This window comes from Ranitomeya variabilis, chromosome 3 (assembly GCF_051348905.1).
Source record: "Ranitomeya variabilis isolate aRanVar5 chromosome 3, aRanVar5.hap1, whole genome shotgun sequence".
NCBI classification, from domain to species: domain Eukaryota; kingdom Metazoa; phylum Chordata; class Amphibia; order Anura; family Dendrobatidae; genus Ranitomeya; species Ranitomeya variabilis.
In genome coordinates, this window is record NC_135234.1 from 730,406,665 (window position 1) to 730,620,516 (window position 213,852).

General features: G+C 45.8%; 1 protein-coding gene across 2 annotated transcripts; it reads left to right on the forward strand.

Annotated features, from left to right (window-relative positions):
• Nucleotides 1-2,743: 2,743 nt before the first annotated feature.
• On the forward strand, nt 2,744-174,731 carry ATM (ATM serine/threonine kinase). 2 transcript variants are annotated; one of them, XM_077298431.1, is made up of 63 exons: nt 2,744-2,901; nt 6,299-6,419; nt 11,238-11,350; nt 17,747-17,892; nt 20,473-20,637; nt 23,746-23,911; nt 32,281-32,519; nt 34,078-34,247; nt 34,682-34,854; nt 36,727-37,098; nt 39,961-40,158; nt 41,724-41,819; nt 43,054-43,279; nt 43,554-43,679; nt 45,799-45,924; nt 46,066-46,155; nt 46,620-46,788; nt 46,882-47,078; nt 48,093-48,175; nt 48,592-48,747; nt 48,833-48,908; nt 49,278-49,408; nt 52,013-52,112; nt 52,457-52,633; nt 54,675-54,844; nt 54,988-55,231; nt 59,613-59,731; nt 70,891-71,017; nt 71,602-71,801; nt 71,984-72,161; nt 73,637-73,801; nt 75,256-75,388; nt 75,469-75,564; nt 82,524-82,695; nt 84,437-84,578; nt 85,219-85,398; nt 87,392-87,569; nt 88,664-88,754; nt 89,541-89,699; nt 90,408-90,516; nt 105,148-105,236; nt 105,980-106,082; nt 107,584-107,732; nt 107,829-107,933; nt 109,367-109,486; nt 109,693-109,921; nt 111,710-111,877; nt 113,124-113,243; nt 116,062-116,279; nt 122,721-122,928; nt 124,262-124,375; nt 125,173-125,331; nt 132,134-132,272; nt 132,369-132,451; nt 138,884-139,024; nt 141,807-141,923; nt 142,494-142,643; nt 143,762-143,927; nt 144,049-144,135; nt 158,503-158,617; nt 159,744-159,807; nt 160,279-160,403; nt 170,700-174,731. In XM_077298431.1, exons 2-63 carry the CDS (start codon nt 6,348-6,350, stop codon nt 170,881-170,883), a joined length of 9,183 nt encoding a protein of 3,060 aa, XP_077154546.1. In that variant the 5' UTR covers nt 2,744-2,901; nt 6,299-6,347; the 3' UTR covers nt 170,884-174,731. The 2 variants fall into 2 exon arrangements, with proteins under 2 accessions (XP_077154546.1, XP_077154547.1); XM_077298432.1 differs by having other exon boundaries at nt 88,667-88,754.
• Nucleotides 174,732-213,852: the final 39,121 nt, after the last annotated feature.

Genomic DNA, 213,852 nt, shown 5'->3' on the forward strand with positions numbered 1-213,852 from the left:
AAACTCTCCAATACAAGTCTGTGGAGGAATCGGACAATGCTCAGGCTCCATCTTTGCGCTGTCCGATTTTCACAGTCTGTTTGATATGAGAGGCCTGAGAAATCTCCACCAGTTTTATTCACAAGAAAGACTGATTAAGACTGTTTCACACTAGCGTCGGCACGGGGCAGTCGCTATGAGTCGGCCCGACGTGCTGACGCGCGTTGTGAAAATAATGCCCAACGGGGGCAGCGGAAGCAGTCTTACGATGCTTCCGCTGCCCCATTGCAAGGTCCGGGGAGGAGGGGGCGGAGTTTCGGCCACGCATGCGCGGTCGAAAATGGCGGTCTCAACGCACAAAAAAGTTCCATGTAACTTTTTTTGTGGCGGCGGTCCGCCAAAACACGACGCAACCGTCGCACGTGTGGCGATACGTCACAATGCGTCAGTAATGTAAGTCTATGGGGAAAAAACGCATCCTGCAGACAACTTTGCAGGATGCGTTTTTTCTCCAAAACGACGCATTGCGACGTACAGCCAAAAACGCTAGTGTGAAAGTAGCTTTAGTCTGAAGGTAAAAACCAATCACAGTTGGACCATTTTTTTATTTTTTGTACACGTGAAAAATCACCGACATCTGAACTTGACCTAAGGCTATGTGCCCATGTTGTGGAATTCTGTGCGGATTTTTCCGCTCAGTTTTTGAAAAATCCGCAGGTAAAATGCAGTGCGTTTTACCAGCAGATTACCCGCGGATTTGCAGCATTTTTTGGGCGGATTTCACCTGCGTTTTTACACCTGCGGATTCCTATTAAGGAGCAGGTGTAAAGCGCAGTGGAATCCACACAAAGAATTGACACGCTGCTGAAAATAAACAACGCTACGTTTCCGCGCGGTATTTTCCGCAGCATGTGCACTGCCGATTTGGTTTTTCATAGGTTTACATGGTACTTTAAACCGGATGGAAAACTGCTGCGAATCCGCAGGTAAATCCGCAACGTGTGCACATACCCTAAGGTTGGGTTCAGACCAGTGTACTGTATGAAAAATTAAAAAAAACCTGTTTTCATCCATATTGTCATCCATGTATCTGTTTTTGACATCCATGCAGTGTCCGTTTTTTTAATAATATGATGTAGAAGACCAAATACAGGTTCCTATGTTAATAATAATCTATCAGCAGGAATCAGGTGCTATACGGGTGATCCATACGGGATACCATTTTTTGGCGCACCCGTAGACTTCAATGGGTGAGTCTCAACCGACATACAGAAGAGAATGGCGCACGCTGCAATTCTCTTCGTACAGACCAAGTGTCCGTGTTAAAAAGCATAATGTGAACAGCCCTATAGGCAGTCCGTGTGATCTCCGATTATAATACATACCGCCAGGGGAGACGCTATAGGAGGTGCAGGGGTTACAATCGCACAGGACCCTGCAGCCAAGAGGGGCCAAAACGTCCCTTGTCAATATCAAAAGATTATTAATATTAAAGACCAGTAATAGTTATGGATGCCTTTGGAGATTTTGCATATGGGCCCACGATCTTAAAATTACGCCATTGCATAAAGCACACATACGTGTAATATACTCGTCTCTATGAGCCCTAAGGTTAAAGCGGTATTCCCAGCTCCAAGGTCCTATCCCAATATATGTATTAGGCCATGTTTTTATACGGTCAGTATTTGGTCAGTATTTTACCTCAGTATTTGTAGCCAAAACCAGGAGTGGAGCAATCAGAGGAAAAGTATAATAGAAACACGTCACCACTTCTGTATTTATCATCCACTCCTGGTTTTGGCTTACAAATACTGAGGTAAAAAACAGACCAAATACTGACCATGTGACTGTGGCCTTAGGTATAATAATAATAATATTAGCAAATCCCTACAGTTAGTACTAATGTAGCCTAGTTCTTCTGATTCGCTATGTCACTTACCCCATGTGCAGGGCATTGCAGTAGCTTAGGTATCCATGGTTATGATTACTGTCACTATAGGAGTGGTCGTATCCATGGATACCTAAGTTACTGCGATGCCTGCACATGGGGTAAGTGACAGAGTGAAGCAGAAGAACTGCACTACATTTGTAATTGGAGGGATTTGCTAATATTATTATTACTACATATTGGAATAAGATCTTGGAGATGGGAATACCACAATAAGTTTCTCATTCTGCATATATTCGCTGTCTAACAACCTCAGCTCGGTTCCATCAATGTGGATAGGATTTATAGAAATCTCACACCCACTGTGCTTTTTTATTTACGCAGAGTAAATGTTTCTGACATCCGCAACTTGTCCATTCCCCTTGCTGTAAATATGTGTTTTTTTGCGATATATTTAGGATCCAATTAGCCAGTGGATCCATCAAATAAACGAATCCGTCGCATCAGCTTTTCACAAACATGCGATGGATCCGTCGAGCCAATGGATTGTGACTGACGGCAGAAAACTGATGTGTGAACGGGGCCTAACTAGAACTTTAGTGCTGCGCTTTGCACATATGGAGGAAATGTCTTGTAATTTTTTTGTACAGTTTTGTACAGTTTTCATCGGTGGTCGGTGTGGTTGTGGGTGTACAGGACTCATCTCGGGACATATTGAGGCACATTTATCAGAAGGGTCTACAAGGAAACAGGTTTGTTGCCCGTAACAACCAATCATAGCACAACTTTCATTTTACCAGAGCTGTTTGTAGTATGTAAGCTGCGATCTGATTGGTTGCTTTGAGCAACAAGGACAGTTTTTGTTTCCTTGGGGACATTTTCGATCGGTCTGGATGAGGCTGTATATGGTTATCATTGTAGGTATGGATGTGTACTCGAGCTGTGCGCCACCTGCTGGTCAGAGGGAAAAGTGAAAGTGGCGGAAGGCTTTGAGTGTGACACCGCAGCGTGGAGAAGACGGCAGCAGTGGAGAGGTAATGCTGGGGCTGCCGGCCGGGGTGCGGGTGTCTGTCCCACGGGGGGACCAAGCCCCGAGCACTGTGAGCAGACCCCCTGTGCCCGTCCTGCACAGTGACACACAGCAGTGCCAGTGTCCGCAGGGACGGAGGTTCCCATTACAAGTGGCTGTTTACTCCTCAGCGATGTTACATTGTAGACACGCGTGTTTACTTCTTTACTGATTGTTTAGAAGAACTGTCATGGGGATTTCCCATGAAAAGCCTGAATGGCAGGCTGCAATGTGTGATTATTGGGGGTCCTGCTGATCTAGGGGCTGTGCCCCTCTGCTTACACACTGATGGCTCGTCTGCTCATGTTTGTCATAGGGAATACAAGAGTTGTCTTTGTGTATTGACTTTTTTTTTTTTTGCAAAAAACTTTCCATCATTGCGCTGGATCCAATTTTCATCTTGCGTCCGTTTTTACCATCAGTGTGGCATCCATGTGTCCTAAGAAAAAAGGAATCCACACTTATTCCCCCTCACTAAATGGGTTATCCAGGACTTGAACATTAATGGCCTATCCAAAGGATAGATCACCACTGATCAGTGGGGGTGCGACATACTGCGCCCCATGGCTGATCAGTATCAGTAGCAGCTAGAACTGCACAGCACTGCCCCGGTGAGTATATAGCGGGCGGCTGCTCCACATCCGCCACCTATTCACATCGATGTGCAGTTCCCAGTCGCAGCCATTATTCTGCCGAGGGCGCTGTGCTGCTCTGCAGCTGAGCAGTTCTGACCTCCAACCACAAGACGGATTTCATCACCAGGTACCACCGTAATCAGTATAACAGCGCCGACCTGACCCTGTCTAGTTACTGAGCACAATCCTGCTGACAGTTTCCCTTTAAGCTGCATTATAAGAAGCGTCAGCAGGATGCGTGGGCTGCCCTCGCTGCAGTACTTGACTGTAATGTCTCCGTTTCTATTGCTGGAGTGGGAATTTTGTTGGGAACCTTCCAAGGGGGAGAAGATCTGACTTTTGCTGCTGTCTCCTTGTTTGCACCGTGACTCATATTTATATAGAGATTTTGTCATAGACTTGAGCCTGGAGGCCTTGGCTTTAGGAGAATGCATTTTCCTGTCCTGCTGCCACACAATGTGACAATTATCATAAAGCTTATAGACTGCACTGAACCTTATAATCATGATTTGTGCTCCCTGAGATGTTGTCCTGCAATATTTCATTTACAAGTTGCTCATTTATTAATTTGGTCTGGCCTAGAATGAATGTGTTTTCTATGGTGAGATGGAAGGAAGCTGCTGACTGCCATATCTGCCATAAAGACAAAAGGCTCAGGCAGTCAAATTTAACATGCCTGATCCTCCTTTTCCCCCCAACATCATCTGGATAAGGATCGAGTTAGGAGATCCCCCTTATACATAAGAAGATTGGATGCTCGCTAATAGTGGGATCGGCAGACTTTAAAGGATTGTTCACGAAATAGCAAGATGTCCCCTATCCAAAAGATAGCGGATCACTTGTTAATCCCCCAACCCCCAATGATCCTGAAAATGGAGTGCCAGAACCCTGAGAATGGGACTTGCAGAGACCCATCCTCAGTGGAGCAGAGGTGCCCATGTTTGACCACAGCTCCATTCATTGTGGATTGTGTATAGGACTGTTGGAGAAATCCGAGTACAGGACTAAAGGCTTGTGCACATAACACTCATCCCCATGATATTACTATGGGGACGTGCACATCATCGATTTTTCCTTTTCCTCAGACCAAGGAAAACAATTGCACCATGTACGAGTTGCATCTGGTTATTGGATCGCATTCGGTCAACAGAGAAAGTGGGGATTTTTTTTTCTATTCTCCGACGAGAAAATCAGATCTCTCACTGATCAGAGTGTGATTAGCATCATCAGACTGATTTTCTCAGGTATATAAACATGGTCGTGTATCTTGGCATAAGGCTACGGACAGACAATCAGTATTTGGTCAGTATGATACATCAGTATTTATAAGCCAAAACCAGGTGAGGAACAATCGGAGGAAAAGTATAATGGAAACACGTCACCACTTCTGTATTTATCACCCACTCCTTGTCTTGGCTTACAAATACTGATGTGAAATACTGACCAAATGCTGCTAGTGTGCACGTAGCGTAAGACTTGGCCTCTGCATTGCCCTTTTTTCTGGATTGTCGGCGGTTCCAGCGTTTGGACACCCAACAATCAGTGCATTATCCCTTATCTTATGGACAAAGAATTTCTAGCTATTTTGGGAATAAGGCCGGGGTCACCTTAGCATATAGTATCCGTCGCGAGAGCATCGGATATTGTAATGATAGGCTGCTCAAACTCTGCTGCGAGCGGGAGCCGAGTGTCAGTGATCAGACTGTCTCGCGTGACAGGAAATATAGGAAAACTGACTGAACAGCAATCTAGTCTGAACTGGTGCATAACCAAAAAAAAGACTTACATAGCAAATAGATAATGGCTGCACTCAATTTTACAGTGCTAAAGCAAGGAAATGTGCGATACATGAAATGTGAATAGCATAATGGCTTGTGAAATCTATGAAAAAACACATGAGATGCTTAGCACAAGATTTGGCCAAAAAATGTGAGCCCATCCACCAAACGTCAAGGTAATCTCAAATCGGATGGGTCCCTGACCTGACTGCCTATATGTGTGTGTGTGTATATATATATATATATATATATATATATATATATATAGCATGGGGCCCAGGATAAAGGAGATATGTCATATATACCAGGATATATCCCGTTCTGCAGCTGTTCTTTAATGCATAGAAACAAAAATACACAATTATACTCACCTTACTTCTGCTACCTGGCGTCCTCTTCTGAAGTCGACAGCTGACTTTAGTGTGCAAGTGACGGGAGCGCATTACATCACTGCCATGTGCACCCAGTTGCTTGCACGCCGGCGTTGGCTGCTGGCCTCTGATTGGCTGGCAGCATGCATTGCCGCTCACTGACGTGAAGGGTTGGTGTGCCGCAGTACACTTCAACTGGATGTGCGTTCAAGGAAGCACATCAAGGTGAACTTTCTGCTGGCATTGGCAATCACCTCACCCGCTCTGACCAACACCCACACGGGCCCGGTTGTGACCTCTGCGACTGCGATTGTTACACCCCTGTTGAAAAGGTTAAAAGAAGTGACCGGTCTGTACTGGCTCACTGGTTTATTCAATACAACTTAAAAAAAAGAAAGTGCCCTGTAAAGTGTCTAGCTCCTGAAAAAGTCACCAGGTTTGAGATTTCTAAAAGACTCCATGTGTACATACCCTTAGTTATTTGTGAATCTGCTGGAAAAGCAATGTGTTGAGTAGGATGCTTTGATTTTTTTTTTTTTTGTAGTGGATGAACACTAACACTGTTTTCTCTTTCTTAGTCGGTGTTTCTCCTCCTGGCTGCGCCAAAGGAGTTGAATTCCCAGCACCATGAGTCTTGCTTTACATGAGCTGCTGCTCTGCTGCCGTCAGCTGGAAACTGACAAGGCCACGGAAAGACGGGTATGGCGTCCTGATATGGTGTCCTTAATGCGTCCTTATATGGTGTCTTTATTGTGTCCGTAGTGCGTCCTTATATGGTGTCTGTGTCCTTAATGCGTCCTTATATGGTGTTCTTATTGTGTCCTTATATGGTGTCTTTATTGTGTCCGTAGTGCGTCCTTATATGGTGTCTTTGTGTCCTTAATGCGTCCTTATATGGTGTCTTTATTGTGTCCGTAGTGCGTCCTTATATGGTGTTTTTGTGTCCTTTATGCGTCCTTATATGGTGTCCTTATTGTGTCATTATGGCATCCTTATGTTTCGCTATTGCAATGTTTCCCAACCAATCTTCAGTGTAGCCCTATACTGGTGGTGCTGTTACATACCTGTCATGGCGCCCCCTGCTGTGATTTCCCTCTCTAAACAACTACCTAGTGTGTCCAGTGTCAGTGAGAAAAAGCTACTTCTGCTGCTCAGATTCTTATTGACCATTGTTTTTGTGTTCTGGATGACTTTTTATTATTAAACTTTGTTTTTATTGAAATTATAAACAGAAAAAGGAGGATATTAGAAACAAAAAACAATCACTGAGCGGTGGGGAATAACAAAGTTATCAACTTGTGACTCAGATCCTGAAAGCAATGTAGGACAAAAACATCATGTGAATACAAAGAAACCAGGATGAGAAAACAAACAACCATAATTACCCAAACTGGTTGGAATAAAACATGCAAAAGAGAATACAGAGGAGACGGAGGAAAAGAGAGGAGTAAAGGTACCGTTACACTAAACGACTTACCAACGATCACGACCAGCGATACGACCTGGCCGTGATCGTTGGTAAGTCGTTGTGTGGTCGCTGGGCAGCTGTCACACAGACAGCTCTCTCCAGTGACCAACGATCAGGGGAACGACTTCGGCATCGTTGAAACTGTCTTCAACGATGCCGAAGTCCCCCTGCAGCACCCGGGTAACCAGGGTAAACATCGGGTTACTAAGTGCAGGGCCGCGCTTAGTAAGAGCTTCCCTGCACTGACTGTGTCAGCACCGGCAGTAAGAGCGGTGACGTCACCGCTGTGCTCTGCTTTACGGCCGGCGCTGACACAGTCAGTACAGGGAAGCTCTCGGCAGCAGCGCGTGCATTAGCAGCGCTCCTGCCGAAAGCAGTTTTAACCCTGTGGACGCCGAGGGACGTGACAGACATCAGAATGTGAGTATGTACTGTTTTTTTTTAACTTTTACAATGGTAACCAGGGTAAATATCAGGTTACTAAGCGCGGCCCTGCGCTTAGTAACCCGATATGTACCCTGGTTATAAGTGAACACATCGCTGGATCGGCGTCACACACGCCGATCCAGCGGGTGATCAGCGACCAAAAAATGGTCCTGATCATTCCCCAACGACCAACGATCTCCCAGCAGGGGCCTGATCGTTGGTCGCTGTCACACATAACGAGATCGTTAGTGGGATCGTTGATACGTCACCAAAAGCGTGACGTTGCAACGATATCGTTATGTGTGACTCAGCCTTAAGAAAAAGGGGAAAGCAGAAAGAGATGACACAATTGTTAACCTGTTAAATGCTGCTGTCAATCTCTGATCGCAGGTCGCCTATGGGTTTGTCATGGCAACCAGGGGTCTGCTGATGACCCCCGTGCCTGCCTTTACGGAGCTTATTTTAAATCCTACCCGTGACCAGCCTTCAGAGGAGACCGTGATTTCTCCTATATGCAGCAGCGCTGTGACATCTTTGTGTATAGCACAAGTGATCAAATGATCGCATGTTCAAGTCCCTAAGGGGGATAACAAGAACAGTGAAAAGTATAACATGTTTTAAAAAATCTTAAAAAACCCCATAAAGTTCCCGTTCCCCCATTGGAAATAAAGATATATAAAAAAAATAAATAAATACACACGTACACACATACGGTATCGACTCATATACAAAAGTCTGACCTCTCAAAATATAAAAATAATTAACCCACTCGGTAAACATCGTAAACGAAGAAAATTCAAGAATGCCAAACTTTGTTTTGTTTTTTTTTTGGTCGCCACAATTCCACAAAAAATGTAGCAAGTGATCAAAAAAATCACATCTTTCCTACAATGGTACTAATAAAAACATTGTCTCACCCCGCAAAAATAAGCCATCATATGCTCAATCAGCCCAAAAATGAAAATGTTACAGGTCTCAGAATATGGTGACGCAAACCAGAATTTTGTTTTTTTGTGTGTGCAAACTTCAGATTTTTTTATTCAACTCTACAATAATAAAAAAAAATGGACATGTTTTGATATCTCCATAATCGTATTGATGAGGAGAATCATATTGCGTGGTCATTTTTACTACAAAATATACACTGTAAAAACAATTCTCAAAAAACAATGTCAGAATTGTATTTTTTTTCACAATTTCTCCCTACTTGGAATTTTTTTCCCCATTTTCCAGTACACTATGTAGTAAAATGAATGATGATAAATTAAAAACTACAACTCGTCCCACAAAAAAACAAACCCTCATATGTCTATGTGGATAGAAAAATAAAGAGAAAAATTATGGCTCTGGGAAGAAGGGAAGGGAAAAAAAACACAAATTGGCCGTGGTGTGAAGGGGTTAAAGGGATATCACAGTGATGTAGAAGGACGAGTGCCGGTGCCAGTTCTGTGATGAGGTCTGTTATTTTTTCACATCACTTGCGGCACCTTTTCCCAGAAAGGACCAGTAAATGTGTAACAGACCACCCTCTTCGTCCCCACAATTCCAACACATGGGACTGGCTTCCTAAAAGATAGAGTGTAGGTGAGTTGGGATCCTATACCAGCGATAGAGCAATTTATAAGTGGCCTCAAGAAAGCGGGAGCAGATAGAAGACTTTTGAGTCAATGCAAAAATATGCATACACTGCTCCTTCGATAGGGAGAGGCCCAGGTCACCCTCCAATTGTGTTTGAAAGTTGGTGTTAGGTTGGTCTGGAGGATCGGTATGTAAGGAGTAAGAGAAGGATAAAGTATGTCTTAATGGACCCATGTCTGAACATATTGTTATTGTAGTCAGAGGGTTGAGGAGGGAATGATTGGAAAAAGTAAGAAAACTGACCAACTCTCCAGGTTCCCAGGGGAGAGGGAGCAGAGACGCCGAGAAGGTGTTCCTTTTGAAGGCCATACTTGACCGGCGTCAAAATGAGACACTCTGAAACAGCCCCTAGTTTAGCCAGGTATGGAAGACTTTGTCTTCTAACCCTAGTAGAAAAAGTGGATTTCCTAGAGTGGGGAGCAAAGAGGAACATAGCGGTAAAATAAGAGCCCGGACCAAGGGCGACAGGCAACGGCAGCTCCAATTGTGAAATGGGTTTTAAGTAGTGATGAGCGAGTGTACTCGTTGCTCGGGTTTTCCCGAGCACGCTCGGGTGACCTCCGAGTATTTATGACTGCTCGGAGATTTAGTTTTCATCGCGGCAGCTGAATGATTTACAGCTACTAGCCAGGCTGAGTACATGTGGGGGTTGCCTGGTTGCTAGGGAATCCCCACATGTAATCAAGCAGGCTAGTAGCTCTAAATCATTCAGCTGAAGCGATGAAAACTAAATCTCCGAGCAGTCATAAATACTCGGAGGTCACCCAAGCAACGAGTGCACTCACTCATCGCTAGTTTTAAGCGATGTTATCAAGGACAAGTCCAGCCAAGGAATAGCCGTCAAGGGGATATTTGTAAAGCTTTGCTCAGTCCCGAACGAGGATTTCCTCTTCCCTTTCCTACACCCGTCCAGAACTGTAGAGCGGTGAGTGGCAATATAATAAGATCTGAAATCAGGCAAAGCTATACGTCTGAGGACTTAGATCGATAAAGGATAATTCTACTGATGCGGGGAGGTTTACCAGACCAAATAAACCTGGTATGAACCGAGCCAAAGAAGAAGGACTCTCAATCAGAAGAGTTTGAAAAACATACAATATCCTGATGAAGAGGCCTGAGTAGTCTCGAAAGCTTGCAATTTGTTACCATCTTTTCAGTTAGCCATTAAAAGGTATCAACCACTGAGGACTCTCAATTCTAAATTTTTCTATCTACTGGCTAACATGGTACCAAGATATGTATCTTTCCTGTATCATTGTGAAGACTGCGCTTTTACCAAACCATGTAAAGGCATTCCTTGTCCATCTTGAGCAGTTCTTCTGTACCGATTTGAAGAAGTTTATTAATTAATAGAACGTAAGAAATTTAAATGTGGGGCCGGAATATGGCCACAGGAGAAGTCTTAAAAGGTTCCTCCAGCCCTGTAAGTAAAGAGAAAGGTTATCCCAACCCTGGATGAGGTTTCCCCCATATGGATCGAGTGGATTTTATTGCTCTGAGGTCGGAGCTACTCACTTGTGATGGCTCTTCTTAGCTTTTGAAAACGCCACCAACGTTTTGTTTTTATACTGTTTTGTGGATACATGCAACATTTCAGTCCTTTTTTATTGCAGATGTGGATGTAGTGATTGAAAAAGAAAAGAGAAGGCAATTCTGATCTTTGGATTTTTTTAAATTTATTTGTGTATATATATATTTTTTATTTTAGTTGCATTCTCATTGCTTGTTCTGTTTTTTTTTTTTTTTTAATTCCATCATCTAGGAGAAATTACAAGATCACAGTAGTTCAAAGATGATGGCGAAAGGGGCTTTCATGGGTACATGTCAGTATTCCGCAATTGAGTTGCGTCAGGAGAGCTTTCCATAACGGTCATCTGATGAATGTGCTCTACCCAATTCCCACTGTTAAAAATAAATTAGAAAATCTTCAGTAATATGTTGCTCTCTTATGACATTGTCTTTGCATCATTTTTCTGTGTTTTTAGAAAGAAATTGATAAGTTTAAGCGGCTTCTTCAAGACCAGGAGACAGTCCAGCAGTTAGATCGCAACTCTGATGCACGCCATGGTAAACAGCTGAACTGGGATACAGTGTTCAGGTTTGTGACAGCGATGTTTTCCAGAACAGTAATTAGAGTATACTGTGTGCAGAATTATTAGGTACCGTACATACTCGAGTATAAGCCGACCCGAGTATAAGCCGACCCCCTTAATTTTGCCACAAAAAACTGGGAAAACTTAATGACTCGAGTATAAGCCTAGGGTGGAAAATGCAGCAGCTACTGGTAATTTTCAAAAATAAAAATAGATACCAATAAAAGTAAAATTAATTGAGACATCAGTAGTTTAAGTGTTTTTGAATATCCATATTGAATCAGGAGCCCCATATAATGCTCCATACAGTTTATGATGGACTCCATAAGATGCTCCATATAATGCTCCATACAGATATTTGCCCCCATATCATGCTGCACATGGCCCCATATAATGCTGCACATGGCCCCATACAGATGCCCCATACAGATATTTGCCCCCATACCATGCTGCACATGGCCACATAAGATGCTCCATACAGATATTTGCCCCATATAATGCTGCACATGGCCACATAAGATGCCCCATACAGATATTTGCCCCATATAATGCTGCACATGGCGCCATACAGATGCCCCATACAGATATTTGCCCCATATCATGCTGCACATGGCCCCATACAGATGCCCCATACAGATATTTGCCCCCATATCATGCTGTACATGGCCACATAAGATGCCCCGTACAGATATTTGCCCCCATATCATGCTACACATGGCCACATAAGATGCCCCATACAGATATTTGCCCCCATATCATGCTGCACATGGCCCCATACAGATATTTGCCCCCATATCATGCTGCACATGGCCCCATAAGATGCTCCATACAGATATTTGCCCCATATGCTGTTGCTGCGATTAAAAAAAAAAAAAAAAAAATTACATACTCACCTCTCCGGCCCCCGGAACTTGCTATAATCACCTGCTCCCCGTTCCACCGCTGACCGCCGCTGTGTCTTCCCATGCTCTGAACCGACGTTCAGGAAGAGGGCGGCGCGCACTAATCGCGTCACTGCGCCCTCTGACCTGAGCGTCACTGCGGAAGACACAGCGGCGCCGACGGTGGAACGAGGAGCAGGTGAATATCGCGCACTGCCCCGTCATACTCACCTGCTCCTGGCGCCGTCGCTACACGTCTGTTCCCCGGCGCCGCATTTTCTTCCTGTAGTGAGCGGTCACCGTTACCACTTATTACAGTAATGAATATGCTGCTCCACCCCTATGGGAGGTGAAGCCGCATATTCCTTACTGTAGTGAGCGGTACCATGTGACCGCTCACTACAGGAAGAAACTGCAGCGCCGGGAAGCAGGGACCGCGCCAGGAGCAGGTGAGTATTATTAGACATATTAGACAGCTCCCCCTCCCCTGCCGACCCCTGGGTATGACTCGAGTATAAGCCGAGAGGGGGACTTTCAGCCCAAAAAAGTGGGCTGAAAATCTCAGCCTATGCTCGAGTATATACGGTAATTTGTATTTTTGATTCATTTTATTACTGAACAATTACGGTTTGTTAATCCAAAAGGTTAATAAACCTGAATATTTAAGAAAGTAAAAGTGAGGTTTTATCTTTTCTAGGAGAATATATGTGTGAAGAATTACCATATTTTTTCGGACTATAAGACGCACCAGACCATAAGGCCCCTCTTTTAGTATGCATGGCCTCCTCATCCCTATCCTGTTATGCATAGCACTCATCCTGGTATGCATGGTCCCCTCATCCCTATCTTGATATCCATGGCATCCTCATGCCTATCTTGATATGCATGGCCCCCTCATCCCTAGCCTGGTAGGCATGTCCCCCTTGTCTCTAGCCTGATAGGAATGGCTCCCTCATCCCTATTCTGGTATGCAGGGCCCTCATCTCCGTCCTGGTATGCATGGCCTTATCCTTATCCTGGTATGATTTGCCCCCATCCCCATCCTTGTATACATGGCCGCCATCAGAAAAACATTAAGAAAAAACATAAACCATTATACTTGCCTTCCACCGCTCCCTCTCAGCGTCTTGTTCCGATGCCAGTAGCAGCTTTATGCTTGTAAGCAGCGCGTGGCAGTGATGTCATGCGATGCTTACAAGTCAAGGACAGCTATTGGAATACTCACTACTATATTGCTCTTTAATAGTGGACACTCTGTTGGCCACAACCGTTGGCTTCCTGCAGCTGCCAGGTTTTCGAGTGTCCCCGCAACAAAAAGGAATGAATATTAACTGCTTTCCACTCCCATGGGCGTGGAATGCAGTGAATAGTAATTTCTCTTTAGCAGCGGACACAGCCGCCTGCTCCTGCCTCTTGTCACCCGCTGCTGCGCCGATGCTGCTCCCCCTCTTCCAGTTCCACAGCCAGAGTAGGTACATTTGGACTATAAGGTTCACCCCCCAGTTTCCTCCACATTTTTGGAGGACAAAAGTGCATTTTATAGTACGAAAAATACGCTATTATGCAGCTAAATGAAAAACTTAAATTTACCATCTTGATTGTTTATTTTCTTCTTTTAAAGTGTGATTTATAACCAAATAACTCAAAATGTACAATATACATTTCTGACAAAAAAAAAATCGGTGACCAATATAGTAATTTAGCCGCCCTTCTTTTCAATAACAGTTAAACTCCATCCATGGAGTCTGTCCGTGTCTTAATCTGTTGACAATTCACTTTTTTTGGCAGCACCAACCACAGCCCCAGACACTGATCAGAGAGGTGTTTAGTTTCCTTAAGTGTAAATCCCTCAGGGTTTAGGTCGGGTGAGGAAGGGGCTGGTGTCATTTTTATTTAATCTTTTAGGCCTTTACTGGCAACCGGGCAGTGGAGACTTCGATGCTGCGATGGAACATTGTCCTGTAGAAAAATCATGGGTTTTCTTACATACATTTTCCTGTACTACTGCTTGAAGACAGTGTCTTCTTAAAAACTGGCAGTAGGTTTGGAACTTGATTTTGAGTCTGTCTTAAACTTAAAAAGGTCCAATTAGCTCATCTTTAATATTACCAGCACATAGCAGTACCCAGATCCACCTTGTTGGTGTCTTGAGTGGAAGTGAAGGTCTGTGTTCCTGTTACTGATCCGGGCACAGACCCATCCATCTGGTCTTTCAGAAATCACTCTCATCTCATCAGTCTATATAACTTCTGAGGAATCTGTCTTCAAATGTTTCTTGACCCAGTCTTGACGTTTCTCTTTCTATGTCTTGTGCAGTGGTGGTCGGGTTTCAACCTCCTCACCTCGGCCTTCTCTCTGAACACTGAACACCTTGTACTTCTGTGTCTTGCTCAGAGGTGGTCAGGCTCAGCCTCCTTATCTCTGCCATTTCTTTGAGCCGTAAACACCTTATACATCTTTGTCTTATTCAATGGTGGTCAGATTTCAGCCTCCTCACCTCGACCATGTCTGAGCAGTGAACACCTTGTACTTCTGTGTCTTGCTCAGAGGTGGTCAGGCTCAGCCTCCTTATCTCTGCCATTTCTTTGAGCAGTGAACACCTTATACATCTGTGTCTTATTCAATGGTGGTCAGATTTCAGCCTCCTCACCTCGCCCATGTCTGAGCAGTGAACACCTTGTACTTCTGTGTCTTGCTCATTGGTGGTCGGGCTCAGTCTCCTTATCTCGGCCATGTCTGGGCTTCCAGGGAGGTTGCCGTTCTGGAATATGACAGTACTGGACGTGAGGATAATGGCTTCTTGGTCACTTCACGTTTATTTCTTCTCAAATCTTTGGTGGTTAATGTGTGACTTTTTATCTCAACTCGTTTTTGTGACCCTGTTAACTATTTGCAACAAAACTTTTGTTCTGTGATTGCCCCAATATCTTAGCAATTTCAGGAACTGCATCCCTTTGAAAGACTTAAAGGGAACCTGTCACCCCCCCTCAGGCGTTTGTAACTAAAAGAGCCCCCTTGTGCAGCACAAATGCTGCATTCTGACAAGGTGGCTCTTTTAGTTATGATGCCTGCACACGCTGAAATAATCACTTATAAAATGTGCCCCCTCATACCCTGAAATCGCCAGGGAGGCAGGTCTTTCCATTCTAATCAGACACAGCACAGCCATTACTCCGGGCCTGTGCGCGCCGGGCGCCGCCTCCTCTTGCTTCATTATCGTCCCCGGTGCCTGCGCTGTAAGTACAAATTGCAGCGCACACCCGAAAATAAAAAAACTTAATGCGCAGGCGCCTGAGACGATAATGCAGCAAGAGGAGGCGGCGCCCGGCGTGCACAGGCCCGGAGTGATGACGATAATGAAGCAAGAGGAGGCGGCGCCCGGCGCGCACAGGCCCGGAGTGATGGCTGTGCTGTGTCTGATTAGGAAGGAAAGACCCGCCTCCCTAGCGATTTCAGGGTATGAGGGGGCACATTTTATAAGTGATTATTTCAGCGTGTGCAGGCATCATAACTAAAAGAGCCACCTTGTCAGAATGCAGCATTAGTGCTGCACAAGGTGGCTCTTTTAGTTACAAACGCCTGAGGGGGGTGACAGGCTCCCTTTAACAATTTTTGACTATTCAGAATCAGGTAAATCTTTTTTTGTCCCATTTTGCCTGAGTAATAAAAGGGGGCCTAATAATTCTGCACACCCTTAATAAAGGGTGTTCTATCCTTAGGCCTCACCCCCATCATTACACAAATACACATCACTTGATCTGCTTCATCCAATAAGCTTTCAAAGTTATACAGCGTGACTCAAGTTGACATTTTCCTTATAACATGGCAGCCTATTCTTTTTTGGAGATTCCATGTGCACACGCTCACCTAATCAGCGTACTTCCTTTTCAGTGAGGGTCTTCGGATTCAGATTTGTATTGCTTGGCAGCACATATCGCATATAAAAGGGAACCTGTCATGTTCCGAAAAGCTAGTAATGGAGTTGATCTGCAAATAAATAGAGTTGCAGTGCTGCGTGGCTGCCTTACTTGGGGGGAGAAATTGAACGTTATTCCTCCTGGGAGTTGCCGGCTTTCAGTCATAGAGGCTGGCCGGCACGCCTACACACACCACTCAGTTTACAGTGAGCAGCAACTGTAAGCACGCCCCAGCACATTGATTAACAGCTTGCTTTGTACAGATGCAGAGCGTGGAGTCAAAGTGCTGGGTCGTGGTTCTTGGTCACAGCTCACTATGTATTGAGTGGTGACTGTAACCGCATCGGCACGCATCTATGACTGAAAGCCGGTGACTCCCTTGAGGAATAAAGATATTTTTTTCCCCTTACACACTCTTTCACTGTGGCAGCCAGATGTCTGCAGATTTACTCTATACCTGGCTTGTTAATTGCGTTTTGGAACATGACTTGTTCCCTTTATATAAAAAGTTAAAGTGTAGGTATAAATTAAACAATGTCCAGTTGGTATGTGTGAGCGACTTCTTAGGTGAAATCCCCAAAACCCAGTTACAATTTGTCAGGAAACCCAGTAGCAAGTGTTAAATTTTCCTGCATAACCTCTACAGTGGAATTGTCATGGCGCCCATCCACCTAAAACATTGACACATTTTAGGTCCCCCAAAAAGAGAATAAACCCCTTTTTCTCATTTTTCATAGACTAGGGTTTTTTCTACTGTACACCCTCTTTAGTTGTTCTTACAAATGACAAGAAAATGTCCCTTACATACATCAACTTATCAAATTGGATACATGGATGTATGTACAGGGTGGGCCATTTATATGGATACACCTAAATAAAATGGGAATAGTTGGTGATATCAACTTCTTGTTAGTATATGGGAGGGGGGAAACTTTTCAAGATGCGTGGTGACCATGTGGGCCATTTTGGATCCAACTTTATTTTTTTCAATGGGAAGTGGGTCATGTGACATCAAACTTATTGTTTCAGATGCTGCACATCTCGTATCTTCACATGCTTCACATCTTCTATGCTGTGAAGATACGAGATGTGCAGCATATGAAACAACGGATACTGGACGCATGTGCTAGGTGTTGCTATCAGTGTGTCAAGAGTGGGAGAAGAGGGTTGCATTGACAATCCAACACAACGGGCAGCACTTTGAACACATTTTATAAGTGGTCATAAACTTGTAAATAACTCATGATAGAATAAAGTTACGTTAAAACCAAGCACACCATTGTTTTTCTTGTGAAATTTGATGCATCACATGACCCTCTTCCCATTGAACAAAATAAAGTTGGATCCAAAATGTCCGACTTCAAAATGGCCGCCATGGTCACCATCCATCTTGAAAAGTTTTCCCCCTCCCATATACTAATGTGCCACAAACAGGAAGTTGATATCACCAACCATTCCCATTTTATTTAGGTGTAGCCATAGAAATGACCCACCCTGTACTTTTCTCCAAATCAAATCAATCGGAGCCATATACTACATAAATCTACTTAATGATAATTGGTAAATATTAACATGAACATTACATACAATGTGTATTTCACAGGTTTCTGCAGAAATATATATTTAAAGAGACGGAAAGCCTTAAATCTGCAAAAACAAATGTCTCCATATCCACCCAATCGGCTCGACAGAAGAAAATGCAAGAGATCAGCAGCCTGATTAAGTATTTTATTCGGTGTGCAAATAAAAGTGAGTGATCCATAGCTTGTTTCTATTTTCTTGCTTTGCTTTTGTTGTTTCTCTGTCATACATTGTAGCTGCAGAGGTAATTTTTCACTAAAGGGGAATATGTGGAATTTCTAAACTGATGACTTATCCTTTAAGGAGTAAAATTGGAAACTGATAGTCAAAACTAGTTACCTCTTATTAAAAATCCTCTCCATTCGCAAAAATGGAGGTATTTTTAATTCTATTGCTCGTTGCCTAGGGTGTCCGCCATTTCTGCAGTATATAAGTGGTGGCTGGCTTCCTAGGTAAAGAGTGCAGCGCTTACAAGCTGTCTGATATATAGCCCGTAAGTGCTGTTCTAGAGCCAGCTGGATCCGGCCATCTTCAGTTCACTTGCTGTCCTCCGATGCTTCAAGGTTAAAGGGCCACTGTCACCCCCTCCAGCCGTTATAAACTAAAAGAGCCACCTTGTGCAGCAGTAATGCTGCAGTCTAACAAGGTGGCTCTTTTAGTTTTTGATTCCGTTATTCCCTCAATAAAACGTTTTAAAATTTGCCCTAACTACCTGTCCTTAGACCTGGAGGCAGGTCGGAAGCCTCCTCTGTGAATCTCCCAACGGCCGTCACTCTTCTCTTCTGGGGATGTGGTCGCCGCCCCCTTCGCGCTGTTTCTTCTTAAATCCGGTCCGGCCTGCCTGGGACAGGCGCAGTCTTCATTGTCCCTGCATCTGACCTATGACGGACAATGAAGACTGCGCCTGTCCCAGGCAGGCACGCACAGCGCAGGCGCAGGATTTAAGAAGAAACAGCACGAAGGGGGCGGCGACCACATCCCCAGAAGAGAAGAGTGACGGTAGTTGGGCGCTTCACAGAGGAGGCTTCGGACCGCCTCCAGGTCTGCAGACAGGTAGTTAGGGCAAATTTTAAAACGCTTTATTGAGGGAATAACGAAATCAAAAACTAAAAGAGCCACCTTGTTAGACTGCAGCATTACTGCTGCACAAGGTGGCTCTTTTGGTTTATAACGGCTGGAGGGGGTGACAGTGGCCCTTTAAGTTGTCGCACTGGAGAACGCACCGTTTAGACCAGCAGGGCAACCAATTTGGTGGGCTGAACCATCAACCATAAGGAGCATGCTGCCTCCCGGCAATATAGTGCTGCACTACAAAAACACTATTTTGAGACAAGATAAGATGTTAATATACCACCCCAATTATAAAAAAAAAAGAAAGTTGGGATGCTAAAAAGAGAGCATGCAATGATTTGGAAATCTCTATTTTATTCCCAGCAGAACATAGATCACAGATCAGAAGGTGAACGTTGGCCATTTTTCCATTTCTTCTGTAAAAATTAACTCATTCACAAGTTGATAGCAGGAACAAATCGCAAAAAAGTTGTGTCTGGGCTAAGTCCACCATTGTGCAGCGTCTCCTCTTGTTTTTACAGCTGTCGGTAAACATCTGTGAAGTGAGGACACAATCACTGGAGTTTTGGGAAAGGAATGTCCCATTCTTGTGTGATATCGGATTCTCGCTGCTCTACAGTTCGGGATCTTTGCCGGGTTTTTGCTTTCATAACGTGCCAAATGATTTCTATTGATGAAAGGTCCGGACTGCAGGCGGCCGTTCATCAATCAAACTCATCTTTCACGGAGCTGTGCTGCTGTGATGGATGCAGTATGTGGTTTACCATGGTCCTGCTGAAATATACAAGGTCTTCCCTTGTGCTCATGGAATTCTTCAGAATCTCTGACTCTTTGGATGATATAATGTACTGTACATGGTGGAATATTCAAAGTGTTCGCAGTTTTATGTTGAAAAACATTTTTCTGAGATTATCCTACAATTTTTAGACACAGTTGTTTACAGGTTGTTGAACCTCTGACCATATTTTCTTCTGAGAGACTCTGCCTCTAACATGCTCTTTTTTAAAACAGTCATGAGACTTAGTTAAAAATTGACTCTTCAGTTGTTTTTAATTAGTACTACTTACTGTTTTCAGTGTTTTCCTTAACCCTGTTCCAACTTTTTTTGTGTTGCTGCTATTTTCTAAATTAATTTTTACAAAATAAATGGAAAAATGTCTAATGTTCAACTTCTGATCTTTGTTCTTTTGTGATGAAAATTTATATAGGATATAATAAGATATTTCCAAATTCTTGCATTCTCGTTTTCTTTACATTTTACGCGGATACCCAACTTTTTCTGGAAAAGGGTTCATAAGGTGAATAGGGGTCCGACTCTCTTACCCCTTACCCATCAGCTGTTTGATGTAGCGTCTCTGCCTCATTTTACAGACTAATATAAATGAATGCAAGTAAGCTGTAATACCAGGCACAGCCAAGCCTCATCATAAAAGGGTTGTGGTTCTCTCTGGAGCTCCAGGGACACTAATCCGCTGATTTGTGGGGATGTTGAAAGTCTGACCCCTACTGATGTAGTATTGAAGAACCACCCTATGATACAAGTCTGAATGAATCTGTATTTGCAGAGGTGTAACATTGCCATGTGCATGGGGATTAATACCTGTAATGAAAGAGAGGTAGCTATTCTACATGATACCTCAATTTACTCTAACACCTTACTCTGTCTCATATCTGCAGGATCCCCAAGGTTAAAATGCTCTGAGCTTTTACTTCATATGACCGACACTGTGAAAGACCCCACAAAATGCGCTGCATATGGAGCGGATTACAGCAGTATCCTGCTGAAAGATATTCTGACGGTGCGGAAATACTGGTGTGAGATTACACCCCAGCAGTGGGCAGGTATGCTGTTATTAACGGAATAAGTGAATATAGATAGTTAACAAAATTAAAGTAGCACTCGGATTACTTTTTTTCTTTTTCCTAAACCTGTGGATGTACTGCGTGTGTTAATATACTCACTTATCACCTCCATCTTTAGTATCCATAGGTCTTCTGCTCCTCTTCTCAGTGACGTCACCGGTCTGCAGACTCACACTGCTCTCTGCCTGACCCAGAAGTGACTTTTATAATGTAAGCCTATGGAGCGTCAGAACGAGGATTCGTAGTCTTACATGGTAAAAGAGACTTTCGGTTCACGCATAGAGTGACCTGGATTGTCTGAATTACCATCATGTGAATGAGAAGAGAAGCAGAGCGGCGCTGGATATTGGAGAAGACAGTGGAATGTGAGTATATTAACACAATGATAGTGGAGTACATATACACAGGTATAGGAACCAAAAAAAAAATAATGGGAGTTCTTCTTTAAAGATGATGTCCACTACTTAAGAATTGATGACCTATCCTTACAATAGGTCATCAATGTCTCATCCGTTGGGGTCCAATTTCCTGCATCCCCGAATATCAGCTGTTATCAGTGGTGGCGAAGGCCAGAAATACTCGCTTGCGGAGCTGGCAGTCTTCTGGTAGTGGCCGAGGCAGGGTAATACAAATCCTCCTATTCAAATCAATTTGAGGCAGATGTGCAGTACCCTGTGGCAGTCACTAACAGAAGATGAGCTGCTCCACAAGTGATCATTTTTGGCCAGTGGCCACCGACACCGTTAACAGATGATAGGCGGAGGTGCTGGGTGTTGGACCCTGAGCAATCAGATATTGATGACCTATCATAAGGATAGGTCATCAGTAGGGTTGAGCGACCTTTAGTTTTTTAGGGTCGAGTCAGGTTTTGTGAAACCCGACTGTCTTAAAAGCCGAGTCGAGTGAAATCGGCCGACCACCGTGAAAAGTCGGGTTTCGGCCGAAACACGAAACCCAATGAGGGAATTTAATTTTTTTTTTTTTTCTCTCTCTCTCTCTCTCTCTCTCTCTCTCTCTCTCTTTCTTTCTTTCTTTCTCTCTCTCTCTCTCTCTCTCACAGAAAATTTCATATTGCACATTCCAAATCCCTACTGCGTACAAGCGATAACATGACGATAGGCGTTCACTCCCCTAAGACCTATGTCATCACTCTGCCCACGCTCATTCATTGGCTGAAAAAATGGCGCTAAACGCGTCATACGAAACGCGACTTTGGCGCCAAGATCGCGTACCGCATGGCCGACCCCACACAGGGATCGGGTCGGGTTTCATGAGACGCCGACTTTGCCAAAAGTCGGCGACTTATGAAAATGCACGACCCGTTTCGCTCAACCCTAGTCATCAGTGCTAAAATAGTTGCTTCGAATTTTTACAAAATGTCTTTTGGATTTTTTTTTCCTCCCCAAGAAATGTAAAATGTGTAGCGATAGTATTGCTGAAATCAAAGAATAGACTTCCTCCCATTACTTCCATTTCTTTGTAGTTCACTAAACTGAGCTGTTTTTCTTATGGTAGGTTTAACGGGGTTTTCCAAGTTTGGAAAAAAATGGCTAAAAGTGGGAAACTCCATAAGAGAATAATGAAAATGCCTGAAGTTTACCTCCCGCTGTGGAGTGAAGCCTCTCTGTTTTACCTATTATACTGCAGCGATAACATGTCCTCCTTCCCCTGTCAATCACTGGCCTCAGTAGTCCTGTGGCATCACTGCTGAGATAAGTGAGTGGTCACATGGGTAGATCGGCATGTTGTCATTTCTGCTTTAGAATAAACAAAGGTGGAAATTTTAGATTTCTGTTGGAAAAAGCTTTGAAAAGTTGCTTTGTTTTTGTGCAAATGTAATTTTTACCCCAGCTCTGAGACAGTGAGCGGAGCAGGGACAAGGGAAGGCCGTGGTGTCTCCCGCTCGTCAAATTCATGATGAGCGGCGGCATTTGCTGCTCCACAAATCTTAATCAATCTGCGTTGTGCGTGCCAAAAAATGGTTGCAATAAAAATGACGTCTCATCACGCAAAGAACAAGCCTTCGTAAACTTGATTGATGGAAAAATAAAAATGTTTGTCCTGGCGAGAATATTTAGCGACAGAAACCAGAAATGTTTTTCTTTTTTTGCAAGCTGCTTCTGTTTTTATTTCCACTTGATTTCCTGTTATTTTTCACTTCAGAACGGGCTCAATTAAACCAAAACCCCCCAAAACATGGTGTAATTGCATTTTTTTTTCATTTCCAATTTCTGGTACTTGATATATGAAAATTCAACTATTTTTTTTCAACTCGTTCTTTGAAAAACAAATCCTATAGCTATGTCAACGGACAATGAAAAAAAAGAGGAAGAGGAGAAGATTAAAAACAAAAGTGCAGAAAAATTAAAAATCTTTTGGCCTTCTGATAAGTCTGCGGTCACTCTATGGGTCACTCTGTGACTATAGACTTCTACTTCCGAATCCCTACAGTGCGTGGCCTAAACACTGTCAGGATTCTCCGGTATTGCCGTTGAGAGCAGGCGGTCTCTTGACCACAAGTATTTGATTTGCATGCATGCGGTCACGTGCCATGACATCCACGCCCTCTCTCAATTCTCATGTATTGAGATAAGATCCCAGCATCGGCCATACAGGTGGGTCCTGCACCGCACGCTGTAAGGATCCAGAAGTCTGCAGTCACATAGAACCAGGTCGTCTTTGGTGCACAACAGAACCTATAACTGCTTGGATCTTGGAAAATCAATCTGACTGTGCAGATGGTTATTTTTTGGCAAAATGGCTATTTCACTCGACTCTCCAATAATCATGCACACGTCACTCTGCCAATCACGCAGGTTTACATGGATGAGCCGAACATCCCTCACACCAGCTTATATCCTGCAATGCATAAGGAAAGATTAGACATGCTTAAAGTCATCATGCACAATCATTTTTTTTCCTGAGATGTTGCTATGGAGTGAGAATTGGAAGGCCCCCATATACATAAGCTTGTTAGCCAATTTCACCAACTAGCTGGCCATCTTAAAGATTTGGTTATTGAACTCGTGAAATACTTGTTGTAGTGCAGTGATTTATTTCTCATGCACTTTTACTTTTACATTGCAGAGTTATTGAGTATATACTTCAACCTGTACTTGAAACCAAACTGTGCAATAAACCGTCTACTGGCGGCTCGTATAATCCAGACGCTTACCAGGGGCTGCTGCCTCCAGACCGAGGTGACGCACTCCAAGTTCTTCAGCTTCTTTTCTGCCGTGATGCATCGGCTCAGGTGACTGCCTTTTTTCTAATATCTATCTTTGCAGAGTTCTAGTTCATGATCATCCTGCTTTTCTTGCTAGTTTTCCGGCAACTTTAGGGGTCAGAGAGGTTTAACCACCGCTGAATTTTGGACCCTTATACACGTTTGTAGGCTGTTGGCCAAACAATGCTTCAGCCGATTGTTCAACCAACAGCCATCTCGGCTAGCTCTCTTTATGAGAAAACATGTCCACACACCTATGCCAGCGGCTTATCTCAGAGAGAGCAAAGTAATCGACAATCCAACATCAGACATGGCTGATCAACATCTTCCCCAACAATCAGTTGGCCGGTGTCTCCATACACATTAGCGTATTGGACGAACCCATCAATATCTGAGGGTGTAGTCAATATTAATCTTTGAAGACCTTCATTAAAGTTTGTTGGAGGAGATCGCCTACAAACTTTCACATCATTCATTACTTCCACAGACCTTACAAAGGACCAGGGAACATTCATTGCTTGTGGAGGAAAGGCGATTCCGGCAGCTAAACAGGAAAGGGTTCTTTACAGTTAGAGCAGTCAGACTGTGGTATGTCCGACCAAAAGCGGTAGTAAAGGCAGACACTATAACAACGTTTATAGAAGGGATAGAAGCTTTTCTCGCAACAAATGGCCTTGTGGGTTATAATTAGCGACAGAGAATTTAAGTGTGGGCGGGTCTTTGTCTTTCTAGAGGAAGTGTGGGTGGGTCTTTGTCACTACAGTAAATATAGGCTGGTCTTCGTAGCTCTACAGGAAGTGTGGGCGCGTCTTCATCACTCTACAGGAAGTATGGGCGGGTCTTTGTCACTATACAGGAAGTGTGGGCGGGTCTTCATCACTCTACAGGAAGTATGGGCGGGTCTTTGTCACTATACAGGAAGTGTGGGCGGGTCTTTGTCACTATACAGGAAGTTGAGACAGGTATTTGTCACTCTGCAAGAAGTGTGGGTGGGTCTATGAAGCTGTACAGGTAGTGGGGGTGGATTTTTGTCCCCACAGGAAACGGGAGCTGGTCTTTGTTCCTGCTCTGCTTCATGTCAATACATGTATATAGGCATAACCGCGAGGTGGGCATTCAGTTCAGAATTGGCAGACTATTTGGACAAATAGCAGTGCGGTGCATGTCGGAAAGAGAATGAAAAGAAGTTCCAGCACCTATAGTCTTGTTAGAATGTCTATTAACTTAAATAATGCTGATTATCATCACTGTCTGAAACCGATGCAGAGCATGATGCATTGGGACAGTTCCTGGACACATTAGACTGGTATGTGCGCCACCATTTAGGTTGATACAAGTCATTCTTTATGCCATTACAATGTCTATGTTGGAGCATTTCATAGTATTTATTCTGTAACTAACTGTAAAAAACCCTTTCAATATGCTTGCCTGAATTTTGTTTCCTCCACACAATTAATCTTCCTCGGTTAGCTGAGTAGAGATTTTCTTTGGATGACATAGCAACATGAATGTCATAAGGAACAATAAACAATATAGATGCACAGCCAAAATAAATATAAAAGGGTGCTACCAATGTAAAAAAGCGAAAATATTAAATCAAGAAACAGGAAAATGGGGGCGTGGCTATGTAGCCGGAGAAGGAAGACGCACTAAAGGAAAGCTCCATAGATCCTAAACTAATCCTGCCACTTATACAGCACTTCAGCGGACGTTACCGACAGGGGCTGGAGCCCCTCATCCTGAGGAACCTTGTGAGCACTCCGGACGGCTGCTGCGGTGACCTGAGGCGGCAGGAGCTGCAGAGACTGAGACGCCAGGAGGATCCACGTGCAGTGGCGGCCATCTTCGGCGCGCGCGCTCCAGGACACAGGACGCGGCGCCACCATCTCCTGCAGAAGCCGGACTCTCCTCTCGCTGGGGCCGACGAGGACAGGATCGCGACGTGGTACCCCCCCTTGGACGGCGATTCTGGAGTTCTGGGACGCCGGTAAATGCAGTGGCCTGAAAGGGCGGCAAGATCACTGAGCTGCGGCCGCCATCTTTAAGAGCGGCGCCAGCGGTCGGGACGCGGCGCCGGCTGCATCTGGATCCGAGGGGATTCCCTGGAGTAGCGGCGGTCACCTGCACAGAGCGGAGGAGCTGTGGAACACCGGAGGAGATATAGAGCAGAGAAAGCAGGTGCCGGGTCCGGAGTGGTGGGCGGTGCCTAGGGAGACTGCAGCCATTATCGCGGCGCTCTCTCCAGCAGCGAGGAGAGAGCGGTACAGCACATTAGCGGTGCAGATCAGGGAGTAAGCTTCCAGCCTGAAATAATAGAGAGGAGGTGCGGTGTGAGCTCAGAAAGATTGGGCCCTGCACCCCCCCTGGTTAAATAACTTCCTGTCAGCGCCATAACTTTGGAGGGATTACCCCCCCCTCCCTGCTGTTCTGCCTGTGGGGGCTGTTGGCTGCTTTGGGGCACGGTGCCTGAATAAACTCTTGGCTGCTCCATCTGCACAAATCTGGCAATTCTCTACCTAACTGTCTGCCTCCTTGGGATATCTCCCTTGGTGTGGTCTGCTATTGGAGAATAAACTGGGTGAATACTTGGACATCCACACTACGATCTTCATTATTATTACTTGTTAAACTGGAGGAATCTTGGAGTACAATCTAATATTATATAGGAACAGGGATGAGAGCCTGACTCATCTATAACTATAAAGTTGGAGCACAGCTTGTTTATAATTATTTCTGAAATTAATCTGCGGATTCCTCAAGTGTATACCCGATATGCAGCAATCTAGAGGAGCGGCGGCTGCTGAAAAACTTAAAAAATTTGCTAAAGATGACCCCCACGATAATGTACGCAACCTTAGAAATAACCCTACATCCTCTCAACGTAAGGGTCGCCCCTCTGATGGTACTGGTGAAGGGGAAGAGGTGGAACTGACTCTCAAACAGGCATCGGAGCAGTTAATGCAGGCCATATCCCTCACCAGAGCCTCTCTTACAGAGAAAATAGAAGATGTGCATACTGAGGTGGGCCGCCTGCGACATGATATGCAAACTATGAGGGGGCGTATATCAGAGGTCGAAACGAGGGTATCTAATATAGAAGACACCATTACTCCTATGGAGGCCAAATTAACCAAAGCCACTGGATCTGTAAATGCTTGGAAGCAAAAAGCAGATGATTTGGAAAATAGACTACGCCGTAATAATGTTCGAATTATAGGTCTCCCGGAGCGGTCAGAGGGTCAGCAGCCTGAGCAATTCTTGGAGGACTGGCTTAGGTCCACATTGGGAGATGGATTCTCCTCAACATTTTCGGTGGAAAGAGCCCATAGAATACCAGCAAGGCCTCTCCCCCCTGGAGCTCCGCCGCGTCCTCTCCTGGCGCGTCTTCTTAATTGCAGAGACAGGGATACTATTCTTCGTCTGGCGCGACAGAAGGGCCTCATCAAATTCGATAATGCCACCATATCGATTTTTCCAGATTTTTCTGCGGATCTTCAAAAACAGCGTGCACGATTTGTGGATGTCAAGAAGCAGCTTAGAGACAAAAACATCGTCTATTCTATGCTCTACCCGGCTCGGCTCCGTATCGTCCATAAAAGTTCCTCATTATTCTTCACAGACCCAGCGGAGGCGTTTGAATGGCTGCGGTCTAATGGAGGACCAACTACGGAAGACCCCTGATTTGGGTTCCTTGTATATTGGCAATAAAATTGAGCTTTCCGTATAGGTGCGGGAAAATCAACAATACCGGACACTGAATTCAGTGAGGGTATCCCCTTTTCAACCTAACTGTGGGAGGATGGAAATACTCTCCCCAAATGTTCAAGTTTTCTTGCTTAGTTTGGTTTTATGTTTTAGTTTTGGTTGTTTATTAGGTAAAGCTGCCACTGACACTAACTCTATGCCCAGTATGATGATATTGTTGGAATACACCCGAATAATAATGATATGTATTAACTTTTCCCTTAAGAGTAAATATGGGAGCTGAACTTATATGCATGGCCTGGAATATCCGAGGCATAAAGACCCCTAGAAAGAAAATTAAAGTATTCTCACAGATAAAAAGATACCACCCCCACATTGTAGCACTAGTAGAAACACATTTAACAAGGGACACAGTTCGATGTATGCAAAAACCGTGGGTACAATGGTCCCTACATGCCTTTCACACTAGTTATTCAAGAGGAGTCTCTTTACTAATACACAAAGAGGTCAGATGGGAGGCGAAGGAGGCGAGGCGTGATCCAGAGGGTCGTTTTGTTTTTGTACATGCATTCATCGACTCACGAGAATACGTGTTGTTATGTATCTACAACCCCCCCCTGCCAATATTTCAATTCTCCGTATGGCCCTGGGCTTCTCCTTAAAGTACCCGGAAGCCAATGTTATCTGTATGGGAGACTTCAATTTGACTATGAATCAATCCATAGATAGGCTGAGATTAGATGACGCAGCGTCGGGAGACACTATACCTCAACCTCCCTCTCAACTAGCATTATTTATGGATGGTAGTGGTTGGCTGGATTTGTGGAGAATGAGTCATCCGGAGATCAAAGGGTATACTTGTCACTCATCCACTAGACAGTCATTATCTCGGATAGATTACATATTCGGGTCGAGTGGATTGGCATTATGGGTGGATAGTATTGAACATGGTAACCGGGGGATCTCGGATCACTCCCCAATTATTCTTAAACTTAAATTTGGACGTTCCGATACTAACAGTAGGTCCTGGAAATTGAACCCCTTCTGGTTAAAATTAATAGACTCTAGTGACAGGACAGTTGCTCAGTTAAATACTTTCATTCTGGTACATTCGGAGCTCCAGGACCTCGGTTTATTTTGGGACACCCTGAAGGCATATCTAAGGGGATGTCTTTCCTCCACTATCTCCTATATAAAGAGGGCAACGGCGAGGGAGGATGAGGAGATAGAACAAAAATTAAAAGATTCAGAGGCTGCTTACATAACCAATCAGTCCAGCAGTAACAGAATTGAATGGCTCACCTCCCAAAGACTTTATACCCAACACATAGATGTTAAATCAAAACGTAAACTGTTTTTCACTCGTCAATCATATTTTGAGTTAGGGAATCAGGCCAGTACACTTCTAGCCTTTTTGGTACGTCAACATAATGCCTCCAATACAATTTTGCAGATCCGGGTGTCGGATGGATCTCTAGTATCCTCTTCTGATGCAATACTTCAGGGCTTCTATGACTATTACACCTTGTTATATAAATCTAGTAGTGACTCTGATGTTGATGAGTGCCTAGATTATTTATCAGATATAACATTCCCCTCACTAAATCCATCGCAACAAGCTCTTATGGAGGCCGAATTTACTCTGGAAGAGGTGGAACAGGCTATGACTGACATGGCAACTGGAAAGGCCCCAGGACCTGATGGGTTTCCCATAGAGTTTTATAAGAAATACCGGGACAAGCTAGCCCCCATGCTGCTCAAGGTACTCAGAGGAATATGGGAGGGGGAATCTATTCCTGAAACGTTTTATGACGCTAATGTTATAGTACTTAAGAAGGAGGGGAAGGATCCTTTAGATTGTGGGTCATATAGGCCAATTTCTTTGGTAAATGTAGATTACAAAATCTTTACTAAGATTTTAGCCACTAGACTGAACAAGATCATATTAGATCTCATACACCCGGATCAAACTGGCTTCATGCCTGGGAAAAATACTTCTATAAATATCAGGAGGGTACAGTCGGTCATACAATATAGTTCTCTGGAACCGGATAACAAGTGGGCATTGGCTTCGCTAGACGCAGCCAAGGCTTTTGACTCCCTTGAATGGCCCTTTTTGATTGCATGTTTGCGGAAATATGGGTTTGGGAACAAATTTTTGAGAGGGATAGATACATTGTATGCGAGGCCCAGGGCACGTATGGTGGTGAACGGCTTAATGTCTACATCGTTTTCTTTACATAGAGGAACTCGACAGGGGTGCCCTCTTTCTCCGGTTCTATTTGCCTTGGCGATAGAGGCTCTGGCGATACGAATGAGGTCATCTGTAGATATTAAAGGGATACATATTGCTGATAGGGTAGATGTCATCGGCTTGTATGCGGATGACATGGTGGTATTTATGGATCAAACGGAAGACACGTTGCCAAAAGTAATAACGATGATTGACAGATTCAGTAAATTTTCTGGCCTTTATATAAACTGGGAAAAATCTGCTCTGATGCCTCTTTCCCATACCCCAATACCCTGCCTTGAAACCCTCTCACTGCTACCCATTGTTTCCCAGTTTAAATATCTAGGAATATATATGTCCCAGAGTAGTCACCTAGATTTACATCTTAATACGTTCCCGTTACTGGATGTGGTTAAATCCAAATTCGCCACCTGGGACAAATTACCATTATCTGTAGCTGGACGCATTAACCTTATAAAGATGATATTGCTCCCCAAATTGAGTTATTGTTTTCAGCACAGTGCAGTTATAATACCTAAATCTTTCTTCGCAACCCTAAATTCCCTTACTACATCCTTCATATGGGGAAAGGCTAGACCTAAGCTTAAATTATCCACTCTACAGAGACCTAAACAAGGGGGTGGGATGGCCCTGCCAGACTTCCATTTGTATTACCTAGCAGGCCAGGCCAAAATGTTGAATATGTGGATGCCAGGGAAAATTCTTCCTAACTCTGAACACCACATTCTGTACTCAGCCAAAGTTGATTGCCCACTGGGATTTTTGGAAATGGAGAGAACTGCGGTTCCTCATTTACTTCCCATGCTCCGACTAGCACGATCAATATGGAGACAAATTAAAAAATTAATAGGGTTTGCTGATATAGCGAATGAAATGCCATTATGGAACAATAGTTATTTCCCGATATTGCTGGGTCATCCGTCCACTGAATTCTGGATATCGTACAATGTTCTTACAGTGAGTAATTTATACCAGCAGGGGATCTTTACCTCCTTTGAGCAGTTACAAAACACTTTTAATATACCAAAATCTCAATTTTTCCGTTACCTACAACTAAGGTCAGCCTTCCAGTCACATGTGCGGAGTGCAGATACAGGTCGGGCTATCTCAGATTTACCGTTAATAGGTATTCTTAATTCGCAGGGTCCCCAGGGACTTATTTCCTCTCTATATACCTATCTCTTATCCATGAGTGAGGGATCCACCATAGATTCAATTAAAGGGAAATGGGGACGACTTCTCCCAGACACACTGGGAGAGGAATGGGATGAGGTTTTGGAATCCCCAACTAAAGTCTCCCCATCAGGTAATAATAGGATGACACAATTATACATCATATATCAATCCTATCTGACCCCGATTCGTCTCTTCAAAATGGGTCGTTTAAATTCATCAGACTGCCTGAGATGCCATTCTAGCGAGGCAGATTTCATTCACATGATATGGCAGTGTCCTATTGTCTCCCAATTCTGGAATGAGGTAACGACACTGTTGACATCACTGATTTCTATCCCTGTCCCACTTGAACCTCTGGTATGTTTATTTGGAGTATGGGAGGCTGAGACTTGGGACCGTCATATGGGAATTTTTCTCAGGGAGACTTTGTTTTTAGCACGGAAGGTGTTGGCTCTACGGTGGATGGGGGGTTCCAGCCCAACTCTTAGAGCGTGGATCGATTTGGTGAATTCCATTATTCCATATGAACGGGCATTATATCAGAATAGAGGTAATCCAGCCAAATTTGAGAAGATATGGGGAAGATGGAATTCTTCTTCCCTTACTGTTTAGATCAACATAACTTAACGATTATACAAGGAAAGGGTGTCAGATTGCATGGAATACTATTTACTTATTGGGCGGAATCTATCTGGAATTCTCTTTTGAATGGCAGCATGTTGATTCAGAGGTTTTATTAGGCGATAAGGTTGTTAAAGTTTAAACAAGATTGAACAAATGATTGTCATGCATTGCTTGTAACCTTGGCAATATCTCAAATATGGTTATGTGTAATAATATTATGTGCCTTCTGGATGTCAATGAATATAAGCAAGTGTATGTATGATTAACGCTGTAATCAATAAACGAATTTAAAAAAAAAAAAAAAAAAAGAAACAGGAAAATGCAATACAGAAACGGGTGATTACCTATAAATACAAGAATAATTATCTGGACACAATGTTACTTTTTCATGTAAACTTTGCGATATTAATTATACCAGTGCCTGCGATCTCATATATGTACGTTGATTTATTGTATGGTTTTAATTGTTTTTTACTTTGGAGTAACATTGTGTCCAATAAAAGTATTCTTGTATTTATAGGTGTGCACCTGTTTTTGTATTGCTTTTTCGGTTTCTTGATTTAATAGCATGTCATTAGGCGACACAATATAAAGTTATCATAATGATGCTTCATATGTACATAATATTTCTTCTCAGGGAGGAGAGAAATCTGTCTGGCTTGGACCAGATCTTTGCCGCTCTGAATATATTCCTCACCAAAGTGTCTTTAAATTACCGCATGAGAGTGTGTAAATTGGGGGAAGATATTTTCCCCATAGTGCTACGTGTATGGACCCAGCATAGACCCAAGGACGCCTTAAAAGAAGAAATTGTAGAGTTTTTTCGATTAATGCTACATGTTCACCATCCAAGTGGAGCCAAGACTGTAGAAGAAGGTGAGTTACATCACACTATTGCTGTTAAAAATAAATGTTGATTTTGTCTGTCTTACAGCCCTGTCGTTCAAAAGTACAACTTGTCCCTCAAAAATGCCGGAGGGGATTGCTGTAGTGGTAGAAGCAGGATCACAGTGGCAGCGTCCCTTCCTCAGGTGAAAGCTCGCGGTGGCAGGAGGTGGCGGTGGTGGTGGCAAGCAGTGCAGAGTGCATTGCTTTCCTGGTGGTCATTTTACTGAAGCTGTGGGCTGCGGTGCACATGCTGATTGGGATCTTGGCCCAACCGAGATCTAATTCTGCGCAAGCTCTGCCTCCGGCTGCCATTTGCCTGACACCCACTGCTTCAGAAAAATGGACACCTGTGCAGATTAAGTTCTCGGCTGAAAACCACCACCGGGAGAGCAATCCACTTCGCTCTGCCTCACTGCCGACAGCGGGCACCACTGTGCAACACCTCCTCCCATCCAGGGCCCACAACATAACCCCACTTCTATCACCGCCCGCTTCCTGAGGAAGGGACCATGCCTCCTGTACCCCCATCTTATAAAACATTTTTTTTCCTATTTTCCCACAATATATTACCAGTCACTCTCCTGTGTCCTCAACACTCCACCACTGTGAACTTCCGCTCACCCAATTAATTACAATTACATGCCCCCTCCCCCCATAATAATTTCTTCTTTCCCATCCCACACCCTTAATTTCATATTTTCCTGTCTTCCTCCCCCATTGTATTCATGTAACTGACACATATATGCTGGTGCAATGATGTCATTGTGGCGGCTGAGCTGATGGCACTGGCTGCTGATGTCATCTCACTGGCGCCAGCACGTCACAGAACAACTGGTTGGAGCTCCGCTGCTATTCCGTATTGCCAGCAGCGGAGCTTTTGTAGAAGAATCAGACCTTTGCTCTAACCTGTACTTGGACTCCGACCAAATGTGTATGTTGACAGACATTGCTCAATAATCTGGTTCAGGCCCGTCAGCCAGTACCTGAACATCAAGAAAACAGATCCTTCACCCCCTATAGAGACGGTGTCCTTCAAAAAGGTCAGAGGTGCTGCCAGAGGCTTCTCGAATTACAAGGAGTGTGATGATCTACTAGTCAAAGAGTGGAAGAACCTGGGAAGAGGCTTCTACAGACAGAGGTGTATGGAGATTTCCAAGAAGACCTCCTCACCATCTGTGCTGCCTCCCCTTCAGTGGACCCCCTGGTGTCCCGGTTATCCACAATCACAACTTTACTACTTTTTTATGTTGCTTCTCTTAAAAACCCTATGGATAGACACGTCAAACCCCAGGCTAAATCTGCCGACTTTAGTGAGAGGAGTTGCTGCCATCAATTTCTAAATGAGTTAACCTTTTCAAATGAAATGGAAAAATGTCCAATGTTCAACTTCTGTCCTATGTTCTGTTGAATAAAATATGACGATATAAACATTTCAAACTCATTGTTCCTCGTTTTGTTTACGTTTTACACAGTGTCCCAATATTGTAGATGAAAATTGTTCCCAAAGTTGTCCCTATCCCTTACCGGATCATTCTTCTCTTTACAGGTGCTTATGCATTTGACGGTGATAAGTGGCAGAGAAATTTGTACAACTTGTACGAGGCTCTGATGAGCGAGATCAGTCAGATTGGCAGCAGAGGGAAATATTCTTCTGGATCTCGAAACATTGCAGTCAAGGAGAACTTGGTGGAATTAATGGCAGACATTTGCCATCAGGTATTTATTTAATACCTTTCAGGTAGCAATAATTCTGCTCTGCTGTAAAATTTACCTCTTTAACAACCTATGACATATATACTCTACGTTTCAGGTCAGTTCAGGTGTATACAGCTGACACCTGCCTTTTAACAGCAGTGACTGGAGTTAGATCTGATCGCTGCTGTTTTACTTTTTAAATGTCACTGTCACTGTGGTGGGGGCGTGGTTACATAGAGCAGTTGACTAGGAGGCACGAGATATTTAGTCCTGTAGTGATAATCTCCTGCTGATAAAACACTGATTTTATTGAAACTGTAAAACACAGCCCAGTAAGAGACAAGTCACTGGATCCAGATTTTTAGCCCCTACATCATGCTGCTGTCTAGCAAAAACCTGCTGTCAGATTCCCATTAATACTTATTGAATCTCGATATTCATAATTTTCTCCTTAGCTCTTTACAGAAGACACCCGCATCTTGGAAATCACACAGGCTTCTTTTGCGGTGACTCAGAGACACTCTCTTGGAAATGGGGTACCGAGCAAGCGCAGAAGGATAGAACTGGGTTGGGAAGTAGTACGTGATAAGCTTCAAAGCTCAAAGAATGATTTTGATGTTGTTCCATGGTAAATATGATCGTAGTTCACTATTTCTCCAGTTGTTTGTAGATTCCTGTAGCCTTAAATGGAACCTTTAATGTTGTATATGCAGTCCGATCTGTAGACAGTATGGTTTAGAGAAGGCCCGTTGCCTTTAATGTGCGAGTCCAGTGGGCGGGCCTATTTGAGTCCAGTGGGCCGTCCTACTCGGTGATTGACCATTATCTCTGCATTCATAGCCATACAGGGGAGACTGTCAATCACTCAGTAGGTCCGCCCACCAGACTCGTATGATACAAACCCAAGGATTTGTCAAGGAATAAAATGCATTGTTTACTGAGACTTTAACCATAAAAATGTCCAACAATCTGATCAGCTCCTCCTGCTCTATAACATCCTGCCTCCCGATCAGAGACCAATGTCAACATGACAGGTTTCCTTTAATCAGTGCTCCTGTAGGTCTAAAGAGATTTAATTTGTGATCTGACATTTTCCTAGTGATCTTGTCCATTGCTGACATGCCATGACATACCATGGCCATGAGATTTTATAACTTCTCATTCTAAGTCCATAGACATTGTGATGGCGTCGTTATCCCCTTTTGTATAACAGCTTCTTCTCTTCTGGGAAGGCTTTTTAGAACATTTTGAAGGAGTCTGGAAATTTTGCCCTTTCCTCCAGAAGAGCATTTGTGAGGTCAGACACTGATGTTGGAGGAAAGGCCGAGCTCACAATCCCTATTCTAGACGACTCCTAAGGTATAGGATGGGGTTGAGGTCTGGGTTCTGTGCAGTCCCGTCATGTTCGACACCCAAATGCACATGTTACAAGCAACAAATGTCTTGTGCTGAAGCATTAAGATTCCCCTTTGCTGGAGATAAAATACCTTGAACCTGGCTTGGACTGCCACAGGGGAACAGGTGAATCTCCCGATGGGCCCACCACCACCCCGCACTGTACACTTGGCTCACATTTCATCATTCATTTAACAAACGACCAAGTGTATTATTATATAGAAGAAGATGTGAACTAGTGAATGAGGGTAATGTAATATTTGCATGTAGCTGGACAGTGGGCTCCCAGAGTTAATGTTACTGGTGGGCCCTTAACACTCCCCATTCTAACACTGCCTAGAACAACCCATGAAAAACAACCCTATAGTGCATCCACTCTCCACCAAGCAGTACACTGGGCACAATGCAGTCAAGCAGGTAATATCCTCCTGGAGTCACCTAACCCAGACTCGGCCATCAGACACCAGATAGAAAAACGCGATTGCTCCCTGTCCATGAGTCCATCGGTGGCGGCTTTACTCCACTCGGTCATTGACATCGTGCTTGGTGATAGAAGGCTACACGAAGCTCCCGGCGGGAGCACAGTGTTTGTGCTGCTGAGAATAGCAGAAGAAGTCTGGACTCTGCAGTTATGGGGTCAGCAGAGCTTTGGTGACTTTTCTTCCCTTTGCTCCTCAGCACTCGGTGATCCCGCTCTGTAACATTGCTGGGTCTCCACTTCGGGGCTGAGTTGCTGAGATTACTTCTGCTTCTCAATTATATCACTCACAGTTGATGATGAATATTTAGGAGGAAAAAAATGTCAAGACCTGACTTGTTACACCAGTGGCTCCTATACAGGACCGCGCTGGTATCAGTCACCTCTGCACCACCAATAAAGGCAGACGGCATGGCGGAGGCAGGATGTTATACACCAGGGGCGAAGGAGCTAGATGTTATATACCGGGGGCAATGGAACGAAATTGAAAAATTAAAGATAAAGAGGTGTGCCCCAATACTTTATGTGCATGTAGCATATTTATGATGTTCAGCTTACTATGATCGCAAGACTTTAGCTTTGATTGGGATTCTGGTTATTTCTGTTTTTGCCTTTTTTTAAATCAAGGTTACAAATCGCATCATGTCTGATAGCGCAGCATCCTATGAGCCTGCCAAGCAGCGAGGTGACGCCATTGCTCGCCGTCCTTCACCAGCTCCTGGCTGAGCAGAGGCGAGGAGAGAAAGCTGCCTTTGTGCTGAGATGTTTGAAGGAGGTTGCCATTTGCCAAAAGCAGAAGACGGATGTGACTGTCGCCGCGAAATCAGATCTACAGAAGCTTTGGACAAAAATCTGGGCACTTGCTTTACGTAGTTTAAGTTCTCCGCAGACTGAGGCTGACAGCTTTGCACTATTAGGTGTCCTCTTACAAGGAGGCCTCGTAGCGGCAGACAGAGATTTTTGGAAGATTTTCTCCGGGTCTGCTGGCAAACCATCCAGGTAATTTTATGTAATTACCGTATATACTCGAGTATAAGCCGAGATTTTCAGCCCAAATTTTTGGGCTGAAAGTGCCCCCTCGGCTTATACTCGAGTCACGGTCTGTGGCAGGGTCGGCGGGTGAGGGGGAGAGGGCGCTGAGGCATACTTACCTAGTCCCGGCGATCCTGTCGCTCCCCCTGCCCGTCCCACGGTCTCCGGGTGCAGCAGCCTCTTCCCCTGAGCGGTCACGTGGGACCGCTCATTAGAGAAATGAATAGGCTGCTCCACCTCCCATAGGGGCGGAGCCGCCTATTCATTTCTCTAATGAAGCGGTGCCGGTGACCGCTGACAGAGGAAGAGGCTGCGGCACCGAACACAGGCAGGGGGAAGGAGCGGGACGCCGGGAGCAGGTAAGTATGTCATATTCACCTGTCCGCGTTCCACACGCCGGGCGCTGTCTCCATCTTCCCGGCGTCTCTCTCTCCTCACTGACTGCAGGCAGAGGGCGCGATGACGCATATAGTGTGCGCGCCGCACTCTGCCTGATCAGTCAGTGCAGGGAGACGCCGGGAAGATGGCGCCGAGAAGCTGCAAGCAAGACAGGTGAGTATGTGTTTTATTATTTTTATTGCAGCAGCAGCAGCACAGCTATGGGGCAATAATGGACGGTGCAGAGCACTGTATGGCACAGCTATGGGGCAGTAATGGTGCAGAGCACTATATGGCACAGCTATGGGGCAGTAATGGTGCAGAGCACTGTATGGCACAGCTATGGGGCAGTAATGGTGCAGAGCACTATATGGCACAGCTATGGGGCAGTAATGGTGCAGAGCACTATATGGTACAGCTATGGGGCAGTAATGGTGCAGAGCACTGTATGGCACAGCTATGGGGCAGTAATGGTGCAGAGCACTATATGGCACAGCTATGGGGCAGTAATGGTGCAGAGCACTGTATGGCACAGCTATGGGGCAATAATGGTGCAGAGCACTATATGGCACAGCTATGGGGCAGTAATGGTGCAGAGCACTATATGGCACAGCTATGGGGCAGTAATGGTGCAGAGCACTGTATGGCACAGCTATGGGGCAGTAATGGTGCAGAGCACTGTATGGCACAGCTATGGGGCAATAATGGTGCAGAGCACTATATGGCACAGCTATGGGGCAGTAATGGTGCAGAGCACTGTATGGCACAGCTATGGGGCAATAATGGTGCAGAGCACTATATGGCACAGCTATGGGGCAGTAATGGTGCAGAGCACTATATGGCACAGCTATGGGGCAGTAATGGTGCAGAGCACTGTATGGCACAGCTATGGGGCAATAATGGTGCAGAGCACTATATGGCACAGCTATGGGGCAGTAATGGTGCAGAGCACTGTATGGCACAGCTATGGGGCAATAATGGTGCAGAGCACTATATGGCACAGCTATGGGGCAGTAATGGTGCAGAGCACTGTATGGCACAGCTATGGGGCAATAATGGTGCAGAGCACTATATGGCACAGCTATGGGGCAATAATGGTGCAGAGCACTATATGGCACAGCTATGGGGCAATAATGGTGCAGAGCACTATATGGCACAGCTATGGGGCAATAATGGTGCAGAGCACTATATGGCACAGCTATGGGGCAATAATGGTGCAGAGCACTATATGGCACAGCTATGGGGCCATAATGAACAGTATGGAGCATCTATTTTATTTTTGAAATTCACCGGTAGCTGTTGCATTTTCCACCCTAGGCTTATACTCGAGTCAATAAGTTTTCCCAGTTTTTTGTGGCAAAATTAGGGGGGTCGGCTTATACTCGGGTCGGCTTATACTCGAGTATATACGGTAGTTATTTTTGTGTACTAATATTTTATTATTACATCTTTTGTAAATTAACCTTATAACAAAGAAATCAGCGATTAATCTTAATGGTTCTTGGAGAATATTTAGGCAGGCTTCGAAGCCAACGCTAAAATTTTGAATCCAGCAGTAACTTTCTGCAGAGCAAGGTCCGTGCAACCCAGGTGAGGAGCAGGTGATGTACGGATCAAAAAATCTTCCCTGCCGCAGAGTTTGCCCGCTACCATCCCGACTATTTAATTCTCGCCGTCCCTAGTAGTCACAACAGGCCCCTTTTATATCCCCAATAATCACAGCAGGTCCCCCTCTTCCACACTATTTTCTGCAGTCTGCGCTCGAGGTAGGAATGTGTTAGACAAGCCTTATACATTACAGGTCTTAAAAAAAGAAAAAAAAAAGACCCTCCTCCCCCCAATAGTCACAGCAGAGTTTTTTTCTTTCTCCCATGTTGTTCTTTTGATGCCAGTATTTAGCAGAGTTTGTTGTTCTCCCTCCGTTCCCCTCAATAGTCATAACAGAGTTTGTTCTTTTTGTCTCCCAATAGTCACAGCAATGTTGTTCCCGTTTCACTCAGTAGTCACAGCACAATTTATTATATTCCCCCCCCCAGTAGTCACAGCAGAAATATATATTTTTTCCTCCCTTTTCCCTTACTCACAGCAATTTTTTTTTTTACCCAGTTGTTGTAACAACATTTTTTTTTTTTTTTTTTTAATCTCCTGTTGTCCCTTAGTACTCACTGTATAGTTTTGTCCTTTATTCCTTCAATTGTCAAAGCAGTGCCCCCCATTTATCAGATGCATGTAGGGTAACGTTCTAGATGTTTTGTCCAGCCCTATGGCTATGTATCCGTTTTTAATTTTACCACCCTCCATGATTTTTTTATCTGCCCACGGTCTTGTAGCCATTGACCAATATTGAGTGTTGCTGATATACGTAAGCTTTGTTTTCTTTTATTGGATAAAATATATTGATTACTAGAGATTAAACCCCATAACCTTTAATTGTGTTCATTTCTTTTTTAGCTCCGCTGTGCAGTGCTTGTGTTTGGCCCTCCATTCCTGCATTGTCCCGGATCATCTTACTTCAGACCTAAAGCTGCCATTACATGAGGGCACCGGCGGCAAGAGACTGCTGAAGGAAGAGATCATTAAGTGGCTATTGTTTGGTCATCTAGACAATGAAATGGATGACACCAGCGAGCACTGCCCAATAATAAACCAGTGAGTGGGAATAAAGCTGCAGTGTGTTTCAGCATGTATTGTCCTTCCGTGGCCAATTTCCTTCATTTTCTTCCTAATTGAAAACTTAAAGGTCACAGGGTTTTTGTTGAGACCCCTTCCCATTTAAGTAGTAGTACAATGCAGTATGTCCTCCGTTGGGAGCCCCTCCGATGCACCGATATAAGTAGTTTTCATAAAAACATTTATCTTCTGCAGTACGAGAGGAGCGCTAAGCTCTTTTACTGCAGCTGGTTGACAGCTTTCTTCCTCCAAGGTTATGTCCCACCTGGTAGTCCAAAAAATGTGGTGCACTCTGTAACAAAGAGCGAAAGGTGCAGGCTGAACGAATAGTCAATGTTTACAGAGAAACAGCCGCACACATGAAACTTGAAGGTTTATGAAAAATTAATGCTTTTATTTGTGCGTACAGTCATCACCAGGTGCTCAATAGCGAATAAAGAATTTGACGGACAATTAAGTTAGGGTTAACGTTTCGACCAAGGATGGTCTTTGTCAAAACCTCACTTTTACTAAGGAATAGGGTATGCCAAGAAGAAAATCAGTCCGGAATGGGCGGAATCTGTAGAGGTCCAGGAGCGCTATGTCCGTCACATTTCTGATGCATTAATTTTTTTCATTAATTTTTCATAAACCTTCAAGTTTCATGTGTGCGGCTGTAGCTCTGTAAACATGTCCCACCTGGTGGCATGGATCCTCAAAGAACTTGGTCCGGTTTAGCAGTTGCTATCAAGCACGGACAGATGATTTTAGTGCAGCGGGATGATCCAGATAAAACAATGGAATCCTTTATGGTAGAAAGGCAACAGAAGGAGCCAATGGAATCTGATGTGGCAGGATTTAGATTACAGCAACAGGTGTAAGAGAGTGGTGATCCACAGAGGAGCTGAGGAGGATCCCATAAAACAGAGGAAAGTTACCCAGTGAATTAGCAGAGCTGAGTTTGTCACACACACCAAAGCAGAACTGGTATGTAGAAGAGCTGACTTTGTCACAGAGTCCCGTGCAGAGCTGAACAACTATATAGCAGCATTAACCAGCAAAGTATCAGAAGTAGCAGTGCTGGGTTAAAGGCACAGGTGGCCAGGCTTACACATCAATATAGCAGAGCTGAGTTTTTCAGAATCTCAAACAGTGCAGTAAGAGATCCCATGGTAGTGACTTGGACGCTAACTACCTAAATACTCAGGCAGCATCCTGCAGCCTGAGCTGACCTGCAAGGCTTAGGAGCGTGATTTCTAAGGTTGCTTGGCATCCCAACTTGCTGAGTAACATAGAGATGGCGTAAGGAGGCACACACCGCACCTAATATTGGATCCAGTATAGGGAAGTAACAATTCTGCATATGAACAGTTCACGCTGCAGTTTGGCTTTCGGGGGATAAACTATGATTCTAAGAAAACCAGTAAGTCATAGATCGGTGTGATAGTCACTACTTTTTGCTGCTCTCAAATAACCAGTTGCACAACATCTCTGCAAGTCTCTTTGTTGGGGACGTTCATGCAGGGCCACATGATGGCTCACTTTGTGCTTTTTGACTTCCGCAGATACTTTTCCCAACCATCCTTTCAGAAATCCCTTGTTAGCCTCACGATGAAGAATTCCAGCGCTGCTATGGACTATTTTGGAAGCTTTTTAGATTGGTGAGTAGAAATGCATATATTAGGATTATTTAATTTATCATGTGTCTACGTTTTTTTATGTTCTCATCAATGCAAAAAATGTCATTTTGGTTACAGCTTAGTGGCTGGGATTTTCTGTATGTGTTACAGCAGAGAAAAATTAAATTAATGTTGAGGTTTTGTATTGTAGCCGTTATAAACTTTTTTGGGACTCTCCACATACTTCCATTTCATATAGTTACACAGCTTTTGTTTTCTGTACAAAACCAACAGAAATTGTGACATGCTCCATTGTCATATTTCTGTGGTGTTCTTCTTGCCATATGATGAATGTTGGCTATATGACAACACACAGACACTGCTGCCGTACAGTCTCCTGGAGATCACTCCACTCAAAACCTGAAATGTACCACTCCGCCCGTTCCTTTCCCACCTTTACAGTTATCCGAGAAGTTGACATATATCACACTAGAAACTTGATCAGTAATCACTGGAGTTTTTGGGGATTTCGATATTGGAATTAATGGCATTTAAGGCTTTGTTACACTATTTCAGATTTATTTTATTGTTAATTTGCTTACTAAAATTCAAAGGTTATCAACATTCTAAATAGGCCTCATTAAAAATGTACCATTTTGCAGAGTGTCAGTAAGTCCTTTGTATAGTTGAGTGTTTGTTTTTGCAAAACTGATACAAATCCATCCTGTTTCAGGTTCTGACGGCTCTTTCTGCTCCTCCTTCCATCAGTTAGTGTTTTTGAGATAGCAGAAAGGAGTAGTTTTTGTACAGATTTGCAGTGGAAAGGGAGAAAAGTTTCTAAAGTCTCAGAGAGCTGAGAAAACAAGCTATACATAAGGAGGAAAGCAAATGGAAAGAAAATAATTGTGGGCTAGAAGCTGTTCTGAAACTTGAAAGCGAGTGAAAGCTGCAGCACCCTGAACGCTGCAAAGAGCTCACATCCAACCTATATTACTGAGAGAGACAATCCCACAAGAGAAGATGCTGGGGCCGGAAGATGAATATTACAGACTGACACTTAGTGTAATTTTATTAACTAAATGTAACCTCACATAAAAAAAAATCTATATCACAGGAGTCCTTTTCAGGTTCTGAGTGCAGTTTCTTTTTAACATATGTTTCCCACCGCATACATTTTTTTAATGTCACAGTTATATGACAGTTTTTACAGCTATCTGAGGTTTATTGTTCTCTACTAACTTTATTTTTCTTTTGGTTGTATCATTTTTATCTCCAGTTCAGAGCAGGGAAGAGGAAGTGACTCCAGTGGTTTCTCTGGTGCTGAAGAACTCCATCTTGAGTCCTCTTTTAATGAAATCACTGTGCCTCCCAATGTGCCGGATTTGGCGCCCTGTAAAGAAGCGAGTTCCCCGTGTCTCACTGTGCAGCAGAGTATCAGAAAGAAGCTGGAGCTGGATCTGCTCACGGTCTCTGAGCAGCTGCTCAACAACTATTCCTCGGAGGTACGAGGGGACTGTTGGGCGGTACTGCTGCCAATCATCAGTGCTCCGACATACTGCACTGCCGAGTTCTCCCTAAATACAGTCTATATGTTGGGTACTACCTAGTTCCTTCCTTAGGTCATTCACAATGTGTCATTTTGACTCACTTTAATACATAGGAACTGTACATAGGGGCCTGGACCAAATTTTTCTCTGGATCAAGCTTTAATATTTGTATGTGAATATTACTTTTATTACATTCCGATTGTATTAATATCTCTCTTCTTTCATGTAGACGACACCTCCTGAATCTTTAGTGCGATGCGCAAGTCTCCTAACAGGAGTGTTGGCTTGTTACTGCCATGCCGAGGTCATCAGTGAAGATGAAGCTTGCCAGACCAGCTTATTCCAGAAAGCCAAGGTACGAGGCGCTGTGGGCGTATTACTTCCTCAAGCAGCCAGCCAAGAAGCCTCCAGATGTGGAAATAATAGATTGGAAGCAGCGCTACAAAGGAAATCAGTGAGAAAAGTGGACTGTATTCACACCGATACATGCGACGTTTCTTCTCGACATTTGGAGCCTTCCTCACTTTTCTCCACTGATTTCCATTGGAACGTTGCTTCCAGTTCTGTCTGTCTCTCTCAATCTCTGTCTGTCTCTCTTAATCTCTGTCTCTCTTAATCTCTGTCTGTCTCTCTTAATCTCTGTCTGTCTCTCTTAATCTCTGTCTGTCTCTCAATCTCTGTCTGTCTCTCAATCTGTCTGTCTCTCAATCTCTGTCTTTCAATCTGTCTCTCTCAATCTCTGTCTCTCTCAATCTCTCTTTCAATCTCTGTGTCTCTCAATCTCTGTGTCTCTCAATCTCTGTCTCTCTCAATCTCTGTCTCTCTCAATCTCTGTCTCTCTCAATCTCTGTCTCTCTCAATCTCTGTCTCTCTCAATCTCTGTCTCTCTCAATCTCTGTCTCTCAATCTCTGTCTCTCTCAATCTCTGTCTCTCTCAATCTCTATCTCTCTCAATCTCTTGTCTGTCTCTCAATCTCTTGTCTGTCTCTCAATCTCTTGTCTGTCTCTCAATCTCTTGTCTGTCTCTCAATCTCTTGTCTGTCTCTCAATCTCTTGTCTGTCTCTCAATCTCTTGTCTGTCTCTCAATCTCTTGTCTGTCTCTCGATCTCTGTCTGTCGTTCTCTGTCTGTCGTTCTCTGTCTCTCAATCTCTCTGTCTCTCAATCTCTCTGTCTCTGAATCTCGGTCTGTCTCTCTGAATCTCGGTCTGTCTCTCTGAATCTCGGTCTGTCTCTCTGAATCTCGGTCTGTCTCTCTGAATCTCGGTCTGTCTCTCTGAATCTCGGTCTGTCTCAATCAATGTCTGCCTCAATGTCTCTGCCTCAATGTCTCTGCCTGTCTCAATGTCTCTGTCATAATGACTCTGCCTCAATGTCTCTGTCTCAATCTCTGTCTGTCTCTCTTAATCTCTGCCTGTCTCTCTTAATCTCTGCCTGTCTCTCTTAATCTCTGCCTGTCTCTTAATCTCTGCCTGTCTCTTAATCTCTGCCTGTCTCTTAATCTCTGCCTGTCTCTTAATCTCTGCCTGTCTCTCAGGCTCTGTCTCAAGCCATGTCCAAATTTCCAAAATCAGAATTTCCCTCCAAAATTCCATTAATACATCACTGTGTTTCCTATCATGTATTAACTCTAAAAACGTTGTCCAAAAATAAAATGTTGCCTCACACTTTTTCTTTTTGGATGTCTTGTTGTATGTATGTATGTATGTATGTATGTATGTATGAACATAAGGATGAATGACCTCAGGGAGATCAAAACATCCAACACCGCGGAGACACCATCACGTGTTTCTCAACGCAGTGATCCAGAACACTGCCCCATCCCTTATGGGAAATATGTTTTCGGTATACCCCGAAACATTTGTCTGTGGATGGATACCATGTTTTGGCATAGGTGGTTTTCCTTTATTGGATGCTGCCCTTCCCGTGGTTGTTCCTTCCCGGTGAAAGACCTGGCTATTCATTGCTTGCGTTGAGAATCACGTGATGGTGTCTCCGCGGCTTTTCTACATGTATGTATGTATGTGCACTCACTAGCTAGAACAAGGTTCTGTTTATTAAAGGGCTTTTCCTGTTTCCGTAAACTAGTGTCCCCAGGTGCAGTTTAGTGTAAACAACAAACGAGTGCTGCGTGCTTCGCCTCCGTCGCTGCTCCGGTCTCTATTGTTTGTCTGCAGCACATGATGACGCTATGGCAATCACTGATTTTAACGGCTCTGCCAATGTGAACGGCATGAGCCGCTGAGCTCAGTGATCGACTGCAGCGCGTCAGTCAATGTTTTTCTGATGAGGTCCTGCCATCCAGAGCATGGCCTGCCCTGGATCCAGGTGGGTGCCGGTACATGAGTATCAGTTATTGGTTTATTATTTTTCCCTCTGGGATCTTTCTTTATGCCTAGACAATCCTTGTAAAGGCCAGAACACATGTAGTTGAAAGGATTTAAAGTCCCTACTCTCTTCTGTGTTTTTTTTCAGATGTTAATGCAATGCGTTGGTGAGAGCACTTCCATCGTAAAGGGGAAATTAGGTGAAGAGCCAAAAATTGTTTTCCTGGGATCACTGATATCCCAATGTCTGAGCTGTGTCTGCAGCTGCACAAAGGTAATGCACAAAGGGGCGGTCTGTGTATTTATTACAGGCCCCAATCCTGAATTTCACTTAAAAGTTAACCCCAATATATGTCAGGAGGTTACTGGTCTCGCCTTTCACTCCCTGTAGCTTACACGTGTGTTTTATTTCTAGACGGGTCCTGCTCGATTCTCTGCGGACTTGTTTCTTCGCCTTCTAACAACAAGGATGTTAACCGATTTGTGTGAAATATGTCGACACCTGGTAAGATCACCAAGTAATAGGAAGGTCGGAAAATGTATCTCCATCATAACGAACAGAGGCTATAAAGTTCAGCCTATACTATATGTCTCATTGATATCTTTTAGGCTTGATAAAAAACACTAGGGGTCCGCAGCAAATTTTGGTGATGTTATTCTTAAGGCTGTGCAGGCGGTCATTGACGACACCCAATTATGAGCGGAGACTTTTATATTTTTAAAGGCAATGCTTCCTTGGAAAATTTTTTTGCCAAGGAGTTAACACCAGTCAAACTAGAGGCAGATCTGTAGGCAGCAATGTTCCAGGGTTTTCCTCCTCATCAGTACAGAGCAGGATGCTGGTAGGCTGATTATAGTGTCTAAACACAACTCAATGGGAGAGGGGGTAAATGCTCGCATTGAAGAGAACCAAATATGTATGGAGACTTATTTTCTAGGTGGTAAATTCTCAGTATATTGTATTCCTAGGTGACTAGCAATGGCACCACAGCTGAGGCCGTGGACGCAGATCCCATAGGTATAGACAGAGAAGCCAGGATGGATATAGAAGAGCAAGGAGATGCAGACTTCTTTGGTGACCACTCGTCTAATGAAGCCACAGAAAATATAGAAAGCGGAGAGCTACAGAATATCACTGGTAGGTTTAGAAGATGATGGCTTTCATATCATTCGTCTTTTTGTAGATCAGGTTTGGATGGTAATAGCTCCATTTCTTGTTTTTCCTCTATAGGTGCAGTGAGTCCATTATCAGAGGAACATCTGACCAAACCTGAGATGGTGCTGTCCCAGACTCTGCAATTCCTGTGTTTCTGTGCATCTACTGCCATTAGCCATAATGTCAATTTCAGACCTTCTGACATAAGGAGGAGACTCTTGAATCTCATTGATACCTCACTAGACAGCAGCAAACCATTGCATCTTCGTGTGGTAAGATGACAGCGCTAACTGGAAGGGACTATTAGGCTACCTTCCCGTATAGTGCAAATGTAGGAGGTTTTCTGTTCGGATTTTTCTCATAAAAATATCTGCTGTACTTCAGACTATCAACATCGTGCATGAAATTTTAAGAAATCTCAATCACCTGTAATGAAAAATATATCTGCAGCATAAATTGTCCATCTCTGCTGAGGTTTAATCCTCAGCATGTTCATTTTTCAACATTTCTGCACATAAAGAGCCTTGAAAACATATTCATACCCTGTGAACTTTTCCACATTTTTTCACATTACAGCCATCAAATTAAATATTGTTTATTGGGATTTTATGTGATACACAACCACAAAGTAGCAAGTATTTAAGTGTAAAGGAAATGATATATGGTTTTCTAATTATTTAAGAAATATAAATCTGAACATTGTGACGTGTATTAATCCCCCTGTGACTATATCGGTGGTCATAACCATGGATACCTAAGCTCCTGCAATGCCTGCACATGAGGAAAGAGACATAGTGAATCCGAAGAACTATACTACATTTCTAATTGGAGATATTTACTAATAATATTACAATTACTACACCTTGGGATAGGATCTTGGAGATGGGAATACCCCTGTAATGGAGACCTGACTGTCCGGTGCTGACTCCGAACGTTTTCTCCCCACCCTACATGGCATGCCATAGGGCACACATGGCAGAGACCTGTCAGTAAATGGGAGCGGAGTGGGGAGGAAATGGCCGGGGGTAGCACCGGACTTGTCAGGTCTTTTCCTGTAGTCCCGAGCGGCTTTTCAAGCCATGTTTTCTCAGCAATGACTCAGCATTTCGGAGTAAAAGATAAATCAGTCGGGCTGAGATTCCTCCTGCCTGTAGCGTGAGCAGCATGATTCTAATGACTGGTTCCCTTCCTAAATAGGAAGTTGGTGTAGAATTTTATAGGTTAGCAAAAAATATATATAATTGTTTCCTCTACATTTTTTATTTATATTTTGTTTGCCTTTGCAGTTACTACAGCTTCTGAATGACCTGCCAGTGAAGGACGTCACTTTGCCCATAGATGACATTAATATTTTGCTAAAAAGTGTTCCGTAAGTTTTTTTTTTTTTTTTTTTTCTCACCTTTCCTTTTGTGGCTTAACATCCATTGTCCATATGCTGACTCTTAAGCCTCACACATTTGGCAAAGCTTCAAACATGTGCATCTGCCAGCAAAACTGACCTGCAGGACTCTGACAATCCTGTTACCTTTGTTGTGCCCTAAAAGCATTGAGTTGAGGGCAGAATGGCTCCATAATACGGCATGTGTCGGAACAAGGTGTGATTATCTTCACATGGGCTGCTAGGAAAAATCATCAGCGCTCCTCCTTATGATATCTGTACATAATGCACCCATTAATTATTATACCAAATATATAATAAATATGTATATATATTTATTTATTGGCTTCATAATACAGTTACCTTCCTGCCTCGCTTTACATCCATTGTCTTTATGCTCCTTGCAGAGATGTCTGCTCGGCCTACAGACGAGACCAGGAGGTGTGTACCGCCATTCTCAGAAATCTCCTTCCTCTAGTAAGGTGCTTGGGACAGGATGAAGAAGACACAGAGGAGACGTCTGATGCGGAGGGCCAGCTGCTGAACGTCATCTACGCCTTCTGGTATGTGTCCTACATTATCGTTTTGTAAATGGACTTGTCATGGCAGGATATTTCCTTACATTCTGTTTCCATGTATTCTTCATAGGCATTTAACAAAAGATGGAAAATATACAGCAGCGGTTCGCGTGGCACTTGTGAACTGCATGAAAACTTTAATTGAGGTATGACTTCTAGAGAAAAAAAATATATACATGCTATACTGTAGATGTGCACAGTCCCATTTACTGGGAGGACTGTGTACATCACCCAACAGGATGTCAGTGCTATTGGGGTACGGCGTAGGCTGGAGCGGTGCGGTATCTTTTGTTGCTGCTATCTGTGAGCTTTTGGTTCATGTTCCCTTAGACTGGGGCTACACGGCGACTTTGGCTGCGATACAGGTCATTGCTTTATTAGTAAGAGTTGGCATGACACTGCTCTGTAAAACTGCTGTATGGGGTGCAGGTTGGCTTTTACGGCACCTGCAGATGCTCCAGTTCCTTCACTGCCATTTGCTTTAATAGATTCTTATTTTGTTATTTGTATCACAGGTTGACCCTCATAGCAAGTGGACAATTTTCACTGTGGGAGAGACCGATCTTACTGTGAGAGATGCATTCTCAGAATTCCTTGCTGATCCCCATCAGCAAGTCCGTATGCTCGCTGCTCAGGCTGCCAACAGGTATGATTATGCAGTTGTAGACTCACTTATTTTCAGAAATCTAACGCTTAAAGGGGTTTCCAGTATTAGAATCGTGGTTCCCAAATAATTGGATATTTGTAAAAATAAAATACATGTAGTACTCATGCTCCTGGGGTCCATCACATGCTCCTGTTTTTGTGTTTTAGCTCTAGTGATGGCGTCACATCCTTAGGTCACATCACCAGTGTTGAAAATTCCTGAGCTCGGTGGCTTGTCACTGACCTCCGTGAGTGGCTACAGCGGTGATGTGAGCTGTGGATTTGATATCACCGCTGCACCACTGGGGCCGGCAATGGCCTCGGAGAGAGTGAGTTCTATCTGTATTTGTCTTTTTGTACTAGTATCTCATTGCTTGTTGAGCACTTTTTTCTCCTACGCCTCATTGGGGGACACAGGACCATGGGTGTTATGCTGCTGCCACTAGGAGGACACTAAGTTAACACAGAAAGATTAACTCCTCCTCTGCAGTATACACCCTCTCACTGGCCAATGTTCAACCAGTTCTTGCTTAGTGTCTGTAGGAGGCACTTGGGTCTGTTTCAGACCCCAACGTTTTTATTTTCTTTTTCTTTAAATTTTTATTTTTTAATTAACGGAGTGAAGGGGGCGACGGATTCCTTTCAAGGATCCGCTCTGCCCCGAACCATCAACAGGCGAGCACGCGGAGTATACCTTCCCTTACTTCTCCTGCGACGACTGGGGCACGCCTAATCTATGCTGTTTCCCGTGTGGTGCCTCCCTATAAATGCCCTTGGATCCATGGGATCTTAATTTGGTTCTTGGAGCTTTTCAGTAGGCCCCTTTCGAACCACTGCAGGACGACTCTCTGAACCTCCTTTCCTGGAAAGTTTTTTTTCTAGTGGCTATTACGTCAATCAGGCGCGTCTCGGAGTTGGCGGCTCTTTCCTGCTGACCCCCGTTTCTGATTTTTCACCCAGATAAGGCAGTCTTGTGGACTTTTCCTTCTCTTCTACCCAAAGTCATTTCCTCCTTCCACCTCAATGAGGAGATTATTCTGCCTTCATTCTGTCCAGCACCAGTCCATCGCATTGAGAAAGCCCTGCACACTCTTGATGTGGTTAGGGCCCTTCAACGATATATCTCACGGACGGCTCCCTTCCGCAAGTCAGATGTCCATTCGTACTTCCAGAGGGACAAAGAAAGGGCTTGCCCGCTTCCAAGGCTACTCAAGCCAAATGGATTTGATCGGCTATTCAGGAATCCTATCATGTCAAGGGTGTTCCTATCCCAGCAGGGATTAAGGCCCATTCTACTCGGTCGGTGGGCGCCTCTTGGGCCATTCGGCACCAGGCGTCAGCACAACAGGTCTGCAAAGCTGCGACTTGGTCCAGCTTGCATACTTCTACAAAACACTACCACATTCATTCTCCATCCTCTGCAGATGCTGCCCTTGGCAGGCGCATTCTGCAGTCGGCAGTACCTTAGCTGTAAGCCTATAGTACATGGGGTATTAGCAGCTATGTTGCTCCCCACCCAAGGACTGCTTTAGGACGTCTTATGATCCTGTGTCCCCCATTGAGGCGTAGGAGAAATAGAGATTTTTGTGTACTCACCGTAAAATCCTTTTCTCCGAGCCAATCATTGGGGGACACCCGCCCTGTTAGCCTATTGGCTTGTTGTTACTTCTTTGGTTTTGACATAGTTTTATTGTCTCTTGGTTAATACGCCTAACTGCTTTACTACCGAACTGGTTGAATACTGGCCAGTGAGAGGGTGTATACTGCAGAGGAGGAGTTAATCTTTCTGTGTTAACTTAGTGTCCTCCTAGTAGCAGCATCATAACACACATGGTCCTGTGTCCCCCATAGATTGGCTCGGAGAAAAGGATTTTACGGTGAGTACACAAAAATCCCTATTTCTAAAAGTGGAAAAAAGGTGAACCCCTTTAACTCAACTCCAACTTTAGATTTCACCATTGAGAGCACTTATCTACCACTTTATTGTTATATACTTAGTGGCTTCCCAGAATATGTTTCTGTGTTAATGAACAAAGAGAAATTTTTGGAGTTAAGGATCCGATTCATCAAGACCGACGTTGTTCATGCCAGTCTTGATGAGGAGGCGTACTGGAGTCAGACACTCCTGATTCTTTAAGGTGTGCACGCCTTTTAATCATTTTGACACATCTGAAAAATGTCATGCACCTCCGTGTGCCCATCGCCATAAAATTCACTGAGTAAGATTTGTGAAATAAGGATCGCCGTCTCGTCATGAATTTGACAAGTGGAGGTTGCTACTCCCACCTTCTTTGTTAGAGGTAGGCAAAAATGGACTGAGACTGACAAAAGTCTCTAAAAGTTTAGCGCAGCTTTTGCAACTTTTCAATCCTTTTTATACCAGATTTCTGGCGTAACAGCTTTGATGAATTGGGGCCTAAGTGTTATATCTTCTTTTGAGTGGTTTCCATCTGGTTTTGCAGTGATCCCATTTCACAGGTATACATTATAGGTAATAATATCGTGCACCACCAGGGATTGGTGAAGTATCTACAAGGCCCTTATACTGCTAGGATAAAACGGAGCCGTCCTAACCATTAACCTCTATTATTCTGATTACTGACAGACTCTTCCAGGATGTGAAGTTGCAGGCTCTGCCCCTGAAGTTACAGCAAAGGGCTTTTGAAAGTGTCTACATGAAGGTCCAGGAGGGAATGAGTTACTTGGTAATACCATCCTACATTTTGCATCATCTTTCTGTCTATACATTTTCCTCTTGCCTGTAATTTACTACTTTTTCTGCAATAGTTACAACTTAATTTTTAAAGGAGTTGATTTTTATCTGCATTATGGAAATAAGTCACCAGCAAAATTTTAGTAATGTTTCCACATGATTGCCACCATTAAATGACAATCCTCATGTGGATCCACACCAGAAATCTAAGCGTCAGCCTTAAATTTCTGTAATGGAAATAGGGGTCAATTGTAACTAACACATGATATGTAATTGTTAAATTGTGAATACAGCCATACTCATAATTTTTATCATCCCATTCATCCTCTTGTTCAGTCTCGCAATTGTCAGGACCCAGAAGATCTACCTGATGAGAAGTATAACCGAAATTCTACACTTCTTATGTTGGTGTCTGTGATCCTGTCCTCCAGCCCCGTGTGTGAGAAGCAGGCGTTATTTGCCATATGTCAGTCTGTGAGACAAAATAACCTGGATCCTCAACAGATCAAGAAGGCAAGTCATTTCATGGCATATGCGAGTTTTATTAAACTGATGACCAGTCCTTACTTTGTCCGGTTTACTTGGCAGTGGTGCCTAAAGATGGATCCCTACTGTTCTAATAACTATGGCAGTGGCACATCTCACAGCTCCAAGATCTCCAGCAGGGCCTCAACCATCATGTGTCTTTGAAAATGTTAGTCTTCTCATGTAGCCACAGGGACTTTATGGGCTCCTGACAGATGGCCTATGCTAAAGATGGTTCATTAGTTTTAAACAATTGGCTGTATGTTAGTAGTGTTGGGCTTTGATTAAAGGGTAACTGTATGTTCAAGTAACTTTTCAGTATAATTTTTCTTCTGTATATTAGGAATAACATGATCCCTGGCCATTAGATGACTTCTACCCTGCAATCCTAATATTTCACCAGTTTTCTCTTAACTTGCAGTTGACTCTGAGCTGTTGGGAGGAGACTCCCTGCTATGACGTCTAACATACACAGCACAGAGTCCATAGACCATGAGGCGCTTAGTTGCCGCACTAGTCTTGCAATGTTAATCTCTTAGTGATAAATCCTTCACGGTTAGTAAACAACAGCACACACTTGGACAAGTGACACATCCCTGAATTCTGGGTTTCAACTTCTATCTCCTGCTGTCTCAGATTACATAGCAAAAGCCTGCTGACATATTCCCTTTAATTAGAACACAGACAGAAGCAGCAGCGAGGAAATTATTCAGCACTACTGAGTTGTGTGTATGTGAATCCTGTTCTGGGAGGATGTGGGTGTGGTAATAGACTTGTTAGAAAGTTCAGCTCAATTATCTTTTTTGTTTTTAACTATGCCAGTCTTCTCACTCTGCTCTTTATTACTCTTAGGCTGTGTGAACACGTTCTGGATTTTTCAAGTTTTTTCGCTATAAAAAGCGATAAAACCGCGAAAAAAACGCTCACATTAAGCATCCTATTAAAAGAATGCAATCCGCATTTTGTATGCACATGCTGCGTTTTTTTTTTCTGAGCGGAAACGCATTCCGGGAAAAAAACGCAGCATGTTCATTAATTTGCGGAATCGCGGGGATTCCGCACACATAGGAATGCATTGATTCGCTTACTTCCTGCATGGGGCTATGTCCACCATGCGGGAAGTAAGCGGATCATGTGCGGATGGTACCCAGGGTGGAGGAGAGGAGACTCTCCTCCACGGACTGGGCACCATATAATTGTTAAAAGAATTGAAATAAAAAATAGTGATATACTCACCTTCTGATGGCCCCCGGAGTCTTCTCGCCTCTCAGCGGTGCACGCGGCGGCTTCCGTTCCCCGGGATGCTGTGTGCGAAGGACCTGGGATGAAGTCGTGGTCACGTGACCGTGACGTCATCCCAGGTCCTTCGCACACAGCATCCCTGGGAACGGAAGCCGCCGCGTTCACCACTGAGGAGATCGGGGGCTGTCGGAAGGTGAGAATAACCATTTTTTAAATTTTTTTTTAAATTATTTTTAACAGATCTTTTTACTATTGATGCTGCATAGGCAGCATCAATAGCAAAAAGTTGGTCACACTTGTCAAACACTATGTTTGACAAGTGTGACCAACCTGTAAATCAGTTTTTCAAGCGATGCTACAGATCGCTTGGAAAACGCTAGCATTCTGCAGGCTAATTACGCTTGCAAAACGCTAGTGTTTAGCGGGAATATGCATGCCAATTCCGCATGCGATATACCCGCGGCAGGAGTTGCGGAATTGCCGCAGAAATTTCCGCAGCAATTCTGCAACGTGTGAACATAGCCTTACCCCTCTCTTCTTTATAAATTGTAGTAAGAGGTGTAACCTGACACTCTGTTTTGTCTTCAGCAAGGCAGAGTTAAATTATTAATCTGTGCAAAGTTTGCTGAAAGTACAATTTCTATTAAACTGTGCTGACCCAGAGAAAATATCTAGAGCAATAGACATAGAGGGACTGAGTATAAAAATGTGGTAAATTCATTAAAGTTGTGTGAAAGTTATTGGTGTAACTTTTATGGTTACTTGTCTTTTCTCCATTTTGATACAGGTTTTAGAAAGGGTTTCTACCACCCTGGGGTACAGAAATATGAAAGACTTCGTGACCTCACACTTAGATTACTTGGTGTTTGAATGGCTTAGAATGAAGATTCCGGAATACAACCTGTCTACTTTTCCTTACACCTTGTTAGATTACTCAAATCTCAGAGATTTCTACAAGTTAGTAAATATCTATTATTATTATCATTATTCATTATATATATTAAAGCGCTGCGGAATATGTTGGCGCTATATAAATAAAAATTATTATTATTATTATTATATGCGTATGTGTGTATTGCCCTTTCTGCTCTTCACTACAGGTCCTGCTACAAAGTGCTTATTCCATCCCTAGTCATAAGGAGCGAGTTTGATGAGATCAAGTCAATGGCTCAGTGTATTGAGGAGGACTGGAAGGTCCTACTTGCTGACTGTTTCCCTAGAATTTTAGTGAATATTTTGCCATATTTTGCATTGGAATCTAAAAGTGACTCTGAGAAGACTAATAGGGCAGTTGCATTAAAAGTCTACGATTTGCTACGAGACGACAGCTGCTTAGGAATAAAGGTAATTCTTTGCTTGCTTTACAGGGTATAGATGCCTTTCTAAGGATTTTTTTCCTTTCACCCATGACCTCACACCCGAGAGAGGGTTCCGCCCACCAAGGACAGGAAACCTACTAAAATAAAAGGGCGGCACCTCTCCTCCGCATCAGTTGGTTTCCTGTCCTTGATGAGAACCTTTTGCTGAAATCCGTGGTCTTTTCCCAGCTCTGTCCCTGTGTCCAGAAGAGCAGGCTACATGACTGTGAAGCCAGCCTTAAGGCGCCTGGAAGCGCCGTTCACAGATTCAATGAGGGCTCTTATCCACGTGCCGGTGGCAGAGACTGAGATGCACAGCATGTCTCAGACCGCCGCGCCACACTTCCCGTGTCCACTCTCCATTCGGTGTCAGCGTGATGCAGCAGCCGGGAAGCTTGCCTAGTGTCAGCGCGCTCCACGGACACTTGCTCAGCTAGGACTAAGAGGAGAAACAGGGAATTTGCGCTATGTAAGACCCCGCTAGCAATGGACTGGAAGAAAAATATCTGTTCAGACTTCCGCATCAATCAGTGAAGAGACCCCAGACTTTGCAGCAAGCCTTCGACCTGTTACTAGGGCTGAGGTGGAAGACTCCCTAAAAACCCTATTAAAAAAAGTGAATAAAAGACCTAGGGAAGTAACTACCGATTCTGACTGTTCTCCATTATCAGAGGAGCAATATAACAGTGAGTCTTCATCCTCATCCTCCTAGGATAGTGACATAGGGGGGCAGACCATGTTCCTGGTGGATGATACAGATAGGCTGGTTAGGTCAACAATTGGTTTAAAGGAGGAGAAGACTGCGAAGTCCCTGAAAGATGTGGTTTGGATGGTTGGAGCAGAAAAAGAAGTGCACCTTTCTGGTTAATAGTAAAATCCAGGCACTCATTAACAAGCAGTGGAGAAAACCGGTGCGATGCCCTCATCTGCAAAAAGCAGATATCCTTTTGAGGAAAAGGGCTCAGAATTATGGGATAAGATCCCTATGATTGATGGGACCATATCAAAATCCTCAAAGAAGTCATCCCTACCCTTTGAAGATTCTGGGGTACTTAAGGTACCGTCACATTAAGTGACGCCACAGCGATATAGACAACGATGCCGATCGCTGCAGCGTCGCTGTTTCGTCGTTGTGTGGTCGCTGGAGAGCTGTCACACAGACAGCTCTCCAGCGACCAACGATGCCGAAGTCCCCAGGTAACCAGGGTAAACATCGGGTTACTAAGCGCAGGGCCGCGCTTAGTAACCCGATGTTTACCCTGGTTACCAGTGTAAATGTAAAAAAAAAACAAACACTACATACTTACATTCCGGTGTCTGTAGCGTCCCCCGGCGTCCGCTTCCCTGCACTGTGTAAGCGCCGGCCCTAAAGCAGAGCGGTGACGTCACCGCTGTGCTCTGCTTTACGGCCGGCCGGCAGCTGAAACAGTGCAGGGAAGCGGACGCCGGGGGACGCTACAGACACCGGAATGTAAGTATGTAGTGTTTTTTTTTTTTACATTTACACTGGTAACCAGGGTAAACATCGGGTTACTAAGCGCAGCCCTGCGCTTAGTAACCCGATGTTTACCCTGGTTACCAGTGAAGACATCGCTGAATCCGTGTCACAGACACCGATTCAGCGATGTCAGCGGGTGATCCAGCGACGAAATAAGGTGCTGGCCTTCTAGCTCCGACCAACGATATCACAGCAGGATCCTGATCGCTGCTGCGTGTCAAACACAACGATATCGCTATCCAGGACGCTGCAACGTCACGGATCGCTATCGTTATCGTTGTTAAGTTGTTCAGTGTGAAGGTACCTTTAGAGATCCTTTAGAAAAAAAAGCAGATGGCTATCTGAAGCACACATGGGAAGAGCAGCAGGGGGTCTGAAGGTGGTGATTGTCAGAACTGGTACCGCCTGTTTCCTCATGATTTGGCTGCAACAAATGAATCTACAGCTCAGAAATAAAACTCCCAAGGGATAAGATTTTGGCCAACCTGCCCTTCTTACACAGAGCCGCAGCATTCCTAGCAGACACATCCACAGACTTGGTGAAACTAGCAGCTAGGTTCTGCTGGATTATTGAATGCAGAGAGATGGGCTTTGTGGCTCAAGGGCTGTCTGGGGGATTAGAAGTCAAGAAATAAACTGGGCTCAATACCATATGATGGCCAATTTTTGTTCTGGAAAAAGTTGGACAACATCTTAAAAAAGGTTGGTCACAAGAAGAAGGGCTTTCCCTGATTCACCAGTGATTCAAGGGAGACTTCCTTTTGGAGGAAAAAATATTAATTGGGGACTCTGGGGGAGAGGAGAAAGTGGGAGTTTAAAAGTAGGAAAGAGGACGGATTCCTGTTCGGAGGTCCCTTTTCAGCTTCCAAAAAATCCTCACAATGATGCCAGGCTAGTAGTTGAGGGAAGGCTTTCCCTATTCACCCAGGCCTGGGAGAACATCTCCAGCACCTGGGTTCTGTATTTAGTAAGGGAAGGTCTGAAAATAGAGTTTTACCATCTGCCTTGTCAAATCTTTTTAATGACACCCACCAGAACGTCAGTGGAAGAACAGCTAGCTCAAGAGACAGAGATCTTGGGCCTGATAGAGATGCAGGTTCTGTGCGAGATCCCAGACGAACAAAATGAAGGGGATTTTATTCCCCCTCTTTTTGATAAATAGAAATAGATGGTTCAATCAGGACCACCATCAATCTGAAGAATCCCAATCAGTGGATAAAAAATCGCACCTTCAAGATGGAATTTGTAAGTACAACCATAAAACTGCTGCATCACAATTCTGTCATGGTGGTCATCAGTTTAAAGGATGCTTATTACCACATCCCGATTCATCTAGACCATCAGAGACACCTAAGAGTAGTCTTGCATGTACAGGGGGAGGTTAAACATTATCAATTCAGGGAGCTTCCATTCGAGCTGTTGGTGGCTCTGAGGGGCTTCACCAAGCTAATAGCCGACTTCCTCATAGTAGGGAGATAAGAATACCAGTGCGCAACACTGTTGAAAGACATGAGAGTCATCTTAGAAGATCTAGGCTGGTGGATGGTGAACTCTCAGAAATCAAGACTAAAACCAGTATCAGTACAGACTTTCCTGAACCTTGTTCTAAATTTCGAGCTTCAGGCTTGTCTCTTGCCCGAGAACAAACTGAACAAGGTAGTAAACCTTGCGTCAGCAGCTAGAGATCTTCCAAAAATGATCCTAAGGAAGGCATTGTCTCTGTTAGGAGCCCTGACATCTTGCATCCCAGCGGTCAGATGGGCCCAGCTTCAGTGGGAAATTCTGTCTGCACAAAGATAGCTAAAAAGGCATTTAGAAGGGAAGATGGAATTTTCTTTGGAAGTCAGAAACTTCCTGTCCTGGTGGACAGACAGGGCAAACATAACATCAAGGGTCCAATGGGTGAGGCCAGTAAACAACATACTCACAACCGATGCGAGAAACTCGGGTTGGGGGGCTCATCTGAGGGATCATTCAATTCAGGGGTCTTGGTCACGCTTAGAGAAGGGTCAGTTGTCGAACCTGAAAGAATTCTGGAATGTAGAAAGAGGGCTTCCTCTATTTCCTCCTTAGTTGCCATGTCTGAGTCCTGTCGGACAACCGGGTTTTGGTATATCAACCACCAGGGGGAACAAGTTCCCACTCCCTAATGGAAGGAGAAAATAGGCTCTTCCAGCTGGGAGAGCAAAATATTTTGTCCCTAACAGCGCTGCACATAAAAAGGGCAGAGAACACTAAGGCAGACTTCCTAAGCCGCAACAAGCTGCAAGAGGAATGGATCCTAAACTCCCAGGTGTTTCAGCGAATAAATCACTCGCGGGGATGGCTGGAAATAAACTTGTTTGCCGACAAACAGAAAAGTAAAGTAAAAAAGTTCTGTTCACTAAACCCAAGAGAAAACCCATATGCGGTAGATGCCCTTCAGGTCCCCTGGGACTTCAGGGTTGCGTATGTCTTCCCTCCAATAGAGATGATTCCAGTAGTCGCAAGAAAGCTGAGGGAGGATCAGGCAAGAGTGATTCTGATTGCCCCTTTCTGGCCAAAAAGACCACGGTTTTCCTCATTGAGGGCATAGTCCGTGTCAGATCCATGGATCCTGCCAGAGATTCCAGACCTTCTCACTCCTGGTCCAATATTCCACACTCAGGTGAAGGTCTTCCGTCTAGCAGCATGGAATTTGAAAGGGCAATACTGAGTCGGAGAGGTTTTTGCATGGGGTTGGCCCTGCTCCTCTCACTTCTGCATGGGGCAATGAGTGGGTAAGGGGACATTATGTCTATGGTATTGTTTGCCTGTCCCATTCTGTATGTTAGATAGAAACCAAATGCAAAATTGTCTGATAATGAAATCTGCTCAAAATTGTTTGCAGCAAATAGACGATGTATTTCAGCGGAAATTACCAGAAGTTGTGGTGGAGTTACTGATGACTTTACACGAGTTACCAAGTGATGGAGAAACAAGCAAGAGAGACTTCCTGCAGTACACAAGGTAGATGAAATCTAATTATTGTCACTTCATCATTTTTTATGGCATCGCAACGTTTCTGATAATTTTGGGTTGTGCGCAGGAGCAAGAGCTTTGGTTTTATGACTTTAATTTTATGGTGAAAATGACATTAACTTCGTTCTATGGTCTGCACCGTAATGGCGAACTAAAGTTAGATAGTTTGTTTCACTCCTTAAAAGAAATAAATGTCCCAAAGTTTTTTACAATTAAATAATTTGTCGCCATTTATATAGTTTTTTCATGTTGTAGATTTAATAGCTTTAACACCTTTTCCTAGCCCACGTGTGTGATGTGCGCGCTTGTCTTTCACTTTTGACAATCTAACAAGAAAGTCGGTATCTTTTCTCCTTCTCACCGTGGGTGTATGCTGCTGACACTAAGTGAATACATAAAAATTAACTCTTCCTCCTCTGCAGTATACACCTACCACTGGCTCCAGCTCAAACCAGTTCATGCTTAGTATCCTTAGGAGGCACATGGGTCTGCTATTCAGACCACAATTTCATATTTTATTTTACTTGTTATTAGTGTTGAGCATTCCGATACCGCAAGTATCGGGTATCGGCCGATACTTAGCGGTATCGGAATTCCGATACCGAGATCCGATACTTTCGTGGTATCGGGAATCGGAATCGGAAGTTTCCAGTGTATGGTTCTCAGGGTCTAAAGGAGAGGAAACTCTCCTTCAGGCCCTGGGATCCATATAAATGTGTAAAATAAAGAATTAAAATAAAAAATAGGGATATACTCACCTGTCCGGAGGCCCCTGGACTTTACCGCCGTAACCGGGAGCCTTCTTTGCTTAAAATGCGCGCGTTTAATGGTTTCCGTGACGTCACGGCTTCTGATTGGTCGCGTGCCGCCCATGTGACCGCGACGCGACCAATCACAACAAGCCGTGACGTAATTTTCAGGTCCTGATGCCTAATTCTAGGCATTCAGGATTTGAAAATTACGTCACGGCTTGTGATTGGTCGCGTCGCGGTCACATGGGCGGCACGCGACCAATCAGAAGCCGTGACGTAATTTTAAAATGCGCGCGTTTACTGCCTCCCGTGACGTCATGGCTTGTGATTGGTCGCGTCGCCCATGTGACCGCGACGCGACCAATCACAAGCCGTGACGTAATTTTCAAATCCTGAATGCCTAGAATTAGGCATTCAGGACCTGAAAATTACGTCACGGCTTGTTGTGATTGGTCGCGTCGCGGTCACATGGGCGGCACGCGACCAATCAGAAGCCGTGACGTCACGGAAGCCATTAAACGCGCGCATTTTAAGCAAAGAAGGCTCCCGGTTACGGCGGTAAGGTGCAGGCTGCGTCGGAGAGGTGAGTATAGCAATATTTTTTATTTTAATTCTTTATTTTACACATTAATATGGTTCCCAGGGCCTGAAGGAGAGTTTCCTCTCCTTCAGACCCTGGGAACCATCAGGGATACCGTCCGATACTTGAGTCCCATTGACTTGTATTGGTATCGGGTATCGGATTAGATCCGATACTTTGCCGGTATTGGCCGATACTTTCCGATACCGATACTTTCAAGTATCGGACGGTATCGCTCAACACTACTTGTTATTCTATTTTTCACCTTTTAATATTTTTTCCTTTTTATGGATCACAGGGGAGATGGATCCCTTCAGGGTTCCGATCTCCCCCAAACAACAACAGGCGGGAACGTGGAGTGTTGCCTCCATGTACCTCCTCCTGCACCGTTGTAAGGTATGCCTGAGCGCTATTTTAGGGGTGACGGGTCCCTTCAGGTCACAGCTCTCCCACACCAACAACAGACGGGAACATGGAGTGTCGCCTCCACGTACCCCCTTCTTCAGCCAGTCTCTTTATGGCCGGACCAACAGCCCTGACCCATCCTTAAGGAGTTAACCTCTAGGATGTACAGAGGCATCTATGACGTCTGTGCGGCCCCCACTGCATCACCACTGATTGAACAGTGGTGATGGAAGGAGGCCGACGGTCCCTCTCCACATCCCTATCAAAGGGATGGTGGATGGATGGTTCCTGCACCGTCCTCGCTGCAGCCTCTGACCTGCAGGCAGAGCAGTCGAGCTCTGCACTTCTTCTTCAGATGTACTCCAGACAGGATGGGTAAGCGCCTGGGTCGCGCTCAGCAAGGAAGGGGCTCCTGCAGCACACGCGCAGGTTTTCCCATTTTTCCCCTAGGTGCGTCCTGGCAGGCGCTGGAAATTTAGTCCCCGGCTTCGGTGTCTGATAGGTTGATACCCAGAAGCTCCGCTCGCTCACTTTCGTCACGCTGGCGGCTCTGCCCACCCTTTTGACTCTTCTTGCTCAGAGCGAGACTGACTTTCGTGCTCCTGGTGGCCATCTTTTCCTTACCGGCTGCCTCTCAGCACGTTGCCATGGGGACAGAGTATCACAGAATCAACATCCCAGCGGCTATCGCCGGCCAGATCGATTACACCGGGAGGACCTCACAGGGCCACAGGACCTGGGTAAGAGCTGTGCTGCGACACCCATTGGTCTCTTTTTCTGCAGTATTTCACCAGCGATTAGCCACTAAACTCTATTGGGGCATTAAATCAGGATAGACTGGGGTACATCAAGTCATCCTCCAAGACATCTAAGAGAGCCACCAAAACACAGTGTTTTTTACCTCATGTACTACCTGCCAGATGTCGTTGCCACGGGGATAGAGTACACCACTCTTCAAGGCCTGTGATCCCGAATGCTCTCAGGAGCCCCCCTCCGCTACCTAACTTAGTGTACCTAGTCCCCCTGAGTGGGTTTCGTCACTGTCGCGGTCCATGGCTTCACTAGCCAAAGCGATTAAGTCCCTCCAAGACCCCTCATTGGGTTGGGGCATTCGTCTGCCTGTCTTACAGAGTTCCTCCACCACACGGGAACCGTCAGCCTGCAGGGGCCGTTGTCAGTGAAAAGATACACAGGCATCTAGAAAACGGACCCATAGCACTTCTCCCGGGCCCTCTCGTGCCTCGGCATCCGTGAGCTCCATTACTCTGTCGCCTCATTGGGGGACACAGGACCATGGGTGTTATGCTGCTGTCCACTAGGAGGCGACACTATGCATAATCTGAAAAAGATTATCCGTGGCTCCTCCTCTGCAGTATACACCCCTGGACGGTGTCAGCCTTCTCCAGTTTTTGCTTAGTGTCGCATAGGAGGCACACCTAAAACTTTTTTTTTTTACTCCGTTTTTTCCTACGGGATTACAGATGAAGAAAAGTGGGTCTCCTGCGAGACTCCCGGCATGGCTCCTTCCTCGGCCCCCTATTACGGGGTGCCCGGTTGAAGTCAAGATGGCTATTCCCCATGTCGCTCCTTCCCCAGTCCCTCGGGTGCTGGTTCGAAGTCGAGACCTCTCCTCCTTCCCCAATTCCTTTTGGTTTCTGGGTTGAGGTCGAGGTGAGGATAAAGCCCCCTGATGGTGACAGCAGCACCCTCCCTAATCCCCCTCTGGGGGCATTAGGTTGAGACACCTCAGGTAGGGCCTGTACAGGCAGCATTCTGCAGCTCCCAGCAATGGGCCAGCACACTGCGGTTGCATCCAGGGACCCCAGCCCAGCTGCGGGCTCCTGTCGGGGCCGGGGGGGGGGGTGCAGGCAGACATGGCACAATAGAGACACAGGGCTCTCTGCGCCCCTGTCTCTGCGGCAGCACCAGCTCTATAGTGCCTCAGGGGGACCCCTCACAGGGCCCCCCTTCCACTTATAGCCCCACCGCTATCTTGCCTTTGAATTCGGGGGGGTGTCCGGTTCATTTCTGACCCCCTCCCGGACTTCCACGCCGGCCTAGAGCCTTTCTGGGCATCAGGCATCTAATTTAGTCCGCGGCTTCGGCCTAGCTGAAGCCGCCGCCTCCTCTCCGCCCCCCGGTCCGCCCCGCGGATGACAAATATGACACTCTACAGTGTCATAGAGGGGGCAGATCGAGACAGAAAGGGCGCGTTTTTTACACAGCTCTGCCGCCCTTTTTCAGCTTTCCGCTTCCTTCTCCCCCTTCCTCTTCTTCTCGGCGGCCATTTCTTCTGCAGTACAAGGATTAACCCTGCATCTCCCGGTCAGCAGGACCAGGCCAGCCAGTCTCCGGGGGGCACAGGACTGTGGATCTTCGGCGCTGGACCTAGGGGCAAACTGGTGGGGTAAGATCACAGCTGTGTTTTTAACTCAGCTGTGAATCTTTATTCCCTATAAGGCTCCCCTGTAGGGTCCTCTGCAAAGCCAGCCTTTCTGCACTATGCCGGGCTCAAGGTCCAAGAGAACCAGGCAGGACTGCTATTATGCATTCTGCACAGCCTGCAGGACCGCTCTCCCCAGTGGCAGCACGCACCCGGACTGCATCCAGACTACTGTGTCAGAGCCCCAAGAAGCCCCTACCAATGCTTCGGTGCCTAATGCCACGCCGGAATGGGTCACTCAGATGTTGCAATCTATGACGCAGTCTATAGATAACCTAACCTCCACATTGCTTCAGGCTCTGCAGAGTCATGCCTCGGCTATGACTGCTACCCAGCAAAGGGAGAGCTTGACTCAGGGACAGGATGACCCTGGCACATCCACATCTAGGTCAGGACGCAAGCGGACCCATAGGTCAAGTCCATCTGTGTAATCCCATAGCGCACGGTGATCCCCTTCTAGGGAGGGACACCGTAGTTCCAGGGCATCTAGACCTTCCCCTTCCAGAGGCAGACAATGCAGATCTCCGCAATCCCCGACCAGAGAAGGTCTCCGCCCCAGCTCACCCAGCAGGGGACGCCTCAGTGATACACAGGATTCGGAAGGCATCTGTGACTCCGACTCAGACAAGGAAACGGAGGGGTCCCTGATCCCAATCCCCCCTAGCAATACAGCGCTAGTTGAGGACATAATCTCTACCATCCATCAGGTGCTGGACATTTCTGATCCGCCACCAGAGGCCCCAGAACACAAGATTTCCTTTGAAGGAGCTCTGAAACCGCCTAAGGTTTTCTCTAACCACCCAGAGTTTAAGGCGATCCTTAAAAAGCAGCTCTCACAGCCTGAGAAAAAATTCGCTAATCGCAAATATCTGGAGGCAAGGTACCCCTTCCCACAGAAGAACACCAAGGAATGGACAGATCCACCCAAAGTGGACCCCCCATTCTCTAGGCTAGCATCACAGACCCTCCTTTCACTGCCAGATAGCTCAACCCTCAGGGACGCAGTAGACCGGCAGGTAGAACGCATGGCTCGTTCAATTTTTGAGGCTGCAGGGGCCTCCCTGGCTCCCGCGTTCACTTCAGTTTGGGCTGCCAAGGCCATCCTGGCTTGGGCCCAAAATTTACAAGCTGGCCTCCAAGCATCCGCTCCTGAGCTGTCAGACCAAGCGGTTCAAATAGCAGTTGTAGTAGATTACATGCTTCATGCAGCTCTGGATTCAGCAAGGGGGGTAGTGGGGCTAGCATCAAACGCCATCACAATTCGGCGTATCCTCTGGCTGCGGGAATGGAAAGCGGACGCAGCCTCAAAGAAGTCCCTCACGCACCTCCCCTACCTCAGTGGGCGACTTTTCGGTGAACAGTTGGAGACGATGATATCCAACGCCACCGGGGGTAAGAGTACCTCTCTTCCACAGCTGAAACCTAAACGCACTTACAAGAAGCATAACCAAACTCGATTCCGATCCTTTCGGAACTCCTTGGGCTGGTCTGTCTCGCGACCAGCACAAAATCATAACCGTTTCTCATGCAGGGACAGCTCACGTTCGATGCAAAGGTCGGACAAGACCTGGCAGTCAAAAGCAGGCCAGTATAAGCCCAGTCTCCTCATCATGACTCACGGACTCCGGATGACACCACACCCGTAGATGGCCGACTTTTGCTCTTTCATCAAGTCTGGCTGCCTATTCCAGAAGACAGGTGGGTCAGGGAACTAGTGTCTTCCGGATACAAGATAGAGTTCACCTCCCACCCACTTGACCGATTCTTCCTCTCTGTCCCCCCAAAACCACCAGCCAAGGCTCGTGCCTTCCACCAAGCGGTCTCCTCGCTTTTTCAAGCAGGAGTCATAGTACCGGTCCCCACGGTGAGCGCTTCCGAGGGTTCTACTCCAATCTATTCGTAGTTCCCAAGAAAGGAGGCAGCATACGGCCCATACTGGACCTAAAACAGCTCAACAAATATGTACGGGTCCGTCACTTCCGCATGGAGTCCCTTCGGTCCATCATTGCGTCCATGGAGAAGGGAGAATATCTCGCCTCTATAGACATATAAGATGCATACCTGCATATACCTATTGCTCCCTCCCATCAGAGATTTCTCAGGTTCGCAATCGACCAGGACCCACTACCAGTTCGTGGCTCTCCCGTTCGGACTCGCCACGGCTCCCAGAGTGTTCACCAAGGTCATGGCAGTCACCATGGACGTCCTGCACTCCAGAGGCATAGTAGTCGTTCCATACCTGGACGATCTACTCATCAAGGCTCCCACCTTCAAGGACTGCGAGCTCAGCGTCTCAATCACAACCGATACTCTCAGTCGCATGGGCTGGTTAGTCAACCTGCAAAAGTCATCACCAACCCCGAGTTAGTCTCTGACCTTCCTGGGAATGCTATTCAACACCTCCAGGGGTCTAGTGCTCCTTCCCAAGGACAAGGCACTGGCTCTCCGCCTAGGAGTTCGCATCCTCCTCCGCAAACCCCCTCGATCTCTCCGGTTTGCCATGAGAGTCCTCGGCAGGATGGGGGCAGCAGTAGAAGCGGTCCCATTTGCCCAGTTTCACCTCAGGCCTCTCCAACTAGACATCCTCAAGTCCTGGGACAAGAACCCTTTCTCTCTGACAGGGTGTTCCGGCTAATGTTGTCAACCAGGAGGTCCCTGCACTAGTGGCTCAAGCCAACCTCGCTAGCAAAGGGGAAATCCTTTCTCACAGGTCAATGGAAGGTTCTGACCACCGATGCAAGCCTGACGGGTTGGGGTGCGGTGCACACCCACCACAGGGCACAGGTCAAGTGGTCCCCAGTGGAAGCGACCATGCCCATCAACATCCTGGAAATTCGTGCCATCCTCCTGGTATTGAGGGCCTTCCATCACTTACTGGCAGCCTCTCACATCAGAATACAGTCGGACAATGCCACGGCTGTGGCATATGTGAATCACTAAGGGGGGACCCGCAGTACCCAGGCGATGCGAGAAGTGTCACACATCCTCCACTGGGCGGAGGACACAGGGTCGGTTCTCTCGGCGGTCAACATTCCGGGTGTGGCAACTGGGAAGCGGACTTCCTCAGTCGACAAGGAATAGACTCGGAAGACTGGTCTCTCCATCCCAAAATTTTTCTCCAGATCTGCCATCGCTGGGGGACCCCGGATGTGGACCTAATGGCATCCCACTTCAATGCCAAGGTCTCCAACTTCATGGCCAGAACACACGATCCACGGTCGCTCGGAGCAGATGCTCTGGTTCAGGACTGGACCCAGTTCCAGCTTCTGTACATTTTTCCACCTCTCCCCCTGATATCCAGAGTGGTGAGGAAGATCAAACAAGAGGGAGTTCCAACCATCCTAATCGCACCGGACTGGCCCAGACGTACATGGTACGCCGACATCGTACAACTTACAGCAGATGCCCCCTGGCGCCTCCCCGACCGCCCGGATCTTCTCTCGCAAGGCCCGTTCTACCACCAGAACCCAGGGGCCCTCAATTTGACGGCGTGGTCCTTGAAACCTCCGCCGGACGTCATTAGGACCATGATCAGGGCACGGAAACCAGCCTCTGCAAAGATTTATTACCGTACCTGGAAAGCTTTCTTTACCTGGTGTGAATCTCATGGCCAGACCCCATTCCCTTATTCCCTCCCCAAAGTACTTGGTTTTCTCCAATCGGGTCTGGAGGCCAGGCTGTCCCTGGGCTCGCTTAAGAGCCAGGTGTCAGCCCTCTCAGTGTTTTTTTTTCAAAGGCGCATTGCTACCAAGCCGCAAGTAAGGACATTTCTTCAGGGGTTTCCCGATTGGTTCCCCCTCTCCAGACGACCACTAGAAACGTGGTCCTGACGGCATTGCAGGAACCACCCTTTAAACCCCTTAAGGAGGTCCCGCTCCCCCTTCTATCCCAGAAGGTGGTTTTCCTGGTGGCAATCACCTCGCTACGCAGGGTGTCTGAACTGACAGCACTCTCCTGCAGACGGCCCTTTCTGGTTTTTCACCAGGACAAGGTAGTCCTCCGTACGGTCCCTTCCTTCCGAAGGTTGTGTCCAACTTCCACCTCAATGAGGAAATTTCTCTGCCTTCCCTTTGTCCGGTCCCGGTTCATAGAGTGGAGAAGGCTCTGCATACGCTTGACCTTGTCAGGGCATTGCGTATATATGTGTCTAGGACTGCGCCCTTCCGGAAGTCTGATTCTCTTTTCCTTCTTCCGGAAGGCGGCCGCAAGGGTCTGCCAGCTTCCAAAGCTACCCTTGCCAGGTGGATCAATTCCACCATACAAGAGGCCTACCGCCTTAAAAATTTTCCTCTTCCAGCCGGTATTACGGCACACTCTACACGGGCGGTAGGGGCCTCCTGGGCCATTCGGCACCAGGCTTCGGCACAACAAGTGTGTAAGGCGGCCACTTGGACTAGCCTACACGTTTTCTTAATACTACAGAGTTCATACCCAGTTCTCAGTGGACGCAAGCCTGGGTAGACGGGTACTGCATTCGGCGGTGCCCCAAGTTTAGGGGCCTGTCTGCACAATATTCGTCCATTGCTTCCCACCCAGGGACTGCTTTGGGACGTCCCATGGTCCTGTGTCCCCCAATGAGGCGACAGAGTAAAGGAGATTTTTGTGTACTCACCGTAAAATCTCTTTCTCTTAGCCTCTAATTGGGGGACACAGCTCCCACCCTGCTGCCCTTTCCGGGCCGTTGTTACTGTTGAGTTCTCATATTGTTTTCTTGAGCTCGTACATAGTTGCCTTCTTATAGGCATGGTTATGAGTGTACAGCAAAAAATAGGAAAGAATGCGGCGACACTCACCGGACCTGTGATTCAGACTTGTCCTTTTATTGAAGAAACTGTGAACATATCTTCACGGCACGGGGGAGACAACAAACGAGTGAGGTGAGCGGGGAGAGGACGACGGCCGTTTCACGCCAACTCCGGCGCTCCCACGGGTCCACCCGGAGGTCTTCCAACATATTTGTCATCGCTGGTGGACTCCGGATGGGATCCGAATGCTGTCGCTGTCGAATGATGCACTGGTTCTTCCGTGGCATCTGTTTCTTCTTCCGTACGTGTTTCCCCCACTTCCGTTACTCCCGATGGTCATCCGGAAGATCAAGGAAGAGGGGGTCCCTGTGATCCTGGTCGCTCCAGACTAGCCACGCCGAGCGTGGTGCACGGAGTTGGTACAACTTGTCGTCAACGTCCCCTGGTGACTACTGTATCATCTGGACTTACTCTCCCAGGATCCAATTTGCCACCAGAACTCAGGGGCGCTGTGTTTAACAGCATTGCTGTTGAATCCTGGTCCTAACCCAAGCTGGGTTCTCCAAAGAGGTAGTGTCCACCATGATCACCGCTCGAAAGCCTATGTTAGTGCGCATCTATCACCGCACCTGGAAAACTTTTTCCGCATGGTGTGGAGACCGCGGTCGTCCTCCTCTTGTCTTCTCCATTCCCATCATATTGGAGTTTCTCCAGTCTAGTCTGGACTCTGGTCTGGCGCTAAGTTCTCTCAAAGGCCAGGTTTCCGCCTTATCTGTTTTTTGTTCCAGCGCAGAATCGCTTTCAAGCCACAAGTGAGGACTTTCATTCAGGGGGTCTCACACGTGGTGCTTCCCTATAGAATGCCCTTGGATCCCTGGGACCTTAACTTGGTCCTGGGTGTTCTACAGGAGTCTGCTTTCGAACCACTGCGTGACATTTTGCTAACCCACCTTTCATTGAAGGTTGCTTTCCTTGTCGCGGTGACGTCAATCAGGCGGGTTTCAGAGCTGGCAGCTCTGTCCTGTCGAGCTCCTTTTCTAATTTTCCACCAGGACAAGGTAGTTCTCAGGCCATCCCCGTCCTTCTCACCCAAGGTAGTCTCCTCTTTTCACCTTAATGAGGACATTGTCTTGCCCTAGTTTTTGCCCGGCACTGGTATACCGGGTGGAGAGGGCTGTTCGCACTCTGGATTTAATGAGGGCTCTCAGGAGGTACGTCTCATGGACAGCGTACTTTTGTAAGTCAGACACTTTATTTATTCTACCTGAGGGTCACAGGAAGGGACTCACCGCTTCAAAATCCACAATAGCCAGGTGGATATGCTCGGCTATTCAAGAGTCTTACCGTCTCAGGGGCAAGCCTATCCAAGTGGAGATTAAGGTGCACTCCACTCGGTCGATGGGTGCTTCTTGGAATATTTGGCTCCAGGCGACGGCGAAACAGGTTTGCAATGCTGCGACTTGGTCCAGTCAGCACACATTCTCTAAGCACTACAATGTTCATGCTCAGGCTTCTGCAGATGCGGGCCTGGGCAGGCGAATCTTGCAGGCAGCGGTAGTGCATCTATAGACATGGGGTTCGATCTGTTGTCGGTTCCCCACCCAGGGACTACTTTGGGACGTCCCATGGTCCTGTGTCCCCCAATGAGGCAAAGAAGAAACATGGATTTTTGTGTACTCACCGTAAAATCCTTTTTTCCGAGCCACTCATTGGGGGACACAGCACCCACCCTATTGGCCTGACAGCTGTGTTTGTTCTTCAGTTTGACATGTACCCAGCATTTGATGGTTTTGATCTCCTACTGCTTTGTCACTGAACTGGTTGGAGCTGGACGAGTTAATTTTTATGTATTCACTTAGGGTCGGCCCTAGTGGCAGCAGCATACAGCCATGGTCCTGTGTCCCCCAATGAGTGGCTGGGAGAAAAGGATTTTACAATGAGTACACAAAAATCCATGTTTTTTTATTTTATTTTTTTATCTGTCTTTATCTGAGCCTGTAAAAGATAAAAAATAAACAGTGCAAATTTTCTAATAAAATCCAATTGCAAAGAATGTTTTTTAGCCATAAAATGTATGTATTAATAAAAAGTAAATGACCCCACAGACGGGCAACCAACCCCTTTAAATTGTTACAGGTGTTGAGCCTTTTTTTTAATATAAAAGTTGCTCACCCTTTAATTACTTGTGTACACCATTTCACAATGTTTTCTTTTCTTTCTAGGGAATTGGATCCAGCGCCCAACCCCCCATACTTTCCTTCCTCCGTGATTAAAGCAACATTGAATTATATCAGCAGTTGCCACAAAAGCAAACAAAAAAGTCTTATATCCATTCTCTCTAAAACACCAGTGAGTATCTAACCTAAAGCTAGATATTAAAGCTCAATGACTTTATTTAGTGTAATAAAAACCCTATAACAGTTGATAAAAAATTAAAAAGAAATCCCCCCACATTCACATAAAATAAGTGACCACACACCTGCCTGCATTGGTAACATGTGGAAACAGTCACTATGCCTCTTCTACTATTTTCTTCATAACTGATACAAGGCGAGTCCCATGTTAATCTAATCATATGTGGTTTCCTTCTATAGTAATCCTGTCTGTGATGATATTGAAATGACTGCTGAAAAGTCATCTCCACAGATCAAAATTATAACAAAATGGATTTGCCATTTTCGATGACAAATTTATAAATAAAAATGTACAATTTTTTGTCCGCTTCATTGGGGGATGCAGGAGACCATAAGGTGTACACTGCTGCTGCCCGGAGGCTGACGCTAAGAGTTAAAACTGATAAAAATTGAAAAAAATTTGTAAATTGAAAAATATTCTATAGCTGAAAAAATATTGATGACACATCCCTTTTAATTGATTTTTACAGATATTAATAGTGTGTTTTTAAATCTATAGCATTATGTCTTGTTTTGCAGGATGCTTACCAAAAGATTTTGCTGTCCATATGCAAACAGGCTGCGGAAAGCAACAATATCCACAAAAAGCACCGTATTCTCATCATTTATCATCTGTTTGTTGATCTGGTGTTGGAGGAAATTAAAGATGGTTTGGGAGGAGCATGGGCCTTTGTCCTCAGAGATGTCATTTATACATTGATCCACCATATTAATAACAGGTACATTTTTTTGTTTTTACATTTTTTTTCATAGGAAAAAAAAAAACTAGAGACACGTCAGAAGAAGGAACAGGTTCCCACGTGGATCTTAAATGGATTTCTTGCTATTGTGAATAATGATCATGTTTCTTAGAAGGGAATTAAAATATTGAGTTGTGTGTAATTGTCCTTTAATTTTTTAGAGCGGTTTGCCCTACAAACGACGTTTGCACGCGCAGTACTATGCTGTGTCTTGATCTTTTACATCGGGTGTGCAGAGCAGCAGTCGCTTACTGCAAGGACGCTCTTGAAAGCCACCTGCACGTCATTGTGGGAAGTCTCATCCCTTTGGCGAACTGTCAGACCGAAATCCAACAACAGGTAAAAGCTGTTACATAAATCCCAATGGTGCATTTGTGTTATTTCTAGCCTTTTGTAGAGGCATTCCCATCTTAGTAAGTGATGACATATTACTAGGATATGACGTCACTTAATCAGTGTAATTTCCCCAAACTTTGCATAAATCAGTAGTAAGAAGCTTTGTAATATATCTTATCAGAAAAATCAAGTTTTTTCACCACTTATCAGCCACTTCTTCAATCCCATGTCTTCTAAACTCCGAGTCCTCTTTCACCGTGAAAAACCGCTAAAATGCATCTTGGTCAGAAACTGGCAGCTATCCGCCTTACTGAGGGATCAGATTATAGAAGTCTGGTTAGGGAGAAAAAGAGTAAAAGACAGACACACAGATTGTGACCCTGATTAATCATGGCTGACATTTTGCATGCCAGTCTTAATAAAGTGTACATTAAAGTAAGATGCACCAAATTAATTATTCATTAATTCTCAATAAAATTATTATTATTTTTATAGCGCCAACATATTCCGCAACACTTAACATTTTAGGGGACTTGTATAGACAATAAAAGACATTAAAAAATAACAATAATCACATAAATCCAACAGATACCAAGAGCATCTTGTGGCTGCCATGCAGAAACATAAAAAATCGGGCTTTTATGGCGTAAGTGATGATGAATTTGTCAGCTGTGCTCAACCACACACTCTCCCCCCAAATCTTCTCGCTGTTTTCAAAAAGTTGGTGGAACTGGCATAAAAACGCTGAAAGACACAATTTTTCTCTATCGCCTTTCATTGGGGGACACAGGAACCATGGGTGTATGCTGCTGCCACTAGGAGGCTGACACTATGCACAAAAAAAGTTAGCTCCTCCTCTGCAGTGTACACCCCACCGATTGGCATTCTACTCTTCAGTTTAGCTTAGTGTCAGTAGGCGGTGGACACGGGTCTTTCATTAGACCCTTATCTACCTAAGTGTGCGTCGTTTCCGAGTTGTCCAAAAATTTTCAGTTTTACACTAGAATCCTGGCAAAAACTGTTTGATGAATCAATACCTGTGTTGCTTTCTAGTAAGTGTTTATTTCATCCTATTATTCTGTTCATATATTCACTGCTCGTTAATGCTGTTTATTGTCCTCCACGGTGTCACTGCTGCTGAACATGTGCAACATAGATAAAGGAGAGCCGGATTCCCTCAAGTCTGTGTGTGCTGTGTATGGGAGACATCAGATAAGAGAGTCTTCTCCCACCAGCTCAGAGACAACTAGAATTAGCAATGTAACATTCTGACGTGTTGTGAATAGAGCCTGGTTAGAAAACAATTATTACGCTCTCATGGTTAGAATTCACCGCAATGTACTTAACAGAATAAAAAGAAAACATTCAGAACCGGGAATGTCCCTACACATTCAGCCAACAGCAATTAACACTTTTTGTGTTTCTTTTTTGAAGGATGGATTAGTGCAGTGTTTTTTTTTCTCATCTCCATCCTACAGGTGTGCGACTTACTGACATTTTTGGTAATTGAAAGCCAGGATGATGAAAATCTCTACCACACAATTAGACTTCTGGATCCCTTCCCCGACCACCCTTTGTTCAAGAACCTGCGGCAGACACACCATAAAATCAAATACAGCAAAGGAGCTTTCTCGCTGATAGAGGTATCGTTACCAATGTAATAAGGAACCTTTAAGGGAGAGTCTGCTGGTTTTCACGCAGAAAAGACATTCTGCTCTTAGGGTACCGTCACACAGTGCCATTTTCATCGCTACGATGGCACGATTCGTGACGTTGCAGCGTCGTATAAGTATCGCTCCAGCGTCGTATACTGCGGTCACACGTTGCAATACACAGCGCTGGAGCGATAATTTCATGACGTATTTGCGATGTAGAAGCCGTTGGTTACTGTGCGCACATCGTATACAACCTGTGTCACACAATGCAATCATGCCGCCACAGCGGGACACTAGACGACGAAAGAAAGTTTCAAACGATCTGCTACGACGTACGATTCTCAGCGGGGATCCGGATCGCAGTAGCGTGTCAGACACAGCGATATCGTAAATGCATCGCTGGAACGTCACGAATCGTGCCGTTGTAGCGATCAAAATTGCACTGTGTGACGGTACCCTTAGCAACATACATAAAACTGGCTGACCAAATAGGACAACCACAATAACAAGGAGAGTGTAAAGAAGCCCATGGGAAATTTAACTCCATGCGCATGTAGTCCTTGTCATATGTGAATCACTGCTTCTCCGATGGTCCCCACCAGTCCAGCAGTGATGACATCCAATGTTTCATTCATTTGACTTCTGCAGCCTTTCACAACCCTCTAATGTCATGTGCTGTACATGTATGCATCAATTTTTTGCACTTACGTGAATGATGGATTGGATCTTATCATTGCTGGACCGGCAGGCAAGAGGAATGTCTACTTTGAGACCTTCATCTTTTGTGTCCTAGAGCTGGTACTAAAAAGGTAATGATAACAGAGGATTGTCAGGAGTTTCAGCAGCTGAACCAAAAGCTGATTGTGAAGGAGGCTTCCCTGGCCTAATCGTATTTCCCATTGCTGTCTATATGCAAAATAGATAGAACTTATGTACGGTAAGTGCTAATTCACTTATTTGAATGAGGGATGGGATCTCATTACTACCGGACCGATGGGCAAGGGGAATGTCTATCTTGAGACCTTCATCTTTTGTATCCTAGAGCTGCTGTTAAAAAGGTAATGATAACAGGGGATTGTCAGGAGTTTCAGCAGCTGAACCAAAAGATGATTGTGAAGGAGGCTCCCTGGCCTAAGCATATGTCCCTTTGCTGTGTGTATGCAAAACAGATAGGACTTGGACCAATATAAGTTGATGGTCTAGTGTAGATGAGCACTTTTCTTCATAAACCCGACTGCCCTTTTGAAAAAACTACAGCTCAGCATTTTTTTGAGACTCGCCCATAGATCTCAATGGGTTTTTAATTGTGAATGTGAAAAACAGATGTCGACCTAAATGAAAGCTGCAGTTCCTCTTCACTTTTGGCTATAATATGTCTTTAAGATGTTGAAATTTTAGACTTTCTCCAGCTTTGCTCTTGCAATTTTTTTTTTCTTTTATAGGAAGTAAATCATTTTCTGTCTGTAAGTGTCTGCGATTCTCTACCATTAACAAGATTGGAAGGACTAAATGACTTAAGGAAAAAGTTACAGCAGCACAAGGATGAAATGAAAGATATTGTGCGCGACTTCCAAGGTATTGTGTCTACAGTTTGTCTAGAAGAGCATGTAAGATGCTGAACCTTGTTCTGTAAAGGGACTTTTCTTTTCACTTAGGAAATCCTCAGAATAATGTCATTCCAAAATTGGTGATGAGTCTTTTAGAATTAAGCAAGAATGCAGCTGATCTAGACAATGGGAGAGATGTATTAGGTGAGTAATAAATCCGCTCATTGCATTGTCATCTGGTAAACCTCACGTAAAAAGCATCATTGTGATATAGAAATCATAACCATCCTAAAAACAAGAAAAAAAATTCTCAGATTTTATATTAATTTTGATTTGTTTTTTTGTTTTTTAACGGCACTATGTGGTTCTAGAGATATGGGCATTTTTATTACTCTCATTTTTTTGGACTTTACAAAGGGGCGGTGCTCACAGGGTAATTATGCATATTCCTAAAAATCCTGTGAGCCACACCCACTTGGAAAGATAATAAAAATTATCACTAAATAAAAATTTTCATATCTCTGGAATCATATGACGGCCAAAACAAAAAAAAATGTGATTACTCAGGAGGGCAGCGGGAATAAAATAAATGCAGAATCTGGAGACTTTTTACTTGTTAACAGGTCCTGTTTAAGGCTGCACTTACATATGTATCTGAAGTTCAGTTTTTTTTTCTAGTCCATGTAACAATATTCCCTCATGGAGATCGTCATAAAGCAATGCACACATCCTGCGTAGCATCATGGCTTCCACTGCAAATGTAATATTATTATATTAATAAAGAATGGTGGATCTGCAATATACCACCACTGAGATATAGGGATGAAAGACACTTATAATACTTTAGTGAGAACCTGTCAGCATGATTTTGCACTCTAAAGTAAAGTCATGGTTGTAATACTGATTACATTGATACCTTTTGTGAAGGAATCCACTTTGTGGTTCTTTTACAATCACCATTTGAAGTTTTCTACTAATTAGATTTTGATGCACAAGGGCGAGACTGTGCACTGGGTCTGCTCCTCCTTGTCTGTTGTTCCCTGGGTCCACCACCTGCCTCTGGTCTGTGATTCCTCTGTTCCTCCGCCTGACTCTGGTCTGTGATTCCCTGGCCCCTCAGCTTCCATCTGGTCTGTGATTCCCTGGCCCCTCCGCCTGCCTCTGGTCTGTGATTCCCTGCTCCCAACCGCCTGCCTCTGGTCTGTGATTCCCTGCTCCCAACCGCCTGCCTCGGGTCTGTGATTCCCTGCTCCCAACCGCCTGCCTCTGGTCTGTGATTCCCTGCTCCCAACCGCCTGCCTCTGGTCTGTGATTCCCCGGGCCCAACCACCTGCCTGTGGTCTGTGATTCCCTGCTCCCAACCGCCTGCCTCTGGTCTGTGATTCCCCAGCCCCCACCGCCTGCCTCTGGTCTGTGATTCCCCGGGCCCAACCACCTGCCTGTGGTCTGTGATTCCCTGCTCCCAACCGCCTGCCTCTGGTCTGTGATTCCCCAGCCCCCACCGCCTGCCTCTGGTCTGTGATTCCCCGGGCCCAACCGCCTGCCTCTGGTCTGTGATTCCCCGGCTCCACCTCCTGCCTCTGGTCTGTGATTCCCTGCTCCCAACCGCCTGCCTCTGGTCTGTGATTCCCCTGCCCCACCGCCTGCCTCTGGTCTGTGATTTCCCGGCCCAACCGCCTGCCTCTGGTCTGTGATTCCCCGGCTCCACCGCCTGCCTCTGGTCTGTGATTCCCCGGCCCCACCGCCTGCCTCTGGTCTGTGATTCCCCGGCCCCACCGCCTGCCTCTGGTCTGTGATTCCCCGGCCCCACCGCCTGCCTCTGGTCTGTGATTCCCCGGCCCCACCGCCTGCCTCTGGTCTGTGATTCCCCGGCCCCACCGCCTGCCTCTGGTCTGTGATTCCCCGGCCCCACCGCCTGCCTCTGGTCTGTGATTCCCCGGCCCCACCGCCTGCCTCTGGTCTGTGATTCCCCGGCCCCACCGCCTGCCTCTGGTCTGTGATTCCCCGGCCCCACCGCCTGCCTCTGGTCTGTGATTCCCCGGCCCCACCGCCTGCCTCTGGTCTGTGATTCTCTGGCCCCACTGTCCGCCTCATGTCTAGGAATGACAGATCACTGCTGAGATTTCAAACACAGGAGGCCGGTCATTCACAGACCAGAGGCAGACTGAGGGGCCGGGGAATCACAGACAGGGAGAAGACCCTGTGCACTGAAATCTATATGGGAGAAAACTTTAAATGATGGTTAAAGAAGAAATAGTATTCCAGCCATGTCTTTACTTCACATTACAAAATCGTGCTGACAGTTTCTCTTTAAGGCTGTGCGCACATGTCAGGATTTCTTGCAGTAATTTCCTGATCAAAACCGGACATTTTCTGCAAGAAATTTTTTTGCATGTTTTTGATGCGTTTTTTTGCTTGGTTTTTGCGCGGTTTTTTTCCGGCGCTGCTCAATGCATTAAATAGCGGGAAAAGCGCGAAAAATCAGCAAAATTAATGAACATGCTGCGTTTTTTACCGCGATGTGTTTTTTTCTCGGAAAAAAAACGCATCATGTGCACAAAAACTTCAGAATGCATTAAAAATGATGGGATGCTTATGTATGCGTTTTGTAAGCATTTTTCCTGCGGAAAACGACCGAAAAAACGATATGAGATAAAAATATGGTACAATAGGGCCTGAGCTCTGCTTTACATCAGTACCTTTCATATCCCCGATTCCCCAGCTTTGCTGAGAAAATACCTTAGTAATCTCTCCATTTTCATAGGTCAATCACCCTGGTCCAGTCCGATGGGTGTAGCATATTCGCCGTTTCTCCCCCCACTCCTCGGCGTGCTTGACCTAAAGAGATCTGTGAATAGCACAGATCCCGTTTAGTTTCTGCGCGTGCTCATTGAATTGGCCTCTAGCGCCTGCGCAGTATGCTTTGACCACTTGTGGGCAAAGCAAGAAATCATTATTGCGCATGCAATAATGCCAGCTTTTGACCCTACGCTCTGTTACCCGGAAGTGTTGCTGTTCCATGCGCAATAATGAGTTGTATGCTTTGCCCCCTGTTGGGCAAAACATACTGCGCATGCGTGAGAGGCCTCTTTAATGCGCAGGCGCAGAAAACAACGCCCGCCAACACAGAAAAGAAGAGAAATTAATGCATAGAGCAAGGCAGGAGGTGGGGAGAAACGGCGAATAGGCTACGCCCATCGGACCGGACCGGGGTGATTGACATACGAAAACGGAGAGATTACTAAGGTATTTTCTCAGCAAAGGTGGGGAATCGGGGATATGAAAGGTACTGATGTAAAGCAGAGCTCAGGCCCTATTGAACCATATTTTTATCTCATATCGAAAAAAACAGGGTGACAGATTCCCTTTAAAGGGAAACCGTTACCACATTTGACCATCTAAGCTATTAATTTGGGCTTACAGGTTATAGACTGCTGATAAAAGTCCTACTTGTGCATTTCATATCAGATGCCTTGTTGCTGAGAAATCATCTTTTATCATTTCATATACATTACTTTTACCAGGCTTTGGGCGGATGGTGCCTGGAGATAACTCTGCCTCCAGAGCTTGTTTTAAATATAAGGGAGAGTTACCAGTGTGATTTGTAGTGATTACCAGTGTGATGTGTAATGGTTACCAGTGTGACCGGTTTGCTGTGTAAGGGCTCATTTCCACTGGCGAGGAAAACGGACGAGTGCAATCCGATAAAAAATCGGATTGCACTCGGACCAATGTTATTCAATAGGTGTCTTTTCATTTGCAATTTTTTTCTCAGCCGAAATCGGACTGAGAAAAAAATCGCAGCATGCTGCGATTTGCTGCGAGTCTCGGACGAGACTCGCCAATGCAAGTCAATGGGTGCGAGAAAAAAAACGGACGGAATACGGACCATCCGTATTCCGTTTGTTTTTTACGGATACATCACCATTCTGTGGCCTAGAACACTGTCCATGGTCCTGTAAATGACTGTCTAAAAATAGTTTCAGAGAAACAAAACGGATTGCATACGGATGTAAAACGGATGGTGCGATTAAAAATCGCATTACACTCGCATGACAATCACATACGCTACATCCCTTTTTTCAGTCCAGATTACGGACCGATTTGTCTCTCGCCAGTGGAAATGAGCCCTAATGGTCGCTCTCTGCTCTCCTGATCTCACTGCAGAGCTGTGTGTGATTATACCTGACACATCTGCAGGTTCGGTTCAGCTTCCATCTTACAAGCAAACAGTGCTGTAATTTTGTTGCAACACAGCAAAGCTCAGAGAGAAGCAAAAAAAGTGTCTGCAAGAAGACAAATGTATTTCTCCTGTTCTGTGTTAGTTACTTGTCTCACACTGGTAACTCTCCTTCATGTAAAGCAAGTTCTGGAGGCAGAGTTATCTTTCAGGCACCAACCTAGAAGAGGTCATAAATGTAAAGTAATAAAAGATGATTTCTCCGCAAGTCATGTGATATGAGACATACAGGCATCATTCTCCGCTGCAGTTTATAACCTATATTCCCATATTAATTGTTTAGATCTGTAAAATGTGGTGACAGATTCCATTTTTTAACCTTATGCTCCCCTCAACATGTTTCACTGCTAACCGGCGTTATCAAGAGGCAGTGGGCTTTAATAATCTAATATTCATCTATGGCGCACCACACGGTAGTATGAACAGCGAGTTGCAGAGTATAAGTTTCTCTTGTTAGTGTTATACTGTGATTTATCTCCACTTCCTACCAATTATATAGAAAATAAAATAAATATATTCAAGTCAACGATATACGATCCTTAAAAGTTTAAAGAGAATCTGTCTGCATTTTTTGACACCCCATCTGAGAGCAACATAATGTAGGGGTGGAGACCCTGATTCCAATGATGTCACTTACTGGGCTAATTGCTGTATTTTTGATGCAACAGTTTTCTCTGCTGCAGATATAGCAGTGCTCTGAATGCTGAGCTTGATTTAACCCCACCCACACCACTGATTGGCAGCTTTTTGTGTACACTGTGCATAGGCAGAAAGCTGCTAATCAATGGTGGGGGCGGGGTTATACAGATCTCATGTATATTGAGAAGTACCTGGCAACAGTTCACCATCTTTAAGTCCAAATTATATTAGAGCTAATTACTATTACACCTAGAGACCAGTGTGAAAATTACATGATTGCCGTTTGTGTTGCCATATTAAAATACAATTCCCTAAAACATCTTAGAAAGATAGATATATATATATATATATATATATATATATATATATATATATATATATATATATATATATATATATATATATATATATATATATATATATATATACACACTGTGTTCCAAATTACTATGCAAATAATATTTCCTCACATTTTCTCTTAATTGCCTATCTGAATTGCAGTCATTGTTATTTTCCAGTCATCTACTATTCTAGTATAATGGCAATGTTTTGGAACAAACTGCCTATGAAAACAGTATCTTTAAAAAAAAAATAAACACTCAAAATGCATGTTCCAAATTATTATGCACAGCAGAGTTTTCAACCTTTTTTTTATTATTTTGAACAAAAAAATGGTGAATTGTGAAGTTATAAGCATTATCAGCTTATTACAAAATGAAATCAAACAGTTTTCAAGTGAAAACTTTATTCTAGGTGATGTTACATTTGCTCATAGGACCCCTTGTTCGAAAGAAGCTTCTGAACTCTCTCGTCCATTGAATTTGTCAGTTTTTGGATGGTTTCTGCTTCAGTTGTTTTGCATGTGGACAGAATACCCTCCCAGAGCTGTTGCTTAGATGTGAACTGCCTCCCGCCATCATAGACACTCCTTTTGATGATGCTGCAGAGGTTCTCAATGGGGTTGAGGTCAGGGGAAGATGGTGGCCACACCATAAGTTTGTCCTCTTTTATGCCCATAGCAGCCAGAGATGCAGATGTGTTTTTTGCAGCATGAGACGGTGCATTATCATGTATGAAAATGATCTTGCTGTGGAAAGCACGGTTCTTCCTCTTGAACCATGGCAGGAAGTGTTGTTTTAGAAACTCCACATAGATCATGGAGTTCATCTTTACCCCTTCAGGGATCATAAAGGGGCCGACAATCTCTCTCCCCATGATTCCAGCCCAAAACATTACTCCACCTCCTCCTTGTTGGCGCCTTAGCCGTGTTTTCATGGGGTGTCCATCAACCAGCCATCCTCCACTCCATCCATCTGGACCATCGAGCGTTGCACGGCACTTATCGGTGAACAAAACAGTTTGGAAGTCAGTCTTCATGTATCGTTTGGCCCACTGGAGCCGTTTCTGCTTGTGTGCAGTGGATAGAGGTGGTCGACAGGATGGCTTACGCACCTCTGAAGGACCCTGCATCTTGTTGTTCTGGGGACGTTGGAGGCACCAGCAGCTTCAAAAACTTGTCTGCTGCTATGACAAGGCATTTTTGCAGCTGCTCTTTTAACCTTACGCAATTGCCTGTTGGAAAGAGTCCTCAATTTTTCCTTATCAGCACGCACACGTGTGTGCTGGGAATCAGCTACATACTTCTTGATTGTGCGATGATCACGATGAAGTGTCTTGGCAATGTTGATTGTAGTCATGCCTTGCCCTAAATACTCCACAATTTGTTGCTTCTCAGCAGCCGACACATCCTTTTTCTTTCCCATTTTGGCAAAAAATGTAGGCTGCTTAATAATGTGGAACAGCCTTCTTAAGTAGTCTTGCCATTATTTGGACACACCTGCCAAACTAATGTGCACAGGTATCTGCAATTGCTTTCAGTGATATAAAGAGCCCTGACACACATCACCATCAATGAGTTTAAATGACAAACAAAAAAATTCTAACCTTATCACTCCTAAACTCTTTGTGCATAATAATTTGGAACACAGTGTATATATATATATATATATATATATATATATATATATATATATATATATATATATATATATATATATATATATATATATATATTTATTTAAAAAATTCTACAAAAGATTATACAATGTGGCCATTTGCCGTAATCTGCGCCTGTTCACATTACTAGTTACTTCCGCATCTGTTAATACCAACTATTGACTTTATGGATTCTTGAGTCTCATGGTGTCACTATTCCATAAGGTCTCGGTAAACTCTAACTTCATGACGTTGTAACTGTCTGCTGTTTACTCGCTGTCGTCTCCAGAAGCGGTCGGGAGCTGCCTCGGAGAGCTGGGACCTATTGACTTTTGCACCATAGCCCTGCAGCACAGGAAGGAGCTGCTGTATGGCAGAGCCGGGGGGTTTTTTGAAGACAAGGAGCTTCATTGTGTACTCATTATCCTGACACTAATAAATAACATCCTGACGGATCAGTGGTGGGTATCCAATACTAAATCCCTACCAGTTTTGTGGTGTTAAAATAAATAAGATTATTGCTATCTGTGCAGTTATTAAATATGTAGATTATCCCGTCAGAGAGGAAGAGGACTTGAACTCTAGCGCCACCTATTGGAAATGGCAATCCTACAAGTCAATATCAACCCTATAACGAGCCTGACTTTGGATAAAAGCCAAATTTGCAGACACAGTGTTTCAGGGTATTGCCTCTCATCAGTGCAAAGCATGAGATCTGATTTGGCTTTATGAGAGGCTTAAGACTGGGATCTAAGGAGTAACGTTTCTCCTTGTGGAGAGTGACAGTCCAGGCCTGCCATGTCAGAGTGAGGAGATTTGTACGCCATGCATGATACTCTGGGAAATTAAATATGAAAAATGCCTCTTCACAGAGGAAGAGGGCTAGAACTCTAGTGCCACACTAGAGTTCTAGTTCTCTCCCTTTTTGAAGAGGCAATTTGCATATTTAATTTCCCAGAATATCATGCATGGCATATAAGTCTCCTCACTCTGACATGGCAGGCCCGGCTTGCCACCCTCCACAAGGAGAAACGTTACACCTTCTATATTAAACACACATTAATACATAAATATTTAGGTAAATTGTGAAGTAGAAGCATTGATGAATCAGTTTTAATCATCTAGCATATAAATGAAAAAAAATATGATGGTTGGGTGTGCAAGCCCTGAGTCTCAATCCTGCATATAATAGGAAAAACGGCAAAGAGAGACAAGTGCACATAGGGTGATACAGTAAAGGGGGCGCTCACCTGACCAGGTTATGAGTGTCACAACCCCTGTATGCCGGTAGAGTATACCGCTGCTGCTGCATTCACACCCGCGGTGCCGGTAGAGTATACCGCTGCTGCTGCATTCACACCCGCGGTGCCGGTAGAGTATACAGCTGCTGCAGTCACACCCGCGGTGCCGGTAGAGTATACCACTGCTGCAGTCACACCCGCGGTGCCGGTAGAGTATACCGCTGCTGCAGTTACACCCGCGGTGCCGGTAGAGTATATCGCTGCTGCCGTCACACCCGCGGTGCCGGTAGAGTATACAGCTGCTGCAGTCACACCCGCGGATAGGAGGAAATCTTCATTTGCAAATATATTGAGGAGCAAAAAGAGATGGACCTTTCTGCTTGACCACTGCGCTGCTGCTACTACTGGAAAAGTAGTAATTTTTTTCAGTTCTCACCAGCAGTCAATCTATCACCTTATATTTCCCTCGGACCCTCTTGAGTTTTTTTATTTCACTGGGCATGAATATCAATTCCTCTATACGAGATAAACCCGCCACTTTAACATCTTCACCCCAAAGGAAAAATACTGTCCCAGTGGATAACACCAAAGCTTGAACAACGGTCTTAATTTCTTTCCTACCAAATGCAAAGTCCAGTTATGCGGCGTCCAAATCTAATCCATTACCGACTATCACAGATTATTTAAGTACAAAGTCTGCAAAAAGGAAAAATATAGAAGAAATTCAGAAGGCAACTAAAAAGTTTACCCATTGGCGATCATATCGTGATGTTAGTCGGTCTATGTAAACAGACCTTTATTGTGCCTTGATTCTGGAGTATATCACTGACAGTGTCACCAGCTATGTACCCCCAGGGCGTCGCACCTTCCCCTCCGTGCATCATGGTGGGGAACACACAATGTAAAATCCACACGTAAATGGTTTTGATATCATTTGGGTGTTCTTATATATTTTGTGTAGCATCCGTGTGCGATCAGCTGCCGCTACTTGTTTGAAGAATATTTTGGCCACAAAAACCGGTTGTCAGTTTTGGGAGATGTATAAGGACAGCGGAGATCCCATGCTTGTGTACCTGCAGCCATTCCGTTCTCCGAAAAGGAAGGTAAGTGAAATATGGCAGCGCTCAGCATCTCCACCTACCAGACACAGACATTAATATTGTAAAGTCTGTGCATTCGAAAACAATTAAAAAGACACAACAGAAGACTGAACATTTTCCCTCACCCTCTGCAAGTAAAACTTAAAAGGAGATCGCTAAGGGGTTGTCTGGTTAGGAAAACCAAGTCTCAGATATTGTAAAGTGTAAGTTAATTTAGAAAGTCTTCCTTTCAAGAAATTGGTCAGAGAGACGGTCAAATTTTTTTTTGCTACTGTGGAGCCAATATATTGCTGCATTACATAGATATCACATTAAAGGTAACCTGTCATATCATTAAGGGAAGAGTCAGACAAGGATCACATCACAATACTGGGACTGGCCATCGGCTCTGCCCACCCGAGCGTGACAGTTGCATAGAAATACATCCTTGGGTCAGGAGAGCCACCAGCCAGTCCATGCCGCGTGACTCTTCCCTAATGGTAACCTGTTAATACTGGCACCTCCTTGTTGTGTCTTACAATAACATCCACCCTGTTGCAGCCCTGCAGACATATGATGTCAGGGGAGATAAGAATTTGACTTGTCCAAATTTTGGACTGCAGTATGTTGTATTCCAACTGATTGATATTCTTGACCTCATTAGGTCGTTCAGGTAGAAGATATGCATGTAGCAGATGGTTCATTTAACAGCGTGGATGATCACACTTTATGGATCCCTCAAAATGGAAACCATGAGGACTGGATAAAGCACCTGACTTGTACTTTACTTACAAGCGGCGGAGTGAGAAGCGAGGTGGTTCTTCTATTAAAACCGCTGTGTGAGGTGAGTTATTGTGCACTTAGATCTGCTGACGGGAGGCTATGGATGAGCTGCCTTTTGTTCACTAATGGAGCTGTCTGAATCATCATATGTCTGCCGAGCCCAGAATGCTTACATTACTGCTGCTGTGTACTTTCTCTGCTGGGCAGGAGCGCTCTATAACATCCGCTGCTGGACATGAGTGCTCTGTGACATCCTCTGCCGGGCAGAAGCACCCTGTGACTTTATGCTAGGCAGGAGCTCTCTGTGACATTCTCTGCCAGGCAGAAGCACCCTGTGATAACCTCTGCTGGGCAGAAGCATCCTGTGACTTTAGGCTGGGCAGAAGCACCCTGTGACATCCTCTGCCGGGCAGAAGCACCCTGTGACATCCTCTGCTGGGCAGAAGCACCCTGTGACAACCTCTGCCGGGCAGAAGCACCCTGTGACATCCTCTGCCGGGCAGAAGCACCCTGTGACATCCTCTGCCGGGCAGAAGCACCCTGTGACATCCTCTGCCGGGCAGAAGCACCCTGTGACATCCTCTGCCGGGCAGAAGCACCCTGTGACATCCTCTGCCGGGCAGAAGCACCCTGTGACATTCTCTGCCAGGCAGAAGCACCCTGTGATAACCTCTGCTGGGCAGAAGCACCCTGTGACTTTAGGCCGGGCAGAAGCACCCTGTGACATCCTCTGCCGGGCAGAAGCACCCTGTGATATCCTTGTGACAAGGGGCTTGATGCTGTTAGTGCATTTGGCAGGCAGGACACTTGCTGCAAATGTTGAGAGCACTGAAGTGGATGTTGTACTTAAATTCAGGGGAAAATCGCAGTCACCGATTCTGTTTTTTTACTCTCCATGGCACCTTGCCTTTGTTCACTCTAAATAGTATTAAACAGACTGTGTTGGCAACACAGAGTGACTGTCCACACCAAGCAAAGGCGCTCGGTGCACCTTTGTTGTGGCCGAACATTTAAGTGCTCTTTCCCACTTACTTATTTTCTCTCTGCCTCTCTCTATTTTGATTACCAGCTCTGGTTTAATAGAGCGAGAGAAGGGTGGATATACGTGTATGGATAACAAGTAGATGGGAAGATGCACTTAAATGTTTGGACCCACCGTGATGTACCAAGCGCGTGTGCTGGGTTTGAGTACTCATTCTGTGCTAACCGTCCCTTGAAATAGCAGCCATATATACTACTTTTTCTGTATTATTATTATTTATTTATATAGCACCATTGATCCCATGTACAGCACAATGGAAAGGGGTTAAATACAAATTACAGATATCGCTTACAGTAAGCAAACTAACAATTACAGACTGATTCAGTGGGGCGAGGACCCTGCCCTTGCGGGCTTACATTCTACAGGGTGGTGGGGATGGAGACAATAGGTTGAGGGTTGTAGGAGCACCGGTGTTGGTAAGGCGGTAGCTTCAGTAGTGGTGAGGAGGCAGCGAGGTCAGTGCAGGCTGTAGGCTTTCCTGAAGAGGTGGGTTTTCAGGTTCTTTCTGAAGCATCCAAATGTGGTTGATAGTCGGATGTGTTGGGGCAAGGAATTCCAGAGGATGGGGGATATTCTGGAGAAGTCCTGGAAGCGGTTGGGTGAGGATCGGATAAGTGTGGAGGAGAGAAGGAGGTCTTGGGAGGACCGGAGATTACATGAGGGAAGATATCGGGAGATTAGTTCAGAGATATATGGAGGAGACACGTTATGGATGGCTTTGTAGGTCAGTATTAGTAGTTTGAACTGGATACGCTGAGGGAACGGGAGCCGTGAAGAGATTTGCAGAGGGGGGAAGCGGAGGATTAGCGAGGAGAGAGATGAATTAGTCGGGCAGCAGAGTTAAGGATGGACTGGAGAGGTGCAAGGGTGTTAGCAGGGAGGCCACAGAAAAGGATGTTGCAGTAGTCAAGGCGGGGGATGATGAGGGCATGCACAAGCATTTTAGTAGATTGTTATGTATGTCATGTTTTATATATCGTATGTAATTCTATGTGGTCTCTGATCTTTGTAGGTCAAGGCTGACTTCTGTCAGGCTATGTTGCCTTATCTTATACACAACATCCTACTCAATGACCCCAATGACACATGGAGGACACTTTTATCAAAGCATATTAAGGGATTCTTTGCATCATGCTGCCGTTCTTCCCCAACATCCAGCAGATCGGCCACCCCGGCCAGTTCAGACTCGGGTACATTCTGTGTAATTCTACTGTTTTCTTTTATTCATTTTGTCACTGTCAAAATTTTTACACTTCAGCTTATTCTATTTTATCTGACATGTTCAGCGGCTGTTAAGCAATGGTCAAGTGTCGATGTTCACTAATTATCATCGAAGATGGTGTTTCCATGGCTTTCAGATTTGTACAAGTCATCATAGAACAATTGTGCTCTATCTTATGTACTGGGAGGGTTTCTCCTAATAAATGCTTTTTTTATTCCATAGGTTTGCAGAGGTTACAATGTACAATCACTGCTTTACTTACCCAGCACCTCCTCTCTGGCCCTGCCCCTGGTCTTTGTTGATGGCTGCAGCGCATGTGACCACTGCAACCAATAACTTTTCACAGCGGTGATGCCGAGGTCCGAGGCTCAAGCTCATTGACTCGCTGAAGTAGTCACATGCGCTGTAATCAGTACTACACCACTGCAGCTGTCAACAAAGACCAGGCGCAGTGGCAGGTAAGTAATGCTATGTATATTTCTATCTTTGCTAGCCCATGGGCTAAACATATTTCTTGGAAAACCAATCATTTTAATTCCTCTTGCAATATATCAGTTCAGGGATCTTGTTTTTCTCACTGAAAAGGCTTGTATAACACATCTGATCTCCTTATCCAACATTGAGAGGAGCTGCCATCTTAATAAGACATGGCAAGATACTTTCCAGGTGTAAGACGAGCTTGCCACAGTAACTGTCCTGGCCGGCACAGAGAAGTACCTCTCTTAGCCCAATGTGGAAATGAGCAGCTTTACACGGACCTTCACCCTATGATAACTGATATCATTCTCCACTAGGAGAAGCATACAGCATAAGATGGCAGTGGACTGAGGAGCCCACCATCTTTTGCCCCTACATTACTGATAATATTGTGTATAGACATTGGCTAGCTATGGGCATTGGACAAGGAAGCACTGAGATGCAGGGGTGTTACTACTAAGTTTTCTTCTCCATGACAAAGTTTTGTCATGTAGGCAGCCTTCTAGGTCTGCAGTTAGGCCTTTGTTGATATGTCAGCCCAACCCAATGCTTGGATAGGTAACATATGGTTGTTCATTTCCAAAGCAGAATCTGAAGGCCTGGCCCGGGGAACAGTGAACATTGCATCCAGGAGAACGATGCTCAGCATTGTGGAGTACTTAAGGAAGCAAATGCGGTAAAATAAAATTTAGTTTGTTCTTAACAAATTATTTGTGCATTATGAATATATTTCAGTTTCCTTCCAAAAGGATCCTCCAGGAGAGGCCTGGATGCCTTCCTGGAGCGTAACAATAATGTATCTTACAGTTATTAGGTTCTTTAGAAGGACGTAGATCTGGGGATTTATTCTGGCGGAATATAGGCTGAACTGGATGGACAAATGTCTTTTTTCGGCCTTGCTAACTATGTTACTGTGTTACTATGCAAGAGAGGAGTATTGGCCTGCACTCTATCATAATACGAGGTGCCGGTGTAATGGATCCTGTGGACCCTAAGCACAAAAAATCAAATATTGACCGCACACTCTGTGGAACACAAAATAAATGTGTGTCTGAGATGCCCCCAAAAAATAGAGGAACCAGGCTGTGGCTGCAGCATAAGGGGCTGAGCGCGGGAGCGCTGCCAATCCACCACTGAGCACACTACAGCGTATGGTTTTCCTGAGGACCACAGCCTGGTTCCTCTATTTTTTGCGTCATCTCCAGACACACATTTATTTTGTGTTCCATTAAGTCAAATCACTTTACACAACGTACTGATTAAAGCCGGGGATAGGCCGAAACGTCACTTTTCTGTCGCTCCCAAAATTCTCAGTACTTTGTGCTGTTATCACTTTTTGGATTAAAACATTTTTTTGGCATTACGTTCCCAACAGAGTGTGTGGTGAATATTTGATTTTTTGTACTATGTTACTATGATCCGAAGGCAAATATTAAACATATTGTATCTGCTCTCATTTCAGACCAGGACAGGGAACAGCCTTTGATAATAATTTTTGGCTTGATCTAAATTACCTTGAAGTTGCCATGGCCGTGCAGTCCTGTGCAGCTCACTTTACTGCTCTGCTGTACACTGAAATCTACGCTGACAAGATCAAGCTGGATGGAGAACAAAGGGCTAAGTAAGCGCTTCTTGGTCTGATTAATCGCAATAGGTCTCTATTTTCTTTCTTTTTATTCATCATTTAATTTATTTTACCCAGCTTATATGAGCTGAGATGAAATACACCGTTTGCTTCCAATGATTGGGCTTAGCGGGAAGGTAGACTGCACCAGACCTCTAAGCTCAGTGATTGGCTGCAGTGGTCACATGTTGTAGATGTGGCATCACCGCTGCATCCAATCCCAGTCTCAAAGGCAGACAGGGAGAGGCAGTGCTGGAGCAATAAGTTGGTAAGGACTATTGATGAGTGAATGTGCTGGGATAAGGTGTTATCCATCATGCTCGGGTGTCTTTGGCGTGCTCAAATAATGTGTTTGAGTCCCTGCAGCTGCATGTCTCATGGCTGTTCAACAGCCGCAACACATGCAGGGAATGCCTGATTGTTAGGCAACCCCTGCATATGTTGCCCCTGTCAATCAGCCTCAAGACATGCAGCCGCAGGGACTCAAACACATTTTTTGAGCACGCCAAAGACACCCGAGCATGCTCAGATAACACCTTATCCCAGCACGTTCGCTCATCACTAGTAAGGACTGCCGGTTTTCTTATTTTACAGCATAAGCAAACCCTGTAAACACTGCATTTTTTACATTTATGGTATACTATGTGTAGTGCTTACTTGTGGTCTATTCCTCCCTAAATTGTCCAATCTGGCTGGTGTTTTTAGGAGCAAGTCCGCTGCACGGAAGTCTATTAAGTTTGAAGAGGAAAGCCAAACCATGACCATCGTCAGCATGAGCGAGAGAAGCAAAGAGGACTCTGGGATAAGTTTGCAGGTATTTCTGGATTTTCTAGCTAGTAAATTGATTGTATCGAGATTATATGCAAGTACAGTCATATGAGTTTCTAGAAGGCCCAGATTTGCCATTTTAAAGGGACTCTATCAGCACAGATTGACTGATCAAAACAAAGCACAGCCGCTCGGTGCTTCATGGTGTGGCCCACGGCTGCCACCAGGAATTTTGGGGTCCCATACTGTCAAAATTTTCGGGCGCCCTTGAGACTTCGCCCAGGCTCCACCCCAAAATTTTGCATTCCCGTGCGATCGCCGCATGCGGACACATCCGCATACAACGCATGTCCCTGCTTACCCAATATTAAAGATAGGTAATCTTCGGTGATGACAGTGGGCCGCCTGTCAGAGAACACAGCTAGTGATTTAGTGAGTGTGTCGCCGAGCTCTCTGGTTGGTGCTGTCTGTGGATGAGAATCCTGCACCGACCAGACAACACAAACCTCTGGGGTCAGTGTCAGTAAATCACTGCTTCTAGTCTCTGACTGCAGCCCCTGCCTCCCCTCTTTACTCTGCTAAACAGGCGGACACATTCAGGCCGATCTTTACCTCCTGTTCATTAGGTGATTGAGGTCCTGCACACAGCTGCAGCTTCCCTCCAGCCATGAGTGTGCAGATGTCGTTCTGCACAGGCTGGAACCAGTGTGTGCAGGGAGAAGGAGGCGATCTAACAACAAGCACCAGACAGGACGAGCCAGGAGGAGGAGCAGCTGTGAAGACAGGATATGCAAGATGCTACACATATAGTTACTATTGGTATTAAGTGACGGTGACCAGTCCCCTTGCGCCTGGTTCCCGGTGAGCTGAAGCAAAGAGGGGAGGGGCCCGAGCAGCCAGCATTTCTGGGCCCTCCTCTTTCCTTCTGCCCACCAGGCCCCATACACCAGTAAGGGCAGTAATGCCCTGATGGCGACCCTGGCGTGGCCACATATGTAAGTACACCTTCCCACCTGCTTATTTTCCCTCTATTTCCACCCTTCTCTGGCTCTATGAAGCCGGGGCTGGCAATCAAAGAAGGGAGGGGATGGCAATCAATGGGAAACAAACAAATATGAAGTTGTAGTTAAATATTTGGCTTTGCCATGATGCACCGAGCGCCTGTGCTTGGTTTGAACACTCATTCTGTACTAATAGAGTCCCTTTATTTCCTTCACAACAAATCACTTACCCCAATCCCGCATCTGTCCTTGCAGATGATGGCTGAATCAGTCAGTCATCATGTGCCTTTAACAACTAGAATACATAGGAGACTGTGATTTCTGCTATACGTAACAGTGCTGATGCATTTCTATGTATCTTACAAGTGATCAGGTGATCACAGCTTCAAGTCCCCTAAGGGGAGTATTAAATACAATAAAAAAGTAAAAAATAAAGGTTTTAAAATGTGAGAAAACAAAAAAAACCCCACAAGTTTAAATCTCCATCCTTTTGCCCCAGTAAAAAAATACACATTCAGTATTTATGCGTTCATAAAAGTCTAATCTATCAAAATCTAAAAATAAATTAATCCAATCGGTAACTAAAGAAAACTGCCAGAACTTCTTTTTTTTTGCAATAAAATGCAACAAGAGTCGATAAAAACATCGCATCTACCCCAATATGGTATCAGTAAAAAACGTTAGCTCAGGGCACTAAAAAATAAGCCCTCACCCAGCCCCAGAACCAGAGAATTGAAGGCGTTACAGGTCTCGAAAAAGGCGACACAAGCAAAAATTATTTTTCTCTATCGCCTCTCATTGGGGGACACAGGAACCATGGGGTGTATGCTGCTGCCACTAGGAGGCTGACACTATGCAAATAAAAAAGTTAGCTCCTCCTCTGCAGTGTACACCCCACCGACAGGAAGTAGGATATTCAGTTTAGCTTAGTGTCAGTAGGAGGTGGACACGGGTCTTTCACTAGACCCTTATCTACCTCAATGTGCGTCATTTTCTTTCAGGTTTTTCCAGAAGGGATACAGGGTGAACAGTCACACCTGTAATCCCACAATATGGACTATGAGTACGGCGTGTACTGCCACCCCGTATCCTCATAGATCCCTCAGCAGGACCATGATCCTAGCACACAAGCATGCTCAGATGTCCGGTCCTGGCTCCATCCCCCACCCACTTGCCCACCAGAGCCTGTAGGTTGGAGGAGATGAGGACGTCCATCAGCTTGGACGTCTCATTTCTCTTCAGGTTAGTATCGGCGTGGGAAGTTGAGGTGAGTATTTCCCATCCCAGATCTTTCAAGGGGGGTCTTGCTAGGGGCTCCCAGAATACCTGGTCGTCGCTTGCACCCAGATTGCAGCAGCACGGCCCGGGATTACTGTTCCCATGCGGCATCTGCGGCCCCTCTGCCTTCTATTCCGGCACGGGGCCTTTACAGGCTGCCGTGCCGCTTCCTACGCGGCACCACTCTCCCCAGTGAGACAGCCCTGACAGGCTGTCGTGCCGTTTCTTCCTGCTGCGCACTGCTCCGTCGCCGCGGTTTTAATGGGGCCGCACTACCTTCTCCAGCGCGACAGCCCTGTCAGGCTGCCGCGCCGCTTCTCCCTGCGGCGCACTGCTCTGGCGCCGCGGGGTTTTTTCATGGCGGCCGCTCCATCCTCTCCAGCGTGACAGCCTTGGCAGGCTGCCGCACCGTTTTTCTAACTGCGGCGCACTGCTCTGGCGCCGTGGCTCTCTCCTCCGGCGGTCGCTGGCCTGTAATTTAGGCCCCGGCTTCTGCCCGGGCCTACTTCCGGTGCCGCGCTCCGTCCACTTCCGCTTTCATTGGGCGGGCTTTCTCCCGCCCGACAATCTCTTTACTCCCCGCCCACCGGCGCCATCTTGGTGCTCCTGGGCCCACAACTTCTACGCCGCTGTTTGGCGCCACATCGCGCAGAGCGCACGTTCCCGCGCCCTTTCAGCGGTCACCATCTGCGGTTCATCCAGACTGCAGCCGGTACCTTTTTTCCCCAGCACACGCTTTCTCCGGCTGGGTCCCCTGCATCCTCCTTAGTCTTCTTTCACACTTCAGTTGTTTGGCGTCAGTCAGCTCCGACATAGTGATGGATCGACGGATCCGTCACAATTGTTGAGAAAATGGTTCTAACGGATCCGTTTTTTTGACGGATCCGTTACTTGGGGGTTGTCTGGGAAAAGTATCAACTTTTTGGAGCATGCGCAATTGAAAAAGCGGATTGGGGCGGCGGATCCGCCGAAATGACGGTCGTGACGGATATGTCGCCCATAGGCGGCCATTCTATGGAATGGCGGACGCAACGGATCCGTCGCGAACCGCCATTTCGGCGCAGACAAAAAACGTTACAATGTCCGTCAATGTCTAGATGACGTCCGCCAAATCTCGACGGATCCGTCGCATGGCGGATGGAACGGACGACCATCCGCCACAATTCGTCGCTAATGTATGTCTATGGGAAAATAGCGGATCCGCCAAAAAAAAAAATAGCGGTTTCTGACTGACGCCAAACAACTGAAGTGTGAAAGAGGCCTTAGGTTGCCGTCTCATCGCTGGTGCCCTGGACCTGTGCCATGTTGCCGGTCGCAGCTACAGCCGGGAGCAGTCTACAGGACTCTACTATTACTGTGAGTAGCTCTGCTATGCAGTCTATTACTCCCCTCTCCTGTTCCCCTAACCTTCGGGCATCATTTAGTGGGTCTGCTCCCAGGCCTAATCCTATAAGGAGAGCGTTCCCGTCCTCCTGCTTCCGCTTGTCAGCTGCAGCAACTCCCTGTCCAGGAGTCCCGACCCCGGGTGAGACCGAGACCCCTATCCTGGGTGGGCTTTCCTTCTGTCTCAGTCTGGGGCGGACCTCACCAGGATGTCACTACCTTGGTGTCCGTGCCTAACCGCTGTTGCTAGTGGGTCACAGGTTTCTCCGTCCAGCCTTTTTCAACTCAGGCCACAAGAGATACAGAGCAAAATTCTAGGTTCCTTTTTTTCGGAGGGATACAGGGTGAACAGTCACACCTGTAATCCCACATTATGAACTATGAGTACGACATGTACTGCCACCCCGTATCCTCATAGATCCGACAGCAGGACCATGATCCTAGCACACAAACGTGCTTAGAAGTTCGGTCCCAGCTCCATTCGCTACCCACTCGCCCTCCAGAGCCTGTCGGTTGGAGGAGACGAAGACGTCCACCATCAGCTCCATGGACGTCTCACACCTTTCTTTCCCTCTCCATCTTGCCCTCCGGTCTGGACCGGTGAGATCCCTCTTCCTGATCCTCCTCTCTCGAGAGAGAGAGACGGGCTTCCTCGGTCATGTTTGCAGAGGAAGTTTCAGACTTTGTTTCACTACAGGTGCATAACCTTATTATTGCGATTAACCAGACCCTAAGCATCATGGATACCTCTACGGAACCCGCAGAATAGGCGGTTTCGTTTAGACGGTCAAACCACCTTCCAAGGTCTTTGCCCCACACACTGAATTTGTGGTGGTACTTGCCAGGGGAAATGCGAACCATACCAGATGCTTTCAGACAGGGAAGCGTCTCGGCATCCTATATTCCTTCTCCCCTGAGCTCATCGCTAACTGGACTGATTCCTCGGCAGGAAGCGGGCAATTCTGGACTCGTCATTTCCCAGACTGTCTACCAACTTGGCCCCTCTTCCCTCATGGGTTCCAAGGATACAATTATAGAATCGCTGGATAAATCAGCTTTTGAAACGGCTGCTTCTATTTTGTGCCTCGGCCATTGCCACTACCTGGGTCTCAAGGACCATAGCTAGATGGACCAAACAGCCTTGTAAAAGCACCCCGGCTGGAGCTCCTCCGGGGGAGCTAGCTGACCTGATGGACCAGATTTCCTATGCAGGGAAATATTTGGTATCTGCCTCCCTAGATGCGCGGCTTGTGCAGCTCACGCGTTCAGCAATATGGTGGCCATCCGACGGAATATTCGGCTCTACAGGCGGACTTGTCTTCAAGAAGTCCTTTACCAGCCTCCCCTTCCAGGGGGCCTGTTTCTTTGGCTACATGCTGGAACAAATTATTAAGGACGCCACGGGAGGCACGAGTTCGCTTTGTCCTTTCGCTGTTTTGCGGCGTCAGAAGATTCCTCTAGCTAAGAACAGACTGCGATCTCGTCTGGCTAGAGAAAAGGCTTCCTTTAAGCCTACCCCTTCCCGGCGTTCCCGCAACTCCCATGGTTGGTCCACCAGGCCTAGACCTGGCAGATCTTCCTCGGCATAACTCGTGCTAACGGCCCAGCGTTTCTTCCAGTTTGAGTGGGCATCTCCTGCCTTTTTCAGGGATGTTTGGCTGGCCTCGGCGGAGGACGCTTAGATCAGGGAGGTGGTATCCTCTGGATACAAGGTAGAGTTTGCTTCGCGGCCCCGGAATCGCTTCTTCGAATCCCGCCCTCTAAAAATCCTCCTCTGATCCCAGGTTTCTTTGCGTCCATTACCTTCCTTCTTTGTTCAGTGGTTATTGTCTCCGTCCCACATCAGGTACTTTTCACAGGTTAATATTCAAACCTGCTTGTAGTGCCGAAGAAGAGCGGCGCAGTTCGACCCATTCTGTCTCTGAAGTTAGTGAACAGAAGGTTCCGCCTGCGGCATTTCAGGATGAAGTTCCTCTGTTCAGTCCTGGCTTCCATGGATCCACAGGAATTCCCGTGCTCCATGGACATTCAAGATGCCTTGCACCATGTCCTAATTTTTCTTGAGGATCAGGGGCCTAGTGCTCATTCCATACCTTGAAGTCATCCTCATCAAGCCTCTGCCCCTCTCTCAGGCCCAGGAGAGTCTGACCATTGTCCTCGACTCCCTGTCCCGTTTCTGGTGGCTGGCCAACAGAACAAAGTCTTGTCTTGTTCCGAGTCAGCTTCTCGTCCTCTTAGGCATGTTGTTCGACACCGCCGGGGGGTTTTCTTCTCGAGAATCGGGCAATTCTCCATACGGAGTTCGCTCTCTGCAGGGCCCTCGGCTGCCTTCCTTCCGTTCAGCTATGACGGTCCTATGATGCATGGTGACAGCTCCGTAAGCGTTCTCTTTTGCGCTGTTCCACTTGAGACCATTTCAGCAGGCCATCCTTCCTCAGTGGGACACGTCTGTGCTGTCTCTGGATCCTCCGATCCTACTTTCCATCCAATTCTAATAGCCTCTCAACTGGTGGCTGTCATCCCCTCTCATTTCCCAGTTCCGGTCCTCCCAAGGCAGGTGGTGACGACGGTCACCAGCCTTCCCAGCTGGGGTGCGGTTTCTCGCCATCGGTCATTGAAGGGGGCGTTGGTCGGAGCAAGAGTCCTCTCTGCCGATCGACACCCTTGAGATAGGGGCCTTTCTTCTATCCCTGAGTCACTGGGAAAGGCTTCTCAGATGTCTGCCAGTCAGAATCCAGATGTCCAATGCCTCGGCTGTGGCTTATGTCAATCGCCAGGGAGGGAATCAGTCTCTTGGCAATGGCGGAGGTATCCAAGATCCTCCTCTGGGCAGATGCGACGGTTTCAGCACTATCCGCAGTGCATATTCCCGGCATGGACAACTAGGCCGCAGTGTTTTCTCTGCCACGAGGGCCTTGCGGCAGGACAATGGTCCCTGCTTCAGGAGGTCTTCCTTCAAATTTGCCTTTGATGAGGAACTCCGGACGCGGATCTCCTGGCGTCCCGACTGCTTAGGAAGGTTCCACCGTTTGTTTCCAAGTCCGCGATCCTCTTGTTGTGGATACCGATACTTTGACACTTCCTGGGTCGCAATTTGTACTTCCCTATCTGTTCCTCCCTTCCCTTTCTTCCCAGGCTGTTGAAGATCAATGCGGATGGGGTGCCGGTCATTCTGACCGCACCAGATTGGCCCAGAAGGTTCTGGTTCGCTGAGATCGTCCATCTCCTCGCTGACTCCCACTGGGGGCCCCCAGTCAGGCCAGATCTTCTGTACCAGGGACCCATCTGCCGCAGAGTTCTTGGTGGCTCAAGTTAACAGCTTTGCTTTTGAAACCTCCCATTTTGGCCGTTTTCTCTAGGCGGGACTTGATGCTGGCCTTGCCCTTAGTTCTCTGAAGGGTCAGATAGCAACCCTTTCCATCCTTTTTCTAAAGTCCCTTTCAGAAGTCCTTAGCTACTGGCTATCACGGTACGAAGATTTATATCCGTCCCGTTCTCAGATCAGAACTTTTCTCCAAGTGGCGCATGCGGCTCTCCCGTACCACACTCCCGTGGATCCCTGGGACCTCAATCTTGTTCTGGAGGCTCAGTGGAGTTCCCCCCCTTGAGCCTCCCCATGAGCCTCACTGTCTGTTCTGGCCTGCAAGGTGGCGTTTCTGGTGGCCATCTCCACGCACCTCGGAGTTGGTGGCTCTCTCCTGTCGCCCCATTTCTTGGTTCTTCACCAGGATAGGGTAGTTTTACGGCCTTCGTCGCTGTTGTGAATTCTGCTCTTGGGCTCCCTCCGGTGGTTATAAGTGGTAGCGCTGCTGTCTTTGGATCGCAGCATTCATCAGGTGTGTCCACTTATTGCAATTCTGACTGGGCTATTTAGTCTTGCTTGACCCTTTGGTTAGTGCCAGTTGTCCATTGTTTCCTGGAGGATTCACTTCCCTGCCTGGTCTCTCTTGCTTGCTGTTCATTTCAACAAAGATAAGTTCTGACTTTGTTTTCTGCAGTCCACATGCAGTGGGCCTGACCGTTCAAGTTATTTTCCATGTTTTGTTTTCTCCAGCTTGGTCTGTATAAGGATTTGTTCAGCCAAGCTGGTATCTCTGGAGATGCAGATATACCCTCCATGCCTTTAGTTAGATGTGGAGATTTTGTATTTTCTGTGGTGGATATTTTCTACGGTTTTAATACTGACCGCATAGTACTCTGTCCTATCCTTTCTATTTAGCTAGAAGTGGCCTCCTTTGCTAAATTCTGATTTCAGTCTGCGTATGTTATTTCCCTCTCCTCTCACAGTCTATATTTGTGGGGGGCTGTCTATCCTTTGGGGATTTTCTCTGAGGCAAGATAGTTTCCCCTTTTCTATCTCTAGGGGTAATTAGTCCTCCGGCTGTGTCGAGATGTCCAGGGAGTGTTAGGTACATTCCACGGCTACTTCTAGTTGTGGTGTTAAGTTCAGGGTCTGCGGTCAGTACAGGTACCACCTTCTCCAGAGTACGTCCCATGCTGCTCCTAGGCCACCAGATCATAAAGTACAACTGGCCAATAATGAGTTAATTGCATCTCAGAAGAAGGAAAGTGCTGAGCCATTTTTTTTTCTGTAGTCTGTTGTGCCTTTTCTTTCCTCTTTACCTCTGGGTGGTTCAGGAGTTTGGCGCTGGTATGGATGTTCAAGGATTGGCTTCTCGTGTGGACCAGCTTGCTGCTAGAGTACAGGGTATTTCCGATTATATCGTTCAGACTCCGGTTTTAGAGGCTAGAATTCCAACTCCTGATTTGTTTTTTGGGGACAGGTCCAAATTTATGAGCTTTAAAAATAACTGTAAACTGTTTTTAGCTCTGAAACCCCGTTCCTCTGGTCATCCCATCCAGCAGGTTAAAATAGTCATCTCTCTGCTGCGCGGTGACCCTCAGGATTGGGCATTCTCCCTGGAAGCTGGAAATCCTGCTTTGCTTAATGTAGACACCTTTTTTTAAGCGCTAGGGTTATTGTATGATGAACCTAATTCAGTGGATCATGCTGAGAAGACCTTGTTGGCCCTGTCTCAGGGTCAAGAAGCGGCAGAATTATATTGCCAGAAATTTAGAAAATGGTCTGTGCTGACTAGATGGAATGAGGATGCCTTGGCTGCAATTTTCAGAAAGGGTCTTTCGGAATCTGTTAAAGATGTTATGGTGGGGTTTCCCACACCTGCTGGTCTGAGTGATTCTATGTCTCTGGCCATTCAGATTGATCGGCGCTTACGCGAGTGCAGAGTTGTGCGCGCTGTGGCGTTGTCTTCCGAGCGGAGTCCTGAGCCTATGCAGTGTGATAGGGTTGTGTCTAGAGCTGAACGACAAGGATTCAGACGTCAGAATAGGTTGTGTTTTTACTGCGGCGATTCTGCTCATGTTATTTCTGATTGCCCTAAGCGTACTAAGAGAATCGCTAGTTCTGTTACCATCAGTACTGTACAACCTAAATTTCTGTTATCTGTGACCCTGATCTGCTCATTATCGTCATTTTCTGTCATGGCATTTGTGGATTCAGGCGCCGCTTTAAACTTAATGGACTTAGAATTTGCCAGACGTTGTGGGTTCCCTTTGCAGCCTTTGCAGAGTCCTATTCCTTTGAGGGGCATTGATGCTACACCGCTGGCTAAAAATAAACCTCAGTTTTGGACACAGCTGACCATGTGTATGGCCCCAGCTCATCAGTAAGATTGTCGTTTTCTGGTGTTGCATAATTTGCATGATGCTATTGTGCTGGGTTTCCCATGGTTACAGGTGCATAATCCGGTATTAGATTGGAAATCTATGTCTGTGACTAGTTGGGGTTGTAAGGGGGTTCATGGTGACGTTCCTTTGATGTCAATTACCTCCTCCCCCTCTTCTGAAATTCCTGAGTTTTTGTCAGATTTCCAGGATGTATTTGATGAGCCCAAGTCCAGTTCCCTTCCACCGCATAGGGACTGTGATTGTGCTATCGACTTGATTCCAGGTGGTAAGTTCCCTAAGGGCCGACTTTTTAACCTGTCTGTGCCAGAACATGCCGCTATGCGGAGTTATGTTAAGGAATCTTTGGAGAAGGGGCATATTCGGCCATCTTCTTCACCATTGGGAGCAGGTTTTTTTTTTGTTGCCAAGAAGGATGGCTCCTTGAGACCCTGTATTGATTATCGCCTCTTGAATAAAATCACGGTCAAATTCCAATACCCTTTGCCTTTGCTTTCTGATTTGTTTGCTAGGATTAAGGGGGCTAGTTGGTTTACTAAGATTGACCTTCGAGGGGCATATAATCTTGTTCGTATTAAGAAGGGTGACGAATGGGAAAACTGCGTTTAATACGCCCAAGGGCCATTTTGAATACCTTGTGATGCCATTCGGGCTCTCTAATGCCCCATCTGTGTTTCAGTCCTTCATGCATGATGTATTTCGGAATTATCTTGATAAATTCATGATTGTATATTTGGATGATATTTTGATTTTTTCAGATGATTGGGAGTCTCATGTGAAACAGGTCAGGGTGGTATTTCAGATCCTCCGTGATAATGCTTTGTTCGTGAAGGGGTCTAAGTGCCTCTTTGGAGTACAGAAGGTTTCTTTTTTGGGCTTCATTTTTTCTCCCTCATCTATAGAAATGGATCCGGTTAAGGTTCAGGCCATTCATGATTGGATCCAGCCCACTTCTGTGAAGAGCCTTCAGAAATTTTTGGGCTTTGCTAATTTTTATCGCCGTTTCATTGCCAACTTCTCCAGTGTGGTTAAACCCCTGACCGATTTGACGAAGAAGGGCGCTGATGTGGCGAATTGGTCCTCTGCGGCTGTTTCTGCCTTTCAGGAGCTTAAACGCCGATTTACTTCTGCCCCGGTGTTGCGTCAGCCGGATGTCTCCCTTCCATTTCAGGTTGAGGTTGACGCTTCTGAGATTGGGGCAGGGGCCGTTTTGTCTCAGAGGAATTCTGATGGTTCCTTGTTGAAACCGTGTGCCTTCTTTTCTCGAAAGTTTTCGCCTGCGGAACGCAATTATGATGTCGGCAATCGTGAGTTGTTGGCTATGAAGTGGGCATTTGAGGAGTGGCGTCATTGGCTTGAGGGGGCCAAGCGCCGTATTGTGGTCTTGACTGATCATAAGAATCTGATTTACCTCGAGTCTGCCAAACGGCTGAATCCTAGACAGGCCCGATGGTCCCTGTTTTTCTCCCGTTTTGATTTTGTGGTCTCGTACCTTCCAGGTTCTAAGAATGTTAAGGCGGATGCCCTCTCTAGGAGCTTTTTGCTTGATTCTCCTGGGGTCCTTGAGCCGGGCGGCATTCTGAAGGAAGGGGTGATTCTTTCTGCCATCTCCCCTGATTTACGACGGGCTCTTCAGGAGTTTCAGGCTGATAAGCCTGATCGCTGTCCAGTGGGGAAACTGTTTGTTCCTGACAGATGGACTAGTAAAGTGATTTCTGAGGTTCATTGTTCTGTGTTGGCTGACCATCCTGGGATTTTTGGTACCAGAGATTTGGTTGGTAGGTCCTTTTGGTGGCCTTCTTTGTCACGGGATGTGCGTTCTTTTGTGCAGTCATGTGGGACTTGTGCGCGGGCCAAGCCTTGCTGTTCCCGCGCTAGTGGGTTGCTTTTGCCTTTGCCGGTCCCTGAGAGGCCTTGGACGCATATTTCTATGGATTTTATTTCAGATCTTCCGGTTTCCCAGAGGATGTCGGTTATCGGGGTGGTTTGTGACCGGTTTTCTAAGATGGTTCATTTGGTACCTTTGCCTAAATTGCCTTCCTCTTCTGATTTGGTTCCGTTGTTTTTTCAGCATGTGGTTCGTTTGCATGGCATTCCGGAGAATATTGTGTCCGACACAGGTTCTCAGTTTGTTTCTAGGTTTTGGCGAGCCTTTTGTGCTAGGCTGGGCATTGATTTGTCTTTTTCTTCCGCGTTTCATCCTCAGACAAATGGCCAAACCGAGCGAACTAATCAGACTTTGGAAACTTATTTGAGATGCTTTGTGTCTGCTGATCAGGACGATTGGGTGGCTTTCTTGCCATTGGCCGACTTTGCCCTTAATAGTCGGGCTAGTTCTGCTACCTTGGTTTCACCCTTCTTTTGTAATTCTGGTTTTCATCCTCGTTTTTCTTCAGGGCAGGTTGAGCCTTCTGATTGTCCTGGGGTGGACTCTGTGGTTGACAGGTTGCAGCAGATTTGGGCTCATGTTGTGGACAATTTGGTGTTGTCTCAGGAGGAGGCTTAGCGTTTTGCTAACCGTCGTCGGTGTGTTGGTTCCCAGGTTCGGGTTGGGGATTTGGTCTGGTTGTCTTCCCGTCATGTTCCTATGAAGGTTTCTTCCCCTAAGTTCAAGCCTCGGTTTATTGGTCCTTATAGGATTTCTGAGATTGTCTATCCGGTGTCGTTTCGTTTGGCCCTTCCTGCCTATTTTTCCATTCATAATGTTTTTCATAGATCTTTGTTGCGGAAATATGTGGTGCCTGTTGTTCCCTCGGTTGATCCTCCTGCCCCGGTGTTGGTTGATGGGGAGTTGGAGTATGTGGTTGAGAAGATTTTGGATTCTCGTTTTTCGAGGCGGAGGCTTCAGTATCTTGTCAAATGGAAGGGTTATGGCCAGGAGGATAATTCTTGGGTTGTTGCGTCCGATGTTCATGCTGACGATTTGGTTTGTGCCTTTCCTTTGGCTCGTCCTGATCGGCCTGGGGGCTCTGGTGAGGGTTCGGTGACCCCTCCTCAAGGGGGGGGGTACTGTTGTGAATTCTGCTCTTGGGCTCCCTCCGGTGGTTATAAGTGGTAGCGCTGCTGTCTTTGGATCGCAGCATTCATCAGGTGTGTCCACTTACTGCAATTCTGACTGGGCTATTTAGTCTTGCTTGACCCTTTGGTTAATGCCAGTTGTCCATTGTTTCCTGTAGGATTCACTTCCCTGCCTGGTCTCTCTTGCTTGCTGTTCATTTCAACAAAGATAAGTTCTGACTTTGTTTTTTGCAGTCCACATGCAGTGGGCCTGATCGTTCTAGTTATTTTCCATGTTTTGTTTTGTCCAGCTTGGTCTGTATAAGGATTTGTTCAGCCAAGCTGGTATCTCTGGAGATGCAGATATACCCTCCATGCCTTTAGTTAGATGTGGAGATTTTGTATTTTCTGTGGTGGATATTTTCTAGGGTTTTAATACTGACCGCATAGTACTCTGTCCTATCCTTTCTATTTAGCTAGAAGTGGCCTCCTTTGCTAAATTCTGATTTCAGTCTGCGTATGTTATTTCCCTCTCCTCTCACAGTCTATATTTGTGGGGGGCTGTCTATCCTTTGGGGATTTTCTCTGAGGCAAGATAGTTTTCCCTTTTCTATCTCTAGGGGTAATTAGTCCTCCGGCTGTGTCGAGATGTCCAGGGAGTGTTAGGTACATTCCACGGCTACTTCTAGTTGTGGTGTTAAGTTCAGGGTCTGCGGTCAGTACAGGTACCACCTTCTCCAGAGTACGTCCCATGCTGCTCCTAGGCCACCAGATCATAGCACGTCGCCTTTTCTTCCCAGGGCGATGTCCTCCTTTTACTTGAATAAGATCGTTATTTCCACCTTTGTCCTGCTCCGATCGATTCTCTGGGGCGTTCGCTGAACAGGCTAGACCTGGTCAGGGCGGTGAGGATCTATTTGTCTAGGACCGCCTTCTTTAGGAAGACGGACTGTCTTTTTGTCATTCCAGACGGCACGCCAAGAGGCCTGCCGGCCTCCAAGGTTATGATTGTTCTCTGGATCAGACCTGCCATTCTGGAGGCTCACCGGGTCAAGAATAGAGTGACTCCTCCTGGGATTAAGACTCACTCTGCCCCGGGCAGTGGGCGCCTCCTGGGCGGTACACCATGGGGCATCCGCCCTACAACTTTGCTAGGCGGCAACCTGGTGTTCCGTTCACTCTTTTGCCAAAGGTTATAAGCTCCATACCTACGCTTCGGCAGTTGCCAACCTAGGCGGAAGGATCTTGCAGGCGGCAGTGGTGAGTCCTCCGACCTGAATGGAGTTTTTCTGCTGTTCCCACCCCAGGGACTGCTTTGGGACGTCCTATGGTTCCTGTGTCCCCCAATGAGAGGCGATAGAGAAAACAGGATTTTTGGTTGCTTACCGTAAAATCTGTTTCTCGGAGCCTTCATTGGGGGACACAGCACCCCCCCCCAAGTTGAACAGCTCTGTTTATTGTGTTATACTGTTAACGTTTGAGTTCTTTGAACGCTCTTTGAGTGTTTGAAACTTTTAAACTGTAAAGCGCTGCTTAAATTTGTTGGCACTATATAAATAAAGATTATTATTATATTATTATTCTTTCTCGTTTACACGTTGCTTCTCCTACTGCTTTCTCACTAACTGAATATCCTACTTCCTGTCGGTGGGGTGTACACTGCAGAGGAGGAGCTAACTTTTTTATTTGCATAGTGTCAGCCTCCTAGTGGCAGCAGCATACACCCATGGTTCCTGTGTCCCCCAATGAAGGCTCCGAGAAACAGATTTTACGGTAAGCAACCAAAAATCCTGTTTTTAAATAATTTTATTAAACCACCAGTTTAAAATTGGTACTTATGCTAAATATGTTTTTAAACACCTTGATATTGTTTTTATTTTGATATCACAATTTATATTAAAAAAAAAACAGCATTTTTGCAATTTCACGCTGCCTCTGATGGCTTACTATTGGACATATGAAGACTAACTCAGACCTTCCTACTAGGTGAGCAGTGATACCACTACTGTGACTGGTAGATCCCTAGTGTATAGAAATGCTTTCACATTCACACCAACCCTTTCCTCCATCACCTCCGACGTCCCAGCATTATCCAGGCCCACATTATACACAAACAATTAAAAAAAATTGGTTTAAGACCAGAATCAACTATCATTTTTAGGATTTCCTTGCTACCCGCCCCCAGCAAAGCCTTTCCTCTTTATTATACGTATATAGAAATGTTCATGTACAGCAATTCACAGGGAGGAATACGTGCTTTCCTCTGACCAGTATATCAATAACAGATTTTGAACTTTTTTTATGCTTATTAGGATGTCATGATGGACATTTACAGGAGTATTGGAGAACCTGACAGCTTGTATGGATGTGGTGGTGGAAAAATGCTTCACCCCCTTGCAAGGTCAGACGTACATCCATGCTAAAATTTTGACTTCTAGGAGTTTAAAGGGAACCAGTCACCAGGTTTTTCCCATATAAAGTGCGGCCACCACCATTAGGGCCTCTTGTACAGCATACAAGAATGTCAAGTACGATGGGCATCTCCGGTCTTAGTCCGGCGTCTCCTCTTCTCAAGATCGCTGTCCTTCTTTCTCTGCTTCTTGTGGATGACGCGTCCTACGTCATCCGCACAGTGTCCTCCATCACAGTCCTGCGCAGGCTCGCTTCTCTCTGCGATAACGAGGGGCACAATGAAGTACTATAGAGCACATGTGCCGGAAAAGGCAAGATGGCGCTGATGACCTGGAAGTAAAGCTGGCGCATGTGCTCTACAGTACATTGCTCTACCCTTGGCAGGGCAGAGAGGAGCACCTGCGCTGGAGATCACTGTGTGTGTGACGTAGGACACGTCCTCCACATTAATCATGGAAGGAGGATGCCAATCACAAGCAGATATCAGCCACCGGATCGAGAGCAGAGATGCCCATCGGACAGGACCGCAGTGTGTGCGAGTATAATAAAAGCTAATTTTTGGGATCTGCAGATGGGATTTCAGACTTTTTGTTACACCATTCCCGTATGCTGTAAAAGATGCTCTAATGGTGGTGGTCGTACTTTATATGGGAAAAACCCGGTGACGGGCACCCCCTAAGCCCAAGATTAAAAATAAATAAAATAACCAACATACTTATTTCTTTGCATCAGGATCCGAACATATGAACATGAAGCCATGTGGGGGAAAGCCTTGGTTACTTATGACCTGGAGACCAATCTGACTCCAGCGACTCGGCAGGCCGGCATCATGCAGGTAATTGTTCTCTGTGCTCCATTTTTGTATATTTATGTATTGATGACTGCAGTCAGAACATTTCTTAAGCTATGTGCCCAAATTCAGGATTGTTCGCATAATTTACACATTTTTTTGCGCAGATTTTTCGCATTTATCTCCTGAGCTTCCCAATGCAATTATATAGTGTCAAATCCGCAGACTTTCCTCCAAATTAATGAACATTCTGCGTTTTTTTCCGCTATGCCTTTTTTTGCGCCAAAAAATGCAGCATGGGCACATAAATTGCGGAATGCATTCTAATAATGGGATGCTTAATGTAAGCGGTTTTTTTTAGCGTTTTTGCAGCGGAAAACCGTCGAAACAATGCTAAAAATCCTGAACGTGGGCACACAGCCTTACAGTGACTGTGATAAGCCTGATAAGCTTACAGCCTGATCACTACAATCCCCCCCGATCATCAGAATGCTCCAATGCTGCGTCCCCTTCATCAATTCCTCTCTGCATCACGGCTTTTACTGCCGCACAGCTCCATGCATGTAAACGGGAGCGGCTGCAGTCTCCTGCCAGGTGTACGGGAGCGGCACTATGAAGGGGACGCTATAGGTTGGACCTCCTTCGATCATGAATTGATGACAACATTAAGTAATCTCAATTATATGCCACAACTTACTAATATATGAATACCTATTTAGGGGGGTCGTCCAGTACCGGACCATTATTAAAGGAGTTGTCAACCTTTAGGGACAAATTTATTTTATTTTTTTTATTTTAATGAATGTGTTTTTGGTTAATAATCATTTTTGTAATCTGAGGTTTTAATAGCTACTATCTTGTACTGAGAATCCGTAAGCGAGCTCATTTTTCATGTTGATTGGAAGAGCTTCTAACTCTTATAGCTCTTATCCGATTGATGACTACAGATCATATCAAAGGTAAATGTGCAGAGAAACAAAGAGCCGGTAAAGGCAAAACCCCCGCACCATTTTTAATGAATTGCACAAAATTACTTTTAGCCTCAAATATATGCTTTTGAGAGCTGAGAGATGGACAACCCCTTTTCATTACTCCTGGGTGCTGCATAAAGCAGAAAAAAAAAAGTTTATTTTCCTTCTAGTAGTCATCATTAGAACTACAATTCTACATCACTGCTAAGTCCCTAGCAGAGAGGAGGGGGAGCAGCTGGGTCAAGAGTTGAAGAGGAGGTGGAGCTGGGCTGATAGGGGCTTAGCAGTGATATAGAATTGTACTTCTAATGATGACTCATGGAGGGAAAGTAGACTTCTTGTTTCCACATAGAGCTTAGAAGGATTCAGCTAATCAGTTTTTAATCACGTGAGGTCATAGACCTAATGATAAAGAGAAATTATAAGTACAGTGTGCTATATAACATAATGTCTGCAATATATTAAGAGGATTACCATTTTGATGGAAGGAGGAGGAGGGGGCTTCTTTAAGTTTGTGGCTTCCGTCACTGTTTATTTTCTATGATAACACGTTTTCTATGAATATTTCCTTTCAGGCCTTACAAAACTTTGGCTTGTGCCACATGCTGTCTACTTACCTGCGGGGTCTTGAGCATGAGAATCCAGAGTGGTCTTCAGAGCTGCAGGAGATCCACTTTCAGGCAGCGTGGAGGAATAAGCAGTGGGATCAGAGTCCATCCTATAAGTAATGGTTGAACCGTGTTCTTTTATATGGACAGAATTTCTACAGTTGCCGTATTTGCCATATTTATACCTTTTCTCCTCTTCCTTTTTATTTCAGAAATGACAGTGCAGGACCTGGCTATCACGAATCTCTGTATTGTGCTATTCAGTCCCTAAGAGACAAAGAATTCCCCACCTTTCAGGACCACATTAAATTTGCCAGGTATTTCAGGATTTACACTTATTTTCCGTATGGCTTTTGTACAATATAGAATTCTTCAATTGAGTACTTACCAGCCTTGGACGTATGGATGCGTCCGGGAGATTTTGGGCGCACAGGAGCTGTACGCGAGCGATCACCTCTGAGTGTTCAGCGATTCTGACAGATGACATCCGGGTCGCCAGGCTCCAGCAAGTTAGTTAGATCATGCGCAGCGCATGATCTAACTAACTTGTGTCAGTGCAGCATTGACAGTTACCCCGCCCCCATCACTGATTGGCTGAAGATGCACAATGTATACTGAAATCTGCCAATCAGTGGTGTGGGCGGGTGTAGAGAAGGCTTAGCATTCTGAGCTCTGCAGAGAAAACAGTGATTGTATCACAACTGCTGCATTCTGTAAACTAAGTGATACATCGCTGGAATCAGGATCTCTGATCCCACATCATGCTGCTCTTCAATGAGATAGCAAAACGCTGGCAACAAACTCCCTTTAATTTTCATTAAAAGTGGTTTTCCCACATCAGACCTTTGTGCAATAACCATACAGGTCTGATGTATGTGGGGCTCACCCCTGGGGCATTCTGGCATTGGGAGGCGAGCATGGCCGGTGACGTCACATCTGCTGTGGGACAGGTTATGTGAACATTTATGGTATCTCTAAACACGATGCCGCTGGCCCTGCTCACCTCCAGTTGCCGAAAGTGAGCAGAGACAGAACACCCCTTTACATAAGTGGTCCTATCTCGGAGAAGTGGCTGTGCATGTGCTTCTCTCTTCTGCAAATAGTAGATAATCCTTGGCCTTCGGGGGGCGCTTCGACGCCACAAATTCAATTATCTTAAAAGATATTTAAAGGGAACCTGTTACCCCGTTTTTTCAGTATGAGATAAAAATACCGTTAAATAGGGCCTGAGCTGTGCGTTACAATAGTGTATTTTGTGTACCCTGATTCCCCACCTATGCTGCCGAAATACCTTACCAAAGTCGCCGTTTTTGCCTGTCAATCAGGCTGGTCTGGTCAAATGGGCGTGGTGACATCGCTGTTTCTTCCCCCAGATCTTGCTTATCTTTCCGTTGGTGGCGTAGTGGTTTGCGCATGCCCAACTGGCGAATCCACAGCACAGGTGAAGAAAAAGAGCGCGATCTGCGCTATTCCCCTGGTGATCGGTGGGGGCGGCCATCTTCCTGAGGCCGCGCGTGCGCAGATGGAGCGCTCTGCTGCCCGGGTCTTCAGGAAAATGGCCGCGGGATGCCGCACGTGCGCAGATGGAGATCGCGGCGGCCATTTTTATGAAGCCGAGATGCAAACTCGGTATTTAACGGTATTTTTATCTCATACTGATAAAACAGGGTGACAGGTTCCCTTTAATTCTGCAGAGAGAACCATCTGATGCAAGCAGAATACAAGCTGTCATGGCTTCTTTTATCTGTAGGGTCAAAGAAGTAGAGGAGTTGTGTAAAGGCAGCCTGGAGTCTGTGTATTGTCTGTACCCCACGCTGTGCAGGCTACAAGCCATCGGTGAACTGGCAAATGCCGGGCAGATGTTTTCCAGGTATGTTAAATGCCAAGTAATGTATAAGTTTAATGTAATATCTAACTCAATGGAATGTAGCCCAAAATATGGGGCATTCAGTGGAATTCAGCGCTAGTACTGTACATGTCTGGGGCTTGTCACCACCGGTATATCATTGTCCGTGTAGTCCTATGTACCCTTGCCTTTTTGGATAAACCTTGGTTTTGGTCATTTTATTTTTCCAGACCCATCACTGAATGTCAGCTAAGTGACTTCTACATAACGTGGCAGCAGCAGTCTCAACTTCTTAAAGACAGCGACTTTGCCTTCCAGGAGCCGGTCCTTGCCCTTAGATCGGTCATCCTTGAGACCATGCTGGAGAAAAACGTCACTAATCAGGACTGCCTCAATCAAATCCTCACCAAGCATCTGGTGGAGTTATCGAGGGTATCTCGGCTCGCCAACAACACCCAGGTTCTTCTTCTTTATTTTTTTTTGCCATTTTAAAATGCTGCAAAAACAGTGCTATGAACAAATCTAGACAATACCTGATAGCACCATCGACAAACCCAATGTAGTGGACCGCCTCATTAAGGAATCCTTTAATATTAGAAGCTTTGGTCTATCATGGTGCTTAATTCCTGCTGTACTCTGGGGTGTCTGCCGTCTGGGTCTATTTTAGTGTTTCTGAGGTGGCGCTGTACTTCTAGCAGGTGACCTTTAATGGAGAATTTCTGGTATTCCTGATCATGTCATCTGTCAAGGGATTTAATTGTGTCGATATGTTAGATGTAAGGTCTGGTGTATTTCCGACCGGAGGCCGTGGGTCTGCTGAAGGTTCCCATTGCTGCCATCCAGGTGCTGTTGTGAAGCCCAACCACAATCAACAATTACAGATTCAGGTCCACGACAGAAACTAATAAAAATAAATTATGTGAAAAGTAAAAAAAAAAAAAAATTCAAGAAATTAAAAAATGAAAAAAAAATCGTAAACATTTTAATCAACTACTTTTTCCCCACCTAAAAGTTATATAACAGAATTAAAGCAAAAAAACATTTATTCAGTATCATAGAATCTATAAAGATCAAACACCTTTTTTTGTGGGGATGTTTTGGGTCGCCATAATGCCTCCATTTACAGGAAAATGAAAAAATGGAAATGTTTTGGAAAATGCTAACACAAACCAATTATTTATTTATAAGCTTGGAATTTTTTTAAGCCATTAAAATAATAATAAAAGAAATGTACTGAAATTTTATATCTTCATAATCATACTAAACTGATGAATCATATTGCCAGGTTACTTTTACAGTCCTATGAACGCATCTATCTGTATAATCGTCTATGGCTCAATTCCGTCTGTCTGTCACGGAAATCCCACGTCGCTGATTGGTCACGGCTGGCCGGCTGCGACCAATCAGCGACAGGCTTAGTCCGGCCGCGAATTGGCCCCTCCCTACTCCCCTCCAGCCAGTGCCTGCCAGTGTGTCGCCCCATGCCGGACCAACTTTTTGCTATTGATGCTGCCTATGCCTATACGTGATTTGAACCACGCTTCGCTGATCGGCCTGCCGGGTGCGACCAATCAGCGATATTGGCGCGGAATTTAACCCCCACTCACAGCGCGACGTACATACATGCATATTCTAGAATACTCGATGCGTTAGAATCGGGCCACCATCTAGTTTCAAATAAATCCCCCCACCGCCTAACCGCACCCAAAAATTGTTCAGAATGACTGTTTTTGGATTGTTGTTTTTTCACTATTTTGTCTCATTTTATTTTATTTTTTTTCAAATTTTTCAATACATCAAAATTGTATAGTGATCGATGTACTATAAACATACAATTAATTCTGAAAAATGAAATAAACAAGCCATCATTCTGCCATGCCGACAAAAAAAAATATATGAAGTGTGGCTATTGGAAATGTAGAAAGCTGTATTGCAAATATTGGCTGCGTCTTTAAGGAGTTAATCTGCCAACACTTTTGACCCCTCTCTACCGATGGCAGCATTAGATAGATGAGACATAAAGCAGGTAAACTATATCTAGGTAGATGGTCATACTTGTCGTATGACCAAGAAGAAGACGTCTTGCTCTGTCTCCCTGTGTTGTGAAGTGTCCACTGGGCTTTCCCCAGAGCTGAAGGGTCCTGAGATCTCGTTCAGTGGCCTAAAACGTCATCTCAACTCAAAGTTGGAATAACTTTGATTTGAATAATTTACTGACTTTTTATTTGGTTATGTCTTATCTTACAGCTGCCAGAAAAGGCCATGTTCCAGATAAAACAGCATAATTCTGCTCAGTTCCTTGTATCCCAATGGCAGCTTGAAGAAGCGCAAGTCTTTTGGGCTAAAAAGGAGCAAAGCCTGGCATTAGGACTACTCCGACAAATGGTGGACAAATTGGAAGTCAATAGTTTGGAGGTTGGTTATGTAGTACCATGATCTTCTTGATTATGTTTCCATGCAGTTTTTTTGAGGTGTTAAAAAAATTAGGATATATATAATTATTTATTTATTTATTTTTTTAAGTACAACCAGTGTCAGAAGATGATTCTTTTTAGGGGGACTTTCTCTTTTTATTTACCCAAAGTGGTGTGAAAGAGTTTTGGAAGAGATTTTTTTCCAGCCTTTTGATTTGCCAGTGCCTAGTTTAGAGAAGATTTTATGAAAATCAATTTAAAAAAAGTCACATGCACGTTCTTTTTTAAAAAAAATAAACTTTTTGTTTTTCAGTACCTCTTTAGAAAAAAAAAAAAAAATTTAAAACAACTCATATAAACAGCAAAGTTGATTTCTCAGGGAATTGAAAAGGAAATGTTTTTGAAGAATGTTTGGAGGAACATTTTGGAGAGCGATCATTTTCTCAGTTTCATCTCCTCTTTAAAGCGTGCCTGATACAAATAAAGCCCAAAACATCTGTTAATGTATAAACCTAGAACAATTTATATGGTGACGGCAAAAGTTTCTATTTGTTTCGCCTAAAAACTGAAACTACCAGTGTCATTTACATTTACATGTACTAATGATTTATGAAAAAAATAATTATTAAGCTAAAACCTTGCTACAGGGATGGCAAGAAAAGTGTTAAAGGGGTTGTCCAGGCACCTTATATAGAGTATGTATCCCTGGGACAGGTCATCAATACTCAGCATCCCCAAAATCGGCTGTTGCTTGCGGTCGGATGTCAACAATTAAAGGAGCAATGTGTAGTGGCTGCTGCTTGGCGCTGAAGAACAGCTCATATTCAGCAGCACTCTGCAGTAGCTGCTACACGGTGAATTGAGCTCTGCAATGCAGTTCCATTCAGTGTTTATAGCCAGAGCAAATAACAAGTGATCGGTGGGGATAACAGGTGTCAGACCCCCCAGGATCCGATATTAATGACCTAATAATATTATTTGACCAGACAATTTCTTGTCGTGTACACCCTTTAGCTTTGTCAGTATTATACCATAATTAAAAAAAAAAGCTTAAAACGGATTCAATATATTTTTAGATAATTTTGTCTGAAAAATGGTTAACTCTTCAAGTAAAACTTATTGAAAGTACAGTCCCACTGATTATTACTGTCTTTAAGCTTTAGAGTTTACTATTTTTGCTGTTTGTACATATGGTTTTACATTAATTGTTTGTTTATTATTATAATTATTATTTATTTTTTTTCAAGGTTGAGAATGATCCCAGTCTTCAGCTGATTTATGTTGAATGCTTGAGGTTATGTGGGCACTGGTTGGCAGAAACTTGTCTGGAGAGTCCCACAATCATTATGCAGAATTATCTGGAGAAGGTAGGATTTGGTTGATTAAGGCCTCAGTCAGACATCAGTTATTTTGAGTTAGTTAGTTTGAGGATATAGTCGGAGTTTCATCAGTTTTTGTTTGTAAAAGGTGGCATGTTTAATCTGTTGGCATTAATTACAACATATTTATGATTACATTTCTGTCATCATAGCTGACTTAAAAAGTCAAAATTGGGCAAAATTCTACATCGATGTGAAAATTCGACAAAGTGCTCTTTTCTAACATTAGGAAGTTAACCAATTAGCATACATATAAATTTGCCTCCTAAAAAATGTTGCATTAACTTGCCACATTTCGCACATTGGTCTTAAAATCTTATCTAACATTTGGAAGCAGCAACTTTAATACTATGGTCCCACATTTCATAGATATGGAGAGGAGCTGGAGATTTGGCACAAATTATGGTAATAATAAAAATAATTATTATTAATAACGGCCTTCAGCTCAATCTCGAGCAATGGTGACTTGATGGTTGAACGCTTTGTAGCAAGATCGATCTTGTGCAAGCCTAGATGGGTCCACCAGGGCCTTCACCGCTGTTATCTTGATTGTATCAAGCCATCAGGTTGCTGTTCTTCCTCTTTGCCTTGTTCCCTCTATTCACCGACCATGATGTCCTTCTCCGGTAATTGCTCTCTTCGTATGATGTGATAAAAGCAGTCAAGTTGTAGCTTGGTGATCCTTTTCAAATTATACGTTTTTGAAAAATGTGGGCTTAGGAAGAAAACATCTGCAACAAAGCACAGCAGGGGTGTTCTCGCTTTATTAATTTGCTTTAGTTAGCATGACAATAAGCAAATTAGCAATTGACTTGCTTTTTGTATTTGTTGTTGATTCTCCTGCTATGAGAGCTTTTATCTTACATAGGGTACAGCTTGTTTCCATGGAGCTGAGTGAGCACATGAGTTACATTCCAGGAGGAGTTAACTCCTAATATCCCAATCGGCTCTCTTCAAGCTCATTGATTTCTATACAGCAGTTCCCTGCTTGGCTCATGACATGCTAATGTTACAAATCTTGCAAAATAACCACCCCCTACCATCAGTTGCTTCTATGAAAAATAAAAATGCCCCTAACATTTTCAATATCCTTCTACACAAGGAGAAAATCGAATCCAAATAGCCAATAAAAGTATCAAAATTTTATTTTAACAAGGAAAATTGAAAAGACAAAAAAAAATCACAAATATGTACAACCTTTACAGTACATGGATATTAAGTTACTGGATGATTAAATCCACAGGTGCAAAATAGGGCCGAAGAAAGGACAGGATAAATATACACGTGTGTGGGGTGCAGCAGCAGGACATGTAATCTACTGTAATGGACTATAGTATATCACATATACACAACTAAGTGTGTCATAGATGTCCAATTCAGTGTCAATATAATAATCCCCATTCCATGCTGCATAACCTGTCATTAATACATTATCATGTGAAATAGAAAAATGGTTATTTACCCATAACAATGGTTAATCCTGCCTTTGCCTCGGCCACGTACCCCGACGCGCGTTTCACGTTCAAATCACTGCTTCCTCAGGGGGCGTGGATTTTCAATATCCTGTAGTGAAGCATGTGTTGCCTTATCCTGGTATTTGCAAATTTCTTGCATTTAAGTTTTGTAAAATTAAACTTTAGAAACTCAAAGCGGCAATTGTCACCTAGTAGGAAATGACAGTGTGGATTGTACAGGGTGATTCACTCGCTACTTCACCAGGAAAAATTGCTGTAACTTCTAAAAGACACTGTCGAGCGTACTGAAATTTTGACTATATGTATACTTTGGTTCATGAGAAGTGAGAGAGCAACGAACCACAGCAACGAAAATATCCTTGTGCCGACTGGCCTCGCCGACTTGTCACCTCGCTGTCTCCACTATGAGATAGACTTGCACACCTCTGTGTTTCGGTAGATTGTGTGGTGCTTGCATTTCACTCCTACCGTATTCTTTCTTCATTCGTTTACAATGTACAGATACAGTTTGGAGAAGCACATTTTCATTGTGAAAACTTATTGGAAACGGAGTCCTTAATCTGGTGCCAAAGTGAATTTCTAAAGAGGTTTGGAGGTCGAAATCCACCGTCCAAACTGTGTATTCTGTCATTGGTGAATAAGCTGGAACGTACAGTAACATTACTGGATAGGCATGATGCCGGACATTCGAAAATGTCTGAGGGAACAATTCAAGTGGTGAAACAGTGACTTCTGGCATTTCCACGTAAATCGTTGCACAAGCTTCCCCAGGAGACAGGCATGTCATTTTCTACATGTCAACGAGCGGGCAAGAAAGGACGTGATCACTCGTACAGAGTCACTGTCTTTCAGGAATTGAAAGGGCCTGATCAATAACAGTAACAAGCCATGAACATTACAGGCACTCCGAGAGAACATACTGCGAGAAATTTAGGCTATGACCCCAGACGTTTTGCGGAATAAATTCAACAATATGGAACACTGTGTCCAGGCCTGATTGAATGTGAATCCGTGGACATTTTCAACACCTACTTTAAAACACCAGTTTCTCATGAACCATCCAAATTTCAGTACGATAGATTGTCTCTTCTAGAAGTTACAGCAATTTTTCCGGGTAAAGTAGTACGTGAATCACCCTGTATTTATGGCGCATGTTGTAAGTCACCTCCTGATTGGAGTAACGTTGCTCCTAGTGCTGTCCATGCACTACACTTGGACCGAAAATACGTTTGTGTGAACTTGACCTAGAAGAGGCGAAGTCCTGAATATATTTTGTCCCAGCATTGTGTAACAATGGCTGGAGCCGGTGACCTTGTTTTCTCCCTCTGCAGGCAGTGGAAGTGGCAGAGAGCTACAGCACAGGCAGCTGTGACCGCCTGCAGGAAGGCCGGATGAAGGCCTTTCTGTCATTAGCTCGTTTCTCAGATGCCCAGTATCAGCGAATCGATAATTATATGAAATCTTCCGAGTTTGAAAACAAGCAAGCGTTACTGGCAAAGGCAAAGGAAGAAGTGGAATTAATGAGACATCACAAGGTCGAGACCAACAGGTGGATAAACAGTAATACATTTCATTATCTCTAGGTCACCTATGAAGTGATGTTAGATTGTGTTTGTTGTAAAAAACATTTCTAAAAGTTGGATAAACCCTTTTAAAAATGACCGCACTGCCCATTTGAGGCTTGTATTTCTACTATATATTTGGTGGCATCTGTTCACAAAATAATTTAATTGAGAACCAGGCGACCACAACGTCGTTACTCATCTCATACCAGTAGCGATTCATCCATACATTACATGACTGCTAGTCAATTATTGTGAGATCAGGAATAAAAAAAAAAAAGCAGAGAAGATATGGCCGCCACAGGATATGAATTTCCACAATCCTGGATAAGGCCATGTTCACACAGTGCGTTTTTTACCGCGGAACCGCGGCGGTTTTGCCGCTGCGGTTCCGCAGCTGTTTTCCATGCAGGGTACAGTACACTGTACCCTATGGAAAACAGGACACACTGTGCACATGGTCCGGAAATTTAAAAAAAAAGCCGTGCTGAATAGCTCCCGGAAAAAAGAAGGAGCATGTCAATTCTTCTTCCTGAACCGCAGCGGTTCTGCACCCATAGACCTCCATTGTGAGGTCAAAATCGCAGTAAAACACGCAGATCAAAAATATATCTGCGTGTTTTACTGCGGTTTGATGTGCAGAACCGCTGCTGCAGGAAGTGCGGGGAAGCCGGCGGAAGTGCGGGGCCGGAAGTGCGTGGGCGGAGAGACATGGAGGCATAGCGTCGCATGGGGATCGTGTCGGCCGTTTGATTGATTTGGTGTGTGTGTGTGTGTGTGTGTGTGTGTGTGTGTGTGTGTGTGTGTGTCCCCATGCGACGATAGTGCCTCCATTGTGCTAAGTCGCCGTATGGGACTACTACTCCCATCCGGTATTAGGATGGGAGAGTTGTCCCTGTGTCCGGCGACTTAGCACAATAGTAAAGTTTACACCAAACACCTACACACAATACACATACATGACACACAGTACAGTACATACAACATATAACACAGAGTATATACTCACCAACAGCACACTGGTAGGCGAAGCCCTCGATCCTCCAGGAAAAAATCCAAAAATAATAAACCAAATTCATACTCCCTGTCCGCAGAATCCATAAAACGAGTGTCCCACGCCGATCCCCTGCTCTCCGGCGATACACTGCCAGGAGCGAAGCTCCTAGCAGTGTATCGCGTACTGTCCCGGAGTTCAATGGCTCCGGCGTCTCGGTTAACAGCAGTACAGCTGCGTTGAACTTTCCCACGCAGCACTGCCGTTAAGCGAGAGAGCCGGGGTCAATGACCGCCGGTAAACTCGCTCGCGCATGCGCAGTGACACACCGACAGGAACTATGGCTCCTGTCAGTGTGTTGCTGCATCCGTGGAGAGCAGACATATCTCTGGATGTGTCTGTTCTCCATGAAAAATCTTCGTGGGATACGTGGATACTTAAATACGTGACACGTGTCACTTAAATACGTGACACGTGTCACTTAAATACGTGATACGTGGCACTGAAATACGTGGCACTTAAATACGTGGCACTTAAATACGTGGCACGTGGCACTGAAATACGTGGCACTTAAATACGTGGCACTTAAATACGTGGCACTGAAATACGTGGCACGTGGCACTGAAATACGTGGCACTGAAATACGTGGCACGTGGCACTGAAATACGTGGCACGTGGCACTGAAATACGTGGCACGTGGCACTGAAATACGTGGCACGTGGCACTGAAATACGTGGCACGTGGCACTGAAATACGTGGCACTGAAATACGTGGCACGTGGCACTTAAATACGTGGCACGTGGCACTGAAATACGTGGCACGTGGCACTTAAATACGTGGCACGTGGCACTGAAATACGTGGCACTGAAATACGTGGCACGTGGCACTTAAATACGTGGCACGCGGCACTGAAATACGTGGCACGTGGCACTTAAATACGTGGCACGTGGCACTTAAATACGTGGCACGTGGCACTGAAATACGTGGCACTGAAATACGTGGCACGTGGCACTTAAATACGTGGCACGCGGCACTGAAATACGTGGCACGTGGCACTTAAATACGTGGCACGTGGCACTTAAATACGTGGCACGTGGCACTGAAATACGTGGCACGTGGCACTGAAATACGTGGCACTTAGGCTATGTTCACATTTGCGTTGTGCGCCGCAGCGTCGGCGCCGCAACACACAACGCAAAGTAAAACGCAGCAAAACGCATGCACAACGCTGCGTTTTGCGCCGCATGCGTCCTTTTTTTGATTGATTTTGGACGCAGCAAAAATGCAACTTGCTGCGTCCTCTGCGCCCGGATGCGTGCGCTGCAGTGACGCATGCGGCGCAAAACGCGGAGCGCTGTCATTCAAAACACGTCCACTCATTTTGGTGTTTAGTCCCAAAATGGAGGATGGAAGAAGAAAAGGGTTGGACAAGGAAATGACATCATTTTTTTTTTTTTTTTCCCCCACTGCAGTAAACTTTATTTCTGTCAAACACAGACAATCTGCAGACAAAACTGCATCAAAAAACGCACTAAAAACGCACTAAAAAACGCACCAAAAAACGCACCAAAAACGCACCAAAAACGCACCTGCGTTTTCTGCAGAGACCTGCAGTTTCAGTCAGGAAAAAAAAAGGATGGAAATCCTGAACGTGTGAACATAGCCTAAAACTTACTAGCCAACTCGTTTCAAAGGCATTACAACCATCTTGTCGTTGGCTTGCAGAAGACCGTTTGCCTTTAAAACGCGTTGCCTAATAAAAGTTTTATCCTAAATACCTTCCTTTGGAAATTCATATCCTGTGGCACCTATAATCCTATAAAGTATCCAGTAACGCAAGCCCTAGCGACTACAGAGCAACTAGGATAAACTCTGAGAAAGCTAGAGAAGACCACTCGGACCTAGCTCCCTAAAAGGCTGTCGAGTGTATCACGAACCACCTAAGGAACCGAGGGAGAGTGCAGCGAAATAAAGAAACCCCAGCAGTACGCTTATCTAGCTGTCCATATGAAAGTGGCACCTAATACCAGGCCTCTATGGAGAAGTATATCATAAAGTTTTCTACAAGGAAACGGCTACATTTCTCTTTTCCCTGTTTCTACTTACGATGCAACTGCATTTACAGTGTGTGAAATGCACTTTGTTCAGTGCAGCGGGGAGGATTTTACTGATGTTTGTGAAATACTGTCAGAATGCCTCATAAAGTGTGTGTATACACATATTGTAGATATAATACCAAATAAAAATTTGGACACATCTGTTCATGTAATGGTTTTCTTTGTTGTTCTTGGAATGTGCACATTGTAGATTCAGACTGAAGGCAGCAAAACCACAAATGAACACACATGGAAAGTGTGATACAAACAAAAATATGTGTTACAACTTAGATTCCGCTAAGTACCTCATTTTTGTTCTGATTACAACACCCCCTTGTCAGTCTCAAACAGCTTCATCAGATCATGACCTGGAATGGTTTCTAATGAACAGGTTTGCCTTATCGAGAGTTAATTTGTGCAATTGCCAGCTTTCAGAAAGTTTCTGCTGAGGCAGTGCTGATACACAGCTCCATACAGTGTTGAGCCCTATTCCGCATCTGTTACAAGCCAGAATATGGCAAGAGCCACTCAACTAAGTAAACAGAAACCATAGTCCAATGTTGCTTTAAAACCCAAAGGTCAATCATTCTGTAAAACTTGCTAGATCCTTGAAGGTATCCTCAAATGCCATCATGAAAAGCACCAATTTCTATGAAAAAACTAGCACTCTTGAGGACCGCCCTTGTAAGGGAAGACTAAGAATTATTGCTGCTGCAGAGGATAAGTTCATCAGAGTTACCAGCCTCAGAAAATGCAAATTTTACCACACCTTGGATAACAACCCTGAAAAGTGATGCCTAGACATCAGGTAGCAGTCACATCTCAAAAATAAGAGTACATAGGAGTCTGTGAGAAGCAGGCTTTTATGGCCGAATTGCCTCAAAGAAGCCACTGCTGAAGACCACAAAGAAAGAGACAAGTCTTGCTTGGGCCAAGGAGCACATGGACATTCGATCAGGAAAAATCTGTACTGAGGTCTGATAAGTCAAAATTTGCAATTTGTGATACAATCCATCATATCCGTGAGACTCAGAAATGGTGATTAGATGTCTTTTACTTGTGTGGTGCCCACCATGAAGTATGACGGAGAAGAGGTGATGGTGTGCAGCTGTTTGCTGGGAACACTGGCTGTAATTTTTATTCCATATTCAAGGTATAGTACCCGGCATGGCTACAAAAGCATTCTGCAGTGATATGCCATCCCATCTGGTTTGTGTTGCGATTGGACAATTGCACAAAACACTTCCAGACAATGTAAGGACTGTGTGTCCAAGAAAGGGTGGGATGGAGGCCACGTCGGGTGACTCTGCCTCCACAACTCTCAATCCAGCTGAGATGGTTTTGATGAGTAGGACCACAGAGTGAAGGAAAGCAGCCAGCAAGCACTCGGTGCCTCTGGGAACTCCTTCTGTTTAACAAATATTTCTTTACTATTGTTTCCATGTGTGTTCATTTGTGGTGCTGGTGCCTTCAGTCGGAATCTACAATGTACGCATAGCTTATAAGAACAAGGAAAACCGTTTCAGAAATAGATGGGTCCAAACTTTTGACTGGTGCTGGTACAGTATGTCCTCCCTACTCCAGCACTGGCTGTGATCTGTGGCATATAGAAGGATAGAACATAAATGTAGTGCAGAAAAGGTGTCAGATTCCAGGTGGGACCACGGAGCGAAGTATCATTGTTCAGTTCATTAATACTCGTATCCCGGGTAGTGCTATGCTACATGTAATTCAGCTCAATGGGGGCTCCTGGTAGTGGGATACTTGGAAGCAGAACAATACTTTAGATATATCCAAATTTATCTTATTTTCAAAAGGAGTAATATATTCAACTTCTAAGGTTGTGATATGGAGAATCCAACCCGGCAAAGATCTTCACAGTTGATTTGAATAAAATGGAAATTTATTTTTATTAAAGTTTTCAATTAAAAAAGATCTACAAAGATAAAATATAAAAGGCGTCTACGGGACACCTATAAATGTGGGATGGGGATCTGAACTGTTGCATTGGGGTTCAGTATTTAAATGTTAAAGTTATGCACATGCCCGGACCAAAGAATGTTGATATCAGTAATAAGGAAACAATTCATAGGCCAAAAATTAATCAGCTATTAGTTTTCAAGGATAATTCTGCCGCAGGAGACTTGGAGGCGTCTCTTGTCTGTGAGTATCTATAGAACAGCGTCTTATAGAACATTTATACAATATAGCCTTGGCTTCTTTTAGCTGGTATATAGCTGGCCTATGAGAATTAATATATAACATATTGGTAAATTATGGATTATAATGGGGCTGTATTGGTTCTTTTCTTTACCAGTTGCTTTCTGGCTGGTAACTGAACATTAGTGTGGTGAAATATGTTTATATCTATATGTGTGTAGTGACATATCTCTAGTGTTATATATGTAACTAGCAGTAGTTGAACATCTGTCCTGAAACTGCAGGCCTCACAAAGGTCACAGCATACATATCTTGAGAAGGCAGACTACTGTCTCCATTCTCGCCAGGAGATCGTGCTGTGAACCAAGAAAAAGGGAAACACTTGACACCTCCTAGCTCTTTGAAGAGAGATGTCAATTACAGCCTGACACCATCTATCTGTGAGAACTTTTACACAGGGATATCTCAGAGCAAATAATATATTCATTGAGGGAGTGGCCGCGGTCCAATCAAAAACAAGCAATTATGGTGTTGGCCTGAGGGGCTGATCTGGAAGTCTGACCTCCAGAGTAAATCTATAAATTAAGCCTGTATACATAGAATCGTGTTCACATGTGAGAGCAGCCTGGGAAGCTGATGTGTTCCACCAACTCCATATTCACCCCCCCTCAGGTAGCAGAAAGCAGACTACAAAGTTAGACGTTTCTGTAAGTTTTCTCCTGTTTATTTTATACGGTTTTGCATACCGGTATGTCTTTTTATTATCATATTTTTATACCTTTTTCTTACTGTAAGCACTGGATGTTTTTTGTATTAAAGCATAAAACTTTAATAAGTTGAACCTTGAATGTTCTAAAAGAATCCATAGCCTTAAACTGTGTGAGCCTTATGAGTCGTGGACAGTATTAGTAGTATTTCTGGGACTCATCGCCCGTGTATTCGGTGAGTGGTGGCAGCGTGTGTGAGCGGGTGTGTGGCCTGGGTCGGTGTGTGATTTATGCTCCCATTACAGCATAGGACAGAGGTTGAATGCTGGACTGGGAGAGGGGAGATAGATTTACCCTTGCAGGCACAACCTCAAGTCACGTGCTGAGAGCGGGCACGTGACAAATTAGTGACACCACGGAGAGGGATCCGTGACAATTAGTAACAACCATTGCGGTCCTCTTGCCATTCAGATACACTGTAAAGGTTCAGCGAGAACTGGAATTAGATGAATGTGCGATTTCTGCTCTGAAGGAGGACAGAAAAAACTTTCTCTGCACAGCAATAAGGAACTACATCAGCTGCCTGGTGTCCGGAGAGGAACATGACATGTGGATTTTCCGCCTTTGTTCCCTTTGGTTGGAGAATTCCGGATTACCAGAAGTGAATAGCATTATGAAGGTATCTGATGATGTTAGTTTTTCACCGTAATGTTAAATTCGATTTTTTCAATTTTCCCAATGTCTATGAATATTCCTGCCATGTGGGGACCATAAAGTAAATTTACCCAAGTAAAAATGTAATTCTTTAATTTTACTTGAGTATCATCAGACAGTTTATAAATATTTTATTATATAGCCGTAATATAATAAATCATAGAATCATTGAATTATGCAAAATAGCATTTATTCACAATCTTAGTTACATAGTTGATACGGTCAGGAAACAACAAAACTGAAAAGGGTCTTTCAAGTCCAACCTATAATCCTAATTGGAGAAATGTGTCTTCAAGGAAACAGACAACAATCCTTGTGTAGTCGGATCCTGCAGTCATACTCTGTTCTAACTGGACCTCATTTTTTGATAACTTACATTTTGTCTATTTACAAGACGTAGGGGACAGTTGGAAAAGTGTATGACTGCAATATCTGACTACATAGGGTTTGTTGTCTGCTTCCATCGAGACACAAAGTTCTGCATTAGTGCTGTAAACTTTATGGAAATTTTTTTTAAGCAATAACATTGGAAAAAGCAGAATAGAAAACGTAAAAAAAAAATCAAATTGCTAAAAATCAGCATCTGTCACCAGATTTTATAATGCAAACTCCCATACATTACTAGTTTATCTTACAGTTGATCTGATGAGACTGATGTATTTATTTTGAAAACTGATGCCAGAATGGCTTATACTAAGATCAGTGTTTTAGGAGTCCAAGGCTGGACTTGCAAAATGCTAATATTATTTTTAGGCAAGGAAAACTTTAAAAAATTATTATACAGCAATTGTGATATGGATTTTCACAGTAAGCACACCAGCCGCATCAGGTTTTAGAGATCCATTTAGGAATGATTTTAGGTTGTTTTTGTCATAAAATCAGTTGACAGATCCTCTTAAAACTTTTAGAAGTGAAAGACATATTGGAGTATAGTACTCTACTATTCTTTTTCTGCAGGCTGTAATGTCGATATAGAATTCACTTTTCTAATTATTTATGCACCATAAGTCTATGATAACTTAGAAAAAGAAAACTATTGTTTGATAACCGTTCAGTCATATGGGACCCTGTTATCATTATCAGTGAGGGTTTCAGTATGGTTTCCAACATTTCCTGGGACACCTTCCTGAGAGTACACCCCATAACTCCCAACTTTTTGGGGTTTACATACAAATCTCCCCTTCTGCACCAGGAGTATTGGGAAATCCTGGGATAGTTGGCAAATAAGCCTGTACATAGGTGACTTATATTGTATATGGACCAGCTCCCTATTTCATATTGTCATGTTTCTCTTGTAGAAAGATTCCCAGAAGATCCCGTCCTACAAGTTCCTCCCTCTGATGTACCAGTTGGCCGCTCGTATGGGGACCAAGAAGATGGGGAGACAGGATTTCCATGAAGTGCTCACTAATGTAATTCTAGGGCAGCTCAGAAGCCGCAGCACAGTAATATTTATAATACTCCTGGGATAAATGGGACGGAAAATTTAAGAGGGCATGTGAAGACTAGAAAAATTATAGGTTTAGCAGCAGTGATCTCATTGAGCTCCGTCCTCTGTTCTTACTTACAGATGCAGCTGTGTAACACAGCTAGCATCTGCCGGATATGAAGTTGGCTCCGCTCCTGAGCCTGCAGCATGCAGTACGCAGCAACATGTGATGAAGATGTACGACTAAATGGCGCATCGGTGTCCAGTGCGGGCACACGGATGTGTCCTGTGCGGGCGCGCGGAGGTGTCCTGTGTGGGCGCACGGTGGTGTCCAGGGCGGGTGTACGGGGGTGTCCTATGCATCTAGTCATGAGCGCTGCAGAAAAGGTTGCATTGGGCTGCTCGGCCCTAGATCTGACTGCCTACTATGAGAACACTGTTGTCTCCCTGGGCCCATGTATAGGATCTGTGCTCTCTCTGTGTACATGCTCGGCCACAGGAGACGCGTGCTGGGGGACCAACTATGCAGTTACATGCATATTCAGTGATCAGGCTGCATACTTGCATCTAAAATAGAAAAAATGCATTTCTGCAATTTTATTTCATTTGAGCAGTGTTTTATTTTTCCAAGATCTCTTATTAGATAGGATGGATTTTTTTTTTCTTGTGGTAAAACCCCTTTAACTCAAACCCCCGCGTTCCTAAAACAAATGCTGCATCAACCGTATATTAATATAGTAATTTGTACGCTAACCTGCCACCTTCTCCATTCCTTACCAGGTGATCAGCCAAACCTCTCTGGATCACCCATACCACACTCTCTTCATTATACTGGCTCTAGCAAATGCCGACAAGGATGATTTGTTACTGCAGCCGGAGGAGGTGAAAAGAGGACGACTTGCCAAGAATGCCCCAAAGAAGATATCACAGACTGATGAGGTAGCGCTCTTCTTTTTTTTTCATTTACCTTATTAAATGGAATCTGTCCCCTCTGGGATGTTTATAACCTATTAATATGGGCATACAGGTAATAGAAATGTTAAACTAGTCCTACCTGTATGCCTGATATTAATGGTCTTGTTGTGGAGAAATTATTATTGTTATTTCTTTATTGCTTCATTGGGGGACACAGGACAACCATGGGTGTATGCTGCTGCTGCTAGGAGGCTGACACTATGCAAAAAAGGAAAAAGGCGTAGCTCCTCCCCAGCAGTATACACCCACCGACAGGCACCAAGCACGTCAGTTTGTGCTTAGTGTCTGTAGGAGGCGGACCTGGATCTTCAGATCCGCTGCTAATCTTGATTCCTTTACAGGTTTTGTTGTTTTTATTAACGTTTTGGCTTTTCTTTTTCAGATACAGCATTCAGGGATTCATGGTGCAATCTTTCACCCTGCCTCCTCAGGAGGGCGGCTGAGCGAGCAGTGTGGTGTCGTCCGCATCGCAGCTCTCAGACCGCCGGCAGGACATTATCCCCTGTCACCCTCCCAGGTGCTCCAGGGTCTTTATGGTGGCGGTCCTTGCCAAACAGTCCCCCTCACCCCTCTCCTCGGAGAGGGCTGAGAGGAAGACGGTGGTCACCAGCGGTGACCCTCCCCCTTGTTTTGGGGTCGAGGCCGTCTTCTGGACGAAGGATTCTGTTCCAGCGACCCCTCTCTCATCGGGCCCCTGGTCGATCCTCTCTCCCTCTACCTGTGGAATCGGAACATGCAGGTACCAGCGCTTCAGCAGCCGCTCCCCCGCAGCAGTATTTCCCTGTCTAAATGTACAGTGCTATCACACAGAGTCACGGCCTGTTTTTACTTTCACGCTGCGGCCGGCCACGCCCCCTCTGATAGGCCACGCCCCCTCCTTTTTCGGCGCTCTTTTCCTCCTCCACTCAGAGGGGTTTTTACATCCCGGGCACACCCTTCCCTTTCAGTGCGGCCCTATCAGGAGCCTTGGCTTATTCCTCTCAGTACAGCACCACCCCTTCTTCTCTGCTGGTGCGGTAGGATTGCAACGCTATATTTGGCCTCTCCCTGGTATTATCCATACCACTGTAGGCCCTTTAGTCTTTTCTGTAGTATAGTGCTGCAGAATATCCTTATGTCCAACTCTTGTGTAGCCTCCCTTACCAAACCTACCATAACTCACTACGCCTGTGCTCGTTGTAAGATAAAGTGGTCTGTAGGCCAATCGTCACCTCTCTGCCAGTCCTGCAGTCCTCCTGCCATGTCTGCCCCGCAGGAAGCTTCTGACTCTCGGGATGGGGGCGCTCCCCCTCCCCCTGAGTGGGCCGTTGTTATCTCGCAGTCGGTCTCTGATTTGACTAAGGTATCTCAGTCCCTGGTCCAGGCGCTTGAACGTCTTCCACAGCCTCCTTCAGCCACCAGCGCTCCGACCGTCTTCCATGGCGAGTCGGCCGCACCTGACCCTGAACCACAGGGAGACAAATCAGCCAGCCGCTCTAGAAGAGGACTCTGGCTCTTCGTCTGGTTCTCCAGGTCCCTCCGCAGCGCTCAAGCTGCTCTCCTCCTCCCAATTCCCCTCTTCGGAGGAGGACATTGGGTCTGATGTGGATTCCCAGTCCGGTTCTGACTCCGATTCAGACCAGACTTCTAGCATGCAGGCTGTCGTAGATAGTCTTATTTCGGCTATATCGCTGACCCTCAAACTAAAACAAGACGAGGTTTCCCCCCAGGATACCTCTGTCTCCTTTAAGCGGTTGAAGCGTCCCTCTCGCTCCTTTCCTACCCATGAGGAGTTTGAGTCTACCCTGTCTAAACACTGGGAACATCCTGAAAAACGTTTTTCGGGTAGAAAACATCTGGACCTGCTCTATCCCTTTAGCGCCGCTCTTCTCTCCAAGTGGGCTGAATCTCCCAAGGTCGATCCACCGATCTCCCATCTTTCCTCCAAGACTGTTCTCTCCTTACCGGACGGCGCGTCGCTTGAGGACTCATCGGACAGACAAATTGAGGCGCTGGCCAAATCAGCTTTTGAGGCAATGGGTGCTTCCCTCTGCCCCAGCTTTGCTTCCACATGGGTGGCTAAGGCCATATCTGCCTGGGCCAAGATTCTCTGCCGAGGCCTTTTGGCTTCGGCCTCCCCTACCGAGCTGGCTGACCTCGCCGACCAGATTAACCACGCAGGGAAATACCTTCTCACTGCCTCCTTAGATGCAGCAGCCTGTTCAGCCAGGGCAAGCAGCAACATTGTCGCTATGCGTCGCATTCTTTGGCTCAAAGCATGGAATGCAGATGCTACTTCCAAAAAGTCTCTCACCAACTTGGCGTTTCAAGGTTCCAGGCTTTTTGGCGCTCGTCTGGATCAAATTATCTCAGACGCAACTGGGGGCAAGAGTACCTCTCTCCCCCTGTCCAAGCCAAAACGCTTCTTTAACCCAAAGGCTCCTCGAACATTTAACCGCCACGTCCGACCTCGCCACTTCAGAATGGAATCCCTGCGGTCAGTGATCGCCGCCATGGAACCCGGGGAGTTCCTCTGCTCGGTCGACATCCAAGATGCGTACCTTCATGTCCCCATCTGCGTACGGCATCAGAGATTCCTTCGGTTTGCTGTCGGGGACAATCACTACCAGTTCACGGCTCTCCCCTTCGGTTTAGCGTCTGCCCCCAGGGTCTTCACCAAAATCATGGCGGCGGTCATGGCCCTCCTTCGTTCCAGGGGGATCCTCGTTATCCCCTACCTGGACGATCTGTTGATCAAGGGTCCTCTTGTCTAGACTGTGCCCACAGTCTCCAGGTCTCCCTGGACACCCTGATCCGTCTCGGCTGGATTATCAACCGGACCAAGTCCTCTCTGATTCCGTCCCAACGACTGTCCTTCCTGGGCATGGTGTTCGACACGAACTTAGCTCGGGTCTTCCTCCCAGAGTACAAGTTCTCAGTACTCCTCAAGGCGGTCCGCCTTCTCAAACGCCCAGCCCCTCAGTCACTTCGTTTCTGCATGGGAGTCCTGGGAAAGATGGTGGCCTCCATGGAGGCTGTTCCTTTCGCCCAGTTCCACACCCGCCCCCTCCAACTATTCCTCCTATCCACTTGGAACAGGTACTTGGACTCCCTGGACCGTCCCGTCCACCTTCCTCTCCAGGTCTGTCAGTCCCTCACCTGGTGGACGTTGTCCACCTCTCTCCTGAGAGGAAGATCATTTCTTCCCCTTCAGTGGCAGGTCATCACCACCGATGCCAGCCTTCTCGGGTGGGGAGCAGTCTTCCGACAACACACGGCTCAGGGCCGTTGGACCACCCAGGAAGCTCTCCTTCCCATCAACCTTCTGGAGATCAGGGCAATCTTCCTTGCGTTAATCCGCTGGCAGTCTCTTCTGTCGAATCTTCCCGTCCGCATCCAGTCAGACAACGCCACGGCCGTGGCGTACTTAAACCACCAGGGCGGGACTCGCAGCGGCCAAGTAATGGCAGAAGTGGCAAAGATTCTTCGGTGGGCGGAACGCCATGTTCCGGCCATATCAGCCGTTCATATCCCCGGGGTCGAAAACTGGGCAGCCGACTTTATCAGTCGCCAGGGCCTAGCAGCGGGCGAGTGGTCTCTCCACCCCGCAGTCTTCAATCAAATTTGCCTCCGCTGGGGTACGCCAGACGTTGATCTTATGGCGTCCCGGATGAACCACAAGGTCCCTCAGTTTGTTGCCAGGTCCTGGGATCCTCTTGCCGTCGGCCACGACGCTCTGGTAATTCCATGGTCCCAGTTTCAGTTTCCCTAACTGTTCCCTCCCCTCCCCTTGATTCCAAGGGTGGTAAAGAAGATCAAGTTGGAAGCGATTCCAGTCATACTGATAGCGCCGGACTGGCCAAGGCGGCCATGGTACGCCGAGCTCGTAAGCATGCTCGCGGACACTCCTTGGAGACTCCCGGATCGGCCAGATCTCCTCTCGCAGGGACCTCTCTACCACCAGAGTTCTCAGTCGCTGAGTTTAATGGCATGGCCGTTGAGGCCGCAGTCTTGAAAAACTCTGGTCTCTCTTCCCAGGTCATACAGACCATGATCAGAGCCAGAAAACCGGCTTCTTCCTGTATCTACCATAGGTACTGAAAAGCGTTCTTTCGCTGGTGTGAAACCAATGAAGTTTTTCCAATGTCCTTTTCTCTTCCGGATCTTCTCGGTTTCCTCCAGTCTGGTCTCGATTCGGGCTTATTCCTCAGCACACTCAAGGGACAAGTGTCCGCTCTGTCGATTCTCTTCCAGAGTGACCTTTCCTCCATTCACCAGGGTAGGACTTTTCTACAGGGAGTTGCGCATATCGCCCCTCCTTTCCTTCCTCCCTTGGAACCTTAACCTGGTCCTTGGCGCTCTTCAGGCTGCTCCCTTTGAGCCTCTTCATGACGTGCCCTTTTCCCTTCTCTCTTGGAAGGTCCCCTTCCTCATTGCCATTACATCCATCAGGAGGGTCTCCGAGTTGGCAGCCCTGTCATGTCGTTCCCCTTTCCTGATTCTTCATCAGGATAAGGTCGTTCTTCGACCGGTTCCTGAATTCCTTCCCAAGGTGGTCTTGGCTTTCCACATCAACAAAGACATTGTCCTTCCATCATTTTGCCCTTCTCCGGCTCATCCTTTGGAGAAGTCTCTTCACAAGCTTGACGTGGTCAGGGCCATTCAGGTCTATCTTTCTAGAACCGCTCCCTTCCGTCAATCCGATTCTCTCCTTGTCGTTTCTGAAGGTCGTCGGAAGGGCTTTCAAGCGTCTAAATCCACCATTTCGCGCTGGATTCGCTCGGCAATTTCAGAATCGTACAGTGTTCATGAGGCACGTCCTCCCCCCGGGGGTGCGAGCTCACTCCACCAGAGCTGTCGGAGCTTCTTGGGCTGTTCGCCACCAGGCCTCCGCCTTACAAGTTTGCAAGGCCGCAACCTGGTTGTCTTTGCACACGTTTACGAGGTTCTATCGGGTTCATACCCAAGCCTCGTCCGATGCAGGTCTTGGTAGGAAGGTACTGCAGGCGGCGGTCGCACACCGGCCGACCTGAGACCTTTTCTCTTTTTCTTTCTACCCACCCTTTTCCGGGACTGCTTTTGGACATCCCATGGTTGTCCTGTGTCCCCCAATGAAGCGTTAAAGAAAGAGGGATTTTTGGTACTTACCGTAAAATCTCTTTCTTGGAGCCTTCATTTGGGGACACAGCACCCTCCCTACTGGTTTGTTCTGGTACCGTGTTTGGGGCGTGGAGACCCTAGTTGAGTTGGTACTTTTACTGTTATGAGTTCTGTCGCTTCTCCTACTGCTTTTTGCACTAACTGACGTGCTTGGTGCCTGTCGGTGGGTGTATACTGCCAGGGAGGAGCTACGCCTTTTTCCTTTTTTGCATAGTGTCAGCCTCCTAGCAGCAGCAGCATACACCCATGGTTGTCCTGTGTCCCCCAATGAAGGCTCGAAGAAAGAGATTTTACGGTAAGTACCAAAATCCCTCTTTATTTATTCAGTACCACTGATTCCATGGTGCAGTACATGAGAAGGGGTTACATAGAAATGTTATGTTCTGTCTTTATGCTAATGATTTCTTGCAGGCTCCAGGGCGTGCAGTGCCTGGAAGAAATCCCTGCCTCCTGTCCTCATTACAATACTACCCCTGCCCATGCATGTCAGTTATGGCCCCAGTATCCTGCGCCCTGCACACCCTCAGAAATACATACCTGTTCCTCCCTTCTGTGGGAACTACACTCAAGGATGTTCTGCGCAGGCGCCGGCGACTTCCGCTCCAGTGACCTCCAGTGTGCGCGCCGATAAGGTGCTCTCCCCACTTCTTCCCTGCATAGTCATCACTATGTACACATGGTTCCTAGCAACGACTATGCAGGGAGGAAGTGGGGAGCACATATTATTGGTGCACATATCAGAGGTCACAGTGACTCACCTGCACAGAAAATCCCTGAATGCAGTGCCCACAGAAGGGAGGAAGAGGTACGTATTATGGAGGGAGGACATGGCACAGGATAGCGGGGCCATAACTGACATGCATGGGCCGGGGTAGTGTTATAATGAGGACAGGGGGCAGAGATTTCAGAGAAGTCATTATCATAAAAACAGAACATAACATTTATGTGTGCAAACTGTAAAGCGCTCCGGAATATGTTAGCGCTATATTAAAAAAAATAAAGAAAAATAAAGATTTATCCACAAAAAGACCATTAATATGAGGCATACAGGTAGGACTAGTGTAACATTTCTATTATCTGTATGCCCATATTAATAGGTCATATACGTCCCGGGTGGAGTGACAGATTCCCTTTAATCATTTACAGCCGTGGTCTCCAATCTGCAGTTCTTCAGCTGTTCCAAAACGTTATCTTCCTGCAAAACTACAACTTTTTCCATGTCCCAACAGCTTCTGGCAAGCAACCATTTCTTTGGGGAGGGAGGTGAAGGGAGGATGATGAAAGCCATTTAATGGTGCTGTCAGTGATTGTCAGCAGAATTTAAATTGGTATGCAGCATAGATCGGAGCTAGCTCTGGCTGCTGCTCCTAAAGGCAGATGATGGTTTGTATGGTGTGGGCTCAGCTCCTGAAGCCGCTCCATACCACACACTTTGTGGCCATATGATGTAAATTTACATCATTTGGTCAATAAGGGTTAAAGATTTTATCTGTCTCCTCTTAATTGAGCATTGAGAGGTGTGAGGCACTGCTGACGTGGTAGCCATGTACTACATGCATGTTATTATAAAATTCTGATTATTGTCCGCATTGGACTAGATTGTGTTTGTTTTGTGTATTCCATGTAGGATCGTATGGAAGCTGCATGCAATATTGTGAACACCATAAAGAAACACAGGCCTCACATGGTAGTAGATGTCGAGCGGCTTTGTGATGCATACATAATATTAGCAAACTTGGATGCCAAACAGTGGAAAAATCAGCGCAGTAAGTACAGCGCACACTGCTCGTAACCGGACTCTAGAAAACACTCTAGTTAGACATTTACATCAATTAATAATATCCATGTCTTCTTAACCATAGAAGGAATACCCATCCCATCAAATCAGCCCATCACTAAACTGAAGAACCTGCAGGATGTTGTTATTCCTACCGAAGAACTCAAGGTACAAGACCTCATGATCGGAATCGATCATTTATTTCCAGTCGTTATTCCCAGAAGCAAAAGGTCCTTGCATGCCTGCTCACTCTCCATTACAGTCTATGTGGGTGCAGACGTAGCCAGAGGAACACGTGAGCATGAGATTTCAGAAATATCGTTCACTTTGTTAAGACAGCAAAATTCTGTGTTTTTCACAGAAGTTTTAGGCCATCTAAAACAGTGTATAATGAGCATGTGTAGGTAATCAGCAGAGGGTATAAAGTCAACTGAGCATGTGCAGGCAATCATCAGTGTGTATAATGTCAACTGAGCATGTGCTGGTAATCAGCAGATCGTATAATGTCAACTGAGCATGTGCAGGTAATCAGCAGCGTGTATAATGTCAACTGAGCATGTGCAGGTAATCAGCAGCGTCTATAATGTCAACTGAGCATGTGCAGGTAATCAGCAGCATGTATAATGTCAACTGAGCATGTGCTGGTAATAATCAGTGTGTATAATGTCAACTGAGCATGTGCTGGTAATAATCAGTGTGTATAATGTCAACTGAGCATGTGCAGGTAATCATCAATGTGTATAATGTCAACTGATCATGTGCTGGTAATCAGCAGATCGTATAATGTCAACCGAGCATGTGCAGGTAAACGGCAGAGTGTATAATGTCAATGTCAACTGAGCATGTGCAGGTAATCAGCAGAGTGTATAATGTCAACTAAGCATGTGCAGGGAATCATCAGTGTGTATGATGTCAACTGATCATGTTCTGGTAATCTGCAGATCGTATAATGTCAACTAAGCATGTGCAGGTAAACAGCACAGTGTATAATGTCAAGTGAGCATGTGCAAGTAATCATCAGTGTGTATAATGTCAACTGTGCATGTGCAGTTATTGGCTATCTCCATAAAAATAATCTCCCAATTTGCCCACAGTATTTGCTCAACAGTGGCCCAAATGTATTGTGGTGGCCGATAAAGTAGTGTTCAAAATAATATCACTACAATATTACTAACCAGATTAATCACTGTTCTTGGTACAAATTATATTACCACGTCAAACAATTTACCATTTGGTGCAGTAGATTCTAAGAAAACCACCAGACTCCGCATTCATGATCTGCAGGTTCAATATAATAACAGTGTGGAGGTCAATTAGTAAGGTCAGTCCGTCTGTGAAGAAACAGGTGCAAGTCAGGTGGCCCTTATTTAGAGGTGAAGCCAAGACATGTTGTCCATGCATTTCTCCTTGAAAGCCTGAGATATATAGGTAGTTCGAGACATTGTTGAGAAGAACAGAGTGCGTTGATTAAAAAGTTGATTAGAGAGAGTAAAACTTAAAGTACTGTCACACAGTGGCACTTTGGTCGCTACGACGGTACGATCCGTGACGTTCCAGCGATATCCATACGATATCGCTGTGTCTGACACGCAGCAGCGATCAGGGACCCTGCTGAGAATCGTACGTCGTAGCAGATCGTTCGGAACTTTCTTTCGTCGCTGGATCTCCCGCTGTCATCGCTGGATCGTTGTGTGACAGCGATCCAGCGATGCGTTTGCTTGTAACCAGGATAAACATCGGGTTACTAAGCGCAGGGCCGTGCTTAGTAACCCGATGTTTACCCTGGTTACCAGCGTAAAAGTAAAAAAAAAAAAACCGTACATACTCACATTCCGGTGTCCTTCAGGTCCCTTGCCGTCTGCTTCCCGCTCTGACTGACTGCCGGCCGGAAAGTAAGCAGAGCACAGCGGTGACGTCACCGCTGTGATCTGCTTTCAGTTTACGGCGGCACTCAGTCAGAGCGGGAAGCAGACAGCAAGGGACCTGAAGGACACCGGAATGTGAGTATGTACGGGGGTTTTTTTTAACTTTTACGCTGGTAACCAGGGTAAACATCGGGTTACTAAGCGCGGTCCTGCGCTTAGTAACCCGATGTTTACCCTGGTTACCCGGGGCCTTCGGCATCGTTGGTCGCTGGAGAGCTGTCTGTGGGACAGCTCTCCAGCGACCACACAACGACTTTCCAACGATCACGGCCAGGTCGTATCGCAGGTCGTGATCGTTGGAAAGTTGCAGAGTGTGACAGTACCCTTACAAAGAAGTGCAGATAATGATCGGATGTACAGCTAAAATGATCTCCAATGCTTTGTAATGGAAAGCCAAACCAGAGAGACGTGGAAGAAATCTGGAGACTACCATTCTAATGGATGGAAGAATAGCCAGAATGCCAAAGGTTCAGCCAATGATCAGCTCCCGGATTATCACAGACAGTCTCAAGTTACCTGTGAAGACTGTGACAGAAGACGCCTGTGTGACGCTAACCTCTTAGCAAGAAGTCCCCGCAAAGTCCCACTGTTTAAAAAAAAGACCTAAAGCGGATACAATTTGCCAAAGAACATATCAACTCGCCTAAAGCGAAATGGAGAAACATTTTATGAACTAATGAAAGTAAAATTGTTCTTTTTGGGTCCAAGACAGTTCATCAGACGACCCCCAAACACTGCATTCAATCCACAGTACCCTCTGAGACAGTGAAGCATGGTGGTGCAAGCATCATGATATGGGCAGGTTTCTCTTACTATGGTGTCGGACCTATTTATACACATACTAGGGATCATGGACCAGTTTGCTTATATTAGAATACTTGAAGAGGTTATGTTACCTTACGCTGAAGAGGATATGCCCTTGAAATGGGGGTTTCAACAAGACCACGACCCTAAACACACAAGTAAATGAGCAAAAGCTTGGTTTGTGTCCAACAAAATTGAGCTTATGGAGTGGCCAGCCCAAACCCCGGACCGTAATCCGATAGGACACTTGTGGGGTGACATCAAAAATGCCTTTTCTGAAATAAAGCCAACAAATGCCCAAAAAGTGTGGGACGTAGTCCAAGCATCCTGGGCTGGAATAACAGGAGCCAGAAGTTGGTTGACTCTATGCAACATAGTTTCTAAAAAGCAGTTCTAAAAAACTGTGGGTAACAACTAAAATATTGGGTTAGTGATTCACAGGAATGATAAATCCACCACAATAAAGTACATATTGTGAGTTTGTAAAGACAAATGCAGACACTGCAATTTTTTTTAGAATGCCCAATGTTGTTGTTTTTTTTGTAAAGTAGTTAAAAATTATATTCATTTCTCTTCATGTTTTGAATTAGAAAACAGTGTGCAGTGTTCTGAATGCATGTAAATAAAAACCAGAATATTTTGTAATTAACCCTTGTTTTTGAACACACTGCTATTATTTTGAACAGTACCGTATGTATCTGTGGCCTTGGAGGAAAAGATGTATGATAGACTTTGGATATTTATGTATTTTTATATACTATTCATTGTGATTATCACATTGTAAAAAGATCAAGATTCAACACAGATTAGGGTGCAATAGCAACATGGGGGTTACCCAGAAACAAAGTTGACATTACTGCTATTTCCTTATCGGGTGCTGAAATTCAAACACTTAATGCAAGTTGGCTATTACTTTTTCATAAAAAAACATTAAAGAGAATGTGTCAGCAGAAAATTACCTAGTATTTAAATAAAATGTTTATGCTAAGTGTATTTTCTTAATTCTTGGTAATGTTTTCTTTTTTTTTTAGTGATGAGCGAGCGTGCTCGGATAACGTCTTAGCCGAGCACGCTCGGGTGTTATCTGAGCATCGGGGAGGCTCGTATATTATTGTAGACAGCCTGGACACGTGTGGGGATTGCTGTTTGTTAGGGAGTCCCAGGGGCGTAACTACCGCGGTCGCTGCGGCGACCGGGCCCGGCGGGTCAGGGGCTCGGCAGGTCAGAGGCACCCAACACCATGTTGCAGTGCAGGAGATTCCTCCCGCACAGCAACAGTCCGAGGCGTATCTAGGGGGAGGAGGCAGCCGGGGCACGTGAGAGACAGGAAGCAGCTCCAGTCATCACGGTGAGACCGCTTCTCCTGCTCTGCAGCCCCGGGACAGAAGGCGAGAGCAGGGGGAGGTGCGGGACAGAGCCGCTTTAGTCAGGGGAAGCTGAGGAGCTGCAGGTTTACATAAGACACCCCTGTACCAGAGAGGAGATTGTGAGTTGTGTATTATGAGCTGGTATCTGGTGTGTGTGTCTGATATCTGTAGTGTGTGTGTGTGTGTGTGTGTGTGTGTGTGTGTGTGTGATATCTGTAGTGTGTGTGTGTGTGTGTGTGTGTGTGTGTGTGTGTGTGTGATATCTGTAGTATGTGTGTGTGTGTGTGTGTGATATCTGTAGTGTGTGTGTGTGTGTGTGATATCTGTAGTGTGTGTGTGATATCTGTAGTATGTGTGTGGGTGATATCTGTAGTATGTGTGTGGGTGATATCTGTAGTGTGTGTGTGTGAGGCAGGGGCGTAACTACCACAGTCGCAGCGGTCGCCATTGCAAGCGGCTCTGGCAGGTCAGGGGCCCGTGTGTCCCCTTGAGCCTGTCTCCCTTGTCCCCTTATGCTTGTGTCCCTTGTCCCCGTGTGCCAGTCTCCCTTGCCCATTAGTCTCTGTGTGTCCCCATGTGCCTGTCTCCTTTGTCCCCTTGTGCTTGTGTCAGTCTCCTTTGTCCCCTTGTGCTTGTGTCTGTCTCCCTTGCCCACTAGTCCCTGTGTGTCAGTCTCCCTTTCCCACTTGTCCCTGTGTGTCCCCTTGTGCTTGTATCCCTTGTCCCCTTGTGTCAGTCTCTCTTGACCACTAGTCCCGGTGTGTCCCCTTGTGCCTGTCTCCCTTGTCCCCTTGTGCTTGTCCCTTGTCCCCGTGTGTCCCCTTGTGTCAGTCTCCATTGCCCACTAGTCCCCTTGTGTCAGTCTCCCTTGCCCACTACTCCCCGTGAGTCCCCTTGTGTCAGTCTCCCTTGCCCACTAGTCCCCTTGTAACCTTCTCCCCTGCCTCCTAGCCCCCATGTGTCCCCTTGTGCCTGTCTTCCTTGCTCCCTAGCCCGCCTATGTTACCCTTGTGCCTGTCTCCCCTAGCCCCCTTGTGCCCTCTCCCCTGCCCCCTCGTCACCATTTGCTCGTGTCTTTCTCACTGCCCCTGTATGGAGGGGCTGCATTATACTATGAGGGGGGCTGCATTATATTCTATGGGGGTTACATTGAATTGTATGACAGGGCTGCAGTATACTCTGTGGGGTGGCTGCATTATACTCTGTGGGGTGACTGCATTATACTCTGGGGTGGCTGCATTATACTATGTGTGGGCTGCATTATACGGAATCGAGGACTATGGGGAATATATTATACTATATGAAGAACTTTTGGGTGTATTATACTGTGGGAAGTGAATTGTGCGACATGGATGAGGATGGCGGTGCATTATACTATATGGAGCACTATGAGGAGTGTATTATACTATATGGAGGACTGAGCAGTGTATTTTAATATATGGAGGACTATGTGGAGTGTATAATACAAAATGGAGGACTGAGGAGTGTATTATACTGTATGGAGGACTATGAGGGGTGCATTATACTATATGGAGCACTATGAGCAATGTATTATACTATATGGAGGACTGAGGAGTGTATTATACTATATGGAGGACTGAGAAGTGTATATGGAGCACTATGAGGAGTGTATTATGCTATATGGAGCACTATGAGGAGTGTATTTTAATATATGGAGGAGTATGAGGAGTGTATTATACTATATGGAGGACTGAGGAGTGTACAATACTATATAGAGGACTATGGGGAGTGTATTATACTATAAGGAGGTCTATGGGGAGTGTATTATACTATAAGGAGGACTATGGGGGTGCATTATACTTCTTATATGGATCCCCATGACTTCTATGTTAGCCCCTGATGAGTATAATGGTTTATTTTCTTTTATACATTACATAACAATGGTAGTACAGGGGACAAATATATCCCAGGATGGGGCACCGGATAGTTATTCAACTGAGGTCACACTATGCAACTTTGCAATAAAGCTATGGTGTGCGAAATGAATAGGGAAAATTTGAATTTGGGAGGAAAATATTTTGGCGTGGGGGGGGAGGGCCCATTTGAAAGTTCGCATCGGGGCCCATAACTTTGTAGTTACTCCACTGGGGAGTCCCCACGTGCTGAGGTTGTCTAACAGCTTCAAATCATGCAGCGGCGGGTACTAGAACATAACATACAAGTACACCCAGATTCTTGGATAAGACGTTATCCGAGCACATTTGCTCATCACTATAAAGCATCCATCTCTCGGCCTAATCCATGCAGTGGTCTGTCTTACCCCATAACAGCAGGACCCTGTGGCCCTATACAAAGACTGTCTCCATTTCTATTAATAATGCCTCTGCTGAAATATCACACATGAAGTATAGTGTAACACATCATCACATTTGCTTGTAGACAATGCAGATGAGATTTCATGGATGTCTTCCGTCTACCACTATTATGAATTGGTAAAATCACTGGTGGAAGTTTCCTGAGATTCTCTCTTTTCCCATATTCAGGTTGATCCTAGCGGGAAGTATGAAAACTTGGTGACAATTACATCTTTCAAACCGGAGTTCCGCTTGGCCGGGGGTCTGAATCTTCCAAAAATAATTGACTGTGTGGGTTCAGATGGGGAGGAAAGACGACAGCTTGTGAAGGTACTGACTGCGAAGGATCTGAGCTCCGAGCTCACAGCATTTTATGAGCAGACTGAAGCCCTGTGTGATCACAGAGCATTAATTTCTACTGAATTAATATACTGTGGATTGATCACGGTTTAGGATTTGTCACGATAATCTCTTACAGGATATGTATGAGCATTGGGAGCTAATTTGCACAATGGAATCAGAAATGTGCAAAGTTTTCAGCACTCTTTATTACTGGGTTCTTTCCGAGTAGATAACTTAGACCGAGGGCCACATACAGCTCGCTATGTACTTCTGTGTAGCCCCCAACTATTTGGACACAAACATACTTGCCTTTGTGTGGCTGCTTAAATGTAGTTTTCATACAAGAAAAAATATTGGATTGGAAATGAATAAAAAAAAAAATATATATATATTGGATTGGGGTCTCTTGACAATTTTTTGGCCCTCCGTAAAAGTGTATATGGTGTAGTTATCAATGCTTTCAGTTCCTCCCATTTAAATTTTTTTTCCCAAGAACAAAGTTCATTTTTCCCAAGAACAAAGTACATTTTAATCAATATATCTTGTAATAATAATATGTTCCATAATTGGTGATGTGTTAATAAAAATGTTTGCTAGGAGATGTAGTATGATCACACCATGTTACAGCATGGTCAGACACAGCAATTACACAGAACAGCAGGAGCACATTTATAAGATTCTCTCAGGCATCTTGTAGACACCTCTACTCCATTACTAAGCCGTGGACAGTACAAAAGTGACATCAACCCAACAAATAAGAACCCCACTTTCCACCGCCAAAGGGCAAGTGGGAAGAGCCGGGCAAAGCGCCAGAATTGGCGTATCTAATAGATGTGCCTGTTCTGGGCGGCTGTGAGCTGCTATTTTTACAGTGGGTGGGGTCAATGTCCATGGTCCCTTACCAGCCTTAGAATACCAGCCCCCATCTGTCAGCTTTAGCTGGACTGGTTGTCAAAAATGATAGGGGGAATCCACACCATGTGTTATTCTTGATAACCAGCCTTGCTAACGCTGGGTTGCAGCCCCCACCTGTCAGTTTTACCTGTCTGGTTATCAAAAATACAGGGGAACCCACACCGTTTTTTAAATTTATTTAGAACGCAGGTGCCAGCGATGAATACTTCCATTAGTCGCACCTTCTCTCGCTGCTAATAGCTGCAGCAGGCGTAGGCTGATGGGAGTAGTCCAATCAGCCGACTCCAGTGACCAGAGGTAAACTTTTTATCTCCGATCATAGCTGCGAGCTAATGTTCTCATTTGAAAGCGAGGGACCCGCGGCTGTAATGATTGTACCACCGATCAGAAGCAGTGTTTGCCACTCTGTCATGCATAAGCTTTGGTAAATCAGCTGTTGCAGAACCACGGGAAGCAAAACCAGACTTATCGGTTGCTGTAGTTCAAGACATGAGACAGTAGCGGACCAGTGATTGGTGCAGCGTTGATCTACTATAATGCAGCCCAGGGGTGTGGTGGTAGAGATCTTATCTGTATGTTTAGGAAAAATCAATACTGTAGAGGAAAATTAAGTGTTTATTCTCCGCTGTTGGTGGACTCCTACAGGAAGAGTCCAGGACACACAAGGGTTGAAGCAATGTGTTTTTTTTATCTATGCGTTTTAAAGTTTGATAACTTCAAAAGGCATCGATAATAAAACACCATTGCTTCAACTCTTGTGTGTCCTGGATCCTTCTTATAGGACTCCACCAACAGTGCAGAAAAAAAAACACTTAATTTTCCTCTACAGTAAACGTACAGATAAGATTTCTACCACCACATCCTAGGCTGCATTATAGTAGATCAACGCTGCACCAATCACTGGTCCGCTACTGTGTCATGTCTTGAACTAGAGCAACCAATATGCTAAAGTGGAGACATCCATCCTATAAAGAAGATTTCCTCCCTGTATTCCTGACCTGTACCATACAACAATGGGGCTCACATTTATAAACTTTTTTTGCAGATGAAGACTTTAGGTAAATCAGTCGTCCAATAATCAATATTTATCATCTACACACAGGAGAGATGATAAGAATATGATTCTCGGGGGTCCAGCTGCTGAGACCACCACTGACCCCAGGACTGGGGGCCTAAAGTATGGTACTCTGTATGGAGTGTTAGTGAGTATGTGGAAGGATTGCTCCATTCTCACATGCTCACCATCTTCCATTTACCCGTGATCGATGTTTCAGCGGTCGGATTCCGTGATCATACATTTATCACCGTTCATCCTCACTAAATAAGTAATTTATCAGTCCAGATCCATATTGCTGTCACTATTTCATCACTAGTGGCTGACTAAATACTTTTTTTTTCCCACTGTACTTCTCATTTAAAGTACATTTCTCTCCATTTCTCTTTGGTGGCAAAAGAACATTGCCCACAAACACTAAAAGTCTATTTTAAAATGGATTTTTTTTTTTGCTTAGTTTTTCTTAGCTTTTAATATAGAACTGATTACTTCAGCAGTGATACTGTATGTGATCACATCTGTAAGTGGCAGTGACTCTGCAGAAGATTTTCCTATTTTTACAAGACCTGAGAGAGCTGAGAATCGGTGAGATTTACATGGCAAACTCTTTCCTGTCCTTGGCTGAGTATTTTTTTTTTCCGTTCCTCAATACAAACATTAAAATGAGACTATGACTGACAGAAGCATGTAAGCATAACGTAGGGGAGAATTTTTCACGAATATTCTTAAGAAATAAGTACGTCCATCATCCTTCTAATACTCTGGGAATGTAATGAACATTTCTTCTACCTTCAATGCCAGGGCCGGGATGACCTGAGACAAGACGCCGTGATGCAGCAGGTCTTCCAGATGTGTAATACACTGTTACAGAGGGATAGTGAGACGCGGAAGAGGAAGCTGTCCATCCGCAGATACAAGGTAAATCACAAACAAAGAGATTATAAGCAGAAATTCGATTTAATAAGTGGTTGCACCGCTTGGCACCAGCAATAGCCATAACTGATAGCATCATTACCAGCGTTCATAGTAAATGTCCAGACTTCTTACTACACATTGTTCGTGGGCTCCCAATGGGGTCCAGTAAGAACTGGCAGGAGCTAAAATATGAAAATTAAATACTCTTCTTTGCTCCCATGAGCCTTTTTTTCTGGCGCGTATCTGATGACATCACACACCACATTAGTGATGTCATCAGCTCCGTACACATATCTTGTGCTGATGTCTACATGTAGTTGTACTCTGAAAGTCATCGCAACGTACCAGTGGGTTTGGGTTGATGGTTTCCCTAGGGAACTTGTGTTGTCAGAGCTGAATATAGCATAAGTTAGAGCTCCATCCTCTTGGTGAGGTGTGCTGGTGTCATGGACTCAACTCTATCTTCGTCCTGGTGGATAAAATCTAAAAAGTCTCTGGTCACCGCTGTGGAAGAGGTTCACTTTTTATTCAGCTTCTATTGTTAAATCGTAACCATCACGTTTCGATTGTTAGGTGGTCCCATTATCCCAGAGGAGCGGTGTACTGGAATGGTGCTTCGGCACAGTGCCCATTGGTGAATATTTGGTGAATGCCGACGATGGTGCTCACAAACGTTACCGTCCTGGTGATTACAGCAGTCTGCAGTGTCAGAGGAAGCTGATGGTTAGTTCTCATCAATTCTACATATATTTATTCTGTAAATAAATTATTTTTCTTAGATTAGAAGAATTATATTTAGCAGTGGACACTAAAGAACACGGAGTTTTGAGATTCCCTGACTTTGTAAGTCGCCCTAAGTGACATCATCCGCTCATCTACATCATCATAACGTTTTGAAGAGTGTGGTTGTTTCCTGAGCACGAGGTTGGTGTACCTCAAAACACGTAGATGCACACCATAGAATAAACAGATGTTTTTATCTTATTGACTCTCCGTTATCCTTTGTGGGATATGGACAGCAGCGAAGGAAAGCTGCACATCTCCTACTATCATCATAACATATTGGTCATATACCTATGATGAGAAATGATTGCCTGCTCTGACAGGTTAAAACTGTGAGGCTGCATTACTGAACGTTTCTGATAAACGTGTCTTCCGATTGGCCAGGTGCAGTGGTACTGACACTCCTTGCCGGTCCAAAGCACCATTCACATCAATCAATACACTGACATGTACACACATAACCATTGTTCAAGTCTGTTAAGGCATAGATATTAATGAGGGAGGTAGTTTTCAATCCATACAAGGACTCTATCCAGGACAGAAAACAAAAGGGACATATTACTACCAGACTCTCACAGTGGTGCAGCCTCAAGTTTTAGTTCTGTAGCTTTAAAGAAGCCCTCCCATTAAGATTTTTTTTAATCTGTGTGTGTAAATATACTGTACTCACCTACTGCTATTTTCTCAGCATCAAGCGCTGTTCTGCTCCACTTCGCAGTCATGTCACCACTCTCCATACTCTCTGGATCAGTCTATGCTCTCTGCGTGAGCCTTATATATATTCTTCTTTTCATATGCTTTTTTCCTTTTTAACAAGTTATTAAGTTCTGTGTCCATCCTTCCTGGTCTCTTTAAATGCTTCAAATTTTTCCTTCTTTTTGGGATTGTTACCGATTGTGCAGTGAGAATTTCATTTAGCAAAATCTCCCATCCTTCTTGGACATTTCTTACCTTTAGAATATCCAGCGATTGGACCTTTCCTACCCTCTTCCTGAGTCCATTGAAATTTCGATACAGTTTATAAAAATATTATAAAATGTAATCTTTCCTTTTGATAGGATGTGCAGCGAGCACGATTTGAAGATAAGTATCAAGTATTTCTTGACATCTCAGAGCATTTCCGACCCGTCTTCCGTTATTTCTGTATGGAGAAGTTTTTAGATCCGGCTATTTGGTTTGAGAAGCGGTTGGCTTACACACGAAGTGTAGCTACATCCTCCATAGGTAAGGTGTTCCCATTATGCATTACAGCGGGGAGCGTTATTAGGGGTCACTGTTGTCATATCACCGGAGTCATGGCCTAGTACTTGCTATGAATACATGTTAGTTATTTTTTTTATTTCAGTTGGCTATATTGTTGGACTTGGAGACCGACATGTGCAGAACATTCTCATAGACGAGGAGACAGCCGAGCTTGTTCACATTGATTTGGGTTAGTCATTTTCCATGCTTCTTTCTTTGGATGTCCTATGTGCACAATTCATGGCTTTATTCTATTCTTATACACATGTATATAGAGGTCTTCTAAGGACAACCCCTGTCCACGTACTCTGATGTTCCTGCTTGGGACCCTCATTTAAGAGCCATAGGGGGCATGGGAATGGTTATTTTCAATGAACAGGATTCTATTCCATTGATGAAAAATGTGGGTGACGATGTTTGAAGTGACATGTTATTCAGTATGTACAGTTGTAGAGAACGTCCTATGTGGAGCAATGGAATAACATTTATTTATGTTTATCCTGTAGATTTGTCAATGTGCCACAAGACCCCCATACACATTCATTAGGTAAAAGACAGCCAATGGGAATTCCAACAAATTTTGTCAGGGGCGATAAGTATTGGGCATGTTGAATTTAATCGCTAGATACTTTTGTTCTGAAGGAAGAAAAGACGCTGCTAAATAAGTCTGGCAGTGGCTTAAGGTCCATTTACACTGCATGGTTATTGTGAACAGCGCTCCTAGATAATGCTTTTTTCTTGCTTATGCATCAGGTGGAATCATCATTTCTACTGCACAAAAGGTCCATCTCGGCAACACGTCATCCTGTGTAAACAGGACCTGCACTTCCGGGATGAATGTCAGCCTATTCGCACTGAATGAAATATTACAGGTTACTCGGTGTGCATCTGAAGCACTGTCTGCCTGTATAAACAGGATATTAAAATGACTGCCGATCAGCAACCAAGTAGCTGATCTTCGGTCATTTTGCCGCCGGTTGGCTACTGTAAACAAACCTTTTCTCTGCTCTCCCCATTCCTTCCAGCCGAAGGGGTTTTCTCCTACGCCTCATTGGGGGACACAGGACCGTGGGTGTTACGCTGCTGCCACTAGGAGGACACTAAGTAAACACAGAAAGAATAGCTCCTCCCCTGCAGTATACACCCTCCTGCTGGCTCTCAGTGAACCAGTTCTTGCTTAGTGTCTGTAGGAGGCACTTGGGTCTGCTTTCAGACCCCACCGTTTTTATTCTATCTTTTTACTTTTTATTCTATTTTTCCTTAACGGAGCGAATGGGGGCGACGGTTCCTTTCTAGGTTCCAATCTCCCCCGAACCATCAACAGGCAAGTACGTGGAGCGTTCCTCCCGTATCCTTTCCTGCAACGTTGGATGCCAGTTCTGAGCTCATATTACGGGCGACGGTTCCTTCGCGTTCCTATCTCCCCCCTCCATAGCAGGCAACCACATGGAGTAGCCCTCCATCTACCTCTCCTGGAGCCAGGTGCATAGCCTGACATGATATATATGGCGTCCGTGCAGCCCCCCTCTGCATCACCACTGATATAGCGGATGACGCATGGCGGCAGAAGCTCTCCACCCCCTCCCTGACTATGGTGACGGTGGATTGAGCACCGGCCCACCGCATCTACCGTGAGTACACTGCGGGGGCCGAGGCGCTAGGGGGGTCCTGGTCCATGGGGTATGGGAGGTCCGCACCTTAAGCCTGTGTCCGTGGGTGGTCCGTAGTGCGGCAACCCCACGAAGGAGTGCAGCTAATGATGGCGCTAATAGCGGTCGCGGCGCTGCAGGCAACCGCAGAAGAAAGAAAAAAAAAATTTCCCTCAATACAGGCCGGAGTTTTGGCTACGCCCACCGGCAGTTAGCCCCACCCACTTTTTTCTGGCATTTCTCGTTCCCTGTTATGAGCTCCCACTTCCTGGTCTCGGCGGCCATCTTGGGACACTCACAGCCCTGATGCTGCAGCACTGCTCCAGCGTTTCCTATCACAGCCCTCAGGACTAGCGTTTTTCTCTGCCTACACTGCAGCCCTGCCCTGGGGACTCAAGACACAGGACGTGGGTAAGCTGCAGACACATAGCTTAACCCTTCCCCTGCTAGTAAGCGCTTTCCTCCAGGCTTTACTATGTCTCAACCAAAGCCTCACAAAAAGTCTGGGAAAACCCACACTGTATTTTTCGCTGCATGAATCTCTTGTAAGGTATCATTACCCTGGGGTCACAATACTGCATTTTGCACAGCTTGTGAACCGGTGACTGCTCAGGAACCACCTGTTGCTGATACTGAACCCAGTGTGCCTAGCCCCCCTGAGTGGGCTACCTCCCTTTCCTGGTCTATGGCATCCCTGGCAAAAGCGTTAGACTCGTTCCGAGACCCTTCCTCTAACCAGGGCACTAATACAGACGACGCTTCCAATGGTCAGAACCCCTTGTACTCCAGGGGTTGTACCTTGCCAAGGAGTTCTCACTCTTCCAGGAAAAGGACTCATGCCATATCCCAAGACCATCAACGGTTTTCGGGTTTTGAGAGCTCCATTTCTCGCTCCCCTTCCATCGGGGCTAGTAGAGAACCTGTTTCAGAGGACGATTCTGATACGTCCCTAGATCAGGAATTTCATCACGATCAGGAGACTCTCGACTCTAATTGAGTCAGTGAATAAGGCTTTGAGACTTGAGGAGGAACCCTTATCTAAAACGGATCATGCCGTGTCCTTTAAGATGACCAAACGAGCTCACAGAGTGTTCCCCACTCATCCCGAGTTTAAGCAAATTGTTGAATCTCACAGGATCCGTCCAGATAAACGATTCACAGGGCAGAAGCCCATGGAGTCCAAATATCGCCCAGGATCTAAGAAAAGATTGTTCACAATCTCCCCCAGTAGATCCTCCGGTATCGCGCCTGGCTACGAAATCTGTTTTATCCTCCTCGGAGGGTGCCTCTATCAAAAATCCAACCGATCGTCAGATCGACAATATGGCGCGTTCAGCCTTTGAAGCCTCAGCGGCCGCACTCTTTCCATCTTTTGCCGCTACGTGGGTGGCTAAGGCTATGACCCACTGGGCTGAGGTCTTGTCTTCAGCAGTACTAGATACCAATCTTCCCCCCGAGAAAGCAGACCTCGCTACTCAGATAGCCAGAGCTGGAGATTTTGTAGTGACCGTGTCCCTGGGTGCCACTGACTGTTTTTCTCAAGCAGCAGCAAATGCCATCACCATCCAGAGGTCCTTATGGCTCAGAGACTGGTGTGCGGATTCTACTTCCAAAAAGTCATTGATTTATCTCCCATATCAGAGCGGCCTTTTTGGCGAAAAGCTCGACCAGTTAATTTCTGGCGCCACTGGAGGGAATAATAATAATAATAATAATAATTTTATTTATATAGCGCCAACATATTCCGCAGCGCTTTACAACTTATAGAGGGGACTTATACAGACAATAGACATTACAGCATAACAGAAATCACAGTTCAAAACAGATACCAGGAGGAATGAGGGCCCTGCTCGCAAGCTTACAAACTATGAGGAAAAGGGGAGACACGAGAGGTGGATGGTAACAATTGCTTTAGTTATTTGGACCAGCCATAGTGTAAGGCTCGGGTGTTCATGTAAAGCTGCATGAACCAGTTAACAGCCTAAGTATGTAGCAGTACAGACACAGAGGCTATTGACTGCATAAAGTGTATGAGAACATGATGCGAGGAACCTCATTATGTTTTTTTTTTATTATTATTTATTTATTTATTTATTTTATTAGGCCACAAAGGGATAGTTAGGTTAATGCGTTGAGGCGGTAGGCCAGCCTGAACAAATGCGTTTTTAGGGCACGCTTAAAACTAGGGTTGAGCGACCTTTGCTTTTTTAGAATCGAGTTGGGTTTCGTGAAACCCGACCTTCTCGAAAGTCGGATCGCGTGAAATCGGACGATTCTAGTCAAAAGTCGGGTTTCGGATCAGAACACGAAACCCAATGCAAGTCAATAGGAATTATATTTTTAATCTCTCTCCTCTCTCTCCTCTCTCTCCTCCGTGCAAAGCATATGTTGTGTTTGACTACGGGAATCGCTGCATCCCAAACGGTAATATGGCTCTATGACGCCGCAGAAACCAAGCCGGAACCTATGTCATCACTCTGCCCACACTCCTTCATTGGCTGAAAAAATGGCGCTAAACGCATCATACGAAACGCGACTTTGGCGCCAAGATCGCGTACCACATGGCCGACCCCACGCTGGGGTCGGGTTTCATGAGACGCCGACTTTACCAAAAGTCGGCGACTTATGAAAATGACCGATCCGTTTCGCTCAACCCTACTTAAAACTGTGGGGATTGGGGATTAATTGTATTAACCTAGGTAGTGCATTCCAAAGAATCGGCGCAGCACGTGTAAAGTCTTGGAGACGGGAATGGGAGGTTCTGATTATTGAGGATGCTAACCTGAGGTCATCAGCGGAGCGGAGGGCACGGGGAGGGTGGTAGACTGAGACCAGAGAGGAGATGTAGAGTGGTGCTGAGCCATGGAGTGCTTTGTGGATGAGGGTAGTAGTTTTGTACTGGATTCTGGAGTGGATGGGTAGCCAGTGTAATGACTGGCACAAGGTAGAAGCATCGGTGTAACGGTTGGTGAGGAATATGATCCTGGCAGCAGCGTTCAGGACAGATTGGAGCGGGGAGAGTTTGGTAAGAGGGAGGCCGAAGAGTAAATTTCTTCCACAACAGAGACCCTATCGGCCCTTTTGGAACCTGTAACCACAGGCTCGGTCCCGATTTTTTCGTTACAACTCAAACTGGTCCTCTACTTCCACATCTCCCGGTTCCGGCCGGGCACAACGTGGAGACAGAGGTTCACAGGCCTCTTTTAAGCCTTCCCCTTTATGGAGAGGCAGGCCAAGGCAGCCGGGATCCAGAGGTAGATAGATCTCTTATCTCGTCCTCCAAACCGTTTTTTCCTGTCTTCTCCCAGGGCAAAGGCATCAGAGTTCTTCAAAGCTATAAGCTCTCTGAGAAAAGACGGAGTTATTATTCCAGTCCCTCAAAGCGAAAGGTTTCAAGGTTTTTATTCAAACCTCTTCATTGTTCCAAAGAAGGACGGTACAGTACGGCCCATACTGGACCTAAAACTGCGTAACAAGTTTGTCAGGGTACGACGGTTCCGGATGGAATCGCTTCGTTCTGTCATCGCCTCCATGGAAAAAGGCGAGTTCCTGGCATCTATAGACATCCAGGACGCATACCTCCACATTCCTATTTTACCTTCTCACCAAAGGTTTCTTCGCTTCACAGTCAGGAAGATCACTTCCAATTCGTTGCTCTGCCCTTCGGCCTCGCCACCGCTCCCAGGGTATTCACCAACTTCATGGCGGCTGCCGTGGCCATACTCCACACCCAAGGAGTGGTGGCGCTCCCGCATTTAGACGATATCCTCATCAAAGTCTCCTCTTTCCGCTCCTGCAAGGAAGCCGTGGCCCTCACAATAGATACCCTTTCTCGCCTGGGTTGGAAGATAAACTTCAAAAAATTTTCCCCAGTGCCGGCTCAGCGAATTTCCTTTCTAGGAATGATACTCGACTCGTCCCGGGGGTTGGTTCTTCTTCGACCGGAAAAGATCTCAGTCTTACAGCGAGAAGCTCAGAAGCTCTCTCAGCCTCGCTCTCACTCTCTGCGCTTCAGTATGAGAGTCCTCGGCAGGATGGTAGCAGCTATGGAAGCGGTTCCATTTGCCCAACTACCGCTCCGTCCTCTACAGCATGCTCTCCTGGCTGTTTGGGACAGGAACCCATTCTCCCTAGATCGTCGGTTCCTCCTTCCCCAGCGAGTCAGACAGTCTCTCAGGTGGTGGACATTGAAATCCTCCCTGAATCAAGGGAAGTGTTTTCTTCCAGTACACTGGCTGGTTGTGACGACAGACGCCAGTCTTCTAGGCTGGGGAGCGGTGTTCCTTCATCACACTGCTCAGGGCCGCTGGTCCCCCCAGGAATCACGCCTTCCAATCAACATCTTGGAAACCCGGGTGATCAGGCTGGCACTTCCCCAGTTCCATCCCTTCCTAGCAGGTCGCCCAATCAGGATTCAGTCCGACAACGCCACTGCAGTGGCATACATCAACCGCCAAGGGGGAACCCGCAGTAGGGCGGCCATGACAGAGGTAGGCCACATCCTCCGATGGGCCGAGGAAAACCGCTCAATGATCTCTGCGGTTCACATCCCGGGAGTGGACAATTGGGAGGCAGACTTCCTCAGTCGGCAATGCCTCGAGTCCGGGGAGTGGTCTCTCCATCCGGAGATCTTCCACCAGATCTGCTGTCATTGGGGAACCCCGGACGTGGATCTGATGGCCTCATGGCTGAATTCCAAGGTTCCCGACTTCATGGCTCGGTCCCACGATCCGGCAGCCATCGGGGCAGACGCTCTTGTACTCCCGTGGCATCATTTTCGGCTTCCGTACATATTTCCCCCGCTTCTTCTCCTGCCGAGAGTCATCAAGAAAATCAGAGCGGAGAGGGTACCGGTAATCCTGATTGCGCCAGATTGGCCGCGCCGGGCGTGGTACGCGGAACTAGTTCAACTAGTTGCCGACGTTCCCTGGCGATTACCGATTCGCGCAGATCTGCTCTCTCAAGGCCCCTTTTACCACCAGAACTCAGAGGCCCTGTGTTTAACGGCATGGCCGTTGAGTCCTGGGTCCTAACCCAGGCAGGTTTCTCTCCAGAAGTTATAGCTACCATGATCAGCGCTAGAAAGCCTACGTCTATGCGTATCTATCATCGCACTTGGAAGACTTTCTTTTCATGGTGTAGCGACCGAGGACGTTCTCCTACATTTTTCCATCCCTTCCATTCTCGAGTTCTTACAAACAGGTTTGGACTTGGGTCTCGCCCTTAGTTCTCTCAAGGGGCAGATCTCATCCCGGTTTGTTCTCTTCCAATGCAGGATTGCCAACAAATTACAGGTCAAGACGTTTATTCAGGGGGTCTCCCATCGGGCGCCCCCCTTATAGGATGCCTTTGGAACCATTGGATCTTAATCTGGTCCTCGGAGTCTTGCAACAGGCTCCTTTCGAACCTCTACAGGAGGTTTCCCTGTCTCTTTCATGGAAAGTTGCTTTTCTAGTTGCGGTCACCTCTATAAGACGAGTCTCCGAGCTGGTGGCTCTGTCCTCTCAAGTTCCCTTCCTGAATTTTCATCAGGACAAGGTGGTTTTGAGGACATCCCCCTCTTTTCTATCGAAAGTTTTATCCTCTTTTCATCTCAATGAGGAGATGGTCTTACCGTCACTCTGTCCAGCACCAGGCCATCGCATCGAGAAGGCCCTTCACACACTGGATTTAGTGAGAGCTCTTAGGAGATACATCTCGTGGACAGCGTCTTTTCGCAGGTCAGATGCCCTATTCGTGCTCCCGGAAGGACCGAGGAAAGGGTTTCCCGCTTCCAAGGCGACAATAGCCAAATGGATCCGTTCGGCTATTCAAGAGTCCTACCGAGTCAGAGGTCTTCCTGTCCCAGCAGGGATTAAGGCTCACTCCACTCGGTCAGTGGGTGCGTCTTGGGCCATCCGGCACCAAGCTTCGGCAGCACAAGTTTGTAAGGCTATGACTTGGTCCAGCCTGCATACCTTTACTGTTGTGAATTCGGTTTGTGGGCTCCCCCGGTGGTCTGTTATGGTAGTGTCTCTTATGTGCCTTCCTCCATCTCTGATTACCTGTCGCCACCCTCTAGGGGAGTTTCCTATTTAAGGCTGCTTGGCTGTTAGTCATATGCCGGCCAACAATGTGCTAGTAGCATTCTGTTGCATTCACCTGCTTCAAGTCCCAGTTCAGCTAAGTTGAATTTTGTTTCTTGTTTTGCTATTTTTGTCCAGCTATCTGCAATGTGACCTTTCAGTGCTGGAAGCTCTTGTGGACAGAAAATTACTACTCCAGTGGCATGAGTTGTCACTGGAGTTTAAAGTAGTTTCTGGATGGTGTTTTTGAATAGTGTTTTTAGGTTGACCGTGAAGTAACACTTTCCTGTCCTTCTGCTATCTAGTAAGCGGACCTCACTGTGCTAAATCTGCTGTTCATCCTACGTATGTCATTTCCTCTGAACTCACCGTCAATATCTGTGGGGGCCTACTATCATCTTTTGGGGTTCCTCACTGGAGGTAAGGCAGGCCTGTATATTCCTCTTATAGGGGTAGTTAGATCTCCGGCTGGCGCGTGGTGTCTAGGGCATCGTAGGTACATCCCCCGGCTACTGTAAGTGTTGGGTCAGGTTCAGGTCACGGTCGACCTTAGTTTCCATCACCCGAGAGCTAGTCCGTTTTGTATTTTTATTCCCCTGGTCATTGGGGTAACCATAACAGTTTGGCCGGCCGGTAAAAAATCTATGTGTTAAAATATGCACTAAAGCAGGAAGGAGGAGAAAAGGTTTTTTTTTTTCTGTGTTTGAAAGTGCACCTTAGTTTGCTCATTTGTATTCCTTGCTTAAACTGCAGTCTTCAGCCTTTTTTTTTCTCCTCTCCTCTTAACCTCTGAATGCTTGGGTTACACCCATTTGAATCATGGATTCACAGAGTTTAGTTGCAGGTTTGAATAACCTTGCGACAAAAGTACAGAACCTACAAGATTTTGTTATACGTGCTCCAATGTCTGAACCTAAGATTCCTCTGCCTGAATACTTTACCGGAGACAGATCCCGGTTTTTGAGTTTCAGGGAAAATTGCAAATTGTTTTTGTCTCTGAGATCTCACTCTGCTGGTGATCATACTCAACAAGTTAAAATTGTTATCTCTCTACTGCGCGGCGACCCACAAAGTTGGGCATTTGCATTATCGCCAGGGGATCCTGCGTTGTTAAATGTAGATGCGTTTTTTCAGGCTTTGGGGTTGCTTTATGAAGAGCCTAATTTGGAGATTTTGGCTGAGAAAGCCTTGATAGCTCTTTCCCAAGGGCAAGATGAAGCTGAGATATACTGCCAGAAATTCCGTAAATGGTCGGTGCTTACTAGATGGAATGAGTGCGCTTTAGCAGCTAATTTCAGAGAAGGTCTCTCTGATGCCGTGAAGGATGTCATGGTGGGGTTCCCTGTGCCTACAGGTCTGAATGATGCCATGAAATTGGCTATCCAGATTGATCGGCGTTTGCGGGAGCGCAAATCTGTGCACCATATGGCGGGGTCTTCTGAGGAAAAATCTGTGCACCATTTGGCGGTGACCTCTGAAAAGGCATTAGAGCATATGCAATGCGATCGTGTTTTGTCTAGAGGCGAACGTCAAAATTACAGGCGCAAAAATGGATTGTGCTTCTACTGTGGAGATCCAGCTCATGTTATATCAGCATGCTCTAAACGTATAAATAAGGTTGATAAAAAGGTTGATAAATCTTTTTCTACAGGTACCTTGCAGTCAAAATTTCTTTTGTCCGTGACATTGATTTGTACCTTATCATCTGTTACTGTGAATGCTTATGTGGATTCTGGCGCCGCTCTGAGTCTCATGGATTGGTCCTTTGCCAAGCGTTGTGGGTTTGATTTGGAGCCGTTGGAAGTTTCTATTCCCCTGAAGGGTATTGATTCTACACCTTTGGCTAGTAATAAACCACAATATTGGACACAAGTGACTATGCGTCTTACCCCAGACCATCAGGAGATTATTCGTTTCCTTGTATTATATAACCTACATGATGTCTTAGTGCTTGGATTACCATGGTTACAGATTCATAATCCCGTCTTGGACTGGAAATCTATGTCTGTGTTGAGCTGGGGATGTCGGGGTATTCATGGGGATGCACCTTTGGTTCCTATTTCTTCATCTACTCCCTCTGAGATCCCAGCATTTCTGTCAGATTTTTATGATGTCTTTCAAGAGCCTAAAGTTGATTCTCTCCCTCCCCACAGAGAGTGTGACTGCGCTATTGAATTGATCCCCGGTAGTAAGTTTCCTAAGGGTCGCTTGTTTAATTTGTCTGTGCCCGAACATACTGCTATGCGGGAGTATATCAGAGAATCCTTGGAAAAGGGTCATATTCGCCCCTCGTTGTCTCCACTAGGGGCAGGATTTTTCTTTGTAGGTAAAAAGGATGGTTCATTGAGACCTTGTATCGACTATCGACTTTTGAATAAGATTACAGTTAAATACCAGTACCCGTTACCTTTACTGACTGATCTGTTTGCTCGCATAAAGGGGGCTAAGTGGTTCACTAAGATCGATCTACGTGGTGCGTATAATTTGGTGCGGATTAAGCAGGGGGATGAGTGGAAGACCGCATTTAATACGCCTGAAGGCCATTTTGAGTATTTGGTAATGCCTTTCGGTCTCGCAAATGCCCCTTCCGTTTTTCAGTCCTTTATGCACGATATTTTCCGTGAATATCTGGATAAGTTTATGATTGTGTATTTGGATGATATTCTTGTTTTTTCGGAGGACTGGGAATCTCACGTTCAACAGGTCAGGAGAGTTTTTCAGGTTTTGCGAGCTAATTCTCTTTTTGTAAAGGGCTCAAAGTGTAGTTTTGGAGTTCAGAGAATTTCCTTTTTGGGATATATTTTTTCCCCTTCATCTATGGAGATGGACCCTGTCAAGGTCCAGGCTATTTGTGATTGGATGCAACCTACTTCTTTGAAGAGTCTGCAAAAGTTCTTGGGTTTTGCTAATTTCTATCGCCGATTTATAGCGGGTTTTTCTGCCATTGCTAAACCTTTGACTGATTTGACCAAAAAGGGTGCTGATGTTGCTAATTGGTCCTCTGCGGCTGTGGAGGCCTTTCAAGAGCTTAAGCGCCGCTTTTCTTCCGCTCCTGTGTTGCGCCAACCTGATGTGTTACTTCCGTTCCAGGTTGAGGTGGATGCTTCAGAGATCGGAGCAGGTGCAGTTTTGTCGCAGAAAGATCCTGACTGCTCAGTAATGAGACCATGTGCGTTTTTCTCCCGAAAGTTTTCGCCCGCTGAGCGAAATTATGATGTGGGAAATCGGGAACTTCTGGCCATGAAGTGGGCGTTTGAGGAGTGGCGTCATTGGCTTGAGGGTGCTAGACACCAGGTGGTGGTCCTCACTGACCACAAGAATCTAATTTATCTTGAGTCGGCCAGGCGTCTGAATCCTAGACAGGCGCGCTGGTCGTTGTTTTTCTCCCGATTTAACTTTGTGGTGTCATATCTGCCTGGGTCCAAGAATGTGAAGGCGGATGCCCTCTCTAGGAGTTTTGAGCCTGACTCGCCTGGTGATTCCGAACCTACCGGCATCCTGAAGGATGGGGTGATATTGTCAGCTGTCTCCCCAGACCTGCGGCGTTCTTTGCAGGAGTTTCAGGTGGATAGGCCTGATCGCTGTCCGCCTGGTAGACTGTTTGTCCCTGATGATTGGACCAGTAGAGTTATCTCGGAGGTTCATTCTTCCGCGTTGACAGGTCATCCTGGAATTTTTGGCACCAGGGATTTGGTGTCTAGGTCCTTCTGGTGGCCTTCTTTGTCTCGAGATGTGCGCATGTTTGTGCAGTCTTGTGATGTTTGTGCTCGGGCCAAGCCCTGCTGTTCTAGGGCCAGTGGGTTGTTGTTGCCCTTGCCTATTCCTAAGAGGCCTTGGACGCACATCTCTATGGACTTTATTTCTGACCTTCCGGTTTCTCGTAGGATGTCTGTCATCTGGGTGATTTGTGACCGTTTTTCTAAGATGGTTCATTTGGTACCTTTACCCAAATTGCCCTCCTCCTCTGAGTTGGTTCCTCTATTTTTTCAGAATGTGGTGCGTTTGCATGGTATTCCTGAGAATATAGTGTCTGACAGGGGTACTCAGTTTGTGTCTAGATTTTGGCGGACGTTCTGTGCCAGGATGGGTATCGATTTGTCTTTTTCGTCTGCATTCCATCCTCAGACTAATGGCCAGACTGAGCGTACTAATCAGACCTTGGAGACTTACTTGAGGTGTTTTGTGTCCGCTGATCAGGATGATTGGCTTGACTTTTTGCCGTTGGCAGAGTTTGCCCTTAACAATCGGGCCAGTTCTGCCACTTTGGTTTCTCCATTTTTTTGTAATTCAGGGTTTCACCCTCGGTTTTCGTCCGGTCAATTGGAGTCTTCGGATTGTCCTGGAGTGGATGCTCTGGTTGATAGGATGCATCGGATTTGGGGACAGGTTGTGGACAATCTGAAGTTGTCCCAGGAGAAGACTCAACAGTTCACTAATCGTCATCGGCGTATTGGTCCTCGTCTTTGTGTTGGGGACCTGGTGTGGCTGTCTTCTCGATTTGTTCCTATGAAGGTCTCGTCTCCTAAGTTTAAGCCTCGGTTTATCGGCCCTTATAGGATCCTGGAGGTTCTTAATCCTGTGTCCTTTCGTTTGGACCTCCCAGCATCTTTTAATATCCATAATGTTTTCCATCGGTCATTATTGCGGAGGTATGAGGTACCGGTTGTTCCTTCTGCTGATCCACCTGCTCCTGTGTTGGTTGAGGGTGAATTGGAGTATGTGGTGGAAAAGATCTTGGACTCCCGTGTTTCCAGACGGAAACTTCAGTATCTGGTTAAGTGGAAAGGTTATGGCCAGGAGGATAATTCTTGGGTGACAGCATCCGATGTTCATGCTCCCGATTTGGTTCGTGCATTTCATAGTGCTCATCCAGATCGCCCTGGTGGTTCTGGTGAGGGTTCGGTGCTCCCTCCTTAAGGGGGGGGTACTGTTGTGAATTCGGTTTGTGGGCTCCCCCGGTGGTCTGTTATGGTAGTGTCTCTTATGTGCCTTCCTCCATCTCTGATTACCTGTCGCCACCCTCTAGGGGAGTTTCCTATTTAAGGCTGCTTGGCTGTTAGTCATATGCCGGCCAACAATGTGCTAGTAGCATTCTGTTGCATTCACCTGCTTCAAGTCCCAGTTCAGCTAAGTTGAATTTTGTTTCTTGTTTTGCTATTTTTGTCCAGCTATCTGCAATGTGACCTTTCAGTGCTGGAAGCTCTTGTGGACAGAAAATTACTACTCCAGTGGCATGAGTTGTCACTGGAGTTTAAAGTAGTTTCTGGATGGTGTTTTTGAATAGTGTTTTTAGGTTGACCGTGAAGTAACACTTTCCTGTCCTTCTGCTATCTAGTAAGCGGACCTCACTGTGCTAAATCTGCTGTTCATCCTACGTATGTCATTTCCTCTGAACTCACCGTCAATATCTGTGGGGGCCTACTATCATCTTTTGGGGTTCCTCACTGGAGGTAAGGCAGGCCTGTATATTCCTCTTATAGGGGTAGTTAGATCTCCGGCTGGCGCGTGGTGTCTAGGGCATCGTAGGTACATCCCCCGGCTACTGTAAGTGTTGGGTCAGGTTCAGGTCACGGTCGACCTTAGTTTCCATCACCCGAGAGCTAGTCCGTTTTGTATTTTTATTCCCCTGGTCATTGGGGTAACCATAACACTTTACAAAACATTACCACATTCACTCTCAAGCCTTGGCAGATGCGACCGTCGGCAGACGAATTCTGCAGGCGGCTGTGCCGCATCTGTAACTTGTGGGTGCAAGTAGCAATTGCAGTTAATTGTTTCCCACCCAGGGACTGCTTTAGGGCATCCCATGGTCCTGTGTCCCCCAATGAGGCGTAGGAGAAAAGGTGATTTTTGTGTACTCACCGTAAAATCCTTTTCTCCGAGCCAATCATTGGGGGACACAGCACCCACCCTGTTAGCCTATTGGCTTTGGTTTTTGTTGAGTTAACTTGGTTTTTGACCTAGTTCATCCTTGTTAAATATTAAGCTCCTACTGCTTTGTTACCGAACTGGTTCACTGAGAGCCAGCAGAAGGGTGTATACTGCAGGGGAGGAGCTATTCTTTCTGTGTTTACTTAGTGTCCTCCTAGTGGCAGCAGATAACACCCCATGGTCCTGTGTCCCCCAATGATTGGCTCAGAGAAAAGGATTTTACGGTGAGTACACAATAATCTCCTTTTAAGCAAATCCGTCATGATTTGGCGATTTCAATTCAAGGAGCCAATACAAATGTTCTTTTACCGTAGTTCCTACGTAAGTGTTGATGTCCCGGCAATGACATGTAACTGCTGCAGGCAGTCCCTGGCTGTGCGAGGCAACATTTGGTACATACACTGCCCGTACCTGCAATTTCTATTTTCATGGAAGCGGGATGCCACATCATTTGTCACCTCAAACAGCAAGTCTAGAAGCGCCTGTATGCCCATATAACTTAAAAGATAATTTTCAAGTTCTTGAATGGGTAAAATTTACTAATAGCTTGTAAAAAAACAGGAAACTTTACAACTTACTATTTATTAAAATAGTCAAGAATGAGGATTTTTCTTAGTTTTATTGCTTACTTTAGCTGCCTAGATTACCTTCTACTTCTGCAGTCTTTCAGTAATGGTCGATACTCAGGCAATGAGTGCAAGCCTTTACAAGGTCTTTCCAATAGAGCATGTAGGCGCTGCTCTGAAGCTGGTGGCATCAGTGGAGCCGTCTGCCTCAGCTGACCTAAGATCCTCTTATGCTGAAACACACTGTCCTTCGACAAGGAGGAAGCTGGGAGGTCAAGAATCGGTACTCGCCTGAAAGCTAACATGAGACAACCCTTTAACAGGAGAGTGATTTACTGTTTTGTAGGTGTTGCCTTCGAACAGGGAAAAATCCTTCCAACTCCTGAGACTGTCCCTTTCCGTTTGACACGGGACATTGTGGATGGCATGGGCATTACTGGAGTAGAGGGCGTCTTCCGGAGGTAACACATACTCATATGGTGTAAAAGAAATCCTTCATGTTGAAAATTGATTCTGAATTGCAGACAGGATATTATAGACCAGGAAGAGCTGATCAGATCAATATTGGGAGAAAGGTTTTAGCAAAACCTCATTTAATTAATTGAAATCCCTGTTGTTTGAATGAATGAGTCCAGTGGGCGGTTGTATTCAGTCTGCTTTGTATGAGAGCAGCAGTGGCTCAGTGGTTAGCATTGCAGCGTTGGGGTCCTGGGTTCAAATCCCACCAAGGACAACATCTGCAAGGAGTTTGTATAACTGGAAAAAAAAAGACCAAGAAGCCGCACCAACAGCTGGTTTGTCACCTGCACACACTTATTCTATGTCCTCATCATGCGTAAATGCCCATGCAGATATCGGGTGCTCTCCATGAAAAAATCCAAACTTAAAGTACAACAGTCTAATAGAAAATGCGAGCACTCACCATCCGCTAAGATCCACTTCTTTATTATGACATGTAGTCAAAAGGCAGGACGAATCAGGGAACAAATGTGATTCCACAAGACGGCCGTTTCACACTACCGCGCTTCCACGGGTCTTGATCTGCAAGGAGTTTGTATGTTCTCTCCGTGTTTGCGTGGGTTTCCTCCGGGTTCTCCGGTTTCCTCCCACACTCCAAATACATACTGATAGGGAATCTAGATTGTGAGCCCCAATGGGGACAGTGATGATAATGTCTGTAATGTACTGTGTAATATGATGGCACTATATAAAGGAGTACCATAAATAAATGACTCTGCATGAAGACAGCTGTCAATCACGAATCAGGACCGCCCACCGGACTCATTTATACTGTATAGTTATATGCAAATTATACTTTAACTTTGCCAACAAACTCCTTTTGCTCAACTCCTCCTCTATTCTGTGCTGTCCACAGATCAGACTGTGTGTACGACCCTTAGATAATACATGTTCATGTTAACTCGTCTAGCATCATCTCTAGTGTTCCTTCAGGCGTTTCACACAGTTCACATAGGAAATGTTCAGATTGTTCTGTATCATACACCGATGACATCTACTTATTGTATTCTAATCAGCAGCAACGTTGATGGAGTAACTTTTCTTTTGGCCCTAATTTAACCATTGTAGATGCTGTGAAAAGACCATGTCCGTTATGAGAAGATCTCAGGATGCTCTGCTGACCATCGTTGAGGTATGTCTGAGCTCATAGAACAATACAGAAAAAAAACAAAATTCATCAGCTCACCACTTTAAGGTGACAATAACAGCTTGTTGGGTGCAGTGCGCGGACAACGGTGTGGGTCGGTTCCCAGGATGTGAATATAGTAAATGGATAATTACGGCATCTGCAATTGAAAAAATGTAAAAAAAAAAAATAAAATATTTGGTCATTCTAAAATTTTAAAGACAAAAAATATGAAAAATAAACACTTTGCCTGCGACTGTCAGGGCCATGCAGGACCCTTGGTCATAGTCATTTAAAAAAAATAAAAATAAATTGCAGATGCTGGAATTATTCACACTCTGAGCTCATAGAGCTTAGTTGTCTCATTCAGCCATTTGGTTCCTGCAGAATCAAAGGGGATATCTGGGGGAAAAATGGGACTTAATGTGATTATTTTTATACATGTGATACTTTGTGTAATCTGCATTTTTCCATCAGGTCCTCCTCTACGATCCCTTGTTTGATTGGACTATGAATCCTCTGAAAGCGCTCTACTTACAGCAGGATGAAGCGGAGCTCAATGCAACATTGCCAGAGGACCCCGAGTGCAACAGGAACAGCAGGTACTGTGACCATCTGGACTCAACTTTTACATGTCGCTATCGACTACAAACCATCCTCCATTTTTTTCAAGACTTTTCACTTTGCACCGATAGGAGCCATATATAAATTACAGGAATGTAATTTGACAGTAAGTCTGTATATTCGGCTTCTACAAACCCATCAGCAATTGTATGGCACGTCATTAGAATATACCATAACCTTATATGACAGGCATAAACCATTAACAGTTACATTGCTTCCACTCCCTCACATGTCCTTTTCTAGCTGCTCCTTCAGAGGGGGTGACATACTGATGAGTGATATCTCCAGCGATATCGAAGGAAAACAGTAGCCAAATATCAGGACAATCATCCGAAATGTGATGTCTATTACCAACCTAAAGGGGTTGTCTGGTTCAACATCCTACATTTAAATACCCTGAAAAAACATAACAGAAAAAAGGCAGCCATATTGACTAACAACAGAAAACTAATGCACTACATGATGCAGCAAGCCTTCTTTTAAATATCCTGTTAAGGAATTCTGAATTAATGTTGGCGGATTCTCCATTAAGGGCGTCTGTTAGTAGAGTCAACCCCCCTTAGCTGTCTACATGAGCACATGCAGGTTATAAAAAATTAAATGCATTGATATCTGTGATCTGATGTTTTTTCAGAAAATTTTTTTTTTCTTAATATGTAAATGAGCTGTTAACCCCTTCATGACCTTGGGATTTTCCTTTTCTCCTTCGCCACATTGGGGGACACAGGACCATGGGTGTTATGCTGCTGTCTCTAGGAGGCTGACACTAAGTTGAGACAAAAAAGAGTTAGCTCCTCCCCTGCAGTATACACCCTCATGCTGGCTTCCAGAGACCCAGTTCAAGCTTAGTGTCCGTAGGAGGCACACTGGATTTAAATCTTTCTATCCCGGACGAAGGGGGCGACGGATTCTTTCATGTTCCGATCTCCCCCGAACCAACAACAGGCGAGCACGGGAGTTTCACCTCTCCGTATCCTCTCCTGCGACGTGGGAAGCCACTGCCTGAGCTGATTTTTAGGGGCGACGGGCCCCTTCAAGGGCACCGATCTCCCCCCTCCCTTATCAGACGAGCACTGGAGTGTCACCTTCAGTATCCTCTTCTGCAGCCAGGCCTATTGCCGGACATTCAGCCCTGACCACCAGGTTTTACCCTCGGCTGTTCAGGGGCACCTTACATTGTGGCGTCCGTGCAGCCCCCACTGCATCACCACTGAGAAAGCGGATGATGGAAGGAGGCGGACGGTTCCTCTCCACCCCCCTTTCATGGGGATGGTGGATGGAGGCTTCCCCCAACCCTGCACCGTCCTAATCCCCCAGGCACAGCTCACCAGATCCATGGAAAAACATCTCTGACCACTGGTGCAGCAGGCTTCTCTGCTTTTTCTCCCCTTCTGTCGGGGTAAGTGCCATACCATTTGGGGGAGGGTTGGTCGCCCCAGCGGTTCCGGAGGGCTCCTTCTCCTTTTCAGGGTCTCCCCTAGGGTCCGGCGATCCTCGGCCGCGCGCCGGGCCGAAGCCGCAAATTTAGTCCCCGGCTTCGGCCTAGCAGGCCGGTTCCCGATAGGCTCCGCCCCCTTTTTCGTGTCATTCGGCGGCTCCGCCCCCTGGTCCTGGCGCTTCTCGCTCTCTGCGAGATTCCCCTCACCAACCCCCGGCGGCCATCTTTCTTCTCTCTGCACGCCACAGCTCCAGCTCCACGTGCAGAGCTCTGACTGCCGGCTGCGCTCCTCCAAGTGCAGCGCCCGGTCCGCTGGCTGTCTCTCCACCAGCACCGCCGTTCTTCCTCTCTCAGCGGGACACAGGACCATGGGTAAGGAGACGACGTTAGTTCTCCCTTGCAGCATCGCCCTCGCTTCCACAGCTTACAGGCCCTGTGCACTGTCTTTTACTTTAGCGTACACCATGTCCCAGTCAAGGACCAGAAAGATCACTAAGGTGCATACTACCTTTTTTACTACGTGTACCACCTGCCAGGCTCCTCTTCCTCGGCCTCAGAGTTCCTCCCTCTGCTCAGCCTGCGATGCCCCAGATGCCCAGGAGCCCTCCGCCGCTACCGACCCCAGTGTATCTAGTCCCCCGGAGTGGGTGGCGTCCCTGTCACAGTCTGTGGATTCGCTGGCCAAAGCGATTAAATCCCTTCAGGACCCCTCTGGGGAGCGGGGCCCTCTTTTTCCTGGGTTAAGAGATCCCTCCGTAACAGGGGAATCGTCGGCCAGCAGGGGCCGCTCTCACCGGAAGGAGGCACGGTCATCCAGAAAACGGATCCGCACTACCTCCCCTGAGCACTCGTCACACCAGTCAGCCTCTGGTAGCTCCACTTCTCGCTCACCCTCCCTAGAGGCCCGTAGCGATCACGACTCTCAGTATGAGTCTGATGCATCCTTAGACCCGGATGCTCCGGAGTTTAGATCTACTGTCGACTCCCTCATTGAGGCAGTCAATCATACACTAAAAGTGGACGATGATTCTAATTCTGCCCCGGACCATTCTGTTTCCTTTACGAGAAACAAGCGTTCCCATAAGACGTTCGCCTCTCACCCAGATTTCCTGGATATAGTCAGGCGACACAGGGAGCATCCGGATAAGCGTTTTACAGGCAAAAAGACTCTGGAGTCGAAGTATCCCTTTTCCGCAGATCTTGTTAAAGATTGGACGGAATCTCCACAAGTAGATCCTCCGGTTTCGCGCTTGGCAACCAAAACTCTCCTATCCGTTCCTGACGGTGCTTCTATTAAGAGTCCCACAGAACGCCAGCTAGATTCCCTAGCTCGCTCAGTGTACGAAGCCTCGGGTTCTTCTCTGTCTCCCTCCTTCGCTGCGGCGTGGGTTGCCAAGGCAATGGTTTACTGGGCGGATGCCCTCGCTAAATCCATTCAGGAAAAGGAACTTCCGACTGAGGTGGCAGACCTGGCCAAACAAATTGCCATGGCTGGAGATTATGTGATGTATGCGTCCCTCGACGCGGCGGACTGTGCAGCAACTGCAGCTTCTAACGCCATCACCACTAGGAGAGCTATCTGGCTCAGAGAGTGGCGCGCAGATTCCTCCTCAAAAAAAGTCTCTGATTTCCCTTCCCTTTCAGAGCGGGCGTCTTTTCGGAGAAAAATTAGACCAGCTTATTTCCGACGCTACAGGAGGAAAGAGCAAGTTCCTCCCTCAACATAGGCCCAAGGCCGCTTTTCAGCGTCAACAATATTTTCGCTTTCGGCCCTTTCGCAGTAGCCCATTCTGGTCCAATTCTGCCCCCTCATCCAGATCAGAACGATCCGCTCGCCCAGATAGGGACTCTCGACCTTCCTTCAGGCCGAATCAGTCCTGGCGAGGAAAGCCTAGGCAACCCAGAACCAGAGGGTCCAGGCCTGCCAGATTCGCCTCGCAATGACTCGGGGTCTTTTCCAGTCGACACCTCCAAAGTTGGCGGACGTCTGCTTCTTTTTCAGCACGTCTGGCTCTCCGTCGTCCACGACGAATGGGTCAGGGATCTGGTGTCGTCTGGTTACAAACTAGAATTCTCCGCCTCCCCTCCAGCACGGTTTTTTCCATCTCGTCTCCCAAGTTCGGGAGCTCATTCCGGCGCCCTTCGCTGCGCCATCGAATCCCTCCGCCAAAGCGGGGTCATTGTTCCGGTTCCGGAACACGAGAGATTCAGGGGTTTCTACTCAAACCTCTTCGTCGTGCCGAAAAAGGACGGGACGGTACGCCCCATTTTGGACCTGAAGCTCCTAAACAAGTACGTAAAGGTACGGCACTTCAGGATGGAATCTCTCCGATCAGTCATCTCCTCTATGGAAAGAGGGGAGTTCCTAGCATCAATAGATATCAAGGATGCTTACCTTCACATCCCTATCTTCCCGCCACATCAAAAGTTTCTCCATTTCGCCATCCTGGACGACCATTTTCAGTTCACAGCCTTACCCTTCGGTCTCGCCACGGCGCCCAGGGTATTTACAAAAGTCATGGCGGCTGTCATGGCTATTCTTCACTCTCGAGGAGTGGTCGTGTTGCCATACTTAGACGACCTCCTCATAAAAGGTCCGTCTTATCAGGCCTGCGAAGCAAGCGTCTGCATTACCTTGGATTCTCTTTCGCGCCTGGGCTGGCTAATCAACTCGGACAAGTCCTCTCTCATTCCTGCCCGACGGATTTCATTCCTAGGCATGATCCTGGACACATCGAGGGGACTGATCTTACTTCCTCGGTCCAAGGCCCAAGAGCTTCAGCAGGGAGCTCGGACGCTCTGTCACCCTCGTACCCGGTCCATCCGTTTTGCCATGAAGATTCTGGGAAAGATGGTGGCCGCAATAGAAGCTGTTCCCTTCGCTCAACTCCATCTCCGCCCCTTACAACAGGCTCTGCTGGACATCTGGGACAGGAATCCCTTATCCCTCGATCGCCCATGCCCTCTGTCACCACGGATCAGGCAAGCCCTCACATGGTGGACTCTGGAATCCTCTCTCCTCCAGGGGAAGTCTTTTCTCCCGATCCGCTGGCTGGTGGTAACCACCGATGCCAGTCTCCTCGGCTGGGGAGCGGTTTCCCTACACCACTCTGCCCAGGGGCGTTGGACAATTCGGGAGTCGAGGCTCCCTATAAACATCCTGGAAATTCGTGCGATCAGACTCGCCCTGAGACACTTTCATCCCCTGCTTGCGGGTCACCCAGTTCGAGTTCAATCGGACAACGTCACAGCCGTGGCGTATATAAACCATCAAGGGGGTACCCGCAGCAGGGCGGCGATGCAGGAAGTCTCCCACATTCTTCGTTGGGCCGAGGCCAACCACTCTATCATTTCCGCGGTGCACATTCCGGGCGTGGCGAACTGGGCGGCGAATTTTCTCAGCAGTCAGGGCCTCGCCTCGGGGGAGTGGGAACTTCATCCAGAGGTTTTCCGGCAAATCTGCCTTCGATGGGGAACCCCGGACGTGGATCTGATGGTGTCCAGACTGAACGCCAAAGTTCACAACTTCATAGCACGGTCTCGGGATCCCCAGGCCATCGGGGTGGACGCTCTGATATACCCGTGGCATCGTTTCCAACTTCCGTACGTGTTCCCTCCGCTTCCCTTACTACCAAAGGTGATCCGAAAAATCAAGACGGAGGGGGTTCAGGTCATCCTTGTTGCCCCGGATTGGCCACGTCGCGCATGGTACGCGGAGCTCGTTCAGCTCGTGTCCGACGTTCCCTGGCGGTTACTAGACCGCCCAGATCTGCTTCGTCAAGGGCCGATCTTCCACCAGAGCTCAGGGGCCCTACGTTTAAAGGCGTGGCTGTTGAAACCTGGATTCTAACCCAAGCCGGTTTCTCTCAGCAGGTCATTCCCACCATGATCAAAGCTCGCAAGACGTCCTCTGCTCGCATCTACCACCGTACCTGGAAGACCTACTTCTCGTGGTGCAGGCTCCGAAGTCGCCCTCCGCTTGTTTTCTCTATTCCTTCCATTTTGGATTTCTTGCAGTCCGGTTTAGATTCCGGCCTGGCACTGAGTTCCCTCAAGGGTCAGATCTCGGCTCTATCCGTGTTGTTTCAACATAGGATCGCTGCCAACTTGCAAGTCAGGACCTTCATTCAGGGGGTCTCCCATGTGGTACCCCCCTACAGAATACCGTTAGAGACCTGGGATCTCAATTTGGTCTTGAGCGTTCTTCAGGAACCTCCGTTTGAACCTCTTCAGGACGTGCCGCTACCTGTCCTCTCCTGGAAGGTTGCCTTTCTTGTGGCAGTAACATCTATCAGACGGGTCTCAGAATTGACTGCTTTATCCTGCCGGGCGCCTTTCCTTGCCTTCCACCAGGACAAGGTAGTTCTACGCCCATCTCCGGACTTTCTTCCTAAGGTGGTCTCATCTTTCCACCTTAACGAGGACATCATTCTTCCCTCTTTCTGCCCACAGCCAAAACACAGGGTCGAAAAGGCCCTTCATACCCTGGATGTGGTACGGGCCCTCAGGAGATACATTTCCAGAACTGCTCCTTTCCGCAAATCGGACTCCCTCTTTGTTCTCACGGAGGGTCACAGAAAGGGTTTAGCGGCGTCTAAGGCCACGATAGCCAGATGGATTCGGTCTGCTATCGAAGAATCCTATCGGGTCAGAGCCAGACCTGTCCCGGCGGGGATTAGAGCACACTCTACTCGGTCATTGGGTGCTTCCTGGGCCATCCGGCACCAGGCGACAGCGGAGCAGGTTTGCAAGGCCGCAACGTGGTCCAGCCTGCATACTTTTTCAAAGCACTACAATGTCCATATTCAATCTTCTGCGGATGCGGCCCTTGGCAGACGTATTCTGCAAGCGGCCGTAGTGCATTTATAGTCAGTTGGTACACGGAGTTTATTTGGTTGTTTTGTTTCCCACCCAGGGACTGCTTTGGGACGTCCCATGGTCCTGTGTCCCCCAATGTGGCGAAGGAGAAATAGGGATTTTTGTGTGTACTTACCGTAAAATCCTTTTCTCCGAGCCACTCATTGGGGGACACAGCACCCACCCTTTTAGCTTTATAGCTTGTTACCTTTTTGGTTCCTGACTGTCTTCGACATGTTATACTCTAATGTTAGGTATTGTACTGTTATTAATCTCCTACTGCTTTTGCACTGAACTGGGTCTCTGGAAGCCAGCATGAGGGTGTATACTGCAGGGCAGGAGCTAACTCTTTTTTGTCTCAACTTAGTGTCAGCCTCCTAGAGACAGCAGCATAACACCCATGGTCCTGTGTCCCCCAATGAGTGGCTCGGAGAAAAGGATTTTACGGTGAGTACACACAAAAATCCCTATTTTTCCATGTTGTTTTTCGCTCTCCTCCTTCCCAGAGCCATAACTTTTTTATTTTTCCATCAATATGGCCATGTGAGGGCTTATTTTTTGCAGGACGAGTTGTACTTGTGAACAACATCATTGGTTTTACCATGTCATGTACTAGAAAATGGGAAAAAAATTCCAAGTGCGGTGAAATTGCAAAAAAAAGTGCAATCCCATGCGTGTTTTTTGTTTGGCTTTTTTGCTAGGTTCACTAAATGCTAAAACTGACCTGCCAATATGATTCTCCAGGTCATTACCAGTTCATAGACACCAAAGATGTCTACGTTATTTTTTATCTAAGTGGTGAAAATAAATTCCAAACTTTGCTAAAAATTGCGCCATTTTTCGATACCCGTAGCGTCTCCATTTTTCGTGATCTGGGGTCAGGTGAGGGCTTATTTTTTGCGTGCCGAGCTGACGTTTTTAGTGATACCATTTTGGTGCAGATACGTTCTATTGATCGCTCATTATTGCATTTTGATGCAATGTCGCGGCAACCAAAAAAACGTAATTTTGGCGTTTCAATTTTTTTTTTCCGCTACGCTGTTTAGCGATCAGTTTAATCCCTTTTTTGATTGATAGATCGGGCGATTCTGAATGCGGCAATACCAAATATGTGCATATTTGATTTTATTTTTGTTTTATTTGGAATGGGGTGAAAGGGGGGGTGATTTAAACTTTTATATATTTTTTTTTTATTTATTTCATATTTTTTTAAACATTTTTTTTTTACTTTTGCCATGCTTCAATAGCCTCCATGGGAGGCTAGAAGCTGGCATAGCCTGATCGGCTCTGCTCCATAGCAGCGATCATCAGATTGCTCCTATGTAGCTGAATTGCAGACTTGCTATGAGCGCCGACCACAGGGTGGCGCTCACAGCAAACCGGCATCAGTAACCAACCATAGAGGTCTCAAGGTCCTCTATGGGTACTATCCTGACGCATCGCTGACCCCCGATCATGTGACGGGGTCGGCGATGAGCGCATTTCTGGCCGCGTGGCCGGAAGCATTAGTTAAATGCCGCAGTCAGCATTTGACAGCGGCATTTAACTAGTTAATAGCGGCGGGTGGATCGCGATTCCTCTCGCCGCTATTGCGCGCGCACATGTCAGCTGTTCAAAACAGCAGACATGTCGCGGCTTTTATGTGGGCTCACCGCCGGAGCCCGCATCAAAGCAGGGGATCTGACCTCGGATGTACTATCCCGTCCGAGATCAGAAAGGGGTTAAGATCTATGGGTCAGAAATACACTGTGTTCCAAATTATTATGCAAATAATATTTCCTCATATTTTCTCTAAACTACCTATCTGAACTGCAGTCATTGTTATTTTCCAGTCATCTACTATTCTAGTATAATTGCAATGTTTTGGAACAAACTGCCTATGAAAACAGTATCTTTTTAAAAAAAAATAAACACTCAAAATGCATGTTCCAAATTATTATGCACAGCAGAGTTTTCAACCTTTTTTTTTATTTTGAACAAAAAAATGGTCAATTGTGAAGTTATAAGCATTATCAGCTTATTACAAAATGAAATCAAACAGTTTTCAAGTGAAAACTTTATTCTAGGTGATGTTACATTTGCACATAGGACCCTTTGTTCGAAAGAAGCTTCTGAACTCTCTCGTCCATTGAATCTGTCAGTTTTTGGATGGTTTGTGCTTCTATTGTTTTGCATGTGGACAGAATACCCTCCCAGAGCTGTTGCTTAGATGTGAACTGCCTCCCGCCATCATAGACACTCCTTTTGATGATGCTCCAGAGGTTCTCAATGGGGTTGAGGTCAGGGGAAGATGGTGGCCACACCATAAGTTTGTTCTCTTTTATGCCCATAGCAGCCAGAGATGCAGATGTGTTTTTTGCAGCATGAGACGGTGCATTATCATGCATGAAAATGACCTTTTTGCGGAAATCACGGTTCTTCCTCTTGAACCATTGCAGGAAGTGTTGTTTTAGAAACTCCACATAGATTATGGAGTTCATCTTTACCCCTTCAGGGATCATAAAGGGGCCGACAATCTCTCTCCCCATGATTCCAGCCCAAAACATTACTCCACCTCCTCCTTGTTGGCGCCTTAGCCGTGTTTTCATGGGGTGACCATCCTCCACTCCATCCATCTGGACCATCAGGCGTTGCACGGCACTCATTGGTGAACAAAACAGTTTGGAAGTCAGTCTTCATGTATCGTTTGGCCCACTGGAGCCGTTTCTGCTTGTGTGCAGTGGATAGAGGTGGTTGACAGGATGGTTTATGCACAGCTGCAAACCTCTGAAGGACCCTGCATCTTGTTGTTCTGGGGACGTTGGAGGCACCAGCAGCTTCAAAAACTTGTCTGCTGCTATGACAAGGCATTTTTGCAGCTGCTCTTTTAACCTTACGCAATTGCCTCTTGGAAAGAGTCCTCAATTTTTCCTTATCAGCACGCACACGTGTGTGCTGGGAATCAGCTGCATACTTCTTGATTGTGCGATGATCATGATGAAGTGTCTTGGCAATGTTGATTGTAGTCATGCCTTGACCTAAATACTCCACAATTTGTTGCTTCTCAGCAGCCAACACATCCTTTTTCTTTCCCATTTTGGCCAAAAATGTAGGCTGCTTAATAATGTGGAACAGCCTTCTTAAGTAGTCTTGCCTTTATTTGGACACACCTGCCAAACTACTTTGCACAGGTATCTGCAATTGCTTTCAGTGATATAAAGAGCCCTGACACACATCACCATCAATGAGTGTAAATGCAAACAAAAAAAATTCTAACCTTATCACTCCTAAACTCTTTGTGCATAAAAATTTGGAACACAGTGTAGATCTCCCTGAGAATCTGCCTCCAGAGCTTGTTTTAATGAAAGGGGGAGTTACCAGTGTGAGACATGTAGATCAGGAGAGCAGACTGTAAGTCATTATATGTCTCACACTGGTAACTCCCCTTTTCATTAAAATAAGCTCTGGAGGCGGAGTCTCAGGGAGATCTATGTCGGACCCGGAGATCTTAACATCTTATTCACATAAAAGAAAAATTTGGATTTCTCTGGAATAAGACATCGGATCGCAGATATCAAGGTATAATTTTCTTCAGCTTCTTATGACCTATATGCCCATATAGACTTCTTAAGAGGGTTGATCACATAGCTGATGGAAGGGAGTCTTGTCAGTAAGATCACCAAATTATTAAAGGAACCGTGTAATAAAAAGAGGTCATCTGCTGGAAACTGAACGCAGAGAGCATTTCCGAAGTCCTCTCACATTTTATGTAATATTCTGAATATAATATCGACTCAAGCAGTATCCATTTGATAACCTTATAGAAGTTGTAGAGCCATTGTTTGCAGGCCACGGTTCTTGCTGACGCACAGCTGTGCTGTGGTAATACAAGGCGGGTTATTACAGCGTGCTACACAGGACTTGTACTGTTCAGCCATCAGTAAGTCATCGCTTGCATTTTGCACGTCTGGATAACCTTTCTTCTCTGTTTCTTCCCAAGCAACGACACTCAGAGCTTCAATAAAGTGGCGGAACGCGTCCTCCTGCGCCTCCAGGAGAAGCTGAAGGGAGTAGAAGAGGGGACTGTGCTCAACGCAGAAGGACAAGTAAACCTCCTCATCCAGCAGGCCATGGATCCTAAAAATCTCAGCAAGCTGTTCCCTGGCTGGAAAGCCTGGGTGTAATGTGAGGACCTATCATATCTGGGATACATGTGTCAGCAAGACGACTTGTAAGAAGGCTTCACGTCATATACAGCAGCCATTCTAGGTTTCTCAGACGATCTTGGCCATGGATTTTGTGATATTAAGCTGTAATACCACAAACTGCCTATAGACAAGAGTGGCGCCGTTCTGGTAGAAAGCGGACCCTTATGACATGTTGTATAGTGTGCATTGCCAGTGGTCAGGAATATATGCGACTATTCCCATGTACAGTTTCCATGATGAAATGATCTCCCCCCTCTCCCTTGTATGGACATCAGACATTGTACTATAATTAACTAGAATTTTCACTTCTCGTTATGTAGATAATTAGCTTTGGCTGGAGGCAATGGTGCATTTTGTCCCTTTGACTGTAAATTCCAGGGAAGAATTAATGACATCTATTCAGGAATGATCAGAAGGTGGTCTATAATTTAGGAGCACTCTAAGGGCGTATTCAGATGTCCGTATAAATCGGTCCGAGACCCAGAAATGCATGAAGTTGTCACTCTTCAGTCGGGAGACCCGCGGCCAGTCGGTGCATTGCTGTCCAATCTCAGACCAATTTATACAGTCTGAATGCACCCTAATATCAATATAGAGATCATCAAGCTAACGGCCCCATCAGGTACCAAGATACCACTTACGCCTATCCTGTTAGTTAGAGTTAGTGTTGCTTTGTATGTAAAGGTCTGATCTGTACAAATGGCATAGTACCGTGTAGGTTAATGGCGTGGCATGTCAACAGTTAGCTTGCCATTTGCTATACCTGTATAAATTCTTGGCGCCCTTGGTCTTTGGTATAGGTGCTTTCTACAGTTATGATTTGACAGTACATTTTCCAGGCCCTGCATCCCCATAGTGTAGGGTGGGAATTACCTGTATAGAAATATATTTTTATAATTAAAGAACATGTCCCCTAAAATAAACCATTAAGTCACCTGTAAATATAAGGCCATCGGTTAACCTCTTTGAAGTTAAAAATATATTTATTAGTTTATCAATAAAATTGCAGTTAAGTTGGGTTATAATTAAGGAGGTCTTAAGGGCTGTCACTTAAGGCTGGATCCTTAAAGGGACTGTACCAAGTTTGGAAATGTATAAGGGATAACTTCCCAGCCGCTGGTGGACTAACCGTTGGGACCCCTAACTATCTCCATTCAGAACCATCCTCCCGTCTCAGTGGAGCAGAGGTTGAACATGAGCACCTCCACTCCATTCATTCTCTGCGGTACTGGTGGAGATAGCAGAGCACTGTACTTGGCACTAACATAGAGTGTAGCACAGCATGCTCAACCTCTGCTCCATTCAGACAAGACTGTGAGCCCCATTCTCTGAATCAGTGGTGGTTCCAGCTTATCTGCTATGCTTTGGAAATGTTTTTTTTCCAAACTAGTTACATCTCCCTTAAAGGGTTTGTCCGGGACTTTGTAAAAATAAAAGAATGCCTAAACACTGACCTCTCCTGTCGTCGATTCAGCTGCCTTTCCTGACGTCATGTCGACAGAGTGGCAGCTTTTCCACTCCACTCAGCCCTGTTGACAGGGCTGTAATGTCAACAGTCATCATTCTTTTTATTGAAAAACTCCAAATACAATTTTTCCATCTTTCAAATAACATAAATGACATACTCGTATTTTTCGAGTATAAGAAGCACCTAGGTTTTAGAGGAGAAAAATTTGAAGTAAACAATGTGGTCAATTCTGTACTAATATCCCTCATCCTGGTATATGTACCCATCACCCTCTCATCATCCTCCTGGTATGCATAGCCCCTATCCTGGTATGCATGGCACCCTCATCCCCTGTCCTGGTATGCATGGCACCCTCATCCCCTGTCCTGGTATGCATGGCACCCTCATCCCTATCCTAGTATGCATGGCACCCTCATCCTCATTCTGGTATACATGGTCCCCTCATCCCTATCCTGGTATCACCCCCTCATCTCCATTCTGGAATACATTGTCCCCTCATCTTCATCTTGGTATGCATGGCCCCCTCATCACCATCCTGGTATGCATGGACCCCCTCCCCATCCTGGTACGTATGGCTCACTTCCCCATCCTGGTATGCATGACCCCCATCAAAGAAACATATAAAATAATAAACCATTCTACTTACCTTCCCTGCGCTCCCTCGCAGCGCCCTGTGCTGATTTCAGCTTGTAAACAGCGTATGACACTTACTGTCATACGCTGCTTACAAGCTGAGGACAGGTGCCGGAATAGTCACTGCTCCCCATGTCTTGGACTATAGGACTGGAGAGCAATGACTATTCATTTTACTTTAATCACGGGCACAGCAGCCGCAATCAAGTGTGCCTGCAACTAATGGGAATATTCATTCTCTTTAATAGCTGGCACACGTAATCAGCCAGCAGCTGCAGGAACCGCCAGCTGCGGCTAACACTGTCTGATATTATTAAAGAGAATTAATATTCACTGCTCTCCATGCCCATGGGAGTGGAGAGCAGTGAATATTCTTTGCCTTTGGTAGTGGGCACACATGATCTCTCAGCCACAGGAAGCAGCGAATGACACAGGAAAGACATCGGCAACCCCGGGCGGCGTGAAAACAGAGTTGCCGCTCTGTCGACGTGATGTCCACAGCTGAATCGCCTGCACGAATGGTCTGTGACAGGTAGTGCCTGTCTGTTACTGTTTTGGCACATTCTTTTTTTTTTTTTCCTTCTCAGAGTCCTAGATATCCCCTTTATGCAATGAAAGAACAATGTGTCTAGAAATGCGATCATACACCGCCAGCTCCGAGTGATACAAAACCGAGGAGCAGGTGAAACTCACCCCTTACGGCAGAGGACAGAACATTCATAGATACACATAATATTCCAGCATTTTCTCATCTCTAGCTTTGGGTACTTTTTTTTATAGCTGAAATAGATGTATGAAGTTGGAAGGAAAAAAAACACATTTCAAGGTTCTGGCCATTCTTCTTTTTATTTCAGGTGTTCTTTAAAAGCTTACCTCCACCTTCTGACTCCAATGCATCTAAAATAAAAGCAAAACTTAAAAATAGAGATGATCCCTGTGCAATTGCAATCTGTTCTCACGGTCCTCACTCCATTCCATCTGTCTTCTCCATGGTACCAAACATTCAGTAGGCTTGCAAGAAATAGGAAAAGATCACGGCTGGAAAAGAGCATGTCTGCTGGAGGAAACTATACAGGTCTTGTTAGTGGGTCTACAGAGGAGCCATATACAAAAAGTGCGAAATTCATTATTTATTTTTTTGTTTGTTTTTTAAGTTTCATGTTTTGGCTTGTGGTATTCGCTGACTTTTTTTTGTGCAACATTCTTCAAAATGGCCCAGGTGGTTTATGAGTTTGGCGCAAATCAAAAATGCTTTATATTTTTGTCCTTAATTTTTTTTTGTTCGTTAGTTTTTAGTCCTAAAAGTGACGAATCTTTTAAAAACTCACATTTGTCTAAAAATGAGCCAAATTGGAAACTTCAAAAACAATGTTACACTTCATGAAATCTGTCTAATCTAAAACATCTGGATGAGCAAAGTTGTCGTATAAAAAAAAAAAACAACTTACAATATGGTGTAAAACATAGAGAACAAGGTGCAATTACTAAAGCCGCTAAAAATGAGCAAATTACAGCAGAAAAGTGGTGAAACCACAATGATGAACCGTAACAGCTGCATCATTTTTCAATTTAAAGTGGACATTAGACTGTAAGTTCATTGTATTCGGCTGTATGACGTAGGCACCGAGTGTAATGTCCGTTCTTCACGTATATGAAGGAATCATTTGGTTAGAATCATTTCAGGGCTGTAGATCTTGTTCATAATAAATGTAACTATTGTAAATGTGATGTGGTCTCAGTATCTGGAATTCTGACAACCAAGCAGAAGGGGTTTCCACTTTTGTCCGTGTCATGTTCAGGGTCCCAGGTCTCTGAAGTTATTCTGCTATTCTTCTATACTGATGGTCAGCAAGAACAAGGCTGGTGAGCAGGACCGTAACCACTGCAGATGTCGCTGCCACTACCTGGCCCGGTAGATGAGAAGCACGCCAACGCCAGCAAATACTTCAGCTAGATGTGTATTGTGTACTTTAGCTGAAGTGTATGGCGGCACACAAACCCGCCGGGTCCATAAGCGGCAATAAATGCTGCCGACTAATCAGAGGCCAGCAGCTGACGTCTATGTGCACGTTACTGGGAGAACATGGCAGTGACGTCATGAGCTTGCGCTCTGAAGTCAGCTGCCGACTTTAGAAGAGGAGGAAAGGTGGATGAGCGGAGAAGGTGAGTGTACGGTAATTGTTTTATTTTTTTCTATGCATTAAAGAACAGCAGCAGAACAAGGGATATATACCAGGATGGGGCCCAGGATAAGGGACATATATACCAGGATGGTGCCCATGGTAAGGGACATAAATATCAGGATGAGAGTTATATACCAGGATAGGGACCAGGATAAGGGACATATATACCAGGATAGGGCCCAGGATAAGGGACATATATACCAGGATGAGAGTTATATACCAGGATGGGGCCCAGGATAAGGGGCATATATACCAGGATAGGGCCCAGGATAAGGGACATATATACCAGGATGGGGCCCATGGTAAGGGACATAAATATCAGGATGAGAGTTATATACCAGGATAGGGACCAGGATAAGGGACATATATACCAGGATAGGGCCCAGGATAAGGGACATATATACCAGGATGAGAGTTATATACCAGGATGGGGCCCAGGATAAGGGGCATATATACCAGGATAGGGCCCAGGATAAGGGACATATATACCAGGATGGGGCCCATGGTAAGGGACATAAATATCAGGATGAGAGTTATATACCAGGATGGGGACCAGGATAAGGGGACATATATACCAGGATGAGAGTTATATACCAGGATGGGGCCCAGGATGAGAGTTATATACAAGGATGGGGCCCAGGGTAAGGGACATATATACCAGGATGGGAGTTATATACCAGGATGGGGCCCAGGGTAAGGGACATATATGCCAGGATGGGCAATATATACGAGGATGGGGCCCAGGGTAAGGGACATATATACCTGAATGAGGGACCTATATACCAGGATGGAGGGCATATATATCAGGAAAAGGAGGGCCCAGTCCAAGTCTTGCATTGGGGCCCATCATATTCTAGTTATGCCGCTGCAGATCAGGAAAGCTGAGAGAACTCAACGTCTTATAAAGAGAGGACGAGTGTCGTTCCTGCAAATTAAAAGTAATTAGCCATGAAATGTTCCAGAGAAGTATAGACTTATTACATTTTGGTAACAATTGTACCTGCGATGCAGGTGAGACAGTGTATGGCCTCTCTGCAGTCCAATAATGCGTCTGTGACAGAGCTGTTTACCGCCTTTGAGTTGTAACTTACCCTCTGGGCCAATGTGCCTCTGCACTGGTTGCACCAATTGTATGTCAGTCCCTGGTACAATGTCCAAAGGAAGAGAAGGCAGTTAATGTCCATGTAAAAGTTTGGGCACCCCTGGTCAAAATTACTGTTATTGTGTACAGTTAAGCAAGTTGAAAATTAAATGATCTCTAAAAGGCTTAAAGTTAGAGAACACATTTGCTTTGTATTCTAGACCAAAAAAAATAATATTATTTTTTACATTTTAAAAATTATAATTAGGAAAATGGGCCAATGCACAAGTTTGGGCAACCTTCATGATTAGTACCTAGTAGCACTCCCTTTTGAAAGTAATACAGCTTGTAAATGCTTTTTGTAGCCACACAAGAGTCTTAAATTTCTTATTTGAGGGATTTTCATCCATTGTTTCTCGGAAAATTCTTCCAGTCCTGTGAGATTCCTGGGTCGTCTTGCATGCACTGTTATTTTGAGGTCTGTCCACAGATTTTCAATGATGTTCAGAGCAGGGGACTGTGAGGGCCATTGTAAAACCTACACCTTGCGCCTTTTGCAGTAGTCTATTGTGGATTTTGATGCATGTTCAGGATCATTATCCATTTGTAGAAGCCATCCTCTTTTCAATTTCGGCTTTTTTATAGATTGTGTTATGTTAGCATCAAGAATTTGTTGAAATTTAATTGAATCCATTCTTCCCTCTACCTGTGATACGTTCCCTGTGCCTTTGGCTGCAACACAACCTCAAAGCATGATTGATCCACCCCCATGCTTAATGGTTGGCGAGATGTTGTTTTTCTGAAATTCTGTGATCTTTTTTCTTCACACATACCTTTGATCGTTGTGGCCAAAGAGTTCTATTTTAATCTCATCAGTCCATATGACTTGTTTCCAAAATCCATCAGACTTGTATAGATGTTCTTTTGCATATATCTGACACTGAATTTTATGGTGAGGATGCAGGAGAGGTTTTCTTCCGATGACTCTTCCATGAAGGAAATATTTGTGCAGGCGTCTCTGAACAGTAGAAGAATTTACCACAAATCCAGACTCTGCTAAATTTTTCTGAATGTCTTTTGCAGTCAAGCGGGGGTTCTGATTTGCCTCTCTAGCAATCCTACGAGCAGCTCTCACTGAAATTTTGCTTGGTCTTCTAGACCAGTGATTTTCAACCTTTTTTGAGCCGCGGCACACTTTTTATACTTAAAAAATCCCGGGGCACACCACCAACCAAAATGGCACAAAATGACACACAAACAGTACATATTCTACATATAGTTAATAATATAGATTCTAAATGTATTTATACTCACTCAGTGTGAAACCTGGGCCTGTTTCGATAAACACAAAAGGGATATCCTGGCAGGAATGGTGGAAAGACACACACGAAGCTCTTCCTCAACAGTTCTTAGTCTCTCTCTGTTCTTAGTTTTTATCGCAGTCAAGCTTGAGAAGCCCAGCTCACATAGATATGTGGTCGAAAATGGGAGCAATGTCAAAATAGCTTTGTTGGCCAGAATGGGGAACTCCTTGGCAACAGATAACCAAAAACTGTCCAAAGGAAGATCAGCAAACTTTAGCTTTAAACCGCGATCTTGCTTCAGTTCAATGAGTTCCTCTTGCTCCTTTAAAGTCATGTCCTTTCCAGCAATGGATAATGAGCTGTATGGGTCCCTAACCCAGTCAAGGCATTCTGTGAAGGTTGAAGAGAAATAAAACGATAACTTCTCCTCAAGAGTTTTCAAATGTCTGCCAATCACCTTGCACATTGCAGCAGTGTTGTCATCATGCAGTTTCTCGGTGAGCGGGAACATCTGAAGGTTGCCACCCTGCACATGTTGCTGCCAGAGCTGCAACTTTAAACGGAATCCGTTCATTTTATCAGTGCTTGTAAGCAGGTTTTCATTTCGGCCTTGCATCCGTGTGTTTAGTTCATTCAGATATTGAAATATATCAGCCAGGTATGCCAGCTTTGCACACCACCCATCACTTGCAAGCAGCTTTGAATAATCGGACCTCTCGTTTGTCAGAAATATTTTAAGTTCCTCTCGCAACTCATACACACGGGCCAGCACTTTGCCGCGTGACAGCCACCTGACCTCCGTGTGGAGCAATAAGATTTTATGTTCCGCTCCCATTTCTGTACACAAAGACGCAAATAAGCGACATCTCAAAGGTTGCGTCTTCACAAAGTTCACTATGCGCACAACATCATCCAACACGGGAGCTAGATCTGCTGGTAAGGTCTTTGCAACGAGGGCCTCACGGAGCAAGAAACAGTGGGTAACAAGAACATCTGGGTTTCTTTCTTTAACCCTACTTACAAAGCCTTTGATGCGCCCGACCATGGCTGCGGCTCCATCATTGCAGACACCTGTGCAGTTTTCCCATGTAAGCCCACTTTTATCAAGATATTCCGATGTGACCTGGAATATTACCTCTCCTGTTGATTTTTCTGGCAGTGCCTTGCAAAATAGGAAGTTTTCTCTAATGGCTTCTCCATCCACAAAACGCACATTGGCCAACAGCTGACAATGTCCACTGATATCCGTCGACTCATCAAGTTGCAAGGCAAATTTCTTACTGATCCGCACCTTTTCCAAAACAACTATTTCAATGTCCGCAGACATGTCATCAGTCCGTCTGGCAATTGTGTTATCAGAGAGAGGCACTTTAGCTATCTCTTTGGCTGTGTCAGGGCCAAGCATCTCATTTACAACAGCTTTACAAGCTGGCAGTATTAATGTTTCTGCCACAGTGTGGGACTTTTTTGATTTAGCTATGAGTTCAGCAACAATGTAGCTAGCTTTGAGGGCTCTCTCATTTACCTTTGTGCTTTTTCTCAAAAAAGTTGCCCCTTTCTCATTGTTTGTACGTAAGGGTACAAAATACTCCATCGGCTTGTTTTGAACGGAAGGGTGTTTCATTTGAACATGGCGTTTAAGCTTGCTTGGCACCATGGCGCTATTGGATAGCTTCTCACCACACACCAAGCACAGTGGTGTTGGTGCTGTCGCATCCCCAGTGAAAGTAAATCCAAATGAAAGATATCTTTCACTGTATTGCCTTGAGCTCACCGTCTTGTCTTTTTTCTTTTGTCGACCTCTCATACTAGGGCCTTCATCTGGGTTAGAATTGTGTCCAGGGTCCTGTTCGGCATTTGCCTTTTCCATTCTCAAATACTTCTCCATCACTGCTGAGATAGTGTGCGCAGCCACACACTAAAATAGAAGAGTATTACATTATCTGCCACACTTAAAGGACCTCTGCCAGGTACTAAAAGTACCAGCTCATATGCTGAGTATTCTGCCAACAGTTCATATACTCAGGCAAAAGCTCATATAGTCAGCAACAGCTGATTAACTGTTAATGAGCTGTTGCTGACTTAATGATTATACACAGCATTATTGGCGGGAATTACCTTGGCGGCGGGCAAATGCGAGAGTCTCTCCGCTCTCAGGATGACGCGCCGGCCTCGGTGACGTCATTAAGTCGCGCGAGCGTTCAAAGCTCGTGCATGTGTTATTCCGTGACTGCGCATCGCTGCGCATTGCCGGGGAACAAAACAAAGGGGGCACCATAGTTTGGGGAACTTTCCCCGCGGCACACCCGACCATGTGTCGCGGCACACTAGTGTGCCGCGGAACACTGGTTGAAAATCACCGTTCTAGACCTTATCTTGACATCCACTGTTCCTGTTAACTGCCATTTCTTATTTACATTTCGAGCTGAGGAAAGGGCAACTTGAAAATGCATTATCTTCCTATAGCCTCCTTCTGCTTTGTCTGCCCCCACCATTTTCATTTTGAAAGTGTTAAGCAGCTGCTTAGAAGAACTCATGGCTGATGTCTTTTGGCACAAGGATAGATGATGCTGGTTTTTTATTAATCTGGGAAATTTGCATCACCTGGCCTTTCCTAAAGATGATAGTGAACAAGCCATAGCCCTAACAGGCTAATTAAGGTCTGAACCCATGGTCAAAGTTATCTAAGCACAAATCTCCAAGGGTGCCCAAACTTGCATCTGCCCATTTTTGTAACTTTTAAAATGTAAAAAAATGACATATATAGAGAGAGAGAGAGATTTGCCTAAAATACAAAGGAAATGTGTCATCTTTAACTTTAGACCTCTTAGAGATTATTTCATCTTCAGCTTGCCTAACTGTTCACAATAACAGTAATTTTGACCATGGGTGCCCAAACATTTACATGCCACTGTACCTTATCAAAATCTGATCTTGTAGAAAATATCCCTCCTATGTAGAAAGATTGATAAGAAATTGCCAACTTAGGAAAATGGTTCTTCAAACTTCTATTTAAATACTTTGTCCCCTACTTTACTTTCTTATTGTTGTGCTGTGCAGGCTTCTGGAGTTTAGGGTGCCGTCTGACGTAGACCACATATTTGTGCTTTTCTGTTACAACCTCCAACTTGCCACAGTTCAGCTCTGGTTTGCCATCTTCACTGAAGAATGGGAGCAGCTCTGGCAATCTTCACGTGTCTGGATACCTCAATCCCATGTAGCAATATTACATTAATCAGAAGCTATGATGATTTAGGCGGTTCCAAATTCTAAGCGAATGCTGGTCTAAAGCACCAGAGAGAGGACAATGACTGTGTTTGTGCAGCAGCATGCATGTCGCAGGCTGTCTTCATCTATAACCAACTGCACAAAGAGGCAGCTCTAGCCATGATTAGTAGACAGTAGCCTCATTTCAGCTACAGCTGGGATTCATAACTTGTGTCCAAAGTGCCAGGTGCATCTATAGCATCTGTGTGGTAACCAACCATACAGTTGTGTAGATATTCGTATGCATTTCCCATGCTAAAAATGAAACGGAGTACCTGATGGCTCACTAGTTATCACTTTGTTTTGCAGCTTTGATTTCCTGAGCTCAAGGGGTTGTTGGTATGTTCTCCCTGTGTTTATTTGGGTTTCCTCCGGGTTCTTCCCACACTCCAAATACATACTGATAGGAAATGTAGATGGTGAGTCCCAGTGGGGTCATTCATGATGATGTCTGTAAATCGCTGCAAAATAAGTTGACCCATATGTGGGAGGGAAGAGCACCCCAGTTCTCCCAAAATTTTCAGGTTTCACTTCCAGGACTCCCACCAACACACAAATTTTTTGTAGCATAAATTTCTTGGATGGTAATACCTGTTTAACTTTACTGCAGGTCTAAGGATTGGTTCAGTCTGACAATATAGACCTTTGAGCAGAAAAGGGACAGGCCTGGAATTTATTCAGAATACACAGGAACAAAAGTGTTTGTCTCCCACTCCATTCTATTTTTTTTTTTTTTTGCTATACCACGTCCTTGAACATGCTGCCAAATATTTTATATTTTGGGCCTTTTAACTTTAACCCCTTACTGCCATCGGACGGGATAGTACGTCCGATAGCAGTATCCCTCTCTTTGATGTGGGCTCCGGTGGTGAGCCCACCTCAAAGCCAGGACATGTAAGCTGTTTTGAACAGCTTACATGTACCCGCAATAGGCGTGGGTGGAATCATGATCCACCCGCGCCTATTAACTAGTTAAATGCAGCTGTCTGTCTGCAAGCGGCATTTAACTAGCGCTTCTGGACTGAAATGCGCTCACTCGTCACATGATCGGGGGTCATCGATGCGTCGGCATGACAACCAGAGGTCTCCTTGAGACCTCTATGGTTGTTGATGCCGGATTACTGTGAGCGCCACCCTGTGGTCGGCGCTCATAGCAAGTCTGCAATTCAGCTACATAGAGGTGATCTGAGCATCGCCTCTATGTAGCAGAGCCAGTCAAGTTGTGGCAGCTTCTAACCTCCCATGGAGACTATTGAAGCATGTCATAAGTAAAAAAATGTTTTTAAAAATATGAAAAAAAAAAAATTTAAATCAACCCCCCCTTTCGCCCCATTCAAAATAAAACAATAAAAATAAAATCAAACATAGACATATTTGGTATCGCCGCATTCACAACTGCCCGATCTATCAATAAAAAAAAGGATTAACCTGATCACTAAACGGCATAGCGAGAAAAAAATGAATACCCCAGAATTAAGTTTTTTTGGTCGCCGCAACATTGCATTAAAAGAACGTATCTACACAAAAATGGTATCATTAAAAACTTCAGCTCAGCATGCAAAAAATAAGCTGTCACCCAACCTGAGATCACGAAAATTGGAGACGCTACAGGTTTGGAAAAATGGTGCAATTTATTTTTTATTAGCAAATTTGGGATTTTTTTTTCACCACTTAGATAAAAAAAGAACCTAGACATGCTTAGTGTCTATGAACTCCTAATGACCTGGAGAATCATAATGGCAGGTCAGTTTTAGCATTTAGAGCAGTGATTTTCAACCTTTTTTGAGCTGCGGCACACTTTTTATACTTAAAAAATCCCGGGGCACACCACCAACCAAAATGGCACAAAATGACACACAAACAGTACATATTCTACATATAGTTAATAATATAGATTCTAAATGTATTTATACTCACTCAGTGTGAAACCTGGGCCTGTTTCGATAAACACAAAAGGGATATCCTGGCAGGAATGGTGGAAAGACACATACGAAGCTCTTCCTCAACAGTTCTTAGTCTCTCTCTGTTCTTAGTTTTTATCGCAGTCAAGCTTGAGAAGCCCAGCTCACATAGATATGTGGTCGAAAATGGGAGCAATGTCAAAATAGCTTTGTTGGCCAGAATGGGGAACTCCTTGGCAACAGATAACCAAAAACTGTCCAAAGGAAGATCAGCAAACTTTAGCTTTAAACCGCGATCTTGCTTCAGTTCAATGAGTTCCTCTTGCTCCTTTAAAGTCATGTCCTTTCCAGCAATGGATAATGAGCTGTATGGGTCCCTAACCCAGTCAAGGCATTCTGTGAAGGTTGAAGAGAAATAAAACGATAACTTCTCCTCAAGAGTTTTCAAATGTCTGCCAATCACCTCGCACATTGCAGCAGTGTTGTCATCATGCAGTTTCTCGGTGAGCGGGAACATCTGAAGGTTGCCACCCTGCACATGTTGCTGCCAGAGCTGCAACTTTAAACGGAATCCGTTCATTTTATCAGTGCTTGTAAGCAGGTTTACATTTCGGCCTTGCATCCGTGTGTTTAGTTCATTCAGATATTGAAATATATCAGCCAGGTATGCCAGCTTTGCACACCACTCATCACTTGCAAGCAGCTTTGAATAATCGGACCTCTCGTTTGTCAGAAATATTTTAAGTTCCTCTCGCAACTCATACACACGGGCCAGCACTTTGCCGCGTGACAGCCACCTGACCTCCGTGTGGAGCAATAAGATTTTATGTTCCGCTCCCATTTCTGTACACAAAGACGCAAATAAGCGACATCTCAAAGGTTGCGTCTTCACAAAGTTCACTATGCGCACAACATCATCCAACACGGGAGCTAGATCTGCTGGTAAGGTCTTTGCAACGAGGGCCTCACGGAGCAAGAAACAGTGGGTAACAAGAACATCTGGGTTTCTTTCTTTAACCCTACTTACAAAGCCTTTGATGTGCCCGACCATGGCTGCGGCTCCATCATTGCAGACACCTGTGCAGTTTTCCCATGTAAGCCCACTTTTATCAAGATATTCCGATGTGACCTGGAATATTACCTCTCCTGTTGATTTTTCTGGCAGTGCCTTGCAAAATAGGAAGTTTTCTCTAATGGCTTCTCCATCCACAAAACGCACATTGGCCAACAGCTGACAATGTCCACTGATATCCGTCGACTCATCAAGTTGCAAGGCAAATTTCTTACTGATCCGCACCTTTTCCAAAACAACTATTTCAATGTCCGCAGACATGTCATCAGTCCGTCTGGCAATTGTGTTATCTGAGAGAGGCACTTTAGCTATCTCTTTGGCTGCGTCAGGGCCAAGCATCTCATTTACAATAGCTTTACAAGCTGGCAGTATTAATGTTTCTGCCACAGTGTGTGACTTTTTTGATTTAGCTATGAGTTCAGAAACAATGTAGCTAGCTTTGAGGGCTCTCTCATTTACCTTTGTGCTTTTTCTCAAAAAAGTTGCCCCTTTCTCATTGTTTGTACGTAAGCGTACAAAATACTCCATCGGCTTGTTTTGAACGGAAGGGTGTTTCATTTGAAGATGGCGTTTAAGCTTGCTTGGCACCATGGCGCTATTGGATAGCTTCTCACCACACACCAAGCACAGTGGTGTTGGTGCTGTCGCATCCCCAGTGAAAGTAAATCCAAATGAAAGATAGCTTTCACTGTATTGCCTTGAGCTCACCGTCTTGTCTTTTTTCTTTTGTCGACCTCTCATACTAGGGCCTTCATCTGGGTTAGAATTGTGTCCAGGGTCCTGTTCGGCATTTGCCTTTTCCATTCTCAAATACTTCTCCATCACTGCTGAGATAGTGTGCGCAGCCACACACTAAAATAGAAGAGTATTACATTATCTGCCACACTTAAAGGACCTCTGCCAGGTACTAAAAGTACCAGCTCATATGCTGAGTATTCTGCCAACAGTTCATATACTCAGGCAAAAGCTCATATAGTCAGCAACAGCTGATTAACTGTTAATGAGCTGTTGCTGACTTAATGATTATACACAGCATTATTGGCGGGCATTACCTTGGCGGCGGGCAAATGCGAGAGTCTCTCCGCTCTCAGGATGACGCGCCGGCCTCGGTGACATCATTAAGTCGCGCGAGCGTTCAAAGCTCGCGCATGTGTTATTCCGTGACTGCGCATCGCTGCGCATTGCCGGGGAACAAAACAAAGGGGGCACCATAGTTTGGGGAACTTTCCCCACGGCACACCCGACCATGTGTCGCGGCACACTAGTGTGCCGCGGAACACTGGTTGAAAATCACCGATTTAGAGAACCTAGCAAAAAAGCCAAACAAAAAAAACAAGTGTGGTATTGCACTTTTTTTGCAGTTTCACCGCACTTCAAATTTTTTTCCTGTTTTCTGTTACATAACATGGTAAAAATAATGGTATTGTTTAAAAATACAACTCGTCCTGCAAAAAGTAAGCCCTCACATGGCCATATTGACGGAAAAATAAAAAAGTTATGGCTCTGGAAAGAAGGGGGTGCGAAAACCGAAAAAACGCTCTGGTCATGAAGGGGTTAAAAAAAATTAGGTCTAAGGGAAAATTTTTGTGAAAGAAAAGTAAATGTTTATTTTTTCCTTCCATATTCCAAAAATTCCTGTGAAGCACCTGAAGGGTTAATAAACTTCTTAAATGTGGTTTTGAGCGCCTTGAGGGGTGCATTTTTAGAATGGTGTCACTTTTGGGTAATTTCTGTCATATAGGCACCTCAAAGTGACTTCAAATGTGATGTGGTCCCTAAAAAAAAAAATGGTTTTGCAAATTTTGTTGTAAAAATGAGAAATCGATGGTCAAATTTTAACCTTTATAATTTCCTAACAAAATAAAACATAAAAAACTACCGTATATACTCGAGTATAAGCCGAGATTTTCAGCCCATTTTTTTGGGCTGAAAGTCCCCTTCTCGGCTTATAATCGAGTCATACCCAGGGGTCGGCAGGGGAGGGGGAGCGGGGGGCTGTCAAGTTATACTCGCCTGCTCCTGGTGCAGTCCCTGCAGGTCCCTGGCACCCCAGCTTCTTGCTGTACTGAGCGATCACATGGTACCGCTCATTACAGTAATGAATATGCTGCTCCACCTCCCATAGGGAGGGACGGAGAGGTGAGTATGTGTTTTTTTTATCGCAGCAACAGCAAATGGGGCAAGTGTCTGTATGGAGCATCTTATGGGGCCATAACGTTTGTGCAGCACTATATGGGGCAAATGTCTGTATGGAGCATCTTATGGCGCCATAATTAACGTTTGTGCAGCATTATATGGGGCAAATATCTTTATGGAGCAACTTATGGGGCCATAATCAACATTTGTGCAGCATTATATTGGGAAAATGTGTCTATGGAGCATCTTATGGGGCCATTATTAACCTTTATGCAGGATTATATGGGGCATATTTTAATATGGAGCATCTTATGGGGCCCATCATAAACTGTATGGAGCATTATATGGGGCTCCTGACTCAATATGAATATTCGAAAACACAAATTAATTGAGACATCAGTAGGTTAACTTTTATTGATATCTATTTTTACTTTTGACATTTACCGGTAGCTGCTGCATTTCCCACCCTAGGCTTATACTCGAGTCATTAAGTTTTCCCAGTTTTTTTGTGGCAAAATTAGGGGGTCGGCTTATACTTGGGTCGGCTTATACTCGAGTATATACGGTATGTTTCAAAAATTGTGCTGATGTAAAGTAGACATGTGGGAATTGTTATTTCTTAACTATTTTGTGCGATATGACTCTCTGATTTAAGGGCATAAAAATTTTAAAAAAATGAAAATTGCGAAATTTTTTACATTTTCGCCAAATTTCCATTTGTTTCACAAACGCAAGTCATATCAAAGAACTTTTACCACTATCATGAACTTGAACTACAATATGTCACGAGAAAACAATCTTAGAATCAGTGGGATCCATTGAAGCTTTCTAGAATTATGACCTCATAAAGTGACAGTGGTTAGAATTGTAAAAATTGGCCCTGTCAGGAAGGTGAAAGCAGGCTTTGGGGCGAAGGGGTTAAAATGCTTTGTGTCTCATTATTTGTATGTTCAGTTCCACTATCTGCATGCAGAATTTTTGGCATTCTCCTAAATTTGTTATATACTTCAGAGAGATATAAACCAAAATATGGGTCACTAGGGCCCAAAGAAACGACCACAGAGTCCATATAATAAATATATCAAAAGAGATTTTTATTAATAATTAAAACAGTGTACAAGACAATACAAAACTGGTGAGGTAGAGTACCACACGGTGTACATAAACACCGCACCAAAACACAAAATACCACGGACGCACGGAACCGAGTAAGGAAGACACATGCTAATAAGTAATATAGCAAGCAAAACTGAGCTTACAAAGACCAAAAACCCACATGGTAAATCAAAATCCCATACAGATATTTAGTGCGGACTCTAGCAGGTATATTAATACACAATATTGGTCCATGGTCCTATCCGCCACATAACAACCCTGCTGGATGGCCAGTGTAGCGATAAATATGGAATATACGTTACCTCCAAATGGAGAGCAATGTTTCCAACTTCCCTCGGGTCCGTGCATCCATCCCGACGCGCGTTTCGGTCGCACACCTTCCTCAGAGGGCTTGGTAAAGAGATGCCAAAGGTATAGTTTTATATCATTCCATACCGGAAATGATATCTGGCAACCCGGAAGTAAACAGCCATCACCATGGAAACATATACGCAATCAGAGAGATATATTACAAGTTTCTTTGGTACTTATCTTTGATGTGATGCAGATAGACAACTGTGTATCTTGAATAATCATTAACCCCTTTCTGACATCTGACGTACTATCCCGTTGAGGTGGTATGGGCCCGTATGACCACTGACGGGATAGTACGTCATGCCCTTTAATGCGACACTGACTTAAGTCGCGGTGATAGCATTAAAATTCCAACGCCATCTTACCTGGAGGAAGATGGTGTCGGCATCCCAGGGCCTGTCTCAGCCCCCCTGGCCTCCCGATCGCTGGGATTGGCTGTTCAATTCTGAACAGCCAAACGCAGCCTTTCTCATTGTTTCAGCCAATCAGATTGGCTGAAACAGTGAGGTCCCAGGCTAGGATTGAGTACCGATGTACTCCATCCTAGGCCGGTGCCTGGTGACGCCAGGCAACGGCCAAAACCCCCCGGATTGGTGCGATCAACTATCACATCGATCGCGCCAATTGCTGGGCACAGTGGCGGTGTTACCGGTTACTTCCTGGATAGGTGCTGTAATAGCACCGATCCTACTCCGGAGGCTGCAGCTACTTATTGGCGCGATCGATGTGATCGTCGATCGTGCCAATCATAGGGCACAGCAGCAGTGTGACCACGCTGTGACCTGCCGGTCACCTGCTGGTGACCTCCCGGTGACCCGCTTAGGATCGCAGCTGTGAGCTCCGATCATATGCCGGTGCCTAGCAACGCCGGCATCACCAGGGCCTCTTCTGATTGGTGGGATCGGTGTGATCATCGATCCCACGAATGACCGGTCACAGCAGCGGTATGACCGCTCTGTGACCTGTCTCACCTGTCCCTGACTGCTCTGCAGGAATCAATTCAAGGATTCCTGCAGAGCAGTCACGCTGAGAGATCCCCTCCTGTGCTGGGCTACTGTGGCACCACAGTTTTTGCTGAATAAAAAAGAGAGAAAGAAGAGAGACTACAACCGTAAGTGTTGATCCCCCATCCTGGCCTGATCTCTCTTCACCCCCATCCCCTCTCCACCCCAACTTTGTGCCGCCTCAGGACCCAAATTTAGCAGCCGTCGAGCATTGATTGGTGACGCAGTTCACCGATCAACACTCGTGCTTGCTTTTCTTTTTCACCCCCCATTAGCGCCACTGAGCGTTGATTGGTGACGCAGTTCACCGGTCAACACTCGTGCTCACTTTTCTTTTTCACACCCCTGCGCGTGCACCCAGCCGCCGTGTCTAACCCGTGCTTTCCCTTTTCTTTTTTTCCCATCCCCATGCGCTCACCCAGCCGCCGCGTCTAACCCGTGCCTTCACTTTTCTTTTTTACCATCCCCGTGCGCTCACTCAGCCGCCGCGTCTATCCCTTTTTTTCCCATCCCCGTGCGCTCACCCAGCCCCGTATCTAACACGTTCCTTCCCTTTTCTTTTTTTCCCCATGTTCGTGCCCTCACCCAGCCGCCGCGTCTAACCCGTGCCTTCCCTTTTTTTTCCCAGGAGTCAGTATATTCTCTACAGAGACAGAAAACTGTCTGGATAGGGATACACCAATCAGGGCAGTAGAAAGTCTGAGTGCCCACCCCCCAGGGATCTGTAATGGGGTCTGACAATCGTTATACTGTTCTTTGATCAGAATTCTCTGCTCTTCCAGATGTTGCATCCCCAGGACTTAAATCTTCCTCGTTGAGACTGAGGATCGCCTACAAGCTGTGGGTCCAATCAGAAAAATGGCCTGACGGTTACAGAAAATGCAGCAGAAGCCTTCCAATCCCTCAACAATGTGAATGCGATACTAAACTAATAAAATTTATTTAATAGAAACCTGTGTATCCGGTTGGCAGGTCCGTCTTTTTTATGCATAGTCTTGTCCCTGGCCAACATGACTTCCCTACGAAAAAAGGATCTGCTGATGACAAAGTCACCTTAATAGAGAGTGCTCAGTATCGGGCAGTATGAGACCAGGCGTCCGATGCTGCTCACTGGCCGGAAGTCTTCAGTGCTGGGAGTTTCTGCTGGGAAAGGGGCAGAGGAAGCTTCATCAGCCGTAGTCTCAGATTTCATTAGTGAAGGCTCCGATGTGTCAATGCGAAAAAAGAAATGTATCGGACTTGCACTTCGCAGTCCATCGTGAATAGAAACAGCAAATGGATCAACGATACTAGAGTTGGAATAAGTATGTTATATCACTGGGTTGGCATGCACTCGGACCCCACACTTCCTTTACAGCTGGACAAATTGCATTTAGTTACTGATTTCATTGAATAGTGGTAGAATTTCTACAAAAACAGCGCCACCTCTGTGTACAGGTCATGTGTGGTATTGCATTTCAGGGTCATTCAATTAAATAGAGCTAATCTGCAATACCAGACCTAACCTGTCGCCAAATGTGGTGCTATTTTTTTTATATATATAAAAGCCGCCATGATTTTTAATTAGTTCACCATCTGCAGCAATTTCTGTAGATCCTTCCTCAATGGAACTGCAACATTCTTTACAGAAAAAGGTTTGGTAGGTCACGGAGGTCATACAAAAAAAGGAGAAAGGAGACTGAGATGAGCGGTAAAGGAAGGGAGAGAAAAAATAAAGCCTTGGAGAAAGCGCAGACTTAGTTTCACACATCCGTTATTTTCCAGTATCAGAGATGACAGCGACAGTGTCCAATACTTGCAGCACACGTGTGGCAATCATGTGCCGCATCAGTACCACACAGACGGGCTCCAGGGAAGAGGCGCTACAGTAAGCGCTGTTCCCCGTCTCCAGGTGCTGAAGATGACTCATCATTCTCCCCAGCTCTGCCGGTGATTGGTGCTAGCAGGTGAAAATGAGTTATATTCAACTGATAACAGTGAGATCAAGCAGTGGCTGATGGGACTACTACTCCCATCAGCCTACACCTGCTGCTGCTAATGACAGTGACCGCTGGAGCGGCTGATGGGAGTATTCATCACCCACCACCTGCGCTAGGTGGATTCATCAATCCAATGTCGAATAAAACGGAGCCTCACGGGCTGCAAAACATCATTAAGTTTCTATACACAGGTAAAGCTCATCGCATCATCTCACTTTAAGGCCACGTTCACACACTCAGTATTTACTCAGTACTTCCCATCCGTATTTGTAGCCAAAACCAGGAGTGGGTGAGAAATACAGAAGTGATGTATTTCTATTACACCTTTCCTCTAATTGTTCCACTCCTGGTTTTGGCTTATAAATACTGATGTGAAATGCAGCACCCCCACTGCCGCAGGGCCGAGGGGTACCCGGTACCGGGCCTCCGAGTCTCTGCTCCAGGGTTGTCATGGTGGCTAGACCCGGTCCGTGGCCCTGCTGCTGAGGGGCGCGCAATGAAAGGTGTAACAGTTCGATGTGGATGGTGATGATATTATGGTGCGGTGCAGCGCCGGTCGCAGTAAATCACAAGGACACAGGGGTGCAGTCTCTTTACCTCTTTACTGAAGATCTCAAGTCCTCAATCTGGAATACGGTTAACCAGGCTGCGCAAGTCCGGCAGGTCCGATGGCACCTCCAGAATTCCCTTTGCAGGTGGAAATCAGTATCTACCTGCTAGCGCTTGTGTGTTGTGGTCCTCCCCTGCTGTGCTTACGGGAAGTCCCCACAACTGTTGTGTCTGTTTCTCGTGTTCCCTCACAACTCGTTCGGATGATGTTCTTCTCCTCCGTCCCTCCCTGATGTTCTGGTTAGGACGGCACCCGTATGACGAGTAGGCTCGGAGCTCTTCCGGGACCCTAGAGTCGCCCCTCTCCTAGTGTGCCCCCCCCATGTCTTCATAGGTGATGTATGTGAGACAGCCCGCCTGTGACTGACTGTCCTGCCGTTGGTTTGAAGTATGGCTTGGAACTCTATACTTCCTCGGCGTTCCGGCCACCGGTAAATTACGCCTCAGTAGGATGTTGCGTCTTACAGCATGACTCCTACTGGAATTTCTCCTCTTGCTTTGATCTCGTTTCTCACTCAGCACAATAAATCTCGCTTCTTATCCTTTCTTAGGGCACCGCCGCTATACTGAGCAGGCACGGTCCCGTAACGTTCTTGCTAGTAGCTAGGCCTCTGTCAGGATCCCACCCCTGACAGGGACCCTACCGAATCTTCCCCCACAACACCCTCTACCACAAGGTGTTGCCTGGTTCCAACCCAGTCAGCTTTCTCTCTAACTTCCTGCCTAACCCCCAGTTTTACCAGACTGTGAGGAGTGGCCTAATGAATAGCACCCTTAGCTCCCCCTGGAGACCAGACTGTGAAATGTATTGGTGTATGTGATACCTGGTCAGATGAATCCCTTCAGTGCCATCAGACATACCATAGCCCCCCATGGTGGCGGAGCAACAGTACTGCAACGACCAGGACTCTGGGGCGCTGCACTCCCCCCAGGTTAAATCCAGTACTCCTGGACTGGGAAGAAAACAACAATACAGGTTAGCAAAAAGACATACAATTTTGAAAATGCAAGTACAAGTAAACTTTTTAACAGAGCTTCCCTTTATGGGAGGTGAGGACACTTGAACGTTACAAACAAGGTTAAATACTTTAAATAACAGACTATAAATAACTTCTCGTACCCAACCGGGTATTCTACTAAGTGCAAAACTTTGAAAAATAATTTAACATTGCCTTTAAGGACGTACTCGCTGAATCCACTAAAGACCTTCTTATAATCACATTATAAGGCTAATTAACTTTTATGCATTCTCCTTCTTTAAGTCTGCAGGACCTCCTGTCCTAACTGCTCCAGGCCTGCTGCCTCTCCTTTCTGTTACAGGACCGCCCCTTTCTGCCCGGGCCTACTGTCCTTCCACTACTATACACAGTATAGAACATATCATTTTTCTTTCAGTTCAAGATCACTGAGCCATCTCTGTATGGCTCCTAGGAGGACTCACTACTAACCCCTACGAGTTCACTTCCTGTCCTCATTCTTCTATCAACATATCATAAAACATTAAACTTCCATCATTACTTTTCTTACTGACAGATATGCAGGACGCTATGTCTACCCCTACGGGCCTGCTGCATCTTTCTTCTAAGGCTAGGTTCACATTGCGTTAGGGCAATCCGTTTAGCGCTAGCGTATTGCGCTAACGCAATGATTTTGTAGGGGCCGCGTTTAGGGGTCGCGCTAACGTCCCCGCTCTCGCAGATCCCTGATCTGCAAGAGCGGGGAAGGGACCTTGGGCGCGCCGCGGACGCTGCAAGCAGCGTCCGAGGCGCGCTACAAAGGACCGGCACATCGCTAGCGCGAGCCGAAAAAGACACGCGCTAGCGATGAGCTGCATGCGAAATTTACATTGCTGTCAATGGGTGCGCTAACGGACCCGTTGCACGGCGTTAATTGCGACATTTTCGCCGTGCAACGCTGTCCGTTAGCGATCACCCACTAACGCAATGTGAACCTAGCCTAACTTTTCACTTATGCAGGACTTCATGTCTACCCCTACGGGTCTACTGCACCTTTCCAATAATTACTTTACTTCAGAACACATTATTAAACATTTCTTTCCTTCAACTAGTTAGCTACATATAACCTTTACATATCAGCATCATTACTTTTCTTTTTAGAGCATCATCATTCTCTAAGTACCATCAGTGAACATCCCCTTTAAGAGGGGACCAAGTCTCTATGAGGTAGTGCAACTTCTCAAGCTGCAAGTCTGTTTGCAATAAGGACTCCAGTGATGTTTTCAAAACAGTTTCTTCGCAAAGTGTCCTTTGTATGTAAACCCAGTAAAGAGCACCTTTAAGAAGGTGCAAACTATATACAAGGAGTTTGTATCATGCACTGTTCATGATTCAGTAGTTCTGGATAACTGTGCAAAAATAGAAAACAAACAAAAGGCAATAGGGATCCCGGGTCAACAAAGGGATCTCTTTAAGAATAACCCTAGATGGGTTTTAGCAGCAAAACAGTAGAAACAGTTAACTATTTACAGTTTCAGGTTTCAGAGGTTTAGTTGGACGGCTTCCAGGGCTGTACCTGGCACTTAACCCTTCTTGGCCTGGGAAAAGTGAGGTCCAAGGTTACACCCAGTGCTGGACAAACGCCGTTAATCCGTCTTTCATGTACAGTTAAATCATGCGCAGCAATGGAGGTCTGCGCAGCTTGAGTATGGGCATTTGCTGCAGCAGAGGTAGCGGCCGCTGCAAGATCAGTCACTGGAATGGAGTCAGCAGTTGTGGCACTAGCAGTCACTGGAGTGGTGTCGGTCGTCAGGGCAGGGTCGTCCTTCATACCTGCTTCAGATGCGGTCCCTCCGGTGCTGGTCTGCTCTTCCTCCGCTGGGGTCTGGAATGCTGGCTGCAGGGCCTCGTGCTGCGACGTTGTCATCTCAGCTTGCAGCATCTCGCTTTCTGGCAGGGCCTTGCTTTCTGGCTTCGGAGCGCTGGAACTTCTTTCTTGCTCCGGACCAGACGAGGCTGCCGACAGACGTCTGGCGAGGCTCCCGACGATGGTCTTCTTCAACCCGGCCTTAGTGTTCAGCTGCGTCTGCAGGAGTTGGTGGGTCAGCTCGTCCGCTCCGGTCTGCAGGAGGTCAGCCTCAACTGTGGAGGTCTGGCTGCGGTGCCTCTCCGGGTAGCTGGGGGAGTCCTCGGCTCCGACCCCACGCTCCGGCTCCGAGCGGCTGGCCATGGCGTCCTCCATGTCGCTGACTTCTTCTTCCTCGTCCTTTTCCCGCTCTCTCCTTCGTGGGCGGTTTAGTTTTCGTTGTCTCCGCCCTCCATTGAGGATGAGGAGGCGGATCTCGGCTGCTGACGGACACGTCCTCAAGGGGCAGAAATCTTTAGACTGGGCGGCCATTGTCTTTCGCGCTCTCCAGCTTGTCTACGCCCACTTCCACGCCCTTCTTCTCCTGCGCTCCTCTTAGCGCTGTAATGGCGGCGGTTTTGGCGGGAACTTCTGGCGGCAAGTGGCAATCCACAGTCTTTGCAATAAGTCACAGTCCAAGTATAATAAATCACAGTTCCAAGGCACACATGACCTGATTCTTCAGGCTTAAGTAGATCCTGTTCGTGACGCCAAGTTTTGCAGCGCCCCTACTGCCGCAGGGCCGAGGGGTACCCGGTACCGGGCCTCCGAGTCTCTGCTCCGAGTTGTCACGGTGGCTAGACCCGGTCCGTGGCCCTGCTGCTAAGGGGCGCGCAATGAAAGGTGTAACAGTTCGATGTGGATGGTGATGATATTATGGTGCGGTGCAGTGCCGGTCGCAGTAAATCACAAGGACACAGGGGTGCAGTCTCTTTACCTCTTTACTGAAGATCTCAAGTCCTCAATCCGGAATACGGTTAACCAGGCTGCGCAAGTCCGGCCGGTCCGATGGCACCTCCAGAATTCCCTTTGCAGGTGGAAATCAGTATCTACCTGCTAGCGCTTGTGTGTTGTGGTCCTCCCCTGCTGTGCTTACGGGAAGTCCCCACAACTGTTGTGTCTGTTTCTCGTGTTCCCTCACGAGTAGGCTCGGATCTCTTCCGGGACCCTAGAGTCGCCCCTCTCCTAGTGTGCCCCCCCCATGTCTTCATAGGTGATGTATGTGAGACAGCCCGACTGTGACTGACTGTCCTGCCGTTGGTTTGAAGTATGGCTTGGAACTCTATACTTCCTCGGCGTTCCGGCCACCGGTAAATTACGCCTCAGTAGGATGTTGCCTCGGTCTTACAGCACGACTCCTACTGGAATTTCTCCTCTTGCTTTGATCTCGTTTCTCACTCAGCACAATAAATCTCGCTTCTTATCCTTTCTTAGGGCACCGCCGCTATACTGAGCAGGCACGGTCCCGTAACGTTCTTGCTAGTAGCCAAGCCTCTGTCAGGATCCCACCCCTGACAGGGACCCTACCGAATCTTCCCCCACAACACCCTCTGCCACAAGGTGTTGCCTGGTTCCAACCCAGTCAGCTTTCTCTCTAACTTCCTGCCTAACCCCCAGTTTTACCAGACTGTGAGGAGTGGCCTAATGAATAGCACCCTTAGCTCCCCCTGGAGGCCAGACTGTGAAATGTATTGGTGTATGTGATACCTGGTCAGATGAATCCCTTCAGTGCCATCAGACGTACCATAGCCCCCATGGTGGCGGAGCAACAGTACTGCAACGACCAGGACTCTGGGGCGCTGCAGAAATACTGACCAATACTGACCGTGTGAACGCAGCCTAATGCTAAGAACCCAATAACAGGAACTTCTCACCAGTTTTTGAGTTTCTCAACAAATGCCACCACCTTTATCTGCTCCTACAAAAGTGTTAATCATCTCCCGACTTCCCCTGTAGACCCTCCAAAAATACTATTTCAATTCACTCCTGGACTCCTCACTATTTTGATTCACTCTGGGCGTTCTTACTGCAGCGCCTGTGCCTCCTCTCTGCTCCTAATCACCGTCCTCTGGCTCTGATTGCTGTGGATGATGCATCCCACATTACCGAAATCTAGCGCCTGCACAGTAGCATCACCAGCCTGAGCAGGGGCACTTCCAATGGAGCCGGAATTACGTGTTTTAGCGCATGAGCAGTGATGTCCTTTGATCTGCCCAGAGTGGACACACAAAAAGGGAGCAACCCTGAACACACCAGATGAAGCACAATGTGTAGAGAAAAAGAGGTATGGATAACCAGGAGGCATGGATAACCAAGAGGCACAGCTAACCAAGAGGTACAGTATGTATAACCAAGAGGCACGGATAACCAGGAGGCATGGATAACCAAGAGGTATGTATAACCAAGAGGTACGGATAACCAAGAGGTATGTATAACCAAGAGGCACGGATAACCAGGAGGTATGGATAACCAAGAGGTATGTATAACCAAGAAGCACGGATAACCAAGAGGTATAGATAATCAAGAGGTATGTATAACCAAGAGGTATGTATTATGTGTCATGAGTGTACCCAGATGCAAACATCATATCCGAGGCACGTGCACACAATTTCAATGTTCATGTAGCTTTAATAACATATAATTTTTGGACAAACGCTCAATGAGGTTGACCACACATGGACCTTGTCTCCCACAGCTGCTCTTAATTTAAAGGGAACCTGTCACCCCCAAAATGGCTGGTGAGGTAAGCTCACCAGCATCAGGGGCTTATCTACAGCATTCTGTAATGCTGTAGATAAGCCCCCGATGTTACCTGAAAGAGGAGAAAAAGACGTTAGATTATACTCACCCAGGGGCGGTCCCGGTGCGGTCTGGTCAAATGGGTGTCTCCGGTCCGCTCCGGCGCCTCCCATCTTCATTCCATGACGTCCTCTTCGGGTCTTTACGCCGCGGCTCCGGCGCAGGCGTACTTTGTCTGCCCTGTTGAGGGCAGAGCAAAGTACTGCAGTGCGCAGGCGCCGCAAAGGTCAGAGAGGCCCAGAGAGGTTAGATAGGATCATGTCCTGCGTGAAATCGATCTTCCAGCATCTAAGTTGTTTTTGCTAATAGCTTTGTGGAGGCAGGAGTCCACATTTCCTATGTAAAATTGTTTGGGCAAAAACTGTGTTGTAGTCAGGAATCAGGAGGCCCCATTGGCTAATCAAAATTGTTAGGCTTAATTTTGGGGTTCAGCCAGGAGGCTCTATTTGCTAATCAAAATCGATAGGGCTAATACTATTGTTCAAGCACAGTATCTAAGAAAAGTGATTGTTCATTTAGTGACTGACAGATGTGAGTCTAACAGCAGGGTACAAGAGGGGAAGAGTACATACAACATGAGTGGGAAAAAATGAGGTCGTGGTGGAAGGGGCAATAGACTTGATGTTCGACCTGTACGTAGATTAGGTGTTAATGTTAATAATTGCTCAACTGAACAAACACTGTCTCTGCCCACCTAAAGACAACTGACAACATCTGTTACTGGACGGGCTACTTGAGTCCCTTTCCAGTGGATTGCAAGCGCTGCATCAATTGGCCTCTACTCCTCTTCCTCTACCAAAACATCACACATAGTACAATCCTCGGAGATTGCACCACAATCACTCTTGTTTCACAAATTCCCAATCACCCCATTGACTGTGAGGAACCACAGATGGGCCATTCTGAAGAGCTGTTCACACATTCTGTTTCATGGGCATCACAGATCTGCTCCATAGATTCACAGAATCCAGAGGAGGAAAGCATCTGCACCGATGCGCAAATTTTTTTCCTGTTGGATCCGGGTCAGACAAACTAGGGTCTGAGAAGAATCCAGACCCTCATTACCAGACTTTAACCACTGGAGTTGGAGGTGATGCTGATGAAACTCAGATACCAGAGGCTCACACATGTACTGTGCTGTGCTGTCAAGGCAGGAAGAGGAAGATGACTCAGGGCGAGGAGTGGGAGATCAGAGAGGACAACGATAAGGTTGTAGCTCCCACTTGGTGTGAACCCAGAGGCATGCAGCGGAGCAGCTCAGCATAGGAGGAGGAAGATGAGGAGGTTGTCTGCTGAACAGACAGAGTGATACAACCATGACAAGTACTGCATCCTTAGCCACAACTGTGGCTGTGGCCAGCACTGGTCACAAGTCTGCATTTCGCATGGGGCGGTAATGGTTGCCTAGCCTGGGCTTTTTTTTTTTTCAGACTGCAAAGGATGACCCAACTCATGATATCTGCAAACGTTGCAAAAAACAACTCCGTAGAGGCAAAAATTGCAATAATTCAGCTACTACATGCAGAAACTGGCACATGTGTAATCAACATGTTTTAGTCTGGAAATCACACTGTGCTAAAATGAGGAATAGCGGGTCTCGCCAACCACCGACTATCCAATCAACCGCATCTGCTGCTTCTTCCTCCGTCACCGTGCCAAGTATTCCGACACAGGTCTCCACCCGCAGAACCACATTTGTTTACCTCCTACAGTTGGGGTGAGCTAGAGCCCGTCAGCTGTTACAGAAGTGGACATGCCTGCTGTTTTTCTTTCACTAAACGCAACACATCTTTCTCAATCCACCATAGCATCTCCACCTGCACCTCACTCTCAGTCCAGTAGTTTGTTTTGTTCACCCTAATACACCCTCTCTATCAGCACAGCAGCCAGCCCTCGTTCCTGCAGTTATGGTCAAAGAATGTTTCCTCCTACACATGACAAAGCTAAGAGCTTAAACTTAAACACCATTTCCAATCTGTTGGCCTCAGAAATGTTGCCTTTCTGCCTGGCGGATACAGATGGTTTCCAAAAGTTGAGGATAGTCGCAGTCCCCCAGTACCAGCTGCCCACTCACTATTACTTCTCTAAGAAAGTGTGCCTGCACTATACCAGTATGTTGCCGGCAACATCACCCGTTCCCTGAAAAAAAATCCATGTCTGCCAGGGTGCATTTCACCACTGACGCCTGGACGAGCAAACATGGGCAAGGGTGTTACATCTCACTGACTGGGCACAGGGTGACCCTGGTGGCTGTGGGGGCAGGCAGTTAAGGGGCTGTTTCACAAGTCGTCTTGGAGTCCCCAAGGCTTTTGGGACAAACCTCTATATTTTACACTTGCTCCACTGCTTCTGCCTCCTCTATGGCCTCCACCTGATCCCTCAACCCGTCCCTTTATGAGACAAGCATTTCAACAGAACAGAAAGAATCCCCACCCACCTCCGCACTGGCAGCCAGGGCTTACCACAATCAGGCAGTGTTTAAATTAGTATGCCTTGCAGATCGCAGTCACACAGCAAAAGAGTTGTGAACAGCTATCCAAGCCAAGCTAGAGCAATGTCTGTCTCCACTGAACCTGGAATCAGGGAAGGCAGTGAGCCATAACGGTGCAAACCTGGTGGCAGAAATACTTAGGGGCAACCTCACACACGTGCCCTGCATGGCTCACATTCTCAACCTTGTGGTACAGCAATTTCTCTGCCAATATCCTGGTCTAGATGCGCTGCTGCATATAGCACAGTCGCTGTGTGCTCACTTCCGACAATCACACCAAGCAGGTCTTCAACTGGCATCGCTATAGAGGTCTTTCGGTCTACAGGTTAACCGTATGATATGCGATGTGCCGACATGTTGGAATTCCACTCTGCACATGTTGCAGCGATTGTGGCAGCAGTGACGACCCCTGATGCAGTATGTCCTTTTGCATAGCCTGGGCCAGCGCAGTGCCGATGTGGTGCAAATCACACTTGCAGAATGGACACAGATTAAGAACCTCTGCACCCTTCTGCAAAGTTTCAAAATGTCTACTAAGATTATTAGCCCCGATGATGCCGTCATCAGCATCACTCTTCCGGTCATCTATATGCTGGACAGGGGCGTAACTACCGCGGTCGCAGCGGTCGCGATTGCGACCGGGCCCAGCAGGTCAGGGGCCCAGGGCCGGCAGGTCGGAGTCGTAGGAAGGCGGGGGGGGCGGGCCGCCCCGGGCGGCACAATGCGGGGGCGCGGCACAATGCGGGGGGCGGCACAATGCGGGGGGCGGCACAATGCGGGGGGTGGGTCGCCGGCGGCGCAGAATTTACCTGTTCGCATGTCGGCTTCAGAAAAATGGCCGCCGCGATCTCCATCTGAGCACGCGCGGCATCCCGCGGCCATTTTCCTGAAGCCCCGGGCAGCAGAGCACTCCACCTGCGCACGCGCGGCCTCAGGAAGATGGCCGCCCCCACCGATAACCAGAGAGCAGGATCGCGGTCAGGTAAGCAGAACTTGTTTTTTTTTTTTTTATTGAGAGCGGCGATCCGGGGGGCCCAGGGCAGAAAGCTGGACACAGGGGGGCAGAAAGCTGGACACAGGGGGGCAGAAAGCTGGACACAGGGGGGCAGAAAGCTGGACACAGGGGGGCAGAAAGCTGGACACAGGGGGGCAGAAAGCTGGACACAGGGGGGCAGAAAGCTAGACACGGGGCAGAAAGCTGGACACAGGGGGGCAGAAAGCTGGACACGGGGGCAGAAAGCTGGACACAGGGGGGCAGAAAGCTGGACACAGGGGGGCAGAAAGCTGGACACGGGCAGAACGCTGGACACAGGGGGGCAGAACGCTGGACACGGGGGCAGAACGCTGGACACAGGGGCAGAACGCTGGACACAGGGGCAGAACGCTGGACACGGGGGCAGAACGCTGGACACGGGGGCAGAAAGCTGGACACTGGGGCAGAACGCTGGACACTGGGGCAGAACGCTGGACACAGGGGCAGAACGCTGGACACTGGGGCAGAACGCTGGACACTGGGGCAGAACGCTGGACACTGGGGCAGAACGCTGGACACTGGGGCAGAACGCTGGACACGGGGCCAGAACGCTGGACACTGGGGCAGAAAGCTGGACACTGGGCCAGAAAGCTGGACACTGGGCCAGAAAGCTGGACACTGGGCCAGAAAGCTGGACACTGGGGCAGAACGCTGGACACTGGGCCAGAAAGCTGGACACTGGGCCAGAACGCTGGACACTGGGCCAGAACGCTGGACACGGGGCCAGAACGCTGCACACGGGGGCAGAACGCTGCACACGGGGGCAGAACGCTGCACACGGGGGCAGAACGCTGCACACGGGGGCAGAACGCTGGACACGGGGGCAGAACGCTGGACACGGGGGCAGAACGCTGGACACTGGGGCAGAACGCTGGACACTGGGGCAGAACGCTGGACACTGGGGCAGAACGCTGGACACTGGGGCAGAACGCTGGACACAGGGGCAGAAAGCTGGACACAGGGGCAGATTGCTGGACACGGGCAGAATGGAGAAACGGGGCATGATTGGAGACACAGGGGGCAGGATGACAGACATGGCGGCATGACTGGAGACACTGGAGGCAGGATTGGAGACAGATGGGGCAGGATCATGGGGCAGGATGGATACGATGGAGACAGAAGGGGCAGGATGGGAAGATCATATGGGGCACGATGGATACTCATTAGGGCAGGATGGGAGAACATATGGCTGGAGCCAGGAATGAGACACACGGGGGCTAGGATGGCGAATATTATTACCATAGGGGCTAATTAAGGGATATTATTACTGCAGTGATGTATTTATTTTATTTTTTGAGTACACTGTTTTAAATGGAGGGGCGGTCCAATTACTGTGTAGAGTGACACTATGTCGCTTTCTTCATGTGGTGTAATGTAGAAGTTGGGAAAATTAATGTGTTATGCAAGTGGAACTCAAGATAACTGTGTTATTTCCTGCAGAGATGAGTCCTGGCTGGATGAAGTGATGGCGGTCTGTGCGGGATGAAAGATGAAGGACTTCACCTAGAGACGTCACTGGTGAGTCAGTGTTACCTATACACTGACACTATACACTGTATACTATATACAGAGGTCCTGTGTATATTGTCACCAGTGATCACTGGATTACCTATACACTATATACAGAGCTCCTGTGTATAATGTCACTGGTGATCACTGTATTACCTGTACACAGACACTGCATACTAAGTACAGATCTCCTGTGTATAATGGCATTTATGGTGATAGTATTGTGGTTTTTTTTTTATTATTGATCAGTATTGTAGTATTCAGTCACTATGTGGTGGTAATATGTGGTCTGGTCATGATGTTGTGGTATTTGTTCCTTGTATTTGATATTATTCGATCACTGTGGTGGTGGGGGGTGGGGGGTGGGGCCCATGGGGGGTGGGGGGGGCCCATTTGGAAGTTCGCACCGGGGCCCATAACTTTGTAGTTACGCCACTGATGCTGGAGCATACTTTTAACAGTCTGCAAGAGGAGGTGGTGGTCCCAGAGGAAGAGTTGTATCAGAGGAGGATGCGGAAGGTATAACATTGCCTCTAGTTCCAGACTGTCGTCACACAGACGGGTGCCATGGGAGGGTGGATTACTGTGATCGATGGGGGTTGGTGATAACAGAGAAATTGTTAGTGAAGGTGCAAGATCCGAGGAACAAATATAGGACGACTAGGAGGAAGAGGTGATGTATGAGAAACTGTCAGAAGATGAAGAGGATAATGATGCTCTCTGTTACTCGTGGTTGGTGGGAGGGGAAGGAGGAAACAAGCTTGAGTGTTACCCCGCTACTAACACACCATGGACTTGGAACTCATGGAAGTGCTTGACACTTGAGCACCTTCTTACTGCACTATCTTCAACATTATGCCCATATTCATAGGGTTAGAAATAGGGCTGATTATTGGGTTGCCACTCAATTAGACAAGAGTAAATTTTGCCAGATTCCCCCCCCCGGAAAGGGACGCGCGCATGCTGGAGTATCGAAGCACGCTTGTAGACAATCTTAATTGTGGTTTTCCCCAAGACATCAGTGAGGCACACAGTGTGCAATGCAGTTCTAGATTTCCAACGCTGGGACCATCAAGAAGTCCCCACTCAAACATTAGCAGCATCAGTGTAAGTGGCATAAGCAATTTCACACATTTTTTAAACCAGTCCATGCACCAGCACAACAGAGTACAAGTCTGAGGATGGTGCAGGAGTATCTGGAGCTCAATATCAATTACATTGAGGTGGGGGCTTGAACCCTTTGGCATTTTGGCCTTCAAAAATTGAAGAGTTGCTTGAGTGTACCTGTCACGCCTTGGAGGTTGTTGATGTTCTCTCAGAATGTGTCTTCATCGCTTCTGGTGGTGTACTGACGGATAAGCACAACAAGCTGTCCTCTGAAGGTGTAGACCACCTAACTTTCATCAAAATGAACAAGTGGCACCCCAGTGGCAGATTGGGCAGACTAGGCGATGGTGTCATTTTTAGTGTCATGTATTGATTTTGCATTATTGCAGTCTGTGCCATCTTTGTGGTGTCTTCTGTGCCTGCTGTCGCTACTGCTGCTGCAATTTTTTTGCATGTGGAAACTCCAAGTTGGGTCTCTGGTGGGTTGCCTGTGGTGGAATGTGTGTCAGAGGACCATAATACTGTTTCTACTCTGTGGAATTTGATGACAATTTAGTGGTGTGTGCCAATTTTGTGTGGAGAATCCAATTTGCGTGTCCTTCATGTGTGTTGCCTGTGGCAGTATGGTTCCCAGACAGGCAGGCCTGCACTTACTTTTAGTCAACTACCTGTGTTACTAGCCTTACATTTTTCTACCAATGGTAGTCTACAAAACTGATGTTCTTGCCATCTGAGTGTGGCTGGGAAAAAAATCCTTTGAGCTGTTGCATGAGGTATCAGGGCTTCCAGCACAGCAGTCTTACTCCGCTCCTTTACTCACCGCGTCTTAATTGAAACTTCAATTCAAAGCGGTAAATGCTGCCCCAGACCCCGATACTTCATGCGAGCCTCATGGCTGACTGCTGCCGTACCAATATAAAATTTTTACTGTGGGTAAACTGATGCCACTTTTTCTGGCGTCTGCCCTCAATTTTTGGAAATGATTGGACTCCACGTTGGGTCTTCTTCATGAGTGGTGCCTGAATTTGGCAGAGCTTTTAGAGTACCAGGCCGAAACCTGTCACTCATCCACCTGTTACTGATCAACGTTTCAGCTAGAAATACTGGTCTGGGTCAATTTATGCTACTTTTCCTGGCGTCTGACCATAATTTGAGCCAATTGGGAAGTTTTTGGGCCCCCTTAATGTGTTGCATATGCGTTTGGTTTAGCCTCCCATTGAATTCAATGGGGTTCGAATACGTTCGGTGAACATGCTCAGCAAACATTGGGACGTTTGCTGAACCGAATTCAACCTTGAAAAGTTTCTCTAGTCAGTTTCACTTTCATCAAACTGAAGCCAGTACTGAGATAAACCAAACAAACATCGACCCAGTCCCTAACAAACACTTAGGCAACGGTGTGGATAACGGACAGGAAATAAATAAATAAGAACTCTCTCATCCAATTCAGTGCATCCAGGAGGAATTTCACCATATAGAGCGTCGATCCTGTCCACTCCAGATTCACAGCGAGATTCTAAGAAAAGCTTACTAGGTCCTGGTTATATATTAAGCGGACCCTGGCTTCCCATTACTCCCGCTCTAACAAGGGCAGTCCACATCTGACCCTATGTGGTAACTAAGCCTTGTAATGTCCCCGTGGGTCTCTACGCATTTCTTCAGGGGGGAAATTGGCACATTGCATAGTGTTGTGGTGTTGGACCTGGCAAGAAAGAAAAATCCTCCAGTAGGTTTAATTATTAACTGTTCCTAAGGGTACTGTCATACAGTGGTACTTTGATCGCTACGACGGTACGATCCGTGACGTTCCAGCGATATCCATACGATATCGCTGTGTCTGACACGCAGCAGCGATCAGGGACCCAGCTGAGAATCGTACGTCGTAGCAGATCGTTTGGAACTTTATTTCGTCGCTGGATCTCCTGCTGTCATCGCTGGATCGTTGTGTGTGACAGCGATCCAGCGATGCGTTCGCTTGTAACCAGGGTAAACATCGGGTTACTAAGCGCAGGGCCGCGCTTAGTAACCCGATGTTTACCCTGGTTACCAGCGTAAAAGTAAAAAAAAAAAAACAGTACATACTCACATTCCGGTGTCCTTCAGGTCCCTTGCCGTCTGCTTCCCGCACTGACTGACTGCCGGCCGTAAGGCAGTGGCACAGCACAGCAGTGACGTCACCGCTGTGCTCTGCTTTCACTTTACGGCGGCACTAAGTCAGAGCGGGAAGCAGACGGCAAGGGACCTGAAGGACACCGGAATGTGAGTATGTACTGTTTTTTTTTTTTTACTTTTACGCTGGTAACCACAGTAAACATCGGGTTACTAAGCGCGGCCCTGCGCTTAGTAACCCGATGTTTACCCTGGTTACCCGGGGCCTTCGGCATCGTTGGTCGCTGGAGAGCGGTCTGTGTGACAGCTCCCCAGCGACCACACAACGACTTTCCAACGATCACGGCCAGGTCGTATCGCTGGTCGTGATCGTTGGAAAGTTGCAGAGTGTGACAGTACCCTGTAACAGGGGGTCTCGCGCCTGCGCTTTTGGCTGGTATGTATTCATTGGGTCATCTCCTATTTAGTTTGATATCAGCATTTCTGGTACTTTGTAATAGGTTGGTGAACTTTATCGACGCATGCGCACCTCTGTTCTTGTTCTCCATCTTGGTATACCCGCTTCCGCCGCTTCAGCTCTTGATTACATTGCGGCACCTCCGGTTCCAAATATCAGCATGTCTTGCAGCGTCTGCATGTGTTTCCCGAGGAGGCTCCACGCAGCTGGTATGAATCCATTTACTTAATCTACTAGTATATATTAGTGTCAACGCAAGGACACTATCACTCTTGCCCCTGACGAAGCCAAGCTGTGGCGACACGCGTTGGGCTCCTTTGCCCCCCTCGACCGGCTTTATATTCCATGGGTGCTGTCTCCTGCTCTGGGCAGACTCTATAGGGCGCTCCCTGACATCTTCATGCCTTCTCCTTGCATAATGGTCTAGGCTTAGTCACTTTCTGCAGGCAGGTCTGGTATTGTGCTTCTGACTACCTAAATCGTATATATATTATTATTATTATTATTTATTGTTATAGCGCCATTTATTCCATGGCGCTTTACAAGTGAGGAGGGGTATACATAATAACAAGTACATAATCTTGAACAATACAAGTCATAACTGGTACAGTAGGAGAGAGGACCCTGCCCGCGAGGGCTCACAATCTACAAGGGATGGGTGAGAATACAGTAGGTGAGGGTAGAGCTGGTCATGCAGCGGTTTGGTCGATCGGTGGTTACTGCAGGTTGTAGGCTTGTCGGAAGAGGTGGGTCTTCAGATTCTTTTTGAAGGTTTCGATGGTGGGCGAGAGTCTGATGTGTTGTGGTAGAGGGTTCCAGAGTAGGGGTGATACGCGAGAGAAATCTTGTATGCGATTGTGGGAAGAGGAGATAAGAGGGGAGTAGAGAAGGAGATCTTGTGAGGATCGGAGGTTGCGTGTAGGAAAGTACCGGGAGATGAGGTCGCAGATGTAAGGAGGAGACAGGTTGTGGATGGCTTTGTACGTCATGGTTAGGGTTTTGTACTGGAGTCTCTGGGCAATGGGGAGCCAGTGAAGGGATTGACAGAGGGGAGAGGCCGGAGAATAGCGGGGGGACAGGTGGATTAGTCGGGCAGCAGAGTTTAGAATAGATTGGAGGGGTGCGAGAGTGTTTGAGGGGAGGCCACAGAGCAGAAGGTTGCAGTAGTCAAGGCGAGAGATGATGAGGGCATGGACTAGGGTTTTTGCAGATTCTTGGTTGAGGAATGAACGGATTCGTGCAATATTTTTGAGTTGAAGTCATACATATCTGTTTCATTTGCTGCAGGTGTGGTTAGGTATTGTCCTTTAGTTCTACACTGTATTTTTTAGCGCATTACAGGACTCATGGGTTTATTGATTGTTTATCTACTTTTTGTACTAGGTTGACCTGGCACTTAGACTATTATTAGATCTACCAGCCTTTTGATATTTGTAATGCGTTAATATCTGGGTCTATTATAGGTGCTGGGCTACATATGCTCCATCCTTTCTACCATTATCTAGTGTATATTATTTATCTAGCACTATAAGGGTCACGGTGACTATATGCCTATAGAGCAACTACAAATTTTTCAGAGCAGCCGCATATCCTATATGTTTATATAAACTGCATATTGTTGTTATTTGCATGTATTCTTTGGTATTTTATATGCATATTTGTTGCGGAATAAGCCTTTTTGTGGTCTTGGGGGGCATCCCCCCTTTTTGGGGTATGTACTACCTTTTGGTTTTTAATTGTTTGGTGTGCCTTGTTTGACTATAATAAATTTGATACCTTTTATTGATATCTACATTTCCTTTTTTTTGGTGATCCCTGGTTTTGTGTATGTCTCTTTTCTTCTTTGGATATTACAGGTACAAGACTTCTAGTTGTCGGGCAGCCCCCAAAAAGCATGTGCTTGCTCCCTTCTGGCTGGCATATGCCCTGTTCCTTATTTCATCATCATCTTCTTCTGTTGTGTCTGACTGTCCATGTAACCTCAGATCTTAATCCTTCTGTGTCCCTCCCCCTGTACCTGGGTGGACTAAATCTCAACCCTTCAGCTTCCCTGCAGAATCTATTCCCAATACCTAATAAATGGAATAACTTCTCTCAGGATGATCGGATCAGTACATGGGCGGTACCGGCGCATGTGGTTTGTTCTGCCGGTAGTACAGGGATCAAACCTGGACCCATTCGATCGCTGTGAGAGGCTGATCTCTATATCTCAGGTTCCAGAACTCTCACTGATCCAGGAGTTGCACTGTCAGATGCGCAATTTCTTCAGGGCTATGAGGATATTTTTTATGAGCCTGTACCTGGGACGATGCATCCATAATTCTTAACCCCTTAGTGACGGAGCCAAATTTTTGAAATCTGACCAGTGTCACTTTATGTGGTAATAACTCTGCAACGCTTTAACAAATCCCAGTGATTTTGAGTGTGTTTTTTCGTGACAAATTTACCATTATCATAAAGTATAATGTAAGTCAATATGTATTGTGTTTATTTATAAAAAATATAAAAAAATTGAGAAAAATGTTAAAAAATTAGCAATTTTCTAAATTTGAATGACTATCCCTTTAATCCAGATAGTCATACCACAGCAAACCATTAATAAATAACATTTCCCACATGTCGGCTTTACATCAGCACCATTTGTAAAATGTTATTTTATTTTGTTAGCATTTTAGGAGGTTTAAAAATGTAGCAGCAATTTTTCATTTTTTCAAGGAAATTTACAAAATTTATTTTTTTAGGGACTTATCCATGCTGGAAGTGACTTTAGGGGTCCCATATGTTGGGAAACCCCCAAACGTGATACCATTTTAAAAACAGCACCCCCTGACATACTGAAAACTGCTGACAGGTAGTTTATTAACCCTTCAGGTGCTTTACAGGAATTAATGCAAAGTGGTATGACAGAAATGAAAATGTGTATTTTTACCACCTAAATGCCTCTAACTTCTGAACAGGTTACTACAGCTGTCAGACTGTAAGGCCACTATTTGGTCATGAATTGCCATGGCAAACATCAGGACCACACAATCATGATCTGAGGGCACCAGTTTGGATAAAGAGGAAGCCCCCACACTCTATTAACCATTTATAATGATGTAGTCACTATTGACAGCAGCATCTAAGGGGTTAAACAGATTTGGAAGGTGCAAACACTGATTGTGGCTGATACAGCAAGTTGTCAGCTATAGTGTACAGTCAACAGCTGCTGGATTGTCACCTGTATGGGGATGCTATTCTTTTATAACTCAGGTCAGTTAAAAGACACATTGGCTGTCAATAAGGGGATAATTTCATGTTGTAGACGGTCCGGCTGGGAAGACAATAGATGTGTCCTGTAGCCATCGGACATGTATGCTTTAATTGAGCCCCCAGGCACCTCCATGCTCCCTGCTGGCGTGGCTTCCTCATTCAAGCTTTGAAGTGCCATCTGCCTGCTACACTGGTCTCAGTCCATTACCATACTAAAGGGTCTTCATTCAAGTAGGAAAAAGGTGGGGGTCAGGAGTGCTCATGTCCCTGCAGACGTGTGACCAGGTGAATTCTGATATGAGACAAAATGGAGTCAGGCCAAACTATGATAGGAGGGCAGCATTATGCCCCATATCCAAGATGGCGGCTGCTCCCTCTTCACAAGAGGCTTGGGACATTTTGTTTGCCAGAGCCCTGTGAGAAACTCCAGCACCTAGGGTTGGCTGTAGAGATGACTGAAAGTGAGAATAATGGTTCTCCAAAGCTATTGACAGAAGTTATCCTGACTTGAAATGGAAAGGTCTCTTTCTGCGGCTGCCGATCTGAATTCCACCTCAACCGGCAACTTCAAATGATCAGTGTCTGGTTCATTGACTTCAGCTCCCTACAAAATAGCTGGTTTATCACCTGACTATTGCCTCCAGTGATGGATGACTCTTGGCAGAGCCTATCCAATTCATTACGTTGCCAGTCATGCTATGGATTGGAGCCCTGCATGCTGAAAATATTTCTTTCTACATACTTGCCAGATCTGTGAATTCTGCTCTCCTGAGCCTTCCATGGATGAGACTCCATGCGACGGTTATTGACTGGTCTGGCAGTCGGGGGATTCATTAGGGACCGTATTGTACTTCCAACTGCCTAGCCAATGTCACGCCCAAAACTCCGCTTCCTGTGCCCTCAAACTTTGCTTTTCTCCCAGTCAATTATCATGCCTTTGTAGATGTCTTCTGTGAAAAGAAGGCGGAGGTTCAGCCACCCCACAGACCTTATGACCTGGCACATCACGAGGGACAGGGTGTATTGTCTACGTCCACCTGTGACTCAGGCCATGTCAGAGTACATCCAAGATAACTTAGTGAAAGGATTCATCTGTAAGTCTTCTCTTATTGGTGTAAGCTTATTCGTGACCAAGAAGGATGGTTTACTAAAACCCTGTACAGACTATCGAGGTCTTAACAAAATAACTATAAAAAAACAAGTACCCCCTGCCCTTGATTTACAAACTGTTTGGTAGAATCTGTGGCGCAAAGGTGTTCAACAAACTGGATCTACTCAGAGCTTATGAATTGCTTCAGGTCCATAAGGGCAACAAATGGAAGACAGCTTTAAATACCCATGACTGTCACAAGTATGTTGTCATGTCCCTTGGTCTGTGCAATGTCACCCACCGTATTTCAGCCATTAGACATCTTCCGGGACTACCTATTTGTCTCATTGGTCATGTATTTGGACAACATCCTGATATTCTTTGCTGATCTACCTACCCATATAAGACACGTCTGTCAAGTTTTATGGAGCCTACAAGAAACTGTTTCTAAAGTTATCCAAAATGTCTTTCAAAAGATCCTCTTTGCCTATCCGTGGCTATATTGTTTGCAGCCAGGGCCTTGAGATGGATTTAGAGGTTTCTGGTATTCTCTCCAGGCCTCCTCCCCAAGGCTTGCATGCCATCCAGTGGTTCATGCATTTCACCAACTGCTATAGACAATGTATCCCTCATTTTTCATCCTTCATGACACTCATCTCTGTTTAATCAAGAAGGAAGATAATACCAGAGTCTGGGCTGAGTCGACAGTGTCAGCCTTCCAGCAGATGAAATAGGCCTTTGCAAAAGCTCCAGTTCTGCCTCACCCCGATCCCAAAAAGCAATTTTTCTTGTAGGCAGATGCCTATTGTATTAGTGGTGGAGCGGTGCTCCTGCAAAGGACTCTTGTGGGAAGTCTGTCTCTTACAGTTTTTCCTCCAAAATGTTTTTGCTGGCTGAGCGAATCGATACCATAGGAGATCGTGAGCTTCTGGCCATTAATATGATGCTCGAGGAACATCAACTGGATGGTACCAGCTCTCTGGTATTAATATGCAAGGACCATAAAAATTTGACCTATCTGCAGTCCACGCAGTGGTTGAATCTTCATCAATCCAGGTGGGCATTCTCACTCATTTTAACTTTCAATTACAATTTTGACATGTGGAGAAGCACATGCCCGGTCTTAATTTTTTGATGTGACAGATTCTGTGTTGGAGCTTCAGCACATTGCTGACCAGACCAAAATTATTAAAGCAGCTACAGTCCTTTTAAAAGACATTACTCTGGTCAAAACGTTTGTCCCTACTCCTGAGAGGTTAAGTCTGTGCTAGTGACAAAAATTCAAGCTGGCTTGTCATATGGGCATACGCAAGTCCACTGAGCTGATTGATCGCCACTTCTGGTGGCCCTCGCTAGTAAAGGATGTCTGGGACTTTGTAACCACCCGCCATTAGTGCACCAGAAAGAAGTACTCCAGGGACAAGCCTCTGCCGTTCCTTCCACTCCCTGACAACACATAGTCATGGATTTCATCACAGACCTGCCTCTTTCTAAGGGTACTGTCACACAGTGGCACTTTGATCACTACAACGGCACGATCCGTGACGTTCCAGCGATATAGTTACGATCTCGCTGTGTCTGACACGCTACTGCGATCAGGGACCCCGCTGAGAATCGTACGTCGTAGCAGATCGTTTGAAACTTTATTTCGTCTTCAAGTGTCCCGCTGTGGCGGCATGATTGCATCGTGTGACAAAGGTGTGCACGATATTCCCAATGTCCCGTATGACTTCTACATCGCAACTACGTCATGAAATTATCGCTCCAGCGCCATGCATTGCAAAGTGTGACCGCAGTCTACGACGCTGGAGCGATAATCAAGCGACGCTGCAACGTCACGGATCGTGCCGTTGTAGCGATCAAAGTGCCACTGTGTGACAGTACCCTAAGGGTTGCATGGTGAATCAGTTTTCTAAGATGGCTCACTTAATTCTCCTGGCCAGCTTTCCCTCTGCACCCAAGCTCACCATACAGTTCATCCAATATGTATTTAGTCTCCACGGTCTTCCACTCTACATGGTATCAGTTCATGGAATCCAGTTCGCTTCCAAATTCTGGAGAGTTCTTGGCAAGCTGCTGAATATACAGCTGGATTCTTCCGCTATGTACCATCTTCAGTCCAATAGTGAAGTGGAACAGGTTAATCAAATTATCGAAATTACCATTGCCACCATCTTACCTAACAGGATAACTGGGTACAACTACACCCCTGGATGGAGTTTTCCTAGAATCACATCGGAGAGTCTTTTGGAGATTCTCCATTTTTCATTGTATACTCCCAGTATCCTCAAGGGCCCTCTGTGAAGACACAAAGGTCAGTGGGTACTCTTGTCTGCTGGCCTGGCTGTCTTTAGAAAGACCACACAAGCCAGGGCCAGTACCACCGCACACCCATACTCCTTTCTCGTGAGCAGAATACTACTCAGACAACAAAGGGTGGGGATACCACACTGTTGTAATACTTTATTGGATCACCAACAGGCAGGGCCGGCGTTAAGGGCAGGCAGACCAGGCAGCTGCTTGGGGCCCCCGCTCCCCCAGCTAGCGGCAAGTCACGCAGCCGCTATGGGGCCCCTGTGAGGCAGGGGGGCCCGCCTGCCGCCAGCGCTGACTCCCCCGCCGCATTGATCTATACCGGCATCTGCCGGTACAGTTCAATGCAATGATGGAGGAGAGAGCGTCACCTGATACTTCCTCTCCCATCATTGCCCGCTCTGCCTCTGACACAGCAGGTGCACATCATCGCGCACTGTGTCCCAGGCAGTGCGGCGGCAGCCGACGACACAGGAGCAGGGAGCAGCATGGGCTCGGTAAGGAGCTTGTGTTTTTTGTTTTTTTTAGTGGACTGTGCGGCCATTCTCGGGAGGAGAGAGGCGGGGAGGGAAGGGGGGATGTGGGCTGTGCTGTATACGACTGTGGGCAGTGCTGTATACGACTGTGGGCTGTGCTGTATACGACTTTGGGCTGTGCTGTATACTACTGTGGGCAGTGCTGTATAAGACTGGGCAGTGCTGTACAAGACTGTGGGCTGTGCTGTACACTACTGTGGGGGATGTGCTATACACTACTATGTTGGTTGTGCTGTATACTAGTGTGTGGGTTGTGCTATACACTACTGTGTGGGCTGTGCTATTCACTACTGTGTGGGCTGTATTATACATAATATATATATATTATATGGCAGCATTATACTCTGTGGGGTGGTGGCTGTATTATACTATATGTGGGCTGAATTATACTGTATCGAGGACTATGGGGAATGCATTATACTATATGAAGAACTATGGGGTGCATTATACTATATAGAGCACTATGAGGAGAGTATTATACTATATGGAGGACTGAGGAGTATATTTTAATATATGGAGGACTATAGGGTGTATTATACTAAACAAGCAAAATGATGCATATTCATTGGGTGATTGGATTGTTTATGCCGGAATAAAAATCATTGCTCTCATCAGCACATCGCCGGTGTAAACTGTAGATGTGCTACTGATAACATGATACTGTATGGTGATCTGTTAGTGATCTATTAGTGATCGTTCTGTCGCCTTCATTCTTTCTCAGACGGTGGAAAGAGGCCGGGAAACAAGCGTCCAACGACTTCAGTATTGTTGATCACACTCGTTTAGCGGCCTGAACTCTGAGCATGTAAATACAACCTAAATGCTTCTGTATGATGTGCAATATGTTAGCATTTGGGGCCCCATTTTAAACTTTGCCTAGGGCCCCACTTTGCCTAAAACCGGCCCTGCCAACAGTGATGAGAGCATGCTCCAATAAGGTGTTATCTGAGCATACTCATGTGTTAATTGTGTATCTTCGGCATGCTTGAATACTATGCTCGAGTTGCAGAGGCAGCTGCACGACTTGCGGCTGTTTGGAAGACAATGCCTGCATGTGTTGCGGCTGTCAAACAACAGTGAGACATGCAAGTGGCGACTCGAGCATAATATTCGGTGTGCTTGAATATACTCTTCGCACACAAGCATGCTCACTCATTACTTATCACCAACAGTCAGCAACATATAGTACATTCCCAACAAGTACACAAGATGGCGCAAAATGACAGAATCTCACACTGTCACTGGCTTGCCTTGGAACCTCTGTGACTTCAGGGCCAACT

What these genes read in the sequence shown, in the direction of transcription:
- ATM (XM_077298431.1), top strand. Translation starts at nt 6,348, where the DNA reads ATGAGTCTTGCTTTACATGAGCTGCTGCTCTGCTGCCGTCAGCTGGAA. An exon ending in AACGTCATCTACGCCTTCTG is followed by an intron (nt 48,748 to 48,832) that starts GTATGTGTCCTA and finishes TATTCTTCATAG; the next exon opens with GCATTTAACAAAAGATGGAA. An exon ending in AACATCCTGACGGATCAGTG is followed by an intron (nt 82,696 to 84,436) that starts GTGGGTATCCAA and finishes TATTTTGTGTAG; the next exon opens with CATCCGTGTGCGATCAGCTG.